We start from the raw sequence: 288,358 nt of genomic DNA, 5'->3' as shown, positions 1-288,358 counted from the left end.
GGAAGATACTTTGTAGAGAGCTTCCCCACCAGATCTAAAGACATGGGAAAGCTAGTAGAGGGAGAGAATTTGGATCCTTCAGGAATTTGGATCCTTGCTAGGATTCAGAAGAGGATGCATTTTTGTTGTTTTTGTTTTACACTAGTTTTATGTTTTTATGTTTGATCCCTGCTTAAGATTTGGAAAAGTTTCTCATAAATATCAGAGAGGAAGACGGAAAGTGAATATGTTGTGCCAGCACCATTTGAGGCATCATAGGCCCACCTAGCGCAAACAATGTTATCTTTCAGTGCTATATTAAGACCTTTCTCTTTTCTTAGGCATTTGGCAGCATATGATGTATATGTCTTATGATTGCTTAAAGGTGTTTTTAGTTTTATGTTGTCTCTCTGTATACTGTCTGTTTGTCTGGTTTTATGTAATTTTTTAAAACTTTGTATCTTTAGTGGCTTCTAATCTTTGTAAACTCCCCAAAGAGCTTTTGCTATGGAGTGGTATAGAATTGTAATAAATCATCATCATAAGTCATATTGAATATTTATACTTAAATGGCTATAGGAAACCAATACTGGTACCTTGAATGTGCTCTCTGTGCTGCATACGTACCTCAGAGTATGCCACTCTACTCATTCCCTGTTCTGAATGAGGTTGCACACCCTCTGAAAGATCACGTTCCTAGTTTGTGGGTATTCTTGGATCCATCTCTGTCACTGGAGGCTCAAGTGGCCATGGCAGCTCAGAGTGCCTTTTACCAGCTTCAGCTTGTTCGCCAGCTACAGCCTCCCCTGGACAGGGATAGCTTGGCCACAGTGGTACATTGGTAACCTCAAGTTTGGATTACTGCAATACACTCTATGTGGGGCTGCCCTTAAAGCTGCTCCAGAAGCTGGAGCTAATACAGAACGCTGCAGCTCGGCTGTTGTCTGGAGCTGCCCCTTTCCAGCATGTAACTCCTTTGCTGAGGGAACTGCACTGGTTGCCTATTTGCTACCGGACCAGGTTTAAGGTTCTTGTACAAAGCCCTAAACAACTTGGGACAAGGATACCTGAGAGAATGCCTTCTTCCCTATCATGCCGATGTAGGGAAAAAACCGCACCAATAAGCTTAGATGCTAAAAAGAGAAATCAACTCTGGTGCTTGATAAACGTATTAAAAACTATTTTATTCTTAAAATCCAAAAATGCTTTGCTCAACGTTTCGGACGTATCGTCCTTCATCAGGAGCTGGAAACAGTTGATGTGCTAGCAGGAGCTACTGTGTCTCACTGGTTTTCTCACCCGCAGATACGTTCAAAACGTTGAGCAGAGCATTTTTGGATTTTAAGAATAAAATAGTTTTTAATACGTTTATCAAGCACCAGAGTTGATTTCTCTTTTTAGCATCTACACTTCTTCCCTATCAACCTGCCCAGTCACTGAGGTCATCTGAAGGCAGGCTCCTGGTGAACAGCCTTCAGCGTGGTAGCCCCCCTCCTATGGAATTCCCTGCCTCTGGAGGTCAGGCAGGCACCAACTTTGTATTCCTTTCGGCACCTCCTGAAAACATTGTTGTTCCAAGAAGTCTTTCTTTCATGACCAGCTACGGTGCACTTTGCATTTTGCTTCTTTTAAAAATGTATTTTAATGTGTTTTTATTCTGTTTTTATTTTATTTTGTCTTGTACACTGCTCCAAAATTTTGAATGGGGAGCAATATATAAATATTGTAAAATAAATAAATTGGTTATAGCATATAAACACTGTCAGGGAGTGGTCCATGCAGAACACACAGCAGAAGCCCATTGAATCCAAACTAGTGCAGATTTTGCAATGCCTCATTAAACAGATACTAATTATGGATACAATCATAATGTTTTTCCTCCTAAACCCTCTCCTCATCTCTCATTCTCTCTTACTGTCAATGATGTTACACTTACTCCAGTCAAGGAAGCTCATAGTCTTGGCTTTATATTTGATTTCTCGCTCTCCTTTATTCCTCATATTGAGGCAGTAGCTAAATCCTGTCATTTTTTCCTGTATAATATTGCCAGGATTCGATCATTTTTGTCTGTCTCTTCTGCCAAGACTCTTGTTCATGCATTGGTTATTTCTCGGTTGGACTACTGCAACCTTCTTCTCACTGGCCTTCCTTCTTCTCACATCAGTCCGTTGGTTTCTGTTCACCACTCTGCTGCTAAGATCATCTTCTTGGCTCGCCGCTCTGACCATGTAACTCCACTTCTGAAATCTCTTCATTGGCTTCCAATTCACTTCAGAATCCAATATAAACTTCTCCTGTTGACCTACAAAGCTTTTCACTGTCTAGCTCCTTCCTATCTCTCCTCTCTCATCTCACACTATTGCCCCACTCGTGCTCTTCGCTCCTGTGATGCCATGTTTCTCGCCTGCCCAAGGGTCTCTACTTCCCTTACTCGGCTTCGTCCATTTTCTTCGGCTGCCCCTTATGCCTGGAACACTCTTCCAGAACATTTGAGAACTACAAGTTCAACCGCAGCTTTTAAAGCTCAGCTAAAAACTTTTCTTTTTCCTAAAGCTTTTAAAACTTGATTTTGTTCTGACTTTATACTGTTAGTTTTACCCTACCCAGTGCCTGTTTACCCTACCCTGTGCCTGTTTGCATTCTCTTCCCCTCCTTATTGTTTCATTATGATTTTATTAGAATGTAAGCCTATGCGGCAGGGTCTTGCTATTTACTGTTCTACTCTGTACAGCACCATGTACATTGATGGTGCTATATAAATAAATAAATAAATAAATAAATAAATAATGCCATCCAGTCGTATTGCTAGTTACCAATGCATAGAACATGCATCTTCACCAGTAAAACTGCTACTTACGGAATGAAGTCATGCACATAAAACATGAATGCATTCTATTGTGGGAACGTCAAGGTGTTTTTTAACCTCATGTATTAAGAATACTAATTTCTGTTTGGATATGAGGTCAGAATTCTCTGCAATTCTTGATCTCATGATTGCTCTTTGCAGCGCACATGCATTTCAAGCTGTTAACCTTTATTATTGACTCTAATTAGAATCAACTTATTTACAATTACTCAAAGGAGCTGCCTGCTTATGGATATAAAAATGACACCATTCTCCATAAACAATCTGAATGAAATCTCAATGACTGTAGAGAAGTGTTTCTAATAGAAACACTAATGTTAGTAATACTTTAAAAAATCATATTCTAAATAGTATTCTGTAGATTTTCTTCCCAGTTTGATTGGGGTATAACCAACAAAGCAAAGGCTGTCCATGAACTTTTCTCATAATTGGTATATTATTCTGGTCCGGAAATCCCCCTGTTCCATTCTAACCATGTTGGATCACAGTCCTCAGCTGCCCTGGGGGTGATTTCAAGATTTTCCCAGAGATAACAGTTTGAGATTCATTGTTACTACTTCCTGGCCATATGACTCATATAGGCATCAAATTCTCCATAGCAGGGGAACTATATTTCATTTCCACCGTAATCTAATTAAACCAGCAAGTGTGTTGACCAATACAAATACTGAATAACATATGGTTATTACTTTAGAATTACATTATGTTGAACTTTTTTGGTTCAACACATCTGTGGGAGTCTCTCTTATCTCACTGTAGTAGAAAGATGTTTATACAGTAGTCATCTTAAATGCATTAAAATCCCCCCTTGCTTTTCAATTTAAAAATAGTTGCCAGTTTGTTACAGTTCCTCTTATACACAGTCCATTATATTCTTGCAGGCTCACTCACTTCAGTGGAAATTTTCTGGAATACTGCAGGCTTCACAGCCTGATCCTGTCCTCTGCTTCAGTTTCTATGTGGTGAATAGCTACGGACACAAGCATTGTAGTACTATTATAGTACTAGTGCAAAGGGATGAAGAAAGAAGACATGCTAAGGTTCTAAAAGCCAGTGTGGTATAGAGGCTAAAGTGTTGGACTGGGATTTAGGAGATCTGGGTTCTAGTCCCCACTTGGCCATGAAGCTCAATGGGTGACTGAGCAGGCCACTAACTCGCAGCCTAACGTAATTTGTATTTGAGGATAAAATGGAGAGGAGTAGGGTCATGTAAGCTGCCTTGGGTTGCAAGAGAAAAGAAGAGAGGATATAAATAATTATATTAATTAATTAATTTTTTTTAAGTGGAAGACTAACAAAACCAAAACAAATAGGAAAACATAGGGGGGATGGGAGGAATAGAGTGGGCCCAAATCTTGTGTAGTGAAAGATGATAAGTATCAACCTACCAAGTACATTAAGCATAAGTATTCGTGTAGGGAATAAAATAGCACTGATAAGTCTTCCATCTGAGGTTGCCTATGGTACACTGCAAGTTCACAGATGGAGAAGTGTATTCACTGATTGCCTTGTTCTGGGTAAAAATATGAATTAGAATTAATTTGGTCCTTGAGACTGTGATTTTCATATATATATATATATATATATATATATATATATATATATATTGATGGGTCTATATTCCAGTTAGATGGATCCTAGAAATAGATACTACATGCTTTGTTGCATAGCAAACGTTTAGTTTTGCAGCTTTAGGAAGTAAAAACAAAACAAAAACATGTCCACTTAATACACCAATGGAAGGATATCCAGCCTGCTACCCTTCCCCCTACCCACCTTGGAACATCTCTTGTCTGGTTAACAGCTTCATGATGACAAGAAGATGAGGAGTTTCAACGCATCTCCATGCTGGGAGAAGTTGCACCTGTTGAGTTTCTGTCTGTCCAGGGCCAGCGCTATCATTAGGCCAACTAGGCAGCTGCCTAGAGTGCAGACCTTAGAGGGACACAGAACTGCCCTTTAAGGGTCACAGTTGTAGCTGTTTTAAGAAAAAACATAATAAAAGGGAAATATAATAGTTCAGAAACTCTTCTTGAACAGCTGAATTGAAGTTGGCAATTTTGGTGTGTGTGTGTGTGTGTGTGTGTGTGTGTGTGTGTGTGTGTGTGTGTGTGCAAATAGCTCGCCTTGCCTAGGGCACAAAGTAGTCTAGCACAGGCCCTGTGTCTGTCCTGTTGTTGTTAATGGCACGAAAACTCTTCTCAAAATAGTTGGTAATCCTACTGAGAGATAGTGGGAGAGAAACCTGTGTTAGCAATTAGAGGGGGAGGAATATACATATTGGTAGGAGCTTAGAGAAGGCAACTTATTAAACACCCCAAATCCCTATTAAAGTACAAGTGTCTGCATGCAGAGCAAATATTCTTTCCAGTTAAAAATAGTTAACAGGCATAGAGTGAGCACATGCAGAGTTACGAGATATGCCCAACTGAGTAGATCAGTTTATATATTTTAATCCTTCTTAGAACAGGTTTATCTTCCAAAAGAGTCACTCATTCCTTCTTCTTTCCCATGATATAGCAACCAGAGAGCCTACAGACCCACTGTGCTTAGAAGGGGGCTCTCATTTTTATTTCTAACATCTTTATTTCTAACAAGTCTTCCAGCCGATTTGGAACATTATTCAAGTATAATTTGTATTTGAACTTTACCATCTTTGATAATGAACACATCTGGGATGAAATTTCAAATCTTAAGAAGCAGGGAAGAGAGCCTTCAAGATTTTTAAGGGTAGAGAAAGGCGTATTTGCTGCCTGTGGCATCTGAGACATCGAAAAAGTCTGTTAATCAATTCAGCCGTCAGAGGGAAGAAATAAGTGACAGCAGGAGTGACCCTGTTAGAGTGTATTGCCAAAAGAGAGGACACCAATGTGTACAAAATTTGCATATGCTAATTTATATGTATACATGACCATTTAGAAATTATAATTTAAATTATATGTCTCACCATAGTGTAAGACTGTGACCAGGTGGCCTGTGTATCTGCTTGTTCAGTCTGCAGTCCAGGTGTTTACTGCTGATGGGCAACTTCATCTCCCTTCATAGGGTTCTTTATCTTTAAACCAGACATGGACTGACAGCACTTAAAATAGAGAATGCTTTCAACCAGAGGACCATTCTCTGACAGCCCAACAAATAAAGCCCTGTCCTCTGAAAAAGATGACACATGACCAGTCTTCCTGGCCTGAACATTATCTGATTCACTCCTGAATTTGGTCTTGTTGGGAGGGAGGACCAGAATGCTTCCAGGGAGAAGTTGCACCCCAAGACAGTCAGAACTGGAGTGGTTATCAGAAATAGGGTGAGGGTATCTCTTCTAGGAATGGGCAAATGAGTAAAGTTTGAGTTCAACAAAGTTCTCCTTTTTGCACCTTGATGCTTGTTTTGCCTCATTCTTGCTCCTGAGCACAAATCTCTCCCCACCCCCCACTTCCATTCCAAGCAGGAGAAATATGCATTTTTGAACAGGAAAAATGTACATTTTCCAAGACCACCCCTAAATGAATATTTTTTTATTTAAAAGTTTGAAGATCGTTCGGAGCCCCGAATGGATCCGTAGGTCCGAAGGTTTTTTAGGCAATGTGAGGGCTCGTTTCATGTTGATGGATGGCTAACTGAACACATTTCCATATTAGGAAGATGCTGAGGGGTGAAGGGGGGAGTTTTGAGGTTGACATCTGTGGCTAACCAATAGCCACAGTCTCCTCCCTGTCCCCCCCTCCAGTCACAGTGCTCAGGGGAAGGGATTGCAAACAATATAACCCATTTTTCCCCACCCTGGGACTCATTCGTTTCCTAGCTCATGGAGCAAGAAAGAGTCCAAATTTCACTACCCATATGCACTATTAATGTTGGCTGAAAGGAAGGATTTAGGGGAAATGGCTCACATTATGAAAATAATGAAAACCATTCCATGTAAATGAGTTGTCCCAGGAAGTGATGATGACTGGCAGGCAGTGTAGATCCATACAGTATCACAAGCCAATATTAGGATATGAAAAAGAATCTTGTGTCAAAGGCTGACTGCAAGTATGAATGCAACTCAGCCAGGCATAAAGTCAAGAGAAGAAGGGGCGGCAAGAGAAAACTTTGCTATTGCTGGTACTAGTATATATCCTGTTTTAAAGACAGGACTCAAGTTTATATGCTTTGAATTTTTTTTAAAAAAAATATGTTTGTTCTTGTCTGACCTCTCATAGGGAGAGCACACACCCCTATTTCACCCCATTAGAGCAAACGGTCAGTGAACAGATCTCTATTTTTGTAAGCCAAAGATGCACAACTGTGCAAAGTAAAGGATAAAAGGTCCTATGCAGTTTCTGGTGGGGGTGGGGATTGAGGGCACTTTTTTAATTCCTAAAAATCAAGGGATGAAGGGATATGCTTTAAACTTGGCCTGACTAAAGCCCTACTTAAGAGCTATCAGGGTGCCAAATTTCATCTCTTTATCTTTAAAAATGACAGAGATGTATGCATTTTTGTTAATTCCCATTGACGCTAATAGAGCGGTTTTCCAAAAACAGAGCGGTTTTCCGCCAGGTAATCCGATGGTGCAAGGAGACAGCCGCCCCAAAAATCAGGGCAAGGAATCGCCTCATTGGAGCATTGCTCCAGATTTCAGGGAGGAGCAGATCCGCTCTGCACACCCCTGCTATACATATATTACTTTCAGTATCAGAAGCAGTATGCCTCTTAATACCAATTGCAAAGGTACTGTTGCACTCATGCCCTACTTGTGGGCTTAGCATAGACATCTGGTTGGTCACTGTGGGAACATTATGCTGGACTTGATAAGTCTTGGTCTAATCTAGTACAGCTTTTCTTATGTTCTTATGAACCTATTTCCACCCCTGTTCCAGGTACTTTGAAACGTTATCGCCAAATTTCATAAGACCCTCTCAGCCTAATTTCCTGTGACCTGCAGAGGCATCTAAGTGCTACTAGTGTCAATAGCAAACCTGGCTACATAGTGATATGACCATGTCTAAAACTTAGGATGAGATCATCATGATAGGGTGACCATATGAGAAGGAGAACAGGGCTCCTGTATCTTTAACAGTTGTATAGAAAAGAGAATTTCAGCAGGTGTCCTTTGTATGCATGCAGCACCTGGTGAATTTCTGCATACCTTGAGAATCCCTAAGTATGCAAAATCCATTAACATATCTGAGGATGTTACTGTTTTACTCAAAAGGTGATAACCATGGGTCCACCAAATTTAGCACTCATTGGGGTAGCAATTAATGAATCGCCAAAGGAGGACAAAAGAAGGTATGAATTTTTATAAAATTTACATGTGCTAATTTCTATGTATAGATGCAAATTTGGAAATGTTTATTATAATTTAAATAGAAATACCATCATGTGGAAAAGTGTAACCAGGGTGACAGTTGTCCTTAGCTCAGTCTGCTCTCCTGGTTGATGGGCAATTTCTCCCTTCATATGGATCTTTATCTTTAAACCCGACTTGGACTGGGCAGCCCTTAAAATAGAGGACTGTCCCCTGTAAAAGAGGACAAATGGCCACCCTGGCACCCATTCAGTCCACTCCTATTGCATATTTACTTAGAAGTATCCCACTGTGCTCATTAGTGTATAAAAGTGCACCATTTAAGAAACGTGAAGGTTCCTATTAATGAGTCCTTCCAGGTGCCCTTCACAATGGGATGCAGTATATATTGAATAATATGATAGTTTCTTCATATTTTAAGGCCATTTAGCTTGAACATAACATAACATAAAAATAGAGTGTGGGTTACTACAGTCTTTGAGTGGAAGGATGTTCCAAATAAAAGAGTCCAAGACAAAAATATCAAGTGTTTATCATTCTGTCACCAGTGACCCAATTGGAGAATCTTGAACAATCAACATAATTAGTGGCATTTCATACGTATTTTATTTCAATTATACTTGCTTTAATCACGCTTATTTTAGAACTGAAAGAATAAGGAAACAATTCTTATCCCTATATAAGTATTATAGCTTGATTTTTGTAGCCATTGGCAAAAACATAATTGAAATCAGTGGGGCGGTGCTGAGGCTTAGTAGAACATAGTTCATGCTGTTATTCTGTATAAATCTGTCTTGAAACAAATTTCCTCTTCTGGCAGTTGAACTGTTTACTCTTCCCTCAGGAGGGAAAATGTCTTTCCTTGGCCTCTAGGTTGGATCTTTGCCAGGCTAATAGATGTGTTTAAATTGTGATAAAAATTCCCTATTTGGAGAATTTTAACTCAGGGAATCATATCCTGAGGGAATTTTGACTGAGAAAATCATATTCTTCTGTATCAAGGTATACAGATCTTCAATATGATTAGCACACTGCGATTTAATCCAAGAGGATGTGGTAATTCAACAACCATTCAGCAGGGAATTGTGTTTGGAGCCAAAATGGAAATAAGTGGGCAATGCCATTTACTTCAAAGCATTAAAAAATGCATGGACTACTCATGGAAAGACTTGGATTGACAGCACTACATACTGAAGTAATTTACCCATAGAACAATAATAATGGAGGCAGCAATATGCCTTCTGCCTTGTTCATCACATGCCTTTCCTTTGATGCAATAAAATCTTAGAGGCTTCGGAGATTAAGGGGAAAAGGAGGGGAAACTCTGATGCAAGAACCAGAAGAGAGAACCTCTAAGGTGTGCTGTGTTCTAATTTATTTATCCCAGCACATTACAACAGAGCCCTGTAAAACAAAGCAATTTCTATGTGCTCTGTTTCAAAGTGATTCCTGGTTTCAGACATTACCATTATCCCAAATACAAGAAAATCTACAATATTATATATCTTCCCCATATACAAATGGGGCATGTACCTTTAGAAAGGAGAACCAACATTCATTTTGGCTCCCTATGGTATAGATGCAAAAGTTTCACCTCATCTGAATGAATTGGATCCAGATCTAGTAGTACATTGATTAGGCCCTTTGAAATCAGTGGTGTCCTGTTGATTTCAGAGGGTCTGCTCTTAAGTATGACTAAATCTGGATCCAACCCAATCTACTCATGTTTAGGGAATCTGTGTTGTTTAAAACAGGAGTGCACAACCCATGGCCAGGGGGTCGCATGTGGTACTCCATGTTTGTCCTGACCCACTGCTCCTGCTGAATTTTGTGCAAATGGTGATTTAGGTAAATAGCTGAGCTGCCATTCTTAGACAAAATGGTGGCAGGCACTGCTTGCCAGGCACCCATGAACATCTGTCAGCTTGCACAATGCACAGAAAAAGGTGGGTGGAGATCTGGCAAGCAGTTCATGAGATGATTTCCAGTGAGTTTTTCCCATCCCTAGTTGTGCACCCCAATTGCTCAGCCACAAAAGGTTGTACAACCTGTTCACTGGAAAGGTAGCCTAACTTGTTTGTTCACCTATCTCTCCAGGCCCCCGTCTTGACAGCGGCGCTTTGGTGCTGCGACACAGCCAGCTCCTGCACTTGTGTTTCTGCCAAGCATCCGCACAGGAAGGAACACAAGTGTGAACTTTCCCAGCGGCGCTGCCAGAGAAAGGAACGAGGGGTAGGAAGGAGGCAGCCAGGAGGATGAAGAGAGGGACACCGGGCACGTGAACCACCTCTCTTCCCTCTGACCTCGATCTGGTTACCTGTTCCTTCCCCCGCTCTTTTAAAAATATTTTTATTATCTGTATCTGCACAGCTCTGCAGATACAGATAATAACAATAAAAAGGGGGGAGAACAGTCCCCGTTCCTCTCCTCCCCCCCATTTTGTTATTTTTAATTTTTGAAGAGACACAGGGCCCTTTCCTCTCCTCCCCCTTTTTTATTATTTTCTATGAGGTACAGGGCTCTCCTGAGCTCCTGAGGTCCGCCTCTTTCCCTGTCCAGCCCATGGCAACCAATCAGGGGGCGCCATGGGCTGTGACAAGCCTCCACTGACAAAGAAGTCAGGGTAAGTGCCTGACTTTTCTTTAGCAGAGTTTCTGGGGTTTGACCCCGGATGGCTTTGCAATGGCAGCTGTATCATGTAGATGACATGCTGCTACTGTGAAGCCACCCCGGGGCAAACCCTTTATGTAGACATGCCCCACGTGGCTCAGATAACAATGGTGGTAAGAAGGGCAAATTGCAGATGCCACTGCCTACTCGCTCATTGGCTCTCTGCCTTTCAAACAAGCAAATGGCAGCAAGGAAGAGGAACAACAAGAAGAGCAATTGCAGCTGTTGACAGAGATCGGGTTCACATGATCATGGAAGGAAAGTAAGCCACCATGGATTGTTTTCCTGCCCCGCATGGGCTGTTCATACCATAATTACCCTCGCCAGGAGCAACTTGTCTGAACCCAGCGAAGATCGGTGGCAGGGGTGGTTTATAAATCACCTTGGACCTTATGTAGATGGTTTGTAAATCACCCTCAGCACTCAACCTTGCCAGGTTCAGACATCATGACAAGCTGTGCCCAGTGAGGGTAATTATGGTAATTTGATGGAGTGTGACCTTGGCTTATTTTCTCTCCCTGATTGTGCGAACCCGCCCAATGATGGTGGGACAGTAGTAGACTCACTGAGGGAGGGGGCCCATTGGGGGTGTTCTACCCAAGGACCCTGGAAAACCTGGAGCTGGCACTGTCCAACAAGCAAGAGGACTGGAGAAAGCATGTTTGCCATCACAATAAAAGCTATCAAACAGCATTCAATGAGTAGCACCTTTTTTCTAATACAGTCAGTTAACCAAATACCCCGGAAGTTGTTTTCAAATAGAGAAACCTTCTGATCTTAAGAAACATTGGTCTAATTCTACACTTATAAATGAGGAGGGAGGTGGTTGAGAGGGATCATGTTTTAAAAATAAACAGGTTTTCCAACTTTTTGTTTTATCGCTTAGAACAAATTAATCGACAATAAAGAGGCAAAATAGTTTGTGGAAGATATTCACAAACATTATTTGCAATTCCAAGTCCTGAATACTAATAGTAATAATAAGGTGAATGGTGATGCGATTCCCAGTATCTGGTTACAAGAACTATATGTGGGTCTGGATAAGGTTATACAGGTTAGCTGAAATTGTGTTTGTAGTGGACAAAAAGCCTTCAGCTACCAAGGGAAAGAGGACAGGGCTAGCCATATTTATAGCGTTCCCCTGCTGCTTGCAGAAGCATACGTTCCAAAGGGAAATGGTCTCCCACCTCTCTAGCTAGAAGGCAAAAAAGTGGTGATGTGTGAGGATAAGGCAGCAAGACAGCCAAAAGATTGGGGACAAAATGCTGCTGGCACAGGGTGTACCTTGCGAAGCACAAAGGTTACTTACACACACGTTGGTTCAATAAAAGTCACAGTTGGGTGATTTATCTGATTCTGCAAAATAGGTGAACTTGCTTGCTTCTTACCAACCATATAAAACACTGAGATTTCTTTTTGTTAGATGTTATATCCATCACAGCATTTGACAACTATTTTATGTGCAGTATTTTTTTTATTTAATATGTAAGATTATATATATGCTTTGCTATTTCATAAGAAACTTAACAGTGCAATCCTATACTTCTGTCTCAGTGTTCAGTCAGGCTTACTGCCAGGTAAGTGTATATAGGATTGCGGCCTGAACACCCTTCAAGATCACATAAATCACTCAGCTGCAAGTTGCAACCATACTGAACTGACATTATGTATAACTAGCCTTTGTGCTTGAATGCTCCATATAAGTGTGGCAGAAACTACTGCTACATTTTGCTTTTCAAGGGCCTTTCGGCTTAACTTTTCACAAATGATTTCCCCCCTCTATCCTTATTTATCTAGCCCTAGAAAAATACCTGCCAACTGACCAAGGATAAATAAAATACCCAGGACTTCAACAATTTTAATAGTTTTAGCTGATAAGTTGCTGTTTCCCCCTTTGAGACTCTTGTTGTGTTAGTGCAGACTTTCCCTCCAGATGTGTTGGACTACAACTTTGATCATCTCCACCCATCATGGCATGCCATGCTGGTTGGGGATGATGGGACTTTGTCTTTTGGAGAGCACCAGGTGTGGAAAGGCTATTTTATTGTTTTATTGTAAATTGATGTTGTTGCTGTGAGCCATGTGGAGAGCTATAATTTAAGATGGAAGGTGGGATACTAAATTTGGGAAATAAATAAAATGGAGGGTAACATTTCATGCATCTGAGGAAGTGAACCCTAATAGAGTAAAACATATGCCACAATAAATCAGTTTATTCGGGGTCCCACTGAGTTTAAAGGAGATTATGAATAACTAAGCATGCATAGGACTTCAGCCTTACGGCACAGTCCTGTGAACATTTACTTTAAGTCCCACTGTGTCCAAGGGGAGTTAGTTCCTCATACAGGTGTCTTCATCCTTTTAAGACCCATAGGCACATTTGGGAATCTGAGATACTATGGTGGGCATCACCACAAATGCCAAAGCGGCAATCCACTGATTAGGCATCTACCTTTATGGATCTTAGAGCATCTTCACACAGGGAAAATCGTGTTTGCTTACCATCGCTTCTCCGCCCATGCATTTGTCCCTCATTACTTCCTCTTTTGAAAGAGGAAGTAAACATCTTGCATGTGGCCCATTCAGTGGGCTGTTTTGATCCCGCTGCTTCTCCTGGACACATCAGGAGATAGGAACAACTTCCATCTTTAAAAATAAGTCAGACTTACTGGGGTGCTTTTGTTGTTGTTGCATGAAGAAGGCTAGAAGGGGTGAGAGGAGTGCGGAAGGCAGACGACATCATGAGAGGGAACCAAGAAGATCCGTGAGTGCCCAGTAACAAGCATGCAATAAAACGCTCATCGGATGGAGCTCTTAGGCTGCGTCCTATTCAGCAAAAACATTTCCTTCATGTCTATTGGACACCACAATGTCTCTATAATAAGGGGTTGTCTAATTCAACTAATTGCTGGCAATGCAATACAGCTACTGCTTCTTTTAAACATATGTTTTGGCAATGTGCAGTAGTTGCTGGGTCTGGTCAGTGCCAGAATGGGAAACTGCCTGCAAACCTCAAGTATTGAATGCCATTATGGGGAAAAAGGTAGGATTTAAATGTAGTAAATAAAAGCATCATGTGTGTGTCTTTCGATTCAAATTGCCTTAACCTTTTTTACAACCTGCGTTTTGCCTTCTTCATCATTTCCCCCAAAATTTATTAACAGCCCAAAACGATGCATTGTACTCAGAAGTCCTCCTTCCCCTAAAGTCAAAATCCTCCTGGGCATACTTACTTGGGAGTAAGCCTCTTTGCATCCTTACTTTTTCACAGGCATTCTTAGGATTGTACTGCAAGTTTAATGTAATTTATTCCATCCCCTTCTCCATGCCCAATATAGGGGCAGGCTCTTCACCTAAAGTAGCCAACAATGCCAACATGGGACTCTGATTTGTAGCCCTAGACTTTGTATTCAGGTATATTTGTTTGTTTGTTGCTTAAGACTAAAAAAAAAAAGGGGGGGGAGATGAGCTTTTAAGAAAGAAACTGCTGACAAACTTATCTTGCATTTTTTTAAAAAAATATGTGTGTTTAGGAATACATATCCACTGTTCATCGCAATATATGCAAGCCTGGAACTAACATTACTGCTGGGTAGGACTGGCATTTGAAAAACTAGAACTGGAAATATTTCATTTTTAATATTCTTTAAGTCAAGGAGAGAAACAATAACATAGTAAAATTCCCGTATTGAGTATCTGCACCCTGGAAAGGAGATTCTAAACCTGAGGGTGGGGGTGGGGGTAGGAGAGGAATGAGTAAGTTTTAGGGAGTTGAATCCCATTGGATGACAGCTGGGGAAATAACATGTATCATCAGTGAATTTCCTTTCTTTCCTGTGTGTAACATTCAAGTACTTTTAGCAGAGGTGGAATCATTGATATGTAGCACTGCCTCTGTTCTAATCCCTGTGTGTTAGTAAAGTTAACTGCTATTCACTCGGTACTGCTGTTTGCACAGCTGGAAATGTCAGATAGCATGAGTTCATCCCTTCTACGCTGAGCTTAAACCTACAGCCCAGCAGTGTCTGTCTTGTTTACACCCTACCACCATGTTGCATTGTTCACATAAGCATGACTTGTTTTAATGATGCCAATGTAACACCACAGGTGCCTAAATGCCAATAAACCTTGAGTCACTGATAAACACAAAAGTCATAATTCAAAACAGATAATGTTAAGCTTTTGAAAAAAGATCTTCACTGCTGTACTCCTGTATGTGATTCATAATGACACATAAAATTTAAACTTGCATATTTCCACATCTGAAAGATTCTGGTTGGTGAAAAGAATGCTTGTATTGACATAATAAGTAGCAACCTGGACTTGAACAAGTTGGTGTTTTTTTAAGCAACAAAAAAGGCGCTATATATATTATAAATATAGCTGAATTGTCAGTTAAAATCATATTCACCATCAACTGTCCTGCTAATGAGTGAAATTCTGGAGATTGGTGTATTGCTGTATTTTAAGACACATCACTGAATATTTGTCATTGCAGTCCTTGCCTTGGGCTGTACAAGAGCCAGTTAGATTAGCAGCCCAATTCAATGAGAAAGTCAAGAAATATGGACGCCAAACTCTCCAATCCCCAGCAGGTTTAGTCAGATTCTAACATCCAATGAAAAGCGCTCAGACAGAAAGATGTTTTCCTTTGTAAAGTGTTCAGCCATCAAGAAAAAGAAGGGGGAAAGAAAAGAAAAGGGGACTCCTTACACTTCTGTCTGGTAAGTGGGGAAAGGACTGAAATGAGCAGAGAAGGGTAGGGAGGGTAAGGGGTGGATCAGAAGGGCAGTGGTGAGCCAGTTGGGTCAGGGAAGCCATCAGGGGCTAAGAGAGCCAGCTGTGAATAACCCTTGTTTAGTGTATTGCCGCCCCCCCCACACACACACCCAAAACAGTTTATCAAATTGGCAAATGTGCCCACACAGACCCCAAAAGGTTCCTAGCCCCAGTTTTTCTGTATTGATTTGTTAGCTGCCGTGATCAAATGGAAAGAAAGGCTGAGGTAAATGAATATTTCTGTATTCAGTAAGTGTCTCTCTCATTCAGCACAGGCTTCTATTAGTGGAAGGGGGAGGGAGGCAATATTAGCCATTCTTGCTTCCCCTGCAGCCCCCACCTCGATCTATTCTGAAGAGTTCCCCAACCCTTTGGAACAGATGGAAGGGTGCTATAGGGCTGAGAGAAAATTAGTGAAAATGGTCTCCCTCCCCATGCTGCTAAGAGAAGCCTCCACTATATCAAAGCCTTCACTCAGTGGACACACGCTGCTGGATACAACCCCACATAAATAAATAAAAAATCCAGTATAATAGTCATAATTGTAAACCATCCAGAGAGCTTCATCTATGGGGCAGTATATAAATGTAAATAATAATAATAATAATAATAATAATAATAATAATAATAATAATAATAATATATGGAGAATGCCAGAGGGTTTTTGTTGTTGTTGTCAAAAAGTTAGGGTGACCGTATGAAAAGGAGGACAGGGCTCCTTTACCTTTAACAGTTGTATAGAAAAAGGAATTTCAGCAGATGTCATTTGTATGCATGCAGCACCTGGTGAAATTCCCTCTTCATCACAACAGTTAAAGCTGCAGGAGTTGTGCCTTCTTTTGTATCTGGCCAAGAGGACAGAGCTCCTGCTGCAGGTTTAACTGATGTGATGAAGAGGGAATTTCACCAGGTGCTGCTTGTGTACAAATGGCACCTGCTGAAATTCCCTTTTCAGCACAACTGTTAAAAGATACAGGAGCCCTATGGTCACCCTACATAAAGTAGCATCTTAAATTGTGATTGGAAGGCAAGAGGAAGCGTGTCACTGCAGATGCTGGAGATCTGGTGCAATAAACTGCTAGGGAGCCACACCCATCACAAGACAGGGCATGCATTCAGTACCAATTCAAGTTTCTGGATAGTTATCTGGGGCAGCCCCACATCGTGTACTTTACAGTAGTCTAGCTTCAAGGCATTTATCTGTGTTGAAACAGTGCCTAACCTCATAATGGTTATTATCTTCACAGGATAATAACCATTATCTCCTTGTGAGGATTTCAAACCCACCCCACCCCCCTGCCCACATTTGAAATACTCACAGTTTAGAACGTGTTTCCAGTTTAATGGTTGTTACAAAATTGAAATACAGTTAGCCTGACCAGTATATATAAAAAATGGTCCTGTTCTCTCCACTTTAGCCATTTTTAACCAGATATAGGAAAAGATTTTACTTCTTATGGGTCACAGAAACGTGCACCCCAAAGACTAGATGGCAGCCCCTTTCCCAGCAATTCTGATTCATTCATGTATCACCGTGTGGAAAAATAATTATGCCTTTTGCATAGTTCTAATAAGTAAAATTCCTTTCTTCTGCACTACAGTATTATAGGCAACTGCACAGGGAGTCTGTCATATGGTTTTTCAGCATGCCTGGAATTAAGTGTAAAGCGTTCACAATCTTTTAATGCTCCATAGTTGTGGAAGAGGCATAAGAAAATGGTCTGTGGGGATCCTATATTCGTATTTGAAGGATTTTTTACTTTCAGGCCTGGTCAGGCTTTATGACTAGTGCATTTCGGAGAATGCAGCGTTCAAGCACAGTGCTTTATAATGATTTCTCCTTATGCTATTTATCTCACTTTTCCAGTTGCAGCGTATTTATCCTCACACAGGCAGGAGCATGACAGGAGAGGAACGAAGACGTCAAAAGAGATTCTGCCAAACTGGGGAATAAGGATTCTCTCTCTTTTTACCCCCCTTGAATGACATTTTTAAGAAAAAGCATAGTAATATTAGCATTCCAATGCAAATTAGGCTGTTCATAGCTCTCAGTGCTAAACTGGATCAGTTTTTCTGTTGCGGAAGAACCACAAGTACAGAAACTTGGGGAAGGGATGGTCGCCACTGTTTTTCTTCTGCAGCATTGATCCTTAAATTTCCATAATCACATTCTTTTAGAATACCAAAAGAATATGTTTGCCAACTTTATTTCCTATTTTAGTCACTGTTTTCATTTCACTGACTTTCGAGCTATCTGTAACACATTATTTTTAGATCTATCATCTCTTCACTGTGATAGAGAGCCAGATTTTCTTATAGCATGCAATGTTTGTTGGCTTTGGGGCATTTGACATGTTATATCTTTAAGGTGTACGTATACTTGAAATCTACATCTCCAGACCACATTAGTTCAACTTACCTCCAGTCTAAGTCAATGAAATGTAAGTCATTGGGACAAATTAGTCATAAGTCGTGACTGACTTGTTCCATTGATTTCAACGGGGCCTAAATTCAACTTGGGCCCTTTCTACACCTAAGGATTATCCCAGGGAAATGGAGGGATCATCCCTGCCTGCCACCGGGATCCCCTGTGTGTCATTCGGATGCAAAGGGATGATCCCGAGACAATCCCGGGGGGAAAAGCAGATGTTTTTTAAATGCTTATAAAAAGGTTTTTTAAATGCTTATAAAAAGGATGATGGATTGGCTTTTCTTCACATCCATGTATACATTTGGCTGAACACATGTTCATCACATATCATGTGAAGCAGCCCTCTGTCACTCCAGTCATGTTCACCTCTGAGTATGTCAGCAAACAGTATTTGGAGAAAAAATGGAAAAGTGAAAATCTGTACACAGCCTATAAATGTGTTCTGGGCTGGCATGGAGGGTAGGCCTATTCAAGGGCCCACACCCCAGCAGGGCCCTTTAACAAGAGCCCCTCACCTGCCTCCCCTTCTGGTCCAGTCAACGGTGGTGAGGAGGAGGAGGAGCAGTCAATGGCACTGCCAATTTCTTCACTGCTTCTCTGCCTGTCAAGTAAGCAAATGGAAGCAATAATGAGAAAGGGGGGGAGCAATAGCGGCTGGTGACGATGGCAGTAAGAAGACTCACTGAGCGACTCACTGGCTGCTGCCCAACGGCCCTCAAAAACCTAGAGCCAGCCCTGATTCCACAGCAGACAGACCTGCAGGTTCCTGTGTCTACCGCAGCAGTTTTGACATCCTGACATTGTGTTGGAGAAAGGAGGGGTTGTGTGGGGAATGCTTGTCTAGACAGGAAAGCTAAGTAGTGATATTGGAAACTATGGCAGGAAAATGTGTGGGGAAGCAGGACTGGTTCAAGTTATTTTATTGCCTGCTCCAAAGAAGCAAATAAGTCCTTCCCTCACCCCAAATCAAAGTGCATACCCTTCCAAGTGCCTCTTCCCCTTCCTAGCAGTAGAAATACAACTAAAAAACTGCTGCCCTTTCATGATCAGCTCTCTAATTGCCAAACTAATCATTACGCTAAGTATGCATAATATAGCTATGTATGATTGTTTCTCCTACTCTTGTGTAAGTGTGTGCAGCCCTGATTTGGATCAGGACCATAGTGCTTTGGGAGGGAATGTTAACCCTCCCCCCCCATACACACACACAACTGAACTATTTCCAAAAATGTAAAACAACAACAACAACAACAACAACTTCTTCATTGACTCCAATGAACTTGATGCAGCTGTCTCATTCCGCCTAGGCCAGCCCTGTGGGAGAAGCAGTGGACAGAGGAATGGAATGGAATCTATCCTTCTGGTGATTGGAAGCCATCTTGTGGTATACATTTCGAAGGATGGTTCCCACATTCCCCAACTTTCCTTTACCAATCTTTTATTTAAATTGCTAGGAAGACCATTTCCTGAAGCTTGATCAACACTATCCTACTTGACTACAATGAAACTTCCTGCCCCTTTCAGAGTAAATTGGACGCTTGTGCTAGAATGATAATTGAAATAATTGCGAGTTTCTGGACTTTAGCTGAAGCTTCAACAACATAATCATATAGTCTCCTTGAAATATATGCTATATTAGTCATAAGTATCTGTCATACTGGAACCGCAAAATAAAAAATCAATTAAATATTAGTTGTTTAAGGAATATATATGAGGGGTTCCTAAAATGGTAAAAGTCCTCTGTTAATCACCCTTGATATTTGCCTCACATTTCTGCATTTTCCCCCTCACTTGGTTTGTTATACTTGCTCCTAGAACTACTATGCTTATTCCTGCATAATTTTAAGTGTATCAGTTCAGATTAGTTTCAGACACAGCATCTTCCCTTGGTGGCTTCTCTGTCTATTATGGCGAGTTTATAAATGTTCACTCCAGGGATACTCTTGACAATGCCAATACATCTTCCCAGATGTAGATTTTGTACACCTTTGATATAAACCTGCTGAGAATCCTAAAAGCTGTGTCTTTTGTCAGAATGTTAACTATGTAACAGTCCTTGCTTTCTCCATAAAAAAAGAAAGATACAATGGGGTTGTTCACAACTTTCTCCCTATGGAAGGTTTTATTCTTTAAATATTCAGAGTTTTTGGCTTCCTAACCTATTCTCCACAGGTGTAGATATTTGCCATTTACTTCAGAATAAGAAGGAAGGACTTTCAACATGCATAGTTGTTCAGGATTAAAATGGATGATTTTAAATAACAATCCTAATATATTATATGGACATATAATATTATTAGGATATATAATATATAATCCTAATATATTATATGGATTTTTTTATTTTCATAGGCAGCTTGAGAGTCAAGTTGGGCTCTTAGAAAAACAGTCTGCTTGACTCCCAAACCCATCTCCCCCCCCCTTTCCCCCACATAAAGCACATAAAGTTCTAGGGATGTTGGAGGAATCTGGTGAGGTGAAGCTCAATGAGCTTCCCTTGATTCGCTCCCCTGTAGTTCAGGCCACGTTCTACTGCGGAGCCTAAGGGCTTCTCATTAAAGCAAAAATCCTGCATCCTTACCAGGCTTTTGTCTTGCAGAATCTTTCCGGTATTATGATGGGCACAATACACACATGCCTTCCCCTTTTCTCCCTCCCACATTTTTGGGCCATTTCCTTTGTGGGGAAGTTCCATATGTTCTATTTATACAGCCAGCAGATGGTGCTACAACATTGCAGCAATATTTCATTATCCTGGAAATACACTAGCTCTTTGATGGCAGTGTATATTTGTTAATGCATTTTCAGCAAGTTAAATCATGGCAGAATAAAACTAAAAACTGGCAGTAGAGGCATTGGAGGATGACGCAGTCCTGAAAAGGGCCCCAAAACTTCAGTGAGTAACTGATCTTGATCACACTATCTTGATCATGGATATTTTTTTTGTATTTTTAAGTTGCGCAAGTTACAGTTGAATTTTACACAAATTACAGCCACCACACAGAAAAAATATGCAAAAGGTTCCCAGGGTTTGAGAAAAAACTAAAGTGCGGCCTACAAATGCAAACCAAGTCAAGCACACCACAGAACTCTGTCAAGAGGAAAGAGATGGATTTCATAATGTAAGACATTCCTACCAAGTTCCTTTGCTGCAGTGGGCATCTTTCTATCTGTCAGGTATAGGCCTTCAACAAGCTTGTTGAAGACAAGTAGATTTATTAGGAATAGTTATAGAAGGTCAATTGTCTTATCTCTGCCAGAAGTTCACACAGGTGTAGCTCTCACTTCCTGACATTGCCTTGCAGCTGGAAAAAGGTTTCCTTGGGAACCTGGTTATGGTGGAAAGGTGGGGGTCACTGTTTGGGAGTGTTACTCAGATTGTAGCATAATTTTAGTGGGTTGTCCAGTCCCACCATGTTGGCACATGGGCATGGCTTACAGGTCAAAGGACCTGTCTTTCAAGTGGCTTTGAATAGGCTTTTAATGCTGGTGCAAAGCTGAAAAAGCTTTGGGAAGGAAAATCCAATATAGGGATGTGACTGGGCCCTAAAAATCATCCATACATCTTCAAACCATACAAGCCCAGTTTCTTAGATTCATATTTGAACTGGGTGGTCTTTTAAGTATTCCACTCATTTTTAGATTATTTTCTGCTGAGGCTTGGTGGTGCCTAATTTCTTCAGAGGCCAGAGGAGAATGTATTTGGGTAAGAGCCAGGCTTTGAGCTAATCAAGGTGTTTTTCATTTCAAGGATCATGAGTTCCTGTTTCAGCTCTTCCAATCATCAGAGATCAGGCATGCAAGATTCTTCAGCACACACCTGTTCCCACCAGTACCAATGGACATATTCCACAAAATGGAGGATGTGCACACCAATAGCTGTTGTTCCCATAGGTGCTGCAAGAATAACTGGAAAGCTACTCTTTACACAGCAGTTCTGGAAAGAATGTGGATGATGATGATGATGATGATGATGATGATGATGATGATGATGATGATGATGATGATGATGATACTGGAAGAACATTATTAAGAGAGTCTAGTGACCTGGTTTTTCACCTCTTAATAGTATTTCTCCTTTTTTACATTGGTTTCTTCCCTGAAATATATTTTATATACATTTTGTTAAATAATAAAATATTTCATAATTATAAACACAACAGAAAAGGTGCCTATCTTTTCTCAGGATAGCTCATATATGTGTGCTGTAGCATCAGAACAGGAGCATAAGAATGAACTGTCCTGATGAGCCCATATTAAAGCCAAAACTAATTAACTAAGAGCAAGCTTCGTCTTCTGGTGCTCGCACTGATATTTCACTTTTCTTCTAATAGGAACAGCCATTTGACACAGCCATGAAACAGAGCTTTACTCTCATTCCCTTCCCCAACAGAAATGGGGATTGGATTTTGCTGGGTCTAAGCAGAACCATTGGCTAAAGACAACTCACTGAGTTTACTTAGTGAACAGTTCTGGTCTTTCCTGAACTGTTTTGCACAAATGCTCTCATAAAAAATTAATAGAATTGATTAGCTACAGTATCTCAAGGCTCAGGTTCACGTTAAGCAGAAGAAATTTATAATATTCTAAAAGTAAAAATCCTGAAATGTCACTTCACCACTCTGAGACCAAATAATCTATTCACTGTGTTAAGTAGATTGTACAGTGAGCAGGATGATAAGCCTACTTCGTTGTTAGCACTGTAATGAAGGTAACAGACCATGACAAGGTTAATCCCTGCCATTAGGCGTTACTTTAACACAACTTGTTGATAGTAATAAAGTCTCTGCACTGTGGTGTATTAAGCCTTTTATAAAATAAATGCTCAACATCCACTGAAATGTTTCTGTTGCTGTTTGGTCTCTTTACAACAGTATGTTTTTTGTGTGCATTTGGATAAATAGAATGCCCAAGAGCCTTCAGGCTCATACAGCCCAATCTTAAATACTGCAGATTAAATTGCAACAGTGATTTTTGCAATTATAGCCATGGACTTACTTCATTCCTGAACAGTATGGTATAGCCAACTAGGGTTGCTTCTACACTAGAGTCCCTTAAGACTGTTGTTGTTCCACAATCAGTTAGAAAGTATAGCTCTATATTATCCAATATTACTAGTCCACATGACCAAGATTCTACAATATTTATTAAATAAGACCTGTATAACAAAGGTTTTTTGCAAGTTTGGTTAGAAGCTTCCTCCTTACCATTTATGTCTCCAATTGTTCCCTGTTCAGTGCAGTAATGGCACAACTGATTCATTGCCTCATAATTGGCTCTTAATTACTCAGCTCTTGTTCTCTGCAGGAGTGGGGGGCTTTATGTATTGGTTTCCTATCATTAATGTTTTCTTGTTTAAACTGTGAAATAGAGATACATTGTCATTTAAAAAGAACAGAAAAACAAGGAAACCAGTTATTAAAGCCCCCTCCCTTGGGAATGGGACAATTAAGGACATTGGGACAATCAAGGGGAAATTCAGAAATGCCATGTTACTGCCTAATCCAACAAGGAGGAAGCTTCTAACTAAAAGTACAGTAGCCTCGAAAATACTTTGCATATCCACACTGTGCAAGCTGATGCTGCAATTTCATCTTAAGTGAGGGGAAAGTGCCACAAAAAATACAGAAAGGCAACACATAAAACACTGAAATGCAAATGGGTTGGCAATGAAGTCTGGATTCTCTGAAAAAAGTGAAAGAATAAAGAATGGCAATTCCAGCATAAAATAACAAGTTTCTCCCTCTCAGCAGTATATCAGCACAGTGGCTGATTTATGTGTGGTTGTAGTCATATAGTGCTCAACACATAATCATAGACCTATGTTTTCAGGTGTATGGCTTTTTTTTTAAAAAAAAAATCTCATTCATGCACATTTATTTTTCCCAGAATTAAAAATACTAATCCTTTTCCTTCCCGCAAGCCTATTTGCAAACCACCATTTCAAAACACTGAGTATAACACTTGTGCATTTAAAGGATTATTATTTCAATTGTGTTTACCATAATTACTTGATGGGAAACAGAACAAAACACACAATTCACATTGTGTGGTATGACAAACTGTGTGTTTTCTATTGGCATATAGGAAACACATCTGTAAAACACATCTGTTTGCAAGATAGAGGCCCAGGGTTTTCTAGCAGCAATTTAACAGGTTGTGAGCTACTCTGATTCATAGTGCTGTAGGAGGAAGGGTTAAAACACATTCTCTGGATATAGTGCTGTATGAATCAGCTTAAATATAGATCTGGTTCTCTTAAACCACTCACCAAATAGTAGAAAGCCTCTGGCTAAAATAGATTTTCTGCTGTTTTACACCTGGAAACTTGAAAGGAGGCCCTAGCCTCAAATTGTTATCTAAGAAATCTAATAGAAAATTGCATAATAGTGTATCTTCCCATCTCAAGATATGGTAAGATATAACAAAACAGAAGAACAAGATACTAAAGCTTATTTGCATAATTCCTTACCATTTTATGCAAGGCACTGTAAACATTTTACATTCAAACTTGTAAGAACAGGTTTGATAGCAAATGCAAGTCATTTTCAGGTGTGCTCAAGGGCAGTTCTCTTCATTTTTTTTAACTTTCCTTTCTTGATTTAGGTTTTGCCATTTCTGCTCAGAAATTGTTATGCAGGACTTCAGGAGCTGTTGAAAATTTCATGACGTTTGTACTTGAAAGGCATCAAAATGTAGCAGCACAGGTTTTCTATCATACCTTGGATTAAAATCCATTAGTGTCATAGTGTACATATAATTCATCTAGAAAAATATTTTGGCATGCCGTATGTTTCATGGTACATTTATATGTGGTAACCTGCAGAACAGTTAATTACTATTTTGTAGCAAAAATGGTGGTGCACCATTCTTTTGAAGAAGAGATTTAGGGTGTGTGAGAAGGCCAGGTTCCCCCCCCCACACACACACACACAAACAACTGGAATTTATCCAGAAGGAATAGACTTGAAAAGCATCATAAAGCAGGAGAATTTATTTAGATGTAAAAAACAGGGGGGAAATATCATTTCCCTTTCTGTTTTTAAATAACACATGTAGCTCTGGGGCCCAGCTTTATCATCATATCTACTTTTTTATTTCTGCTACAAGACTTCATTTGTCTGTACATTTGGAAACAATTAAGTGATTTTGTGTGGTAATATTCCCAGGTTGTCCCCAGTGAAATCTGAAAGTCTTATAGGGCATTTGGGAGAATTGCACTGAATAAAGTTTGAGTCACTAAGAATTTTAAAATATCGTAATGGAAACACACACAGATAGATGATAGATAGATAGATAGATAGATAGATAGATAGATAGATAGATAGATAGATAGAGATACTGTAACTTATTACAGTTGAGGTAAATATATGTTTCTTTCTACTGTATGAAGTTTGGATCCCAATTGCAAACCCAGAATTGTATGAAGGACTAGTTCACATGTTGACACTACATGTGGCCAGCTATTGATTTTTTTTAAGTTCAGGTCATGGACAATACAAATGATTACACTGGAAATTACAATTTTGTATGTTCTGCATGATTTTCCAATGTAATGGTGAAACAGTTTGTCCTTTTACCTCATGAAAAACAATTCAGTTGATCCACTCTTCGGCCGTTGCCAGACCAGGCTATGTCCCGGGCTGATACCCAGGATTGCACCTGTGCGTCCAGATGACGCACAGGGGATGCCGGGCTCAGGCAGGGATCACCCCTCTCTTGCCCCAGAATAATGGGCACCACTTTTGGCCCAATTTTTCCTGTGGTCTCGGGCTGAGACCGCGAGCGTGTAGCCCATTCCACTGCTTTTCCCAGCTACGCGTGATTACTCATGTGTAGCCGGGAGAAGCCATACACGGAGCACATTGGGGCAGGGTGGGGGGAACGGGAAAAACTATTTTTTTAAAAAAATCTACTCACCTAAGCGCACGAACGTTCATGCGCATCGAGTCCCTTTAAAAAAAATTTTTTAATGGCGGACGCAACAGGTCTTTGCTTTAACCAGTCATGCCTGACGAATAGGCTAGAGCGACAGCCTGGGATGGTTGTATCATGGGCTCTCCCCTCCTCTGTCGCGCTTTTAAAGGTAGGTTTAGCAAAGGCCTTCATGTGCACAATACAATCTGTGCTGAAAAGACACCTAACCCAACATGGGCAGTGGCCATAACTGGTTCTATGCAGCTTAGAGCGGCCCATTGTTGGATCACATGTTGAACTTTTTATAATATCAGGATTAAAAGAATTTCCACAAAGTGACTTCAAAAACATATTTGAAGTATTTGTGGTGGGGATAATGTAGTGTATGGAACTGTATGCTACTATCTTTGTTGTATTTTGATGGAGGCAGAGGGATTGTGGGCTGTGATTTCTGGTGATGTAAACTCAGTATGGGCTGTAGCTAGCTTAGACATGGCTCCAAAATTAAGCTATTTTCAGATAGCACATGGAAGGAACAGGACCATCACCACTGCCCCTGTTTATTTTATTTTATTATTTATTTATTTTATTACATTTTTATACTGCCCATTAGTTGAGGCTCTCTGGGCAGTGTTCTAAACTTCTGCATGCTCATGTTCTATATATCTGGATGGAAAGAAGGTAAATTTCCAATCATTTTGAACTTCACCTTCCAGAAGCTGATGCCAGCATGGCCAGTGATCAGGGATACTGGGAGTTGAAGTCCAAAATGTCTGGACATCAACTTTCTGCCCACACCTGCTGTACATAACCTATGCATATCCGAGTTGCAGTGTTCTGATTGTATGAAAAGAATCCATACATTTACAGTTGTACATGTCCTGACTTTCTGTACAGAAGAGCAGGTGGATGTGGAGAGCCAGTGAAGTGTAGTGGCTAGAGTATTGGACTGGAAGTCAGGAGTTCTGGGTTCCAGTCCCCACTTGGCCATGGGAGCTCACTGGGTGATTTTGGGACAGTCACAAGTAGTACTACTGTCACAGTCCCTAAGCCCAACCTACCTCACAGGGTTGTTGTGATAAAATGGAAAGGATGAAGATTATGTATGCCATCTTGGGTTCCTTGGAACAGAAAAGGGCGGGATATTATTATTATTAATAATAATAATAATAATAATAATAATAAGATGATGATGACTGGGAGTGATGACAGGAGGCACAATTCTGACACTCACCCCCCCCTTTCAGACTATATACTGGTTGACTGAGAGGGACTTTAGTTTGTTATGTGGAGTCCTTAGATAACAAAAATCATGGATCCCTCCTAAATGCTATTTCATTTTAAATATTAACTATATTTCAGAAGTTTCAGTGGATGATTTGTGAACTCTCAGACCTGCATCAACAGCAATTTGATTAGGCACGATGTTGAGATAATTGAACAAAATATCCAAGTATTTCTTGTGTTCGTCTAAAAATCCAGCACCTCACAGCATCAAGTCCTGAAGCAGGTTCTAATGAGTTTTTTTGCTAAAATAAACAGATTTTACAGTGTATAGAACTGAAAGCTGAAGTAAGATGTATGTGCAGTCAAAAAGCAGTAGGTTACCCTGAGATTCAGTTATACAAGCTTGCTAGTCTAGAAAAGGGAACTATCTATCATAGTGGAGCCCTGTACAGTCTCCTTTTCAAATGTGAAACATAAATATCTGAGCTTAGAGGGCAAAATAGAGGTGCTGAATTTTCAGAACTTGATGGGGAATATGTTTTAAGTGCTCAGACTCTTACTCAGCAAAGTAAACATCTAACAGATGTAACTCACTCTTTCCAGGTGGTCTAAAGTCTAGCAATTAGCCAAAAAAGCACCCTCTTTTTCCCTTTTAATATAAAGCTGACACTCAGAAACTGCAGAAACTACATACAGATGTGACCTCATGCAAAAGAAAAAGGTGTGTTTGCTCAGATTTAGATAAGAGGCCACCAGTAGAGTTCTGGCTACCTTGGTGCTGTTAGTTTAAAAAACATAGTTGTAGAGCATAGCTAAGTCTGGTCTTATCTTTTACTCTTGTGTAAAAGTCCTAATCCATAGTCTCTCACATGTTTACATAGGAGTTAAAAAAATAAGACTAGCTTCAGTTTCTGTCTACACGGTTAGCATAATATATAGTTTGGCCTTAGATTAGGATGAGAGTGATTGGATCAAAATGAGCTTCATAACTAAATGGGGATTTGACTGGATCTCCATGGTTACAATCCAACACTCTGGCCACTACGCTTCACTGGCATACAAGATGCTGTCATTACCTGAAACTTACTTTGTGTATTTTTGTCTTACAAATCCACAGCTTTATTTTTTTTTTTAGAACATGATCGACATACTTGGTTTTATCAACTGTTGGAATTATTTATTCCCGTCATTCAGTTTTCACAGCATGTTTTGCCTGAGGCATGTTGTGCGGCTGGCCAGTTACCTCACTGACTATATCCTGTCATTATGAGACAAAGATTGATGATTCATGAAGATTGATGATTCATGAGTATATGGAAATATAAAAATTAGAAAAATGTAAAACCTTTCACCCCTTATACTTAACTTCATAATCTTCAGTTAAGACAAATACGTCATTTGTAACTTGTCAGGTGAAAAGCCCCAGTCTGCTAACAAAATGCATTTTTTTCTTTAAAATAAAAAATTCTGTTACTAATTTCAGACAAGGGGCTTGTTCATACATGCAGGGGGGAGAGTGATTAGGGGAACTATGGAGTGGGGAAAGTTCATGAAACCATGACACGCTTGGAAGGTTGATGTGACAGGTTTTTAATCCCATCATTTCAGGAAATTGCAAGTGATCTAGGTGGAGATGAGTTCATTGATCAGCTGGAACATGTTTGATCTAGGAACACAGCTTGGTCAAATTAACCCTGTGAACGTTCTTTGTTGAGACACTAGGAAGAAGGTTGGGTTTAAAGAACACACAAATTATGGAATGGTTCCTCTAGAGAGGCTCACTGTGTGTCATCTTTGTTGACCTTTAGAAGGTTAATTAAAACTCACCTGTTCTGCTAGGCATTTGAGGATATCTGCAGAGATCTGAGTAGTGGTGTGGTTGGTTTTTTAAAAGTATTTTTAGTACCTTCATGGAATTGTTTTTCTTAACAGATTTGCCTCTCTCTTAAAAAAAAAATTATGATGATCTTGAAGAGAAATTCAATCATGAAGCCAGATTTGGTGTTAAAGTATACGTTCCAACTAAAATGTTAGCACTTCTGCCATAATTACCAGCCAAGAAACTACCAAGAAAGAAAGAAAAATCAAAAGTGTGTAATTAATGTTACAATGTTTCATTAACACTCAAATAATATCTCTGCAGGTCATTCAATATACAGGCATATTTTATTAAACTGCACAAAATATTTTTTATATATCTGACCCTCATCTTCCTGCGTGCTTTGAAGATAGAAAGCCAGTGGTATAGCCTATAAGTTTAAAGAAATTTAGAAAGAATTGTGGAGTTAAAAGGTACTTTTGATGTTTGTTCTTTCTCTTCTATCACAAGGGCATTCAACTCAGCAAAGGAAAGTAAGTACGTAGACAACATTAAGGCTGAAGAAATTTCCATGGCAATCATGCTCATTTAACCCTTTCCAATCATTTAACATAAAGGCCTGATACGCAGCTATTTGTTTATTAAGGGCATAAACCCAGAAATATGAATTTCCCATTTCATGGCCGATATATTCATGAGAATTATATCATGCACTGAGAATAGGCCCTTAAGTTGTTAACTAGATGGATGCAGATGTGTGCTTATTCCCTTCCACAGACCTTGTTAGTGTATGTCTCTGATCAAAGTGAAAAGCAATTAGCGCTGCCAAGTCTCCCAAGCTTTTTTGTCCAGTCTTTTCAGAATCCACTTCACTACTCTTAAAGATTCAGGCAATATGTTCGTAAGACTTGTCCATGGAAATACAGGACAGATTGTTCAGGAATTAGTAGATGGGCTCTAATTATCAATGTAACCTTGGATTTCATTTGACCAGGATGTAAACCCAATCCTTCTAAAATTACTCTACAAAAGTAATGTGGGAGACCTTCCTGGAACTTCCTGGAAAAGTTTTGAAAATCAAGTCAGTGATGAAACAGGAAGAAAACACGTCCCTGTAGATAGAGCGTTTTGGATGCAGGAGATCTAGTCTATACACCCCAGGGTGGCTCTGAATCCGTGCTGCAGTGGTTATATGACACAGCTGCCGATTCAGAGCCAGGCAAAGAGCCAAAGAGCCACAGCAGAAAGATCAGGGGCTGACCCTGACTTTTCCTGCCTGAACAAGGTCAGCACGGCTCTTCCACCATCTGTCCTCATTCCAGCACTGCTCCGGGGTGTTCCCAGGCAGAAGGAGGCCTCCCATTGGTCACCAAAAGCTGTTGAAGGGGGAGGTGGTGGGCCCTGTAATCCTAATGGCCACTGGCAAGCCCGCGCTGCTTCCCCCAATGGGGATTATTAGCCGCCTCTCCGCGCCAGCGATACCGCAGGGTTTGGCAGAGGAAGACAGCCCCCTAGAGTAAATGTGTCTATTCCTATCTCAATCAAGAACTGGCTTTTGGTAAAAGTCATTCTCTTTCCCTGACCCAGTTTCTCATCTGTAAATTATGATGATCTGTGTCACAAAATTGTATACTATGGTTATAAAAGAAGTTGTACAGTGAGAGGAAGCAAGGTCTAACAGCAAAATCCTATACATACTTGGGATTCAATTGGATTTACTCTCAGGTAAGTGTGCATAGGACTGCAGCCTAGCAGTGTACTCCTGTTCATATTTACTCAGAAGTAAATCATATCGATGCCAATGCCGTTTGGATCACCCATGAAATGTAAGTGAATGAGCCATGGTTATTCCTCAATAAACCCTTGTATGGAAAAGGCCCAAGTCTACTTAATTTTCTCAGCTCTGAGACTCTGATTTCTATGGTACGTTTTGTGCCTACTGTATTCTGTCTAGGACTTTTAAACAATTTTATGAATGATAACCTCCATAAACAACCACCCAGAATGATCCCTCTGTGTGCATAATTTGTGTGCATGTACTGCTAAAGTTTAGCTTTCCAAATCTCAAGGAAAGACTATACGATCAAACTTTAAAATGGAAATTTCATTTTAAAAAAATTCTCAGGACCAATGGTTCAAGTCTTTGCTAAAATATTTTTTAAAAAAACTCTAACCACCAGATATGACATTTTAACTGCCCCAGTGAGTACAACAGACCTTATTCTGCCATCAGTAATGTAATCACTGAAAAGTTAACATCTGTGGTTTTATAATGATTTGAATTTTAATGAACAAGATGAATTAAATCTTCCAGCTTAGCTGCTTGTTTTTTTGAAACAGATTGTGTTCCTAGAAGATAAGAGTGAGATTGTGCTTGTTCAACAGCTTGGTGATATTTGAAGGGGGAAGGTAAAAGAAAGGTTTTGATGGAATTTAAAACAATTCCACTGCTTAAAAAATAGTAATAATTCCTGATATATATGAGTTGAAAGTTTATTGAGTTTAGTTTTATTTTTGAAATGAAGCTTTAGTATATTTACTGACTGCCAGTGCAGTAGATTAAATGTCTGGCTGAATTCACATGGCCAAAATCAACTCCAGAGAAGCTAAGCATAGGACTAATTATACTCTCAGCCAGCCTTCCCCAACCTGGTGCTCTGCAGGAAATTTTGGACTGCAACTCCCATCGTTCCCAAACAGTGTGGACATCCTCAAAAACTCTGTCTCACAGCAATCTATACACTTATCATCACTTACAGTGCAATCCTATGCATGCTTAGATATATTAAAGTCCTACAACTCCCAGCATTCTCCAGCCAGGATACCTGGCTGGGGAATGCTAGAAGTAGTAGAACTTTTTTCTGTCTAAACATGAGTAGGATTGCATCCTTAGTGATCTAGCAATATATAAAAGCTGAAAATATTTTCTCTGGATGCTATACCTTTAGAGCAGAAAGAAGATCTCCAGATGTTTCAGATTTCCGTTTCCACCATTAACCATACTGGCTTGGGTTTTTTGGAGTTGGGGTCACAAAATCTGTATATCTACCTTCTGCCCTCACCTGCTCTTGGGGATGATGAGCAACCAACTTCCAGGCCCTTGCTACTGTTCCTGATCATTTCACCCTCACTGAAAACCTGGACCAGCCTTTTTGTAGGCTCAGGCTTACAAATGGCAACAGCAAAAGTTAGGAATGGAAGAAAAACAACTTCAGTAGTACAAGGAAGGCTGTAGACCAAAGGTCGGATGCAGAGCCAGGGATTTTCTGAGAGTGGACAGTGAAAAATCACACAGGGGCCTCAGCTAGACCTACAAGTCTAGCGCGACGGAGGGGTGAGGATCTCTCGATATTTGTATCGTGAGATCTCCTCCTCTGTTTACACACAGCGCTTGACAGCCCCAGAAGAACAGGATGTCGTGCCCGCCAATTTGTTTTGTTTTTTTCCCCTTAAAGGAGATGAGCGCATGAGCGCTCATGCGCAAAAGGTGAGGTTTTTTTATTTTTAACCAGTTTTTTCCACTCACCCCACCCCACCCCTGATGGGCACAGAGCTCCTCAGGAGCTCTGCACCCTGTGCGCAGTTCCCAGCTCCTCACAAATAACCGTGAGGAGCCAGGACAAACCGCAACGCACGCCCACATGTTCCGTGGTCTCAGGATCATCCCAAGACCATGGAAAAAGCGGGCTGAAAGGGTAGGGCGATATCCCGGGGAAATGGAGGGATCATCCCTCCCTGCTCCCAGGATCCCTTGTGCATCATGTGGATGCACAGGGATGATCCAGGGGATTGCCCCGGGATATCGCCCTGTCTAGCTATGGCCAGGGACTTTGTGCACATACAAAATTGACAGGTACACTGCCAATTAAGTTTTCACATAACTTACTATGAGCCTCTCTACATGAAGCTTTTATTGTGTGCTCGTGATCCCTCATTCACAGTAGTTTGTGGGTCCTTTACACAACATCAACATCCTCCTGTAAATGCTTTCTATGATCCTTTTAAGTGGAGATGCCAAAGTTTGAACCAGAGACCATCTGTATGCAAAGCATCTGTCCTCTCCCAATGCTGTCAAGGCCATGTTTAGAATGTGCTTGGTAATTATTTGGACCCATTTCCCATCCTGCAGTTTCCACCCACTTGCCTTGATTATCAAGTATTTGAAGAAGACATGTTAGCTCAAATGAGGCCTATGTTGGGTAAGTTATGAACTTGTTTTTATTATGTGAAATTTCCCTTTGAGCTGTGTAGACTGAGGATGGAACTAGGATGGCCATACATGCTACTTTTGAGAGGACAGTACTCCTTTCAGAGGACAGTTCTCTATTTGAAAGCATCCTCTATTTGAAGCACTGTACGGTTCAAGCCCGGTTTAAAGATTAAAAAAAAACCATAAAAAGGGAGCACAGGGACCTTGAATTTGCCCATCAACAGTTACTACCTGGACAGCAGACTAAACTAGACATTATGTTAAATACAGAGTGTGCAACTGATCCTCGTCATTTGTTTTTAACATGTGGGGTCCAATTTGGATTAGGACCACTACATCACCATAAGTCCACCACATCAGTCAATTTCAGTTTTTAAATCTCACTTGAAAATGTTTCTTTTCTCAAAAGCTTTTCAATTGTAGCATGATCATACTAATCTATATTTTAGTTTTAATGCCCCCTACCCCGGTTGGTTTTTCCCCTCCCTCCCCTGTCTGTTACTGTGATTTTAGATTGTAAGCCATATGGCAGATTGGCTTGTTTTGTTTTATTCTGTACAGCACCATGAACATTGATGGCACTTTATAAATAAATATTATTAATAATAATAATTAATTATAAGGGAAGTTTAAACCTTCTCATCCAGCCACTTTCCTCCTAAATCTACCCCTTGCATAGACTAAAAAAGGGGGATATTCACTTGCAATGAGAAGTGGCTGGATGGAAAGGTTTGAACCTCCCCTGCCAGCAGTCCTAGTCTGGATTGGGGCCAATGTGTTTACTTAAAAAAAAAATAGCGAGGCTCAGCTGCATATTTAAGATTATTATTATTATTATTATTTATTGCATTTTTATACCGCCCAACAGCCGAAGCTCCCTGGGCAGTTCACAAAAACTAAAACCATTCAAAGTATAAAACAAAGAGTATAAAAACATGATATAAAATACACATTAAAACTGATTAAAAACATATCATACATGATTAAAACATATTTAAAACATCTTTAAAACATTCTAAAATTTCACTGGATAGGCCTGCCAGAATAGATCAGTCTTTATTGTTTTTTTAAATTAGAAAAGACAGTCAAGTTGACGAGTCTCCTCCAGCAGGCCATTCCACAGTCTGGGAGCAGCAGAAGAGAAGGTCCTCTGGGTAACAGTTGTTAATCTAGTTTGTACTAGCTGAAGTAGATTCTTCCCAGAGGACCTGAATGTGCAGGGCGGATTGTACGGCAGAAGGCGATCCCGCAGGTAACCTGGACCCAAACCATGTAGGGCTTTAAAGGTAATAACCAACACTTTGTACTTCGCCCGGAAATAGCATCTAGCTTAGCCATGAGTTGACACACAGTTCACGTGGTCATCGTCTTCCACCCGGTAGTGAGACACATTGTATTTCAGTTTTAATTATAGTAATTATTTCTCATTTTGTATCTATAAATAAAAATTAGCATGTGTACATTTTATGCACAACTGTGACCTCTTTTCTCCTCTTTTTGGGGTGACGCATTTCCCCCTTTTTGGTGATGCATAAATGGCTGCCCTATATGAAACTGAGGGTTCATCTACACCAAGCAGGATATTCCACTATGGAAGTGGTATGAAAGTGGTATATAAAAGGCAGGAGCTACACTACTGCTTTATAGTGGTACTGAAGTGCACTGACAACTGTTGGGGGCCATGACACATCTACACCAAGCAGGATATAACACTATGAAAGCAGTATGAAAGCAGTATCTGGTATGTGTCAATGGGCCCCAGTGGTTGCCAGTGCACTTCAATACCACTATAAAGCAGTAGTGTAGATCCTGCCTTTTATATACTGCTTTCATACCGCTTTCATAGTGGAATATCCTGCTTCGTGTAGATGAGCCCACTGTTACAGCATATAGATGTTCACCAACAAAGAATTTTCTTCTAATCCTCCTGAGACAAAAAATATACTTGAGAAAACTCAAATTTCTGCCAGCTTTTCTTCCTTACTTTTTGTTTTTGTTAAAGCTTTGATCCTTCTGGCTGCTATCACATGGAATTCATTGGATATATTCTTGTTTGTTTGTTTTCAATATCTTTTGAAGGAATTGGTGCTATGCTGGAGCAACTTGCCAATAACATCGAGCAAGCAAAATAAAAGATAAGAAAGAGATGGTAACGTTGGCAGGTCTATAAGCATGTATTTCAACCAAAATGATCACTTATATTGCAGAAAATAGAAAAGGGTAAGTCTAGAAAATATTTCAAGGATTTCTTGTTGATATATATAATGTACAGATTTGAAGGTGCTGCCCTTCCACTGCTGTTCTCCCTTTTTCACTAAGAGCCTTTCTATACAAGGCTTTTATTATGCACTCATGATTCCTCACACATGGTAATTTGCGGGTTCTCCAGTGCCTCTCCCGTGCTTTGCAACCATTATTGCATTTTTCCCCTAACGAGAAAAGTCTAGTATTTTTTCTGAATTGTGTTATAGAAACTTAGGCTGTAGCTAGACCTAAGTTTTATCCCAGGATTGTCCTGGGGTCAAACCTGTTCATCTAAGTGCAACACGGTGCAGCCAGCGCTCAGGCAGGGATGAACCCGGGATGATCCTGGGATAAACCATAGGTCTAGCTACGGCCCTAGTCTAATTTCACAATTCTGCTATACCACAGTGCCACCTAGAGGTTGTATAATCATAGAATCATAGAATTGTGGAGTTGGAAGGGACCACAAGGATCATTGAGTCCAAACCTCTGCAATGTGCAGGAAAATCAATTAAACCATCTATGAGAGGTGGCTGTCCAGCCCCTTCTTATAAACCTCCAGAGATGGAGAACTATATGATGGAACATATAAAAACACACACACACACACGGCACTGGAAAAAAAATGTGTAAAGGAGCAGATCTTAATCCCACAAAGAATCCAGAAGGAAAAGCTTCAGTAAAGGTGCAGGTTAAAAGCCCTAAGAAGCAAATAAATTCAGAAAAGAAAAAGAACGTGGGGCACCAAGTTGTGGAAGCCTAGTCTACCTTTACTGGCAGCATCTCTGCAGGGTTTCTGACAGCATCTCTGCAGGGTTTCACACACCATCCCTACTTGGAGCCACCAGGATTGAGTTTGAAGATTTTTGCTGGTAAAGCATGTACTCTACCACTGAAATCCAAGTGGTAGAGGCCCAGGGGAGTCCCCCAAGCCCACTCTACAGGTCAAAAGAATATTTTCCCCAGACAGAAAGTTTTTCTAGTCCAACTGGAAGCAGATCTCACGTATTTAACACATGGAAGAGGCCTGGTATTTTAGCTTGACTGATTGTTATGCTAAGTAGTATGCTAAAACCTTGACCTCATCTGCATAAGTATAGCCAGATTCTAAAGAATCCAGTGTATACTAGTAGTACCTTCAGAAACACATACCCATGTTTGCTTCTGCTACAGCCCTTACTCTCTGGCACTGTTCACAAAACATGCTAACCCACACTAAGTGGTTGAGTATGGGATGTTATTGAACCGTGGGTTAGTGTATTGTTCTGAGGACTGAGGACATGAACTGAGGACATGTTTCGCAGGATGACTTGTTAACCATGCATGCAGTGTGGCTTGTTATCCACCATGAACAACCCCAAAATAAACCATGATTCTCAAGGTGGCTTGTTTGAGAAAAGTAAGCCACACTAGATGATTAACAAGCCACCCTGCAGAAAATGTCCTGGGTTCAGGCAACACACTAACGCTATTGGGCGGTATAGAAATGTAATAAATAAATATAAATAAATAAATACACGGTTCAACAACCATCCCCACCCAGGGATATTCAGGAAATATCTGGAAAATATTCAAATATTTATCCTGTAGAATGAGAGTTTTGAGGAGAAATGTTTAGAATTTTAACTCTAGTTAGATGAAATCATTTTCATGCTCCAGTTTCTGGCAGTTTTTCCAATATAAGAGATCTGAGCATGTATAATTATGTCTTCTGCTAAAAATATTTTTCCCCTAAATATCAATCATAGCAAGATTTTTTTAAAATGCCGCCCTTTCTTTCTATTTAATTTTAAGTGTGCATTGCTCCCGCAACACTCTATTATTCCCCAAAACGTGAAAATGCTTTAGGAAAAGTGAAAAACATACTTCTTTAGGTTTGAATATTTTGATTTCCTGTGTAATTCAATTTAGCTGTGAACCGAACCATCTATGGTCAACAGAAAGCAGAACTGGAGTTTGCTGATATTACAGCATGCCAGGAACAGGAGCTGCTATTGCATGTCTGAAGAATTTTATATCCTTCTGATAGTTTGTACAGCATCTGAATCTTATTAAACTCCCTTTGACCAGCCTAGAGCCAAACTTGGCTTATATATGCAGAGAATCTCAGTGTTAATAAAATAGCCTTTAATGAAGCACAGATGAAAATGAAATGATTGCATGAAGTCCTGAATGACATTTTGGCAAGCCATTTATTATCAACATTGATTAGCAAAATAAATAAGATTTGAACTAAGAAATTGCAGTCCACAGTATCGCCATGTTCCAGTCTGAATATTGACTGACTTTCTTGTGCCAGGCTATTCATAACCTAGGCCTCAATATTCAGTCTCCTGTATCATGCCATAACTGTAAGCCAAGAGTAACATCCTGACTCAGTTCTTGATGCAAAACACAGTAGGAGGTCAGTATTAAAGCTGTGTGATGAATTTGGCTTAATGTGTAATGTCACACCAGTAAAAAATTATTATTTGGTGGGGTAATTAAACAGTGAGTGTATCACAAACCAGTCACATGCATCATCTAATTTAAGCTTTGACATTTCAGAGTTGTATCTCCAGTGCAGAACAGAAGGCACTCCTTCTTCATAACAGTTGCACTTCTAACTCAATTATTTCACAAAGCTGCATTTAAGGTGTACACGTGTCTGGTTTCAATAGGATATTGCCAGAACCAATGTAGAATTAAACTTGTTTTTTTTAAACCTTGAAATACAGTCATAGAGTGATTTTAGAGTTAGACATCAATAAAATGTTACCCTTCTTTGAAATATTGAATAATAAATTTTCATAGCCCAGTTCAGTGTTCTGGTGTAATTCACAGAGGGCTGGTTCATACTCTTAACTAGCCATACATCCGGTTAGACTGCTCTAACACACACATAAGGCAACATGTGACATGAAGACTTAAAGAGTAAGGGCAGTTCAATTCATGTGATTATTTTTCCTACTGCCCTCACCTCATAAAAGGGGAGGATGATTGTGCTTAATCAGACCTATGAAGATATGATAACATGTTGGGCCAGATCTACACCTTGAGACAAATCATTACGATCCCATCATGGTAACGCTACAGCTCTCTTGTGTATTTACAGCCCGTAGGACACACAATGACATTTATTATGGTAATTCTTGATAATGCGGAATAAAAAGCAGGAAATAACACTATGGGCTTTGCTAGACCTACCTGTTAATCCGGTAAGGAGTAGGGGCAAGCCCGCGCTGCAGCTAGCACAGGCTATTGCCCCAGTCTACACGTGACACACGACGGGGTAAAGGAAAGCCCCATCATGTCGGCCATTTTTTTTTCAAGTTAAAGGGGCCATGTGTGCAGGAGTGCACCAACGACAAAGATAGGTGTTGTTGTTTTTTAAAAAAGGGTTCCCCGCTCCCCACTGCCCCCGATTCCCCCCGCCATGTCTGATCAACCCCGCCCACCCACCCACAATGTCCGATTTCCGCCCGCCTGCCATGTCCGATCCCCCCCGCCCCCCTGCCCACCCATGTCCAATCCCCCCCATCACCCCTAGGCTGCAATTCCCCCCCCCCCCGATGTCCCCTGGCTCCGCTCTTCCCCCACATCTCTTCCACCTGGTCCGCTCTTCCCCCCCCCCGGCCCCAATATTCCTCCCCCCTTGATTCCCCCCCCCCGGCCCAATGGGCACAGCACTCCTGTGGAGCGCTGTGCCCAGTGCACGGCTTCTCCCGGCTACTTGCAAGTAAGCCGCACAGCCGTGAAAAGCCGCGGAACTGGCTAGACCTTCTGCAGCCCCAGGCTCAGCCTGGGGCTGCAGAAATACCGGGCCACAACTGGTGCCGGTTATCCTGGGCCAAGGGAGGGTTTAGCCCAGCTGATCCCAGGATCCCCTGTGCATCATCTGGACGCACAGGGGTGAGCCCAGGTATCAGCCTGGACTAAACCCTCGTCTAGCATCGGCCTATGAAAGTAGTATATGGAATGTCTAATGTGCCCTAAAAGTTATCAGTGCTCTTCATTACTACCATGAAGCAGTGGTGTAGATCTAGCCCAGGTGTTTGAGGTAGGCAACATGGTGCCCTCCAAATGTTTTGGACTACAACTCCCATAGTCCCTCATCATTGGCCATGCTGTCTGGGCCTTATGGGTCCAGAGGGCACCAGGATGCCTAACCCACCTTATGCTGGAGGACTATTCCTCCTCTATTCAACATTGTTATCTTTTCAGCACCAGGTCAAGACTTTTCTCTTTTCCCAGGCATTTAACAGCATTTAACAACGCTAAGTTTGTTTGTTTTTTAACTGACCCCAGAACTGTTGTGTTTAAATGGATACCATTGTTTTTATACTGTTTATGTTTTTGATGGTTTTAAATTTTGTATACTTTTTAATGTTCACTGTTTTTAACTTTTGTAAACCGCCCAGAGAGCTTTGGCTATGGGGCAGTATATAAATGTAATAAATAAAATAAAATAAAATAAAAACAGAACGAACCAAGAAAGTTTTATTTATGGATCACTACCTGATCCTGTGAATTGGCTTTAGTTCTGTCGTGCAAACCAATCAGCACATTTCAGCAAAGGTGTATTTCATATTACCTATCTCCTAGAAGTGTTCACAACCATACCCATTTCCTTGACAAACTTGGTTAGTCTGCTGGCTATCTACACAGACAGTCCTTCTCCTCCTCCTCTGTTCTCATGGATCCCCATAGCCATGGGTTTAACCCATGGCCATGGGTTATTGCAGACCACTCTAAAACTGATCTGATTCAGTGGCAAATTCAGCGCTAGCACCACTGAAGCTTAACCAGCTCTCAGAAGTGGTGTTCTCAGTGCCCATCCTGTTGAATCCATTGATATAAACTCGGGTTCATGTTCAGGGTCAGAAGGAGTCCAGGCAAAAGTAGCCGTTTAAAGGAACAAAGAATGGTATATGATCACAATCATAGTGGCTGAAACTGTACACGTGAATGCTGTGGTTTGCATCGGGTGGAACTTTGGGTCCCTATTGGACTTTGATGGACAACATGGAGAACAAGGAAGATAAATATCTAATAACTAATCTTTTGAGCCTTGAGTCCAGCAAATCCAGACAGATAACCCAAAGATAGCTAAATCATGGCACAGGTGGCTACCATAAAGCTATATGAGACATTTCTTAGCCAATGAAAACATGACTTGTAAGCATCTATAAACACCTTAACATATGGTTTTTAATTAGAAGAAATGTTTCATTTGCTATGGGAGAGCTGCCATGATTCTACCATAATGGAATTTAGTTAAATTCATAGCTTCCCATCAGTTAGTTCATTGTTTTATGGTACAATTCATTAGCAGTGGGTAGAAGAAGAGCATCATCATCATGGAAGGATTTCAGAGATTTGCAGAACAAATCTGCTCAAGCCTAAATAATAAAATGACCTTTACAAGTGTCACCGGTACATATTTGCCCTTAAATCAGAAAAAAAGCAAGCTCTGACTTTGTCTCTTGCAAAATCACCACTAGCATTGGTTTAAGTCAATACCCTCGGGGGCCAGGATTTGCGGATGCCGCCACAAGCCTGAGTAAGAACAGCAGGTGGTAGAACAGAATGTAGATGAGCCATGCCAGCGACCACCTGGTGGGCTGGACTCAGCTGCCTCACTTGGCAGCAAGATCAAGGATTTCAGAGTGGGAGGAAGACAAGAATCCATCGCAGAGAGAGGAAGGGAAATAAATGTCAGGGCTACGTGTAAAGCAAAGCAAGACAAGGCAGAGTGGCATTTCAGAGAGGAATACACTTTGAATAAAGCTAGGCCCAGTTTATGCTTAATCTACATTTCATTATCCGTTCTTGATCCTCATCACTAAAGGAATGATCTCTGTGAATGTTACATTATTTATTTATTTATTTATTTATTTATTAAATTTATATACCGCCCCATAGCCAAAGCTCTCTGGGCGGTTTACAAAAGTTAAAAACAGTGAACATTAAAAAGTATACAAAATTTAAAACCATCAAAAATATAAAAACAACAGTATAAAACCACAGTATTTATTTAAACAACAGTTCTGGGGTCCATTAAAAACAAACAAACTTAGCATATGTTGTTAAATGCTGTTAAATGCCTGAGAGAAGAGAAAAGTCTTGACCTGGCACTGAAAAGATAACAATGTTGGCGCCAGGCGAGCCTCATCAGGGAGATTATTCCATAATTGGGGGGGCACCAGTAAAAAGGCCCTCTCCCTTGTTGCCATCCTCCGAGCTTCCCTCGAAGTAGACACTCGGAGGAGGACCTTAAATGTTGATCATAGTAGCCAGGTAGGTATTCCGTCAGGTATAACGGTCCCAAGCCATGTAAGGCTTTATAGGTTAAAACCAGCACCTTGAATTGGGCTCGGAAACATATAGGCAGCCAATGCAAGCGGGCCACAATCAGTGTTATATGTTCGAACCTTCTGGTTTCAGTTATCAATCTGACTGCTGCATTTTGCACAAGCTGCAGCTTCTGAACCGGGACATACTATACCGAAGGACACTGAATTGTCATTGAAATGCATTGATTTATTCCGAATGGCCATAGGAAATCATTGGAGGAGTTTAGGGATCATCTACAAATCAAAATACCTAAAGGAGTTAAACATTTAGTTTTCATAGAAAACCACACAGAATCAAAATACAAACTAACAGAGCGGTTTTAGGGAACAACTACTATGACCCCCCAACACTGTGGTTCTAGGGATCATCCCCACATTCAAGAAGAAATCAGAACGCAATAAAAAGAGGGTAATAACAGTTTTATACACTGCTTTATATACACCAGTTATAAAACACCCAAATATGAGAAAGGAATTTTGTCGCAACATGCCAAACATTATTTAAATGTTTATATATGCCCCCCACACTGCCCACAACTTACAACAGGCCGGTTTCAAAATGGCTATAGGAAAACATTGGGCTGTGTGCAGGACACGGAATAATGGGCTCAAGTTAAAGGAAGCCAGATTCCAGCTGGACATCAGGAAAAACTTCCTGACTGTTAGAGCAGTACGACAATGGAATAAGTTACCTAGGGAGGTTGTGGACTCTCCAACACTAGCGGCATTCAAGAGGCAGCTGGACAACCATCTGTCAGAGATGCTTTAGGGTGGATTCCTGCATTGAGCAGGGGGTTGGACTCAATGGCCTTGTAGGCCCCTTCCAACTCTGCTATTCTATGATTCTATGTCAGGCAGCCCCACAAAAAAGAGGGGGAGCCCCCAAAATGTTCAGGGAGGTTGGTAATAAGACTGTAAGTACCATAAGAGGCCCTGTTGGAGGCATGCTCCATTGGAATGATCCCCACATTGCGCATGGCCACATTAGGTTCCTTCAGAATGGCCATAGGAAAGCACTGGGCAGTCAGGCAGCCCCAGAAAAAAAGGGGGAGCCCTAAAATTGTCGTGGAGCTTTGAACTGAGACCCTAAGCATCCTAAGAGTTTTTGCTGGAGGCGTGCTCCCTTGGAATGGTCCCCACATTGCGCATGACTACCTTAGATTCCTTCAGAATGGCCATAGGAAAGCACTGGGCTGTCAGGCAGCCCCCCCCCCAAAAAAAGGGGAAGCCCCAAAATTGTTGTGGAGGTTTGAACTGAGACCCTAAGCATATTAAGAGTTTTTGCTGGAGGCGTGCTCCCTTGGAATGTTCCCCACTTTGCGCATGGTCACATTATGTTCCTTCAGAATGGCCATAGGAAAGCATGGACTGCAATATCTGTTATTTTATTATGATTAATAAGGACTAAGCTTTATTGTGATTAACATGTCCACACATTTTTATCTGCTTAAAGTAATTTACAATTCAGTTCTGAAACTGGGTTCTCATTTAAAGGTCTTTTTTAAAAATATATTTTGGTTTAGTTGTAGTATTTTCAAAAGATGTTGAATTCTGCCATTACTGTTTAAGTAGATGATAACACCTGAACTTTCTAATTATTACAGCCTCAGAACTACATGCCCCCCCACTTTATGAAATCCTGCACAGTATTTTTTTATGAGGACAGCCTTTGAACTTATCTAAAGGAATAGTCAGTAGTAGGGTGACCATATGAAAAGGAGGACAGGGCTCCTGTATCTTTAACAGTTGCATAGAAAAGGAAATTTTAGCAGGTGTCATTTGTATATATGGAGAACCTGGTGAAATTCCCTCTTCATCCCAACAGTTAAAGCTGCAGGAGCCCTGCCCTCTTTTAAATCTGGTCACTCTAGTATAGCTCCTGCAGCTTTAACTGTTGGGATGAAGAGGGAATTTTACCAGGTGCTGCATTCATGCAAATGACACCTGTTGAATTTTTTAGATATACAACTGTTAAAGATACAGGAACTCTGTCCTCCTTTCCATAGGGTCACCCTAGACACTCAGGACTCTGCGAAGGAGATCCAGGAAATAGATTCAGGGCTGCCATGCCCTAGCAGGCTTCCAGAACTGTCACCAGCCAGGTCAATTTATGATGTGCTAATTTTGCTGGGTCACAATTTATACGGGCATCTAGGAGAGTCCTGCTAGATTGGGGCAAAAGCATCCTGCTTCCAGCCAGGGGTTTCTGTGATGCCCACAGGTAGGGCCTGGGAGCACCATCAGGTGAGCATTTTATTGTACGCTCGTTACTGGGCATTCACGGATTTTTGTGGGTCCCTCTCACAACGACATCTGCCTCCTCCTGCACGCCTCCCGCCCCTTCTAGCCTTCTTCGTGCCACCAAAAAACACCCCAGTAAGTCTGACTTATTTTTAAAGATGGAAGTTGCCGCTATCTCCTGCTGTGTGCAGGAGAAGCAGCGGGCTCAAAACAGCCCACAGAATGGGCCATGTGTGTGTTATTTACTCCCTCTTTTGAAAGAGGAAGTAATGAGGGACAAACATGCGTGTGATGACGCTCTAAAACAACAGCTCCCACCTCCAGCAGCTAGTATTCAGAGGTACTTGCTTGTGAACATGGAGGTTCCATTTAGTTCTCATGGCCAAACAATAAGTACCCAGCAACAGTGCTCGCTTGCAAAGATGGTCTCCTCAGGAGAAAGCAAAGTCCTTGATTAAGGCTCTGGCCAGAGAGCTCTGTTAGGGAAAAATCCCCCCAACTAGAAGGAAGGGAACAGGAAACCAGACAAGTCCAAATGCAGTGACTACCTTTTTATTAACTACATGTGTAGGAGGAACCTCACCCTCGACGGATCGAAAGCAAGACTACCCATCATCCACAACCAACATCTTTTATAACATTCCAGGCCCCTCCTGAATGAGCTCATGCTCATCCCTCCTCCCATCCCTTATTGAATGCAGAGTTATACATTTTCCATAAACGAAACTATTGCCAACAGCTAACAACACACAATATTTTGATAACCATGCCTTATTCATGGGTACATACTAAACCGAAGGACACCGAATGGCCATTGAAATGCATTGGTTTATTCCGAATGGCCATAGGAAATCATTGGAGGAGTTTAGGGATCATCTACAAATCAAAATCCCTAAAGGAGTTAAACATTCAGTTTTCATAGAAAACCACACAGAATCAAAATACAAACTAACAGAGCGGTTTTAGGGAACAACTACTATGACCCCCCAACACTGTGGTTCTAGGGATCATCCCCAACTTCAAGAAGAAATCAGAATGCAATAAAAAGAGGGTAATGACAGTTTTATACACTGCTTTATAAGTACCAGTTCTCAAACACCCAAATATGAGAAAGGAATGAGCTTCCTGAGCTTCCTAATTATTACAGCCTCAGAACTACATGCCCCCCCTTTATGAAATCCTGCACAGTATTTTTTTTATGAGGACAGCCTTTGAACTTACCTAAAGGAATAGAATGGAGTGGAGTCAGTAGTAGGGTGACCATATGAAACGGAGGACAGGGCTCCTGTATCTTTAACAGTTGTATTGAAAAGGAAATTTTAGCAGGTGTCATTTGTATATATGGAGAATGTGGTGAAATTTCTTCTTCATCACAACAGTTAAAGCTGCAGGAGCCCTGCCCTCTTTTAAATCCGGTTACTCTAGTATATCTCCTGCAGCTTTAACTGTTGGGATGAAGAGGGAATTTCAGCAGCAACTGAGTCTGGGTGTGGCTCAGCAACCTTTATTAGGAAAAGCCCAGCAGTCAGCATTTGGTAGCTGCTGGAAACAGCCTCTCCCCAACTTTTCCTGGTTTCTTTGCCCATCTTGAACCCAACTTGGACTCCTGCTTGACTCTGCTATTGGATTGTGTATGTATTGGGCTGCCTAACTCTGTTGGACTACTTCTGCTTTGGCTGACTCTATGGCCCTGTTCAGAAGATACCTTAAACCACAGGTTTAAGCACTGTGGTTAAAGCCATGGTTTAACATGTCTTCTGAACAGGGCCATTATCTTGGCTTGCTTGCCTGTGTCTTGACCCTGTGCCTGTTATCTGGATCCCTCCTGCATTTGGCAGAGCTTCTGAAACTTGTCTTCTGGAACATTGGCCTGGGTTATTACTTGTCCCTTCCATCAGCCCTATACCTCAGACTGCTACCAACACAGGACTGCTAAAATCAACTGTTAAAGAGAGAGATACTGCGTGTCTCTGGCCTGGTTCAGACGACACGCTAAACCATGCTGCATTTTGTGGTTAAGCAGCATGGTTTAGCGTGTTGTCTGAACCAGTCCTCTGTGTGTTCTCGCCTCACACACACACAAAATCTGGGCTCCAGCAGGATCAGGAGAAAATTGCAATGCCCCAGGTCCTTCCTGGCTAAAAAGGATTCAGTAGTACCTTTTCCAGAGTGCTTCCTAAAACACTTCCTATCTGCCCCTGCTTATATTAGGGTGTCTGAACCCCCCTTTTTTCAAGCAAAAATGATGCAGTAACCAGCAAACTGTTCTTCTGGTAAACATGGGGTATGTGTGTGTTTATCTTGTGTCACCTTAAAAACAGAGCTGCAGCATAATCCTAAATATGTCTACTCAGAAGTAAGCCCCACTAAGATCAGTAGGATTTACACCTTTCTAGTCTTGAGTCTGTCTGCAAGGCTTTCTAAACAAAGGAAGGTTATTAAAGCACAAAAATATAACTGTCTCACTGCCTCCTAGGGCGTTGGCATGGGTGAGCATTCGGTCTGCAAACTGATTGGTCTGGATTTGTTTCACCTGTGATGTTGAGAAGCCAAAGCATTAGTGTTAGTCACGGGTGCACTTTGGTTTAGCACCTTGCTGTTGGCATTTAAAAATAAAAGTTCAGTGGTAGCAATATTTGGCTTCACACAGGCAGCTTGCCCAGGATTCTGGGCTTCCAATTCTTTGTCTACTCTCTTGTGACTGTAATCTGATATTACTTGCTGGTTTAGAGATAGAACAGTGTTAATGTTTAAACTTAATTCAGGTCTCACGTAAACACTTCCTGCAGTTGGAGGCTCTACTTTTGTAGTCCTTCATTTATCTAAAGGCAGTTGATTAGGAAGCAAGAGCTGGTTAACAAACACAAACTGGTGTGATGGAGCTTTTAGAGCATACACTCATGCACACACCATGTAGGGGAAAGAGGGGAGGGAACCTCAAAAAGCAAGACACCTTTCCCTTTGCTGAAGCCCTTTCCTATAGACTGCAACTAGTGTATGTTGCAGCTCCTGGTCTCAGTGGCCTGGTTCAGACAAAACGCTAAACCATGCTGCTTAACCACAAAATGGTTAATGGAATGCATTAAGGTCAGTGAAGGGGAAGGAAAATGTGTGTGTGTGGCCTGACTAGAAGAGGCAAGACACCCACCAATGGCACTTTGCTCTGGCAAGCAAGAAGCCTAGTGCTTTCAGCAGGAGCCTTTCCTCTGGGAAGAGAGTCTCAGTGACTTCAGCAGCAGTGTTGCATCTTGCCCCGGGGGAGTGTTGTTTTAATTGGATTTTACTGTTTTAAAATTTCATATTGGTTTTAACATGTTAATGTTTTAATTTGTTTTAGGATTGTATATTTATTCTATTTTATATGTATGGTTTTATCTGTACGCCACCCTGAGATCCTTGTGAGGTGGGATGTAAAAGTTTTAATAAATAAATAAATAAAATGCCTCTGGGTAGAAGGGGAGTGTGGACTCTCCCAAACCTGAGAGTACTTATACAGTTCAGAGAAGTGCAGTGCCATGGGTCCTAAGCCCTGGAAAAGATGCTACTTATTATTATTTATATAGCACCATCAATGTACATGGTGCTGATACTTGATATGGGAGAAAGACTGGGCTGCCTTTCAATCCCATCTAACAAAAGGGAATAATAGCTGTAGTTGCCAGAAACCTCCTTTTAACAAAAGATGGCCTTACATGCTAATGGCTGCCTTAAAATACAGGTGCGCAGACTGACCAGGTGTGTCACTAATGATCACTCTGGCTATCCAGCATTCATATTCTGCTCAAATTTTAAATAAAACAACACATTTTTGCCTTTGGGGAATACATTTTAAGAGGTCTGTTAGGGACTGAATTGCTTGGTCCAGCCTTCGCTGATTTTTCTCAGCCCTGTTCCCTGGACTTTCTCCCAAGGGGGGTGGAGACGCCTTGGCTTTTGGGCTGCCTCAAAATGGAGCTGCTACTTCTCACTTGCAAAAGAGCTGCTTTGGAACAAGAGAGCTCCTTAAGCCCTGAAATAAGAGTAGGGTGACCATATGAAAAGGAGGACAGGGCTCCTGTATCTTTAACAGTTGTATCACAAAGGAAATTTTAGCAGGTGTCATTTGTATATATGGAGAACTTGGTGAAATTTCCTCTTCATCACACCAGTTTATTTATTTTTATTACATTTATATACGCTCCCCAGCCAAAGCTCTCTGGGCAGTTTACAACAATTAAAAATAGTAAACATTAAAAGTATACAAAAATTTTAAAAACATAAAAACAGTATCCATTTAAAAACAACAATTCTGGGGTCCATTAAAAACAAACTTAAGGTTGTTAAATGCTGTTAACAGTTAAAGCTGCAGGAGCCCTGTCCTCTTTTAAATCTGGCCAGTCTAGTATAGCTCCTGCAGCTTAAACTGTGGTGATGAAGAGGGAATTTCACCAGGTTCCCCAAATGACACCTGCTGAAATTCCCTTTTCTATGCAACTGTTAAAGATACAGGAGCCCTGTCTTCCTTTTCACCCTAAATAAGAGGCATTTGCCATGAATAAGAAACCCCAGCGCTGAGGAGAGAAAAAGTTCCCTCAGAAGGAACAACTAACAGAGCAGTTTGTAAATAAATCGGAATGCAATTAATAATAGCTGGCTGCAGTCTCACAAACGCTGGGAGCCAGAGGAAGACGAGGTGGACCTGGGTGAGGGTGAAGGTTTAGGGAATATGGCGTTAGGTAAAAAAAGAAAGAAAAAAGTATTTATTAAGAGGCTTGTAGGGTTGATTTGATTTAAATCATGATTTAAATCACAATTTAAGTCACTACTCAGAAAGACTCGAGATGTGACTTCCAGCCCCCAAAGGTCAATCTTCCTCGCTACATTTTACACATCTCAGAGTTACCAAAGAGTCATTCTTGCTGGTATAATCTTAATATTTACAACCAGATGAAGGTTTCAGTTTTAGAATAGTAACTTTTCAGATTAGTTTTAGTTATATCAAAAAAATACTGATTTGGTTATACTATTAGAAATACATCATAGATAATTATGAAATTATTGTGAGGTGAGGTGAACTATCTACAGTTTAATAGGTTAATCATTCATATTTGGACAGTGGTGTACTTTATTGGAAGGAGAGAAATAATCTTACAGAAACCTCTGGAAGAGCATGACATTGTGAATGGATTAATGGAATTCATTTACCAAAAAATTTAAACAGCCTCATGCTACATAGTTAAAAACTAATCCTTATTTCATGATGAATAACCTTTGGGCTATAATGTATTTTAAATAGAAAACTATCTTTAGAAAGATTTTTCCTCAAAAAGCATTTTATCAAAAAAAATCCAATTTAAATTTAAAAAATCCAATTTTTTTGAATTTTTTTTAAAAAATCATTGATTTTTACCCACCCTGTTTGTAGCAGCAACAGTGTTTCTTGAGTTCTTCAGAGTTGCCACCAAGCAATCTTGAAAACCCCAAAGTAAATGTTAGAGTCCCCTCAGCTCTGGAGTTCTTGCTGTCTCCCTCCCACCCCACTCTTCAGTCCTTAATCTCTCTCAGGGACCCCCCCAAACCACCCCCAAAACTTCCATGTCCCCTTTTAAGACAAATCACCCATTCAAAATCAAACACTCCAGAGTAAAGTTTTTTTTAAAAAAAAAAAAACTTTTGGTGGTTTTAATTTTTTTATATCTGTTTTTAATGTTCCTTGTGTTTAACTTTTGTAAGCCGCCCAGAGAGCTTTGGCTATGGGGCGGTATAGAAATGAAATAAAATAATAAAGTTAACAGAAAAGAAGCACAAGTCCTGGGTTCCCTCAGTCTAGAGCCTTCAGCTACAATTCCCCCCCTTCCCAAACACAGAGGTAAAGGGGTTTAAGGATCAGGGGCATTGTTTCAGTAGTAAAAGCACCTAGTTTGTGTGAGAAAATCAGCTTTGGAAGAACCAGTTCCCCACAAATATGCCATTTTGTAGCATTACAGACCACACAAACGCTCAAGTCTGAAAATTTCTACTCAGGAGCAAACGCCTACTCATGAGGAGAAAGAACCAGCCCTTTTAAAGTTTCTTTTCCCCTTCTTTTTTTAATAGCTGCTTTCAGTGCTGCAAAGCATCGAACGGGCGGAGACTGGAGGGGTCTACTCAAGAGAAGGAAGGATCAGCTGTGAATGCTAATGAGCCAGACTCCGTTCAGCTGCAGCAACAGAGCCAGAGCATGAATAATCTCTCCGTCTTCCCCAGGACCTCAGTTAGGAGGAGGGTTTGCGCAGGGGAGAGACTCAAAGGAAGAACCAGCCCTGCCTTCTCAGGAGCAGCACAAAGGCCCAACTGGCCCTGTGGGGCTGACTGGGCACAGGAAACACCCAACCCTGGGCTTCACCTGTGTTTTACCTGCCTTCTCGCTCAGCCTGCCTGCTGACCTGGACTGTTTCAATCTGCAGCTTTGCTAGTAAAGGTTTTCTGTTAGGAACTGTGTGGTGGGCATAGCCGGGCACAGCCGCCACGTTGCCACGAGGGGCACAACCGAGCACAGTCGCCACGAGGGGCACAGCCAAGCACAGTCGCCACGAGGGGGCACAGCCAGGCACAGTCATCAATAGGGGGCATAGCCAGGCACAGCTGCCACATGGGGACATAGCGCCTTCTCGCTTGGCCTGCCTGCTTACCGAGACTGTTTCAACCTGCAGCTGGCCACTAAGGGTTTGCTGTTGGGGACTCCCGCTGCCTCAGCTGTGTTTTACCTGCTAGTAAGAGTGCCTTCTCACTTGGCCTGCCTGCTGACCTGGACTGCTTCAATCTGCAGCTTTGCTGGTAAGGGTTTGCCTCTGGGGACTGTGGGGGGGGGATTGGGCTGGAGCCTCACCTGGAAGAGGCTCATTCAAATACAACAACAACTAGCCTTGCCTTGGGGGCAAGCTGCCACTTGGGGGCAAGCCTCAACACACAGGCGACATTTACGATCATCAGAGGAGGCCCCTGCTTGTCGTTCCAAGATGAACAAACTGTTGTCACAAAGATCCTCGATGGTGGGGCCTTCTCTGTAGCAGCACCCACCCTCTGGAAAACTCTCCCTTGTGCTGTTTGGGAGGTGGAAAATGTAACATCTTTCATACGCCTCCTCAAGACATACCTGTTTTAGACAAGCTTTCCCTGGACTATAACTTACTTTGGTTTTATATAACATTTTTAAATTGTTGTTCTTGATTTTTGTGTATTATGATTTTAATTGTGAGCTGCCCAGAGAACCTTGGCTGTTGGGTAGTTTAAATATATAATAAATGAATAAAATAGGGTTCTGCTCTCTTGGCTAGTCTGCTGTAGTTATGGCCGGGGTGGTCAAAGAGTTACTTGAGCCACTGGCTTTACTCCCCTTCTCCTCCTGGTTGTACTGAACAGAAAATGAGCCAACAAACCCTATTGAAATGCAGCTTCTGTTTAAGGGGCAGAATATTGGATATTGCAATTAGTAAGCTTTAGTTTGTATTAGTCTTAAGTGTTTTATTTGTTCTTGTGTGTAATTGTACGTTTTCACTTCTCTTCTCAGCTTGTCTGTCTGCTTGATCTACTTGCATCAAAGAAAGGTAAGTGCCTGGGATTTCATTTTATAGTGTTTCTTGTGTTTTGCATTGTTGTGGGTTGCATTTTATTTTCTGATGCATTTGGGGTTGGAATTGAGGGTTGCATTTTATTTTCTGATGCATTTGGGGTTGGAATTGTGGGTTGCATTTTATTTTCTGATGCATTTGGGGTTGGAATGGTTATTATTGTGAGAGTTGGGTTGTGTAATTTTTTTAGAGTTTATCGCACAATCCTATGTGTGTTTAATCAGAAGTAAACCCCAATGACCCGGTTCAGGAGGCACCTTAAACTATGGTGGTTCAGCCTTTTTTGTTAACAAAAAAGGCTGAACCACTGTGGTTTAAGGAGCCTTCTGAACAGGGCCAAGGTCTTCAACTGTGAAATGGGAGGGCACCAGGTTGGGGAAGGGTGGTTTAGAGGAAGAATGATTGGTAGTAATACGGTTAAATTTAAACCCCTTACCAAGATTTCTTCCTGGCTTCCTAAATGTGCTTTCACATTTTATATTGCATTTTATTTCATGATATGTTCTGTGGTTTGAATTGTTGTGAATTGCCCAGAGAGCTCAATTGTAAGAGTTGGTTAGTGCCATTTTTAGGATTTATCACACAATCCTACGTGTGTTTAATTAGAAGTAAATCCCAATGAGTTTAACTGCGAAATGGCGGGGCACCAGGGCAAGGGTGGTTTAGAGGAGCAATGGTGTGGTTGGCAGTGATAGGATTAAACACCGCTTAACAAGATTCCTTCCTAGCTTCCTCACTTGTAGACCAGGCCCGCTCCCATCATGTCTGACAAGGTAAGACATTGTGGGTTCTCTTACTTCTTTACTAGGAATTGTTTCATTACGTAGTCATGTTTTATTGGGTTGTGTGGGGTGGCACGGTTTTGGGGATTGCTTCAGGCAGCAAAACACCTTGGGCCAGATCTGGACTTAGAACTGTGTTAGACACAGCCTGCATCCCCTTTATGGAGATGTCTCAGGTTAGCCATGGTGCCCTTCCAAAGCATGGGTGTCCCCTCCTTTATGGAGAACGTTATGGTCTAAATGCTGTAACTTAGCGGACTTCTTTGCCTCCTCTTCACAAGGACCGCTGACTTGGGACTGTGTTACACACAGGCAGCGTTCCCTTCATGGGAATGTCTCAGGTTAGTGAAGATGCCCTAGCAGGCATGGCCAGCTCCTACTTCATGCATTTTGTGGTTTTAATTGTTGTGAATTGCCCAAAGTGCTCCACTCTAAAGAGTTGGTTTGTGCCTTTTTTTAGGGTTTATCACACAATCCCATGTGTGTTTAATTAGAAGTAAATCCCTATGTGTTTAACACGGGAGGGCACCAGGTTCGGGAAGGGTGGTTTAGAGGAACAATGGTTGGCAGTGATAGGGTTAAACACCCCTTACCAAGATTCCTTCCTAGCTTGCTAATTACAATATAAAATGTAAAAGCACATTTTATTTCATAAAGCATTTTGTGGTTTTTGTTATGGATTTTGTGATTTTAACTGTGTATTGCATGTTATTTGATCATGCATTTTGGAGGTTCAATTGTTTGTTGTTTTGATTGTTGTGAATTCCTCAAAGGGCTTCAGTGGCAGTGACAGGGCTGGACACCACTTACCAAGATTGGTTCCTAATTGCAATATAAAATGTAAACTCAAGATTCTTTCCTTGCTTCCTAATTGCAATATAATATGTAAAAGCGCATTTTATTACATGTTTTGTGGTTTTAATTGTTGTGTATTGTTTTTTTATGCATTTTGGTGGTTTAATTGTTGTGTACTGTGTTTGATTTTACTATGCAATTTGAGGGGTTAATTGTTGTGTACTGTGTTTGATTTTACTATGCAATTTGGGGGGCGGTTAATTTGTGTGTGTTGCATTTTATTTTATTTTATTTCATTTCTTAAATTTCTACACTGTCCCATAGCTGGGGCTCTCTGGGTGGTTCACAGGCTCGATTCAATAATAATAATAAAAATAAATTTATTAACTGCCTCTCCCTCTGGATCGAGGCAGGGAACAACATACAACAATACAGATAGTAGTATAATTTTAAACAGTGAGATCAAAATAAAATTAACTGCAAAAAGCTGCAACTGCATTATTATCAGTGATCAGTAAACAAGGTAAATGATAACACCATGGCCCTGACACCAGGATACAATCAGACAGCTGGTGTTAATTGGCTTAATTGCCAGAGGTGTTGATGTATTTTGGCATAATTATGCATGGGATTAATTGTTGTGAATTGCCCAAAGAGCTTGGTTGTAAGAGTTTGTGCCCACAGGTTTTCTGCAAGGTAAGTGTGCATAGGAATGACGCATCTCATCAGGATCATTAACATCAGTTGAAGACTTTGAGGACTTCTGACAAGGTGAGTGCAAGATTTGTACATGTGTGAGAACAGAATTATAAAAACTCAGCTTAGCTTAGTCCTATGTACATCTTTTCTCAGAGACACTGTTAGTTCTGTTGCTTCTTTACTAGTAATTGTTTAAATATCTAGTCATGTTTTATTGGGTTGTGTGGGGTGGCAGTTTTTGGGATTGCTTCAGGCAGCAAAATACCTTGGGCCAGACCTGGACTGGTAGCGTCCCCTTTATGGGGATGTCTCAGGTTAGCAATGGTCACTTGCAAGCATGGCCGGCCCTCCTCCATGGAGAATGTTATGCGCTAAGTGCAGGGACTTAGCAGACTGCTTGCCTCCTCTTCATGGGTTGGCTGACTAAGTGCTGTGTTACACACAGGTAGCATCCCCTTTATGGGGATGTCTCAGGTTAGCAATGGTCGCTTGCAAGCATGGCTGGCCCTCCTCCATGGAGAATGTTATGCGCTAAGTGCAGGGACTTAGCAGTCTGCTTGCCTCCTCTTCATGGGTTGGCTGACTAAGTGCTGTGTTACACACAGGTAGCATCCCCTTTATGGGGATGTTCCAGGTTAGCAATGGTCTTCATGGATTTTGGAGGTTTTAATTGTTGTGTATTGCATTTACTGTACACATTTAACATTAGGCATTAGGCAGATTTAAAATATAATAAATTAATGAGAGAATATTAAATCAAAAGAAATGTTTTTATTATGAATTTTAATTTTTTTTTCTCCTGAGAAATTAATGTAACCATAACCTAATAAAGGCATCTGAAACCTGAGTTGGTATACTTATTTTGTCTGTGTGCATTTATTTTGCTTGTGTATATGTAATAAAAGCATTCTGTTGCAAAAGTGTCATTTTTCTTTTGTTGTCTTAATACTCTAAAAAGTTTATTAAGTTTCTCTGAAAGTGTCATTTCTCATTCTATAATGTATCTTATGTTGAAACGTTTTGCATCCTTCCAAAATTTGTTTATGTGCATTTGGCTATCTGCATTTTATTTTACAAAGTATTTTGTGGTTTTAATTGTTGTGTAGTGCCCAAAGAGATTAGTTGTAAGAGTTGATTTGTGTCATTTTTTTAGGGTTTATCGCAAAGTCCTATTTGTGTTTATTCAGTGATAAATCCCAATGCATTTAACTGTGAAATGCGAGGACTCCAGATTGGTGAAGGTTGGTTTAGAGGTTGAATGGGTGTCAGTGATAGGATTACACACCCCTTACCAGGACTTCTTCCTTGCTTCCTAACTGTGCTTTTACATTTTATATTGCAAAACATTTTGTGGGTTTAATTCTTGTGTATTGCATTTTATTTTGCAATGTATTTTGAGGGTTTTAATTGTTGTGAATTGCCCAAAGAACATAGTTGTAAGAGCTAGATTGTCATTTTTTTTAGGGTTTATTGCAAAGTCAACAGAAGTAAATCGCAATGTGTTTAACTGTGAAATGGCGGGGGGAGGGGGGGACCAGTTTAGGGAAAGGTGAATTAGAGGAAGAACTGTTGGCAGTGATTGGGTTAAATACAATACACTTTACCAAGATTACTTCCTTGTTTCCTAATTGCACGTTTTCATTTCGCGGTTTTAATTGTTGTGTATTGAATTTTATTATTTTATTATAAAACTTAAATATCACCGTAATACAGAAACCTTAAAAGCAAGGAATAAGTAATAAATTGCTATATATATTTAAAAGAAAGAGTCCGACACTATAAATACACACTTAGTCATTAGGCAGGTTTAAAATAAGATAAATTAATGGGAGGATAGGTATCAAATAGAAAGGAAGACTGTTTTTTATTATTATGTACTTTAATTTTTCTCTCCTGAGAAACTATTGAAACCATAACCTAATAAAGGCATCTGAAACCTGTGTTGGTACTTTTATTTTGTTTGTGTGTATGTAATAAAACACCGGCATTCTGTTGCAAAATTGTCTCCTTCTTTTGCTTTCTTAATAGTCTAAAATGTTGAGTATGTTTCTCTGTAAGTGCTATTTCCCATACTGTATTGTACCGTCGTCTTAGGTTTAAACCCTTTTGCATCCTTCCAACAGTTGGCAAATGCTATTTCCCATACTGTATTGTACCGTCGTCCTTAGTTTAAACCTTTTGTGCCCTTCCAACATTTGGCTATCTGCATTTTATTTCAAAATGCATTTTGTGCTTTTAATTGTTGTCAGTAGACCAAAGAGCTTGATTGTAAAGAGTTTGTGCCCACTTTGTGATAAATCCTAACAGTGTTCAGTTCCCAATCAGGCTTTCTGCAGGTTAAGTAGGTAATGGAATGACACATCCCATTACTTCTGTCAAGGTAAGTGTATAATTTGTACATGTGTGAGAGCAGAATTATAAAAAAAATGCAGTCCTATGTATATCTTTTCTCAAAGACATTGTTAGTTCTCTTGCTGCTTTACTGGTAATTGTTTCATGACCTAGTCATGGTTTATTGGGTTGTGTGGGGTGGCACAGTTTTTGGGATTGCTTCAGGCAGCAAAATACCTTGGGCCAGACCTGGATTTAGAACTGTGTTACACACAGCCTGCTTCCCCTACATGGGATATCTCAGGTTAGCAATCCTGACTTGCAAACATGGCTGACCCTCCTCCAGGAAGTTATGGTTGAAGTTCTGAGACATAGAGGCCTAAGAACTTGGTTGTAAGAGTTTGTTTGTGCCAACTTTGTGATAAATTTTAACAGTGTTCAGTTCCCAATCAGGCTTTCTGCAAGGTAATTGCGCATAGGAATGATGCATCCCAACAGTATCATTAGCATCAGTTGAAGACTTTGAGTACCAGGCCCACTCCCATGTCTTCTGACAAGGTAAGTGTATAATGTGGACATGTGTGAGCAGAATCATAAAAACTCAACTTACCAGAGACATTGTTTTGTTGCTTCTTTACTCATAATAGTTATATTGCCTAGTCATGTTTTATTGGGTTGTGCAATTTTTTGTATTGCTTCAGGCAGCAAAATACCTTGGGCCAGACCTGGACTTAGAACTGTGTTACACACAGCCTGCATTCCCTACACGGGGATATCCCAGGTCAGTGAAGGTGCCCTAGAAAGCAGAGCAAGCCCCTCCTTCATGCATTTTGAGGGTTTTAGTTGTGTATTGCGTTTTATTTCATGGCTCACTATGAGGAACACTAAGTGGTATTCTTGGATGAAACTACATGTGAGCACAGTTGTGATCTTGATCACGCTTGATTCCTGTACTGAGGATGTGCTCAGGGACGCCCTATTCCTAAATTCTTAGTGTATGTCCAGGATTCCTATTGGAAATCCCACAAGCCCTTAAAGGACTGGATTTCCTGATAATGCACATCCCTAGCCAAGAAGCGTACATCTAATGAGAGGATGTAGAGCTGGGTCCAGATGTTCAAAAATTCCTGTTTGAAAGAAGGATGGGTCACTCTTGAGTCGACCTGTGCCTTGAGAAAGACAGAGGACCTGCAACCCTGTGGACTCCCTTGGACCTCTCATGCCATCCTTCTGGGAAGGCTGTCTTGAGTTGGGATGTGAAGTCATTATTGTGATGGTCCCGCTCCTGCCAAGAATTTTGAAGGTGTTGGTAGGGGATGGTGGATCTGTCCTATGGCAGTCTTACTACAGAGTGTCTCAGGGCTTTATTTGACCCCCAAGCTTTTCAACAACTACACAAAACCACTGGGAGATGTTTACCAGGGGTGTGGGCTGAGGCATCACGAATGGCACCTAGCTTTGGCTCTCCTTCTCAGCTAACAGAGGTGGGGCAGTTGGAGCCCTGAACCAGTGCATGGGCAGGAGAATGGACTGGATGAGGGCCAATAAACTGAGATTCAATCCAGCCAAGACAGACATACTGTTTGCAGGTGGTTCATCATTCAGGCTTAGTGACATTGACCCTGTTCTGTCGGGGGGTTTCAAACTTCCCAATCGGTGACATCTGTAGTTTGGGGATGGTCATGGATCCATCGTTGGCCGTAGAGGCACAGGCTCCCTCAGTGGCTCAGAGTAGCTTTCCATTAGCTTAAGCCAGGGAGGAGCAGCTCCAGTTGTTTTGGCCTAAAACTCCCATGATCCCCTGCCATTGGCTATGCTGGCTGGAGCTGATGGGGATTGTAGTCCAAAACAACTGAGGCCACCGTTTTTTTTAATTTCCATTTGTATTTTAGTTGTATTTTACTTTATTTTAGTTCATTTTTTTCTTTTTATTTATTGCACCCAATCCCAAAGTTCTTCAAGCATTTAAAATAATAAGAAATTAAAACAGAATAAAACTAGCCAAGATTCAAACAATAGAAATAAATATACTAAACTAAAACCAGCAGGAGAGAAAATCACTAAAATCGCTATGTGTCTAATAATATTTAAAATAACTAAAAAGAAGTAAAAACATCCCTTTAACAGGTGGTGCTCTGAGCCACCAAGGGAGCCTGCGCCTCTGCGGACGATGACGGATCCATCATCGTCCCCAACCTGCAGACCTCACCCTTTAGGAAGTCTGAAACCCCCTTCCAGAACAGGGTGACTATCACTTAACTGGATAGATGAACCACCCACAAACAGTATTTCTGTTTTGTCTCAATTGAATCTCAGTTTATTGGGCCCTCATCCAGCCCACTCCTCTGCCCATGCGCTGGTTCAGAGCTTCAACTGCCTCACCTCTGTTTAGCTGAGAAGGAGAGGTGGAGCTACGTGTCGTTGGTGATGCCTCAGCCTTCACCCCTGGTTAATGTCTCCCAGCGGTTTCATGTAGATGTTGGAAAGAATGGGGGTAAACTACAGCCCTGAGGCACCCTGTAGCAAGACCACCATAGGACAAACCCATTATCCCCTTGCCACCATCTTCTCTAAGGGGCATTCTAGGCAGGAGCGGAACGGTTGCAATATGTGACTTCACATTCTAACCCAGGACAGCCTTCCCAGAAGGATAGCCTAAGAGGTCCAAGGGGAGTCCACAGGGTTGCAGGTCCTTCTCCCAGCAAAGGACACAAGCAGGCCTGCACGTCCCTTACATGGCTCAGGTCGACCTAATCGTTTCATGACCTAGGCATGTTTTATTGGGTTGTGTGGGGTGGCACAGTTTTGGGGATTGCTTCAGGCAGCAAAACACCTTGGGCCAGACCTGGACTTAGAACTGTGTTAGACAAAGCCTGCATCCCCTTTATGGGATGTCTCAGGTTAGCCATGGTGCCCTTCCAAGCAGGGGCGTCCCCTCCTTTATGGAGAACGTTATGGTCTAAATGCTGTAACTTAGCGACCTTCTTTGCCTCCTCTTCATGAGGACCGCTGATTTAGGACTGTGTTACACACAGGCAGCGTTCCCTTCATGGGAATGTCTCAGGTTAGTGAAGATGCCCTAGGAAGCATGGCCAGTTTCTCCTTCATGGAGAATGCTACACTTGAAGTTCAGGGATTTAGCAGTCTGGACTACCTCTTCATGGGGATGGCTGACTTAACTGACAGTCACGTTCACAAACATGTTATTTGGAATTAACAGAACACAGGCTTCTAATATAGAAGGCTGAGTTCAGAATGTATTTAAATAGTTCTCACAGAAAAGAGACATTTGCACTGAGATTGTTTACTTGGTGGTATAAAAAGGCTGCTGTAACTGTTTTCTGGGCATTCCCTCTCCTGTTGGGGTTCAGCCCACCGCTGTGCTAACTCTCTTTTGTTGTGGGAAATAATTCTGTTGCTAGTGTCTCACTGGTCTCTTTGTGTCTTGGAAATCCACAATACCTGGGGGGCCCTCGTCTGGGATTTGACAGCGCTCGTCAGAACCACACCAGCAGAAGCTCTCTGGGGACCGCCATTCCAGCACTCATCCAAGGTAAGAGACCTTTTGAAATCCCTATTGGCTTAGCCTCTTGTTTCAGGTGACACCATGGGTTTGGATCGCACTGGACTCCCAACCCAAGACTTCTGTGAGACCCAGCAAAACAGACTTAGGAAAGTGGGCCTGGTCCATTGGAGGGGCAGATGAGGTTTGACATGGCTGGGCCCAGTGCAAAAGACAGGTCAGTAAAACAAGTGCCTGAGGAAGCAAGTGAGCAGAGCTGCTGCTGACACCTATAGTGTATATGTACAAAAGTTATGGGCCAGGACCTGCAAATTTGAGAACAATTAAAATGTTCAGATTCTGTTTAAGATAGCTAGGAAGAAGTTGAATGATTTTTGGCTTAGTTTGCAAAGAGACAGGTAGAAGAAGAGTTTAAATCTGGCACATAGCAAAAGGTGTTGTGGAGCCTAGAGACAAGAACTGAGAAAGGGGAGGGAGTTTTCTCCTGCCAAAGAAAGAATGAATTTTTAGGCTGTTGTATATTTAAGCTTCCTGCATTATTATTTTTTAATGCATCACTAGTATTGAATTGTAGAAGAGTAAAAATGTCAGACTCTGAAGAGTTAAATTACATTTAGAGTTCAAGCGATTAAGAAAGATTCTCATTTTTAAAAAAGCCCACAAAGCAATAACAATGCAGAATCCATGGTAGATTCGAGGGCAGAGACAATGGATGAGAACATGGTGTGAGCAAAAAGCAAAATCACCCTAGAATATGCCACTATTGTGGTTAAATTGGTCACTAGAAAATGAGTGTCTTAAGCCTGGCCAGCTAATGCAGACACCTCATAAAGCTAGCTGATCTACACTAAAGTGTCAAGATATAAATAAATAAATAATAATAATAAGATTTTCTTACAGCTACACTGTCTGCTAAAAAAATACAACTGTTGTAGGCATGTTTCTTAACTAACTGCCTCACTATCCAGACCAACATGCTTTGGTTTAAGTCCTTCCTCTTTAAGCAGAAAACTATTCTGTAAATAAAGATTTACTCACCACATGAAGCATTTCTTGATGCCCTAAATACATTGTGACCTTGCTGCAAAGCATGGTGTGTGTGTTCTCCTGATTCCTCTTCATGAAATCCAAACTTCCAGCCTGATCACCTGGAGGTCTTGGAATTTGATGAAATCCCTTTTTTGCAATTAAGAAAAGGGAGTATCAAGGATATCAGGGCACACCATGTTTCCAGGGAAGGGCAAGCTCATACCTTCTGTGTGGTCTGAACTATATGCAGTTGATAATGCATAATTACTCTAGTTGCCAATCTTTATGATGTGTGGCCGGCCTCTGGCACTTATGAACAAGAGATTAGTCCTTATGGAACCCTCATGGGTAAACAAGTGACTCTCCCCCTACTAAAATTCAGGCCACCAAACTCCAGCTAACAGATGATCAAGTATTAAGACTATGGCCATGCATTAATGAGGTAGTTTAAGGTTCTTATTCACAGATTAAAGACACCCAGACGAGCCCTGCCACGACCACCGGCCAAAGTCTGCGTCTGCATCAAGGTTCTTCAGTGGACAAGAGTACCCTGGCACCCAAGTGGAAAGGTCCCTACCAGATCTTCCCGGATCCACACATCATGCTGCAAGAGGGCCGTTGACCCAGACTTCGCCAGTCAAGTATAGGCAGCAACCAAGGCAGCGCTCTCAAGGACAACGCAGGCGATTTTTCCCCATAGTGGCCAACAGCAGGTGTTATTATTATTATTATTATTTATTTATGGACTGCTTCTCCCAAGACCCAGCGGATCATGCCCCTCTACAAATATTTAAGGGCCATAATAATGCCCAGCCACTCGCCAGAAACCAAAAACGTTTCATCGTACTGGTAGAGTTGGCAAAAGTCCAGCAAGAGCCAAATGCCAACTGCACGAAGACAGACGTCGCTAGGCAGCCAACGATGACTGAGATGGCCACCCTGTTCCAGTACGGTGGTCTTGTTCTTTTTGAACTATGCTTTATGGGAAATAAAGGAGGGTATAGTACAACTAAGTTTAACTGTAGCAGAAATAGTTAAACTTACCATGGATATGCACTTTAATTGTTTTAAATGTTAGCTGTTTCTATGCTTTTGTTTTTAAAATTTGTATATCAATTTTTAATGTTCAGTCTTTTTAATCTAAACTTTTGAATCTTTGTAAACCACCCAGGTATGGGGCGGTATATAAATGTAAATAATAATAATAATAATAATAATAATAATAATAATAATAATAATAATAATTTTTTAAAAAATGCCAGCCCATCATGCACAAGGCATATCAGTAATTGGAGTGCCTGCCTTTCTTGGGCAAAAGAAGGGTAGAAGGCATACCAGTTTGAACAAAACATCACCAAAGAAAATGAACAAACTTTGGTACAGAGATATATAGACTTTGCAACTGAGAATCTAATGCCTGAATTTGCTTCCCTCCCCCTTTCCCCCCTCCTCCCTCCCCACCCCCCTTCCTTTTGTGTCATATTTTTTAGATTGTAAGCCTGTGGGCAGGGACTGTCTTAAGAAACATTTTTGTAAGCCGCCTTGAGAGCCTTTTTGGCTAAAAAGCAGGATAAAAGTGCTTAAATAAATAAATAAATAAATGATGGAATATAATCCATCCCAGTATGAAACCCCTCTATGCTACCAGTTCAATGGCTCATATCAAAATGCCACATATATTCAATGACAAGAACCCGTAGGAGATTACCCAAACAGCAAAAGTTATTGTGGATTACTTGATTGGCACTAATTAGGGGGAAGTTTTAAGAGGTAAAACACAGCACAAGATTCTGGGCTTCCAGAACTTTGTCTACTCATTTGCTGGTTTAAAGATAAAGCAATGTAAATTTTTAAACTTCATTCAAGTTTCAGGTAGACGCTTCCTAGAGATTGTTAGCAAACACAAAGACCTCTTCATTAGTAGCACTGTTGGTTCTTTCTCCTTTACTGTCGTGTTTCAAAAGCAGTTACACACTGACAGATAATGGTATAATAAGTAAACCCAATGTAGCAAAATGCCGTAAAGATTACAACCAAATAATAGAGAGATCTCCCTCTCCTGTTATATGGTATTCCAGAAGGTGCAGAGCATATTCCTCTACCAGTATGTTTTTCCAAAGGTGAGAAATGGTTAATCTATCCAGTGTTGCATGTCCACAGACTCTTTTGGCTATGCGGACCATGGGCATATAAGATCCTGCCATAGAACTATTGCCTGGTCTCAGTTCATACACCAGTTTAACAGCAGACATTATTTGCAACCATAAGGTCAAAAGGGATGTTAATAATCCTTTGGAAACGGGATACACTAGATCCCATCAATTCATGAGGATCTTGCTTCCAGTAAACCTCTGACACAGCAGAGGCCAATCAAAACTGCCACAATTGATGCCATTTCTGCCCTTTAAGCCAAAACATAAGAGATTTCACAAGTCACACTACAAAACTGCATGACCCTTGATGTCTTACTTGCAGCACAAAGAAGAGTCTGTGCTGTGATTAATACTTCTTGCTGCACATACATAAGCCGGAACTATGGAATAGAAACTGATTAGATAATGTATTTTAGTTAGTTCCCATGGAAAAAAAGACATACACACTGAGGTTGTTTACTCAGCAATACAAAAAGCCTGCCATAGCTATTCGCTGGGCCTCTCCTCTCCTATTGGGGTTCAGCCCACATAGGTGCTCTGTTTTGCTGCAGAAAATAAAGCTGTTGCTAGTGTCTCACTGGTCTCTTTGTCAGTTTCTTGGAAAGCCACAACAATATGTATTATTGTGAAGCTGGTAACAAGTGTGAACTGGAAAGAGGGACACACTAAACCGAAGGACACTGAATGGCTGTTGAAATGCATTGGTTTATTCCGAATGGCCATAGGAAATAATTGGAGGAGTTTAGGGATCATCTACAAATCAAAATACCTAAAGGAGTTAAACATTCAGTTTTCATAGAAAACCACACAGAATCAAAATACAAACTAACAGTCGTTTTAGGGAACAACTACTATGACCCCCCAACACTGTGATTCTAGGAATCATCCCCAAATTCAAGAAGAAATCGGAATGCAATAAAAAGAGGGTAATGACAGTTTTATACACTGCTTTATAAGCACCAGTTATAAAACACCCAAATATGAGAAAGGAATTTTGTCGCAACATGCTAAACATTATTTAAATGTTTATATATGCCCCACCACAGCACCCACAACTTACAACAGGCAGGTTTCAAAATGGTCATAGGAAAACATTGGGCTGTCAGGCAGCCCCAGAAAAAGGGGGAGCCCCAAAATTCCCGTGGAGGTTTGTAATAAGACCCTAAGCATCCTAAGAGTTTTTGCTGGAGGTGTGCTCCATTGGAATGGTCCGCACTATGCTCATGGCTACATTAGGTTCCTTCAGAATGGCCATAGGAAGCACTGGGCTGTGGAACCTAATGTGGCCATGCACAAAGTGGGGAACATCCCGAGCACACCTGGAGCACACCTCCAGCAAAAACTCTTAGGATGCTTAGGGTCTCAGTTCAAACCTCCATGAGAATTTTGGGGCTCCCCCACAGCCCAGTGCTTTCCTATGGCCATTCTAATGTACCCAGGCACAATGTGGGGACAATTCCAATGGAACACGCCTCCAGCAAAAACTCTTAGGGTGCTTAGGGTCTTATTACAAAGCTCCATGAGAATTTTGGGGCTCCCCTTTATTTCTGGGGTTTCCTGACAGCCCAGTGCTTTCCTATGGCCATTCTGAAGGAACCTAAAGTGCCTGTGCGCAATGTGGGGGCCATTCCAATGGAGCATGCCTTCAACAGGGACTCTTATGGTGCTTACAGTCTTATTACCAACCTCCCCGAACATTTTGGGGGCTCCCCTTTTTTGTGGGGCTGCCTGTTTTCCTATAGCCATTTCGAAACCAGCCTGTTGTAAGGTGTGGGCGCTGGGAGTGGGACATATATAAACATTTAAATAATGTTTGGCGTGTTGCAACAAAATTGCTTTCTCATATTTGGGTGTTTTAGAACTGGTGCTTATAAAGCAGTGTATAAAACTGTCATTACCCTCTTTTTGTTGCATTCTGATTTCTCCTTGAAGTTGGGGATGATCCCTAGAACCACAGTGTTGGGGGGGGGTCATAGTAGTTGTTCCCTAAAACCACTGTTAGTTTGTATTTTGATTCTCCTCCGATGATTTCCTATGGCCATTCGGAATGAACCAATGCATTTCAATGGCCATTCGGTGTCCTTCAGTTTAGTATGTCCCTTCTGAACCATCTTCAAAGGCTGCCCCACATAGAGGGCATTGCAGTAATCTAATTTGGAGGTTACCAGAGCATGGATGACTGAAGCTAGGTTATCCCTGTCCAGATTGAGGCATAGCTGGGCCACCAAACGGAGTTGGTAGAAGGCAGTCCTTGCCACCGAGGCCACCTGGGCCTCAAGTGGCAGAGATGGTTCTAGGAGACTGAAGTAGTAGATAAAGTATTAGACTAGACTATCTCCATGATTTAGGTTAGGCTGAGAGATGGTATGATCTTGGGCCAGTCACCATCTCTAACCCTAACGTACTACATAAGACTGTTGTGTGGATAAAATGAGTGGGGAAGTAAGAACATAAGAAAAGCCATGCTGGATCAGACCAAGAGTCCATCTAGTTCAGCATTCTGGTCACACAGTGACATGGGAAGCCAACAAGCAGGACATGGTGTAACAGCACCCTCCCACCCATGTTCATCAGCCACTGGTGTACATAAGCTTAATTCCTCTGATGCTGGAGGTAGCACATAGCCATCAGGACTAGTTGCCACTGATAGCCTTCTCCTCCAGGAATTTATCCAAACCCCTTTTAAAGCCGTCCAAATTGGTGGCTATCACTACACCTTGTGGTAGCAAATTCCATAGTTAAACTTTGCACTGTGTGAAGAAGTACTTCCTTTTATCTGTCCTGAATCTCCCATCAATCAGTTTCATGGGATGACCCCGGGTTCTATTATTATGAGAGGATGAGAAAAATGTCTCCCTATCCACAGTCTTCACACCATCCATAATTGTATGCTACACATAAGCTTCATGGAGCTAGGGTGGAATAACCAAAATCAGCCTGCCCACACTTTAAGATCAGAAAGATATTGCTTCTGTCTGCTCAGAAGCAATCCCCATTGAGTTCAATGAGACACCCAGGTAAGCATATAAGATCGCAGCTTTAACATCAGAATCAAGCTGCACTCCTAGGCACACTTACTTGGGATTAAGGCCTAATCTACACCTACAGCCCTTTCGCAATGGAGGAGGAATAACTGCGAGGTTTCTTGCTTCCACGATGGTTGCTCACAGGGCACACGCGAGGGAAGTTTCCTGCAAGTAAAGGAGAGCCGTTGCGGGAGGACATGTGCCCAGTGATGGCGGTTCCAAATTTGTATCGGAAGAAGTAGGCGGGACTGGACAGATGGGTATGAGGCACCGAATGGTTTTTTTAATACCTCCTCTGAGATGCACACCAGCGCAGACACACAGCAACGCAGGGGGGGATAGGTCCTTTGGCGAAGATGCGCTCCTGCGCATCGATATGTTAGTGTTAAAAAAAATAAACACGGTCAGCACCAAAACCTGCTGATAACCAATAAAAAAATGTGCCAAAAAACGGCAGACATCCACTCCCGCACACCTCCTAAACCAGAAGACATGCCCCTGACAGTGGATTGGCTGTTTGCTGAGCCAAGAGCTTGCGCCGAACAGCAACAGCTTCAGGAAGGGGAACACACCGACCGCGAACTTCGAGATTGTAGCAAAAGAGCCAGAAAAGCCACTACAAACCCAGTCAGCGATATTCCAGGAGAACTGAGTGGTCAACCCGAGATCACTGCAGGAGTAGGTTAACGTCATGTGGCCTGGTGTATATGACTTTAATACAATCCCTGAATAAACAGCTGGTGTAGACACGGCCTAAATCTCATTTAATTAAATGGGGCTTACTTCTGAGAAGACATGCATGGGCTCGTACTGTCAACATTAAGTCAGATACAAGACAGAGGCACATTTAAGAGTTTTTCTACCAGCAGTATAGAAAAACAAGGACATTTCTATATTATAATTCAGTATCACTGCTGCTTGAGAATATTTGTATAACACACTATTGGATATATGCTTTGTTGGGCATGTTTTTTGAAAATGAGCCACACACAACAGTGCCCACAAAGGATTAGGTATTAAAACAAAATAGTACTTTGGCCCAGAATGCCTTAATACCAGTTTACAGATTAGATCGTAATAAAACCAATGAGTAACAATTATATGTTTATTTTTACAACTGCCTATTAAAGTCACATTAATTAACCAAATGATTGTTATTGTGAAAATATACTGTACACCAATACACCACAATGATTCATGGCCAAGATAAGATGCATATTTCAAACCTGAGTAAATAACTGAGACAGAAAACTGGCTCACATCTAAATGTGCATTGTACTTTCACACACACACATTTTCAGGCATAAAGCTTTCATATCATTAAAAAAAAAACTTTTCACCTCCAAATGCTAGTATAAAAGAAATTCAATAGGGTAAAAAGCTATTAAACATCTTCTCAGAACACAGTCTTGCTTGATTCACAATTGCTGGACACCACTGCTTAGATAGAAACTAAATTTTAAAGTGACATTGTGCTTGACTCAGACATTTGGGAATGTTGTACTCTAGCAGTGTCAGAGCAGTGTGATCACTGTCAGTATGTCATATGGATTCTACTTTCATAAATCTATCAACACCATAGGCTTCCAGGGCCGGCTCCACCATTAGGCCAAGTGAAGTAGTCACCTCAGACAGCAGAAGCTTGGAGATGGCATCAAGGTGTTGGAGGAGAGCGTTGTGGGCCACATGGCCTGCCCGGCACCCTCTAAGCTAGGGTGTAGTAGTGTAGTGGAGGACACTGGGCTCATCTACACCAAGCAGGATATTCCAGTATGAAAGCAGTATATAAAAGGCAGGAGCCACACTAGTGCTTTATAGTAGTATTGAACTGCACTGCAGGATCTACACTACTGCTTTATAGTGGTACTGAAGTGCACTGACAACTGTTGGGGCCCATCACCCACCTACACCAAGCAGGATATAACACTATGAAAGCGGTATATGGTATGTGTCAATGGGCCCCAACAGTTGTCAGTGCACTTCAATAACACTCTAAAGCAGTAGTGTGGCATCTGCCTTTTATATACCACTTTCATACTGGAATATCCTGCTTGGTGTAGATGAGCCCACTGTCCTGTCATCACTGTTGAAGAAAAATTCAACGTATATGCAATGGAAAGGGACACTATCATATTCTTCACCTCAGGCAGTAAAATGTCTTGGGCCAGCTCTGTAGGCTGGTAAATGTGGCATTCCCAAATCTTTAATATGTTTCACATGCAACCAAAGCTGAAGTCTTGAAGACTCTTAGTAGGGAGTAAAGTCCAATTGAAGTCAGCAGGGCTTACTTTTGAATCAACATGCTCGGGAATGTGTAGTATGTTTCATATTCCTCCTTTAGGCAAAATTATATACAGTCTATTATAAGAAGTCTGCAGCCCAGTTTCTTGGTCTGTTTGCTTTTGCAATCATCATTTCTGAAGATTTCGGTTTCAACATGTAACTGCACTGTTAATGTTTAGTTTATGCTGCATGAGTTGGGCTGTTGACCATATACGAAGAGTTGAACTTGTGTGGATCTGAGTGTGGCGTTTGTCATAGATTTGAGTGCATCGGGATTTGGAGATAGGGGCAAACCCCACTTCTACATCCTGAGAAATACAGACAAGCAAAACAATGCCTCGGGCTGGGCCAAATTTCCTCATTGAGTATTCAACAGTAATCCACTAAGAATGAGTAGGCATGAATAAAGGCTATTGTTCATGAGGAAGAGCTTCTTCACACATGTGAAATAAATCACGCTCATGATTGGCCACTCACGGAGCCTCGCAAGTTCTTTTGTGAACCTCCTGCACATCTCCCACTCCTTCTCCCTGTTATTCCGCTTAAAAAAACACTCGAATATCCCAAATATTCTGAAATATCTTGGGATTTCCTGGGGGGGATCCACACGTCGCTCTCAGAGCACTTCTATGCGACCCCAGAGAACCCCGAAAACAATAGTCTGACTTCCCTGTAAAAGGAGAGCTTGGCAAAAGAAGGCGGGGTAGAGAGCTTCTTCCGCTCTTGACCCCGCCTTCTTTTGCCAAGCTCTCCTCGCCGGCAGAGAGCTCTCCTCAGCGGCGGCGGCGGCATGGACGGCTCTTCCTCATTTCTTTTACAGGGAAGTCAGACTATCGTTTTCAGGGTGCTCTGGGGTCGCATAGAAGCGCTCTGGGAGCGACGTGCGGATCCCCCCCTACTGTGTGCAGGGGTAGTTGTGCTACAAAACACCCACTAGAGGGTGATGTCCCATTCAATAGTATGAGCACTGAAATGTTCATTTACAGACTATGCAGTTGCCCCTTTCCTTCTGTGTAAATGTAAAAAACACACTGTTAACCCATCTTTACTTAATAATATGGCATACTTCAAGTTGGGGATCTCCCTTAAAAAAAAAAGGCTTTTAACAAGACTTGTGCCAAACATCTCTTAAAAAAATATGGTACTGTAGATTAAAGTGTGTGTGTGTGTGTGTGCATGCACGTAATTGAAAAGGAATGCTTCTTAGCTAAATTACTAAAATGAAGGGGAAAGGCCCCTTGCCAGGTGTAAATATTTATAAAACCTTTGCAAGTGTTCAAAGCTGGAGCCACAACAGTACAATTTTCAGAAGAAAGTACAATAGTTTCCATAATGTGTGCACGTTAGTTCATTGAGATCAGGATGGTAAAGATGAAATCTCATTTTCCCTGATTCTGGAGGTAAGAAAAAGACACATGTTCAAATTTAGCATGCTTTTCCCCCTGATATTTTATAACTGGCGTTTATTCAACAAGTAATGTAAAACATGCACAAACCAAGCTGGGAGCTTGAAATCCAAGACCTATTCAAGAAACGTTTCTCAGTTATCTCAGTGTAAATATAGATCAATTGATAGTCTTTTATCTTCTCCTGTGACTAATGATAAGCCCGATGAGCTAATACAAAGATTTCACACTATAGGCAGGTTGCATTGTTTGTTTTGTAACCCAGAAATATTCCTGCTTATAACCTGAGCACAATCATTCATTTCCACCATATCCAGTGCAGACCAAAAATAGATACTGCAGACAATTTTAGTTTCTTATTTCAATCATTAAAGGTTGTTCCTAATCCATAAGTGTGTTATTTGTTTTATACCATTTATTTATTTATTTATTTATTAAATTTATTTACCGCCCCATAGCCGAAGCTCTCTGGGCAGTTTACAAAAGTTAAAAACAGTGAATATTAAAAAGTATACAAAATTTAAAACCATCAAAAACATAAAAACAACAGTATAAAAACAACAGTATCCATTTAAAACAACAGTTCTGAGGTCCGTTAAAAAACAAACAAACTTAGCGTTGTTAAATGCTGTTAAATGCCTGGGAGAAGAGAAAAGTCTTGACCTGGCGCCGAAAAGATAACAATGTTGGCGCCAGGTGAGCCTCATCGGGGAGATCATTCCATAATTGGGGGGCCACCACTGAAAAGGCCCTGTCCCTTGTTGTACACCCAAGTTTCTGGTGTACATTAAGGCATCAATCCTATGCTCACTTACCTGACATTTCTAAGTAAACCCATATAGGAAGATTGCACTTTATTATTTATTTATTTATTTATTTAGCACCATCAATGTACATGGTGCTGTACATAGTAAAAGAATAAAACAGCAACACCCTGCCAAATAGGCTTAAATTCTAATAATATAATATATTTCCATCTAACAAAGAGAGATATCCTCCAAACCTCCAAATAACTGCCTTAATACTCTTTCTGACTGGCAAGCAAGATAAAAGTATTTTGAATAAAAAAATAAATACATGTGGCTGGTTGAATATTAGCTTTCTGGCTTTGATACTTGAATAGTGTAAGCATAATTTTGGAATTCTAGAAATTATGGTATTTTGAATGTAGATTTGGTTGCAACACTATAAAATATATAAATCCAGGATTTCTAAATATATCAATATTATACTAAAGATAAGAGAGCTAACATTCATTAATTGAGTATGAAAGATGTAGGGTGGGATTCAGAGATACCACCATGAATCTCCCCTCATGGAATGAGGCCCCCTCAGTTCTTCTTCATGGTCTCTGTGCATCACACATATGGGCTCTGCGCCTGCGCAGGGCCAGCTTCGGAAACTTCTCTAGCTGAAAGTCTTTTAGGCGGGAACCCCTCCCCCACCGTCCACTGAGCATGCTCAGGGGTTCCTGCCTAATCCCCTCAGTTCTCTTCAACCGCCTGTAGGGTCAACAGCGTTTGGAGACTTCTTGTGTGTGGTATACTTTACCTCAGCTGAAAATATTCTATTTTCATTCTTGTCTTTTCTCTCCAGTTTTCTAACCTTTTCTATTTAGTTATTAAAAAAAAAAAAAAGGATTCGTTTGTTGTTACTTAGCCTTGTGGCTTATGGCACATCAAGGCCTCTTCAAGAAGTGCCCCGTTTGCAGGCTGAAGATCACGCAAACCGACGGACACTCACTTTGTTTGCTCTGCTTGGGGGAAACACACATTGTGGAATCTTGTGTGTTTGTTTAAGTTCTCGAGGCAAACGAGAAAGAACCGCTCAGACCACCTTCAGGCGATACTCTGGGATAAGGCGTTGGAGGCAGTGGAGAAACCGAGACCATCTCGACGCTCCAAATCTCCTATTGTAATGGAGTCTATGCCCCAACTTCCTCCAGCACGAAGTGAGCCTTACCGGTTCCCCCTCCTCCTCCTCTCAGTCCGCATCCGCAAGGGCGGCAAAAGATTTCTAAGCGAGCGAGAGAGTGTTCTGAGGCACACGACCCTCAGAGGAATAAGAGCAAAACTCAAGAATATAAATGCGAGGAAAAAGTCGTCGATACTGATTCGCCGATACCGAGGAGCCCGGTACCGAACACATCGGTACCGAGGCATGCGGCAGGGCATAGGAGCCCTATGTCGAGCCTTTCACTGCAAAGGTCTCCGCCGCTACCGATAAGCCCGATACCGAGGCTATCGCTTTCGCTACCAATAAGCCAATACCGAGGCTATCGCTTTCCCTACCTATAAGCCTGGTACCTAGGCTATTGCTTCCGAGCCCATATTCGATACCGAGACGGGCGACTCCATCCTCGCCACCGGTACTGAACCCTCTGCAGCAAACAGAGCGTATTGCTGACTCGCCGGCACCGTCTCCATTACGGATCATCACGGTACTGGCTGACGACCCTACCATAAGGGCATCGGTCTCGGAAGGCGAAATTAGAGGTTCGTCCATGGATAATACCTCGGCTGATCGGGGCCCTTTTTCCCCTCGATACCGAGAAGAGCCACAACCCATCGATACCGATGGATGTCGGTACCAATAAATGCCACAGCAACCGTCAGTCAATACCGAAGGTTATCGATACCGACATGCGTTGCCTTATGGTTAAGCCCGGGACCATTCACCGGCTTTAACTCATTCAGGTCGCCAGTATGCCACCCATGGCAAACGACCTATGTCCCCTCCAAGAATGTGGGATTATTATGCTGATTGGCAACCTCCCCGGTATCCTCCGTATTATTACGAGGATTGGAGACACAGAAGGCACCTAGATTACTATTATCAGTACCCACAACCACCCTCCGACGATCTCCCGTCCACCTCTCCCAGAGGATGTCATGGCCATGCCACCGCCGCCTCTACCATCGGTACCGAGGCGCGCTCCGCAACCGACGCAAACCGCAGTACCAACTGCTCGGTACCGTCGCAAACATTGCAGACGTTGCCTACATCAGACATGGGACTGGATGTTCCATCAGAGGAGGATTACCAATTGGACTCCTCACAAGATACATCACCACCAGATGACCTCGTGGTCACTGCAGACGTGGTGTCCCCTTCAGATGACTTAGCAAACTTTACTGATCAGGTACAAAGAATGGCAACGTCCCTAGGGACTCAAATATCCCAACCTATAGAGAAATTTAATGACCCAGTTTACGATGATGTATACTGTGGGTCATCAACCCCAGTGGCTATTCCATATTTGCCTGTGCTGCTGCGCACAACGCAACAATCATGGAAGCTGCCCTCCTCTATGCCACAATGTCGAGGAAGCTAGACAACATATATTTATAAGATGCAGGACTAAATTGTCCCGTTCCTATTTACACACCCAAAACCTAACTCAATAATACTCAAATAATGCACCAGTGGACAAAAAAGGCCGTAGGTTGCACGGCCTGGGGAGAAGAGTATACTCTTCTACAGCTTTATCCTGTGTGCATAATTACCAAGCCACAATGGCAAAACATAAGCTCTTTTTATGGGAGAAGATTACATCTCTCTCCGGATTCTTGCCAGATGACCAAAGGGAACTGGTAGATGTTTTTGTACTGAGGCTATGAGACTTTCTCGACAATAGCTTAATACAGCACGCCACGCTACGGACTGCGCCTCAAAGCCATGGTAGTTTCCATTGCGCTACGAAGGCATGCGTAGCTAAGGTCCGCAGGGCTGTCACAGCAGGCACGCACCCGCATAGAGGACCTGCCGTTCGATGGAAGCCAGATCTAACCACTACTGTTAGAGTCCCCATGGCTGGCCTCCTCGGTAGCAATAATAACTAGCTTCTTCAGTACCGAGCCTGAAACCTCTCGGTACCGAGACTGGTAACAATATAACTAGCATCTTCAATACAGACGCTGGAATTCTTAATGCTGAGACTGGCAATAACATAACTGGCTTTTTTGGTACCAAGGTTGGAACTTTTGGTACTGAGACTGACAATAACATAACTGGCTTCTTCGGTACCAAGACTGGAATTTTTGGTACTGAAAATGACAATAACATAACTGGTTTCTTCGGTACCAAGGCTGGAACCCTTGATACCGAGATTGGCAATAACATTAATAGCTTCTTTGGTACAAACGCTGAGACTCTTGATACCAAGAGGGCATCTTGCATGCAGCTTCAATGTCAGAGGGTGAGATGTAATATCTCCCCCCTCCAAAGCCAATGGACATCAGTCCACCACATCAGGCAGTGTATACCTTGCAGGCTAACCACCAATTGCAAGGTCCCCATTCCAGAGTCTCTACGCTCTGAGTGCTTTGCTTTCAATGGAGAGCATTTTATTACCATGATGTCTGATGTCATCATTTTGGGGGGGGGGCTCCCTTGGAAGAGGAGGGGACACAATGTTAAATGGGCCACGTCTCCTGAGAATACCATACAAGCATGGATACTGGCTTCAGTACCGTGATGGGGATACGTACAACCGAGATCACTGTCATTGCGACCGATACAGAGGACTCAGCTGTTACAGCCACAATGCGTCAGCACAATTACTTAGCTCTTCCCCATTCCACCCCCATTCCATGGGACATCAGGAGATCAACTTGGGGAAGATGAGATAGAGCATAAGAATAGACCTGATTCCCTTCAATCCTTTGAGGACTATCAGTCGGTCTCAACATTGCTTTCTTCTGCATCACCTACACAGGGCAGAACCTCCTTTGGAGGACTTATACCACTTCCCGGTCATTGAGGATGACCAGGCTTGGTATTGAGACACATAACTAGGAAAATAAAGTGCAGGATTTTGTATCTCATGCTGTATGTACTGAGAAGCCAACTCCAGTGTCGATATTTTTCCTCCCAACACTGCTTCTGACAGTTAAAAATTCCTGGAAGGGCCCTTCTTTGATGGCCCTGACATTGGAAAGTGCAGAATCTTTACATAAGGTCCAGTAATGGACATGGGGTTTTTTCTTTATGCACCCATGTTCCAATTCTATATTAGTTCAGTTAGCCCCAAGGGGAGTTTTCAGAACATATTCATCTGCTTTGGGCCCCAGAGTCATACACTATCTAGTTATGATGTCCAGATACAACTTTTCCTCTTGTCAGCAACTTTACATGACCCGTCACTTCACTGTGAGTTGAGAGCGATGGTGCGCGCTCTGGCGCTTCACATGCATACCTATGATTAGCAGGTCTCACTCTGTGAACTAGATTGAGGACCTCCCATCCGATGGTGAAGGATTGTTCAATCTCATTGCTCATCTCGTTTCCTGCATCAGAACCAGCAAATTACAGATGACACACTGTCCTTCTTAATGCTGCTTCTCAGAAGGGAGTAGGTTTTGCCCCATACACGTAAGTATGCATACTTCCATATAGCCATTCAGAACACTCGCCAGAGGTACCTTGGGTTTATCATAGGTACCGATATGTCCCAGTTTGGGTGCGTCTATGGACCTAAGCACAGCCCACCGAATGTTTGCAAAATATATGGCAGTTCATTTGCCTACACAGGGTGAAAGTCTACCTATATTTAGACAACTGGCTTCTAGTGGCATCTTCGGAGAGGATGCTATCGAAGGCAGTGGGAGTAATCCTCAATTTATTGAGCTCTCTGGACCTCATAGTAGAAACCACAATGTTAGACTGTCAATCCTTACCCCCTGATATATGGGACATAATTCTAGCAGCTAAGAAACAAGCGACTAGAAAGTCATATGCTACCAAATGGGAAGCTCACTCCTCCTTTGCACTAAGCAGGAATGAGAAACCCCTTTCAGAGCCTATTTCCACCATCCTCACTTTTCTTTTTCCTTATTAAAAGAGGCCTTAAGTTTCCTCACTTAGAGTTTATCTGGCAGCGATTTCTGCCTCACATTTATGGATTCAGGGCTGTTCGGTCTTCACTCATCCACTGGTTAAGCACTTTATGAAAGGGATGAAAGATACAATTCCACCCCTTCGTTCCTTTGTTCCGCAATGGATCCTTTCCGTGGTGCTCAAAGCACTGTCTGCCAAGCCTTTCGAGCCATTGGCAAAGACAGATTTGCGTTTACCGACTTTAAGGTGGTATTCCTTGTTGCCATAACGTCTGCTAGACGTGCATCAGAGTTAGGGGCACTCCGTATGGACTCACCTTATACGGTTTTTCATGCCGACAAAGTGGTCCTTAGACCAGACCCAGCTTTCTTCCAAAGGTTGTTTCTCCTTTCACCTTGGTCAGGATTTTACTCTGCCAAGCTTTTTCCTTGCGCTGACAACTCTTCTTGAGTCGACACTACATACGCTGGACAGAACAGTGACTCTCCGGAGATCCCTAAGATTTTTTGTTTGTTATGGGTCAAACAAAAGGGACTCCAAGCATCTCCGCAGAGAATATCTGCTTGGGTTTTTTCAGACTATTAAATTAGCCTATGAACTTGCTGGCCCCCCGCTGAAGGGGAAAGTGCTCTCTCACTCCACCAGAGGAGGGGCCACTGCTACAGCTTTTGAAAGAGGTATTGCCATACCGGACCTCTGCAAAGCGGATACCTGGTCGACACCTCTGACTTTTGCCAGTCACTACCGTCTGGACATCAGAGCGCGTAGAGACTGTGCCTTTGGGCGTGCCGTCTTATCGGCAATCTGTTGAATTTTCATCCATCATCTGACACCACCCACCTCCAGGTAGTCAGCTTGTTATTCGCCCATATGTGTGATGCACAGAGACCACGAAGAAGAAAGACAGGTTGCTTACCTGTAACTGTAGTTCTTCGAGTGGTCATCTGTGCAGTCACACAACCCTCCCACCATCCCCACTATGGTGTCATTTTTTGATTACCTGGTGGTTCACCTCAGTGAGACTGTTTAGGCGGTTTCAGGAACTGAGGGGATTAGGCAGGAACCCCTGAGTATGCTCAGTGGACGGTGGGGGAGGGGTTCCCGCCTAAAAGTCTTTCAGCTAGAGAAGTTTCCGAAGCTGGCCCTGCGCAGGCACAGAGCCCATATGTGTGACTGCACAGATGACCACTCGAAGAACTACAGTTACAGGTAAGCAACCTGTCTTTCCCATGCACAGAAGGAAAGAGGAGACTTCTGCCAAGTCCACTTTCCTCCTAGAGTCCCCCCAGCTCAAGAAAGCCGGGGAGATGCACTGGATCAAATGGGAGGCAGCAGTAAGCCTATATACACCAGCTGCTGGGGAACATGGGTGGAACATGTCCTGTTTGCAGGTCCCTGGTCGACAGCTGGTTGGCCACTGTGTGAACAGAGTGCTGGACTAGATGGACCTTTGGTCTGATTCAGCACATCTTCCAAGGGAAAGGTGGAAGCCCTTCTGCAAACAGGAGTGCTTCTATTTGCAGAACGAGACCTTTCAATCCAACCCAACATCTAAACAAACAGCAGATTACAGACTAAGAAGACTTTGGGGGGGGGTCACATTTCTTTACCATGCCTCTCTTCCTGCTTCTCTTCTGCATTTGAAACGAGCTGTAATTATATGAAGAGCAGTGACCATGTGGCTTGTACATTTCAATGGGACAGCATCCTCTAGTGGGCATTTTATAGTGCAATTTCTCCTGCACATGGCAGACAATCCTGACAAACTCGACATATCTCAGAAGAGTCGGGTTTTCTGTGGTTTAATTTATGACGCTAAAACTGGGAAATGGAGCAGGAGACGCGCAGAAGGCTGATGGCGTCATCAAAATGACCGCAAACATCCCTGAGTGGCCAGTCACGAGCATGCTATAAAAGGCTCATTTAAAGATGCTCTAAAATTGTTCTTACACTGTGGCTGTACTGCATCACAGTGCCGGTTGGACACCACATGATTCAGTACTTTCAGTATTTTTAAAAAAACACCTTCCTATACACCTTGGTCAGATGTACACCAAGCAGGATATGATATTTTGAAAACTGTATACGGAGTGTGTCCTGGGCCCCAACAGTTGTCACTACTGTTATAAACTGTTTTAAAGCAGTAGTGTAGATCCTGCCCCTGTCTTTGAGGTCTGTATAAATGCGCAGCCTCATAATCTAAATTGGGACCACCACATGCAGGGAGGGGAGGTATAAGGGGGTTAGTGTTCGGGGAGATTTTTTCATGGGGAGACATTTAAATATGCAACCTCCTGCCCCGTCTGCAGACTGAAGTGGCACAGTCCAGGAACTTTTTACCATATGATCTGCGGCTTGGGCAGAGCAGGTCTAAGCCAGAAAACATCACTGAAGTGACTTGTGTGTGACCCAACAGACTCAAAGCTTCTCTAAATGAGTGATTTATAGCACGCTTGTGGTTGGCCACTCACGGAAATTTGCGGGTTCATTTCACGATGTCATCAGCATCCAGGGCCCTTCTTATGCTATCCCCTGGAAATTGTGAGTTTAAAAAACCCAGAGATAAAGTGGGAATATCTGGGAAGTCGCACCATCTACCAGCATGCAATCTGGTATAATTATGCCACCAGATGGTGCTATCTCAGTAAAGTCAACTGAGTACATAGAGCAGGAAGTATTCAATTTCAAACCACATGGACACCCATGTGATGCCACTGATCACATCCAAGGAAGAAGAAGAAAATGGATGCAGATAGCCATGGTAAGGCAGTGTCATTTAAAAAAAAAACTAGAGATGCCCTCAGCCTCACGTGTTGTAGCTTCCTGCATTTCATCCATCTTTACCTGCCCTGCCTTGGCAATTCAGAGATGGTTCTGCTCATTGTCCTATTATTATTATTATTATTATTATTATTATTTACATTTATATACCACCCCATAGCCGAAGCTCTCTGGGCAGTTTACGACAAATTAAAAGAGTGAACATTAAAAACAAATATATAAAATTTAAAACCTTAAAAAGCATAAAAACAAACAATATCCATTTAAAACAATTATTCTGGGGTCAGTTAAGAAAAAACTCAGCTAGGATGATAGTACTACCAACTTATTCAACCTTCCTACAGCTGCAAGCACGGCCCTTACTGCTCCCTTCTTGTTGTGATAATGGAGTGATCACTATGTTCTATACGGCAGATTATTATTTTTAAAAGAAAAGCAGAACATTAGAAACCCTTCAGATAATTATATCATTGCAGAGGCAGATATATGGCTGGAGTCCTTCTCCATAAGTAGCAGAGGAAAGGAAAGGAACTGACTTTTGGAGGGACGTCAGCTTTCGCCGACGTTTTCTTGGCAGGCCTTATAGCTGGGTGGTTTGCCGTTGCCTTCCCCGGCCATTATTACCTTTCCCCCAGCTAGCTGGGTACTCATTTTACCGACCTCGGGAGGATGGAAGGCTGAGTCGACCAGAGCTGGCTGCCTGAAACCAGCTTCCGCTGGGATAGAACTCAGGCCATGGGGAGAGTTTCAGCTGCAGAAACTGCTGCTTTACCGCTCTGCGCCACACGAGGCTTCAAAAGTAACAGAGGCATAGTGGTTAATCCATTCCTGGAGAGGAACAATTATTTGGCATTTCGTAAAGAATGACTTGAATCATAATTGCCAATTTACACTGGGAAGCTATCCTGAGCAAATATACCATGCCCCTCTACTGGTTTCCACCTTTGGAATTCGAACCATCAATGCCTATTGTTTTGGGGTCACAATAAATTATGGCTTCACAGTAAGAAAACATTTCCTCTTATCTCTTAAAGGCTGCCTGCAGCATGTACCTATCAACTGTTAGCATCACACAGACTGGAAGGTAACCAATAGAATGTGTGAGGAGAGATTAGAATGAATTTTTAACGTATGCTTTGCCTCATAAACTACAGTCTCTGCAGTCACAAGTTGGCTATTTGTTACGTTTCTTTTTCTTTCAAAGGCAGTTTTGTCTTATCTGATGCCGAAACTCTTCCATGCAGCTTTGAACACAGAGGCATGAGAGTGAGGCGGAATCGGTTGGAAATTTGTTCATGTCTACCTCTACGCTTGACATTTCTCCACTGATAAGGTACAGCTAAATATTGACTTTTTGGTTAAGTTCAGATTAGCTGTCTGCTCTATGAGCATTGATCGTAACCCATTATTTTTCCCATTTCGGGCCTCTGAGCTCTTCTGCCAAAAATGAGAGACAAAGGAATGGCAGGAAGAAAATTAACACACAGTAAAGATATCACTTTACTGGGCGAAGCCACAATTACTGTTGACCTTTGATTTTATTTCCTGTCAATCTTGCATTCCAATAAAGTAATTCATATTTGCCTTGGGTTTCCTTTTTCCAAGGAAAACCATTTTTCTTCTATCCACATGACAATGTAGATAGATTCAAAACCTGCCTTGCAGTGTGTGTGTTTTCTGTTAAATGCAAATGTTAAACGTTAGAATAAGCAAGCAGTGTTATTAAAGCGTTGTTTGCTTTGCCGGTCTCCGTGTCAATTTCTAGCTTCAGTCCAGATTTAACCCAGAAAAAATCTTCAATATGTCAAGGGGGGCAGGCAGGGGAAAGAAGCAAGAGAAGAAGGACAAGCTATGTCATTATATCGACTTTCCAAAAGTCTTTGACAACTTCCCAAGAGCCTTTTGAGGAAATTAAACATCTGGAGTTGTGTATATGTGACATCCTCCCTCATATGGACTACAGTAGTTTTCAGTCATACTATGATGGCTAATAAATGGCCATTGGGGTGGTATTAGCATAGCTGTGGCAGGCTCTGCCCTGACCTCCATATGTTCATTGCAACATGGTGGTGAAGTGTCCTCTTTTACAGAGAACAGTCTTCAATTTGAAGGGGTGCCAGAGGACTGTCCTCTATTTTAAAGGTGCCCTCCATTTGAAGAACTGTCCAATTTAAAGATAAAAAAACACCAGAAGGGAGAGACCTGGGCCTTGAAGCTGTCCATCAATAGCATCTACACAGCAGACTAAGCAAGCCATACAGGTCACCCTGATCACAGTCTTCCACACTAAGGTGGAAGGAACTGTGTTTCTATTTTAATTATAATAATCATTTCTACATTTGCGTCTATACATATAAATTAGTACAAAAAAAATGTATGCAAATCGGTACTCACGTTTGTCCCCTTCTTTGGCGATTCATTAATTGCCACCCTAATGAATGCTAAGGAAATCATAATTAACATTCCTTTTAATACCAAACTTGGTGGTCCCATGCCTATCACCTACGGGGTGAAACAGGGACATCCACAAACAAGTTAATGGGTTTTGCATACTCAGAGTTTCCCAAGGTATGCAGAAAATAAATATCCACAGAATGTTGAGTGTATCATCTTGAGGTGTGGGAGTGGGTGGCAGTGGGGAGGGACCATATACACAAGTTTCTGATGTTTATAAAGGCATAAATCCTATGCTCACATACCTGGGAATTACTTCTAAGTAGACACATATAGGAGGATTGCATTTTAAATTTGCACCTAACAAAGAGGCACTTATCCTCCAAATCACCAAATCGCTGCCTTGATCATTTTTCTGACTGCTGGCGATGTACAAGTATTTTAAATAAAGAAATACATCAGAATGGTAGAATACAAGCTTTCTGGCTTTGAAACTCAAACTATTCTAATTATAATAATTATTTCTATATTTGCATCTACACGTATAAATTAGCACAAGCAAAATGTATGTAAATTGGTGACACATTTTTTGCCCTCTTTTTGGGGGTGGGGTGATGCATTTCCTCTCTTTTGGTGATTCATAAGTGGTAGAGTGCCCTCCATATCTACAACCATGTCTACACTCATTCTAATCGATGTGCATAGGCCCAGGGAGGAGACTTCTGCCAGGATCCTGCTCCTCTATGCACATGTTAATTTAGGTCTTCTGTAATGTCTGAAAATGCTCAGCTGCGGAACTTAATCAAAGGCTGTAAAGCAGACTTTTCCTGCAAAAAGGAAGAGTTGAATGAGCAGAATAGTCCCTGCCTCCTGCATCAGGCCATGTAGCACTGTACCTCAGGAATCGTGCAGTTAGGTAATTTTAAAAGCTGGGCATAATGGTCTTATGTGAGGTAGAGTTTTTTTAAAATGGTAATGTGTATTGCTTAACTTACTTCAAAAAGGTGCTAAGCCAGACATGTTATATTCGGGAGCCCTCACAAATGTTAAGGGTGGGGCCCTTAGCATTTGCCCTGAAGTCACCACTAAATTTTGGGCAGAAATTGGTTCCTCCTCTTCTTCTATGCCAAAACTCTTAGAAGAGGAGGAGAATAACAACAACATCTGGAGGCCCCCTTCGAGTGCCACCTCCAAGAGGGTCTTGGAAGGTAACAACAAGGGAGCGGGCCTTCTCAGTGGTGGCCCACTGACTATGGAAAGAGCTCCCCACAGAGGCCTGTCCGGCACCAATATTGTCATCTTTTTGGTACCAGGTTAAGACTGCCCTCTACACGCTGTCATTTGATGGCATATGATGGGACATTTATGCCAGTCATTTAAAAAGCTCTAGTGTTTTATTGAAACTGTTTTAGCTGTCTAAATCATTTTATATTTTGGATATTTAATTTTTTTATCCTGTATTTTATGCTATACTTTATTGTCTTATGAATTGTTGTAAACCACTCAAAGAGCTTTGGCTATTTGGCAGTATAGAAACAACAACAACAACAACGATGATGATGATGAATAAAAAGACACTAGTTTCTCTCAAATCCACACTAATGCCCCTAAATTTGATTGTTTGGTTAAGCTCAGAAGGAGTAGCAATAGGCCAGATGATGGAGTTCTTATTGTGTTTGGTGTTAATATGTACACAAACAGCTAATGAAACATGGGAGAATCAATTCAGCATGTTGGGTATTCTCTCCAGACTGCTTGTTAGATAATAACATAAGTAGATTAAGTGTTATCAGCACCTCCTCTTTTTTCCCTCTATCCTGTAATTAAATAATGTTGAACCTACACTGCAAAATGTGCTTCCTTCCCAATGCAAGGGGGACATTAAGATAGCGTTAAAGTATGCTAACATGCTGGAGATACTTGCTGCAGGGAATTCTCAAGCATGACCTACAATTTAGCTTAATTTTCTACCTTATGGTAATGGGGTTGCAGCCTGGGCTGGGCCTTTGAGCCCCCACCAAATGAATCCTTACCCCCCCCATCCCACCACCATCTTCTATACCTGTGCCCTGCTTCTGTTTAAATCCAGAAGAACAGATTTCCTGAGTTTGATTTGGAGAAAGCTGCCCATGTACCAAAAAAAACCCAAGGAGTGCTCTTCCACAGCAAACCGGTGGCTAAAATGGTGTCTGCCCACACCAAGCCATAATATGTTCCTATTTTGCTCTTAATGTAAATCGGGCTGGCCTTCCCCACCCACCTCTACATCCGATCCTGGAGGGTGGACATTTCCCACTCCGTTTCCTTGCAGGAGGGAATTTTGAGCTCAACGTAGTTCTACAGTTATGTGTGCAAAAGACCGGCCAGAACCTGGCCAAATAGAAAGGACAGCATGCTGTACCCTGAAATGGAGGGAGGAAATTCCACTGTGCTCCATCTGGGATTTAATATGCCACCAGCAAAAGCTCTTTATTGGTAAGGCATTCTGATTTTTGCTGGTACGTTTGGCAACAGCAGTACTCCTCAGCCCAATCTGTGTAATATATTTAATATATCTTTTTTAAAAAATGCTTTTCCTCCTGACATTTGCCTTTAGTCATAGTCTCACTGCATCTAATAAGAAAGACATGCTGGTTTCTTGCATAGTTCACAATCCCACGCATTACCCTTCTTTTCTAAAGTTATAATTAACAAGCTAAAAGTGCTTAGCATTGAGTTGCTACATAAAAGCAATGGTGCTGTCTTTATTCATTAAGTATTAAACTAATAATGTGGTGCTAAATAATCATGTACATTTTTGTTACCTCGTTGGCGATTGCCATTGCAGTACTTTCCCCATCCTTGATCTCTAACTGGATTACTTTACAGTTCTGACACAGATTTTGTTATTTTGGATATACATTCTGGGAAGGGAATCTATTTTAAATGTGCATCCGGACATGCTTCCTCCACTCAGGGAAACTGATCCCTTCATTGGAGAAAGCGTTCATCCAATGATGAAAACACCTTCCTCAGTTCTCACATAACACACTAACCCACATCCAGTGATTGAGTGTGGGTTGTTTGTTGAACCATGGAGTTAGCGTTTTATCTGAACCCAGGACATTGTCCGCAGGGTGGGTTGTTAACCATGCAGTGTGCCTTGCTAACCACCCTGAACAACCCAACACCAAACCATGAGTTCTCAAGATGGCTTGTTCGAAGGGAAGAAAAAGCCATAGTGCATAGTTAACAAGCCACCCTGTTGGAAATGGCTATGTGCTGCCTGCAATATCAGATGCAGTAAGCCTATATACACCAGCTGCTGGGGAACATGGGTGGAACATGTCCTGTTTGCAGGTCCCTGGTCGACAGCTGGTTGGCCACTGTGTGAACAGAGTGCTGGACTAGATGGACCTTTGGTCTGATTCAGCATGGCTCTTCTTACGTTCATAAAACGTTGTGAGTTCAGACAAAACGTTAACCCACGATTCAACGAACAATCCATTCGAACATCAAGTGTGGGTTAGCATGTTATGAGAACCCAGTCAGTATCTACATTATATTGATTTGTGTATGTTTGTACATTTAGGGCACAATCCTTGGCTCTGCAGGGCCATAGGATTTTATAGCTGGTCTCTCTGCCAGAAAGGGAAGTTCAGAGTCTGAAGAGATAGTTCACTATCAGAGTGCTCCCTGTTGCTGCGGTAAACCTCTGCCCTCCACCATCCTCTCACCTGTGCCATCAGTGCTCCAACGGTGATAAATAGGGGGAAAGGGTGCACTGGGGATGGAGGGAAGGAAGTTTTAAATCTGCAGGATGCAAAGCCCCCTTGATGCCCTGTCATCACCTCAATATGGAGAAGAAGCTGTGACAGCCCTAGAGCTGGTGTACTGAAATTGAGTGTGGGGGTGAGGTTCCTTCTCAACTTTCACCCTGGCCAGTGTGAACCCAGAAGGTTTTGGATGTGGCAGGGTCCCCACAAAGGACTCTCCCTACTCAAACTCTGTGGGATTGCTCTGTTAGACTGAAATCCTATATTTACTCCTTAGGAGTAAGCCTAATGTTTAGTAGACATGTAAAGGGCTGCACAGATAAGGAAAACATTTTGAGCCTTTTCATATGAGGCTTTTATTGTGTGCTCATGGTTACTCACTCATAGTAGTTTGCAAATCGTTTACATGACATTGTCATCTTCCAAGGCCTCTCTTCTGCTTTGTAACCATTATTGCAGGGATTTTCCTAACGAGAAAAGTCTGGTATTATTTAGAAATGGTGGAATGAGAGTCTTGTATAATTGTGCAGTTCCGCTATACCACACCATCATCTAGTCGTGTGGTATAGAAAGGAGAGAATGAAAAAAACCAGAAAAAAAGCACGTGCAAAGGAGCCAATCACAAGCCGGATCTACACTACTGCTTTAAAGCACTTTACAACTGTTTTGACAACTGTATATGGAGTGGGTCCTGGGCCCCAACAGTTGTCAAAACTGTTATAACGTGCTTTAAAGCAGTAGTGTAGATTCTGCCTTAAATACTGCAAAGAATCTGGAAGCAGAAACCTCAGTAAAGGTGTGGGACAAAAGCCTCGTGTAGAAAGGTCCTTTTAAAAAATGTAATACATTAATACATTAAAAGAATTAAAATATTTTAAGAACCACATAACTGCTCTCCACTGCAGGTTTTGAGGAAACCAATGTTGCATTTGTGAAAAACATTTAGTGTGTAACTGATGCCTGCCTGGAAAAAATTATTTTCTCATCCAAATTAAATACCAAGGGCAAGCCTGTAAAAGCCCAACATTTTTTATACCACTGGTTTTCCTAGGGTTTTTTTTTTTATTGCTGCTGTGTGTTTTTAGAGCTTTGCCCTTTTAAAATCCTATAATTAGTGTGTTTATAAAACTTAAAACATTATATTTGTATTTGTCACTTTAAGATAATCACTGTCTTCCAATTGTATGGAGTTGCCAAGCTGCAACTAATATAACAGAACATTCCAGTTTATAACAAGCTTTATATCTTAACCAGTAATTCCCTCCCTCCCCCAGCCAATATTTAGAATTTTACAGGAGTGTAACTTAACGTATTTCTTCGATTGTAAGATGCCATCGATTGTAAGACGCACACTAATTTCAGTACCACCAACAGAAAAAAACCCTAAGACACACCCGCGATTCTAAGACGCACCCCATTTTTAGAGATGTTTATATGTGGAAAAAGTGCGTCTTAGAATCGAAGAAATAGGGTAGGTTTAGGGAAATGATCACCTCAGAAAAAAAGGGAGTGGAAAAATGAAATCCAAACTCGCCTTTGACATGAAAAGCATATAAACTATTCAGCTTGAAGGCAATTGATTTTGTTGCTACAAAGCTCATACTTCAAAATTACATTCAGGGTGAAGTCCATGTGGGCCTAATGTCACAAGTGGAGAAAATGAATACTTATTATCCATCTGATCCTAAAAAAAAAAAATCACCTCATGCTTATCCCCAAAACAAAACAAAACCAAAAGTGTAGGTGTAAAAGAAGAAACATTAAATTATACAGAACTGTGCTTTTGCTGCTATAATGGCAATTACACGGCTGATTTATTTGCTGCATTTTGAGCGTCATCAGACGGGGCCCCGGGAGGAACATGTTCCCTTACTGTCACTTTGCCTCCTGCTGCTGTCCCACAGTAGGGATGAACAGCTTCCACTTTCTTCACACGGGGAAGAGAGAGGAAGCAAGCAGTGACCATGTGTCCCATTCAGTGGACCTTTTTATCGCGCTGCTTCTCCTACACACAGGAGGAGATGGTGGGAAGGTTTGTCACAGCCTCAAAAAAGATTGGATTTTCTGGTTCTTTTTTGTGAAGGAAAAACGAGCTGAAGGAGCGGGAGTTGTGTGGGAGGCAGGCAGCATGCGATAAAATGCTCATCTGATGACGCGCATCACAATTACTGATAAATCTGTAGCTCAGTGAGTTCAACATTCTGTGTATTCCATCCTGCTGTGATACCCAGGCTAGTTTGCTGTCTTCTTTATATTTGTAGCTCATCATCTGATGCTGTGCAGGTCCCCTTCAAACTTCTTTTCATTCTCCTCCAGATGAGGAGTCCAAATAAACTATGAGCACCCAAAAACCATAAGTCACAATGAAATATCTGAGCCACAAAATGGCCTGCCAAAACCTTTGTTTGCATGGATCTGGAGATGGAAAGGTGATTGGTATTATTTGATTTCCTTCTTTTCCTGATTTGTGTAATTGTCTGCGGGGTTTTGTTTGTTTTAAAATGCTGTGAAATATGAATTAAAGGCATGATGAAAAAGGAACATGTTTCAAAAGCTGTGTAGCAGTTCTTTTAACGAGTTCCAATGTTGCATGATTCATTAGTTTGACGGCTCATCAGGTGCAGCCATGTATTCTGATTAATTCATCATGATACCCTAGTTATATAAACAGGAAATGGCAATAGATTAGGTCCCCATGGATATCACATAGGGGATTATTTTTAATTCTAGAATTCTTGTGAAACTCAGCTTTCAAAATACTGATAACAGGGTGCACGCTGGGCCATTTTGCTAAGAGCTGTGCATGTATTTCCCAGTCCCCCTCAAACTGCAAGAGATGTAGCAATCAAGACTGCATTATTATCCAAATTGATAGAAGCAATTATTTGCCCTTTTTCAACAATGAACCCAGCCATTTGGGCATGCTACCTATGCTTGAATGGGTGTAGTAAGCGATCAGACAGAGAGTGCATTAATAATCTCTTTTGTTCTGTGATGAACTGAGTTCGTTAGGGTGCATTTGAATGTCCTATCAACCAATCATGCCACAAAAATCACAAGAATCACCATCATCTTTTCACCTTAATCCCTCTCGTGTATCCTGGTATATTATTTACATTAAGTTCAGCACCGTATCACCTGCTATTTGTTACCTTACGTGTCTATCTTTTAGATCTATTATGCATACCTTCTTATATGTCACATGCTGCTACTACCTCACAATTGGATCCTTCAGTTTAATCTCCCTATCTTGTCTCTTAGCTGCTTCTTTATCATTGTGCCACCTTCATGTTACAGATGGATATGACAGGAGGTCAGTAGCAGAAACCAGACTACCTGAATGCCATGCTGAATTTTAAACTGGTGATTTGACTGTGTTCCTATAGAAACGCATTTCAGATTCTGAAGAATATGGAGAGATTTCCATTCGATGAAATCCTAGCAGTATGCCCACTTCCCAGAAAGTTCCTTTTCAGGAATCAAATGCATATTATAAAATAGTTCCATCCTCAGTTCTTTGGTTAAAAAAATTCTTTCAATCTTCTGTGTAGAAGATATACATCTAGAGAATCATATTAATAACAAGAGTCGTCAAGTCTATTGTTTCTAATGCGAGTAATCTGATTTAAATACATATGCTTTCACGTTACATTGTCCCCAGATCATTTGAGTATCTCCACACATTCTGAATATGAGTAGCTCTACTCCTATTTGTATGTCCTTCTATCAGTGGAAATTAGAGGCAGACAACATTAATAGGATTCTCCCATAAGGCGATTAGAACACAGGACCGAGACCCTGAAGAGGGCAGAACAAAATTTTAAACTGTAACTCCTCTTTGAGACCACAATTTTAGTTTTCCTACCATTGGGGGTTGCTATGAATTATTGGCCTGCTTATTAATCAGGCCTGACATCAAAAGTTGGCATGGTTGGGCTCTTGTCAAGGGCCCACACCCAGAAGGGTCCACTGACAAGAGCCCCTTTGGTTTGGTCTTCGTCTTCACCATTGCAACCTGCTTGTTCACCTGCCTCTTCCTCTGGCCCAGATAATGGTGGTGGTGAGAAGGAGGAGGAGCAGATGCCACTGCCTACTTGCTCACTGGCTCTCTGCCTGTCAAGTGGTAGCAATAACGTAAAAGATTATGAGGAGCAAAAAGAGATGGTGGCAATGTCAATGAGAAGGTAGACTCATTGAGGGAGGTGACCCACTGGGGTTGTCTTGCCCAAGGGCCCTTGGAATCTGGAGCTGACACCGCTAGATGTGGCAAACTAGAATCTCGGAGACATGAACTGACCAGTGGTGAGCCAAACACACACTTTCAATTGTTGCTGTTATATATATACTTTACTGCCAGTTCAACCTATTAAGACTTTTTCTACATGAGACTGTTAATGAACTGTTAATCCTCGGTATCATTTTCGGTTTCATCCAGAACTGAGAACTGAGCACTACACAAAGAATGTTTCTTTCTCTGCTTTTCCACTGTATAATCTCTAGGTGGCAGTGTGGTATAGTGGAATAGCACAAATACACAAGTGAAAAAGCGGCTTCTTTCTCTTTCACAATTAAATACATTTCCCCTGCTCTTAAAAAAAGTGCAACAGTGGTCTTTAGACACAAAAGGAAAACTGGAGGGTCATGATGTCATCTAAAGAACCCATAAACAATCGTGAATATGGAACGATGAGCACATAATGAATGCCTTGTGTAGTGTAGTGTAGCTAGTGTGATGTAGCGGCTAGAGTGTTGGGCTGGGAGTTGGGAGATCCAGGTTCTAGTTCCCACTCAGCCATGAAAGCCCACTGGGTGACTTTGGGCCAGTCACAGACTCTCAGCCCAACCTGCCTCATAGGGTTGTTGTTGTGAGGATAAAATGGAGAGGAGGAGGATTATGTACACCGCCTTGGGTGTACATAAGGAGGAAAAAAGTTGGGATATAAATGTTATAATTAATTAACTAATCAGCTCTAAGTCACTGAAGATATGAGAGCATCTTTTGGAGAGAAACTTCAACTAGCCAGTCTGTTTCTTGCACATGAGAGTGGAGGTTGGCCACTCGAGGGAATCAGTACCTGTGGGGATCAGATTGGGAGCGGTAAGGAGTATCTGAGTAGAAGGAAGTGTAGAGAACTCTTGGAGGGGTACAGGTGAGAGCTGATGCATTGAAGGATTGTAGAATGAACGGGGAGTGAAAACTAGGAACATTTCAGAAATGAGGGCAACCTCAGTTGTAGTTTTCAGGTTCTGAAGGGTAATAAATATGACATAAATTCAGTTGTCAAGTGTACATTCTTGGCCCTTTATAGACATTAGTTTGGGTATAATGACCATTCATAAGGGGAAAACAGCAGCCCAGTGGCAAATTCTGCTCCCAATGTTCATTAGAACCTCCGTAAAGAGCTCCCATATGTGTGGAAAGCTCTCACCACATCATCAGAGTTCCCAGCCATGCAGGGAGAGCCCTTTGCATGTGCAGCTGCACATGCGAAAGGTCTCTGCAAATGTTCTAACCATAGAGGCTTCAACAGGGTAACTGGGGTAGCGTGACCATATGAAAAGGAGAGCAGGGCTTCTGTATCTTTAACAGTTGTATTGAAAAGGGTATTTCAGCAGGTGTCATGTGTACACATGCAGCACCTGGTGAGATTCGTTCTTCATCGCAACAATTAAAGCTGCAGGAGCCCTGCCCTCTTTTGTATCTGGTCACTGTAGCATAGCTCCTGTAGCTTTAGCTGTTGAAATTCCCTTTTCTATACAACTGTTATAGATACAGAAGCCCTGACCTTCTTTTCATATGGTCACCTTAATCTGGGGACACCAGTGGTTTTCTGATGTTCTATCCCTTGTGTGCATTTATACTGCGTAGCACACACAATGACATGGCATTTGGAATAATATGGGGGATGGGGAAGTAACGCTGGAAAAGTGGTATATCAAAAATATAATGTGCCCCCACCATTACCAGTACACTTCAATACCAACCAGAAGCACTACATCTAGCCTGCATCTTCTTAAAAAATTGCTAAAGAGAGAGAGAGAATAATAAATTAATTTTAAAAAGACAAGCCAAAATTTGAAATATGAGTCAACCAACATTACGACTGATTATTACATACTGAGTATAATTTTTTAAGGCCAAAACATAACTAAAACAAGAGTGCTTTTTCTTCAGGTGTTGTCAATATTTTCTCCAGATCTTCAAAATGCTAGCAGGGGCTGGTGGTGTAGGGATTTTAGAACATTTATTTGAACCTCATTCTCTGAGACGGTGGAATAACATACTAACCAACCTAATCAGAATTTAATAATTTTATTGGCTTGCAGGCCTTTCCCTCCCTTTTACAGTCCTGGCAGACCGTGACAAAAAGGAAGAATGGCAGCATTTCAAAACACAACACATTTAAAGGCAATGCAGCATGCTAGCTTTTTTTTTAATGACCTATAAATCCCAAAGAAAGCATGAAGTACAGATGCTGTGTGATTTAGTAGTCCTCTCATAGGACCAGGGAGCCAGAAAACTCTGCCTAGGCTCTAATGAAGCCAGAAAGTCTCTGAAAGAAAGCTGCCAAGTTGGGTATTAACCAAGGTAGGTGGCCTGACCTGTAGAAAAGAAAACTATTTTAAACAGAAAGGTATGAAGGAAAAAGAGGACTTCAAGTGTGAAGGGTACTTTTGGTGTGTCTAGGATTTCGCATCTCGTGAATTACTTATTTACGATCCATTTTAGCTCCAGCATTTGTCTAGGCTACAACAAAATGTGCTCCCAAGGTGCTTCAAGAATAATAAACAATTTCAAAATAAAACAGTAAACTAATTTGAAAGGGCTTTAAACAAATTCAGAGTGAGTCAGTTGATTCCAATTCCCAAAGTTTTGAATGAATGGAATGAAAAAGTTTCCAAACTTTTGGAACCAAACAGGAACATAAACAAACTTTTCATCAGAGAGCATTTTACATCTCTGGAGTCACAACTGAAAAAGCCCTGCTTCTGATAGAAACCAATTTAGGGCACAATCCTATGCATGTTTAGACAGAAACACAGTTGGGAAATTCTGGGAGTTGTATGATTTTTTTTTCTTTTCTGTCTAAACATGCATAGCATTGCACCCTTAACAGGGCCAGATTAAGGCCAGCTGATGCCCTAAGCACAGCCCAATAATGGTGCCCCCTTGGCCCTTCCATTATAGGGACCAGAAGAATCACACAGGAGAGAAAGGGGAAACAAGCTGCAACCATGTGACCCATTCAGTGCCCTCTAGTGGGAGTTTCATAGCAAAACGTCTCTGCACGTGGCAGGAAATGGCGACCAATTTCGTTATAACTCAGAAGAGTCGCATTTTGTTTGGACTATTTTACTACAAAAAAAAAATGGCAGAAGGAGCAGGAAACCAACGGGGGCCGCGCAGGAGGTGGACAGCATTGTGAGAGGGACCTGCGAAAATCCATGAGTGCCCAGTAATGAGCATGCTAAAACACTCATCTCATAGCGTTGTGAGAGAGGAAGGGCTCTGCTCATGGAAGATCTCTCTGATTTGGGGCCATTGCCCCTCCCCAGCTCACCCAGTTGCTAATTCTATGTGGCCATGAGAAGGAGGGGGTGGGAAGTCCACTTCCACCAGCGCAGTTGATCCAGCAACAATCTGGATCCAGCCTTTTGTGAAGTGAACTGGTGGTAAGTGGGTGCACTTTTTCAGTGATTTCATTGATGGGATCCAGAGATCAGCATAGCTAGTTCTGCATGTCCAAGAGCACTTTGGATTTATATTTATCAAAGAATAGCACTCTTGGACACTTTCAGACTAAGGGGGCTTTTAAGAACACTTTCTTCAACACAGTTACAAAACTTCAGCTTGTTGAAGAACTGTAACTGTCTTGAATGATTGCAGAGGGGAACAAAATTTAGAAATTATATAATTTTTATAAATGTTTTCCTCATATTGGGAGTGTCTGCTGTTCAAAGAATATTTTAAAAAAATCAATTGGACAGACAGGAGTTATGTTAGGGTGACCATATGAAAAGGAGGACAGGGCTCCTGTATCTTTAACAGTTGTGATAAAGAAGGAATTTCAGCAGGTGTCATTTGTACACATGAAGCAGCTGGTGAAATACTCTCTTGATCACAACAGTTAAAGCTACACTAGCTATACTACAGTGACCAGATACAAAAGTGGGCAGGGCTACTGCAGCTTTAACTGCTGTGACAAAGAGAGAATTTCACCAGGTGCTGCATGCATGCAAATGACACCTGCTGAAATTCCCTTTTCTATGCAGCTGTTAAAGATATAGGAGCCCTGTCCTTCTTTCCATATGGTCACCATACATACTTTGAATTTTCAGTGTCACTGTGTTTCTCTAACACATCACAGTGCACTAAGCATTAGTTGGTGTCCATTTTTAATGGCAGCCACTGAACCCATCAGGAAACAACTTGAGCTGCCTTTACAAATAAGGCTGGTGCACAATCAACTGTAAAGAGACATGAGAACCATCCAGAGAATTTCCCTTTTAGTAAATTCAGTAAAGGCTACAGTAAAGACAAGAATTATTTTGGGTATAGGAAATGGAGCAGACATAACCCATCCCTCATTCTAGTCGGAAGGCTGCAATTTCGTGGTTGTATTCTTTTTCTAACGCCATGCTTTGACTATTAGCAGATTTCTTTCGCAGACTAGATGGAAGTGTATGTGTTTCAAAGAGGCTTCAGGAATGTCACGTGATGCTGTTGTTGTTACGTTTCTTCTGACTTTTAAAACCGTTCCACTTTCTGTTAAAATCGTTTTAAAACTAACAATGTGCCCCAACCTTTCGTTGTATTCAATGCCGTCTTTCAAAGTCATGTCTCGTGACCATGGTCTTTGCTTCCTGATTAGGACAAGTGAGGGCTTTTCTAGGGGAGGGAGAGCTGGCACAACGCGACGAGGGGGAGGGGGAGGGGGAGGGAGGGCGGTGAAAGAGGGGACAGAGGCTTAAGTTTTTTTAAAAAACGCTTATCTTTCGGGGCGCACGTGACCCCTTTAAGACGCTGCAGGGCTTCCCTCGTCCCTACGCGTCGCCCCGCCTCCCTGCCGGCTTATCCCGGCAGGTCTAGCTCAGAGTCACCGGAAGAAGGAGGTTTACTTCAGAGCCGGTATGAGCATAATGAAGAACATTCTAAAGAAGAGTGTGCCGGGGTAAAACGATAGAAGAAAAGGTATTTCGATTGACTGGGCTCAAGTTGCATTTTGTAACGTAGCAAGGGAGGACGCAACAATGCACTTAAACAACGGTGTAATGAATAGTGTAGATCCTGCCCAGGTTACTGGGATTGAGGGGAGGGGGCAGCGTTACATATAGGAATTTAGACCACAGCTAGCTTTAGGATCTCTATAGCCCACAATGTGGTTTCCTGTCATTTCTTCCTTTTGCTCCTCCCCCTCCTTCCTTCCTTCCTTCCCCCTCCCTCTCTGGGGGAGTGTACACCAGCCATTTATTGCAGGATTGTATTGTAGTCATCACTGATGGGTCACATGACGTTCACCTGCTCCCACAGTGAACTTTGCTCCACCTCTCAGGTTTACTGGAATATCCCTGACTGCTTTTGTCGTGTTTTTTCCGGCTCTCTCGCTTTCATTGTGAAGAACGTGCGTTGTGTTCGCTGAGTTCCAGGCTCAGCGAACAGCCAATCAGCTGTGAGGGGCATGTTCAAGGATATCGGCATATTTCACCACTGAGGAGCACATATTCAACAGAGTTCCTAACCCACCCACCCCATGTGTTGCTGTGTATCTGTGCTGGTGCGCATCCCTCAAGAGTATTTTTTTAAAAAAATCCTGTGCCCTGTAACCATCTCCCTAGCTCTGCCTACTTCTACCAATACACATGCAGAACTCCTCTCTTTGCGGGAAAGTTCGTTTGCTTGTGCCTCGTGAGTGCCAATCGCGGAAGTGGGAGAAGTCGCCATCACCCGTCCTGTGTAGCAAAAGGGCTGTAGGTGTACATTAGGCCTCTGTCTGACTTCCATCATTGTGATATAATAGAACACAAAACGGACTAAACAAACTCTTTGAAACTCTATGCTGTACCTGCATTACATATGCAAGAATATTGTGAATAAACTATTTTACCTTTTCTTCACTAAGGAGATTGTGGTCTCCTCTTAGCCTGTGTGCACGTGGGACTGGTAAATGCTCATTCTATTTTTGACCTCTCTCTCGCCTTTCTAACAGGAGGCATCATTACTAAATAATCCCATCATATACCCTGGCTGCATCATGTCAACTAGGCCAGATCTTATGAAAAGCTTTTCTCAAGCAGTAGCACAAAGACCCTTGAAATATGTTCCTGTACCAGCACAAATCGAGGATTTGTTCCATTGCACAAGTACTAGGACACTAGTCCTGGTTTGGCACAGCAGCTGTCATTGGCATTGTCACACCAGCATTCATTACTAGATTATCTGAAAATACAGCTGTGATGTGCTACAATTTCATGTATAGATACTGAACCCCTAAAGGAAAGTACCCAGGGACCTGCCAAGTGCCTGTATAGCTCTGTGATTTTTAATATTGATTTGGAGTGCAGTCATATGCATGCTTACTCAGAAGTAAGTCCCAATGTGGGCAATGGGGCTTACTCCCTAGTAAGCATGTTTTGTAGGGTGATCATATGAAAAGGAAAGCAGGGCTCTTGTATCTTTAACAGTTTAATAGAAATGGGTTTGTTGTTATTCTCTTTGCTAAGACCAATACTATCTGCAAGATCACATGGCTGCCATTTACCAGAACAGGGTAACTCCAACATTCCATCCCTTTTGACTATACAGAAAGAGTTTTTATGAGACTTGCTGTTGGCCATTACAACATTTCTTGAGCCTGTGCTTTCTTTGTGTGATTGGGTTAGATCCAGACTTAGTTGTACTTAAAATAGACCTTAAGTTGTACTTATTTTAAGTACTTATTTTAAGTTGTACTTAAAATAGAACTTAAGCCCCATTGATTTCAATAGGTCTACTCTAAATCAAAATCTGGTTCGAATCCATTATATCTATAGCCAGTTGCAAAATATCAGATTAGAAGGAACACTGTCCTTATCCTTGGTTTCTATGGTGCCATCATTGCCTAGCCCATACCAACACTAGGGTGACCATATGGAAAGGAAGACAGGGCTCCTGTATCTTTAAGAGTTACCTTTGAAAACGGTCCGGAAACTTCAACTGGTGCAAAACAGGGCAGCAAGGTTATTAACAGGGACTGGCCGGCGAGATCACATTACGCCAGTCCTTTTACAACTTCATTGGCTGCCAGTCCAGGTCCGGGCCCAATTCAAAGTGCTGGTATTAACATTTAAAGCCCTAAACGGTTTGGGGCCAGGTTATCTGAAGGAACGCCTCCTCCCATATGTACCTTCCCGGACCTTAAGATCATCTACAGGGGGCCTTCTCCGTGAGCCCCTGCCAAAGGAAGTGAGGCAAGTGGCTACTAGGAGGAGGGCTTTCTCCGCTGTGGAACCCGGTTGTGGAACGAGCTCCCCAGAGAGGTCCGCTTGGCACCTACACTGTACTGCTTTCGTCGCCAGCTGAAGACCTTTTTATTCACTCAGTATTTTAACACTTAATTTTAACTTAAATTTAAATTTTACTGTTTTAACTCTGTATTTTAATCCTATATCAACTTTGCTGTGTGGTTTTATCCTGGTTGCGCTTTTTATACTGTATTTCGTAATTGTGTTTTAAACTGTTGGGTGTTTTACTGTGGTTTTAATTTTTGTGAACCGCCCAGAGAGCTTCGGCTATTGGGCGGTATAAAAATGTAATAAATAAATAAATAAATAAATAAATAAAAGGGAATTTCAGCAGGCGTCATTTGTATGCATGCAGCACCTGGTGAAGTTCCCTCTTCATCACAACACTTAAAGCTGTAGGGGCCCTGCCCTCTTGACCAGATACAAAAGAGGGCAGGGCTCCTTCAGCTTTAACTGTTGTGACAAAGAGGGAACTTCACCAGGTGCTGCATGCATACAAATGACACCTGCTGAAATTCCCTTTTCTGTACAACTGTTCAAGATACAGGAGTCCTGTCCTCCTTTTCATATGGTCACCCTAACATCCACTGAGGGCACCAAAAGCTTTTGGTGCAGTGATAAGGAGCTCCATCACACTTACTTCTTTTTCCTAGTATGCATCCGCAATTTCCACTTCCATTTCATTAGCACGTCAAGTGCCGGTCACTTTCTCGTGTGTGCGTTGTTGTGCTATTTCACCTTGTTAACCTTTTCACCTGCACCGGCTTGCATTTCCTGGTATTGCTGCCCCGCCCCACCCCACCCCACCCCACCCTTCCCTTTCTCCTTCCCCCTCCAGTTCATTGGTTCTTGTGGTTGATGGACATTCTGATGGACATGGGTACCTCCCCACCCCCAGCCCGCTCTGGTTTTGTTTTCTAAAGTTTAGTGATTTAGTGTTTCATCGGCTGGGCACTTTGTACAATAGGCAAAAATAAGAGTGAAGTTGAAATGGGTGGATGATAGAGCAATGAGAGTGGGGTTGCAGCAGCAAAAGTCCATTCAACTGACTCGGCACACTGGAGAAAAACCGCCCCCACCTTCCTCTTTCATCAACAAGACCGCCCTTCAATGTACATGTCCCCAAGAAGGGATGTTCTGCAGCATAGCATGAGGATGGAAATACACAAGGAAAGAAGGGTGGTTTTATCCCACATGGGTAAAAAATACCACACTTTCCCCGCTCTAGAAAAAAAAAAGAAAATGGAGGGGAAGCGGTGAGATGACTGCAGGCAGGGACGACGTAGTGTGACAGTCGCAAGGCAAAATGGTAAACAAGGCAGGACGAAAGCACAATAAAACGCTGGTGTGATGGAGCTCATAGCTACTGAACATTTTAAGTAATAACACCAGCATTAGAAGGTTATTCAAAGTTTTAGGCTTATATGTATCCAAAGTTTCCTTCTGTATTCAGTTTCATCTTAAGCTGTGATCCATTCAAGCTGAACTTTTCATACAGCTGAAAGTAGATTTGATTGGTGTGTGGGTGTGTGTGTGTGTGTGTGTGTGTGTGTGTGTGTGAAAAATATGAGAAGATTAAGGAATGATGCCCTTTCTCAATGTGACATTCTCTAACATTATGCAGTAGTCTGTAGATCCCTCCTCCATTTGTATTGTTCCCTCTTTCTGCGTCTGAAGGGAGCAAAATCTATTATCGGGGAAGAATTTCATTTCATTTTTTTAAATTTCATCTTGCAGTTTCAATATCATGTCCAGGTCAACAAATCCACAGCTGCCTATCGATTTCACTCAGTAACAGGAAGGGAAAGGCCACATTTCAAGGAACTGTTTGCAGATTGGCTTTTTCTTTTTGATAGAGGCTTTCTTGTAGGGAACCCTTGGGGGGGAAAATTAAGCTTGCACAGATTTCCTCTGTGTTCAGCGAAGCAAAATACCAAGTAAATATGTTTACAGCCTGGCACTCCTGGTAATGAGCTTCTGCCTCCATATGTTGGCAGCCATGCAAACAGCCTTCAGGAAGGAAATGCTATTGGGAAGAAGGGGAAATAGTTCAGCATTGGTTCAATAGGGTTTCTCATCTGGTGTATTGACCTTTTCTAGAAATGGAAAGGACATTCTTAGGAGATACGAAGGCCCAGAACACAGGAAATCTGACTGCATTCAGATGCAGTAAACCCTGTTCTCATGTGCACTCCCTCCTTTTCCTCTCATGTACTCAGCTTGATAAATATATCATTTGATCAAACCATAATTTGACATTACATCTGAATAGTATTCTCTGAATCAGGATCCTGTCGCACACAGTCTAAATATACTAGTGAAAATACCCTTTTAAAGTGATGGTCACAGCTCTAAATGGCAGTGAGCTACCACTGAGGGCCAAATTTGTCATGATGGCAATGCATCACTGTGTTTGAATATAAAACTGGATAGAAAGCGGGGCAGAAGTCTAATTTTAACAGAAAAAGGAATGCATAGGTGAGGGACCCTGACCCCTCCATGTCCACAGTTTACCCCTTCTCAGCTTCTCTCCACAAGTACAGTTTGCACAGCAAAGGTTGCTTCCAGTACTAGAACTCAGTGGTAAAAGAGAGTTGGGAAAAGGGTTCTGAACCCCTTACCCATAAGTCACTCTTTTATACATTCCCCAGTCATGCTCCCCTCTTTCTGTACAATTAGGGTAGTTCTATATTTAAATACACAGAACTGCATCCTCACAATTTTGGCCCAAAGTGTCAGCTTTGAAAGTGTTTTGAAATTAATGAATTTCTAAAGTGCACAAAACATACATGTCATGATTGCTGGGGCTACACTGATCTTCTGCATGTCTCAGAAGAAAGTCCGGTAAGTATAAACATTGACTACAAAATCTGACTGCCAGGATTTCTGCTGTCGTTGAGGGCAAGAGGTATTTATTTATTTATGGGCTGTGCTCCGCTTCGCTTTGCTTCATAGAAGGGATAGCGGAGCAGCCTGATTCACTTCCGACAAAGGCGGAGATGAATCAGGTCGGGTGGGGCTGCAGATTGAGGCAAAGTGGTTCGCCTCGATCCGAAGCTCCGGTCGCAGGTAAGTGGGGGGGAGGGGGACTCACCTGGCAGTGGCAGCATAGTCCATGAGGCAACAGTGATGGAGCCAGGTAATGGGGCAGGGGGCAGAGGGGCTTACCTGTGTCCATCGTGTAAGCTTATGCGGCAGGGTCTTGCTATTTTATTGTTTTACTCTGTACAGCACCATGTACATTGATGGTGCTATATAAATAAATAATAATAATAATAATAAGTGGGCTTCAATTGAGGCCCCGGCTTGAAGCCGGAAGAGGCCGCAGCCTTCTCTTCCAGCTTCAAGCCGGGACCTCAATTGAAGCCCACGATGGACCGCAACGGACACAGGTAAGGGGGTGGGGGGAGTTTGGCTTACCTGGCGCTGCCACCATCCATGTGGCGACGGTGACAGATCCAGGTAAGGGGGCAGGGGGGCTTACCTGCCTCCGTCGCAGTCCATCGCAAGCTTCAACTGAGGGCCAGGCCTCAGTTGAAGCCCGTGACAGACGACAGAGCCAGGTCTGTCGGGTGAGGGGAGAGGGGGACTTGTCCATTACGGGCTTCAATTGAGGCTCTGGCTTCAAGCTGGAAGAGGCCAAAGCCTTCTCTTCCGGCTTCAAGCCGGGGCCTCAATTGAAGCCCGCAACAGACCGCGATGGACACAGGTAAGGGGGAGGGGGAGGAGGGGGCAAGGGGGAGGGGGTTATTCAGCCCCCATTTTGCCCCCCCCTTCCCCACTTACCTGCCTCTGCTGTCCACTGCAGAGGCAAGTAAGTGGAGAAGGGGGCAAAATCTCGATCCGCCCCTCTGGATCTCGCTCCACAGAATGGAGCAGGGGACGTGCAGATCGACTCAAAGCGGTTCGGGCCCGATCTGGAAGTTCCGGATCAGGCCACGAGGCGGTTCTGGGGGTCCGTGCACAGCCCTAATTTAGTTATTGCATTTCTATACCGCCCAATAGCCGAAGCTCTCTGGGCGGTTTACAAAAACCTTCTCCTTCAATGATTCTTCCCCTGAGACTTGTCAGACTTAATTCTGAATGCAAGGGCTGACTTCTGGTATATATGAAGATACAATTCATATGAGCATTTCTAATAAGGCCAGTGTCAAAGGTAGATATGGTTGGGAACTTGCCAAGGGTCACATCCAAGCAAGGGCCCATGGACAAGAGCCCCCTGGAGCTCCTCCTCCTCCTCTTCACCATTGCAACCTGTTTGTTGACCTGCCTCTTACTCTGGCACAGACAACAGTGGTGGTGAGAAGAAAGACCAAGGGGCTGTTTTCATGGCACCAAGTTGGTACCGCCTCCCTCAGAAACCTTACATATGTCCACAGTTTTCCTCTCCTGTGATGGCATTGGATAAGGAGGAAGGAGCAGCCATCCAGCTACCAGAGCCGCCACTCCTGCCCTCTTCCTAGTGGAAGGTGACCAATCACCAGTTGCCTTCCACCAGGGAACGTGCCTGAATTGGTCCCAAAGTGATGTCAGACAGCTGTACTGACCTTGCTCCCATTGAAAAAGTCCCCAACTTTTTTCAATATGCAGCTTCATGGGAAAGTTCCACGGTGGCTGCAAAGCTGCGGCTGTGTCGTATAACTGATGCAGTGCAGATTTGCAGCCACCGCAGGGCTTTCCCCACGTATAGGCAGCCCCCAGGAGATAACAAGCAAGCAAGCAAGTGGTAGCGATGATGAGCAAGTGGATGAGGAGCAACAGCAGCTAGTGACAGTGGTGGTAAGAGAGTAGACTCACTGGGACAGCATGAGTCTTTCCCAATGGTCCTACACATTCTTTATCACTGAGCAACCACAGGTTGCAGATAAATTCATCTGTTACTGGGAAAGATTTCTGTTATGCCACTCTGTGGATTTCTTTAAAAGCGGGGAGCGCTCCAGTGATCTCTTGCATTCTACAGAGTTGTTATTCTGACCCTGATTCCTCAGCAGGGTTCATGTGTGGAAATTGAAATGCTGCTGAGGAGGAGGCTGTAGAATGAACATAAAACAATGTGTTTATGCTATAGAAAGGCACTCTTCATTACTTACAAGAGATAAGAACTGATGTTTGTAACCATATAACTTTGGCATCACATACTGACAAGCACATATACACATATAACCTATTCTATTGATAACACAATCCTATGTATCTATTCAGAAGTAAATCCCATTGGGGCTTACTCCCAGGTAAATGTTACAGGATTGTAGCCTGATGTACTCTGCTGCATTGAGAGGCCAACATGTTTATTTCAATATGAAAAATTCTACGTTTTATTAAATACCCTTTTCATTTTAGATGGAAGAAAAGTCATGATATGATGCCACCTTATGGATGAAATGGGAAGAAAAACAAACTGATTTTTCTCTGCACTCTTAACTGGTTTTAAACTTGGAATTTAAAACAGAGGAGTATTTGGAATTTTACAGTTTGTAATTTAAAAGAGAGAGATGTTAACTTGTACACACTAAAATTACCCTAATTGTGGGAATACTGGTGGGGTAATACACATGCGCGCACACACTATAGATCAGAGGTAGGAAACTTTTGGGGGCCATGTGCACATTTGGCAATTTGAGAAACTGTCTTGGACACTGTCCTACAATAGCTGCTATGGAATGTGTGTGGCAAAAGACAAAGTAACTGCTCAAAAGGCTGAGTAGAATGCGGAGGCAGAATCCAAGTCTCAACAGACTAAACAACCCCTTTGAACCCACAGTTTTCAGCATCAACAGAAACCTACTTCATGGAAATCCCAACTTCATGGCTGCCAATAAGGAAATATATTAATTAAAGAAAACATGGAAGGAGTAGAGTACCCAGGTAGGTGCCAAAAAAAGAAGTGTTCAGGGGAGCATTGGAACCAAACACACTACATTGCCTACCCCTGCTATAGACTTCATTATTGCCGGAAAAAGGCCAATTCCTTTACAATTTAATAATGTTGAAATTAAGTTATATAGAAAAATGTATTCTTCATAATGGTAGAAATTGGACCTTTTTCCTGACTATTTCTAAGACTGAATATTCATAACTGGTATAAATTCCAGAGCAATTCAGAGATATTAATGGCTCCACATTTCTAATTAGACAACAGAAAATATCATTTCCCTCTTTTTAGTTCCATCTCAAGAAGCTTCCAAGTATTTGGGGGGTTGGCACACATATTTATTTGATGCATTGCAGGAAGACCTGCAGTAGATTAAGAAAATGTAGGATAAGCTTAGCTTAAATGCCATTTCTCAAGCGCGTAAAGGTGTCTTTACACTAAGTGGCATTTGTGTTTCCTACTTTTTGGCACGATTGTTATGGGCTGCATTACATGTACAGGGAGGGGTGACCACATGGTTTGAATTGAATACTTCCTCTCTGGTTACTTGCATTGAGACAATGCTATCTAGTGGCAGAAGATCCCACTTTTTCCCAGTGGATATTTTCATAATGGAGTTTCTAAAAGATACTGTGGGAGACATCCTGGTCATTCAGTACATCATGTAAATGATCCACAAACTTCCATGAGTGTGTAATAAATTGCTCATGTAAAGTAGCTCTAAAAGTGGATTCTGAAGAAAAGGGATAGTAAGCCATGAGAAGAGAATATCACCAAGCAGAAGATGTTGAATCTAGCAACACAAACTTGTTTCCAAAGAAATAATTTCCATGTGACTTCCTTCTACATATATGTGCATAGGATTGCAGGTTTAAGAATGCAAAAGCTGTGGGTTAGTTCATCCTAGGATGAAATGAAAATACGTTTTATTATTTTTAGATTTAAAAGTCATATTTTAATGGTTCATTTTTTGGCAATGCAAGGTCCATTCTTGTGGACCTATGATCCAGCTCGGAACTACAGTGAGATGCAAAGGCTTACCTTATCTCTATGCTAGGATCATGATCTGTATTGGATTCCTTTCACTTACATTTGCGTAAAGAAAAAAATGCAACTGCTAGCAATGTATTTAAAGTAATGTTCATGAAATAATAAAAAAAACACTTTCCACATTGTAACAAAAACTTTGTGTAAACTTCACTTTTGAAATAAAGTATGACTAAATCTGGAACCAACCCACTGCTTATGGAGAATAATTTATTTTCATCTTTATAGCACTCCGTAACAAAGCCAAGAAATTATATTCACAGAGTTCTTTTCTTAAGGCAAAACTCTCTCTTTATCATATTCCTCATGCTTTGCCATTTATGATTTCTAACTTTCATCATCTTCCTCAAGATCTTCTTTTGAAACTTTCCATGATTTGTTTATATCTGGAATCAACATTCTTGTTAAGATGGGCATATTGTAAAATCTAATAGATTTAGAACAAAATCCTGTGCATGTTTAAACAGAAAAAGTCCTACAACTCCCAGCATGCTGTCTGGATATTTCTGGGAGTTGTAGAACTTCATTTCTGTCTTAACAGGCATAAGAGTGCACCCTTAATAGGCAGAGAGTTGTACAGCTGGAAGTGAGTTGATTAGAGCATGGATTTCAGTGTAAGGATGACAGTATAATATGAGAGACATAATATGAGAATAGTTATGGAAAAGTGCAGGACAACTGATATGACTGGAGAGAAATAAGGTTACATTAATCTACAGGAAATGTAACTAGACCATGGACAAAGCACACAACCGAGCCCAGCACATTGGATCCTACAAAATGGCCTAACCTAATGTTCTCTAGATATTTTGGACCACAGATCCCATAGGTCTCATGTAACATGGCCAATGGTCAGGAAAGATAGAAACTGTAGTCTAAAACATATAGGGAGCCCCAGGTTGGGGAAAGCTGTTTCTGAGATTTACTTGGTGAACAAAAATCTCAGTGTTTTCTTTAGTGAAAGTTATCATGATATGCTGGAAAAGAGCTACTCTATCTCTCACATGAGAGGGGGGGGAGGGTACCAGCAGTTATTACTACTCACTATAACAAATGTCTAAATTTCTATAACAAATGTCGGACTTCCCAGCTGAGGAGCTTCCCTAGATAGAAATACTACATTTATGAAGAGCAATCTGATATATTTGTTTGACAAGCAAAACAAAACCATGAAGAGAATTCCTGTAAGTCCATAGTAAAAGTTGCAGTAACGGGAGCACTGCTGGTGATTCCTCTGGTTTGCTCTAGTAATTTTTATTTTAAACTATGAAACTTTATACTGAATAAGGTAAAACATTATAAGTGCTTTTGCTAAACTAACATAAAATTATACTGCTTTTCCTATACTCATTCTCTCCTACAAAATCATATTTTTAGATTAGCTGAGGAAAACATGGCCATTTGGTTTTCCTGATCTATTGGGAATGGTTTCAATTTTCTGATGTTGTGGTTTAATCCATCAGTATAACACTAAACACATCAAGGCTAGTCATGCATATAAAAGAGTGGAATGTTTATGGGAAATTCAAGATTATGTTCCTGTATTCTCTACATGTAGCTGACTATATCCCTGTGCATTGTGGGCGGGGGTGGTGGTGGAGGGAACTGCTAGTGTTAGGCCTAAGGGAGCTACAAAAATAAATTTTAGAGGGAAGAAGAATAAGATTAGAATAATATTTTTAAATTATATATGATTTTATTGTTCTAGTCATATCTACATTAAATGATAAAAGTGGGGGTTACCTTTATTCCAGGGCTGACATACCAAATTATTCAAAGAAGGTGTATTGTAGACCTGCAATGTTTCTTCATTTACTTTTATGGGTCTGTAGAGTTCTGAAGAAAGAACATGTATTACATTATATACTGCTCTGTTGTTGAGCAATAAGGAAATATTTTTGAAACTAATGGCCATTTCTCATGATATGGCCACCACATGGATAACACTTGAAATGCCGTAATAGTTGAAGTTTTTATTTCCTTCCATTTTACATGATTAATAGCTTGGCAGCTGTGAGTGTTTTATGAACCTAAAGACATATGTTTCTAGATACACCGATGTAGCCTTATAACATTACTAGCAGAGTGTGAGGGATTGTGCATCTTGCTTTGTGACTGCTACTGTTTCCTGAATTTATTTCCAGAAGTGAGCAATTACACTAGATGTGCACATATGTGCCACTAGAAGTGCAGCCTCTCCAGCATTAATGTCACCAACTCCATTTTGCTTTTTCACATTTGAGCCATCACAATCCCTATTCAAGTGTTCAGATGTCTAAGCATGGAGAGGACATGGGGACATGCCTACTAGAGATTGTAACTGTGTATGTTTATAGTTCTTTGTGTGTTTTCCATACCTTAATAGGTCAAGAGCCTTTCATGGGTTTGTCTAGACACTTTGTTTACCCTATGGTGGATGCGCAGGGCTGTTGCGTAGTTTGCAGCCACCAACTCGGACCCACCACAGGCTTTCCCCCTGAAACTACACAGTTAAAAAGTCACTGGCCATGGCTAGATGATGGGGTAGTAAGGCGACGATCCCGCGATTTTTGGATCACGAGATCATCGCCCTGGTCTACACACAGCGCACAGCGCAGCCGCCATTTTGGTATTTTTTTAAAAAGGGAAATGAGCGCAGGAGTGCTCAAACGCCAGGTAAGTTTTCTTTTTTAAAAAATATATCCTCCCACTCGCCCCACCCCACCCCTAACGGGCACATAGCGAGGAGCCGGGACAACCCGCAACACCCACCCACACGTTCCACAGTCTCAGGAACATCCCAAGACTGCAGAAAAAGCAGGATTAAAGGGTAGGGTGAAGTCCTGGACCAAGGGAGGGAATCTTCCCTCCCTGCTCCCAGGATCCCCTGTGCGTCATGTGGACTCACAGGGATGATCCCGGGACGATCCGGGATATAGGCCTGGTCTAGCCATGGCCACTGACTTACCATGACTGTTTCATTTACTCCAGGTTATCCGTGGGCATTCCAAAACAGCTCCAATCCAGAGAGAGAGGGTGTCTGTTGTTAGTATGGAAAAGCACAGGAATGCAGGGCAGGGGGCAGGCTTTTCTAGCCACATAGCCTGCACTCCCTCCTTCCCTGTCTAACTTTATCAGTTTAGCCTTGATGCTGCAGGCTTTTGATCTGACACCCTTCCTAGGTGTTGTATAGACACCCACTGTGACACACCCAAAATGTGCTTTCATGTACATTTCAATAGGAAATAACTGCCTCAAATGAAAAAAAATCCATCCTTGATAAAGCTAAGAATTACCTAGTGTTAAACTAATTGTAGAATTCTACACTTGAGATAAGTTTTACTTTGTACTGCCTTTGCCTCCTATTTGTTAAATATATTGAAATAAACAGATATTAAGGCTCTGCCACTTTTCAAGGTTTATAATTAAACAAACCATTTCCCCGATGGCAGCAGGCACGCAGTGAGCTAACCACTGGCTGAAACACATGTTCTCTCTACTTCCAATCGTACTTCTGTATTCTTGGCCAATTGAATAATGGCCTATCTTTTTCTCTGGTCACCATTTCCAGTTCTTCTGTATGGAACTCAGAGGACATTATTCACAATATGTCTATTCATTTGTGACTTTTTATATAAAGGAAGATCAACAAAGAAGTTTTTATATTCACCCGACCCCACAAATAAAGTCATTACATGTTTTTTAGTTGAAAAGAAGTTATCAGAATGAAAGGATTCAAAGAAAACTGGAATTAGTGGTCACAAAGAAAAGAAACTCTTCTTTTATCTGAAGGGCTGGGAAAGTCAACATGATCACAAAGAAAAGGAAAATGTGATTTCTGATTAAGAGGCATTAAATAGCAACACTTCCTGTGAGCGTACAAAGTAAAATGTATCCTTTGTATATTTCCTTAAATTTAGTCATACATCAGCCACAACAACATGTACAAACGAAAATAAAGAAAATACTACACAATTATTTAGCATCCTAAACTCTAATCAACTTAGAATCACAATCAAACATGGTTAGGGATGTTTAAACCTGTTAAAATCAGGCTTAGTCTAGCAAGAGTTACATTAACTCCCTTTGAAATCAATTGGACTTCAGCTAGCCATGCCTAAATCCCAAACTATTGTTTTCAATGGGACATAGGGTTTTACACACACACACCATTGTCCTGAAATAGCTGCCCCTTGCCCCCACCTGCCAAGTTGGTATTTGCCAAAGGTTTTAAAAGGTGGAAATGCATTCAAGTCTCTCCAGCATCACATCTAATTTGGCCTTTAGTCATAACTAACTTTAGTAGGATTGTATCTCATGAGTTTAGGTATGCCTAACTCTGTATCCTATTAAACTCTCACAAAATTCAACAGATACTTTAACATCAGCATCTCCTATTCCAAAGACTTGTTACGGCTGGACATCAGGAAAAACGTCCTGACTGTTAGAGCAGTATGACAATGGAACCAGTTACCTAGGGAGGTTGTGGGCTCTCCCACACTAGAGGCATTCAAGAGGCAGCTGAACAACCATCTGTCAGGTATGCTTTAAGGTGGATTCCTGCATTGAGCAGGGGGTTGGACACAATGGCCTTATAGGCCCCTTCCAACTCTACTATTCTATGATTCTATGAAAACAAAACTAAAATGAGAGCCCTATAGTCAATTTTTAAAAATATTAAACTAAATAAGGAACATAGCCCTTGTTCCCATGGGAGCCATGCAACACTCCTGTACATACAAGAATCTTCTGGATCATAGCAAATATACTGAGGACTTGGGTCATATCCAACTTCATGCAATTACAATACAGTGTCTTCTAGATGTATGTTCTTTAAGTGTACCTATATTAGCTACTCTACTGGGCTTAGCCAACTAATAAATAGATATTTGGTGGGTTTATACGATAACATGGAATGCTTTCACAGGCCAGAACAGATTAAGTAATAGGATGCTAGGGTGACCATATGAAAAGGAGGACAGGGCTCCTGTATCTTTAACAGTTGTATTGAAAAGGGAATTTCAGCAGGTGTCACTTGTATATATGGAGAACCTGGTGAAATTCCCTCATCATCACAACAGTTAAAGCTGCAGGAGCTATACTAGAGTGACCAGATTTAAAAATGGGCAGGGCACCTGCAGCCTTAACTGGTGTGATGAAGAGGAAATTTCACCAGGTTCCTCATATATACAAATGACACCTGCTGAAATTTCCTTTTCAATACAACTCTTAAACATACAGGAGCCCTGTCCTCCTTTTCATACGGTCACCCTATAGGATGCAGACCAGCTGGAGCATGTTCAGAAGAGGCAATGAGGATGATCAAGGGTCTGGAAACAAAGCCCTATGAGGAGAGAATGAAAGAACTGGGCATGTTTAACCTGGAGAAGAGAAGATTGAGGGGAGACGTGATAGCATTCTTCAAATACCTGAAAGGTTGTCACACAGAAGAGGGCCAGGATCTCTTCTCCATCATCCCAGGGTGCAGGACATACTGAACTCAAGTTACAGGAAGCCAGATTCCATCTAGACATCAAGAAAAACTTCTCGACTGTTAGAGCAGTACGACAATGGTACCGATGACCTAGGGAGGTTGTGGGCTCTCCCACACTAGAGGCCTTCAAAAGGCAGCTGGACAGCCATCTGTCATGGATGCTTTAAGGTGGATTCCTGCATTGAGCAAGGGGTTGGACTCGATGGCCTTATAGGCCCCTTCCAACTCTGCTATGCTATGATTCTAAAAGCCCCATCACATTTAGGTCAAATGTGCGGCTCCCATCACCACTTCTCTGTTGGCGCTCCGACATCACTTCCTGAAAACAGGAAGTAATTAGCCCCATTCAGTCCAGTAAGAGAGAGCAGCAACCGGACTTTCTCGGGGGGGGGGGGGGTTGCAGTGCAAGGAAGGCCAGAAGGGGCTGAAGACGCGAAAGAGAGACAGAGACCGCGTCATGCGAGTAATCCATGAGTGCCCAATAACGAACGTGCAGTAAAACTATTGTCGGATGGAGCTTTCTGTAAACTACCAGACTTTGTGAGTTGCTGAATATTGTTGTTGAAGAACCCTACATATTTATATGGAACCAAAACCCACTGAATGTAATGCTCTCAAGGCAGTGTGGATGGGGCTGCAGCCTAAGAAAGAACCCATGGAGAGTGCACAGCTAAGAAATTGGGAAAGGCCCCCTAATCGCCCCTCAGGGTTGCCACAATATTATATTCAATACTCATATCTAGTGGAAGGTTAAATAAAAATGTGTGTTCATGGGGACAGAGGAATAGAAACAAAAGAAAAAATAATCCTTTGCATTTATTTTCCAAAGCAATATAGCCCTTTCCAGTTGTCTCTAGTGTTATATTCAAAGCATGCATAAAAGAAAATTGCCTGGAAAGATTTCTGTACTGGCAAATAGAACACAAGCTTTAATTTGTAAAAAGAGAGTTAGCCATGAAATGAGCAAAAAAAGGCTTTGAGGATCAACTGAAATGTTTATCTTCCTAAGGGGGGATGTTTAGTTTTGGCACAAAAGCTAATTTGTACACCTCCCAGTATTTTAGTTTCATTTGAATACTAATTTCTTCCTGTTATAGTTTTAATTTCTCTGCCTTGGAGAGCACCTATTTTTGTAAGGTGTGATTAGTTATAAATTATTTTTGAAACATCCATTTCAAAGGGAAGGAAATGCTTTATCTCAGCCTTTAGAATCTTCTTTGAAAGGGGATCTCTAATTCAGGGTCCACCAATTGAGGAGCAATAGACGTCATCAGACGTCGTACTATCTTGGTGGAACACCAGGGCAGAATCTACATTACTTATTTATTTATTAAAACATTTCTTGGCACTTTTCAGGCAGAGGCCCTCATAAGGCGGCTTACAACAATAAAATACATAAAATATTAAAAGCAATAAAAACATGACCATAAAAAAACAACAATTAAAGCAATAAAACCAACAATAAAACTTTATAATGGTTCATAATAGTTTTGCCCAGGAGACATTCCATATACCGTTTTCAAACTGTTTTCAAAGTGTTATATCCTGATTGGTGTAGATCTGACTCAGATATACTGCCACCACAAAATATGATGTCGGAACATCCCAGATACACTGCTGGAATTCAGTGCTGTTCTGCTGGCAGAGATATGTGCTGAAACAGCTGAAAAAAGCAGGGCTGTGGGCAGGACATGGGTGGCAAAGGACAGGAGCACAACTATACAACTTGAATCTACAGCCATGCCTGTTGATAGCATCATGTTCTAATCTGTTTCAAGAAATGTCCCTACCCCATGGAGGGGGCATCTTTTCTCCCCAAGAGTGCCCCTGGGAATGACATTGTATCACAATGTGGTACAATTCCCAAAGGCGTTCTTTCCCAAGAATGCAGCCAAAAAAGCTGCACCACCTCTTGAAGCAGTGGCAAGACTTTTTGTTAAAGAAAGATAACCCTTGGCCGCCATGTGTATTTATTGTAAGATGAAATATTTGACATTTTGAAATTCTAAGTATATTTGTCCCAGTTCATTCAGGACACCTTGAATTCTGCCTAGAATCTAACTGCCCAAAGGTGGGGTTTTTTTTAATACTTGGATGATATGTCCCCTGCAGCCAATCACAGTCAACATCTGAGTTGCTGTGTATGTATTTCACCTGCGTCTTTTAACATGATCAAGTGTTACATGATCTAAACAACCTCAGTCATCTTCAAAACAAATATGCTACTTCTAGTTAAGAGAGCTTTCGAATTCCTGTTCTGAAGGCCAGATATACCCTTAGCACCACTTATCTCTAACCGGGGTTGGTGATAAATGAAATGTCTAACCAGGGCCAGGTCTACACCAGGTAGGATATAACAGTTTGAAAACTGTATATGGTGTGTGTCCTGGGCCCCAACAGTTGTCACTACTGTTATAAACCACTTTAAAGAAGCAGTATAGATCCTGCCCAGGATGGAAAAAGAATTCATAAACAAACGCGGGGAAGGATTTTATGATTTCATTCGTCTCAGGCCAGTTTCTATACAGTTGTCCCCAACCTTTTTTGGGTCAGTGAGCATTTTTGGAACTTTGAGAGTGTTGTGGGCACTCCCACAAAATGGCTGCTCAGGGAGGGCCTGTCCATTTAAAAATGGTTTCCATGGCTAGTTACAAGATAGTCATTTCCCAGAAGGCAAACAGGTGAGGCTCAGGAGGCAAATAGGTGAGGCTCAGAAACAAACAACTTAGCCAAGAAACAGAGTACAAGGCAGATGCAGGTCTGAGCCCCAAATGACATATTTACCCCAATGTTGGGCCCAGAGGTATTACTGGAAATAAAGATGGCAATGGATGCCAGTGCTTTGCTTTGCACTATGCCACCTTCATCGTTAAAATATTTTTAGTTAAAAAGCATAAAAATCAGCAATGGCAGGGAACGTGGTCAGCACCAGTATAGGGGTCCATGAACACAGTAGCGCCCATGGGCACCAGGTTGGAGACACCCCACTTTAGAGTACTTCAAGGGAAGTTAGTGTGTCACTTTACAGCTACCAACAACCATATGGGCTCTGGAAATGCAATTTTTATTGTATCTCCAACCATTTTTAGGGATGGCATTTTGTTTGTTCTTTGCTTTAATGCTACTTGATATTTTTTTAAAAAAATAACTTTTTTTGTTGCTTTAATGCTACTTGAAATAAAAATGATAATCAATTTCCTCTTCAAAGAGTAGCTCAGTTTGCCCTGAAGTGTTCTAGAGTTATAACTCCAGTTGAATACCAGCCAAATGTTAGGAGATGCTGTAATTCACCAAATCTGTGCATTTAAATTATTAATGGGAGACACACGCTGAGAAGGATTTGCAAATAAACCATTGCTCTGGGAATAAAATGAACCCCTCAAGACTATGAAGGAACAAGAGGGTTGAAAAATATACAATATGTCAAACTACCATGAGCAAAGGGAATTGGGGAATTCCGATCAGGTCACTAAGTTCAACTACAAACCATTCTTTGTCTTTCGTTCTGGGTATGATTCCTGGTGAAGTCCATAACTTTTCAACAATAACACCATATTTCAGGAAGTGTTTTTTTTTAAATCTACTTAGTCATTTTTGAGCACTGGTACTGTGTTTAAATGGGAGTGATATTTCAAGGCATGTTATTTATTATCCACTTACAACGTAGCTGCAGTATTCACAGTGCCTCGGACTTGACAAAGCTCCAAGAATGAGGATTTAGAACCACAATATCGACAATCCTATGTTGTTTACTTAGAAATAAGTTTCCCTGTGTTTAATGTGACTTGGAGCTTTTCTACACAAGGCTGTTAATCCACTGTAACTACTTTAATTTTCATCGCAAAATTGAGATCCAAGCCCTACCAGAGAAGTGTTTCCTTTTCCACCACATAACCTCTAGGTGGCACAAAGGTATAACAGAATAGCACAAATGCACAAGAGAAAATTACGCTTTTTTCACAATTAAATGCTGCTTTTATCTTGTTCAAAAAAACCTCGCTAAAAGTGCTGGTCAGGCACAGAAGTGAAACTGGACAGTCACAATGTCATCTAAAGAACCCATAAACAATTCTAAGTTGGGAATAATGAACACACAATAAATGCCTCAAAAACTTTTGCTCCCTAGTAAGTATATTTGGCATTACAGCCTCTCTTCAGGTTAATCCATCACATAATTTTGAGCTACGCCCTCCCTCCAGTTGTGCTTTTGGTTTACTTGCTTGTATGGTCTTAAAGCTGAGTCACACTTTTGGAAGGAGTACAGTGGTAAAGTCCACAAGGAGCTACTCCTGCAGCAGCTGAGGGTTCTTCTTGCTCAATACTCCAACATCTAAAAAAAACTATGTCATAAACTATACTGTGTGCTTTTCTAACAAGCTGAATCAGCTCTCAGTCCTCAGATTAAAGATTTTACTCAAGACAAATTTCCTTCACAGAAGTAATTTCCATATAAGAAATTCCATAATATGGTCAGGATCTTTGATAAAGTGGAATATAGGAGCTTGTAAAGACCTCAGAGCCAGGGAAATAATGAGGCCTCCATTTTTTTCTCTTCTCAGTTATAGTGAACTGTTTCTCAATATTGATGTGGTATCCTATTTGTGTGAGGCCAGAGGCAATTTCTCCTATGACCTCTTCCAAACAGATTGGGCCCATATTATAACAGCAATTGAAATTTATTATCAAGAAAGTCAGTTAAACTGTGCTGAGCAAGAACATTGGCCAAATAACATGATCTAACCCAAAGACCAATGGGATTCTCTATGAAAGCAAATCTTCAAATCAATTTGCAAGATCAGAAACACCACTAAATGAGACAAGTAGGCAATGGTCTCAAAGTACAGTTTAAATCTTCACATTGACTGTGGTGATGGATATACGCAAAACTTCTTCACGGTCAAAGATCATCCAGAATTTGGAAAATGTCATGGACTGTTCAAAAGGCATGCTCTCTGCCTAATCTAGAGCTACCAGATGTGCTTTCAATTCATCAAAACCATGGCAAATTGACACCTTGACCAAAAAAACCCAGATGTGTTGTTAATCACCCAAGACTGGCTTATGTCTTCAATCATCCAGGGTTGATTCCACAGGAACCTTGCATCTCTTGGTAAAGACAGCAACGTGACATTTTTCATAGGTTGAGAGAATAGTTTAGGCTTTGTTTACTTCCCAGTTCCTTTGATCTCCCACCTGATCTTTCACTGAATCCTTAAAATTTCCTTATAAACTGAATCTCCACAAAATTTCTCAACTGACATTTCTTTACATTGTTTTTACCACCATGAAGACCTACAGGTATAAGAAATTTTGTCTGCTCATGTAGCTCCCTCATAAACTACATAGGAAGTGGGAGGGAGCATTCCGTTGTATGGTCCAAATTTAGAAACTATTTAATCTGTTGTAGGTTTATGTTACTTTTCTTAATATTCCTTAAAAGTATAACTTTTAAATCAGTGTCCCAAACATACAAGTATTGTCAAAGGATAAACATTTTGGGGTGCTCACATTGCAAGAAAGATATAGTTTCATGCTATAAATTGTGAATTATGTGACATTGTATTATTGTAGGAGGAGGAGGAGGAGGAGGAGGAGGAGGAGGAGTATCCCGCCTTTTGCCCAGTGCTGGGCCTCAAGGCAGCATTACAAAGTTTAAAACATACATTTGGAAAAAACAAAAAACCATAAATGTTTAAAATACACAACAAAATTATAAGACATTAACATAGATGGAGGGCCAGATTATTCTCCAAAGGCCTGCTGGAACAAAAAAGTTTTAGCCTGCTTCCGAAAGCCCATCAAGGAGGGAGCCAGCCTAGCTTCCCTGGGAAGAGAGTTCCAAATCACTGGAGCAGCCACTGAGAAGACCCTCTCCCATGTTCCCACCAAGCGCACCTGTGAAGATGGTGGGACTGAAAGAAGGGCTTCTCCAGAAGATCTCAAAACACGGGCAGGCTCATAAGGGAGAATACATTCTTTCAAATAACCTGGACCTGAGCCATTGTATGAGGTAATAAAGCAATAACTTTCTTATCCAGGCAATCACTGAATGATGGGGACTAGAAAAGTTTAACAATATGTTTAGAATATATTAAATGATGGTTTCTGAATTATATATAATTTCAAAATGATATTAGCCTTTCCCGTTGTGTATTTTAGTTTGATGTCCATGGACTTTTGCTTGCCCCAAGCCTCAGGGGGCTCATAACTGTTGTAAACCACCCAGAGAGCTTTGGCTGTGGGGCTGTATATAAATGTAATAAATAAATAAATGAATAAGGTACACAACTTGGTAGTGCCCATCATTTCCGGGTTATCTGGCCAAAGCAGTGTGATGATAATATTATTACATTTACAACCCACCCTTTATCCTCTTGCAAGGAACCCATGGTTTATCCTCACAACAATCCTGTAGGGTAGGCTCAAAATCAGTGACGGGCTCTAAGTCACCCAGTGAGCTTCATGGCCAAGTGGGAACTAGAAATTGGATCTCCTAGCAGTCCAACACTCTAATCATAACACCATGCTAGCTCTCAAACTAATAAAGAAGTCTTCTAGGAAATAACTGCAGGAGTTAACAGTATACTGTATAGTTTTCCCTTGTTACTGTTTTATGTGCACATAAGACTCCTGTATTCACTTCAGTGGAGAAATGTGATCAACAGATGCTAATCTTAACACATTTGGATCAGTTCCCTTCACTGAAAGGAATGGGGACCTCAAAGCTTGCAGGAGCTCTTATGTGTGCAGAAAACAACCAATCCTCCAATAAACAAACATGTGGGGAAAACCCTTACACATCATACCCAGAAGGCCAAAATAAAAAATACTGCTCTCTTAGAACTGTAGATGCCTTTCCTGTAATATTTTGAAAAATATCTAATCTAAATAGGCCATATCAATGAAATATTTTGGTTTTCATTATGATTGCTTTGATTTATCTGTTCTATGAGCATTAAACACTACCTGACCTACAGGCACAATCCAGAAAGAAATAATTGCAGAGCAAGACAAAATAGAAAAGTAAAACGTTGAATATTAATGTAATCAGTTGGTTAAGGTTGCAATCCTATGCATGTTTAGACAGAAAAAAGTCCCAGCAAGGCTGGCTGGATTTGTGGGGCTTTTTTTCTGACTAAACATGCATAGGATTGGCCCCTAAAGGTGATTTGAACATAGGATATACTCTGAATTTGAATATTTGTCGATTAGCACTTCAACATGCATCAAACTCTTTATGATTACTTTCTATTTGATTATTAAAATATATTGGTAGTAATAAAGCATTGTAAGTTGTTTTTTCTTTTCTTTATATACAGGGTTCTAGTTCATTGCTAAAATATAAAATTTCAGTAATAAAGCATTTCTAAGATTTTTGTTGGCAACTATTGCATTTTTGGATATGAAACACGATGATGTCTGTCAGCCATTTTGATCTTTCCAGTTTCCTTTCCTGTTCTTCTCAGTCAGAGCTTGTCCAAAGTTCCTGCTTATCAACCCTTAAAGCTAATGATTATTCTACTTTTTCATGTACTGCCAGCTCTAGATATTCATCATTATTAAATTTGTCAGCAGTGAATTCCATGATCGCAAAAGCATAATAGTTAGAGGGCTCTTTATACAGCTGTAGCTATGATAATTCCAGCTTGTGGCAGTTCTCCTTCTGTTTCATGACTCTTCCAAGTGAAACATTTCAAAAAGAAATTAGTTTTAAGAAACACATGGGGCACCCTGACAAAACAAATGTTCTGAGAGAATGAAACCCACAAGCAATTTTATTATTAAAAAAGTACCAAACATAATTTTACCATTCTTTTTGACATTGATGTGCAAACACACACACATCTCAGAACCTTTGTTAGCCTCTTAGCTGTATTTGGTTTTGTCTCCTTCCATCACCTCAGAAACAAGCATGAATAATTAGCATAGTTAAAGAAGTACCATATGCCCAGGATTCCTTCTCCTGGCTCTCAGCTTCATAGCTACAGCTCTTACATTTTTAAATCCACTGAGGCACTAGCAATTGGATAATCCCCTTCTGTGTGTTCCTTCTTGCTGCCAATATCTCTACTCTCCATAGAGCCTTCCCAGTCAATTTCTTTCTGGCAAAATGGAGCTTCACATTTATTGCCTCCGTAACTCTTGCTTAATCACAGGAAGCCTCCCCACTGCCCACCTTATCAAGCATTAATATCTCTTAGTGATACATTTTATTCACTCTCCCATGTTGGCTTCCATAGCAGTTGGTTTATTTAGGAACTGAAGCAGGTGATTGCTATATTGGCTGCTTTCAAAATGTAAGAGTATATCCTAGTATATCAAGAACCAGGGTTGCTTTTGACCCATAGCCTGCCCCATTTAACACTAGGCATCTCCGTTGAACTCTAGTCCCCAATGCAGGATGTGCCACCAGAAGATTCAAATTAACTTCAGACTAGAGAAAGATGGAGCCTTGTGTGGCGCAAAGCGGTAAAGCAGCAGTTTCTGCAGCCAAAACTCTCCCCACGGTCTGAGTTCGATCCCAGCAGAAGCTGGTTTCAGGCAGCCGGCTTGGGTCGACTCAGCCTTCCATCCTCCCGAGGTCGGTAAAATGAGTACCCAGTTAGCTGGGGGAAAGGTAATAATGGCCAGGGAAGGCAACAGCAAACCACCCCGCTATAAGGCCTGCCAAGAAAACGTCAGCGAAAGCTGGCGTCCCTCCAAGAGTCAGTAATGACTCAGCGCTTGCACGAGAGGTTCCTTTCCTTCCCTCCAGAGAAAGATGGGAGGTCTCAAACTGAATCCAGACTAGACCAGTAATGTCAACACTGACTGGCAGCGGCTCTCCAGGGCAGGGAGGATTCTTTCCAAGCCGTATCTGGAGAAGCCAGGGATTGAAGCTGGAAATTTCTGCATGCAAATCAGGTGCTCAACGGCCCCTCTTTCCTGCTTTAATGCTGACTGGTCTGTCTTGGGCTTGTGGTTCCAGTTAGGTGCAATATAGGTGGACATGTTCATCATCTCTGTGCCCAACCTCTAATAGGCGGTTCTTGCAAAAGTGTGCTCCCAAAGAGCCAAATATCCAAGGTGGTAAAACTATGCACACTTACCTTGGGACTAAGTCCTACTAAGAATGCATAGATCGTGCCATAATAAAAGAGAGCTGAGTTCAGATATAACACAAAGCCGCTCTTTATTTAGCTATTGAACCTGAGGCTGCCCCCAAACTGTGGTTTGTTTGTGGCCAGCAAACCAGAATCTGAGACTGCTTTGCAAACCATTGACCTGGTTCGCATGTCACAACAGGTGAGAATATGAGCTAGCACTCTGGCTCCCACTGTGCAGATGGAAAATGAAAGCAGGCGAACAGCTTAAAACCAAGCTCAACCTATGGTGTGGGTTAACCAAGGCAGGTACAAACCATGGTTTTGTGGTATGTCTGAACACAGCCAGCTGATTACCATGGAAAACATTGCAGTCTTAAATATAAGCTATCTTCCAAGTAATTGAATTACACGAGGCTTAAAAAAATAAAACATTGTTGTGAAAAAATGTTAATTTAAAATATATAATTTACAAATATACGTTATTTTACTGTCCCTGCAATTAACACAAGACAAATGAAGTCAACAATGTTTAGGTCACACAGGAATTCAACTTACCTTCTCCTTTGAAGTCCTCTAAATATAGTTCATGGCTTACAAATTAAGTTTAAAACTCACAAGGCAAATTTCTCAAAAGCAGGCAACTTCTCCCCATACCCACCCATGCAGCAAGAAAACAGTGTATTTCTTTTCTGAGGGGGGAAAAGCTTCCACTATGGGAGCCTTTCAGAAGTTTCCAGGAGAGAAGAGTGTTTAAGGTTAGCTCTCTATGGCTTGTCTGATGCTTCTTGTTTCAAACAAAATCATATTCCTTCAAGGACACAATATGATTTTCTAATCATCTACAGGTACATAATTGCTTAGAATGCATTATCAAAGGATTCTTAAAAACAACAATAGATTATTTTTACTACTAAAGGCCAACACATATTATTCCTGTTTTTGCAGCATGGTACACACTTTATACCTTGCAGTAATTAGTAGCAATAAATTCTAACATGAATTATTCCCCAGAGATTTCCATCCTTTCATCTTGTGGAAACTTTATCCACAGGAGGGTTTGCCTTAAGTAGTTGCCAATTAGCTCCCCCCACCTCACCCCACACTTGACAGCTCTTATTCCAACCTATCACCTTGATTTTAAGAGTTCTATTTTGACATTCATATTAACAGTCAAAAATAATAAAGTTCTGGACTCAACTAATAAAAATTCTTAATAGAAATTTTGGAACAGGGGATGGGTTAAATTTAAAGCTATCATTTTTAACAGTTTCTTTAATTATGCTTCTTTATAAATTAGGTCCCTTTTCATGTCTTTATTGACCTGTTATTTTAATTCACTCTAAATAGCAAAAAGGAAATAGCTGCTGTTCTTCTTACCCATGCTTCACTTCCATTCTTGTTCTCTAAAAGAGTTCTTCAAATGGCAATCAAAGAAAAACTCCATACAAAGCAACATTCATTTTAAGTTTTATCTGAGCCAAGGAACACATAGGCAACTTAATACACTGGAATATGTATTCTTCTGGCATTCATCCAAATTCCTTAGAACAACTAAACTTATGTTTGCACCATTGTGAGGAATCGCCTGTACCAGCTTATCTTAATGTGCAAATGCATGACAGTAGAACCCAGGAGTTATGGTTGTAGAGCTCACCAACTTCAGATATAGGGCTAAGCCAAGACAATTTGCTGCCTGAGATGAAGAAAAAAATGATGCTTCCTGCCATTCCAACTACCGAAGCTGATTGGAATGGCAGTTGAATCTTACTTTGACACTGGTGATGGGACACCATCCTCCACTACAACTGAGGGGATCTGGTTTGCTTAGAGGGCACAGGGCAGACTGCATGGGACCTACAGACCTTTCCTCCAATGGGAGGAAATGCCGGGGGACTGCCACCACTGCTCCCTTCACACTACCCAGTTTCTGCTGCCTGAGGTGACTGACTGCCTCACTCTGCCTAACGGTAGGGCTGGCTCTGTTCAGATACAAATGATTTCTATCAGGAAAGGGAACAAAAATGATGAAACTCTGCTTTTCCAGGCCTACAGAGCCTGGCTATTTAAAAAGAACACATAAACTCAGGAAGGGAAGAAAATAGCATGCGTACCAAGCAGCAAAAGGCTTATGGCAGTTTCCCCGGCCTAGTACTTTTGAGATGTTTTAGATAACAATTCCCAGGATTTCTAAGCATTTGCTATGCCAGTTGGACTGATATGAGTTGAAGTCCAAAACATCTGACAGACAACAGGTTGGAAAAGGCTGGCTTATGATGTCACTACCCAGTGGAGGCTGGTGGCTCCAATGTCAGTAGGGTGGTGAATCTGCTCCAGGTTTCAATAAGAACCAATCAGAACTCTAAAAGAGCTATCCATCATGCTTCCACACCTCAGATAGCTCCTTTAGAGTTCTACCTGTTTCTGACTGAAAGCTGGGGCAGATTCACCACCCCACTGACATCAGAGCCACCAGCCTCCACTATCACCACTTACTCCCACAAACCTGATTTCAACAACTTGTAAATTTCTTACCTTGATTTTTTTTTTAAAATAAATGTTTTGAGGAAACTGCTCCTCCCACAATCAGACCAGGAGCCATTGTCAACCAATGGTAACTCCACTCGTCAAAACGGAGCCAGATTCTCTCTGAGTCCAGCATCTGAGTAGTGAAATTATTTGTTAGTGACTGCTAGTGAGTGAGGGGAAGCTACACTCTTACTTAAAATATGGAGCAGGCAGATAGCGTATTTGGTACAATGTGTGTAAGCATCTCCATCCAAAATTCTGAAAGGGACCAAGCCCATCCTATCTCCCCTTCCATTCCACCCCTGCTTTTAAATTAATAATTAGGCTCAATATAGACATGTTCAAAACAACTGCAGAATTAGGGCAGACTGAGTGTGTGTAGACCTGCTTAGTAACTAAGAGGGGAAGCTACTGCAAAAAAAAAAAAACTGCTCGGAGTTTCTAAAGGAAGAGAAGGATATATGCACACTAAATAGTATATATACACACATGCACAATTGGCAGAATGAAATGGCAAAACTTTTCCAGGACTGTACCATTTCAGCAAGCAGTTTCAGATGTTCCATGCTTGAATTCTCTCTCTCACACACACACACACTCACACACTCTCTCACACACACACTCACAGAGAGAGAAAATCATTTCATGTACAAACCCTCATGTGCGGGAGAAGAATGTAGAAATATGCTCTTAGATTTGAAGCACATCCTGCAACCAAAATAATCTGAGAACTCATTCACACCTTTTTTTATTTAGAATAATCATACAGAATTATTCAAAAGGGTACTGTGAGTTTAGTTTATTGATTAAAAGGAGTTTCTTCTCTCTTCCAAGAAGTTTTGTTTTCTCTTTTTTATGTCTTATTTATACATTGTAACTTCTTTATTTTAGCTTCAAATCGTTGTTTACTTAATGCAATTATTCCAATCCCATAGGTTCCAAAATCATAATTTAGTTTTTTCAGCTCATCAATTCTACTACTTATAACATTAATGCTTTTGTCCAGACTTGGAGGGCTTTTCAGTATTTGATGAATGTTAATATTGGACTGTAAAAGGAAATCTATTTTATCATTCACGTTCTGGGGAGAAAGGTACAGAATGCAAAGGTGCTTAAGGACAAATGTATTCACCTCCGTTTCAGTGCAACCATTAGATAACAGTTTCTCTTTCACATTTAAAAGAGATTTTTTCAGGTATTCATTCGAGACATCGAGGATATCACCTCCTTGGCCATGCAAGACTGTCATTAATTCCTCACTGTTCAGATTAAAAGATGACTGTAGAAAATGAACATTAGCTTTCACTTGCTTGCTACTCCGTAAAAGAATGAAGACATTTCTAGAAATTATCTGCTTCACAAAGTCTTCTGGGTTTTTTCCACCAAGAGATAAATGGATCTCATTCAGAAGGCCTATTATTTGTTTATTGAGCTCCATACTGCTAGAAAATACCCTTGGAGCTCTCGTCAGCATCTTGGCGAGATCCTCCGATGTCAGTCCAAGAGAAGAAAACAGTATAATATTTTCCCGCACATTTGCATTATTTCCAGAACGAAAAAAGGATTCTGGGTAGCGTTTTAGAATTTTTATGATTTCCGAGTCGGTCATCAAAATACTCTGCCAAATTTCCCAGCGTTCTTTGAGAGACTGGTATGAGCGAGTGATGGAACGTGGGTAACGCGAGATTATACTGGCAATAGTGTCTTTGTCAGCCCCTTTGGCTTGCAAAAATTGTTCCAGACCTCCTTCATTGGTGATCTGCCTCCTGAGAACACCAGGCTGTCGTTGTCTTACCAGTTTGACATCCACGCCCATAATTCTCAGATTGTTCAATAAAATGTTGTTTTCCTTTTTTGATTCAGCACTGAAGCTAGCTCTATTAAGGCAAAGAAACCTAGGTGATGGTCTTCTGAACAGAATCTCTGTAGACAATTTGATAAGACAGGAGATTTTCATATTGGAAAGTAATTTGTTTTTCACATTCACCAGCTGGCTCACTGCAATGGTAAACAGACACTGTAAATCTGTGGATACAATTGAACTTTCAGTCAGCTCAGGAACATTAAAGTAGGAGACAAGGGAGAGAAAATAATTGTGAAAAATTATTTGTGAACAATTGTATTAATGCTTTCAAACATATTTATTAATGTAAAGGGTGCAAAGAAGGCAATGATTTATTGCGCAGGAACCCAATATAGGCAAAATATTTGGTAAAACAACTTATATGGGATCTTTATAAGATATTGACAGGGCCTCTTCCCTTCCCACACACACCAAGGGCATGTCTACACCAGTGTTTACCTAGGGGATCGTCCCTGTGTGCCCACCAAATGATGCACAGGGGATCTTGGGAGCAGGGAGGGATGGCCCCTCCATTTCCCCAGGATATCTGGGAACACTTTTAGCCCAATTCTTCCTGCAGGCTCGGGATCGGTGTGTGGCCGCCCATCCCGACTTCATCCCGCCTCCTCGTGAGTAAACGCCAGAAGGCGGGCACGGAGATCTTCAGGCACTCCGTGCCCATCGGGGATGGAGTGGGTGGTTGTTGTTTTTTACTTACAGTTCTGTTGGAGCGCAACAGTACTCATCTCTGTTTTAAAAAAATAAATGGCGGGCACAACATCCCTCCTTCCTCCCGGAATATCGTGCACTTGTGTGGACAAAGGGGAGGATCTCGCAAGCAGAATATCATGAGATCCTCCCCACTCCCTCCCTTGGTGTAGACATGCCCCAAGTCTTCTAACCTTCTAGTACTTGAGTGGGAGGGGTGGAACTTTGAAAAATGGTGTGTGTCAGTGGAAAGGCTGCACTGCCAGCTCCATGTTTTAAGCAAGGTGCCCCCAATTTGCCCCTTCCTTCAGTGAGTCTACCGTCTCACCACCATTCTCACCAGCTGCTATTGTTCCTTGTCCCTTTTCCCATCATTGCTACAATTTGCTTGCTTGAGAAGCAGAGAGCCAGTGAGCAATAAGTAGCGGTATCTACTGCTCCTCCTCCTCACCCTCTGTCTTGGCCAGAGCGAGAGACAGGTAAACAAGCAGGCAGACAATAGTAAAGAGGAGGAGGAGCAAGTCCAGGGAGCTTTTGTCACAGTGCCGTTGCTGGGGTGTGGACCCACAACAGGTGCCCAACTATGCCTATCCTTAACACCAGTCCAGCAGACAGCAAAGCAGCTAACGTTTTCTATGGGTTGGATCCAGTAAGGTTACAATTCTATACTCAGTTTGCTGCCAGTAAGCCCCACTGAACCCAATAGGATTTACTTAGAAATGCATAGGACTGTTCTATAATCTAGTTGAAATCAATGGGACAAGTTAGTCATGACTTAAATTCCATTGATTTCAATGGGAACAAAGTACAAATAACAGTGGAACCAAGAGTGCTAGTTGGGGATTTTTTGACAACATCACCCTGCCTCGTTCTCAGAATTTTATGGGGAGTCCAAACTTCATCATCTTCTACTCGTAAGCCTCCCGTTTTTCCCACTACTTCATCCATCTTTTTTTTCTTATTGAAGAAAAACATTAAGAAAAAAAGATGGAATTGATCCACGATGCCTTCTAATTGATAATGCTACGAGCTCTTCTTCTGGAAGTACCACATAAATTACATTTTTCAGTGACACAAAAAGCAAAGGCAGCCATTTTGGCCTGTAAGAAAAATTCAAAAAACCACATTGACATTATTTTGTGACCTTTTGGTTGGTCATAATATAGTTATTACCCTACTGTAGATTTTGGAATTTTTCAATGAGATACTGTTCAATCAATGTAAAACCTGCAGCAGTTCAGGACTTGACCACAAAGAAATGGATTACATTTTACAACCCTGGAACAACACTAGGACTTACTTCTTAGTAGAAATGGTTCAGAAGCCAGGCTGTAAGTATATGTAGAATTACAACATTAGGGGGCATTCATACCAGAAAACAAATGACCGCCCTTGTTTCTACTCCTTCCCAAACATTCTGCTATTGTTCATTGCAGGTGTTCAATTCACACTTGCAAAGAGCAGATTCAGAATTATTTACAAGTAAGCTCTCCAAATTTCAGATCCTTACTCAGTTAAGCACAGGTGGGGAAGGCTTTAGCAAAGCAATCTGTGGCAAACTTTCTTTGTACACAGATAGGTTGGCTGAAAAAGATCCTTAGCAAGGTGCTAGCTAACGTCTTCATATCTAAATTTATGGTGCCTGCTCATGTGTTAAAGGTCAGGTAGGTTTTCAGATGCTGCCTGAGCCTAAGGACTAGGTCTGCTATGCAATAAAGGGCTGCAGGACTGCTGGCAGGAATCCTCAGTACCTATGTATTGCGTCCAGTTCTGGGCATCACACTTTAAGAAGGATGCAGACAAGCTGGAGTGTGTTCAGAGGAGGGCAACAGAGATGATCAGGGGTCTGGAAACAAAGCCCTTTGAAGAGAGACTGAAAGAACTAGGCATGTTTAGCCTGGATAAGAGAAAATTGAGGGGAGACATGATAGTACTCTTCAAATACTTAAACAGTTGTCACACAGAGGAGGCCCAGGATCTCTTCTTGATCCTCCCAGAGCACAGGACACGGAATAATGGGCTCAAGTTACAGGAAGCCAGATTCCGGCTGGACATCAGGAAAAACTTCCTGACTATTAGAGTAGTACAACAATGGAACCAGTTACCTAGGGAGATTGTGGGCTCTCCCGCACTAGAGGCATTCAAGAGGCAGCTGGACAACCATCTGTCAGGTATGCTTTAAGGTGGATTCCTGCATTAAGCAGGGGGTTGGACTCGATGGCCCTATAGGCCCCTTCCAACTCTACTATTCTATTATTCTATGGATCTTCTCTTGAGTAAACACCTTGGGGATGGAATCCAAGGTGTTCGCGTCATTGTTGCTGCTATATTAAGCCTCATAAATATTATATGAAAGAATTACTCAAGTGCAAACTCCTTCATTGGCTGAGGGAAAACTTAAGGTATCTTTTAAGGAAATTAACACTTTAGTTGTGAATTGCTGGTGGGGTATTTTTACAGGACCACTTTATCACATGGAACCTTAATTCCACAAAATTAACTGATAGCAAACAGCACAAAATAAGCTGAACAAGCATTTTGCCATCTTTCTATACAGAGTGGTAGTTGATCTTTGTGAAGCAGAGTTAGCTAACAGAAGCAGAGTACATGAAAGGTGCCTTCTATTCATGCCTTCACTTGTTAAGATTATTCTGTTTTATAGTAATTTATTCTGTTTTATAGTAACGTTAATAATTTTAAGTATTTTTTTTAAAAAAATGACATAACCAGGGTTAAGCACAATGTCCTTAACATGACCAACTGACTATTGAAAGCTGACTGTGTAACATACTGTACATACTTACCAGAAGTTGAAGGAGTTGTTTAAAGCTGTGAGATAGAACCACCTTCCCATGCTTTCACAGACTATTTTGATAGTAGTTTTGTTATCTTTCTTTAGTGCTATTTTTTTGAAAGTTAAAAACAAAAGGAACCTTCAATCACTTTGTGGTTATTTTCTTAGCTATAAATGGAAGTTACCCATCAAAGCAGGTGCTTTATTTATCTTCCTCCCAGTATTTATACCTTTTCCTTATCATTTGGGCTAGATACTGAACATGTAAAAACACCAATGCGCTTTAAATTAACAGCCATTGGGCCTGTTCAGACAACACACTAAACCATGGTTAGGCCGGTAACCCTTTTGCAGCAAGTGGTTAGTGAGCATGCTTAAACCATGGTTATGTAGCCACCATGGTTAAGAATAGTTCACACAACACACTAAGTCATGGGCCAGATCTACACCAAGCAGAATATTGCACTATGAAAGTGGTTTATAAGAGGCAGGAGCCACACTACTGATTTATAGCAGTATTGAAGTGCAATTACAACTGCTGGGGCCCATGACACATACCATATACCGCTTTCGTAGTGTTATATCCTGCTTGGTGTAGATCTGGCCATGGTTCACGCAGCACGCTAAGCCATGCTTAGCTCAAAATGTTTAACCATCATGGTTTAGCATGTTGTCACAACAGGGCTATTGTGTGGGAAAATGCCCATGTTAGTAGTTTTGCAAATCATGTAATACACAGTTGCAATCAGTAGTCATGTCTCATCCTTAACTTCAAAACCTTACAAGGTCTTGTCCCTTCTCCCATATCTCCATTGTTATATCCCAACTCATTCCTGCCTGTTTTCTTGTCCAGCTCCTCCACTCTCAAGTCATCTCAAAGTCTCTTGGTCACTCAAACAACTCTGTCCTTTCTTCATTGCTGACCCTGGTGTATGGGGCTGAGCAGAGATTCAAAGCTAGATCTCCCCCAGCAAGGATCCAACACTCTATGCACACTACACAATCCCTGTGCAGGGGACAGGGGGCAGAGGTGCAGATGAAATCCCTGCTCTGTGTCCCCTGGCATGTGGGCTCCACTGAGTGCAAAAGTCTGATAAGGACTTCTCTACGTGTGTTTGAATGGGCATGCAAGTTAGAAGCCTCAAAAGGTAGTCCCAATCACATGCAATTTTCAAAGTATCCTCAGAAGCCTTTTTAGAACTTTGTGCTAAAAACACAAAGGTATGTAGAAGAGCCCACACACCCAAGGACATTGTTGTTGGGGCTTATATGCACACCTTTGTCCTCTGCACATGTTTAGCTCACCTATGTATGTATGAATTCCTCAACAGAGCTAAGCTAAGGTACAGAAGTACACATCAATCAATATTCTGATACCCTAAAAAACCAAAACCCCACAAACACTTCTTTCACATCTCCCTGACGGACAAAGCTCTATGGTAGAGTGCATTCTTTCTATGGAAAAGGTCCCAGGTTTTATCCAAGTAGGGCAAGGAAAGACCCCTATCTGAAACTCTGAAGAGCTGCTGCTGGCATTGATAGCACTGAGACAAAAAGACAAACGTTTTGAGTTCCTATAAGGCATCTTCCTGTGTTCCTTACCTATTCTCAGTTATTAAAAGTGTAGGTCTGTAACATCTGATCAATTTATTCTTCACCTTACCTACAGCCAGGTCCCATGTGTATTAACTTGAAGTGAACTGCTGCTTTATTCAGGAGAACTGATGCAAAGATGGCCCCTGGGCTTGGGGGCAAAACCAGAAGCAAAACCACCCCCACCTCAGACAAGTAGCTTGTCCTCACTCACTTGCTGCATAGCTATTTGAAAGAAAGGAACTTTTCACATGCAACTTAGAAGTGAATCATACACTGGAAATTAAATAATCTGCATGCCTATTGAACACTTAACTCCATCAAAATCAGTAGGACTTATGTTAGAGAAGTTACATTTGGGATGGGAGTGTTAATTTGAAACATACTGTCATTTCTCTTATCTAACTTTATCCCACCTTCCTTCTCATTGCAATGAATCCAAGGTGGCTTATATGGCCCTCCTCCTCACCATTTTATCTTCACAACAATCCTGTGGGGTAGGTTGGGCTGGCCATCTGAAACAGTTTCCCACCCTAAGATACGTATTTTGCCCCCTCTGTGCCCCTTCCCATCATCATCATCCTACTGCGCCCACTGAATTTACCTCCCAGGAAGAAACTGGGTACAGAATTGTATCACGCTTCTCTTTCAAGGCAAGCGCTGCCGCTGTGTCTTTCTTCTCCTTTCGTTTTGTCTTTCACTTGGCTACCGTGGGCTTCATAACTTAGAATCCTACGGCTAAAAGAGGGTGCAACCTTCGCGTTTTTCTAGCCGAGATGCTTAAAGCACAGAAAGCAGGCATGGTGCGATGGGCAAAACCACTCTGCCTTAGCAACAACGCGGCCCTTAGAAAGCGCTCGGCATCAAGACGACAAGTTCTCTTCCTTATCCAAGGGGTGAAAGGGGAACCAACAAGAGCGCCAAGAAGCTTGGAAACGGGGAAGTACGCGCGATAAAAAGTCGGGTTTTTTCATTTTGGTGCTGCCATCTAGCAGAGAGACCTCGATTTGCATTCATTTGACCGAAAAAGCAAACTACCAGGAGATGGCGGTATTAGATAACACTATTCACACACGCTTTATTGCGGTGTTGTTGTTTTGTATCGCCACAGAAAAGGTATGTAGGCGCGCAATTTGCCATTAGAATCTGTTGAGTGAAGATCAGCTTTCTGAAATATTGCTTTGGGGGCAAAGGAGCTGCTTTTGTGTGTGTGCTTTTAAATTTACTCTGCCTATAGAGCCATGCCTTTGCATTTTACAGGAATGAGAAAATAGGGTGAATGAGTGGGTGGAAAATTACAGGTTACACTTAACCATGGGCTCAACTACACCAAGCAGGATATTGCACTATGAAAGTGGTATATAAAGGGCAGGAGCCACACTGCTGCTTTGTAGCGGTATTGAAATGCGCTGGCAACTGTTGGAGCCCACTGACACATACCATATACCACTTTCAAAGTGCTATATCCTGCTTGGTGTGGCTCCTGCCTTTTATATACCACTTTCATAGTGGAATATCCTGCTTGGTGTAGATGAGCCCTATTTCTATGTCAACCCACTTTGGTTTTTCACAATGTGATCCCTATACATCAGCCTCCCCCAACCTAGTGCCCCCCAAGATGTGTTGGAGTGCAACTTGCATAATTCCAAACCACCATAGCCAATGGCCATGCTTACCTGAGATAAGTTTGCCAGTCACATCAGCTGTGTGTGCGAGTGAGTGAAAGAAGTAATGAATGTATGTTATGTTTGAGAACGTTGGGGAGAGAATGGCTGAGTTCGGACGACGCACTAATCAACTGGGGGGAGGGGGGTTAATAGGAACAGAATGGGGAAAAAACATTGATTAGCGTGTCGTCCGAACTCAGCCAATATGTATGTATGTGTGAGTTGAGTACTTGTGTGCATGTATGGGAGGGGTTTTGCTTTGTCTCCTCCCACTGGTGGAATGCAGCCTCCAGATGGTTAGCCCTCAAGCCTGAAATAAGTCTCTTACCCAACTCTGCTACAGGGTTTTTCTTCTTTAGCCCACCACTTTATCAAGATTTCTGCTTCCAGATTCTTTGTGAGATTGGGTTTGGCTCATTTACACATGTTTTTTTTCTCATGGGTTTTCTTTCTCTGCCTTTGGATGTGTTCCATTACACAACCACAGATTTAGGGGGCAGTCAGGAGGAAACACGTTCCACCAGTAGTTCCTTCCTGCTGGTGGAATGACACATTTGGATATAACTCTTTGTGTGATCAGGTTTTGATAAAGCAGGGTTCCTTGCTGTGTGATGTCTTCTGCTTGCTTTCAAATGAGCGTGAATAGATCTCTGTAGATCTACTCTGTAGATCCCCCTGATCAACACAAGATCAGAGACAATAGGCCAAGAGTTTGGCCCTATCCCTCTTACATGTGTTCTAATCTATACTTTATTCAGGCATAATGTAGGGTGAAATTCCCTCTTCATCACAACAGTTAAAGCTGCAGACCAGATTTAAAAGAGGGCAGGGTACCTGCATCTTTAACTGTTGTGACGAAGAGGAAATTTCACCAGGTTTCCCATATATACAAATAACACCTGCTGAAATTTTATTTTCAATACAACTGTTAAAGATACAGGAGCCCTGTCCTCCTTTTCATATGGTCACCCTACATAATGCCTGAAAATGACAATAGCCTTTATAGGCCTACAAGCCTGATTAGGCCTATAGAGTTGGGAGAGACCTTGGACACCATCTACTTCATCAGTTTGTCTAATGCAGGATTCAACTACAACATCCCTGGCAGATGGCCATCCAGTCTTTGCTTAAATACCTCTACTGAAGGGGAACCCTCTGCATCCTGAGGTATTTTGTTCCCTCTTTCTTCTATGAAATATTGGGCAACGGGGATAAGGTGTTGTAAGCAATGGGTTTGGAAATTGCCATAGGCTTTGGTCTCCCCAGTGCGACATGCAACTGATTTTAAAATGAGAGATTATCACTAATTGTGGGGAGATTCTGCAGATTTTGTATAAGAGGATAGAGGCAAGAGAATGCAGACTTGCTGGCATCACTTAGCCATGTTGCCTCAATTACTGGATTTTAAAATTCATTGAGTCAGCCAGATGAGGGCACTGCTATGTTTGGGAATGTTTCCAAGAGTGGAAACTTGTCCAAAACTTGTCACCAAGTTTAGCTAGAAGAAAGACAGGAGGGCTAAACTAGATCCATCCCCACCCGGATCATACAGAATTCAGTAAGGCTGTAATCCTATACACATTTACCTGAGAATAAGCCCCATTTAACTCAGCAAAGCTGACTTCTGAGAAGACATGAATAGGATTGCAATGTACTGTAAAAGGGTTTTAATTTATGTTGATGTAAGTGGTTTTTAGTGGTGTGCAAGTATTCTGTTTATGTCAAAGATACTTTTCTTGATATGATAATAGGATCTTTAAATGTGTAGAGTAAGCCTGTACACTTCACACACACACACACCCTTTAAAATTATGGAGAATCAACTGAAATAATGCAAAGCATGTTGGAAAACAGAAATCAATATCAACCACAATTGCATCCTATTTCCTCTGTAGACTCCTAATTTTAAACTTTGCTTTTTGGATTTTCTTTCCAACATTATTTTTTTTAACTAATAGCTAAAATCACTGATCCAGAAACTTTGAGAGCGGCAGTTGAGATTTTATCTTCAGGCCAATATGGCTCATGCTGCCTGTCCTCCCTTCCCATCATGTGCATTGTCCCTGAAAAGGAAGATTTTGAACAGACAGGTTGTCCCCTCCCCTAACCATGGCCATTCTTCCACTCAAAGTGCCCTCTTCCCCCACTAGTTGCCTTTCAGTTTAAAAAAGATAGAGAATCAGGAGGAGACTGAGCCTTTCTACATGAGGCATTTATTGTGCACTCGTGATTCCTCACTCATGGTGGTTTACATGATTTAGTTATCCTCCAGGTCCTCTCCTGTTGTTTGCAACCGTTTTAGCTTCCCCCCGCCCAATGAGGAAAGTTTGGTATATCTATGAATGGTGGCATAAAACCCTGATGTATTTGTGCAATTCTGCTATACCACAGCACCACCTAGTGGCTGTGTAATAGAACATATAAAAAGGCAGAGAAAGAAACCCCCTGGGGTTATGGTAAGAGTGGGAATGCCGCTCCTCCCTATGGAGGGAGTTCATTGTCCAGCAGAGAGTCAATGTGAGATGAACAAATGGGTAAGGTTCAAAAAAACGTGTTTATTTGATGGAATTGCTTCAGGCCCATACAAGCAAGGGAGTATGAACCCCATTCTATCATTACAGCAATTATTTTATACACTCTTGTTCTTTTAAGGCCTAATCTTGTTGCCTCACTCTTGTTGCTATTCTTTCAAGGCATGGCGATGTGCCCAGTTTTCTCAGTGAAAAATGATACTTCTAGCTTTTGCTTAGTACTGGAAGATTACGCTCCAACCCCCAACTTTTTGGTGGCTATAGCTCTTCCTTCCTATACACTATGTACTTCTTGTATCTAAAGTTAAAGCAAGAGTTATTTTCCCATCAGTTATAGCTGACTGACATCTATGTAGCTCAAGGACTTAGTACATTTTCCCACAGGGGGGGAAACATATGTAAAGGAGGCAATATTAATACCACAAAGAATCCGGAAGCAGAAGCCTCTGTAAAGTGGTGGGTTAAAAGCCTCATGTAGAAAAGCCCACTCTCCACATGTCTCCTGCATAAGAACTGAGGCAGTAAAGCTGTGGGCTGTGCCAGATCAGACTGCTGCTGGGGATTCACATGCATACTGCTCCTCCATACAAAAGAAATTCCCTCCACACAGAGAAACTATACCTCAGGGAGAACAGTGCTAAGCCTAGCTTTCTCCCTGACTTCTAGGGGCAGAAAGGGAGAAGGAGGCGTAGTTCAGTGGTAGAGCACCTGCTTTGCATGCAGAAGCTCCCAACTTAGATCCCTGGCATCTCCAAGTAGGGCCGGTAAAACCCCTGCCTGGAATGCCGCTGCCAGTCAGTGTTAACAACACTGGGCTAGATGGACCAATAGTCCTAATTCAGTATATGGCAGCTTCCTATGTTCTAAAAGGGCAACTAAAAGCAGGGGAAGGAGAAGCAAATGCACATCTTCCATATCCTGAATGCAGTGCCCAAAACCACATATGTCATCTAGTGCATCCAGTTGTACCACCTGATGGGGTAGTCAGGGTACATGTAGTAAAAGATAGGCCAGTGTTTTAACATTTGAGAGCCATGCACTCTTTGCCGGCATCTTCCACCTGCTCTTCTGTCCTAGACCTTTTCAGCAAATATCAGGATATGGGCATATGTGACATATTTCCACTTGGGATCATGAGTTTATTCATTTGCGCATTTCCATTCTCTAGAACTGTACTGACACCCCCCTCCCCCAAGTTCTCCTGTGTGGATTTGAACCAGTAACTTATTGAGCCTGCACTTTATTTGCAGACTGCCCTGTAGAGTTGCCTTGTTTATGGCTGCTGCCATTTTGTCCTTTTTCCTTTTGGGAGACAAAATGTTTTGCTCATGGAGAGTTTGAGCCAACAATCTCCCAAGTATGGTTTTTTTTTTGCATGCTCTGCAGACTACGCCAGATAAGGACCAGCAGTTGCTGCCTAGTTATCCACATTTCTTCTACGTTGGGGGCGTGAAAATGTGGGTTTGGCCTGTGTGGGTTGGCTCCCTCCCATAGCTGGGGATGATGGGAGTTATAGTCCAACACATCTAGCGGGCATCAGTTTGGGAAGGCTGGTTTAACATGACATGCAAACCAGGTTAATAGTTTGTGAGATTTGACGGTAGTATGACAGAAGCATTGTTACCCTTGTGTTCAGAAACACTAAAAATCCTATCAAACCTATTTATTAGAGATGGTAGTGAGATGAGTGTACACATCACAAGCAACAATATCTTGTCCAGGTCATCTCTAACTCTCTGAAATAACCATATACATTCATTTCCCTGGAGTCACAATACTCTAGTGACCCTGTGACTCTAGTGAAATGAATGATTACATTCTTACAATGGAATGAAGATTTCAGGTACTCAGTTCCAAATTTCACAGACACAGCCTCTTCTGGGCTACAGCGTTTATTTCAGAAAACCTGCAAAATCCTGAAGCCTTTTTAATACTCTGTTGTATGCCATGGCATAACATTTTAAAAAACAAAGACTAAGGCTGCAATCCTATATCCCCTGCAATCCTGTAAGTCCTACTGAAATCAGGGAGACTTACTTATGAGTAGACATGTATAGGCTGGCACTGTAATGGTGCACCCCTTTGTGTGTTTACTTGGAAGTCCCACTGTGTTCAGGATGACATACTTCCAGGTAGGTGTGCACAGGATTAAAGTCTATGGCTACAATGCTATAAACATTTATTTGGTAGTAATTCCCACTAAAATCAAAGGGCCTACTTCTGAGTAAACTTGGATAGACCAGATCAAGATGCATGAAAAAGTAGTTAGAATTAGCACTGCAGCAATATGGTATAAATCTGGACCAGTATTCAGAAAGATCAGTCCTGGGTTGAAAGTTTTCTGACATAAAGGTTTCAAAAAGTTAACTACCTAATTTATTTATTTATTTCATTTTTATACCGCCCAATAGCCAAAGCTATTTGTACTGCCCAATAGCCAGAATTAAATACATAACTATAGTGTACACTTCAGCCATATTTATCACTATATACAATAAATTAGAGAACAAATTAGTTATAGTACAAATTAATGTTCTGTGCTTAATTTGAATAGCAAATGTCAACTAGGTTAGCAAGGTCAGTTAATTAATTATCAACTGCCGCCATTCTTCAATTACCCTCTTTGATATATTACACTTGCAAAATAAATTATTCATCTCACAATCCTTCTCAGTTGTAGAAAGTGTTTTAGCTTGATCTCCTTTGCAGCTAAAGTACGGGTACCAGCTGAACAGCAAACCTACAGCACTCTTGCATGTTTAATTAAAAGATAAGGCATAATAATCAAGTATGTCCAAAAAAAGATATGTAGAGCTTACGATCTGTCAAACCATAAGCTGCACAACTCCAGGATCCAGAATACAAAAAGACTTTTCTTCAGGGGGTAGGTATTATTGCAATATTACAAGAGATCTGTGCTTCATGCTTTATTTATTAGTGATTATCTTGATCTCTTTACAATGGGAGATCAATGTGTTGATATGTTGGTTGCTTAGGAAACGAATGTGTGAGGTGTGTGTATGAACATGAAGGTATTGGTGTGAATAGATTTACATGTGGCTAGGTGTGAGCATATGACTGCAGGTAGCATACTTATTTGTGCGTTTGCATATATTTGCTTTAATTTGCCAATATGTTTCTAATGTAATCTACTTTTCTGATAGATATTGGAGTATCTTGTAAATAAAAGGTACCTGGCAATGATACTAGGTTTGATTTGCAGAGCAATATAACATATTCAATAACAATTAAATAATCATACAAGTGCACAATTTGCTTTGCATAACACCCATATGATCTGCCTAATATAGAGTTAAATTAATTCACCAAAATCAATGCTAGTATTTTAGCTGGACTCACAAAAATAAGAACTTTATGTTCTCCAATAATCTGGATATTGAATTTGAAAACAAGAATACACTGATATAACCAAGTACTACTGATACAACTGAAATCTTAATTATTTTTCCTACTTTGTCCATTTCATACATTGTTTCTTCAAATCACCCTTCTTTCATATTAAAAAAAATCACTTCTGTCTTGTTTCATTAAAATCTGCCTCCGCTCCTAGCCATTAAATTCCATATCCCAACACATAACCAATGTTTTTGTTCAACACAATCACATATTGCAACAGAATCACATATTGTAAATATTATTTTTCCTGGAGCCTAGTAGTCATCAAATGACTGTGTAGAACAAGCCTGGGCAACTAAAGGCTACACTGGAAATTTAGAACCAGCTAAAAGGCCATAGCTAAAGCACCTTACATGATTCACTCAAACATGACTGTGTGGGGCTTGATCTGTGAATGACCAGTTTGTAGACAGCTGTGCCTTGTATAGAGAGGTTTTGATTATAGTTTTGGTTCTTCTAATTTAGCATGTAATGCTGTCTTTGCATTTTCAAAATTATCTGATAGGAACCTGGGGTGGGGGTTAATTATAACTCAGAGTTTCTTTATTTTAACTAAAGTCCAGATGAAAAGCTTATAAAAGTTCTTTAAGGGCTGCATGCAGTCTGCAGGTTCTATGTTGCTGAGTCGACACCTGGTATAGCTTAAGGATGAGACCGTCTGTTTTGCTTAAGCAGAATACCTAAGGTCAGTAGGCCAAACACACACAGTATTTCAGCAGGGACATATGCTTCCTTACCAGTCTCTTTGCCCTATTAACCCCGTTTTGGAGCACAATTCTTCTTCTTCTTCTGGAACAGTGCACATTGTGAGTATTATCTAAAACCATTCCTTGTTGCTCCCATAGCAACAGGGATCTTCTGGTGCAAAGCTGTGCTCAGCTAAATTGTGAGATAAATTTCACGGGGCAGTTCAGTGAACAGGAAAACAACTCATAGAACAAACTGTGGTGAGGACATAAGAATAAACTATTTTTTTTCCAATGGTAATGTCAAATTATACTTTGCTTTAATATATTATTTAACAGCTGGACATTAAGATTACTATCTGCCTTTACGAAAGAAAGATGAAAAATGCCTACTAGCTTTAATGGATATAAGAGTAGACCCTGATCAAACAACGCCTCAGGCGCCGTCACTCCTCAAATGTAGGTGTCTCTTTTGTTTTCACATTGCTTCAAAGATTTGATTCACGGATTTCTTTGCAATATTTTATCCTGTCAGAGTTATTTTAATCCCATTGGGAGATCACAGGCGTAAAGATGCAGATCCTGCTCGATACATTTATTTACAAGATACTCCTATCTTCAGTTCTTGACATTACCACTTAGTTTATTTTGGCTTTGTCCTTATGGAATCAAGTCACAATGTGAACAATGTGTGAAGTAATCATTGTTTTAGGAGGCAAACATTCCAACATAATTCAGTGTTTGTGTGCACACACACCCTTCCCAGATACATTCCACCAAGATGAAAAGCTACATCACATCTAGGAAGAAATGCTGGCTCCCGTAGCTTCTTTGTCGTTGCTCAGTTACTTCCTGTTTGAAAATAGGAAGTAAGCAGGGAGCACGAGGCCCATTCAGTCCAGCAGAAGAGAGCAGCAACCAGGCTTTTTCTGGTTTTTCTTGCAACGCAAGGAAGGCCAGAAGGGGTGAGAGAGGCAGAAGACATCATGTGAGGGACCTCTGAGCAATCCGTGAGTGCCCAGTAATGAGCGTGCAATAAAACATTTGTCAGATTGAGCTCGAAATAGAGAATTTGGATGCCCTGGTGCATCACATTTTGTGATGCACATTTTAATGGAAGAGGCCTTTCATCCACTGGATGAGGCTAAACAAAATGTTTTCCACAAAGGGGAAAAAGTAAAATTAACAGAAATTCTTAGGTCAGAACTGGTGGCCAATGAAATTCAGCATCAGGAGGATTACTAATACTAGGGAAATGTTCTACTCCTTAAAGAATTCTAGCGTTATACGATGTGTTGCTTCAGATTTTCAGATTTTTATTATGCGGTCACAGACCCAATAAAAGCAATACCAACAATCATTAATTTAAAACCATAAAATCACAGTCTTTTGTTCAACAGGCTAAAAGAGTTATTTAAAACATACACATATTTAAAATATATAGGCATAGTTAGTAAAATTGGGAAAGTGGGCCCCATGCTGCAGGTTGGGAATCCGAGGTGGATCCTGCGTCTGGACCAGTTGAAGACCACTAGCATATGAAATATTCTGGCCTCTGAGCACTGAGGGCAGGAACGTCAAATCTTTCACCCTGAGCACGGAGTTACATACATTTTATTATGTGGTCACAGACCCAATAGAAACTATACCAATTATACCAACAATCATTAATTTAAAATCATAAAATCACAGTCATTAGTTCATTATACAAACAGGCTAAAAGAGTTATTTAAAACATACACATATTTAAAATATATAGGCATGGTTAGAACACTATAATTACAATTCATAACTATCATAGCCTTAGATTTTAATGACCTGTGAATATGCATATGGTCTAATTTGCACGATTTATTAACTCCATTCTCACAAAAATTCCGCTAACAGCATTATCCTCAGATGCGTTTCTCAATTCATAGATGTAATTGACTCAGACTTAATTCCCTGGCTATCCTTCTTTGCTCCCTAGAAGGATCACACTTCTTATGTGATATTAGGAGCTAACTATTTTCAAAGGATAATTAAGTAAATAGGCGATGAAACAACCCAATTCTTTAAAAATTCCTTTGTCCTTTATAATCTATGGTAAGAGATTAAGTAAAAAACATTTGGAGGAAAGGTATTTCCCATTTTGTGTTCCTTTGGAAACTCAAACTTATATTGTTAATGATACTGCAATTCCTAAAAGCTAGTGAGAGTACTTTAATTGTGCCAGACAACAATACCTTAATATAATTAGCTATCACATGGTTTAAGAGGACTTGCTTCAGAATTCCACATGAGTCCCGTCATGCATAAATGGAGTCAACTCATTTTGCCAGAAGCACACATACCTAGATCACTCACTGATCACTGGTATGGTCACTATACTGATGGATGCGGTGCACCTGTCTTTTAAGTTTATAAGTCCTTGTCATGTTATTAAGAAGTTATTTCCCCCATCTGCAATATAACAAGTTATATTATTGTATATATTGTATTAACAGTTAATAAACATTAAAAATGACAGGGGTGAGGCACATAACTACGTTTATACATGATGGAGGATGTGTGGAACACTTATACAGTCAAATCATTTATCCATGGCTAGCATAGCATTGTCTATCTTGGGCTATAATTTAATCTTAGGCCTATTCTACATCAAGCAGGATATTGCACTATGAAAGCGGTATATAAAGGCAGGAGCCACACTACTGCTTTATAGTGGTATTGAAGTCCACTGACAATTGTTGGGGCCATTGACACATACCATATACCGCTTTCATACTGTTATATCCTGCTTGGTATAGATGTGTCATGGGCCCCAACAGTTGTCAGTGCACTTCAGCACCACTATAAAGCAGTAATGTAAATCCTGCAGTGCACTTCAATACTGCTATAAAGCAGTAGAGTGGCTCCTGCCTTTTTATATACTGCTTTCATAGTGCAATATCCTGCTTGGTGTAGATTAGGCCTTAGATTCATAATCACTACATTATAGTGGCTGTCAGCCCTATGGTTTCTCTCCCATCTACTTTCCCCATCACCCATATCCAGGAATTATGTGATATTAATGCATAATTTTTCAAAGTCCACTTTTTAATTAATTTCTCTTCTTTGATCCCTCAGAGCTCTGTCTAAAGGTCTTGCTTTTCAACTACATACTGTTCCTTTCCTTCAACCATCATGCTTCTTAGCTTCTGCTCCTTAGCATCTTTGCCTCTCAGAACTTCTTTCCACTCACATTTTCCAGACCCCAGCCTTCCCTTGCCACCCAGCCAAACTGACCTTTCAATTCCCTCACAAGAACCTGCCAGCTACAGTTTTGAATTTCATTTTCTGAGCATGCAGAGTATTCATGAACATTCCAGGACATCAAACCAGTTATATTGTCACTGCCAACAATCTTGTGTTGTAAATGCCAAACTTAATTCTTGGGCTCCCCTCTAAAAACTGGGTAAATGAACTGGGTCACTTTTTGAATCTGAAAATTAGAATTATATCCTTAATATGCATACTACATTAGCTATGTCTGCTAAATAAAGGACACAAAATTGGTATACCTAATTATGAGACAGCACTTCAGCCACATATAACTAACAATACCATCAGGATTCAGCTAAATAAAAACAGGCCAATTGTATGAACCCAGCCAAAGTGTCCTGTAGCTAAGGTAGTAGTTATAGAACAGAGAGGATAGAATACAGGTAAAGCAAGAAGCATCCCTTCAGACACCTGGGCCCCAAGTTATTTAGGGCTTTAGAGGTGAACACCAGCACCTTGAATACAGCCTGGAAACAGCTAGACAACCAATGCAGCTCCTTCAGAACCAGTGTTATATGATCCCTGACAGCTGTCCCTGTCAGCATTTTAGCTGCCACATTTTGTACCATCTGCAACTTTTGGAATGTCTTCAAGGGCAGCCCCACATGAAGTACGTTACAATAATCCAAGCACAAGGTCACTGTGGCATCAGCTAAGGAGGAATGGGGGAGTGCCATTCCAGCTAGGGCAGGCAGTCTACCCAATTTTTGCACCCAAGAGCCACCCACCTGCAGGACCTCTGTCTTCTTAGGTTTCAGCCTAACTTTGTTAGCCCTCATCTATCCCATGAATGCCTCCAACTACTGATCCAGCACCTGCATGGCTTCAGCTGACTCAGACAAGTAACTTGGCAAAGAAACTGAGTACAATATAGAGGTTGGGTCTGAGTCCCAAATGCCAAATCTCAGATTTGCCTGCATAAAGCACAACTATACACCATTCCATAGAACTGGTGATGCTCAAAGAAACACATGCACACAGGAAGCACACACTGGCCCTGTTCAGACAACACGCTAAATCATGATGGTTAAGCATTTTGTGCTAAACGTTATCACTTAGTGTGTCATGTAAACTATTACCAACCATGGTGGCAATATAAGCACAGTTTAAACATGCTCTCAAACCACTTGCTGCAAAAGGGGTAGTGACCTACCCATGGCTTAGCATGTTGTCTGAACAGGCCCCCACACTCAAAAAACTAGGAAGAAAACATATCCAAAAGCAGCCAACACTCTTCCTGTAGTCCCTACCAGTCTCCAGCTTTCTTTTTCCTTTTTTCTGTGCAGTGCATTGCAGCCACCTATCATTTTAATTTTCTAAGTATGCATGTGAGGCTCATGGGGTTTAGAGGCATTCTTGGAAATAAAGATCACACTGTAGTTCAGCACTTGCAGCATAACAAACTTCCAGTTTTTTAAAAAAAAGTTTTCATTTTTTAAAAAAAAAACCTAAACAAACAAAACCAAGAGGGGCAGGGATCCTGGCAGATGGACACACATTAGATACAGATTTCCAGTACCTTTTCACATTTGTGTGGTATGAGGAATTTCAACACATGTATTTTTCTCTCTCTCCTGCAAGGCAAGGTACACCTACCAATTTCCCCTTGTCTACACAAAACTTTAAAAATACAGGAGCGATGTTCTCCTTTGCATCTGATCCACGTGATCCTAATTCTAGCTGACGTGGAACTCACCCCCTTTAGCCAACAAGCCCTGCTCCTTCCCTAGTCCCACCTTTGTGGAGGCGGATGGAGCTAGTGCAGGGGACGGTCCTCTGTACATGCTCAGAGCCGTTTTCAGCCAGTCTCTCCTGACATGGCTGGGCTGAGCTCTGGCTCAGAGGAAACCAAGGCTAACCCTTCACTGCTTGCGAGCGAAGAGACTTGGAGCTTAAACTTGTGCCATGGCAACCGCCTTCCCTCTGGGGGTAACTTCTTTCAGGCGAGACGCGAGCACAGCTCCCTCAAGGTGGCAGCTTAGCAGGGGGGAAAGGAGGCGGAGAAGGAGGCGGCAGCAGCGCGGACGTCACTTTCCCCGGCCGCGTGTTTACGTGGAGTTGAAGATGGCGGCGCCGGTGGGTCCGCCACGGAGCCTTCTCTTCCCATAAGAGGCAGAACGCGTGCGACTGGGAGAGAGGGGGAGCGGGGCTCGCCGGCGTTGCCGTCCATTCTGGCGCCTTGGGGGCAAAGGGCCCCTGCTTTTTAGTCTGGGGCTTGGTAACGACCTGCTCTCTCCGCGCAGGAGCCATGGAGGACGAGGAGAGGCAGAAGAAGCTGGAGGCCGGCAAAGCCAAGGTAAGAACAGACGGAAGGGGCTGCGGAGGGGCGGCTGTTGGGGCAGGCCTTGGCGCTGAGGGTGGAGGGGGGGGGAGGTCGGGTTTAACACCGGGTGAGAGGAGGTAACGCCTGGCGGGCCCGCCCCTCTTCCCGCTGTCACGAGCCGACTGTTAAAAGCTCGGGCGACGACGATGTTAGCGAGGCGTGCCCTGGCATCCTTCCCGTCCTGCGCTTCCTTTGTCTGCTATTCTCGCTTTGTTCATATCTGCTGCACGGTGGTGACAACCGTAAGGTCCTGCTCCTTACAAAAACTGTAGGATCCCCATCAAGGCGCTTCCTTCTGCCTATTTGTATGTGTAGTAATGCGATTGGCTCGTGACAGCTGTTGCTGCTGGACAGAGACAGCAGCAGCACATGCCTTGAAAACGCCACAGGTGCCAACTGGTGTATGTGTGGTGGCGGATCCTCTGATAATGAATCAGTCACTCCAGGAGAGTTAAGAGAAGGCTGGCTTGTATATTGACTAGAACAGAAATTTATATATCTCAGTCTTCAAATACCATAATCAAAAGTACAAGAAAAAGCTGTTTTAAAATGTAAAAAGTCCATAGAAGAAAGTAAGAGAATCTAAAAAGGGTAGTCTCCAGTCATCACACACACACACACACACACACACACACACACTCAATGGGCTGTCAGGAATGCATGCACCAACAACACTGCTTGTACGTGCAATGTAACATGATTCTTGTGATCCTTCAGCTGTAGTAAAGGGATGGAATGTCTGCATGTGTCCTATCTTATGGTACATCTGATGCATTACTGTATGTTTGGGATGCCAGGTAGGCACGTGGGTCTATAAACTCCATGAATGAACATGGCACTTTAAATAATCAAATTTAAACTGTCCCTTTGTTTTCTATGTCTCTAATTTTTAATGGTTATTGCTGAAGAGGCATGTTCCTGTGTGTAAAGTGCTTGTCGGGTTTTTTGAAATAATTTTTACATCACTTTTGACTTGCATTGTGCTTTTTATCATATCTTAATCACCATCAGAGGTGAATGTGATAGTTTGGTTAAATTGTGTTAATAGGCAACTAATCTTCTGCGTTAAATAGAAATGCAAATGGAAATTGCCTCCACAGTGTGCTTATAAATAATATAGGAGAATAGAGCTAGTTTGTCAGGCTGTAAGTCAAACTATCAATTAACCCATGAAAGGGCAATGAGTACTGTATTGCAAATACCAGTATTCAGAGGACAAGGATAATTGTTTTATTCTAGTATGTGTAATAGTTTTGAAGTTAGAGTGTATAATCCAGAGATACATGTGGTACAGTTTGTCTATTAGATAAAATATGCCAAACCACAAACTGCAATACAATTCCAACATTAAAAAAAAAAGTTAATCTAACCAGTCTAAAAGTCTTGGGCGAACAAAAAGATTTTCACTTAGCACTGAAGAGAGAAGGTGGACAGCACTAGTGAATCTTCCAGGTAATTTAGAACCTGAGCTATTGAGCAGGTAATTGCATTTACGCTTCTCTCTCCCTCTCCCTGATTTTTCCCTGTCTTCAACTTTCACATCACATTCCAACACTGTTCTTTAAAGTCAGGTAAGTTTAAATTCAGATTGAAGACTTACAAAGCTCTGTAAAATAAATCTTCAGCATCCTGAATGCTCTGCTTTCCATTTTCTAGGAGAATAGAGCCAAATAAATGAGAATTTTGGGATAGTTCTAGAGCTACTTCACCTGTGGCAGGGAGACTTAAACATCGCTTCTGCTCTGGCTTCCTGTTTGGCCTTCCAGGATTCTCCTTGACTTTGTTTCAGAAATGGTGAAGAATGGGCAGAAATGAAAGGGTGTGTGTGTTAAACAGCACCCATTTTTTCTTCCTGCTGCTCAGCCTTGTCTCCCAGAAATGGAGCAAAAGCCTGAGTTGTCTCTTTCTCAGTCTCCTACTCACTTCTGACATATATAATGCTGTGTAGACAGCACAATCTCAGACTTCCTATAGGTAGGGTTGTATCCCTGCTGCCATGACAATGTGGCTGCAGCTCATCTTCTCACTTACGTGTGGTTCTGAAGGAATACAGGGCTCTTCAAAGGGGTCATGTGTGTATTTCTGCCCATTGATGGTGCTTTGTTTGCTTCTCCATCCAAGATAGGATGGGGAAGCAGTGTCTATCATCCCCACATGGGTGGTAAGGGTGTGACCCATGATATGCATTATACCTATATGTTAGGCTGGATGATACATTGTAATTGATCATTATGCAGAAAAAGGTTACTCCCAGGACTAAGTTCTTACTATATTTAATAGTTTTGCTATGCTTGTTGCATGTTTGAAGGTACACAGAGAACATGAGACATTGCAAGTTCCTTTTCTATTCCAAGTAGATACTTATACACATATATGAAATAATGGCATGTTTTATTTCCAGACTGGCAACTCCAAAGCAGCAACAATAAATACGTATTCAAAAATAGTGTATAATGTCTTCATAAAAATATCTTGGCAACATAGGTTGTGATCAGACATTATCATTATGTAGTGTATAAATAAATTATCTTCAGTGTCTCAGGTAGGTGATTTAAGGACTTTTAGTTGATTTGCATTTACAGTTAGTAAGGCTATGCTTCACTTCTTACATAGGAGTACATTATTTACACCTGTGGAAAATGTTACAGAAGACTTCTAAACCATTGCTATAGAATACAGTATTGTAAAACCAATCCATTAAGATTATTCTGGTCCCTCTCCAAAACATCACATTTCATCTGGGGAGGGATATGGATGCTTGGGTATCTTTCAGTAGAGATTATAGGTGAGCTCCTATCCTGTACGTTACTTTCTTCTTTTCTGGCAAATCCATTGGTAGAAATTTTTGTTGCTGTGTGTGGCAGTATCTGAATCTTGATAGGCATTCTTTACTCTGCTTAATAAGAGTTCTGCATAATTATGAACTTTTGGCCATTTTGCCTTATTCCAAATGACCACCCTCTACAATCTCATGTTTGCAGAACCAAGCAGAATGCAAGAATCACTACTATCTCATGTTTGCATTTTTGTGTATCTGTGAACTTCTATCCTCCTGTGGTTACAGACATGGGGACTGGGATGTTTTACATAGATGAACTTGGTGGCAGAGCCTTGTTTATTTTATTTATTTATTTATTACATTTTTATACCGCCCAATAGTCGAAGCTCTCTGGGCGGTTCACAAAAATTAAAACCATAATAAAACAACCAACAGGTTAAAAACACAAATACAAAATACAGTATAAAAAGCACAACCAGGATAAAACCATGCAGCAAAATTGATGTAAGATTAAAATACAGAGTTAGAACAGTAAAATTTAAATTTAAGTTAAAATTAAGTGTTAAAATACTGAGAGAATAAAAAGGTCTTCAGCTGGCGATGAAAAGAGTACAGTGTAGGCGCCAGACGGACCTTGTGTGTGTCCTGGCTGTATTGCACCATTAAAATAAGTTCCATTATCTCCTAGCATCCATGCACACAGTAGTTTTACTACCCTAGAATTCAGCAATTGCTCATTACAAGCTGATTAAACAATGGATAATTTATTAAATTGTTTTTCTTTTCTCAAATGCAGCGATCATCCTAGTTTGTGTTACTTGTTACACATGTAGCCCAGTCCAAGCTTGCTACTATCAGCTGCCTGCTTCCCTTTGTTCCTGAACTAATCCTCATTCCCAGGCATAGGTGTGTCTCTCTCTTTCCCTGATTGCTCCAACACAACCAGCTGCTGACTGAACAAACCACCAGCAGCAGATATGTCTATTATTCAGCACATGCCAACTTTTCTTTTGAATCAGTGAAATTCTAGGAAACGAATAGGCAATTTTAATTAAGCGTTGGGGTTATTTTGCATGTGCCATGTAGGGCGTATACATCTCCAAACAAAACCCATGGGGGGGGGGTGAATGGTAATCTTGTTTGTAGAACAAAGAAAAGTGCTTGCATGTCTCCGAATGGTATCAGCGAATAATTACAGCCAATAGCTGAGGTCCCAGACGCTGCTCTATTGTTGTAGAACTCTAGTAATAATAATAAAACATTTTCTAGGCTGTAAACTTTGTTTTCAATAAATTCATAAAATGCTTAGAAGGCATATTTCGGACGGGCAATTCTTTTTCCTGCATATCTATTTTCCCTTAATAAACTATGTGTGTTATAAATTTGACTGTCACTGTTGCCAGAGTAACTGACAGCACAATCACATGCAGATTTACTCTGAAGTAGGTTTCACAGTATTCAATAAGGCTTGCTTCTAAGTAAGTTTGTATAGGAATTACATTAATGTTGGGCACTTCCACACACTTTTAGATTTTTTTCTTCTGCCATGGCAATTGTAGTAGCAAAATTTTGTTTTTGGATGATGGATATTGCATCTTACACATATCTCATTAGCAGAGTGAGTGGCAAATGTGCCTGAAGACATATCTTCAGTGGCTTACACAAACCAATGACCTAGAGCTGAAAAGCTCTATATCCTATTTCCAATCACTTAAGCTATCCAGTTCTACAGTAATTTGTTTTTAGCACTCATAGATTGGAGGAGGCTAGTAATCCTGAGTTGGTTTATAAGTCAAACCTACATTTAGACACAGATCTCGTTTGGACGAGGTGATAGCCCACCATGAGTTAATTAACCATTGGGGTGCCAGGGCGTATGCCTCCCACCATTTTGGGAGGGATTGCCATGGCTTATTCTGTTGTCTGAACCCAGACGGCAGGGGTTATTTGAGGGTTAAACAACCTTCGCATAACCCACGGTCTGTTTAACCCTCACATAACCCCCTCTGCCTGGATTCGAATGACAAGTCAACTCACAGCAACCCCTGGCTGGGGCTTGTATATTCATAATGGTGGCTGGCATGCATTGCAGCTCCTTGCAGGTAAATTAACCCACAATGGGCTGTTGTGTCATGCAAACAGCCACCAGTTCTTAAAGAAACCTAGGCACCAGTTCTTAAAGTTGCAAAAAAAATATAATGACCAGCTTGAATGGAAACAGTTAAAAGAAAGGAAGAGCCAAATGGAGTTGGTCTCTCACCAGAGCCATTGGAATGGCCTTGTGGCCCCATTTCTCCTTCTGCTTTAGCCTGATGGAACAGCATGTTACTTGATGGTTCGAGGGAGAAAAATGAAGTATTTCATGACTTGCAACACAATAATAGACAGATATCTTGGAATGGTGATTAATGCAGTTACAAATTCTGTGATGTAGCAATACTTTAGGGTGGGTGTGCGTGCACTAAAAGCATTTGGCATAGATTTGCTTTCGGCCTTGATGTGCTTATGAAGGCATACACTGTTAATCCTATTAAATCTTTCAGCAAGCTTTTGTGATGCTGTTGATCACAATTACAAAACTGTGGACCTGGCAGGTACTTGTAGGATCACACTGAAATCATGGTTCCCATAGATGGTGATGAGCAATTTGTCAGCAACTTTCTTGTTGAAATCCATTTTGTGCCCAGTTAAGACCAACTGAATTATCTGAATTATATTACAGGGATATTTGGAGAGAAGTATTGCAATGATTTCTTCTTTATATTATTTATTTAAAAGAAAAATGGGGTTCTTGGTTTGCATATAACTGTTGAAATGACAAAACTAAATGACCCACTCTTTTTCATACCAAATGTATATACATTAATCAATATTATATATTTTTTTCAATATGTATGCAATCTTTTGGATGGATGGCTGCAATTAAACTAAATGTTATCTTCATATTTCATATTTAATTAATTCCAGTCCTGCAGAAAATTATTTTCCTGCCTCCTGAACTTAATATATACTTGTGATGTTTGTTCATCACTAAAGTATCCACTAATTTTTCTTTAGGAAGTTGCATTTAGGAGGGCAAGATATTATAAAGAGGTAAAAGTCAATTTGCATATTCTAGTAGTGTATCTTTGGAAAGCTTTAGAGTTGATATAAATCTTGCTGACCATAATTTTAAAGGTTTGGGCAATTTTGACATTACTGCCCTCCGTTTTAAAAAGTCAAAACTCCATTTTGGGAGTCTGCAAGGCTTGTTGTCTTAGCTGGATGTGTGGATTTTTCTGTCTATCACCCGGGCAACAAGGCCTGATTCTCCCCTCCTTTATCCTGCTTAGTTAATGATTGCCCAGTCATTCTGAAGTACCTGAAACTATCTAGGGAATATCCTAATTTTTGACCAGATTAGAAAAGTGACCATTTTCTGCACCCATTAGTTTGTTGGAGTTTTAGCATATGCTGTGATATGCTAAATATAAACAGTCCTAAAAAAAAAAAAAAGAGGCACCCCAAATTCCTAGAAAGCTAAAAAGAGAGGCATATTTCCATTGTTGAGAAACAAGAACTATTGATTGACTAAAATAATAGTAACTAAGGAAACATCTGAGAGCATGAGGTCAAGAGGTTGGTTAAAAAACAGCTCTAAGTGTTCCTGCACGTAACATGCGTAGGTGATGTCTTTTCTTTTTTTCATCCAACCCCATTTGTGCTGCTTTTGTCATTATATTGTCTCAGGACTGGATGTGGCTGTGCCATTGAAATAGACTGCAGAGAAGATTTGAGATAATGATGGATGGCAGGTACTGTGACTTAGAGGGAATGGCAACACCTGTTGTTGATGAGGTTTGCCTTCCCTTGATCACTGAGCTTTGTAGCTTCGGAAAACTTCTATTGCGAAGATCATAATTCGTGGTTTTAATCATGGTAAATGCATTTGGACTAAATTTCTCCATTTGGGGTAATTGACTCCTTCATTCGAAGTACACTTACTTGGACTGAAGAACGAAAGCAGTTTTCATAATATGAGGTCACAGGAGAAGGACCAGATAGGTTAAAAAAAACCATGATATTTTACATGCTTATAAAATTTAGATTGATTCTGTATTGCTGTTCTCTGAAGTATAAAGGTGTTCCTGAGGGAGTTGTAAAATAGAATGTAAAAATATTTAATTAGAAATGCAGAAGTCAGCTCAGTTAAATTGGCAATACTTGAATCTTGTGTGTGTCTTGTTAAAATGTCTAGTATTTACTCTTCTGCATGTATCTTCTCTATTCATATTTTGTAGAAGCATGCAGCAGCTACCAGTGCTCCAGCAGGCCCACCACTGACTGCTGCTCTGGTGGCCTGTATTTTGGCCCCCAATACTCCAGGTGCTGTCTGGCTGTGCTTGGGAGCTGCTATCTTCCCTGTGTGACACTATGACCTGGTTTGCATGACACAACAGCCCACTGTGGGTTAATATACTTCTACAGGGCTCATTGTGTCATACCAGGTGCCTGCCAGCACCACTTTTGCATGGTGCCTGCAGGTGCTCGGCTTGCCATGGGTTGTTGTGCCTTGCAAACCCAGGCGACAGGGGTTGTTTGAGGATTTGACAACTTGCAGATAACCCATGTCTTGTTTTAGGGTTATTTGAGGGTTCTCTAACCCTCAAGACAACCCCTACTGCCTTAGTTTGCACAACACTATAAGCCACAGCAAGCCAGACATCTGTGGGCGCCATGTAAAAATGATGCCTGGCATGACTTAACAGCCCCCGCAGGTAAATTAACCAACAGTGGGCTGTCGTGTTGTGTGAACCAATCCTGTGTTGAGGTAGCATTGTGGGGCATTGAAATAAGAGTTCCCAGATGCCTAGCACTGATTGAGGTCCTGCTTCTGCGCCACTATCAGGTCAGTCCATCAGGGTTTGCACACATGACTGAGAGAGCACTTTGTAGAGGCCCCTCAAACCTGGAGTTGCCCCTTCCTCTGCTACCAACAGCTGTAGCATGGGAAATGGGGTGAGAGGGTGGGTGGGTGGATGTAAACTATAAACTTTTAAAACTACTTTTATCTATTCAGTTCACTTTTAATAAACACAAGAAGAGTCATGATGGATTCATCTAGTGCAACATTCTTTTCACACATTGGGCACACAGCTGTCTATGGAAAATCTATAAGTACAACATGAGTGCAATAGCACCCTCTTGCTTGTGGTCCCCAACAACTAATATACAGAAGGATTCTGACCCTAATATTGGAGGTAACATATAGCCAATATGACTAGTAGCCACTGATTGCTTTATCCTCCATGAATTTGTCTAAGCCCCTGTTTAAAGCCATCCAAACTGGTCAGCTTGTGGTAATGAATTCCATAGTTTAACTATGAGCTGTGTATTTCCTTCTTTCTGTCCTGAATCTCCCACCAATCAGCTTCATGCGATGACCCCAAGTCCAGGTATTATGAAAGAGAGAGACTTTTGAGCCAACATATATTCCTTTTAATTTAGTTTATGTTAATTTCTACATGTTGTGTGTGTGTGTGGAAGCATTAGGAACTGCAGTAGGGATTGAAAAACCGGAGAACCACCAATATGCATACAGAGGTGATTGCATGTATTGAAGGAGTACTTGGAACCCTAGCTAGATTACTTTTCCCCTTTGTCTTTAGTAGGGTGACCATATGAAAAGAAGGACAGGGCTCCTGTATCTTTAACAGTTGCATAGAAAAGGGAATTTCAGTAGGTGTCATTTGTATATATGGTGAACCTGGTGAAATTCCCTCTTCATCACAACAGTTAAAGCTGCAGGAGCTATACTTGAGTGACCAGATTTAAAAGAGGGCAGGACACCTGGAGCTTTAACTGTTGTGATGAAGAGGAATTTTCACCAGATTCCCCATATATACAAATGATACCTGCCGAAATTTCCTTTTCTATGCAACTGTTAAAGATACAGGAGCCCTGTTCCCCTTTTCATATAGTCACCCTGTCTTTAGATAAGGGCCTATTTGCACATAATGCAGATCCATAACTCTTGGTTTGAATTTGGCTTATTTAGCAATTGGCTAAAGTTTATTTTAAACCAGGATGACAAGCTGGGGATTGGGGAAAGTGAAGCTGCTTGCTGATTTATTCCTCTTCCCTGCTGCGCAGGATGAGAGAGATTGGGGGAGTGTTAAAACCCGAAGCTTTGCTCAGGTTCACAGAGGCATATAATGTAAAGCATGGTTTAGCGTTACATGTGAACTCTGCCACTGGCTTGCAGATAGAAATAAATGTTTTCCTTTTCCAAACATTTATTTTATTTTTATTTTATTAAAACATTTGTATCCCACCCTATATCACTGGGATCTCATTTTTGATAGATTTGACATATATGTGAGAAATTTGATTCATAGGGATATCTCCTTTATGCATATTAGGATTTGTATTTCCAAAATTGTTAGAGTCAAAATGAGTTGTGCAGATTACAGTCAATTTACTTTCACAGTATTTTGCATTCCTTTTCAGATAATACTTCAACTTACTTTAAAAGATTTTAAATATATCACGGTAATGTTGCCCTTCAATTTTCTTGAATTTTACTCATTTTCCTCCCAAGATATAGCTGGAAGTCCTTAATTAACTGGTCCTGTGAGATAGTTGGTCTGTTTTATTTGTTAATATTTGATCAGGCGTATATTTGATTCTTTTTTTAAAAAAAAATCACTGAATTAAATTACGTTCTTAAATCAAGGATTGACTTTTCCAGACATCTAATATGTATGAGGTGTGCAAGAGATGGCTCTCTGTGGCTTGGTGTTTGATTGACATGCACTGCTTGGAGATAGCTGCAACTGTTGCTCCTCTTGCATGCGTTTGCGTTTTTATAATTGGCTCCTCTGTGGAAAACACAGATGGTGTAGACTGTACTTTAATCAGAAGCATACAGAAAGCCTAACTGTGTTTATCCAGTAATTTAAATTTGATTAGATATCATACTAGAAATATTTCAATAATAGTTGCTCAGATTATTCTTTTGCTTTCATTATTTAACAGTCTTATAACCTGTCTTTCCACCATTTAGGTTTAAAGGTGGCTCACAGACCTGCTTGAATAAAGTTTACAGTCTAAGAAGGGACAGACTTACACACAGGTAGATCTGCCCCCCAAGAATAAAGCAGGTCTCTCTCTTGCACTAGGTCTCATATCTATTTTATTTCCTGACAGGTTTGGCCTGCAAAGAGCAAGCCCAAGGTGAGCAAGCCCGACAAACCTTGGATAGGGCAACAAAACATGGGTTGAATAGACCTTGGGTTAACATTATGTGCAAACTACATTATATCATTTTATATTTAAGACCAGCTTAATTTCAATTGATGCTGAAATATTAAAATCTTATTGAAAGCTCAAATTACAGTCTTCTGCCAAATAAAAATCTGTAAAGAAGAGCTAAAAAGGAGAGTTTCAGGAGAGTTCCACAATAGAGGTGCCACAGCAGAAGAAGTGCTAGTCTGCATCCCTTGCGAAGTCTCAGCTATTAAATTAAGTGGCACATAAAATGAAGTCTCTCTGATACAACTCAACACACTGGTATGGGAGAAGATAATGAGGAATTCTGTCCTAAATAGGACCCGGATTTAGACACTCTCCAGCCCACTGAAAATGTAACACAGAGAGCTAGGGAATAGTGCTGAATGGGGTGAAATAAGGTGCAGAGAGGGAGGGGTATCCCCTAAAATGTGGCAGAGGCACCTCCTGCGAGCAGAGCCTTTCTGTTTATGGAGGGCAGATCCTGGATCTATTCCCCTAATTTGATAATATTTAAAAAACTATGCTAGGCTGACATGCACTGTTATACAAAAATGATTTACCAGCTCTTACTAAAAGGAATGTTGCTAGAAATAAGTGGTTTGACAGAAGAATTTGAAGACTTTCCTTGTTAGATAACTTGTTTCTACCCCTTCCCAGGCAGTTTTAATGCTGTTCTGGCTAGGTTTACCATGCAAAATCTAGTACTTCTATTTTGTGATCTTGTAGTGCTAAGGGGAACCTCTTTACAGCATACTTTGGATGAAGCTTATATGTGTGACACATTCAGGAGAGAGAAATCCATTGAAATTGTTAAAATTATCTTAATTGTGCCTTTCAGCATAAGAATGCACTATGCCATGTGTCCGTGGTATGCATTTTCTGTTGTCTTGTAGAGTAATCCAAATCCTTGAGCATCAGTAAAATATTCATTGGTGCAAATCCTTTTATTTTGAGGATAGAATAGGGTCCTAAGTGACTTAGCATACTTATCTGTCTAACTTATTACGGATTTTAGTTTAACGAGAAATGTGTACCATCTCACCACAGAGTTAGTTGTGAAGAGCATACTACTGACACATTCTGCCTTCTCCAAACGTTCCCACAATTTCTAATTATCTAATTAGTTAGTTAATCTAACTAATTGATTAGATCAATCAGAGACTTTAAAATGGGAATCTTAATCTGGTTTTAACTGAAGCCATCCCATGTTGATGACATTAGTACTTGAACATCTGTGGATTCAGGAAATCTGCATTGAATTGCTCAAATAATTTGTTTTGTGTTATTAATAAAAGCATCTCTGTATAAACTGTCTTTATCATTGTATTGAGATACTAAAATTCCAGTTAATAATTGATTAAAAAGGTAGTTAATAGGCAAACATATTTAATGAGGCTGTCCATACGACAGGAAAGCCCATCATGGGTTATTTAACCGATGGCGAGGCTGTAGTGTGTGTGGGATGCATGTGACCGCCATTTTGAATATGCAACCCTTCCTCATGGGTTGTTGTGTTGTACAAACCCGGCAAGCATGGGTTAAGTGAAAGTTAAACAACTTTGCATAACCCTGGGTCTGTTGTTTAACACTTACATAACCCATGCTCTCCAGGTTCACACGACACAACAACCCCCAAGTGGGGATTGGATATGCAATTTGATGCCCACAGGCACTGCAGGTCATCATGGATTAAATAACCACTGACAAGCAGTGGTGTGTTGTCTGAATTTGGGGACCTGCTGCATTCCCCCTAAACCCCATGGTTTCGCTCCTGCGGGGTGGCACTAGATAATCCCCACACCAGGAGGGAGCGTGGGGTTTCCGATGCTCATCCAGGTACTGGAGCTGCCCCCTGCCTCCCCCTGCCCTTATCCTGGCTTCTGGCAACCAGTAGTCTGTTTGAATATGTTCTAAGGTTGAGTTTAAAAAATAGAACCAACCTTGACTTCATTATAGTATATAAAATAGCCAACATCCTGCATTTTGTAAACTGCCCAGAGAGTTTTGGCTATTGGGCGGTATAAAAATTGCAATAAATAAATAAAATACATGTTATTTTTTTGTTATGCTCTAGCAACATTATGGATAGGATAGAGTTGTGTTGACAAGAACAGCATAGGGAGTGTTTTGGAGGAAAGGTATTGGAATCAGGGAGGAAAGAGACAGGGCAGGGGAAGAGCAAAGGGTGTCATACAAGATACTTGTATTCTGCCTGACATTTCATGGGCAATTACTCAGTGCTTGAATAAAACATTGATTCTTGATTATATGAGCACGGATGCAAAGAATTGATACTATTGTCACTGTCTTAAAGAGATGATACACTGTCATGGTAAAGGAAGATGAATAGTTACTCCTCTGGGCTTGCTTTTGAGAAATGAGTTTGTGTTGCTGTGGAAGAAAATAATCAACCTCATTTCGGTACTGCTTTTGGAAACTGAATGCTGCTCAGGCAGGGGCTCAAAGTGGTTAAATGTCCAGTAGATGAGTAATTGACTAGTCATGCCAACTGGGCTTGCACCTGTTTCTTACAGCAGTCGTGAAGTGAAATAATTGCCCAAGCAGTGCAAGGATTGTCAGTAATTTTTCTCGTGACAAGGGGTTGGCATACTTAGTGACAACTCTGATTAACCTGGTGTGTGCCAAAATTTCCCGCTGTCTTGTAAATTAGTAAATAGACATGTTATATTTACTATAATCACCAAAATGTTCGTTCAAGCACATTGCAGACATCTTTCAAATTTAGTAAAACAACATTTTGACATTGTGGTCAGCATTGGTAGTGTTTAGCCCTTGTTTGTTCTTATGAAGTGTAGTATATTACGTGTATTTGACGCATTTAAACCACAGATTAGTAAAGCTGAATTAAAAGGATTGTTCTGTATAAGATCAAGCGACATCATTCTTTGGAATGCTATTTTACTAATATCACTGAACTTATCAAAATCTTAGTGCTGCAAGATTGAACTAAAACAAAGTCTTGAGAGGTTATCTATTTGCAAAGTATCAATTTATAAATTGTAATACACACATTCAGTCATATGTACTTTTCCTCATGACTAAAGCTCAGCTAGTGGGACATGAGAAAAGGAAATATATTTATACTAAAGAACAGAATGCAATCCAGGTTATAAAAAGGGTTGTAGGAGTTTTGGTAATATTTTTAGTGTCTGAATCATGTTCTTCAATTGAAAACAAACATATAGTATGTTTTGGTTCTGAAATTTCTTTTGTCTTCTATAGTAGAATATATTTCTATTATACATTCTTTCAGATATATTGTTAAAACGTAGTTGCATTTTTATATAGACTAGAATAAAAAATGCTACTTTATTATTATATTATTATTATTTATTATAGTTATACACCGCCCCATAGCTGAAGCTCTCTGAGCGGTTTACAGAAGTTAAAAATAGTGAACATTATATATATATATATATATATATATATATATATATATATATAATTTAAAACCATAAAAAGCATGAAATACAAACAAAAACAGACAGTATCCATTTAAAAACAACTATTCTGCAGTCAGTTAAAAATTCAGCATAGGTATGTCCAGTAGGATTTTTCACTTTTTCTCTTCAAACAGAAGGTCCCTGCGCCATATCACAAACTGGTCTTCAGTGTTCCCTCTGTTTCAGAAATGGTTCGCCATATTGCACGAAGAGAACTGATGTTTGTGAAGCAAACTTGCAGCCCACTTTGTTGCATGGAACTAGTACTATCCTTTGGATCCTAGCTACTGTAGATGTATAAAATGTTAAAGTGTTTTAAAAAACATGATTTGGTTTGTTGACATACACTGAGTATCTCCTCAACAATTTCTGATAGCTAATGATAGTAATCCCCCCCCCCATTTTGCGGCTTTTGACATTAGAATAGCTATCCTGATTCTGTATTGAGTTGGAAATTAACTGGGCTGAGTGTGATGTCTTAAAGGGGGAAAATGTTCTGTATTCAAAATTTCAAAATTTCTGATCAAAACATTGTGCAATCAGTCAGCCAAGTATTTAAGTGGTAAGAAGCTACTATCCCCTGACCCACCTTGAGAATCAAATATAAAGAAGTACATCTGTTCATTGATTGCAGTTCCTAAATGTGTTTCTGGACTAATAAAACAATACACATTGTAATCAGTAGGACCCTTATTCATGTAAATGGACAGATTTGCATCTCTAAGCAACTGTTGGATGTGATACTGGCTGTGTAAAAGGCTAAGAGAATTGAAAGCCATTCTTTCCTCTGCTAAGACGATAAGTCTCTTGTGCTTTCTATTGTTTACCTGAGCTGAGATGGGGATAGCAACAAATTAACTGGAGAGGATATTAGGGAATCTCTAGTCGTGTGTGTAGCGTTGGTTTTTTGTTTTGTTAGAATACTAATGAAATACTTTCCTAAGCTTTCAGTATTTTTTGTTAATTTAAAAGAAGGAAAGGCTATGTTAATTGAGTAAGCTAATTAAGAAAGCAAAGAAGAGCAGGGGGGAAGTAAGTGCTAAATACGTAGGTGAACATTTTTGGCTCAGCAAATCTCAAGGTCCTTCTGTGAGTGGAACAGGAGCCATATGCCAGGTTGTCAGCAGTCTCATCAAGGAGTGGAGACTGATGAATCCAGCTGGGGAAATAAACTGTCTGTACTTGAAGAAGGACAAAAGTTGCAAGTTATGTAGCATGTTGTGGCTGATTTGCAAATACTGTATTCTTTTTGCTGGTGGTATTTACTGCAAGCTTGTGCTTGGCTGATAAATGAAAGAAACAGCTCATTTCCAGCATACAGCAGTTGAGAAGTGAGATTTTTTGGGGGTCAGAAGTTTGAATTCTCTATGCAGTTGAGTGTGACGAAGAGCTTGAATGGAGGCCTGGCTCTCTGGACTGGTGAATATCTTGAACGCTCTATTTATATATTGCATAATCTGCTAATATCGACTCTTGACATCTGTTTTCCAAATGCATGATACTTTGGTATATCTTTATTAATATATATCATGAGTCTTTGCTTCTGTTTGTATTTCTTTTGTCTGTACGGAACAAAGTAACATGCTTTACTAGAAAAAGTGGACTGTGGTGAACTTCTTAAGGAATAAAATCAGATGACAAATAGTTTAAGGGGTTGTAATGTTTAATTCAAGATAACAAATTAGATATTTTCTTCCTGGAACCTATATTTGGTTCTAGCTAAGAAAAATGTATTGTAGTGGTTTAGTTGTGAAAATCCATTTCTATCTCATTAAAAGTGATAAGCTGTGCAAAAGGCATTGACTTACAGTATTTGAATAGCTTAAGTACTAATTGGTTTTCAGCTGTGCTTTGTCTGGCTCACCTGCGACTTTTTGTTCATTGGTATGTTTTGCTACAAGGTAGGGTGTTTGGTAATTTGCTTGCTGCCTTCTGTGACACAATTGTTGGATTTGCATTCAGAGACAGATATCACTACTTGAACATTATGAAATCATTTTAAAAGTTAATGAAATAGTTTCATAGGACGTTATTGTGTTGCTTAATAAGAGCTGTGGAATTGAGGGTAGGGACTGCAAAGCAAGTGAAGATCCAACCATAGTTTTTGAAATAAATATATGCTTTATATGTTAGCGTATTGACTTTTAGTTATTTCTGAGTAGGTAAGTTACTGGCTATTATGAAGTCTGCATGGTCAGAGAAATATATATCTTGCTACATGTTGATGTTCTGATCATATTACATGTTGCAGTTGTGATGTTATTTTCATATTTCATATCCAGGGCTATTTAATATGTAGAGCGCTAACATTTACCATGAGTTTCAGCAGCAATTACTAGGAAGGTTTATGTAGAACATTCTATAAACTCTGATAATTAGTGTCATATGTAATAATGAAGACAACTTTCACCCTAACAGGATTTTCTTTTGTGTTCAGCTTGCACAATTTAGGCAAAGGAAAGCTAACCCTGATGGGCAGCATGCACCCAAGAAGCAGAAAAAAAAGAAAAAGGTATCAAACACCAAAGATGAAGAATTGGTACAAGAAGGTCTGGATATTGACCAATCTCAAAGAAAAGATACATCAACATACAGCTGTCAGAGAGGAGCAGCTGCTACATCTGACTTTGCTATAGTGAGGGCTTTGCACAGTGATGAAATGATCAAGCATGATCAAACATATACCACAGAAGTAAGTTTTTCTGACTTTGGAGAAATATGTTTATTACAATGGGTTTTTATATTAGGACACTACTTCTTCTGTTCTGCAGTAATACTCCCTGGTGAATTTGGATGTGTTTCTATTTATATCAAGGTTTTGGTTTTCCCTTTCAAAATAGTTCGTGAACGCTATGCATATTTTGAAACCCCTGGTCAAAGCAAATTATAATACTTGTATTTTTCAGTAATTCTATCTAAATAATGTAACTAGGAATATATTAAATCTAATTTGAAAAGGAGTGAAACTGTGGCTCATGCAGTGTTGATAAATAGATAATCTGCATTTTATTGGGTGAAAAATAACATTAGTGAGTGAAAGCACTTACTGTCTTAATATTATTCAGTAACTTATACAGAATGGATTGTTCATCATAATCCTGTTCAGAATTTGGTGTTTTGAAAGTAGGGTCTCCCATGTAGCAATTCTATATTAGGATTGGGTGCCACGAGGAGCATGAGCCACATTTGCCTCACCCTAACCCCGCCATTGAATTTTTTTAAAGAAAAAAATGGCACCAAGAGTGCTAGGGAGAACTACAAAGGTCAAATTTAGCTTCTTTGCAAGCTACATTTGACCATTTTGGTCCTGATACATAGTGATGGAAGACTCAAATTTAGCTAGCAAACAAACTTAATTCATCTTCGTGTTTTTCCATAGTGCTATGGAGTGGTTTGCCACCAGATCTTGGCAGAAAGCAGCTGTGGTTTTTGTATATTAAAAAAAATCATGGGAAACTGTGGCTTTCAGGGGTGGGATGTGAAAATAGCATGCCCATTCTATGTTGTTCATTTGAAATGCTGCTCATAAATGGCTGTCCCTCTGTAAATTTTGAGTTTACACATGTCTTCCTGAAATATAAAATAGCTGTCGAAGGCCTCAGTAGATCCTCAAAGTTTTTGAACAAATCTTCCTCATATGTATGTCTCCCTATTTAAGTGGAAAACAGTGACAGCCCTAGGATAAATAGTGCCCTGGGCAATAGTGCCCTGGGCACCTTTGGTGCCCCCCCCCATGTTCAGCTTTGCTAGGCCACCCAGAAGGTTTATGGGGCCTGGGGCCAGTGTGATGTTAGCGGCCCTGTTGCTGCCTGTGCATATGTGTAAAAAGCTTGGGGCCACATGTGAGAATTATTGCATGCGCGGACAACATCTGTGAGTTCTCGTTTGCAGCTCCTCCTTGCCCTAGGATCAAGCAGAATGATAGGTGTGCTTCATTTTTTTTCTTACATGAAGATAAGGGAATAGGGATCTGGTTGTGCTCCTCCTGAGTACCTCCTCCAAATTCCAAACTTCTTCTGACAGAGCTTCTTTCTGCTTCCTGGGCTCAGTCTCACGTTGTGGCGTGCTGCTGGCCTTCTCCACTTCTCACCCATGAAGGATTCCTTTCTTAAGGCCTGGCCTCACACCACTCCTATGCCTTTCCCTGTGATAACTGCCACGGAAAATTACTCTCCAGTGGCATCTTGCCTAGATATCTACTCACTCATTCCTTGAAGTCTTTCCCTAGCAGGCCTCGAGTTCTTTGCGTGACAAAAACAGGCTGTCTGCTTTGTCACAGAATCCCTCCTGAAAGGCTTCCTTGTTCCTTCTCTCCTTACAACCTGCTCTGTAACTGGGGCTACTTGGCCTGGGCCAAATATAAGCCTGCCTGATCAATCTTACCTTTATTGCTGCCAGACATACAGAAAGATTTTACCTAACCGGGATGAGTTCAGACTCCCTTACAGTTGGGCTGCAGGCCTAGCTAATAAGCAGGCCCCTCCCTTGCAGCCTCCCAAAGATACATTTTACAGCCAGTTTCAGTCTCAAAATAACATCTCTTCTGTTCCATACACAATTGTGTAAACTATTTATTTCATTATGGCATGGAAGAAGTTCTATGAAGTCACAATTACATATTGAGATTTAGTGCCATCTCACAGTCTAATATACCATTTTCTCCTTTTATGAAAACTTTAAACAAAATACCAGGAATTCAGGTGAGCAATGTTGTTTTTGTAGTTAGTACCAAAACAACCTGTAGAACCTTGAAGAGAAAAAAGGTTAAGACACTTGCTTTTTGCTACCCTAGCTCAATGCAGAGAGTACATTTTAAAAAACCCACTGCCACTGAGGTCAGCTTGATGCCCCCCTCCAGCTCAGCTTGGTACATGCCCACCCATAAGCCGGCCCTGTGTGGAAATACTCTCATCCATGTAGTCAGCTACTGGGAATATAACTAAATGTAAATAACCTTAGATGCTAAAACTCTATCGTCTTGTTAGTATATTTTTCAGTAGTAGTCCTTAAGGTTACTCCTTAAAATATATGGATTTTAATTAACATAAGTTTAAAGATGAATTGAAATTTCTAACTCTCATGGAACCTAGGCAGCGTGTGAAGACCTGCTGTTCAAGCTGCCAGTCAGTCTTTCTAATTTTCTTTTACCTTTTGCTTATTCTATCTAGGGCAGGATCTACACTACTGCTTTAAAATGATTTATAACAGTAGTGACAACTGTTGGGGCCCAGGACACACTCCATATACAGTTTTGCAACCGTTTTCAAAGTGTCATATCCTTCTTGGTGTAGATCTGGCCTAGGAGTTTATTAGAACAAACTTATTACATGAAAAACTGGTTTTCGAATATGGAGAAATGTATGGAAGGGATCTAAGAAATGTTGGCTGATATTTCATTGACGATGCATGCAGACAAAATATTACTAAATTACTACTTGCTCTGAAAGGCTAAGAATACCTATGCTCATCTTTCGAGAACTGCTGCTATTATATGACCTATAAAATGTAATCTGCACCATTTAATTTTTATTCTGATTCTTACTTCAAGGCTTGTCTCTGCTGCCAAACACTGTAATCATACACTTAACATCCTTTGAGACACTATATATATAGAAAGATAGTACCTCGTCAGGAAAGAGTTTGATAGCAATGTAAGTGTTCTCATCTATCAGTACAAGTTGACCTCAAAGAACTCTTCGGTGAAATCATTTTGAGAATAAGAAAATTCAGGTCTCACATTCTGGGAAAATTTGGAGAAGTGCAGTAGATGTTTTGGCATGAAATTGGGATTTACAGGTGGATGTGGAACTAGAGGTCTTTGAGAAAAGGAATAGTGTAGTTTGAGTACTTTGTGACAGTCTCATCCCAACTAAATAGGCAGACAGTTTTCAGTGGCTGGGATTCTAAGGACTGGCTTTGGTTTATTCATGGATTTGGCATGGTCACTGGAACTTCTATCTATTCTCTGAACAACAAACCCTGTGCCATATCAAAACTTTTAAAAGTAAATTTAGTTTGTGGCTTGGCATGGGGGTCATAGGCATCAAATTGACACTACAGCTAGAGACAAGATAAGCAAAACGAAGAGTTTATTAAAGGATTTATATACACACAAGGGAAATGAGTGTTATTTTTCAAATAATAGGATGGGAATGCTTAAATGTACTCAGATATTCTTGATTACCTTTCTTGATTAGAGTCTTCCCTGCTAATAAGCTGGATAGCTTTCCCCTCAGCTCAAATTCCCTAAAATCCACCCCAGTCAGTTCCTCACAAGTAAGAACAGAGGATGTACAGCAACTTTCCCTGCTTTCAGTTCTTCCTGTTGCCAACACACATGGCTACCCACTGGAAATTAGCATATGGACAGGCTACACTGTTTAATTGGACTTTCAAAAGGCTTTTGACAAAACTCCTCACCAAAGACTCATAAACAGACGTCGTAGTCCTGGGATAGGGGAAGTCCTCTGGATTGGTAAATGGTTAAAGGATAGAAAGCAAAAAGTAGGAATAAATGGTCAGTTCTTGCAATGAGTTTCAATGTAATGAACTGCAAAACGATGCACATTGGGGCAAAAAACCCCAACTTCACGTATACATAGAATACATAATTTTGTTTATTTTGTCCTTTTATCTTTATCATCTTTTAGCTGGAAAGTGAAATTTCCACTACAGCTGATGATTATAGCTCAGAGGTAAGAGCAAAATTGAAATTTTATATGTTACATAAAAAAAATTATCTTGGTTTTTATGCTGCTATTTTTAATATTATTGTGCCCTGTTTTCAGTATTGTTTTCTATTCCATTATTTTATACAAGCCATCTTGTGAGAGCTATACCTAAAAGGCAGCCTAAAATACTAAAATATTTTGGCTGTTGGGTGGTATAGAAATGTGATATATGGGGAAAGTGTGTAGTGGCTTTTAAAACTAACTCACCCAATTTAAAGGTAACAGTCAAGTTTTTAGGAATATTTTAATTTTTAAATTCCATTAATAATATGTTAATATTTGTAGTGTGGCTGTAGCCTTACAGCCTTATTGATTCCAGATTATGAGAGAAAGTAACTCACGTTAAATCTTTCCCAATGAAATGTGTGTTTTTTTGCTTTGTAAGCGCTCTGTGCTGCTCCAAATTAAACTAGTAGTATATGAAATAAGAAATTAGACCTCTTCATTTACACTGATGCTCATAGTTACATCAATATCTCAAAAGGTGTGTGAGATATATAACATGACTGTGTGTTTTAAAATATGCAAATTTATAAATATGTATAGTTAAATGTTAGATTAAAACTCTTCACTTAACCACCATAACTGTTTAGTCAGTTTCCTGTGCATATTAAATGTAATCTGTACAGGTTGTGTATGCCTGCTGCAAGGACCAACAGAGAATAGTCACAGAGGCCTTGTTGTCAAAGAGACTTCACCTGGTTTGCACAGTCACTGCAGCGCACTGTTGCTTATTCAAGCCTTGGCTTGTCGTGTTGTCCAAACCCAAACAGCAAGGGGATTTTGAGGGTTAAACAATTCTCAAATAACCTATGGTCTGTTGTAGGTTTATTTGAGGGTTGTTTAATCCTCAAATAGCCCCTGTCACCTGGGTTCAGATGACACAACAGACCATGGCAACCCCCCACCAGGGGTTGAACATTCAAAATGTCTGACCAACCTCCCCACCCTGCGTCTTAAATAAGCCACAGTGGGCTGTGGTGATTGTGCAAACCGGCCCTTGATCTTGTATCTGTTGTGACAATGATTTAGCTCAGTCTTCCCTGGCCAGGTGACCTCCAGATGTTTGGACTTCCGCTCCCATCAGTCCCGGATAGAATAGCCAAAGGTCAGAAATTCTGGAAATTGTCATCCAAAACATCTGGATAGTACCACATTGGGGAAGGCTGACCTGGCTTCTCTGTCCTCATTCTCTGCTAATGCACCATTGTTTGTAGAAGCCCAAGTAAGCAAGACTCTGGAAGATTGTTCCCATATACTGCTAAATATGATTAGAAAACTCAGAGTAACTTTTAATAATGAAATTCTGATCAAGAATGTGTTCAAATAGGGCTATAGTTTTATACCAGAGGTTTACAGAGGAAAATGTAAAAAAAATGGCTACTGCTCTGCACTTCCTCCCACTCCCAGCACCTACCTCCAATATTATTGTTCTACAAGGAGTACTAGAAGATTACACATTATTGTGGTATTGTTTTCTATTTCCTTATTATTTTATACAAGCCACCTTATATAAATAATAATAAATAGTATTGCTGTGCGTTTTATCTGTCATTTTACAACTCTCCCAAACTATATATTATTGAGAATGGCTGTGATTTAAGAAAAGCCATGCATGCATATGTATCAATAAATTATGTAGACTGAGAAATTACACTGAACTTTCCTTTCTCGATAGAATTGGTTTACAATGCATGCAGTTATAAAGTGGAGGAATAAAACTGCATAATGGTAAAAATATTTTAAAAAATCATTATGTTTCCAGCTGCCAATAGGTTACCTCCAAACCAGTGAACTGTACTAGCAATCAGAGTCCACAAGATTGATTGTGTGAAGGAAGCATCTAGGCCATTCCAAAACTGGCAATGGGGCCTGTTCACATGTAATGGCAGCAAATTGTGGGTTAATTAATTAACCCACAATTTGCTGGATCATGTGCCTGGCTTATACCACTGCCATTTTGAAAATGCTGCCTCTAGGCCAATCAGAGGTTATTTTGTGATGTGTGAACCCAGATACTATGGTTTAATTGTGCATTGAACAACCCACAGTTAATCTAAGAACTAATCATTGGTTAACTATGGGTTGTTTAACCCATAGTGTTCAGGATTGCACGTCATGAAAAAAACATTGATCAGAGGTTATACCAACCTGGCAAATTGTAGGTTAATTAACACATTATTAGTCACCATTATGTGCAAAGTGGGTCAAGGAAAAAATTAGCTGCGTTTCAAGTATTGGCTTGAAAAAATTGATTTAGGGATTTGTATGGCCTGAGGGTTTTTGTTTGTTTGGTTTCATAAACAAAGGAAAAATTCTTAACTTCAGTTAATGAATCAATAGAAATGTATGTTGGGTCTCATAGCAACAGGTGAAATGTATTTTGATTAATTTCTGGTTCTTCTCATCTGAAGGCATCTTGCACATGAGATAATCGGGAAATGCAATAGTGGCTAAACAGTTAGTTAATAGATTCAGTTTAATGAAGAATCAAGTTTAAAGGAAAAGAAGTCTACCACAGCCATTGTTGATTGCGGGATGCCTTTGTGTTGTGATTACAAATGTAAAACAATTTTCAGGTCTCATGCTTATAACCAAATAACCCTAGTATCTGTTGATTTCTGAGATGAAAACATTTGAGGAGTTAGTAAGTTCATTACTGGATTGTCATAATACAAATTGTATTAAGTAAAATTGTAATACTGACCTCTTGTGGTAGTGGGTATCACTCATGTATATACTTCAGAATTGACTTGTTTTATGCCATTATATGTGTAATCCTATGTGTGTTTAGACAGAAAAAGAACCTATAGCTCCCAGCATTCCCTAGCCAGGATGGGTGGCTAGGGAATGCTGGGAGTTGTAGGATTTTTTTTGCATCTGAACATGCAGAGGATTGCACCTTAAATGTCTTGAATATATATCATCTTGTGTACTAGATTTATATTTTTAAAAAGTGTGTTCAAATATGTTTGCTTCGAACTATATGAACTTCTGTTATGCGTCTCTAAAAACATTCAGATGTATGCATAACGTTAGCAATGTGGACCACTGCACACGTAATAGTTAAGTTTTATTTCGGAATTGAGAGAAGGCTGTGGGATCTCAGGCATCCAAATTGAGTTCAGAAACACTCATAACCAAAGTTAGCATAACCGTTGGCTGTCTTTATAGCCTGTCTTTCTGCTATTTTTGGTAGAAAGACGACCTGTAAATCACATGCATAAATAAATAACTGTCAGGCAGATGTAGGGTGAGTTCCAACGTCACTAATAGACAAGCAGAAAGCTTGTTTGGAGGTGCTTGTTTGGAGGACTCTGTCATCTTGGGCAGGGGGATGCTGCTTACAGGGAGAAACTGAAAAGCTCCCTCATGCAAATGCAGCATTCACTCACACTGGTCTGTATCTGAGCTGTCAGATGGAAGTAGGCTGCTGTTGGAGAAGTGAAGAGAGTGGGAACAGGGAACCTGCCATCCTGCAGCCTGAAACATAATCTCTTTAAATATTGTGCCTTGAAAGATTTTTCAGTATTGGCATCTGCAAAAGATTTAATACTCTGCCCTATCCAAACTCTATTTATTTTTAGTAGTACTTGACAATGACTTAATACCTTACTATGCTTTTATTTTGCTTTCTTCTTGGAAATACGAAGTACAAAATAGTTGAATAAGCACAATTATAACTTGGAACGGAATAATTTAGAACAGGGTGCCCTGGACAATAATGAGATGGTTTGGCAGGGTGTATGAGTTTTTTCTGGTTTAAGTGCATATTAAAATTGCTGTATATCTGATATGTAGCATTTTATGAACAGTTAACTTATTCATTATTTCTGGCTTTTTTATTTTATTTCTTTTTTACCAGCATTGTTTAATGCTGGTCTGTGCTGCAAATAGAGAAGTAGGATCTTAGGTATTAGGATAACAAATAGGATTCCCACATTTTAATAACGTTCTATTCCCCAACAGAAAGTCCAGCTTTTTGGAAACCTTAAGTGTGGAGATCTTTTCCTAGTATAAGATAGCACAATCTTTTATGGGCATCTTCAGTGATGATACAATCTTACAATGTGTTTTTAAAATTTAGATATTTGACCTTTTTGTATGTCTTTATTCTGATTATTATGAAAGGTATAATTCTGAGAATCAACTCCCTCAGAAACACCAAAACAAACAAACCAACCATTGGTAACTTGTATTAGATGTCTTATCATCTTTTACTGGCGAAAAGGGAAAAGTATTTCAATGTATAGATATAATGGAAACTTTGCACTATTTTCTGCTAATAAAATATATTTGGAGAATATATATTGATGTCATAAATACACTCTTAAATAAAAGGTCCTGTATAACAAATTGTTCTGTAAACATATATAGTAAACCTGGATTTCAGGTTATTTATCAAAAATCATCTCCCTTACTTCAGGCTTTTGTATGGAGAGGCATGCTATGGAAAATGGCAATCATTTTATTAATTATTATGGCAAATTTTTATACTGCTTTTCATTTTTTTAAAATCCTAAAGCAGTTTACAAAGTAAAAACATAATTAAAATACAATAGAAGCAGCAGTAAAACAATAGAGCAACAATATTTCAAAAATAATAATAACCAAGAGTAGCTGGCAATGCTAGTCTTCAGGAAAATGCCCAGTCAAACAGACTCTGTTTGTGCCTAGTTTGGAAGCTGCAACTAGTGCAGAATGCAGCAGCTAGGATGGTCAGTGGAGAACCTAGACATACTCATATTACACCAGTGTTAAAAGAACTGCACTGGCTGCTAATAAGCTACTGGGCCATGTTCAAAGTTTTGCTGAAAAGCAAAGCCCTAAATGACTCAGGTCCAGGATTCCTAGCTGACCATCTTCCCACCCAGTCAACCCCTGAGATCTTCTGGGAAGCCTTTATTGGACATTCCACAGCCAATGGAATATCATCTGGTAGTGGTACATAAGGGGCTTTCTCATTGGTGGCACTCACCCTTTTGCATTTTCTTTGACATACGATTCAAGAGGCAGAAACAGTGGGAAGCTTTAAATTTCTTGAAAACACAAGGCTTTCCCTGACCAGTGATATTATGTTATCCTGTCTTCATGTTATGATGTAGTATTCTTAAATGTTCTTAACTGTTTTTAATTATCCCATTTACCTTATTTTATATTGTTACGTTGTATTTTAATATAAATTTTAATATATTAAATGGGTATAAGAGTACTGTAATTAATAAATAATAACAGTGAGTGGAAACACTCCACATCCCTCCTGATCTTGATGAGGAGATCATGCCACATGGTGGGTGCCACAGTGGAGAAGGTCCTCTTCTGCACCACAACTAAGTAGACCGTGGTATGGTTAGCAAAGCCACCCTTTCAGAACATAAAGACTAGGGCAGCCTATGTCTTACTACCTAAAAAAACAATTAATTGACAGAATTATCTATCTGCATGAATCAAGAAAATATTCAAATATAATTAAACAACACTAGAAATTGAGCTTGCAGCCCTACACATACCTGAGAGTAAGCCCTATTGAATACAGAGGGACTGCTAAGTAAATATGAATAGGATTGCATATTAAGTTACATTTTATATTATAATGCTTTTATACAGGCAAATGGTTGCAGTTTTTTGACAAGAACAGCTGTACCTGAAGACTTTATTAGGGTACAGTATTTATAATTAAATCATGGCACTCAATACTAAAAAGACTAAATGTTTTGCGGTGGGAAATATATCAGCATTGTTAACAGTAATTCTTTTACTTGCATGGCATAGGCATTTACTAGCTTACACAATATGTACATATATGTGATTGCTTCTTCTATAACATTTCTAAGACAACATTCAGTTTAAAATTGATTTTGGAGTGTTACTGTGTTATTACTGCTTTTATGGAGCAAATTATACTAACAAAGCAGGTTTCCATAGCAATGTACTAAAGTGCTGTCTCATCTGAGGAGAATTGAATGTTTTAAGCATCCTCACCTTGAACAAACATTATACAATGCTGGGCTGTTAAGGAACTTGGATTGGTTTAGGAAGAAGAATTTGGATTTGGAGAGAATTATTCTGAGCATGGGATGCAGCATTCTGTGACACGACTGGAGATGATGGAGAATGAATTGGCTGGAAAACAACAAGAGATCGATGAGCTAAACAGAGAGCTAGAAGAAATGAGGGCAGCGTATGGTACAGAAGGATTGCAACAGGTATAATTACCATATGTTGCTTTCTGCATGCTTTGTGGTCATACACACAATCCTTCAGTGTTGCCTGCCATGATTGAAGACACCGAACGTGTGAAAGGAGGATGTTTGTTTGTGTTGTTTGTTTTCATTGTCACTTTGTTTTGCAAAAGAGCCCCCTGGCCATCTTTTTCAGCTCAGTGTTTATGAGTTTTGCTTTTGGTTCTATGAGTGGTGGCAATAGTAACGTGTATCTTCTTTTGAAGAAACCAGTAGTTTTTTGAGAACGTATCCTATTTTCTGTTTAAACAAGTAGAGAATGACAAAATAACATTCATTCCCTTTACTAATAAAGACAAAGCTTGTAACCTCAATTGGGCTACAAACAGAATGTAATTACTAGCCCACTTCTTAAGCTAAGAGAATGCCATAATTATGTCTACACAATGGTATTGAAGGAAAGTTGTACATGAGATGCACATTACACACGTGTCAGATAGCCATTGTGCATCTGTGCCTTTAGTCCATATTATTTTCTCACCTGTCTCTGCTGACATTACAGATGAAGGTACATTCAGTCCGCTTGGTTGTGCATTCAGCCTGTCAGAAAAGGTACCTGTTTTGCCCCAGTTTTCTCATTTTTAGTTTGAATACAAATGTGCTGAATGAAGATTTCAGAAAGCTGTGGAGAGAATGCGCTTCTAGGGAACTGGCATGTGCAAACAGACCGTGGAAACATGTGCCCTGGATGGAAGTGTCTGTCTGTGTATAGGATCTTCAGCCTAGTGCCTCTGTGAACCAGAAGTGGAAATGTGAGCAGTGCAGTTACAAACCAAATAAAAACAGTGGTGAAAGTGAAGAAGAAAAGGTGCTGAAGAAAAGTATTGTTTGTTTATTTGCCAATCCACTCCCATGTTTTAATTATTATTACTAGTGCTTTTTGAGTATGACAACTCTTTGTCAAAGGCAGTGGTCACTACTTGTGCTTTATAGTCTGTGTACCCTGGAGCATTGTTCTATACTGTGCCACACCATAGCTGACTTGGGGCCTGTTGAGGCCAAAAGGTGGGATATAAATATTTGAATGCATAATAACAAACAGCGACAGTTGTTTATTGCATTTAGTTGAAGCATTTATGCTTTGTATTGTATATTGCTAATTTGGATGGCTAACAGTTTACAAAAATTGATATTTTTTTTGTTTGGTTCTGCTATCTTGTATTTTAGGAAATCTCTGAAAGGATATACAGTAGAGATTTTTTTATTTAAGAATCATTTTAAGGAAGTGGGAAAAAACCATAGGTTTTCCAGATGTGGTGTATCACGGTGTCAATTATTTGAGTCTACAACCTTGTGCCAGTTGTTTTTCTTGAATTTTGGTAATCTTGTTTTAGCTTGTAGCATATTTACTTTTCTATGAGAGACAGTGTATGACTTTAGCTTTATATTTAAACAGAGTCTTGTTTGTCTAGAATTTTAGAAGTGTCCCTTTTATTGTTAAAACTCAAGTTTCAAATCTTTTGGGTTGGTCCAGTAGTTGCAGAAGATTCTAAAAAGCCAATAAATAGTTACTACCGAATGTTCACCTTCTGTTATGTCCAGTCTTTCAGATATTTTGTTGTTGTGTTTGCCCATTTACCATTCTGTGTTTCTTTTTCTTTTTTCTTTTGGAGTAATCAAGAAAAATGTCCTAAACCAAATTGTAGTGTAGTTTGGATAAAGTTACATTTTATACTAGAATATACCTAAGTGCCTGTACGGAGGTCAGGACAATTAATTTATGAGTTACTACAATTTGTAATGTAAGCACAAACTATGGACTTGAAAACATAATCTGCTATAATGCTTAGAAACTCAGAGAATGTTTGGACGTGTGTAGAAGCTTATTGATTTCCAAAGAGTCAGGCAGCAACTATTTTGTAGAAAGTGATCGCTATTAGCTCTCTTACATTCATACAAAATTGTTATGAGGTACAAGAATTGGAAGTTAACAATCCATCAAGTTTGATATGAGGGAAAAGGGTTTGGGATGGAGAGTTCTAGTCCTTTCCCCAACCCCATTTTACTACTATCTTATTTTTCTATCACCACTTCCCACTATCTCCTGCGTCACTGAGGAAGCAGTTGGGGACAGATCTCCTTTTTCAAGCCTGGCCTTGCCCAGTGTTTCCCCAAACTGCATTCAGTTTCCAAACCCCAAAAAGTTCAATTTAAGGATACTTTTTAATTTAAGGCTAATTCCTTTCCTCTGAACTAAAAAAAAAATGCATTTGGGATGGATAGTGTGAGGGAAGGATGCAGTGCTTCATACACTCATAAAATATTTGCTGCATGTTCCAGAAGTCTTGTTGAATTTCATTTGTTCTTTAATATTGTCCCGTCATATTTTTATTTTATATATTTCCAACATAATATTTCAAATGTTCCCTGTGAACTGTGTAGTCTGTTTATCCATAGATTTATTGTAGACCCTAATATTAGTTTCTTTCTAGGGAGTATTTACAATTAAATAGTGCCATATTCTGTTGTATGTAGTCAATACTAGTCTGTTGTTGGGGTAGAAAGAAAGTATGATTCCAATGGCTGTCCAGTGTTTTATTAAACATATATTTTGGTCATAACATCTTCCTCTAGGGGAAAGTGTTAGAAATTAAAAGAAGTTTATAAGATACTAAGAACAGAACTTTTAAAAAGCCATAAAGAATCAAACCATTTTTATATCAGCATTTTTAATGTCTACTTGGATAATAACGTCTTTGTGAAGAAACCAATATTTGTTTACACCTTTGTACTTGACAAGCTTTGTGTGCTGGAAACATCAGGAGCAGAATGTGTCTTCAGTGTTTCATCAGAATAACCACAGCTGATGTACAGCTCTTTTTGAATAATGTTAACATTTTAACTTGATCTCTTTTAGCTACAAGAATTTGAGGCTGCCATCAAAAAAAGAGATGATATTATCACACAGCTTACTGCTAATCTACAGCAAGCAAGGAAAGAAAAAGATGAAACAATGAAAGAATTTTTGGACTTGACAGAACAGAGTCAAAAACTGCAAATTCAGTTTCAACATGTAAGCTATTGGGAACAACTTTTTATTAGCTTTAAAGATAAAGAATCAGTTTAAGTGGTTGAGTTATTTCATAGCAGTGCCAAAATAGATACATGGCACTGCGGAATCTGCTTGATATATTGGCTGTGGTTGTATTCAGATATCATGTTTCCAATCCTTCAGACCATGGTTTTGTCTTAGTGCCACCTTCCCCAACCAGGTGTAGATGTGAAAAAGTTGACTTAGTGAATGGCCCTTCTGTTCCATTCAAACCAGCAAACTGTGGTTTGAGCAAACTTTCCAAACCAGGATTGCAAGCCAGAATTCAATGCTGGTTTGGAAGCCTCATTCAAACCACAGTCTGCTGCTTTGAATGGAAGGGCAAACTGGTTTGCTCAAACTAGGCCATAATTCATTAAGCTGAGTGCATGAGGAGAAGCGGAAAGGGGCGTGAGGAGAAACAGATAGGGCCATTAGGAGAAAAGAACAGGGCTTGTTCCCAATCCTCCAGACCACAGTGTGGAAGACCACAAATGCAATGACTGACCTTTTCTTACAGGGGGTGGATTATATTTGTCCTGGAAATAAATATTTATCATAGTTCTGGCCATGAAAGCTTGAAATTTTTTAGGCCAGACCCTTTCATTCCCGCACTCATAAATCCCAGAAACGGAAACTCACTTCATAGTGCTCAGATACAAGCACTTGATAAGATTGAAGTAGCATGAAAGAAAGTAAAAAATGATTTGAATATTTCATGTGCAATTTGAAGACGAGAAAAGTCAATTTGAAGTCATTTGAAGATGAGAAAATGGAAAAGTTAGACTTGATGAGTAATTTCTTTTCATCTTTCTCCTCCGGAGATCAATCATCCTCACCCACACACATTTTTAAAAGAAAAAAATACTTTTCCTTAAGTTGTTTTCAGGATTGGAATTTGTAACTGTTTAGTTCATTTATTTGGTACTAAGATGAGTCAGCTAAATCTCTGACTATTTTGGAAGCATTCCATCTGATTTCTTTCTTGAAACTGGAAGGGCACATCCCTCCCATTCTAGGAAAATGAGAATGTACTAGGCCTAGTGAAAGAGTATTGTAAATGCTGTTTTTTTATATTAAAAAATTGATTGGATTCTGTAGTTTTCTAGTTATATAGTTCTATGAATCTGAAATGACCTACTGGAATCTTTAGAAGCTTGAGCCCTGTTCAGGCATTTGCCTGAATGTGTGAGGGCTTAAAGTCAATAGAGGCTCAGAGTAGAACATGAGTAGAACTCCCTGTGTGATCGCAGACCCTGACAGTGCGCCCAGAGACGTAGGGGGAGGGGCCAATGTAATAACCCTTTATCCACTTTAAGCCCTCACACATTCAGGCAAACCCTGATTTGGCTCTAGTTTTCTGTGACAAGGACTGTATAAATCAGATAAATAACAGCGAAGAAGTTACTGATAGCTTCAAGAGGAATCATGTATTTTTGGCAGATGGAATTGCATTAATTTAAACAGTCATTACTTATATATGTTAAATACAGTTGTTATATATTAGCAGCCTGCAATTAGGTTTTCCATTGAACATGAGTCTTAGAGGCTTATAATCCAGGATGCAATATAATAGCTTCTAAAGATGTGAACAATACGTTGCTTTCCCATTAACTATCATAACTACTAACTGGTTTGCATGTTACACTGCAATTGTTGTTCTGAATTAAACAGCAATTTCTGTTTAACTCAGAAATTGCTGGGAAGAAGCATGCTGTCTCCCATGTGCTCATCATTTTCATTTTCAATTAACAGCTCAGGGATGTTATCTTCCAGGATTGTTCATAATGTGGGAACCCAGAAACTCTGGTTTGTTTATAGGTTAAACAATCCATTGTTAAACCAACAGCCAAATAAAGTCAATTGTTGGGTTAATTCCATCTTGTTTAACCATAAACAACCCAAAGTTTCTGGGTTTTCACATCATGAAATAGGTGCGTTCCTGGGTTGTTAATTGAAAGCGGAAATGCCAAGTGCATGAGAAGCAGTGTGCTCATCACTTTTCTTGTCCCTGGCAATTCCTGGGTTAAACAACCCAGAATTGGAACATGACATGCAAACCGGGTATATGACTGTAAAGCCATCACCTTTTGTTACTGCAGAAATGTATATCCAAATCAATGCAACCTTTCTCAGCACAAATCATTCTGTTCAATGTTATCTCAGATGGTTTGCTTCAGAGAAACAAGCTAAAAATATTACTGGGGGTAGGGGGTGGGCGTATTTTGCCCCTCACAAGATTGTTGCTCTAAAATGCAAAGTATGTGTTGTCTTCATGGGAGAGAAATTAATACTTTTTCTAGCATGCTTTCCCTCCTTATAATTTGGCATCTGTTATTAAAGCAAGTAACCCCAATATGCTGTTCTGTACATAAGTTGCAGGCAAGTGAAGCTTTACGGAACACTAGTCATAGCAGCACTGCTGCTGACTTACTCCAGGCCAAACAACAGATACTTGCATATCAGCAACAGTTAGAAGAACAAGAGCAGCTGTTGAAAACTTATCAGATGAAAAATGAAGACTTTGAAATGCAAGTTTCCTTTCTGCAGCGGAGAATCACTGAGGTTGAAATGGTATGTTTCTTATTAAGATCATGGCTTTTAGAAGTGTGTGCTTTCCCTATAGTTATTGTTTAAAAGAGGTATGTATAATCTCTTAGCATGGAGTTTGCCTAATTGTTATAGCATGCAATCATTGGGTGTTTTATAACTACAAAGGCATATTCAACCTGAAGGAATAGGAAGAGACACATATTTATAAGCATATATAAGCTAAGAATATGCATTGGATTCGGAAGAATCTTGAACCAAATCATGCTGATTTTAATAAATTTGGGATATCTCCAAAGAAGAGCAAGCTGAATCTGAGCCCTGCCTAAGCTTCATGAGCAATTTGGAGATCCAGAGCCAAAAAGAGAGGCATGTGTCTACAAAAATCGCAACATTTCTCACCAAGTTTTCCATATAAGGAAAAAGCCAGGTGGGGAGAGGGTGGGAAGTTTATGACTAAGATATATAGTTTCTAGTCACAGGAAATTATTTCACCCGGACTCTAATCACAGTGCTTTTGGGGAGGGACATCAACTTGCATTTACTCTGTTTTGTGCTCTTGGCTAATTCTCTCTCTTTTCAGGAGGAATATTTAAAGAGTTGTGGTGGCCTTTAGAAGGGTTTTTATTTTTTGCTTCTTTTTCTCAGTACCTATCTTATTTATTCTTAAACCAGTTTTCTTCCTTATTTCAACCAATCCTTTCCAAATATCATTTTCATTTGAAACCTGGCCTATAAAAAATCCAGTTATTAGTACTTTTAGTTCATTCTTGCTGTTGTTCTAATCTGTCTTGTGTGTTGTTTGTTCATTTGATTGTTAGTAGTTATACATAGGCAGTGTCATTTCCTGTATGCCCTAACCCTCCCATCTACACTCTTCCCCAGTTATATTAAGTTTTGATTTTAAGTTCACTATTCTCTGTTTTGGTCTGTGTGTGTCTCTACTATGTTCTTTGTGGGTTTTTTTTTACTATTTTACACACACACTACACTAGATATAGATAGCGTATAGGGTGCACAAGAACTATTATTAAGTGCATATCAATTGCTTTTTACTATGTTTCATCTATCATAATTACCTAGCCTTCTGAAATTTTAGAGTTTATCTTTAGCATTGTTAACATAAAGCTTAACCATGGTTAAGGCAGGCGGTGGAAATACATGCTCTGAAATGGAGAAAGTGGCAAAGGAGCATTTAATTCTGCAGTTTGCTTAAGCATGTACTCTTTCTGCTTTCTTAAAATAAGAAATCAAATGTAGAGACTCAAGACATCAAAGCAACTTGTTTTTAATTGCAGGAAAAAGTCAAAACCGAAGAAGATTCTGCTAAGAAGAAACTACAAGAAAAAGAAACAGTTATTGAAGAATTGGAAGCTAAAATTCTAGAAGAGGAAGAGAATATATTTATTCTTCAGAAAAAAATATCAGCTGCTGATAAATCACTAGAGGAAGTAAAAGAAGAGCTCTTTCAAAAGAACCAAGAGCTACATAATGTGAGAGTGGACCTAGCCAGTTCTAAACAAAAAGAAAGACAGTGTTCTGATGAAATAAAACAATTAATGGGTACTGTGGAAGAGCTGCAGAAGCGATGTCACAAAGATAGTCAACATGAGACTGACATTGTACAAAGAATGGAACTTGAAGCACAAAGGAGACTTGCAGACCTCAGGGCAGAATTGGAGGAAGTGCATGGGCAACAGATAGTACATATGAAGCAAGAGTTAGTTAGAGAACATACAATAGAGATTGAACGGCTTCTCGCCCAGCAAAAAGAAGATCTGGAGAGAACTTTGAATTTACACTCTGGTAATACTAATGAAGACCAAATACACTTAATGAATATTGCAATTAATGAGTTGAATCTGATGCTGCAGGATGCCAATTGCGAGAGAGAAAAGGTCAGGCAAGATTTGTCCCAACAACTTGACCTGTTATCCTCTGAAAAGTCTTCTTTACAAAATAAAGTTGAGGATCTTTGTCAAGAGCTGAGCTTTTCAAGAGAGCAAATTCAGAGAGCCAAGCAGACTATAAATGAAAAAGAATCCAAGTTACATGAAGTAGACATGTTACAAACTACTGTTGAAGGTCTAAAAGCCGAGCTTGCATCTGCCTCTGAGATCAAGAAAGAATTAGAATTAAAACATGAAGCAGAAGTTACAAATTACAAAATAAAGCTTGAAATGCTAGAAAGAGAAAAGGATGCAGTTTTGGACAGGATGGCTGAATCTCAAGAAGCTGAACTTGAGAGATTGAGGACTCAGCTTTTGTTCAGTCATGAAGAAGAGCTATCAAAACTTAGAGATGATTTACAAAGAGAGCACAGAATAAACATTGAAAATCTTAAAGAGAATATGGGTATGCAATCTAAGCAGCGGTTAGGTGATTTACAAAATGAAATGAGCAAGAAAATAGAAGCTATGCAATTTGAAAATGACAACTTAATATTAAAACAGAACCAGCTCACATTAGAAATATCAAGGCTAAAAGATTTGCATCAGTCCATCGTAAATTCTAAATCCGAAGAAATGATGCTTCAGATCCATGACCTCCAGAAAGAGATAGAAGTTCTTAGACAGGAAGAAAAAGAAAAAGGTACACTTGAACAGGAAGTTCAGGAATTGCAACTTAAAACAGAATTATTAGAAAAGCAAATGAAAGAGAGAGAGGATAGTCTTCAAGAAAAATGTACATTGCTTGAAACACAAAATAATGCTCTTGAAGATGAAAATAATGCTCTGCAAGAGAAGTTAAAGAAATCTGCTGTTAGCAATATCGAAGAAAGCTTTATCTTCACTGATGGAATAAATTCCAAGTCAGAAGAATTTGATTTGCAAGAAAGAATAGAAAATCTGATAGCGGAAAATGAGAAGCTTGTAAAACAAGATATTGCACATAAAGAAGAGATTGAGAGGCTAAAGAATTCCTTTTCACTTACGGAGAGAAACTTTGAACATAATTATCAGGAACTCCAAGAAAAATATGCTGCTCTACTAAAGGTAAAATTGGATCTAGAAGAGAACAGGAACAAGCAAGAGGTTGAATACAAAGCCAACCTCCAGGCTTTGATGGAAGAGATCCAGTATTTACAAAAAGATATGCCAGTTGTATTGAAAACTCAAAGTATGGTCGTTCATGGTAAGAGGGAGAGAATCTTAAGATCAGAAACTTTTGACATTGAGGAGGTTGTTGAAAAAGACACAACAGAACTGATGGAAAAACTTGAGGTCACTCAGCGTGAGAAGCTAGAACTTTCACTGAGACTTACAGATCTTTCTGATCAATTAAAATTGAAGCACAATCAAATCTGCCAATTGAATGAAGAAGTTACATCACTAAAACAAGATAGAGAACACATCTCAGCAAGGTGTAAAGAACTAGAACTCATAGTTAACCATAGACTGGAGGAGAATACGAACTCTTGTGAACATAAGACAAAATACTCCAATGGAGAGTTACGGGAAGGCCATTCCACAGTTTGTGAACCTGGAAACTTTGTTTCTGATTCATACAAAGAATGTGACAGGGCTATAAGAGAAAGAAGAGAAAAACTGATATCAAGTCAAAGTTTGGCTCATCATAGTCCAGTGGAAGAAGCTATTCAACGAAATCTAGATCCAGAACCAGAATCATTGTTGGGTCATTTTCACCAAATGAGTGATGGTTTATCAGGAGATTCTTCAAGTGTGAGCTTTGTGCAAGGTGAAAACAAGCTTCAGAAGCAGTTGGATATGCTGAAAGCTGAACAGGTATTTATGGCAACCACACAATACACTTTTTGCTAAACGTGCATCTCACAGATTGCTAATATGTCTAATAGTGCAATCCTACACATGTTTACTCATAAGTAAATGCCTCTGAGTTATGTGGGACTTACTTCCTGAGTAAGTGTGTTAAAACTGCAACCTAAATTAACTTTTGAGACATTAGCTACAGAATATTGAGGGATTCAACTATGAAATGGTCAGTGTGGGTTTGTTTTGTTAAATGTATGTATGTGCATTAAATGTTGAGAAAAATGTACAAATATGCTTTAAATTACTATGGAAAAATGAAAAATGAGATTAATTAACATATATCTCCCTATCTGAAAGTTAAATGCTTTGTGGCACCTGAGCCGCCTGGAGAGTAAGGCCATTACGGTGAATACAAAACTTGTGCGGTTTGAGAGAGTGAGGGTGCGTGTGTTTTAAAGTTTGCATTAATTTACCTCCTATTCATAAATGAATGGGGAAAATAAAACTGCTCATGTAATTTTTATGGCCAAAATAAATAGCCTTAAAGCAGCCTTCCCCATGATTGCAACTCCCATCTTTTCCAGCCAGCATGGCTAATAGGCATACTGGGAGTTGTAGTCTAAAATATCTGGAGGGCACCAGGTTGAAAAAGACTGCCTTAAAAGTATTTTGTTCTGCCCTATTTTCTTTTAAAATTGATCCATAGTTGAATGCCTTGCAAATTGTATTATTAAGCCCAAGAATAGCTTAAAGAGTCATTTGAACTTGCTCAAAGTGATTTAAATGACATAACAAGTGAAAGAGATTGAAGCGCTGCCTAGAAACCTGTCTCAGCATCTGGCAAAACCTAAATCTTGTATCAGTGTTGAACATGTTGCTTTCTTCCTAATCTTTGCCTTGATTTTATTACATGTCCTTTTAAAAAGAGTGGCTGAGCTTTTAAACTAAGAACATCCTCTTTTAATTCTATCATCTTACTGTAAAGCAGAAGTGGGCAATACACAATCTGTGGGCCTCATGTGGCCACGGCCAGCCCCCCTGCTATCGCACTATTAAATTTCAGCAGCAAACTCCTACGGAAGCCTAGAAATGACAAATTAGCTTTGAAGATGAGCTAAATTTGCCCTTTTTTACCCTCCGCATTCAGACCTCGGGGGTGTGGCAAAAGTATCCTTCAAACTCACTGTAGTTCCCTGTTGCAAACTCTTGGTAGAGAGTTCTGCCCCACAAATTAAGCTATTCACAAGATTTCCTTCCTTTTCAAGTGTCTTTGATAGCTAACAAAATGCCAGAATTTGGGGGGAGGGGGGAATCATAAAACGAACATTACAGTTATGCAGATAAACATGATTTGGATTTTAAAAGCAACAAATTGCTTCTTTAATTTTAATTGGGTTATGTTACATGCTTGGTTTGCAACCTTGTGAGATAAGTTTAAATGTTAATTTGCTGAAGGTTGTAGCCATATTTAAAGCCATTTATTCTCCAAAGGGAGGGGGGAGATTTTGTTATTATTTTTTACAAAAACCTCATATGATGTCCATCTTTACTCAGAGTGACTTAAAGCTGCAAATGGAGGCTCAGCGCATTTGTCTGTCTCTGGTTTACTCTGCTCATGTGGACCAGGTGCGTGAGTGCATGGAAAATGAGAAGGAGAATGCACTTTCTGCTCTTAAAGAAGAGCTCCAGTTCCACCATACACAGGAACTGTATGAGCTTAAGAAAAATCATCTGGAGCTTCAAACCACAGAAAACAAAAAGCCAGGTAAACTGGTAAAACAGTGGAAAATTATCCTTGGAATTTTAAGTTTGGGACAGTATTTTTATATTAGTAGCAAGTTTTGCTAGGGGAGCATAGCATGCTGCTTATGTTTTTATGAGCCTCATGATGTAGACAGTAAATCAGATTTCTGATGTTTATTATTGCATTTTTTAAAATTTGTGTTTTAATATTTGTCCTAGGTTTAAAGTGATTGCTTCTATTGGTATTTTGAGTTTTGTTATGGCCTACAGATAAAATAGACACAAATATCTGTTACCCTGTTTCTCAAAATGATAGAAAACCTACTAAAATAAACAAATTTCAGTGACAGTTTGTCTTCACAGATGAAGAAGGCCTGTCTACGTGGGTGCATCTAGAAAGACTTAGCAAGACCGTAGCTGAGGAATGTTCTAAGCTCACTCAGGTAAGAAGCATGTCCACACAGGACAATTGAAAGTTTTGTATTCTTATTTCTATTCTAATCTTATTGAAGTTTCACCATCATGTGCACTAATATTGATGGGGAACCTGAAAAATGGGTGAAGGTTTTAGGCCTACTGAGTGATGGATCTTGCCTTTGGGTTCATTTTAAGAGAAAGATTGATGATACTATAACAACTTCATTGAAGTTATCCTGTTTTCTTGATATCATCAGTTACAATATGAATATCTTTTTTAAAAAATATTTGTTGTAGTCTCTGTGCAGCATTCTACCTGGAAAATTTCCAGCTGCTGTTGAACCTGTTGCTGACGAGAAAGAATCATCTAATACGGTATTAATGTCAAGAGAAGAAGCTCAAGGTAACTCAAAACACACCTACAACTCCTTACAGTATAGCCCTGTACAAGTCTACTCAAAAGTAGACCCATTCAGTTCAAAGGGGCTTGCTTCCAGGTAAGTGTGTATAGGTTTGCAGCCTGAATCTTATGGTGTTTAAGTTAAATAAGAATGGGCTGCTTTTTTTGCTCTGAAGAGCATTTGGGAATTGGAACCAGCATTTGGTAGTCCTGAAAAAGGCTGGGAATTTGCTGTGCGAAGACCTGAGTGTGGCCAGGCGTGGGGGCAAATGCAAATGTGATCATGTGGCATAATGTCAGCCAACCCAAATAGAAAGCCTTGAAGACCGTAATGTGGAACAAGTGGGGCAGAAAGAAGAAGCTAGAGAAATATGATGGGAAGGCTTCGGAATAATGAGCATTGGGAGACAATTCATTGACAACCCATAGCAAGTAAAGAATTGTGGATGTGCAATGAAAAAGATAAGCAGTTGAGACATGCCAAAATACTTTGGGCAGTAACCAACGGGGCTTAAATCTTAGCCTATTCTCATGCGCCCTGCAGATTCCCTTCCACAAGTAGCACCCACCACATATGCAAAGGAGATTTAGGGCTTCAGGGAGCAACCCGAAATGAGGGGAAGTGCTCATTTCTGGAAGGAGGCAAGTTGGTGGAGCTTGCATAAGGGAGTTTCGCCAACCTGCCTCCTTCCAGGAACAAGTGTTTCTGCTCCCTTGGGCTTCCACTAAGAAGTGCTAAATCACCTTTGCGTATATGGTGGGTACCGTTTGTGCAACAGAATCAGCAGGACCCATTGCTTACCGAGGGGAATTGGGGTGGAAAGGAATCGGTGGGGGCATAGATGTCTCCATGGGGTTCTGCCCTTTGGTTGTAGCATCAGGGCTGCTGGTGTGAATGAAAAAAAGAGATGGGAAACCAGGCCAGTGTGGCTGGGAAAGAGGGGATAATGGGATCGGAGGATAGAAGCCTCATTTCCAAACAGCATGGCCACTGATAAGTAGATCAATGCTTTTTTTTAAATCTCTTAACATCTAGAATGCAGAAATAATAATAAGATAACTTGCACATATAGAGCAAGATTTTGCTAAGTAGACCATGGACTGTCGTGTCATGAGAACTGGTCTAATATCTGTAAAAAGGAAGAAATAGAGAAATCTGTGCACTAAACTAATTCAATAACTGTGAGTCTAATTAAAATGTTGAATTAATTTTCTGCAATGTAGTTTTGCAGGAAGCCCTCCAAAGTCTTCTAAGCAAGATATTGGAAGAGTACCACAGGCTGCTGGAATATCATGCACAGTTTATAAAAGACAGAAAAAAGGTAAGTTTTTTTATTTTTACTTTTATTCTAGACAGAAAAAGCCTCTTTGAACACAGTGATACATATGTTTGAAAAAACATGTAAGATTGAGCCATAAATTTAATTCATTCAGGCCTCTGTTTTGCAGGATTGCAGCCTTTGGGTTGGATCAAGACTTAGTCATACTTGGGTAGACTCACTGAAATCAATGGGAAGTCAGTGGGACTTCATGACATAACTAAGTCTCATTGATTTCAATGGGTCAGCTTCAAGTCTGACTAAATCTGGAGGGTTATTTTACCTATGGTGGGTTAGCATGTTGTCTGTCATGCGCAGTGGGTTACAGAGCCCTGCTTCAGAGTTGCCAAAAATGCTGCTGCCTCTCTGCTCTTGCAAGTGATCTCTATTTCCACTGCAAAGGAAGCTGGCATAGTTGCCCAGCTGGGCAGGAGGACTACTGGAGGAGGAGGAGGAGGAGCATGTATGTAACTAAACTACTCTTTGTAGCTTGTTGGCCTGATTGTCTGAGAGGAGCACATTAGATTGTTTGTATAACCAACTGCCCAATGTAGTTTGCCACCCACCATGAGCTAGCATGATGTGTGAACCCAGCCACTAACTTTAGTATGACCAAAGAGCTGTGCATTGATCATTCCTAGATTTGTATCCATTCAGTATGTTACTAATTAATTTTATGAATATGTAGTTAGAAATAGAAATTTTTCAGAAAAATATAACAGTGGAAAATATTAAAGAGAATATTGTACCCATGAATTTACTCAGTGAATGTAAATACGTTTGGGATTCATATTTACACATACTTCAGCAGAATGGAAGAAAGTAAAACATTACCGACCAGTTTTAGAAAAGTTATAATTTGGGTACTTCATAGAATCATAGAATAGCAGAGTTGGAAGGGGCCTACAAGGCCATCGAGTCCAACCCCCTGCTCAATGCAGGAACTTCCAGACACAGGGTTCTCAGTGCTACCAATCAAAAGGTATTGTGTAGCTATACCATCTTTTCCTCCCTAATTGGGTTTTTTTACCTGATAAGAAGGATCAGTAGAGGAGAAAGACACGAGGGTTACAAACTGAACAGATAGTGTGGACCCCCAGTAACATTCCATGAATGAGAAAGGGTGATTACACAATAAAAGCCTCTTCTGGATGTAGACTGTCTCCCATTTGACACTACTTTATTTCTCCAGGGTGAGGAACAACAGACATCATTTGCAGGCAACGATGAGAAAGAAATTGGCAATCTTCAACAGAATGTAGACTGTTTACCTACTCCATTGCAGGATCTTGTTGGTAAGGTTATGCACATGAGCACTTTCTTCTTTCCTCTAATCCCAATGGATCCTGGTAGTTTTATTGTTAGCTGTTTTTAACTGTTTCAAATTTTTGAATGCTTAATGGTTTTATATTATGCTTTATCGTGTTGTAATCTACCCAGAGAGCTTTGTCTCCGGGGCAGTATAGAAAACTAATGAGTGAATGAACAAAAAAACAAGCGCTGTCCCTACTGATCCATCTTGATTAGGGCTCCATTCACAGTTACCGTTCTGGTACTGGGAACTATGCATGCAGCCCTGAAAGTTGGATGCAGCTCAGAAGCATATATGTATGGTTACGGATTTGGGCTTTGCTGAGAGTTTTCAAACTATAGTTTCAGCATTAGGAAGCCTTTGCTTGCCAGTTAACTGACCACTTTAAACAAAGCATGTATCAGAAATTGTTTTAGACAGATTCAGTTTTGGTTTTTTACTAACAAGGATTAATACAGGGGGGAAAAACTTTTGATCCATTTTTTTATTAGAAATATACTTGTAGCATCACATCAAAATACAATTTGCATAAAACAACATAAAAGCATTGCTTGTTGTTAAATAAAGCTTTGATAAAGATTCTATGACCTTAATAGTTAGAGGAAATAGGATTTCCTAAACATTTTTGTTTTTAGACTTCTAATAGCTTAAAAAGGAGATATCTCATTCAAAGTATCAAATTCTACATTCAATACTGCATAGGCTACTCAGTTGACAGGTACACAGGCCTTGTTCTAAAAGCAATATATATTTATATCCTTTTGTATAGAAATTACCTCAAGCTAATATTATCTACTGTCCCATAAGTTAGGGCTCACAGTCTTAATTATGTTATTGTTACTAAACTTTCCCCAAAAAAATAGAAGATGCAATTAGAATGTACAGTTTTTGAACTTACTCAAAATTTGCCAATTAAACCTAAGTCTATTCTTTTTCCTAGTCATCTGTATATCAAGCTTTTTGATGTGTACGCCTTACAAAATATGTTTTGCTCATTAAATTGATAAGCAAAAACTTTAAGTATACTTTTGACCTCGAATAATACAGTATCACACATATTCATCGCTCAAATAACCCTGTGGTCCAAGTGATAAGGTTTTAACTCAGCATTTTCTATTTGGATACCATCCAGGTCATGTTGGCAACTATTTTTTATGCCAGTTACCCAGAATTTATTGTGAACATGCTTATGTCTTTGTTTATCTTGCCTTTAATACAATTATTACTTTTTCTTATTTACATTTTGAAATCCTTAATTATTTAACATTAACATGTGGCATTTGCATTTCATAATCATCTTATATTGTTATAAGAGAAGTGTTAGCAGTTTTTTAATAGCCTTCCAGTAAAGTGAAATTAGCTATTTCCTAAGCATCCAGGAAAATATGTTCCCACATCTTTTGCTTCGTTGGAGTAATTTGCAATACTACCTTTAATAGCAAGAGAGTTATGATTTGTCAGCTGCATGAAAGGAGAGATAAGTATCCTCAAAAAGAATAAATAAATAATTTCCATTGTTAAAATACCATGTTAATCTGATATCATTGTTCTTTGTTTGTTTTTTACGGTTGAAGTAAACCATGTATTAGCCTGATCGTGTATGATTTATTCATATATAGAACTTAAAATTAAATCACCTTGTTGGGAAGACATGGAAAACTTAAAGTCTCAACTTGAAGAACAACATGCTCAGGAAGTTGAGCACCTTCGATCATATTTTCATCAGCAATTGAAAGAAACTGAGGAACGATATACTGTGGAGATAGTTCACTTACAGAGTAGACTCCAAGATGCCAGTGAGTCTTCTGAACGTTTCAGGTACCTATTACTTTTGCCTTCCCTTTTGTTTCATAACCAAAACTGCAAAAAAACAAGTTCAAGCAATTTTGCTGCCATAGGCAAACATTAATTTCACTCTCCCAATCTTATTATATGCAGCGGAGCGGGGAGATTATGTTTCTTTCCCAAGAATTTTCCCAATAGCAGCCATATTCTATGTAAGTGAAGTAAATTGGGGTGGAAATTGCCCCCACTATTTCACACGTTATTGATGTCTGAATGGTCTGGGGGGCGGGGCGGGTGTCATAGCTTAGTTATAGAGTGAATGCTTTGGATGCAGAAAGTCCCCGGCTTTATTTCCAGCATTTCTAGGTAGAGATCTTGGCCAGATCTACACTACTGCTTTAAAGCGCTTTATAACAGTTTTAAAGCGCTTTAAAGCAGTTAAAGCGCTTTATAACGGTTATAAAGCGCTTTAAAGCAGTAGTGTAGATCCGGCCCTTGTATCTTGTTGCTCTATGCCTATGGAGAGGTGAGGGAGAAGGAGCATGCAAATCCGAGACCTGTTAATGACTTCACCATGTGTAGAGTTTGTAGGGGTTGCTAGTGTCTGAACAGGCTCTTGGTTATTACCATGAGAGAAAATAAGTTTGAAAATTGTCACAATCATGAATAGATTTTACCAGATTCATAATCAGTACTTTATATTCTTTAGCAGGTAGATATGTTTGTTTGACTAGAACAGGATTGTAATAGATCCACTCCCAAGATTTTACCTCTTCAATTAAATACCCTGTTTAGTCTTTTGACCCACAATAAGCAGGAAGCAGGGAATGGATCTAACATAGAGTAAATTCATGCGGTCCAAGAATGCTGGCGCCTAGTTTAGTATAGAGAACCTCACAAACAGCCAAAACCATAATAACTAGATGGATCAGTTTTCAAATATGCAGGGAACCTTGTGATCTTAAAAAAAGGCCTGTTACTTTGGTTTTTCATCATGAATCATGGTTAACTGAGAAAGACTGAATCTAGCAGCTGATGTGTATATTAGTTTACTAGTGAATGCTTAATGAGGATCTGATATCTTTGGTTGTGCTGAATTTTGAGCAAATTAATTTATATCAGCAATTTTAAGTGATCAAGGATAAGAACATAAGAAGAGCTGTGCTGAATCAGATGCAGGGTCCATCTAGTCCAGCACTTTGTTCACACAGAGGCCAACCAGATGTCGACCAGGAACCCACAAACAAGACACGGATGCAACAGCACCCTTCCGCCCATGTTCCCCAGCAGCTGGCATGCATAAGCTTACTGCAAAAACGTTGTTTTTCCATTGGTACATTATACCTCAACGAGAAAACGTGGTATTTAATCTCGGCACTAAATCACGTAATTCCAGCTAAACAGCAATTTTACACTATTTAGCAAGGATATACTTTCTAGTGAGCTACTTGGTTTGCACAACATAACACCCCACTGTGGCTTAATTTAGCCATGGGGGGGTGGAGGCTGTCATGTTGTACTGGGTGCCCATTGGTGTCCTGCTTGCCGTGGGTTTGCCTGTTGCCTGAACCCAGCATCGTGGATTGTTTGAGGGGGTAAACAACCTTCAAATAACCCTAAAACATGTAGTGGGTTATTTGTGGGGTTTCTACCCCATCAAAGAACCCATGACATTGCATTTGCATGTCAGGCAAGCTACAATCATGCCGCCGTCACTACGTGCATGTTCAAAATGGTACCTTTGTAAGAAATCCCGATCCTGTTTCCTGTTCTTGACACTTTTGAGGAACTGGCTGCTGATTATAGTATTAATTCATACCTGGTTGCTCTTCCATGTTTTATCGTTTATGACCCTGGCTTGTTATTCTAGTAACTGTTCAGCTTAACAGAAGCCAAATAATGTTTCATCCTCTGAATTTTCCTTTTTAGTGTTTCTGTGGAATCACAGGTAAATGAAGTTAAGAACGGGAAGTATGCTGAAAATGATCTTCAGCAAACTGCTGAGAAGGCAGTAGAGGTACTGTAAGATAGTTCTAGATTATTACTCCTTTTTAGCATGGTGTTCAATGTTTCAAACACAATATGCATATCTATATGTAAGAGAATGTTTATTGTATCAGATCTTAATCAGCCAAAACATATGACCATATTTTAAGGGGTCTTAATCTATTGTAGTGGATGTATTTTTCATTGATTTTTAATGGATATTTTTATATTTTAATAATTCTATATTTTCTGTATAATATTGTTAGCTTCCTTGAGCGCTATTTCCTAATGGAAAGGCAGAATATAAATGGAATCTGTATATCTATAAAGTTGAACATATGTGTGTGGGTTTGTATGTCCCTAAACGTTTACCCACTTCTAGACAAGCTACAAACTTAAAATTTGGGACCTGATAGGTCTTCCTGTGCAATATATCCAAAAAATCCCCAAACACATTTTTTTTGCAGTTTAACTGTTTTTAGAATTGCTGATGCCTACAACTCTCAGCAACTGTTGAGGAAGCGCTTCTCAGAGGATGGGGCCACCTGCTGACCACCCAAGGCATGCTGAGAGGAATAGGAGTTTCAGAGATCTTGGGGGATTGCATGCAGCCATGTGGGTGATCACTCAAGGAAACAGCTACACATCCCAGCATGCCTTGCCCAGAGCTGCCCACATTCACTGAGAGCTGCTTCCCTTCACTCCTTGGCGATGCTACTCTGCAGTAGAATAGCGAAGAACAGCATCAGTGACGAGCGAAAGGAAGTGGATAACCGTTATTTGGGGACTCGAACAATGCCAGAAATATCTGCTAGTAAATAAATTAAACATTAGAAATGGAACAGATTTCATTTTGCACAAACTAATTCATACTGACTGGGTTCAAATGACACATTAATCCATGTAGGGTTAAATAATCCATGGTGGTTTATTTAATGTGCCATTGGTTATCATGTCGCGGCAGGATTTTTTTAAACCCATGGTTAAAGAAACAATGTTTTTTTAAACAACGATGTGCAGAGTGGGTTATTTAATCCATCATTGGTTATTGTGTTGTGTGGAGGAGCACCATTGTTTATTTTTGTCAGCTAAAGAGTCACTAGGCAAGAGCAGTCAAAGTGGTGGCGGCTGCTCTATTTGAGCTGGCAAAATTTTATTTTTGGCAGCAAGGGATAATGGGATACAAGCAGGAGGACTGAGAGGAGGAGGGAGGGCAGGGGACAAGTTAGTCAACACACCAGGAATTAATAATCTACTCACAGTTGCTTATAACCAAGTCACAGTTGGTTATTTCTGTGATCATGTGGGGAGTATCTGCAAAATAACCAACTGTGAGTTGACTATTAACCCATCATTAACTATCGTGGTGTCCAAACGCAGCCAAAGTGTCATCAGCAAATGTTAGAAAGCACCATTACCTTCACAGAAGTGGAGTGGGATATCTTTTTCTTCCTGTGATAATGAAGTCATTTCATCCTTGGCTATGAGGCTCTCCTCCCTCTAACAACTTCAGTTTCATTTCTGAGAGATACCACTTACTATAAATTTCAAAAGGGTAACTAGCTTTTTTTTCTTTCAGCATAAACAGTCCTGTGGCACTTTAAAAACTAACAATTTGTTGTGGTGTGGGCTTTTGTGAAATCCTTCATTAGATGCACAGTGAACTAGGCTCTTGCCTACAAAAACCTGAAATCCATCAATGTAAGAGCACTGATAATAATTTAAAAAATCAGTGATGTGTTAGTGCAATATTTAATGCAGTTACAACTTCCATAGTTTTTTTCCAGGTTGTGCAGAAAGAGTTTATTCTCAGCCAACTTCTTTCTTCACCCTGAACAGCTTAAAATCTGAACAGTTAAACCTTTTAAAATATTCAGAATTGATATTATTTAAAAAATGAACACATATTTTGCTCATTTTTTTTAACAGATCTCTAATGAAGTTGGTATTACTGAATCCCTGGAAAAACAGTACCAAGAGAAATTGTTACAAGAAATTGCAAAGGTACCATTCTACTAGAGCAATATATTAGGACTCAAGACACCATGCCAAACCATGGTTAAGAAAGGTTAACTTATGGCATGGCATGGCATCTAAATCTAAATCTAAATGGCATGGCATCTAAAAACAAAAGGGTTTAAGGAAACTAATATAAGACAGTATAAAACAATATTCTTAAATACAAATGGAGCTATACATACTGAATGGAATAATATCTCCATAGAAAATATATATTTAATAATTGAATAAATGTATATGCTTTAAAATTACAACATAAAATTACCTCAAATGCTTTTCAACCCACATGGTCTTCATCAGTGGGAAAAGAGTAAACAATTTTTTTTAAAAAAAAGTTATTTTTTAATTTGTTTAATCTTTTCTCTCTGATGAAGACCATGTGGGTCAAACACGTTTGGGATAATTTTATGTTGTAATTTTAAAGCATATGCATTTGTTCAATGATTAAATATATATTTTCTGTGGAGATAAAATTCCATTCAGTATGTATGGCTCCATTTGTATTTAAGAATATTGTTTTATACAGTCTTATATTAGTTTCCTTAAACCCTTTTGTTTTTTGAATTGATTTTGGTTTAAGATAACACTTTTTTACTATATTGGCAATCTAAATCAGCAGGCCATTATTCGGCCTGCCTTTGGAAGGCCACTGCTTCTGGATACAAGAATGTTGAGCAGATAGTAGAGAAAAGTTGGCAAACAACGTAAGCCAGGTTTTCTATGAAAGTCTGTAAGTGAAAACCATAGTTTGGCTTCTAAATTATGGTTAGCGCAAACCTTAGTTTGGTATGATGTCTGAACTAAGCTAAGAATGAATGCTCTCACTGTTACAGTGTTATATAGAGTACTCGGAGTAGTATACCTTGTCTGATAAACAAATGTGCATTGCTCGTTGTACTATTTTAGCATCCCTTTAACTGAGTCCTCTTAATCCATGTATATTTTATTGTATGTATGTATTTATTTTAGAATAATTATGTGCCGCTTCCAATTTTTAAAAATACCAAAATATTTATTGTATTTATGTCTGTGGTGTCCAAGCAGCACATCACAATAGATTAAAAATGTAACTCCTGTATTTTGTTGAATACTTGTTTTGAGATGTATAATTGGAGCATAATTTAAAATTGACATTGATTGAAGGAATGTATCATTCATTGGTTCGTGTGGAAATCTAAGTAGATCGACCTGTTTTTTTTATTAAGGTGGTTGTAACCATGAGTGTAGAGTTTGCACAGAAAAATGAACTAGCAAGAATTGCTAATCTAAAAGAGGAGAAAATGTCCTTGATGATACCAATGGAAATTCAAGAGGAAAATAATTCAAGTAGAAAGGAATGCCTTGAAGAATTAGATAGACATAGAAATGAGAAGCAAGACACAAAATATGAAGAATTAAAATCACTTAGTAGAGAGATCAGTGAAGAGTGCGGTGAAACTTTATCACTTGAAAGACAATTTCAATCAGAAATTAACCCTACTGAGACACTTGGACTATACAACTTTGAATCAGTGGTTCCCACAGTTTCTTCCTCAAATGGTGAAGAGATTATGCAAAAGACATATTTGGTAAGTAAAGTCAAATATTTTCCAAAAATATTATTTTGAAAATTATAATTTTGTGAGATTCTGCTCTAATTTTGTTTGTTCCCAGTGCATAATTAACAAACCACTCATTCTGTTATGCAATACATTATAACTCTTGACCACTGGTGGGAAAAACTTAAAAATTGTGGAGATTGCTAATCAGGTTTGATGGTTTAGTTGCTATAATGTTTAACAGCATAGAAAACAAAAATGTACATTCAGTATGATTTTATTAACATAAATATTCTTACTAGTAAAATACAGTTTTGATCCTTTGAATTTTTTTTATCTGAAGTAACATCTGAAAATATAAGTTAATATTAACGTATATTAAGAGGGCACATGTATACTAAATGTATGTTAATAACAGTACAATTCTATGCATGTTTCTGCAGACATAAGTCAATAAGTTTACCCTTTGTAACTGTCCAGGATTGCAGTCGAATGCAAAATGTGGTGGCCTGCTGTTTGATTAAGATTGGTCACTGGGAGCATATCATTACTAATATTCTAGTAGGTTTTTTAGGTACTGTTTAAAATAATATTTTCATAATTGAGACTGAGCTTTCCCTTATCTCCTGTTGCAAACTCTGTGATTGGCTGCTTTAACCTATTTATAAGTGCTACATGAATAATTGTACTACTAGACTAAAAGTGCTGTTCTCGTAATATTTGCCATATGCCAAGGTAATAGAAAGACTGCATGTAGAGAGGCATACTGCTGAGTGATTTCAATTCTTTTTGGTCATCTCACAATTATGGAATTCCTCACCATACCCTAGATGTAGAAGGACACATTTTATTTGGGCTGAGTTTGGGTAGGTTTTACTAGAAATTAGAATGTCATGAAATAGTCCTTGAGACTGATGCTACCCAGTTTGTGGCAAACAGAGGATGTGCAACCCTGTGTTTGCTGCCAAAAGGCAATGACCATGGCCAAGGGGATTTTTCTCTCTGCAATCCATCTCCCCACCCACCAACCCCTGCATCTCTTTTCACTTCTTTTCTCTTGTCTTGTCCAGCAAACACCTACAAGGAACTTCTGGGTGGTGAAAAATAATTAGGTGGAAGAGTTGAGGGAGATGTTCATTCCCACTGCCTTTCCTCTTCCTACACTGCTCTTTATTTGAGGACTGGGAATCCCAGTCCTCAAATAATTCTCATTTCAAAATTTCTGTACAGTATGAATTACATTTAGTAAGACTGTAGACTGCAGTCCAGAAAACTATGTGATTTAGGACTACTTCAGATCAGTTGAAATTTCCTACGTGTCCTACGCACCATTTTTAACACTTGCCAACAAAAATTACAGGTTTCAAATGAAGTTTCAAACTCCAGCGGAGTAGCTTCAAGCCAGATATCATTGTATGAAGAACGTTTGGAAGATATGCGCCAAGAGCTTGTTCGTCAGTATCAAGAACATCAGCAGGCAACAGAAATATTGAAACAAGGTCACATGCAGCAGATGGAGTGGCAGAAAGAAAATCAAGAGCTTCTACTAGCAGAGCTGGATAGGCTTAAAGTACAATTAGCAGAGGTAATGTGAATTCCTGAGACTTGGAGGAGCAAGTACTGTGGGCTTAGAGACCCTCTCCAATGACTTTCTATAATCCTTACATAATATACAAACAAAATAGATACATTTTGTCCAAATGTTTTTTTTCATGCGTTTAGTCTTGAAACTCTTATTATTATTTGTTGTTTGATATAGATAAATTGAGTAACTGTCTTGTTGCCTTTAATGTAATATGCTGTATGACCAATCTCTATGGCTCAGGGAGTCTCAAGGTTTATTCATAAACCTAACTGGTTCTTGCCTTCATCAGTTAAGTAGTAAGGTAATATTCTCCTTCATCATTTATGGAAAGGTATTAAATGATTTCAATGCAGCCAAAATTTAAGTAGGTAAATAAGGAGGGAAGTCAATCCTGAAGTTTATTCATTTCAATCTTTTGAGAACATTGATAAAGCAGTAGAATTATATTTCATCTGTAGATACATGTTGCTTGTAGTAGTATGTGTATGAATAGCTTTAACTCCGTAATTAAAAGGAACAGAACGTTTTATGGTGAGACTTATAGAAACTACATTTTGTATTGATTCTAATATGTGAGGTGCATTCTTCTTTTTCAGAATGTTACACTGGATAGTGAAAACATAAGCACAGAAAGAGAACAAATGCTTTTAGATGAACTAGAATCATTAAAGAAGCAGTTAATACCTGGAAGAGAGAAGCTACCTTGTGAGCTAAACACCAGTGGTACTCAAACACAGGTAGTATAGACTTTGGCCACCTGTAGAAGCTGTGGAATGTAACTAGAGTTGCTTTGCTATTGTTGATCTTTTCAGCACAGGACATTTTCCTAATGGGTGTCAGATGTACTTAATGAAGGTTGATTAAATAAGAAGGTGGAGCTTAGACAGCCGGCATTATGTTGAAAGCAAACTCTAATTTTAATGTTGCTGTAGTAACCTCCAACAGGAAACCAAGAAGCTATTTACTTAACACAACCTACTTGATTCTTATAGGCTCTCACTTAACCATTTCATTCTACATTATTAGGTGCCTGATAACAAGATAGTTAATTATTATTTAACATTGCAGGAAGCTTCTGAATTATGTTTTTTCATTTTATAATAAGACTGTAAATCAGAACAGCATGCTAATACCAGTATGACAGGATTTTTGTCTCTCTTTTCTTCTCTACCATTACCTAAACTTACCCAGGATGAAAATGTAAGTCAAATTGAATCCAAAGAGCATATATTAGAAGGTGAAGATGGAGGAGGAGGAAAGCATGAAGAAACTTCTTTGGATATCCTTTCAAAAGAAAGGTATGCTATTAAGAAGGCTAAAATGCCATTTATTTAGCCCAATACTTTTACTAATAAGAGGAAGATATGTTTTTAGCTTAGCAAGTTGGATAACCTCAGATCTAATAGGCTATTGTATACGACAGAATTACACTTTGGTAAGAATCAAGCTTAATAACGTGACGGCAGTTCTGAAATCATTTCCACCTCAAAGACCTTGTTTGACTAAAATGGTCTGAATTGGATCCTTGCCACTTTTTCACTTTGAGTAATTCTACATTCACTGGATAATCGGGGATTCCAGGGGGATGACTTTAGAATTTAATTACTGAATTAAATTAATAGCTGCTGTGTACTATATATGGCACTGATTTGTCCATGTGTACAAAATTTCATTCTCTGTTATCATTACACCTTTTTACATACAGTATGGCTTTTCATAACAATATTTTCCCTGGCTGGCTAGTAAGAGATCACATTAAAAATAATTATGTTCTACATTTCGTTGCTATCTTTATAGCAATATCTGTACAGGTATATTATGGTAAAGTCCTCACCATATTCTTTTCCAAGACAAATTGTCACTTTAAAAATGCATTTATCTAAGATAGTGTGTGCTTTCGGATGACATTTTGGTGTGAACTCCACCCCATGGACTGAGTGGTGTGGACTTCTAGCATGTCACTTTAAAGTGTCATGGTAAAGGTTGTCCATGGGTTGGAGTTCACTCGCTGTGTGGGGTAGCCTTCTCTCCCCCCCATACCCTCCCCACCTAATGGTGGCACTGGTTCCTGCTTACTGTATCAGGGTGCCGCTATTCCATGGGGAGGGGTGGGGGAAAGAGCCGAAAGAGGTGCTACGCATGTTGTCCTAGTAACAAGTGGAAGCCCCATGCCTCCCTGGAAAATGGATCCATCTGCCATCGCTGTAGGAAGAAACGCACAGTGGGTGGATCGGTCCTCAGCTGGGGTTTCTGCAGCTTTTGCATGGCAACTCTGTAGACGTGGGGAAAACTCCACGGAGCCTGCCACATGACACATAATGCAATAGTTGTGCAGGAACTTGTGCAGGAGGGCTTTCTCCGCTGTGGCACCCCGGTTGTGGAACGAGCTCCCCAGAGAGGTCCGCCTGGCGCCTACACTGTACTGCTTTCGTCGCCAGCTGAAGACCTTTTTATTCACTCAGTGTTTTAACACTTAATTTTAACTTAAATTTAAATTTTACTGTTTTAGCTCTGTATTTTAATCTTATATCAACTTTGCTGTGTGGTTTTATCCTGGTTGCGCTTTTTATACTGTATTTCGTAATTGTGTTTTTAACCTGTTGGGTGTTTTATTGTGGTTTTAATTTTTGTGAACCGCCCAGAGAGCTTCGGCTATTTGGCGGTATAAAAATGTAATAAATAAATAAATAAATAAACTTCCTCTGCACAGCGTTGATATTCTGTGTGGAGTATTTTCCCAAAAAACTCCACCGTTGCGTGAAGTTTTCTTGCCAGAAGACATGTTTCTCAAGGTGGTGTAAAAACTCTCCCGCGGAATTCTAAAACCACCGTTGACTAGCGTGTCGTCCGAACTGAACCAGTATGTCTCCAGTGTTTGTGATCTCCCATAATCCCTTGCAGTTCTATCTATCCACCCATCTATCTGTCCTTCCTTCTAGGTGGATCACCAAAATCAAGTTCATGCATAAAATAAGAACTGAAGTGTAATACTGTTACGAACTAAAACATTTATTTATTTATTTATTTATTTATTACATTTCTATACCGCCCAATAGCCGAAGCTCTCTGGGCGGTTCACAAAAATTAAAACCATAGTAAGACAACCAACAGGTTAAAAGCACAAATACAAAATACAATATAAAAAGCACAACCAGAATAAAAACCACGCAGCAAAATTGATATAAAATTAAAATACAGAGTTAAAAGAGTAAAATTAAGTGTTAAAAGTGTTGAAGACCTGAGAGAATACAGGTCTTCAACTTGCGACGAAAGGAGTACAGTGTAGGCGCCAGGCGGACCTCTCTGGGAGCTCATTCCACAACCGGGGTGCCACAGCGGAGAAACCCCTCCTCCTAGTAGCCACCTGCCTCACTTCCTTTGGCAGGGGCTCACGAAGAAGGGCCCCTGTAGATGATCTTAAGGTCCTGGCAGGTACATATGGGAGAAGGCATTCCTTCAGATAACCTGGCCCCAAACCGTTTAGGGCTTTAAATGTCAATACCAGCACTTTGAATCGGGCCCGGACCTGGACTGGCAGCCAATGAAGTTGTAAAAGGGGACTTATTTATTTCACAAATAAATTCACTTATTTAAAAAAATAGGACTTATTTATTTCACAAATAAGTAAGCATTAATATATAATTTTTAAAGTATGGTTGCCCTGTTCTTAAAATAGAAAACTGTTACTTAAACTATTTTTGTATCATAACTAAAGGTGACCATTTCAGTTTGTTTTCAGAGTTCTGTAATTATTATGTGGAATTTCCCCCCAAACCTCAATGTAGATCTGTCATTGAGATATCTGAAAAGTAACCATGGCAGCAAACTTAAACACATTTACTAGGGAGTAAGCCACATTGAATACAGTAGGACTTAATTCTGAGTAAACATGCTTAGACTTGTATTGTAAACCTGAAATTCTATGTACGCTCAATTGGGGACAGGTTTCACTTAACTCAGTTGGAATTCCTTCTCAGATATTTAGCATAGGAATGAACAACACATATGGATATTTTTGTTATCCCCTTAAACTTCTTTGTACGTATTCAAAATTTACCTTACAGCATGCCTCTCAACTCCTTTTATCCATTCAAATGTTCCTTCTTATATAATTCATTTTAAATAGAAAGGTCCCACTATAGACTTACTGAAGTTTTCTGGAAAATATTGACCAGGTTCACATGACATGACAGCTCACCATGGTTTAATTTATTCACAGGGGATGTTGCGTTGTGCTGGGGGTCTGCAGGTGCCATTTTTGCATGGCGCCTGTGGGTGCCTGGCTTCCTGTGGGTTGTTGTGTTATGTGTACCCAGTAGCAAGGGTTGTTTGAGTGTTAGACAAAATAAAAACCCCTTGGTAAAGACACCCACGATGTTGTGAAGAACAGGCCTATTACTTAATATGGAGTAAATCATTTAGTAATACAGCAGTCAAAGCACTTTAAAATATATTTAAGGTATCATAGTACATAATTGCTGCACTACATTGGAGATTCTCTTATCTTTGATGATTCCTTAACCATCAGCTGTTTCCATTCAGGACCATGTGCAGTAAGCTTTACCTGTGAGAAAGTAAGTGGTATTGTTGTTTGTGTGAGCTGTCAGAGGACTGGATAACGATATCCTTAATGTGGAGCAGGGCTTATCAGCCTGTTCTAGAACCCAGTTTACCAAATTGGGTATCCTGTTTGCCACTACAGCAAAGATTGTCATGTGTTCATCCTTTTAATGCCTGATTAAACTATTCTATTTCTGAAAGACAATTTTCAATTCTCTATATCAGTGATTCTTATATTGCAAGTCAGAACCTATTGGATTTTTCAAAATGTGTCTTATTCCAATTGAGTTAATTATGCAATCCTTTCTTTAAATGAAGGCCTCATCCCACTTTAATTGAGCTTCCTTTCATTTTCTGTGCCCAGATGTGCCTTGCAGAAAGCCAATAACAGACTGATGAAGATTCTGTTAGAAGTTGTGAAGACTACTGTAGCTGTCGAAGAAACAATTGGTCGTCATGTTGTGGGACTGCTAGATCGGTCGTTAAAATGTCAGTTATCTTTTAAAAGTTCTGCATGGGAGGCAAGGACAGAGGACCCCATAAAACCAAGCATCTGTGTGGGATACGAAGCAGGTACTTGCAATGAGCTTATGTTCTATGTTGCCTTTGTGTGAGAAGTATTTCTAATAATTACCACTAGTAATTCAAAGTAACCAACAGGTGTGTTGAGAGGCGCTCAGATTTGATTCAAAAAATAAATTACGTAACAATAAGCCTAAAACTGAGTTTCGAGTTATAGGTTAAAGCTTAGGGTTAGTCATGCTTAGAGTAGGCCCATTGAAATCATGACTAACTTAAATCCCACAGATTTCAGTGAGCCTACTTAAGTCTGGATCCAAGCCAGTGTTTGTAATTGGACCTTTTTCCTGGTATAGTAAGCTTAGGGTGACCATATGAAAAGGAGGACAGGACTCCTGTATCTTTAGCAGTTGCATAGAAAAGGGGATTTCAGCAGGTGTCTTTTGTATATATGGAGAACCTGGTGAAATTCCCTCTTCATTACCACAGTTAAAGCTGCAGGAGCTACTAGAGTAACCAGATTTAAAAGAGGGCAGGGCACCTGCAGCTTTAACTGTGGTGATGAAGAGGGAATTTCACCAGGTTCCCCATATACACAAATGATATCTGCTGAAATTCCCTTTTCTATGCAACTGTTAAACATACAAGAGCCCTGTCCTCCTTTTCATATGGTCACCCTAGGTAAGCTTATATGATATGTAGATACCTACATAACAGGTTGTGTTCCTCTAGGCATCAGATAAACAGAGAGCTGCGTAAGATAAAGAAATTCCACCCCTAGCCCTTTAGAAAAATCATCCACACCTCTGAGAAGATCAGCATTTAACAGAAACTGCATTTCCCCCCCTCTGGGCGGGAGGAAATCGCGAATAGCCTCTAGCTCTCCAATACTTCTTGATTCTGAAAAAAGAAAATCATCTTGAGTCCACAATTGATGCTGTTTTACCAGTTAAGCTAACAAATTAGACAAGTTTGGACAAGAATTTATTAGCGCTCATCTACCTGTTATTTCCATAACAGGTAGATAATTAACTGGTGTCAGGCAACAACTGCATGTTAGTAGGAACTTGAAGAGAACCAGTGTGGTGTAGTGGTGTGAGTCCAATGGAGGATAATGAGTTACTTCCAGATATGTTTAGCCAACACCCCACCTTCTGCCAACCCAGTGTGGTGTAGTGGCTAAAGTGTTGGACTGGGAGTTGGGAGATCCGCGTTCTAGTCCCCACTTTGCCATCGAAACACACTGGGTGACTTTGGGCCAGTCACAGACTCTCAGCTCAACCTACCTCACAGGGTTGTTGTTGTGAGGATAAAATGGAGAGGAGGAGGATTATGTACGCCGCCTTGGGTTCCTTGGAGGAAAAAAGGTGGGCTATAAATGAAATAGATAAACTTAAATGCTTCTTTACTGCTAACAGCAGCCACCCCAAAGTTGTTATCAAGAGGTCCATTTTGCCTTCTCATTTTCAAGTAGATACGACATTATGTTCAGCCCTTTAAATTATTTTCCATCATACTACAATTCCTTGTCTTGGTTGCCTGTAAATAAGTTGACATTTCTGCAGCAGTAAGTATCCCCTGTGCCTTAATATTGAATTTGCAAAAATAATAATAGGATACTTGTATTAGATGATCGTTTACTCTTGAACTAAATTTTGAAGTGAGTGTTTGATTCCTTACTATAAAGAAATATGCTTGAATTTACGTTAATTAACATTAGACATAAGTTAACCAAAGCATGGAAGGAAGGGAAGAATTTGTACAAAAAAGTGAGGCAGTGTGGCAGCTGTGAAAGCACCCTCCCAATCTCATAAGCATCTATAAAAGAATAAAGTAGTGTAAGGCTTATAAGTCGAGATGCACCAGACCGATTTTCCTCATTTTTGTTTTAAACTGAAGCTTGAGCAGTGTAGATGTGCCAAAAAAAAAATGAAACTTTGGAGAAGTTCAAAGCAATTCATTGCTGCCTGCCAAACAAGCAGGGTAACCCCACCAGCAGCGGGATGACAGACAGCCCTGCTCAGCCAATCAGTGTGGCACAAAAGTCGGCCCCAGGGGCAGCTGTGCAATTAGGGTGACACTGTCAGCAGGGAAGGGGATGGAGGCGGTCAATCGGGGTGTGAAAGGGAGGGGGCGGGGCACACTGCATTCAAATTTCTGAGGGGGGATTCACTATGTATGAGCCACAATTGCATTTTTAATGCTTTTTATGGTTCTAAATTTTGTATATTTGTTTTTAATGTTCATTTTTTTAATCTTTGTAAACCACCCAAAGAGCTTCAGCTATGGGGCGGTATATAAATGTAATAAGTAATAAATAAATAAATAAATAAATAAATAAATAAATAATTCATGAGTCCCTCTGTGGTGAGGGGGCTGAGTGCCAAAAAGTAAAGGAAGGATCAAAACTACTAGCACCCATGGCGAACTGGGCTTTAGGCTAGTAATTAGGAGACTGGGACTACTTCAGCTGTGTTAGTAATGGGGAGTCAAATGATAGCTTAAAAACAGAAAAGACAAGAGACTGAGAGACTTTCCTAGAAGACAGGAACTTCAGTAGAACATTAAAACATTTATCCTAGTCTGTATTCCTTTTCAGGTGATTCAGATTGCGTGGTGAGGAAAAAATGGGGCTGTGTGTGCTGGTTGTGCTCTGCCTATCACATGACCTGCCAGACCCACCATGTTGTCCACACGTTAGGGGCATGCCTGCCAGACATGTGTTGGATCTCGTTGTGAGCTGGAACTCTTAGTGCCCAAGGTTCCAGATCTCGGAGGATACCCTATTTGTATATAATGTGCTTCTCCACTGGCATGCCACCAACACATGGACAAGCATGTGGGTGGGGCAAATAGGGAATGGGGGTAAGACAAGCACATGTAGTCCTGCTTCCCTACACCCCCGACTAAAGCCTTAGTCACCGTAGTTAAAGCCATAGTTTAAGGTGTCTTCTGAACACGGTCCAGCTTTCTGGCTTAACCACTATGGTTAAAGCTGTGGTTTAAGGTGTCTTCTGAACGGGGGCCTATATGATTTTTGTCAGAGGTGTAATAGTGTGATACATAGACCATTGGCGTGACCCAGTTTTGAACATTTTTGCTTTTGCATTCTGAGGCTTTTACTGCACTTTCAGGGAAATGTTCCTACTTATCTTATTACTGAGATAAAGTATGTGAAGTGATTTGAACACCCTAAAAATGCTCTGTAAATACTAAGAGCTATTATCTTATGAACGTTGCTGAAATGGAATTTGTTGGCTTGGCTGCCTAATCTTGTAGCTGCTTCTGAAAGTTTATACTTTACAAGTGAGAGATTTTCTTCTACATGATCTGTGTCTTTGCCTGAAATTCTATAGAGTTCAAACTTCTGGAGTACACTTTCCTGGGAGTAAAACCCAGCAAACTCAGTGGAGCTTACCTCTAAGTAGACATGTATATGATTGCTCTGTTAGTGATTTACAAATTACAATGCTTCCACATTTACATTAAAATAGGACTCATAAAAAAACAAATGTCATTCCAAGGCATTCACAGTGGTTGTACTACATAGTTGTCTTTTTAAAGTCTGTGGGGTTGCTCTGGAGTAAATGGTTTGGGAAATGAAGCCTAAGGCTGAGTTTCTTTCCTGAGGTATATAACACTTCTCCTGAAGTTTAGGTGTTTCTGCATCATTTGGTTGTTATTTTTGTTGCTAATGCTGTATTGCTAGCAAAAATCCAAACCAACCAACCTGTCTCTTTCTCTGCTGTGTTTCCTTCTCTTCTCGGAATGCGCTAGCTTGCACATGGCAGAATGGCACTTGGAAATCTGCATATTGTATCTGGTTTCCTAATGGCAGCCTGACCCACTGCCTATAGCAACATATCCATAAATAACTTGAAAGAGACAGAGAAAGGAGGTGTTAGAGAAAAGAGAGCTACAAAGCCTCTTTTTAAAAACTTCTTAAAAATATAGGGAATGTATTTCAGAGAGGCAGCAAAGGATACAAGAGAAGGAACTTGTTGTTGAGCAGCTTTCTCTAGCCGGTCAGCTGCTGTGTGACAACTGCGACAGAGTAGGGAGGGAATCCTGCTTTCTGTTAATAGAAGTGCTAGTCTCGCCTTCTCTTTTCCTAACCCCAGAGCAGGATGGTTCTGGCCTCAGTGAGCCCAAAGCCCTTTTTAAGTGATCTACATGTGTTTCATCTGTTCCTTTTGTAAGTTTACCAGGTGGGACTCCACAATATAAAATTTAGCAGAACCCTGCCTCTGGGCTGAGCGACAGAGGTATCAGCCAGCACTGTCCTTCCCCTGCTTCTTTGCATTAGTACTGCTCTAAGGAGTAGGCCTTTTCCCCATACAGAGGCATATACGCAGATCACCACTGGAGCGCATGGTAATAACTCATGGACTCGGCCCTGAACCTCAATGCCCAAGTCAAAGCGGTGGCCAGGAGTGCGTTTGCACAGCTGAGGCTAGTGTGTCAACTGTGCCCATTCCTAGACGTGGCTGATCTGGCCACAGTCACACATGCCTTAGTTAAGAACATATAAAGGGCCCTGCCGAATCAGACTAAGGATCCATGTTGTCCAGCACTCTGTTCACACAGTGGCTAACCAGCCGTCGACCAGAAACCCACAAGCAGGTCACTGGTTCAACAGCACCCTTCTGCCCATGCTCCCCAGCAACTGATGTATGTAGGCTTACTGCTTTGGATATTGGAGGTAGCACATAGCCATCAGGACCAGTAGCAATTGATAACCTTCTTCTCCAGGAATTCATCCAACCCCCTTTTAAAGCCATCCAAATTGGTGGCCATCACCACATCTTGTGGTAGTGCATTCTGTAGTCAAACTATGCTCTGTGTAAAGAGGTACTTCTTTTAATCTGTCCTGAATCTCTCACCAATGAGCTTCATGGGATGACCCTCGGTTATAGTATTATGGGAGAGGGAGAAAAATGTCTACCTATCTACCTATCCACATTCTCCACACCATGCATAATTTTGTACACCTCTATCAGGTCTTCCCTTAACTTCTTTTTTTCCAAATTAAACAACCCCAGCTGTTGTTACCTTCCCTCATAGGGTAGATGCACTAGCCTCTTGAATCTTTGATCATTTTAGTTGCCCTTTTCTGCAGATCCCATTTGGACTACTGTAACACACTCTATGTGAGGTTGCCTTCAGAAACTGTTCAGAAACTTCAGCTGATCAGAAACTTCATGCTGCAGCTGACTGGAGCTGGTTACAGGGCGCATGTGACTCCCTTGTTAGAGCCGCTTCACTGGCTACTGGTCTGTTTCCAGGCAAAATTCAAAATGCTGGTTATAACCTATCTAGCCCTATGAGGCTTGTGACCAGGCTACCTGAAAGACTGCCTTCCCCAATATGAGCCTGCCTGTTTCTTAAGATATTCTGGAGAGTCCCTTCTTTCAAGACCATCAGCTTCAGAGGATGTTTGGTGGTCTTTTTGGAGGATGCTCTTAGAGTCCATTTTGGAGGATGCTCTTAGAGTCAAAAAGAGGCCTTTTTGGAGGATGCTCTTAGAGTCGTCCAAAGGAAGACTAGGTTCACTCCCTCTCTGCTGGCCTTCCATTGGCAAACAAAGTCTGCTTTATTCAAGGCTTTTGGCCTGTAGGTGGGTCTGTTGGTTTGGGTGCTGTTTTTATTTTTATTCTTTTATTTCTATTTTTTATTTTGTAATTGTAATGTTTTTATTGTATTTTAGTGTAATGTTTTATTATTTTAATGAATATTTATTGTGCTTGTAAGTCAGCTTGAGTGCCATTTTTTAGTAGAAAGGCATGGGTACAAATCAAATAAATAAATAAATAAATATTGTAAAATTCCATAAGTTTTCATCTCACCGTGTTAGTATCACCTGAGTTAACACTTAGAGGATAGTAAAGTTAATGGTGTCATGGGCATCCAAGTAATGCAGAAAAGAGAAGCTACATGCTGACCGGGCTCAGATAACACACCACAGCTTGTCATGGGTTATTTAACCCATGACAAGCTGTGGTGTATCATCTGAACTCAAGTTATTTAACTCTCAACGAGCAGCAGAATTTGTGGGCGCCAAGTTGTATATCTAATCCCACTCAGGAATTGTCATGTTATGTGAACTCAACAAGTGTAGGTTAAACAACCCTTGCACATAACCCATTCTCGCTGAGTTCTCATAACATGATAGCCCATGAGTGGGAGTTGCATATGGCTTGATGCCATTTCCTTGATCTAAATCACATACATAGACATTCAAAGCTGCTAACAGTGTCCCATCATGGAACTCCCATGTCTTATCTGTTTTGGCCCTCAATTAGTCATTTTTGTAATTCTTCTCTTTGGAGCATAAGGAATGCCAGTAATAAAAGACAAGACTATACTTGCCTTCTCAAACATGTCCTAACATGTCTCAGCATTTAAAAATAAACACTGATGAACCTTGTCATGCTGATTTATATGGTATAGAATTTAATGGCATGAGTTTGTTTGCTAGTGTTGTCGTGATGAAGGTTTGTAATTTGTATTATAATACAAATTATTCATTCTGAGAGCTGAAAGGGTGGGAGTGTATCAAACTAAAATGCAAAGAAATATGGGCCTCCCTTGATCAGATGAGATGCGGGCTGCGAATCAATTACCTTTGGCTCCAAAACGTTGATGCTGATATAACCTTTTAACCAAGCATTAAGGCCAGGAAGGGCTGATAGTGGGGAAATCTGTCATGAAAGGAAGGGCTTGGGAAAGGAAATGTGATCTTGACCCCATAACTATGATTAAGAGAAGGGCACAGAAGGGTGGAGTTATGACTGCATTAGGCCTAACTCATGCTTAGTCATACTATATCGGGATGTCTTTTACTGGAACAGTGAAATTTTTTAAAAAACTCTTGAGTATCATAGGAATACCTTTTGTTTATAAACTTAAATATTTGAAGCTCTAAAAATTTGTTCATTTTATTTGATTTATCTCTTGTTCTTCCACAGGTTCCCAGGCTGTGTTACAAAGAGTTTAATTTATAATAAAATATATTAAAACAATAGCATTAAAACACCATACAATAAAAAAGAAATATGGAAAAGTCACCAGAATTTTTTAAAAAGACACCAAGCACCATAAAAGCAATGTATATTTTACCCTACCCAGTGCCTGTTTGCATTCTCTTCCCCTCATTGTTTTATTATGATTTTATTAGAATGTAAGCCTATGCGGCAGGGTCTTGCTATTTACTGTTTTACTCTGTACAGCACCATGTACATTGATGGTGCTATATAAATAAATAAATAAATAATAATAATAATAATAATAATAATAATAATAATAATAATAATAATATAAAGGATTTAAATGCCTGAGAAAATAATAATAAAAAAGTATTTACTGGATTCCTGGTGAGCCTTCCTGGGGAGTGTTCCACAGTCAAGGTGCCATCACCGAGTAGACCTTTTCCCTTGAAGCCACTCACTGCATCTCAAAAGATTTGCATTACATTATAGTCACTTAGTTTAATATAGGGAATTGATGTATTGATTCTCCCCCCCAAAAAATGGAAATGCAAAATTGGCAATGGCAAAGGAAAATATTTTTCTTGATTCAGATTGGGACTGGTGATTATGAGCAAAGGTGAAGAAAGCTGATATCGTTCCTCACCTTCAAGGGTTCTTCATTGAATTGGAATTGTCATCCCCAGTCAATAAACTAGAGAGCCAGTGTGGTGTAGTGGCTAAGGTGTTGGACTGGGAGTCAGGAGATCCGGGTTCTTGTCCCCACTTGGCCATGGTAGTTCACTGGGTGACTTTGGGCCAGTCACAGACTCTCAGCTCCACCTACCTCACAGGGTTGTTGTGAGGATAAAATGGAGAGGAGGAGGATTTATGTACGCCACCTTGGGTTCCTTGGAAGAAAAAAGTCAGGATATAAATGTAATAAATAAATAAACCCGCCTTCTCCCCCATAACCCACCAACACCCTCACCTGGTGACTGTTGGTGTGGTAGCAGTGGGATCGAGCAGCGGCGCTCCTGTTTTCTTTGCCCTCCTTCTCCATGGCAGTGATGACTTTCTCCCCCTCTTTCTCTCTCCTTCCACTTACACCCAGCTCCTGTAATACTTCTGGAGCCCATTACAGGGGCAAGAGAAGAGTAACCCCCACCTTTCCCTGCTGGGTGGAAGAGTGGAAAATTAAGAGGCTGCAACCGTATCTCTTCATATCCAAGCCAAGGTTTCTATTCCAAGCAAGGAATGAGAACCTTCAGAGAAATCGCTGGTCAGAATTCTCAAAAACGCTGAGCTATAGAGTTGTGCTGATGCTATTCCAGAGATTCAAAGTACAAATTGGGCAAAATTCATTTCTACAAATCGTCGTGCAATAGTATTTTAAAAAATAGAGCTGATATTTCATATTACACTTCTCAATGTATTATTTTCACAAATTAAAATATTGAACTGTATTCTAAAATGAGAAATTTCACAAGGACAATAATTTTAAAATGTGTATTTTAACAATTTTATTTCCAAAATAGAAAACAGAGTTGATGAAAATAGCATGAAATTTTACTTTACTATAAATACACACAGTATATTTTCTAAGAAATGCTTCTGGATATTCATGTTTGAAAGTGAATATACAGTTAAATGGTGTTTTGCTTTTGAAATGGCCAGCTATGTCCACTGAATTTGTATTGTCAAAAGCAATGGTTCCTATCAAAGGACCTCATTTTTTAAAAACCATTCATTTGGCCAAATTATACATTTGGTGAGAAATTGAGAATGCATTGCTGTTTGGAGTTTAGTGAACAGCTCTGCATAGATGGAATACATCTAACTTGTTCAGTCTCTTAGGCTGCAATCCTATGCACACTTTCCTGGAAATAAGCTCCATTGAATTCACTTCAGAGTAGATGTGCATAGTGTAGTCAGCCAAACTAAAAAAAACCAACAACTGTAGATTTGGAGATTTAATGTCAGAGGTTGTTATATCATCAAGGACTTGCTGTGCCTGCAAATAATGATCTACCACTGTGCCTGCACAATGGTACAGAAAACAATGTGGTGTTATACAAGAATGTTCTTTGGTTTGGGACTGAGAGCTGTTTCTGATAAGACAAAAGTTACACAGAAAGCATCTCCATGTAGGCTACATATAAATAGCCGCAAATGATGGTTGTGCAGATGTGTGTATTTTGCAGTGTAGGTGTGACATACATATATTGGACAACTGCGACCTGTTGTTCACGTAGCACAATATGTGTATGAAGCAATTCACACATGGACCGCATAGTATTTCATACAGAGAAGCTCTTCTCTCTGTGCTGGCGCTACTGTGAAACCAACCTGGGGAGCCAGCAAGGTTGTGTGAGCTCAGCATCTATCTTCAAACAGGTCAAAAGGCTATCAAGATCTGGACATGATACCACTGAGAGAGCCAGTGTGGTGTAATGGATAGAGTGTTTTATTGAGAGTCAGGAGATCCAGGTTCTAGTCCCCACTCCGCCATGGGAGCTTACTGGGTGACTTTGGACCAGTCACAGATTCTCAGCCCAAGCTACCTCACATGGTTGTTGTGACAATAAAGTGGAAATGGGGAGGATTATGTACACCGCATTGCATTCCTTGGAGGAAAAAAGTCGGGCTGTAAATGTAATAAAATAAAATAAATAATTGACTCCGCTTCCTCAGGGTAGGGCTCAAATAGGTTCCCGCCTAAGCACAGGAGCTGCCCACATACGAATTGTCACACCAAATCATAGGGCTAGTTGGTTAATAAATGGATAGAGTCAAAATAAGAGTTTAAAGCCATCAATTCAAAATATTCGTAATCCTAACACAGTCCCTTGGCGATTGGAACAAATACAGGACTTTTTACTTCATAATGATACATATAGACACTTGAAGAAATATCAGATATTAAAAAAAAGACTGTCAACACAATATGTGCTAATTTAATATTTGAAAACCTCATAAACATTAAGAAATTGAAGCGTTTCTGTGCATCTATGTAATTTTGTGAAAACAGTATCCTGTATTCTAAAGTAGCTTACTTTAGCACATACATTCAGCCAAATACTCTCTAAAGATCAAGATTATAGAGTGTGGTAAATAAATCTCTACTACATACATTTTCAGTTTTTCATACAAAGATTATTTGAATGTTTTTAGTTGGCAACAAAATGGTTGTTTACTTGAGGGCAGGAAGTTACAGTTATTTAATTGAAGGTTTTGCTTTTTTTAAAAAAAAATAAAACTGTAGTCTGCAATCTAATATACAAGGATACATTTCTATTTCCATGAGAAAGATAATAGCTGAAAGGCAGAAGTTAGACTAATAACAGGGTCAGCTTTGCTGAGCTGCATGGCACTGCTAGACGCTGACCCTTAGAAACCCACAGCTATTCTTCCGGTCCACAGTGAAGTGATGCATCTTTTGAGGGTATTGTTGTGGCTAGAAGGAGTGGTTTCAGACAGAAGCTCCCTATTTCCTGGGACAAAGGGGGGCATTTTGTAGTGCTGCACAGTGCAATGAAGTTGTGGATCAGTCCTTAATACCCATTGGTCTTTGCACATAGTACAGAAAACACAAAGTAACTAATATATCCTTTTATTTGACTGTATCTTTTCTGTAGCTCTGCTTATTGTACTACAGGTTGTTATTTGTCAGAAGCTAAGCAGGGTCTCTCTTACCTGGTCAGTACTTAAGATGGGTGAACTTCAAAGAGCATCAGTTTCGTCAGTAAGTGGTGTTAGTGGCTCAGTAGAGGGGGACTGCGTTCCCTTGACTTAGCCTTAACCAATGTATTGGTATAGCATTGGAAAATGGAATCCTGGATGTGCATCTCAAAGGTCCTTTCTACTCTGAGGATATTAAAGCTCCTGCAATACATTTTGATGCCCAGAGGCCGTTCACCTCCTGGGTACCGAATAATCATTTTTTTTATATTATAAAAAGGACGAGTGCTTATGTTTGTAGCAAGCATTTTTAGAAGGATTTGGAACATTTTTAAACTTCTTTCTCCAAATCCATTCTAAACATTGCACAGTGAGTTGGCTGAAAACAGTTGCCAGCAATCCCTAAAGAAACTGTACTTTAATTACTCTGTGTTCGAATTCTGCAGGGCATGTAAATTGCTTTGAAATCCTGTGCAGGTGAAAGGTGCCGAATAAATGTCAAATAAGTTATTCATTTCATTCATATAAAACTACATTTTTTTATTTCTATTACTTCATGGAGTGTTGCAATTTTATAAAATTTATGTTAACCTTACAAAAGCTAAAAGGAGATATGTAACAGTAATTAACATTAAGGAAAATATTTCAGTGGTATAAAGATAATATTCCAACTTTCAAGTCAAGGCTTTAAAAACACAAGCAAGATGCCTTAAGGGTTCATATTGCAGCTCTGTAGTGACCAGTTCACCCAAGGAGAAACGGTCAAGGTACCATTATTAATTAATCCTGTTCAGGTCCATTGGCACTGGCTATGGAGATATAACTGGCTCAGGCTGATAAATCATGGTCTTAAAGGCCTACACACTCCCTTCTTGACCCTCACTCTACTTGCACAGCTCCCTTGGTGCTGATATTATAGTATGTTTAAATCCCATTTCATCCTAAAGGGGAAGCTGTAGTTTAATCCCTGATTATTAAAGAGGATATGAAAACATGATTTATTGGTCTGAGATGGCTATTTTGCCTGAACTTGTTTGTTTGCTTGTTTGTTCCTTGACAAAACAATTGCTGACTACTTCATTACTGATCAATAGTGAAGATCAGTGAAATTTTGAGTAAAAAGTAATGAGTAAGGACAGTGGTAGGCTGATGGGCTTTTTTCTTTTAAGTTTTTATTTTAACTGACGTATTTCGTTTTTGTTGGTAAATCTAAAGAGACTTCTCAGAATGAGACTTCAAGGGAGACAAAAATTGGCCCCAAACAGCCTAGTCCAGAGCTGGAATTGATACTTTTCAATCTTTATGCCTGTTCATAGACTTGGTTCTGAAATTTGTAGCTTCTGTTTGCTGACCACTGAGTGTACATTACCAAGGCATACAATGGCAGTGCTTAAGAAGTGGCAGAAAGACCGGAGATTTTGCATTATCTCCTGGATTTGGAGAATGTCCGAGCACCCCAACACAAGCATAGTTCCCCACTCCAAAAGTAGCCTTAACCGCTGGTCGGTCAGTAGGCTTTGTATTGTAGTTGCATATTGTACAAAATGCTACTTTTGAATTAAGTGATTCCCATGTCACTAATCTCCATAAACATGCTTTCAAGTATTTCTGCACATACTGACAACTTGTGAACAATTTATATTACTCCATAATACCACTTTTGCAGCTCAGACCTCTGTAAATCCATCTAACTTCAGTGTGCATGGGATTGCAGTCCTGATTCATGTAGCCCTGAATATTAAGATGCATGAGGTTGGATCGACGTTACTCCCACTGGTGGAAGGGTGGCACACGAAGCAGTTTTTAATCCTCTGGATTAGATTTTTGTACGCACAGCCAACTGCAGGGGGGAGGGGAAATGAGCAAAAGGTGCCTGTCCCCCTTCTGCCAGGGGGAACCCTCTGCTGGGTCAAACATCTTCTATGAGTGGAAGTATCCCTTCTGTTCATGGAATGTGAAATTTGGTATATACCTTAAAAAATAAATATATCTTGACTTTAAGAGTCAACTGTTGAAGCAAATATATTTAAAAGTAATTTATTGAAGGCATAATCTAAATGTTCTTGGCTTCAAATTGTACTGACGTGCTGTCAGATTATATTCTGTGTGCTTGCTATGGTCAGCTGCTTATATCAGACAAACACTGGGGCTCCCTAAATAGAAGGCAATGACTATAGCCAATAAGATTCAGTAATGTATCCTGGTACAAGAGAAACAGGCTGTGTCATGCTACAAAAATATTTTTCTTCTGTTAGTATCTCCTTTTCTATTGCTTGTCTTTGCTTGCTTTTTAACTAACGTTCTCTTTACTGTATTTGTGTAAATTTTAGTGCAAAATGTAGCTTTTCTTTGTTGGTGTGGTGTCCTGCTTTTACAGTGTAAGTATGGCCATATAGTAATTTATTTGTTTTTGTACAATTTGGTTTTGTACAATTTATTTGATCATAATCCATTATATGTCAACATCTTTGTGCATAAAAACTATACAAGACACCATTATTTTTATTTTTATGTTTGTTATGCAGAAAAGTCGTCTTCATATCATGACAGCAATCTAGAAGGTGATGACAATAGCATGTGGTCAGAAGTTGCAGGTGAAGGCTTTGAATTCACCCAGTACCTTGGAATGGAAATAGACTCCAAAAATGAAGAGTTAGTTCTAAATATCAGTGCTCGACTTCAGGCAGCAGTTGAAAAACTTCTGGAAACCATCAATGAAACCACCAATCAGGTAGTATTCCTTAATTATATTCTTAGTTGATTATTTAAGAGTAAAGAAAAATCTTACTGGTTATAGAAACCAAGGAATTATTTCATTAATTTCTGCATAGGTTTTGTGGGGAGGGGGGAAATGGTTTATCGGAGATGTTCTGAGAATCCTGATTCTTATTATAACCAAGGCTTAAAGCTGCTTTTCAAATGTGGTTAATGGTAACTAGACTTAACGGCAGTGCACATATAATGGTACGCTATGGTTAACGCAAGGAAAAGGAAGAAAGGGAAATTCATAATGGACAAGGAGTATATGAGCTCATGGCTCATTCCTGACTTTTTAACAATGGCTAAGAGTTTAGCAGAGTTAACTTCTGTATTCTTATGTGTAGACTCTTCATTTCGTTTCTGTCAAATGTTAGTTGGTCTGATGGCTAATTAACATGGTAGAAGTGTATAAAATTATGCATGACCTGGAGAATATGGATAGGGAGACTTTTTTCTCCATTTCTCATAATACTAGAACCTGGGGTCATCCCATGAAGCTGATTGGTGGGAGAGATTCAGGACATATAAAAAGAACTACTTCTTCACACAGTACATAGGTAAACTATGGAATTCACTGCCACAAGATTCGCCACCATTAGTGATGGCCACCAATTTGGAAGACTTTAAAAGGGATTACACAAATTGCTGTGGGAGAGGGTATCAATGGTCCTGGTCCTGATGGCTACACACTAACTCCAGTATATGCTACCTCCAGTATCAAAGGCAACATGCCAATGTACACCAGTTTCTGGGGAACATGGATGGGAGGATTCTGTTGCACTCATGTCCTGTTTGTGGGTTTCCCATGGGCATCTGGTTGGGCATTGGGTGAACAGAATGCTGAACTAGCTGGACCCTTGGTCTGATCCAGCATGGCTCTTCTTAGGTTCTTATGTTGCAAATTATAAAGACTTTTGTTTTATGAAGAACATCTATGTCATAAAAGTCAAAATCAAATAACATTTCAAATTATTCAGTTCTGTTAATAACCATTTCAACCAGCTTTTCTTAAAATGTTAATAAAAATAAATATTATGCATTGGCTTGTCTAAAAAAATAGCTATAGATCTGATGCCTTTTAGCCCATTGATTCTAGTTTATTGCTTTGTCACCTTCATCTCCCCTTATATGACTGCATTACTACATTACTTTTCAGGGATTCAAGCTTTTTTCCCAAGCTTTTTAGATCTTTAGATTTTGTTTGGAAAGGTTCCTTCAGTTAAATGTGTAAATGCATTTAGGATAATGAGATAAATTGTTCCAAGTTTATTTATTTAATTTCTGAATCATCTCTCTGCCTAATAGGCGCTCAAGGGGATATACAAATCAAATTAAACAATAAGAGTCAAACTTTAGTACTATAAAATTAATATAAAAATAGAAAGTGTCATTAAACACCATTAAAAGCCAGATGGAACAAAACCATATGTAATGTTTGTCTAAAACATAGTAAAGATGGCACTAAACTAGCTTCCTGGAGTTTTTAAATTGACATTTGCCTGTTATTTACTTGGTTGTCATAGCTTCTTTCCTGCTTCTTTTGGAGTACCCAAATTCCTTGGTCTGTGGATTTGAACTCTCACCTGCTGTTATGTGTATCAGTTTGTTGAAGGGCCTGGGGGGTTTTTTGAACCAGGAGAAGCTCTTCACACAAACATTGCATATTAGCACAACGAGAGGAAACAAATTTAGATTCCTTCAGCCTTGCACCATGCCATCAAAGTACAGAATGTGGAGTTGTTTTCACATTTCAAGTAGTGTGTATATAAGATTTTCCCTGCTCAATGCTACTGACTGGTGTTTCTTTCCAGCCTGTTTTTATGTCCATGTCACCTGTAAGTCAGTTTCTTTTAAATGCTGTTTTTGCTATGTTGGTTTACTTAGGAAGAAAATCCTCCATTTAATAGTTAATAAACACTGGGTTCAAGAGGTCTTGGATCAGAATATTGTTCCATTGGTTTTATTTCCATCTGTCTGTCCACCGGGGAAATATTTAATCTCTCTATTCCAGTTGTTTTATTTCCATCTGTCTGTCCACTTGGGAAATATTTAATCTCTCCATTCCAGTATTCCCCCCCCCCCAAAGATAACACTTTTTAGTGATCACACAATATGATTACACCTGTTCTCCCTCCTTCTAAAAACCTGAAGTTTAGAATGATGTCATGAATGGTGCATAACAAGTTTTAATCCAATATTTCAGTGTTGGATATTTTTCCTAATCGGTCAAAAGCGATGGGTGAAGGAGGTCAGTTTTCATTTGAAGCACAGAATTATGTTTGGAATGAGCAATAAACCTTAGGATGCATAATTTTAATTTTCAAAGCAGAAATTTAAGTTTTGAAAGCCTTAAAATGGGCTTGTATTTGAACTTGAAATATAGAAATGTCCTGAATCTGTTGAATGCATTTTATTCCAATACTCTCAGTGTTCAAAGGAGAGAGAATTATTTCCTCCCTGTTCCTTAAAAACAACAGGTGAGTAGATGGGACCCACATTAGAAACTGAAATATGTAATTGTGTTCCAAACCTCTCTGCAAAGTTTCATTCTGATAACTTGGTATCTCAAGGGAGGCATTGCATTAGAAGCCAACAAACAGAAGAATGCCAAGCAGGTTTCTTCATTTCTCTTGGGCAGTAAGTGCATTATTTTAAAACTTGTTCTTTCACAAGATGTAATATAAAATGATTTATTCCCCTTTCCTCTGCCCTCTCCTCCCCCACAGACTTCCAAAGGAATGATGTATTTGTTAAGTTGTGGGGATAATGTGTTTGTATTGTGCCAGAAAAATCTAGGAACAATCTGATTTTGGCCTGTCATGTATGTCATTGGCTTTCATATTGTTCCTAATAGAAACACAAACTTTCCTAGGAATGTCAGAAAGCTGTGAACGTTAAAAGACTGGATAGTTACCTTGCTACTTCTGGTGGTTCAAAATGAAACGAGACAATAATTAGAGCAATTAGGTCATTTGCTTTGATGAAGCTGTTTTATAAAAAAAAAATTAAAGTGTGGAAAAAGATCTGGTAGTCTTGAAGCTTTTTAATCCCTTCCAAACACTCAGTTTCTGAGCTCTGACTTGGAATTTGAATCTTGTTGGACAAGGTTTATTGTGGGTGTGTTAATTCAAATTCCATCTGCCTGTGTACCTGCAGTAAAGAAATTAAACCACTCCCACTGTCCTGACCTCTTCCTCAGGAGTGAGAGACAGCCTTTTGCTTTGCACGATGAAGCTTTATCTGACTTCAGAGTAGTCCTTTCTCTGACTTCATGAAAAGAATAAAGGCTGAATAGTGTTGCACTTTAGTGTACTGTTGACTTGACTTCAGTAGAGATTTTCCAATGTTGACAGCTGCTGCAGATTTTTGTTGTGATGGCTTGACTGCTTCCTATAGGGTTATATGGTCAAATAATGAAGATAATATTCCTTTCTTTTGACGAATGCCTGCCTCGTGTTACCATTCATTTTTGTTTGAAGTTCCATTTTGGGTTTGATTCTGCTGCAGGGTGTAGGGGAAACAGTACTTCTATAAAGTCTGCAAATGTTGACACTTTTTTTTTCTGAACTTGATATTTACCTGAGACTTCCCTGTACTTGTGGGTTATTTATCCGAGTGTGAACTGATAGTTCCTGGCTCTCTGCAGCAGTCAGACAATTGGTGAACTACTTTGCCATTTCCTTTAGAATATTTAAATCTATTGTAACCAAGGCAAAGAATCTTACCTGATGAAAGAAAGCAGCAGCACATTATTCTGGAATGGATTCCTACAGTACATATTGGGCTGAAAATATATTTAGTAGCTTAAAGTCAGAAAAAGTCCAAGAAGAAGATACTTATGAAGTTGAATCTCGTGTACCTTTACCATATCCTTTTCCTTTCACTGACCAGTTGGATGAGAATAACTCTGTAGTTGTCAATACTTCAATTTTTCGTGTTAGCCACAAGAAAAATGGACATAGATTAAAAGTTGTTTCAAAAATTTCTTTGCCCTCACCGCCTTATTCAGTAAGTATGAATGAACTTAAATTAATTTTTATTTTGTTATTTATTTATTTTGTCTTACATAGCTGTCATAAATTGTAGTGGGGAAAGTTTTAATTATATACTTGACAGTTTTTTGTATTTAATGCAATTAATTATTTGGTAAAAGAAAATAGGCAAACGTTTCTTTAATTTTTGACAGCAGCTTTATGTTGATTTAACATATTTCAGGTAGCTGACTTACTTTAGTGCTGCTTACCATTTACATGAATACATATGGTTTGATGTACCTGAGTTGTAGTTTTTTTAAACTAATATTTAAAAATCACATTTACTCAAAGGAAATGTTACTATAAGGACCATTTCAATTCTGAACTTATGCTTATGCTTGCCCTTTAAACTGAGAGTAGCATTTACCATTGTTCTACTAGACAATAGAAAACATATGACCAAATGATTGTAAAATACATACTTTGGGCAAGGCATTGCATATGCTGCTTTAATGGTGAATACAAACCGTAGTAATTTAATTTCTAATTTGATTTTAATGTAAAGTAGAATGAAAGAAAGTAATGGTAATTGTACATTACTTTCTGATAAGATAGGTATTTAAGTAAAGTAGTGTATTCTGTAGCATTTTAGATAGGTTAAATTTAGAAAAGTGTCATTTATCAAAAGAAAGGGAAATCTTTAGTATGGTATTATAACTTTTTAAATTGCTCATTTGTGCTGACTTAGGTGACTTGAAACCTTTTAGTTGTGCTACATGAAGTTCTGTTTATATCTTCATATTTGGTGATGGGATACCTGTTTGGTGTTCATTTGCTGACTATGGGTGTTTCTAGATGAGGCTTTTATCATACAGGATACTTGCCTCATTCACAGAATCTTATGGGGGATTCAAATGACAACATCTTCTGCTTGTTTTTTCCACTGCTATTCTCATCTTTTTTTTTTAACAAAAAATCCAGGAAAAGATGGAATAGTTGCACAGTGTCTTCTAATCAGAAGTGCTAGGAACTACCCTAGCACCCCACATCTTCCATATTAAATGGTCACAGAGTTGCTTCATTAATATAAAATGGTGGTTCAAAATAGGGCTTTTCTTGAGGAAAATGTATCATGAGTGACACAGTATTACAAGACACATAATTTGTGAATGTATTACAGACAGTCACCATTAACCATACTTATAAAAATATGGGTGTGGAGTTCTTTTATTTCCTGCAGTTAAACAAATATGTGTTATGTCATTTTGTAATTCGAGTACTATGTGAAATGTCAGCAGCCTTAAACTATCCTTAGCAGCTGGACTTAACTTTTTTCATTGAAAAAAGAAAATTCTAAATAAGTTGATACCATATACTTTAACTTACATTTACTGCACAACTCTAAAAATATTATTTTCCCAAGTCTGTTCTGTGATACTGATCTTATAATTACAACACGTGATTCTTCGTCACAGTTCAGAGACCCATTCAAGCTAGAAAGGCAGGATTTTTGGCATTTGCAGCAATATGCATTATTGGTCTTCTCAATTTTCATTTTAAAACTCTGCCATTTAAGGAGGTAATGCTTCTACAAATTGAACAGTGAATAGAAAATGTATCAGTGTCCAGTGTTACAAACAACCTTTAGATCCTAATAAACTTTGACGATAGCATTGCATCAGCTTCATTGTGATTCTCTGAACTTTGTTATGAGTGAGTTTTGTTTCTGTTATACACATGAACATTATTCTTCAATAGGCATTGCATTATTTGAGAATAGTAGAAAGCATGCATATTTCTCATAAAGTAGAATTATTACTTGGGACATGAAGTTAGTCATCCCATGTTTCTCTTCTTCAGTTCTAATTAAAACCTTTCATGTTAAATTTGCAGTAAAGTATAAGGTATGCAATGTGTGTTAAAGAATAAAGTACTGGAAAGTTTGTATTTTAATACAAAAATGAACCTGTTGCAAGAAGACATAAACTAGGAAGTCTCAAGTTCTGGCACTTGGACACGGATATAGTCATGTGACAGTGTGATTCATTGTACTATAGTATGGAGTTATTTGCTTATCTTGTTAACCACATTATGTGAAGGTAATAAAGTTCTGATCTAGAAGCATATAGAAGTTAATGAGAAGGCTTATTTATGATTCAACAACATAGAAAACTTTAAAAAGTACATTAAAAATAATATTTTTACTTCTAAATTTTTCTTATCCCATAGCTTGAACATGCTAAAGTTACACAGACAGAATTGTTGCAGGAGTCCTTTAAACGAGAACAAGAAGCCACTGAATTACTGAAATGTCAGGAAGAATTGCAAGAGCGATTTGATGAAGAGGTTAAAGCTAGAGAACAGTTGGCATTGGAGCTCAGCAAAGCAGAGAGTGAGTAATGATTGATCTGCTATATAAGGTTTTTAAGCATTACAAATCACATCTTTACATTAAGTCCGTGTTTATGCCAATCTAAAAAACTAATAATCAAAATTATAGAGCAACCAGTTTAGTGACCTCTTGTATCCCTCTCATAATTTCAGTTAGTTATGCATGAATTGTCCTTTTTTTCCAGTGGTAGAGAAAAGGAGGTTGCAAGTAAATACAAAAGAAAATTAATTCAAATTACTTTGAAAGAAAGAAAAGCAGCCATAATGACAGAGAGAGACAGAGAGCAGAAACGAAGACTAAAACACATAACTGACTGTCTTATACCAAAGGTTAGGGAAAAATACTAGCATTGTTAACATTGTTAAGGAGAGCAAAATTTCAGTGGCCTCCTGCAAGGTAACTTCTTTCTCCTTAACCTGCACTTCAAACTAAGCTAAGCAAAAGGTTTTTTTTTCCTTTGAAGATAATCATTATCATCCCTCTGTTCCTGTGATAGTCAGCAACATTTATTTAAGTATTTTTTAATAGAGGAAACAGCCCAGTAAGATTTTTAATGGTTGGTTCTACCCTGATAAATTGTATAGAGAATTCTTTAATCAGCTTCAATATTTTCAATTTGCATGGCGTTATGAGAAATAAGGTTAAAAGGTTAAAGGTTACAATGGTTAAAAGGTTACAAAGCCTTGTGAAGTAGGAGTAGTGTACTCTATACTCACAACATCAGGCTTTGTACATGATTCAAAATCTGAAACCTGTATTGCAGGTTTCTATAGCGACTGAAGACCTACCACCCATTGTATGCGTTCTTCCAATAGACACTGTAGAGACAATATGTTGAGATTATTTTTGAAAAATTCTGTTTCCCCAGCAAGGCGTATAATGAAAACTTCAAGAAGCAGGACCAAAACTTAACATTTTCATAAAACTACTTTTAAAAATGTTTAAAGTCTAAATGCAAGGACAGTCATATTACAGTTTGCATTTTTCCAGTGATATTAGCTTTGTAGCTAACTCCTCCCAGAAAATGCACATGATCCCAGGCTTTTAAATGAGTCAACAGGTGTTTGGGTCAATGCACGATTAGTTTAGAAATCAAAGGACCCATAATTTCACTCCATTAAATGATTCACAACCTTGATCACATAAATCCACGCTTTAAAATGCTATATATTACATTTAGTTGATCATAACCAATCTAAAAATAGATTGTTATTTACATTGTACTAAATGCAAAATAAATTATTTTAATACTTGAGCAATTGTACTTCACTTCTTAAACATTTAAGAGTTATTAAATTGTCCTTAAAAGTGTCCTCTTGTGTTGTGTCGTAGCAATGAGAATTCTTTCATTCATGCATAAAGACTGTGTAATAAGGCAGCAATCTAAATGTATTTACTAGGGAATAAGTTTGACTGACCTCAGTAGGACTTGTTTTGGGGTAAATGTGTAGGATTGTGCTATAAGAAGAGGGGGCATAGCTCAGTGTGATAGAGCACATGCTTTGCATTCATAAAGTCTCAGGTTCGATCCCCCGGTTTCTCCAGGTAGGACAAAGAAAGGAATCCCCCTGAAGCCCTGGAGAGCCGCTGTCAGTCACTGTCAACAGTACTAGGCTAAACAGACCAATGGTCTAACTCAGTATAAGGCAGCTTCCTATGTTTAGACAGAAAAAAGTCTAAGCATTCATAGGATTGGGCCCTAACGGTAATATCCAAACTTAAATAACACCAGCAGAGCTCCTATTATTTGCATTTCGCAAGTGCACATTACCTTTTCCCAACCAGATGGGCAATGGGTTGCACAAGTATAATACAAACTCATAACTTTAGTTGGATTCTCCCTATGTGCATAGTTCAGAACCTAGTTTCCTCTAGTACAACATCATTTGTGCTAGTGGAATGACACTGTTAGATGCTGCCCTAAGTAACTTTACCAGACTTCTTTTGAGTAAGTCTTCTGGAATCCTATTTGCATTTCATCTTACATTCAACAAAAGGTTCTAATGACTGCTAAGTGGTTTACTAATGTGCCGTTGGGAAATTCTTATGAAAGTGAGTGTCATATAAGAGTTTAAAAGCTATTATTAATGACTACCTAGGATAGCATATAAAGTTGCTGTCATTACAGCAGCCAACACTTTATAATGTGGTTTTTATTAAGCTAAACAACATGCCAAGTCACCTTGATTTGCACAAAAGGCAGAATAAAGCCACAATGGCCACACTACTCTTCCAGTACATTCTTACCACAATTTTTTTAATGAAGAAGCCTATTTAATGCAGAACATTTGCTCTAGACCTTTATATATGTGTAAGCCTGTTTCATTAGGCCTGTTCAGACAACACGCTAAGCCATGGTTAGGCCACTGAGCCATGGTTAGGCTGCTAACCCTTTTGTAGCAAATGCTTAGTGAGTGTGTTGTGTAGCCACCATGCTTAGGAACACGCTAAGCCATAATGTTTAGCTCAAAATGCTTAACTGCCATGGCTTAGCATGTCATCTGAACAGGGTCACCATATGCCATAGCTACTGCTTTCCTGGATTGTGACCCTGGCAAAGGGCTCTTTAACCAAGCACGCATGGGTGCATGAACAGCAACAGAAACTCTGTCATCATTCTCCCTGTATGTATGTATGTTAGATGCTCACTCTTGGGAATTAGTTAAACTAAAGCAAACAATAGTGAGTAGTTGCTATACATAAGGGAAGTAGTCTGCAGGGACAACTGTAGTTATCAAAGAGGGAGTTAAAGGAGCCCTTTGCCTCTGTTTTGTTTGTGTGAGGTATGTCTAGATGGAAAGAGAGTTGCTCATCCTTCAGCCTTTGCTCATTTAAAAATTAGGTGTTGACCAAAGGGGCTAGCAATATTTGCTTATAGATATTGTATAACAACAGATTACTGTTGACCCACTGTTGTAAAAAGTCAATATTTTTCTTATTTGGAACAATGGTACAAGTGTTAGTGACTGGTGAGTTTTTACTGGTAAAGCACCTACATGTAAGGAAGGGATCAGGACTCAACCCCCCCCCCCAATTGCATGGTACTTTTACTGGCTTTCAAAAAATAAAACGAACAAACGAAAAGGACTTTTAAAAGCAGGTTTGCAATATGGCAAGGGGATCAACTGTTCAAAAGGGAGGAAATCCACTGGGCTGGCATAGACCCTTGGACATGCCTAAAGTAATTATTTGGATCCCAGTCAAGTACAGGAATTCTAATTTCTCTAATGCTAACAGGAATTCTAAATTAGAACTGTGGGGGAATTCAGTGGTGGTAAAGTGTGGTGGAGACCAAATAACAATACCACAATATTTGGAATGTTTCGCACTTACATTCTTGTGTAAACAGGTGCTGAAGTTCTTTGGCTCTGTGTTCTATTGAAGTATCTAGACTTAACCAATGTGTTTTTAATCCGTATTTGGATTAAAATGGCTTTTGAGCCTCAACTGCATTTTGGTATGGTACAAAGTCTTAATGTCTATAAATCTTTTAAGAAACGTTTTAAGTGACTGCAAGCATTGAAGTGTCATACTTCAATTTTGTTCAGCTATGAAACAATCAACTTAACTTGTGAAGACTTGTTGAAGCATCTTGTACTGATTCCTCTACTCTAATCTGGGAGCTCATAAATCAATAAGTCCTATGCTGGGAAAAATTCAGCAGTTCAAAAAAAGTGTTGACATAATTCACAACAATACATCAGGTGACAAATTACTGGTTAACAATCCATTCAAAATTAATAGATTTAGAATTAACATATTGTTAATTATTGTCCCTTTTGAGAACATTGAATTTATCGTAGCCATATAGTGTTTGAAAAAGACTTTGTAAGGATATTTGAAACACAGCCTATAGTGACATATACAATACATATATATCACTTTTGGCAAAATCTATGGTATTGTTCCGTAAAGAGATTTATTACTTTTCTATTAAACAGCTGGAAAATTAAACTTGTATATAACATTATGAAGTGTAAATGAATTAGTAGAACACCTACTAATTAAGTCTTATATGTTTTTCTCTGTGACCAAGAACTTTTAATAAATTATTTCAAGAAAAAAAATAGTAAAGCAAATAACTCAAGACATTTTTTTTTATAAATAAAGGAACAGTGAATGCATTAATTCTGCTACATTAGTGTATAGTTATGCCCTCTAACATTATAGGGCTCTCATGAATGTATTGAATTTCATATTATTAGGCCCGCACAATATTTGAGATAGCTATTGGGTGATAGAGAAATGTAATAAATAAAGAGTGTGTGTTTTCGTGTGTGCATGTGTTTAGTGATAGATACAGTTAGCAGAAAGTTAAATATTATGATTGCAAACTCAATTCTGCTTGTCATCTGAGATTAAATGCAACACTTTTTCTAGAACACTTATCTCTTTTAGAGTACTCTACAATTTAGGGGTACATCCTGTTTGTTATGAATAAAAACTTTCAATTGAAATGCTTAGATTGTTTTAGTTTAAGTTCAGATGCGGGAATGATCCAGCAATGTACAGTATATGTGTGCGTGCGTGTGCCTGTGCACGTTTATCCCATTTCATGCAAACATGTACAAACACATCCTTCTACCCATCCCCATTAGAATTCTACTTCAGAAATTAAGTCAAGCTGTGTGGTGCATTGAATAGGAATGTAAAACTGAAATTGCAGGCAAAACCATTTCACTTTCTGTTGCTTAGGTCAGTATGAAACTTTTCATCTTAGAATTTCATACTGCTGTTGACATTCTGGTCATATTTGCCAATATATATATATATATATATTTAAAAATCCAAAATCTTCCCAAATTTATCAGCCTTGATTTTAAGCGCTTCTTTTCTTCCTATAGATCTTGTTGATGGCTATGCAGATGAAAGATCACTTCTGGAAAAGCAAATCCAGGAAAAAACAGATGCAATAGATCATCTTGAACAAGAACTACTTTGTACAGGTAACAAATTACAGGAACTAGAAGCTGAGAGACAGCAATTTCAAGAAGAAAAGGAATTACTCTTCAGACAAAAGGATGCTATGAAAGCTGATGCAGGACCAGTAGAACAACGTATGTATTTCCCACAGACTTCTAAAGACATTGTCTGGTTTACCACTAAATATCTAGAAGATTTTACTATTTTTTTAGAACTGTAAGGGGGTGGGCTGGGGGTCAGGTTCATCAGGTCAGCTGTCCTCTGAGACAGTATCTTTCATGCTTTTCAAAACTGATCCATACTATCAAGATTGACTAGCCACACTAAGGTGCCTATGGAGAAGACAATTTCAGATGACTCCTGCTTTCCCGGTGATATAGTCAATATCATGTTGGGGGCGTGAGTAGGAATCTTTACTTAGTCAATATATAGCCATTAATATTTGGTGGAAGCAAGGAATCACTCACTCAACTTTGCTTTCCTTTTCATATCATGCTGTGAATAATGTGAGGAGGGTTAACAATTTACTTACCCAGATAGCTCATGGTAGCACCCCAAATGTCTGGCTAAGCCTTAGTCTGGAATTCTGTTCCTGGAATTTATTAATGGATAGATATATTGGCCTGCCTTCTTTTTTCTTTTTTTTTCTTTTTTTTTTTTTTGAATACCATTCTTAACTGATTAGATGAATAGCTAGTTAACCCAACTTTATAGTGGGCCTGAATCCACCCTAAAACTCACACATGCACACACACATACATACACACACCCAGTAACTAGGTCAATGGATTGTTCTTCCATTGAGAGAACAATCAAAATCTTACTATCAGAAGTGGGTGCTTCAGTTAAGATACCTTACTGGGCGGTTGAGTTAAAACCAGCTTTCCAACTTCTGACCCCAAAGGACCCCTGTATCGTTTGGTCAACAGGACTTTGATAGAGATGAGTTTAGCTGCATGCCCCCAGATCAGAACACACGAGTTTATTTAACCAAGAATTGTATAACAGTATTCATATATAGCCCTGTTTTCAAAATGCAGCCGTACTCAGGAAGCAACATCCATGTGTTAAAAATTATATTGCATTGTGACCACCTTTCTGCTGGATAGTTTGTGGAAAGAAAGCACAAGGGAAACAACATCTATGTGTTAAAAATATATTACATTGTGACCACCTTTCTGCAGGATAGTTGTGGAAAGAAAGCACAAGAAAACAAAACTTAATGTGCTTAAGTGTTTACTCAACCAATATTTGCCTTCATAAAAACAAATCCATGTTTTAATCCTGTTTTCAGTAAGAAGCATCGTTTTTTTAAAAAATGTTTGTTAAAGGAGGTAAAATTATATTCTAAGGCTGCAATCCTATAAACACTTTCCTGTCAGTAATTGATCTCAGCGAGTCTTGCTTCTGAATAGACATAGGATTACACTGTAAAGATGTTGAAGTAAGAACGTGAGCTCAATAACTGTGCTTTATGTAGTACATGAAATGTTAGCTTTAAAAATTTGCCAAAGAAGCAATAAGAATTTTAAAAGGTAGTTGCTAGCAATTAAGTACTTTTGAAAAAGTACAGTATGCAAAAATATTAATATTAGCACCTTTTTCTATTTCTCACTAATCTTGCAATCCGTGCATTTAATAGCAGGTTTATTATTTAGAATTTATAATAGAACATCTGTGATGTGTGTTAGCTGTTCACACGACTTTCTAGAAAAAGAAATGTGTTCCACATTGAAATGATAGGAAAATGCATAACTGTCGTCCTTAACAGATTAATGGCACATTTCATACGTCATCGGGCATTTTCATTGAACACCACATTCTGTCTTCGGTTTCATTTTTCTCTTATAGTATATTACACCTTGAGAAAACTATAGATGGCATGTGAATTACTTTGCTTCTTGTTTTTGTTTTTGTTTTTCTGTTCTCCTAGGCCTAGTAGATGCTGCAGTCGATGCAGCTTCCCAAGCAGGTGTGTTTGTATATTGCATGGCCAATCTTTCATTGGGTGGCAGATTTAACAAATAACTGACACTTGTTAATCATGGTCTCTCTTTGGGCTTTCAGCTTACTGACATTAACTTTTACTGGCCTGCAGCTTTGATACTGTATTCCATGCTCACAACTTTCTTTTTAATAACAATTACTGACAATTTCTGAAGATGATACCATAGTAAAGATCTTTTTGAAGAGCTCATGTAATAACCATCATCTTACTCACATAATGATTTGTCAGTTTAGGTAATAATCTTTTGTTGGTCTTAAAACTGCAAATAGATTTGGTTGATGACACCTTTGCCAAATATGACTTCTGTATTGACATATGATGTTTAAGCAAGCATGATGTAAGATGATGGTATCCAAAGATCTGTATTCTGTAGTGCAAAATACAAAAAAGGCCATTATCTGGTGACTTTTCTTTTTCCGCCCCCTCTTCCATTTATATGACAAACACTCTGATCTCTAAATCCATTACTCTTCATTAACCCTAATTTAAAGTCAACAAGGGATTTGTGATAGCAGCATGTATATCCATTATACTAGTGAAGTTGGTTAGAAATCCCTTATCTTTGTATTCCATCTGGCTATGTATCTAACATTAGATGGGTCCCTTCGGACGTTACATCAATGATGTGACAGTTGCTTTAGCATGTCCCCTCTATTTGCAGCTTTAGTAGCATTGGCAGCCTCAGGTAACATGTGAAGAGACCACAGTGCAGCTCCTTTCCACATCAATGGAGCCCCAGTCCCTAGGAGGAGTGGTACAGACATAGGACGCCATTGAATAGGACCTTAATATCCAATTTTACTGGAGTAACATAAGAAGGAGATCTTCCGTATCGGCTCCTATGCCACTGTGGGACCTAAGTTCTCTAGCATTTTCTCCAAACCATGAAAATATTTTTTTTTAAATGGGGTGGGGAGAGAGGGGGTACAAGTAAGAAATATCCTTGTCTGTTCATATTGTAACTCACCTGGTGAAGGTCTGTGGTATTTTTACATTAAAATGTTGTATGTGCCGTTTCTTGGAAAAATTATGTTGACTCCGATCTGTCCTACCGGATGAGAAGTTAGTTGGGTTTTAATGCCATCATACATTTCCCCCAGTATTAATTAAAATATATGCACTATTTCTGATTATGTTCTATATACATAGCTAATCAATTTAATCGGTGTCTTTGGTAAAGTGAGCTGAGAGTATCTCGGCCTTTCTTCTGGGGTTTTGTATGACTTCTTGTGATATCTTCCTTTTTTCTTTTTATTGAGAGATACCACGTAATTCTGGTAAAACCCAAACCTATTTCCATCCCTTATTATATTGTAGCATGAACTCACAGTCTTGGGAGTGGTTTTGTTCTGGCAGACTAACTTAACTATGCAAATCTAAAAACAATTGATGCCTTTATAAAACAGAGTTGCTGGCAGAGACAGAAAAGCTAATGAAGGAAAAAATAGAAGTGCAGCGGCAAGCTGAAAAAGAATATGACTACCTTCAGAAGCAGGTGAAGGCACTGGAAACTGATATAGAAGAGCAGGTCAACCGGTTTTTGGAACTAGAGCAAGAAAAGAATGCAGAATTAATGGATCTAAGGCAGCAAAACCAAGCTCTGGAGAAACAGCTTGAAAAAACCAAAAAATTTCTAGATGTAAGTAAGAGATGGGTTGTAATCCATCTGGCCATTTACAACAGAATAAAGAGAGAGAAAAGTGTGTAGTTTAGGAAGTTCTCTTCTGTGCTTTTTTAACAGTAGTAAATAAAAAGATCTGAACATTAAAATGAATAAGGAAGAGAGATGAAGGCTACTTTTCATCAGACTAGATAATAGACCAAAAATGTATCTGCCCTTATAAAGCTACTGTAGGAGAGCATGAAATCGTCCTCTCATATCTTATGAAGAGTAATTTGTAATAGTTCAGAGATGCAATTTTTTCTGACATGTTAGTAGAGAGCCATTTATTGTGGTATGCTAAAGTTGGCTGCAACATTTATGTATTTACTGAGGTAGCTAATTTGATTTGATTCCTGAAGAGTAGCCTGAATGGGCTGTTTCAGTAGAACCAGAAATACTGGTCAGCACTCTATCCACGTGTGTAATGTTAAAAGGCCTGAAAAACAGTTGATGACTATGATACTACATCAGATATTTGCAGTATTTATTTTCTGTATTGCCCTTCTACAGTGCATTGGGAGGGGGAAGGTGCTTGTGTATGTGTATGTATATATCTAGATAGATAGATAGATAGATAGATAGATAGATAGATAGATAGATAGATAGGAAGATTGTATCCAACATCAGCTTTGCCACAGATTGACGGACAAGGAAAGGTGTGGCAAATATCCATCAGTTTTCCTTTTCCTAGTGTTTGTCATATTCTAGATAACCACTGATGTTTTGTGAAAGTGCTCTAGGCCACTGGCGGACATGCCAATGATGCTGTGGACAGCTGCTTTTGTAAAATGTAGTGGAAACAATGCAGTATCTAATAGTTAGAGTTAAGATACCACAGTGCTTCCTGCCATCCATTAGTAACAGATATCTAGAATAATAAAACTTAAAGTAAGATATCTTGCATTAATGTTGAAGTTTGTTTGAATATGTCTGTTATAAGAAATGCAATGGTTTACATTTCAGGAACAGGCAATTGATAGAGAGCATGAGAGAGATGTGTTCCAGCAAGAGATACAGAAGCTTGAGCAACAGCTTAAGATTCCCCAAAGATTTCAGCCAATCAATGAACAGCAGAACAGAGAGGTAAGAAAAGGATTTTTGGGTTGTTGTTTTTACCATGAATATATCCATTTAAATTTTGAAAATGCTCCAAAAAGAAAACTTTATTGGTTCATATGTCATGGTAGCAATTCGTGAATTCTTTAACTCAGGAATTGCCAGAGTGCACAAGGCATGCATTAGCCATTTCCAATTTAAATTAACAATCCTTGGTTGTTTTAGGATGTCTGAACCCAGGAACTCTGGGTTCTTTATGGGTTAAACAACCCAGAGTTAACTCAACAATTGTGGTTTGCACACAGCTGGCAGGCTCCAATAGTCCCTGGCAATTCCTGGTTTAAGCAATCCAGAAATCGCAATTTTGATGTGCAAACTGGATCAAGGCTTATGAAACCGTGGATGAGGGCCATGACTGCATGATCCTCCCTCACCCTCACCTCCTTCCATTCTGTGACAGCTTTGGCTTGAAAATTCTGGCTTGTATTAAGCCAGAGTTCCCCATTATTTCTGAATTGGAGAACTCTGGCTTAATGTTGGTTAGCAAACTAGAAAAATAAGCTTTGGATTAAGCTAAAGGCTGCAATCCTTTACATATTTACTTGAAAGTAAGCTGTGATGAATGAAATGGACTTGCTCCCAAATGGATGTGCGTACAATTTGGCTACACAATATTTTAACCAACTGTACCAACATGTACCAACTGTACCAACATGGTTTTTTAATCCACAGAATGCTGCATGGGGCTTTTAATTTATTTATTGTGATGGCAGCCCCTGTGCTATACGTACAGCTATTTTTCAGTATCAGGGTAGTTTCACAGACAGTTTGCAAAGTGGAGTGGAGTAGAGGCAATGAGGAAGTAGTGTTCAAGCAAAACAACAAAAAGCCTACATAACAGAGTGTGCTAGAAGCCCCTCGACATGCCTAAAAAAGCTCTTTAGATTGTGGTAACTGGGGTTCTTCATGTTATTATTGCAAGTTAGATAGCTCCCAGCAAAGCTTGTAGTTAATCTTCAATGTTTCAGTCTCCAGATACTTGCAGAACAACTACTACTTTCAGAAGTAACAGATCATTTGTTTTTAGGTTTGGGGGAAGGAGGGAATAATTTGATACAAGACATATTTCACTACAGATGTGCAAAATGTAGCCCAGAGCCCTGCATAGAGTAATGCTTATACAACTCTATGGGATGCTTTCAGTCTGATGATAGTGTAGGGATGTTTGGTACATAAGAAAATAAAAATCAGAACAAATGACTAAACCTTCCTGTAGAGAAGTAAGCAATTTTCTTGGCTTCTATGGAAAAATGGACTACAATGAGAAAAAATATATGACTACATTTAGTCTGAAAAGTTACATCTGATTACCTAAAATGGTAGGTGTATTCACTGGAGAAATTTGTATATGTGCTTCTTAACACTGGTGTTGTCTTTCTTTCTTTTCCTTGAATCTGGTCAGTATTTTTCTAGTTGATGTGGTTTTCATTTGGGACAAATTTAGAGGGGTGGCTGTGTTAGTCCGTTTAAGATTTTATGGCACCTTAAAGACTTTTATATTTTTATTGAGGCAAAAAAAATTGTGAGCTAGAGCTCACTTCATCAGATGCATGACCTGTTATCCCTAGTTAGCGCCATATATGGATGGAGTGCAAACAGTGGAGCCAAACTGCCATGAAATATAACAGGAACAGTGTATGACATTTCTGTGCAAAGCTCAAAGGTATATAAAATAAGCACAATCATCATCAGCAGGGATTCATGGCTTTCAGAGTCCAGTGTGCTTTCCCCCTGCCCCTTTATACCCTTCTATCTAAAAGTATAAAGGTCAATATGTAAACTGTCAGCAGAGGAGAACACTCTGTGCATCTGAAGTGGGTTCTAATTTGTGAAAAATTATGCCCAAATTAATCAGTTAGAATTCCAGAACTCTCTTTTTTGTTTTTGTTTTAATTTGTGTATGTGAAATAATATCATTTTTAATTTTGTTAGACTTGAGCCTTCAGGTAATATCTGCCTGAACATTCAGTTTGTATTGGTAGCTGTCTATAATTTGTTCTTCAGAGTAGTGTTTTCCTCTCTCAGCTAACTAACTCTAATTCTTGAGGTATTTCTGGTTGCCTTAAAAATTAGTTCTCCATTTTAATATGGTGGCAGCTAATTTCCTCTCTTTCATCTCAATGTGCTGTTTCTGATTCTTCCATTTTACTTTTATTCTCTTGGCTCTTCATTTCTTTCTGAGTAGCTTCTTGTGGTAAAGTACTTCAGACACTGAAGCTTTCTTCTTGTTGCCTCATTCCTCTTTTTCTTCTAAACAATTTAATTTTCCTAACTTTTATAGTAAATTTATGTTTAAATGTATGGCCTATATTAGCGTATACCTTCTAAAGCCTTTATCAAAAAAGGTTTATCATCCCTTGTATCTAAACTTGAAGAGATTTGAAATGCCATTCCTGCCTATTGTCACCAGGTTGAGCAGTTAACAAATCACCTCAAAGAAAAAACAGACAAATGCAGTGAGCTTTTGCTCTCTAAGGAACAACTTCAGAGAGATGTGCAAGAACGGAATGAAGAGATTGAGAAATTAGAGTGCAGAATCAGAGAACTGGAACAAGCTTTAATGATCAGTGCAGACAGTTTACAAAAGGTATTTTAATGTGGACAGTTTTTAATGTCTTGAGTTTTTATTGACACAGCATTGTTTTATTTAATAACTGAAGCATTGTGAATTCAAAGAAGTGTGATAGCTAATATACTTACTTTAAAGGTGGAGGAAAGGAAGCAGTTTGGCTCTGCAGCAGTAAGGGGAGAATTGCCCCTAGAAGCACAGCTACAGGCTGAGCAAGAAGCTGTAGACAGGAAAGAAAAAGAGGTAGAGTATCCCTTTCAGTTCTTCAGATACTTTAATATTTTGTATAAACCTTTTGACTTCAACATAATATGATGCACAGTGCACAAAGATTAGTATATGTCATGTGGCTTTCTGAGGCAAAGCCAGGGCTACTTAGATTTAAGCTAGCCCAGATACTAATTAGCCCACTAGGGAGGACTGCCCTTCGCAGCCCAGGGGGCATACTTTCTCATCCCCTCCCCCATTTCCACAGCCACCTGACTGGTTTAGATACTTTTGGCCCACGAGAATCACAGATTCTCCTTCTTACTTGGCCCTTAGAAAGTCTGTGTCCCTGACTACTTTAAAGCACGATAGGTGCTCCATAGCCTATGGTGTTTCCAGCTTCACCACCAAGCTAGAGGGGTGACCAGTACCTTCCTCAAACCTTCTCTGATATCCTCCAGCCAAGCCCAAAAGGTGGAGGGCACCATCCTAATACACCTTAAGATGCCCACTCAAAATCTCAGGGTTGTATCATTGCCCTCAACTGCAGGCAAACAGCCACACATACATTCCTATATGCCCTTGCTAACTTCTTTGAATAACATATTGGCCTTTAACCAGGCGCCAAGTACCTCTCTAAGCTTTTCAGTGTAATTATATTAGTGTATAATATAGCAGGGGTAGGCAGTGGATTAAATAGAGCCAGATGTTTCGCAGTCAGGTCTCTTAGACAGGAGCAGGCAGATTCCCAACATCTGCAGGGACCAATGGGACCGAGCCAGTGCTGAGAGGTAGCACACCTGATTGTGTGACTCCCTCTCCTCCATCTGGCATTACCTATCCAGGAGTGAGCACCAATTGTATACCTAGCACTACATGTCTTCCTTCAAGGACTGAAGATGAGGGAGTAGAGCAAATCCACACGTCCTTACTTTCTCAGGTTCATTGTAAATTTGAGGGAATTTTTATAATGTTTAAAGCTACACATTAAATACAGAATCTTGTTTCTGAAAATAAATTTGATCCTAAATATGCTGAACTATTGTGCTTGTATAAAAGAAAGTATCCCTTTGCCACTTATTTTGGATGTACAGATCCTAAATCTTGAAGAACAATTAGAGCAGTTCCGTGAGGAGTTAGAAAACAAAAATGAAGAAGTACAACAGTTGCATATGCAATTAGAAATCCAGCGAAAAGAGTCCACTACCCGACAACAAGAACTTCAGCAAGAGAATAAATTCTTCAAGGTAATGATCCAGCAAGGAAATCTGCGTTTTCCTTCCTTCTCTCCTTGAATGAGCATATCCTGATCATCACAAAATTTTAAACTTTTATTACCTAACATCCCTATTTCTTTTTCTTTTTAAAAGTATATTCATATATCTTTGTGTATTCTTCTGGTAAATAGAAAAAAAAATTGAGAATTAAGCACAAGTGACATTCTGTGCCACTGTTTTTTGTCTGTAGGAGGATATGGAAAAACTGGAACTAGCTATCCAGAATCCTGAAGATACTTCTATAAAGGGTCGTCATCCAGTGGCTGGAAAATTTGTACACATCATACAGAAAAAGGAACATGAAATAAACGATCTCCATAAACAAATTTCAAAACTGCAACAGCAACTTGAAATTACAACAGATAACAAAGTACATGGTTTTTGGAGTCTTTTGTGAGATCTTCCCTTTACATTGGTGAACAGTCTAAGATGTTAGAGCAAGAAGTTGAACACAGATCATTGTGTTTAGAAACCATTTCCTAATTTTCCAAATAGAATTCTCATGAATGCTGCTTTCTGTTGAGAGATATTTATCATTGCCTGTAATTTCTGTGTGGAAGTATATAATTTATGCACTTTTAGTCATAATTCCGTTGTAGGGTATCAGATCAATTTGGAATGTAGGTATCTAATTTTTCATTGCAGGATGTTAATTTAAATGTATTGTCTCCAATATTCTTTTTATATGGTGGATTGTATTCCAATGCCATCTGCTGGATAATGTCTAATTCCTAGAGGAGAGGCTTTCTGGCTCATCTATTATTACATTTCTTTCTTATCATGATAGTAGGATGCTGATGGTTTAGGTTGATGATCTATGATTCCTCTATCTTTTTGCTGAGAAAGCAGAAGCGAAGAGCTTTACTGGGTGAGATCAAAGTCCATCCAGATATGGATTTTTAAAGATCAGTCTTTGTCATCTATTTGAAGGCAGTATTTCAGCTATTCTACATTTGTATTTTACAATAATCTTATCTATACCCCCTCTCTCTCCCTGTCTTTCTCTTTCCCTCTCCTTTTACTTTGTAGTATTAAACTCTTTTTGAGGTTACTAAAGCATTTCTTAACTATTTTTTTTATTTGTAGCATTTTTATCCCATCCTTTTATCCAAAAAGACTCCCTAGGAGGATTACATATTTCTTAGAATGGTCCCTGCCCACGGGCTCTAAAAACCCGTCACAAAAAGACGGGTTTGGAAGGGAGGAGCAGGGGAGGGGAAAAGCAAATTTAGGCACTAGATTCTTAGTTGCAAAGTTCAGCAGGTCATGGACAGAATGGATGGGCTGCCTCTTCCTCTCCCTTTAATAGCGTCATGCCGATCCAGGCACGATGGAAAGATGCCTGACTTGCTTCCTCTTTCTCTTTTGGCCTCAGCAGTGACAATTGGTAGTAGGAGGGAGAGTAATATTTTTATTTTCTTCCAAAATGTCTCACGTGATTCATCTGAATCTTCTTAATTTATTTCTATACCTTTTTCCTTTCTCAATATGGATTTCTTTTTGATAAAACTTTGAATCTTTCATTGTATCCTTGGCAGCTTATCTCTTTTTTGCCTTGTATTCAGATGTTTGCATATTATTATTTATTATTTCATAGCATCCTTTATTTCTATAAAATCTCATACACCTATATAGTAGCAATGCATTGCTTTGTGAAGTCCATTTTTGGTGTTTCAACAGTTCTCTAATAGTTATCAGAGTTCCGTATTCTTCTCTTATTGACAATCACATGTATCCCACTAAAAGTAGATATGAGGGTACGTTCCCTTATCTCAACCATATATATACAAAGTTTAGCAACTTCATCACGGTAGGAAGGTATAGGAGTTACATTCTGATCCTGGATATTAAAAAACTAATAAGAATCTTCACTTGCTCAGTTTGTCCTTTCTTAGAACAATTATATATATGGCTGAAACAACCAAAACTCTGAAGACCTCTTTTTGCATTCTACAGCAAATGGTGAATGTCATCCTGGGAGTTCGGTAGCTAGAATGAAACTGAGGAGCTGAGATATAGGAATAGTTTTAATGGAGAAAATACCACAAATTACTCTACTCTGCTTGTATGTGTGGATGCATAGTTGAGCTAAAGCACCGTGGAGTGATTTGGTCCTCTATGTAGTCTGTTTGCATTCTGTACAGTGAATTATATTCTCAGAAATCTGGGCTGTTTCCAGTGGTGGCTTTGTCTTAGCAAAAGACATTTCCGCTCAGGCAGGTTCAAGGTTCTCATTTTTTTTAATTAACAGTGCAGTCCTATGCATGTCTCAGACTCAGACATAAACCTCACTGAGTCCAGTGGGGCTTACTTACAGGAAAGTATATATAGGATTGCCGCCTAAGCCTTTCATAATATAGAATGGGAAATGATGCTGAGGAATACAGTAGGTAAATGGAGGGAGGGTGTTTGGTGAAAATCAGGTGCTCCCACTTGAACAAGTGGAAGTACTTTCCACTAAGGCAAAGCCACAATTAAGGACAACTCTTAAGTATTTAATGTAGAATAATACTGTGACGTTTTACTTTCCGGTTAACAAAACATTTTTTTAGATACCTTTTACAGCGTCCTCATTCATGTGCAGGTAGAATTGATTGGAGCTATGAACTGTGCTATTTTAAGAAATTATATTGGTAATACAAAGAGGAATTGATGTAAAAAAAAAAAGAGTGTTGGCATAAATTCCAGAATTGTCAACCTTTCTGCAATGATTAAATATTTTATTTATTTGATCACATAGGTGGTTGAGGAAAAAAATGAGCACATAACAGAGCTGGAAGCCCGAATAGAATATTTAAAAAGTGATCAAGAACGTGTAAAGCAAAACAGTGAGCAGGAAATAGAGCAGCTGAATGAAGTTATTGAAAAACTGCAGCAAGAATTGGCAAATATTGAGCACAAGATACCTTTGGACTTTTCATTGACTCAAGAGGATGCAGATAACTTAAAACACCAGCTTGATATAGCGTTGGCAGAAAAAGAGGCTTTGGTGAAGCAAGTAGAAGATAATGGTGTCGAGGTAACTCTTGCAAAGAATGAACTGGAGGAAACAAAACTAAAAATATGCAAGTTAGAGGAAGAATTAGATGCACTGAGGGAGGAACATGAAAGAATGGGAGAAAAACATGAAGATGTACAGGTGAAAAGTGATATATCAGAAATAGAAGTAAATGAAAATCCAGAAGCTGCAAATTGGAATAAAGTGGAAATACTAAAAAATGAAATCGTGCTCGGTTCCATGGATGAAAATGCCAAATGTTCTTCTAATAATTCAGACACAAAGTTGCAGCAGCTTCAAAAAGCTCTTAAGGAAAAGGATTCAGAGCTAAACCAATGTTACAACCAGCTCAAGGATTTAAAAGAGCAAGCACACGCTGAATCAGAAATGTTTAAACAGAAAATGATAAATCTCGAAGAAACACTTGCTGCAGCCCTTGTGAGTCAAGCTCAGCTGAACGTGGTTCTGGAGGAAAGTAAGATTCTCCCAGAAATACAGGCAGTTCCAGGAAATGCCAAGGAGGTTATAACAACTGTTTCAATAGGAAAAGAAAATAGCACAGCTGGAGAAGATGCAATATCTAGATTATCAGAGTTACTGGAGAAGCTTTCAGAGATGGAGAGCCAGCTAGCAAGTGCACAGAATAACCTGCAACTGGAAAAAATGAAAGTGGAAACTGCACAGAAAGAAGCAAAAGAAAAGGAAGAGAGACTTGTTGAATTTCAGAAACTCCTGGCGGAAGCAGAAAAAAAGCAGGAGAGGGAGAAAACACAGAGTTCTAAGCAAGGAAAAATGCAAACTCCTCAGGTGTGTGTGACCTGGAAGTTAGCTGTTCATTATTATTATTATTATTATTATTATTATTATTATTATTATTATTATTATTATTTAAATAGGCGTAGGATGTAATGTAATGGGTGAAACTGGGACAAAAGAGGATCTGCAGTAATCCTTCAAAATTGCAAAGCTATGCATATCTAAGCAGAAGTAAGACCCATTGAGTTCAATGAAGCTTACTCCCTGGAAAGTGTGTATACAATTGCAGCCTAAGTCTCCTCAGCAAAGTGGGAAAGATTCTCAGTTGTAAGGAGAAAGTGGTTGCTTAGCTACCAAGAAACACAGTATAGTAATTTCTAACAGATTTTATTAATCTTCTCTTTATATAGGCAAGGCAAAAGCACCCTCCCATCAAGTTGCCTCAGTAAATTCTAAAAAGTTGTTTCAAAACGCCATATATTAGAACTTTTCAGGCCCCCTGGGGATTGTAAGATCTCTATTCATACCATGGCCCCTATGCCCAGATTTCTTCAGCAGTTAAGCTTAATTTCAGGCTGAGGGTTATGGTGGAAATTTTAGAAACTTTTCCCTCTTTGGTCAGTGTATTTATTTAGTGTTACTTGGCTGTTTATATTGTGGTCCCTCTAATGTAGACTTTGGGAAAAGAGTGATCCAGTAGGTAATCTACCACCGTCTTTCAGTAGAAAAAATGCATTAAAATATCAACCCATTACTTTTGGGTAGATGTTGTGTTGTCCATTATTGAGACAGTGGAAGTTGGGCTTTATGGTAGCAGTTGTAAGTAACAAATCTCACCTTTGCTGCTGGATGTCTAGGGTTCAGAATCACAGAATCAATATTGGAGGGATTCTCTTTAAATTGTTGTTTATTCTGTTTGACTTTGAAATGAATGAAGGTCAAAAACCTTCCCTTAATTCTCAAGTTCATAGGCTTTACATGCTTCTTTCAGTGTCTGTTTTTTTCTGCCATTAGTGATCCAGGGTGTTTCAAAAATAATAGCCCTTCCTTCTACAAGTTTTGTGAATGCTTATGTACTAAGCTGCAGAAACCAATTAACTTGAAAATCTCACCATATTAGCTTCATGCTGTTGTCTATTTTCATTGGGCCGTGAACTACTTAAAGCTTTGTGCCACAGCTTTTGTCATTTACAGTACAATCCTATACATGTATACTTCGAAGTAAGCTCCACTGTGGGACTTACCCCCATGTAAAATTGTACAGGATGGCAGCCTTAAAATAGTTTTCATGTGGGGTACCTGGGCCATAATAGCTAGGAAATACAACATAACTAGGTTTATATTCACATAAATTATCTTTTTTTGGGTATTGTTATGCAGGTGGGAACAGAACTGAATGAAAATAAACAAAGAAATGTACTGACTGCTGATCCTGAAATAGAGAGAGTCAGAGCTGAGTCTGCTGCCGCCAAGGAAGAGCTTAATAGTTTCAGAGAAAAGGCAGAAAAATTTAAGGAGCAATTAATGGTAAGAACTAAATACTGCCATATCTATTTTATTTATTTATTTATTAAATTTATATTCCGCCCCATAGCAGAAGCTCTCCGGTTTACAAAAGTTAATTTTGCACTAAAGATTGCTTATAGTGTTTTTTTTATAAATGGCTGGGTGCTATTTGGTTGAAGAGTAGTATATTTATGCATTAAGTCAATACATATATGTTTGATCAGCTTGGTAAGAGTCTTAGTTGATAACCATGGTTTCATAATTTCATCAGTCTAGATCTGATTTTTCAGGTGTCTACTACTCTCCCTTTAAGGCATATTTCATTGCATAGAGCAATCTCATCTCCTGTCAGGAGATGAGATCACTCTGCCACTTGTTGCTACAGCGGCAAAGTGTACTTGTTGCTACAGATAGAGACGAATTGTTAACCCTGTGGGCATAGTGTACACCATGGATGAATATTAGCATGTCGCATTCAACGCGACATGCTAATACTCAACCGTGGAATAGACTATGCCCACAGGGTTGATGCCATCCGAACATGCCAGTTCAGTTTTTTAACTCTCAGAGTGAATACTAACGCAAATGGTTCAATAGGTATTGCTCTCAAGCATTTGTAAGTCTCACTAGCGATATGTTAAGCATGGAGGTCCAAGAAAGAACAAGAGAGAATGAATAAATGTGGGAGAAAATGCATGATACATTTCAAGTAAAAATTAGTGAGTTAACTCAGCCCACTTGTGGCTGAGTTCAGTGGTTTGTGGCAAAGCTAGTTCACCATCTGATTCTACATGATCTAGGTCCACTGTACAATCTACGTTTTAGGCCCCAGGCACTTAGATTGGCTGCTAACATGTTGATTTAGGGGCTACATAACACATAGGGAGTACAGAGACTGGCTTTGTAGGCTATATGTTATTCATATACAGTCAGGCTATTTCAGCCCTTCTCAAACTGTGGGTCCTGATGTGTTCCTGGATGGCTGGGTTAGTTTACACATGGGTGGAATTACTTTATACGCAGGTCCTGAAAGGTTGTTTCACATGTGGGTGCCATTTCAAAATGTTTTGAGAAGCACTAGGCTATTTAATAAGGTCCTAAATACTTAAGATGTTTCCAGCTTTCTGTGAAAAAGGCATTTGAAGCAGCTGCAATTCCAATTCATGCACAGGTAAAAGAAACAAGTCTGTTTCATCTCCAAAAAGAACTACAGCAAACTAAAGATAAGCTAGCTCAAGCAGAAGAGAAAATCGCAGGTTACATGAGAAAGGAAAAAAGCGTTGAAAAGTCTGAGAAAGTACGTCCCAGTGGAACAAATGTGTCATGTCAGACTGAGAAAGCACTGTACATCAATAGCTGCAACCAAACTTCACAGCTTCTTGTCAAAAATGAAGGAATTCAGATTGATTTACAGAATGGGTGTTCTCCGGAGGATGTTGCCGAAATCATAAGAGAATTCAGTGAAAAAATTGACCAAATGCAAGAACTACACGCTGCTGAAATAATGGACATGGAGACACGACATATCTCGGAATCGGAAGCACTGAAAAGAGAACAGTTTATTGCAGTGCAGGAATTAACTGAAGAATGTAGTACTTTGAAATATGTCATAGAAGCCCTGAGAGATAAAGAGGTATGTATAATGTCACAATACTTCATTTTTCACTAAGAGTTTACCTCTGGCCTGTAGGCCAGATCTAGTTGGAGGAGGGTCCCCATATGAGCCACAAGCTTCTTCTGTAGACCTCGCCTCTGTGTAGAAACCCCCGGCTTTTGTCTCTAATCACTGGTTGGAGATAAGAGTGGGATTTCCCAAGGAAGATGGTCTTTTTTTCAACACAGTACAGGAAAACCCTGCTTTTATCCCTGATCAGTGACTGAGATAGCAACAATTTGAAGGCATTTAAACTTTATATACCCTGGGTATTTAAAGTTTAAATATATTAAATATATAAAATTTAAATAGGTTTGTTTGATGCCTACGTTAATATCTTTTTGATGCCAAGCAAAGATCTTTCTTTTCTCCAGTCATTTTAAAGACCTTATTCTAGATTTTTTACGGCTGTTTTATCGATACCTATGCTATTTGTTCTTTTGCATTGCATTGTATTGTATTCTTTTAAATATCTGAATTGTATTTTATACTTTTAACTATTTCTATGACATTTTAGACTTGAAACTGTTCGTAATCTGCCCAGAGAATATTGGTTATTGGGCAGATTAAAACTGTAATAAATAAATAAGTACCATTAAATTGTAGAATTGAGCGGTGGTTTGTATGCTTGGTGAGAAAATATCCAAATTCGTGTTAATTTAATCTGGCCTCATCCACTCTATCCTTTAGCCCTGCCTCTTGCTGGATTGTGGCATCCCAAATGGGAATTTGGCCCCTAGGTTGAAAAAGCTTCCAAACCAGTTCATTAAGGCATTATACCAGTCAGAGTGTGGATTTGCCATCACTATAGGACAAATGCCTAGAGGGTTCTTCAACAGTCCAGGGGAATCTAGTTATCGAGTCTTTTTGCTAAGTGGTACAAGTCCCAAGTGTTCCTGTTTTGTCAGTTGTGGCTATTTACATTGAGCAACTGTGATGCTTCTGAAAACAGCTATCACTATGGCAATAGTATTTTATAGCATTGTATTTTTAACCTTCCAATGTTCCCTCCCTCCCCCCGCCGCCATTTTAGGGGATCCCTGGCGTAGCACAATCCTCTAACGCCAGAGATGGATGCTCCAGTGGTAAGAGAATATTGCCTTTTCCTTTCTAGAAGTACATTGCCAATTAACTTCGTTTTTAGAATGACTTGTTTGTATTGCAAAAGCAGAGTGGGTGGGGATAGCACGTTGCCACGGCCTAATAACACCAACTAGTCCACTCGTAAATCCATTTTCTACATATTCCCATGAAATTTCTAGCCCTAGTTAAAAAAGAAAGTGTATTTTGTCACCTCCGACATAAAGCCTTAAACTCCTCCCCTGCATCCCACCCCCAGCGGTCTCGCCCAGGTTGGATTCCTGCTCCTGGCCATAATTTATGCTTCTTTTAAAATATATTGAAACTATATCTATGAGAACAATTTCCTACTTTTATAAACTTGACTTTTACAGATGTTATCAGGAAAACCAGGATCAACCTCTATACTTCTCTTGCCTTGTGATTTTTGTTTCATAAATGTTTGTAATGGGTTGAATCCAGACTGTTAGTTGCACTTGAAATTGAAATTGGATCTCAGTATAATTTTCACATTTGATTTCTAATTTAGCCTTAATTCAACCCAATGGAATGAGTATCTGATTCCATTCAATCCTTTATATTCAAGCTAGATTTTTTCCTTTAGTTTGGAGTACCTATTAGTACCCGAGAAGAATTTAATTCCTATTCCATGCATACATTTTCTGCAGGTGCAATTTGCATACACAGCTGTAGATGTAAAAGGTCTACCAGTTTTAATACCAGCTTAACTGCACCGTTGTTATAAATTGTATAAATTTATTGTCATTTTTATCATTATAAAACTTCACGATAGCTACTTACCACTTTAGATTCTAGTTCAGACTGGAGCCAAGGAGGATATCTTGTACCAGGCCAGGGATCAGATATTGTATCTGAAGGAATAGAAGATGAAGGTGGAACTTCCACAGATTTTCTTCCGAAGAAAATAAAGGTAAAAGAGCTCTTAGGATGTTTAACTATAAAATAAGATAATCCTGGCCAAGTATCTTTGTGTGTGTGTGTGTGTGTGTGTGTGTGTGTGTGTGTGTGTAGCTTGACCTGCGCAGAACATCTGTACGTTAGTACTTTATTTTGCAGTATCATAAATTCTTTTATACACACAGCGGCGGCGGTGGCGGCGGCTGACCGAAAGTCTATTGGACTCCCCCTTCCCCCCCAGCCGCTCCCCTGTGCTCTGCCTCGTTCACTCCCAGTCGTTGCGCCCCTGCTTGCCTTCCTGGTGCCAACCCATGGGACTTACTTGAGGCGTCTGTGCATGCCTGCAAGCTGCCCAGCCTCCTCTCTGGACTGCTGTAGTTTGACTCCCTTCCCTCCCAGCCACTCCTTCCCATCCGTTCCCCCATGCATCATGCCACACATTTCTTTAGCATTTTTTTTTATATACACACACACACACACACACACACACACACACTCTAGCACTGCTTGAAATGGTACCTCTCCTTTTCGTAATTGGTTTGAGGTCCCTTGATTTGTTTCAGCAACAGGCATTTCCCCCATGGCTCATGTACCTAGTTGGTAACCATGTATTGCTAAATTCTGCCAGGAATCTATGACAGGATGAGTTTTAAATGACAAACAACAAATGGCATGATTTTATAACAGCTTTTTGCATATTTTTTTTGTAGGGACTGCTGAGAGCTATTCATCATGAAGGTGTTCAGGTGCTCTCTCTCTCAGAATGTCCTTACAGTGAAAGTGATGCACTGCCTCTTAAGAAAGGGGCAGAATCTTGGCTGGAAGAACGTAAGGCTTTCCTGAGCATTGTTTCATCTTTGAAGGAATTGATTGCCAAAATGCAGATTCGCAGGGAAACCCAGGTAATTATAATTACAAGCTGCTCAAATTACACAGCCTGTACCAGCAATGGGCACCTTTCTCACATACATTATTTGTGAAGTATTCCAAGTGTACTTTCCACATGCAAGTCAGTTTAAAATCCTTTTGGGATCATATGCAAATGGATTTTAATCTTGGTCACAGTCCCTGAGATAAAATATTGATCTGACAGTTTCCAAATTTATTTATTTATTCAAAACATTTATATCCCGCCCTATATCATTAATATCTCAGGCGGTGTACAGATAAAAGCATATAGTATGAAACAGTAAATATACACAGCTAAAACCAATTAAACCATGAACCAAGTTAAAACAATATGTAATTTAAAAGCAGTAAAACAATTAAAACGGTTAAAACAATGTAATGGGAAACAATACTATTACATCTCTCTCTCTCTCTTTTAACCCAAGGCATGTCTACTGAAAAGTAAGTCTCATTAGTGGGACTTACTTCCAGGTAAGTATGTATTAAACTGCACCCCTAGTCATGCAAGTCATAGTGCTCATCTACACCAAGCAGGATATTCCACTATGAAAGCAGTATGAAAGTGGTATATAAAAGGCAGGAGCCACACTATTGCTCTATAGCAGTATTGAAATGCACTGCAGGATCTACACTACTGCTTTACAGTGGTATTGAAGTGCACTGACAACTGTTGGGGCCCATGACACATCTACACCAAGTAGGATATAACACTATGAAAGTGGTATGAAAGCGGTATGTGGTATGTGTCAATGGGCCCCAACATTTGTCAGTGCACTTCAATACTGCTATAAAGCAGTAGTATGGCTCCTGCCTTTTATATACCGCTTTCATACCACTTTCATGGTGGAATATCCTGCTTGGTGTAGATGAGCCCATAGTGTTTAATTGAGAGATAAATAAGAACTTGTGCCTGCGGAGCAGAATATCTGACTTTTCTGCTTGGAACATGATGAGTCTGCCACATCACAAATAGTTTTTTAAAAGATACTGTAAAAAAAAACCAAGTCAACACTTGCGAGTCATACAAAGGTGACACACTTGTTCTTCAGACTGTAGCCATTCGTTACAATTTTCTTTGGATTAGAAGCTAAGACAGAACTAAGAATTGTGTCATTTTATGTATAATTCAACACAATGATTCTTCCAAAACAAATGGGAAGTGGCAGTACAGCTCATCTGTGTAGCTGACTAGAATTTGAGATGAAGCTAATTCGAACAAAAACGATGTTGGGACATTCATAGATAATAATTGGAGGTGTCAGGCCCCAGACTGAAGTGGAGCTGTCCGTTGTTATCATCTTTCTAGCAGGAAATTTACCACTGAGGGTAGGGATGTCAGTACAAGAAGACTTTCTTGCACCGCCTTTCCCATCATCAATCAATTAATTAATTGCTGGAACTCTCTGGGCAGTTCACAACAATAACAGCATAAAAGGCCTTCTTTTTAGTATTCAGCCACCTCTCTTCCTTTGTGGGGAGCTCCTGGGGAAGTACCACTGAAGCCAATCTTAGGGTCTGGGCAGGTACATATAGGAAGAGATGATCCTTCAGGTAACCTGGACCCAAGCCATTTAGGGCCTTGAATGTTAATACAAGCACTTTGAATTGGGCCCGAAAATGGATTGGCAGCCATTTGGGAATGGAAAAATATTGCAGATGGAAAAATACTGATATACTGTGATCATGTTGCCCAGTTATAACCCCTTGTGACTGCTTCTGAGGGTCAGGAGACTCCGGTCTTTTTAAAAATGGCCAGGATCCTAATTGCTGCACAAAATGTTCTCCTTGTGCTTTTCATCCCCCTTTCCAGGGGCAGTTCCTCATAATCCCTCCCTGAATATTAGGGGCTGTGTGGAGTGGCATCCCATGAGGAAATATCACCCCTTACCCCTGTGCGTGAGCAAATGTGTTTGCACACGGTCTGCAGTGGCGGCAGGGGTTTTATCATACCTAGTACCTTTTAACTGTTTTGGCTTCAATGTTTTAACGTACTAGGGAATCTTTTATATTCCAGATTCCTAAATTCCATCTTAACTTTTTTGGTCTAACTGAAAGCTATTTTTTCTTTTGAAGAAAAAAATGCTCAGAGAGCTTCAGCTATTGTGCAGTATAAATAAATAAATATCTTTCCAAAAGGCACCTGTATTGAGTTTTCAATAATATATAAATATATTTCAATGCTATGCATTTGGGTTTTTAATCAGTTTAAATACCCAAACCTTTTAACATGTTAATACCACTACTTAATTGCTTTCATGCCACTGCAGTTCTATGCAGGATCTGAATCTTCTGATGGGGTCTCAGACTGGCGAACTGAGCTTCTGTATGCTGTTCAGCAAGTCTTCCAGAAAGAAAAGGATGTTCTTTTAGCAGCGTATCAAACCGAATTGGCTGAAGTAGGCATTAGGGATGTAATCGCGCTAATGACTCAGCTGGAAAAGAGGCTTCAAGAACAGGTGCGAGGCACTTATGCATGCCGAAAAGGTTGTTCGCTCTTGGTACATGTTTTAATCATTGAAATGAAGAAGCATAAAGGCTTCTTTTCACATGATAGTGTTAAAACCTAGCCTATTCCTGCCTGTCACCCCGATATCCAAAATTGTACTGGGGAAAGCTTTATATACTAACAATGAACAAGCTGGGCTTTGCACAGGTTGGAATCACTCGAAGTAGTAATGCGTTCAAACCTACGCAGATGTCAGAGTTGGACGCATTGTGCTCACCCTGTCTGATTGAATCCATGCCTGCTGGCACCCCAAGGCATGGCCCCTGCCGTGGTGTACCCTGTAGGCCCTTACAAGAGGAGTCTGTCCATTATCCAGAGGTGGAGCCTGCCCCACAGCAAAGGGAAGAAGGAGCTGTATCACTCTGTCCCTTGGATTGCTCCCCCCAGCTTCAAACTGTATAAACTTAAGTACAAAGCTATGAGCTACTTGGGAAAGTCTGCTCCTAGTGGTTGAAGAAGTTACTGCAGGCTTCAACAATGTGGGCACATTAAAATTAATGAAAATTAATTAATGCATTTTAGAAGCAAAATAAACCTGAAGTAGAGTCCTCTCAGTAAGGCTGCCAAGTTTCAGGGGCCTAGGTTTCATGGTCATGGCACTATGGTGTTGAGAGACAAGCATTCTCTTTCATCTCTCTCTATAAAACACTAAGGCAACACATGGCAATGTGTGGCATAGAAGTTCTGAGCTACGATATGCTGGAGGTTCCAAGCTATGAGAAGAGCTTTGTGTTATTAGGCAACAGGATATATAAACACAGCTGGGAGTGAGGGGGAGCCCAGAGAGGAGGCTGGGAGGCTCGCTGGCATGCTTGGAGGGCTCAGTTAAGTCAGTGAGCAGACGAGCAGGGGAGAGTGGCTGTGGGGGAGCAGCTGGGAAGGTGCTTGGGGGAGCGGCTGGGAGCGGGGAGTCCACTGATCTCCTGCTTGACCTTGCACCTGGCTTCTCCGGGCGCCTGCAGAAAAGCCGGAGAAGTATGATACTGTGTAATAAAGTACTCGCTCACAGATGTTCTACGCGAGTCAAGCCAGTTATTACAGATTACATCTGAAAATGACTTCTGTAATGCCAAGATGTTTGTGGAGCCTCAAAATTACATTAGTCTTTTTCCAAAATAGTAAAGTGTAAAACTCTTTCCATTGTAGTCATGGAATTCATTTATTCATTTAAAATGTAAATTAGGAAGTGGTTCTTGGAACGCATGCTGAAGATGTAGTGCCACATTATTTGAATGACGTTGTTATGCAGTGTTTTATTGAAACACATTTTTAAAGTAGCCGAATGCTTCCCACTGAAGAACACTGCACAAAAAATTATAAAATGATAGGTGTTTGTTATTGATGTATTGATAAAATTTTAAACATTTTACATTATGTGCCTGCATTGGCAAAGGCAATCCTTATAGACAAAACTATAAATTCCCTGAGATGACAAAAACCTGTTGTAATGTATCTCCTTGGTATATACTGAAGGCTTATTCTAGTTAATAATCTGGGTTACTGCTTACTGATTTGATATTCATCTCTCTTTTTTAAATATCTAATCAATAATAATAGGGTACATATCAAAGAACTGCTGTGGACTGTATTCAGAATGCAGATAGAAGAAGTTTGTTGATGGAAATCAATGCATTGCGTGCTCAGCTAAACAGGAAACCTGATCCAAAGAAGGAACTAGAAATTGAGCCAAACTGTCAAGGTAATTTATGTGGCTCTACTTTGCCATATGTGCCTGCATAATTACCAATATGTGAAATATGTTCTTATAGAAATATGTGCCTTCAGGCTGTGACTTCGTTTCGAGGCTCCGACTTACATATAAAAAAGAAGCTACCACAAGCACACTTCTGTAATACTTTAAGCATATACCACAGGGCACCATCTCATCCCCAGTGTTCTTTAATATTTATATGAAGCCATTGGGAGCTGCCATCATGAGTTTTGGGGCAAGGTGTCATCAGTAAGCAGATGACACCCAGCTCTGTGATGTCTGAATCAGGAGAGGTTGTGCATGCTCTGAACAGTTATGGCTTGGATGAGGACCAATAAACTGAAACTAGATCGCAATAAGACAGAGACCCTTTGGGTTGGTGGTTCCAGGTCAGGGAATTGGGCTGTTTACCTCTTCTGGATGGGGTTGCACTCCCTCTGAAGAAGCAGCTTTGTGGTTTGGGACTGCTCCTGGATCCATCTTTGTCACTTGAGGCCTCGGTCACCCAGAGCGCCCATTACCAACTACTCCCATTCCTGGATAGGGATAACCTAGCCATGGTCATCCATGCACTAGGAACCTCACAATTAGACTACTGCAATCCGCTCTATGTGGGGTTACCCATGTTTTGGAACCAGCAGCTAGTGCAGAATGCAACAGCTAGGGTGCTCACTGGAACCCGTGTTAAAAGAACTGCACTGGCTGCCTGTTAGTTACCGAGCCATGTACAAGGTTATGTTATTATCCTATAAAGCCCGAAACAACTTGGGACCAGGATACCTAGCAGATCGCCTTCCCTTATATACACCTAGAGAACATTTAAGATCTTCAGAGGAGGTCTTGCTCATCATTCCAAAACAAACAGAACGTCGCCATGAATCTTCTCTGTAGCAACACCTACCATCTGGAAAACCCTCCCTTGTGCAGGTCGGGAGCTGGAAAATGTAACATCCTTTAAACACCTCCTGAAAACATAACTTTTCACACAGGCTTTTCTTGGGCTACAACTGATGCTGGGTTTGTTTTGGTTTTATGTGTTTTTTTTTAACTTCTGTTCTGTTTTGATCTGTTGTATTTTATGGTTTTAATTATGAACTGCCCAGAGAGCCTCGGCTATTGGGCAATATAAAAATGTAATAAATAAATAACATAACTTTGTACATGGCTCATATTAAGAATACAATAGGATGCCATAGCTCAGGGGAAGAGAACATCATATGCATGTTCATTTTCTGCCTGTATGTTCATTTTCTACAATTTTAGTGAAAGGATCTCTGGTATCTGGGTTGGGAAATACTGAGAATAGACAATACTGAGCTAAACCAGTTGTCCAGTGCAGTGTAAGGTGGCCCTTATACTGTAGTTAGGATCTACCACCTCAAACAGAATGCAGCATTAGTAATGTCAGTGCTATAGATTTGAGCCCTATGATTGAGCATTCTGATCATTTTGGGCTTCCCTTCAAAGGGTATCCCAGTGATGTAAAATTCCAGATCCAACCCTTGACATCTCAGGTTAAAGAAATCTCAGGTAGCAGCGCTAAGAAAGGTATCTGTCTGAGAGCTTGAAGATTGCCGCCAATAACAGTAGACATTACTGGTGTCAAGGATAAAAATCCACTTTGGTTGTAAAACAACTCTGTTTTATTGAGTGTAATACAGCTGTATGGAGAGAGTCCTACAGACAAAGAACTTCTCTACGGGCAGTGTGAAAAGCAGGTACATTTATACACAGTAGCATCTTAACCAATTAGTAGTTGGCAAAATTCTAAAGCAAAACAAAGACAGATCAAAGAAAACTTCATTATACCTTATCAACAGATGGCCCATTACTCTTCTAGCAATGTCAGATTGACCTGGATGGTCAGTCTTCTTTATCAAGCTAGTTTATTTGTCTTCTACTATATCAAAAAGGTCTTGACAGTTAGAAATTCCAATTAAGCGTTTCCTTCCAATTATGCAGTTTTGGCATTACAGCACATTCAGGCACATACATCATTATTATTATTATTATTATTATTTATTTATTTATTTATTTATTTATTTATATAGCACCATCAATGTACATGGTGCTGTACAGAGTAAAACAGTAAATAGCAAGACCCTGCCGCATAGGCTTACATTCTAATAAAATCATAATAAGACAATAAGGAGGGGAAGAGAATGCAAACAGGCACAGGGTAGGGTAAACAGGCACTGGGTAGGGTAAAACTAACAGTGTAAACATTCCAATATCATCATGCAGTCCACTTGCAAGAATGAAACTATATAGAGAGAAGCCTACATAAAGGGCAGATATATCAAGGTTTGCGGCCTTGCTTTCTCACTGGCCTAGATGGCTGAAATTCATCCCAGGCAAGCCAATACTTATTGTTTTCATCAACTTTTATTTATTTTTGTAAGCTGCATTGACTGCCATTTTTCTTGGTAGAAAGGTGTAGGGTACAAATCAAATAAATAAATACTTGTAATGGGATTAATTCACTCTTCTTGAAGGGATACCATCAGTATTGAAGGCTTATTTTGGTATTTTTGTTGAAGTCAAACATGTTCTCTAAATAATACAGTTGGCTTGCTCCATCCCTTTGTTCAGAGTTTTGTTTTCACCACGAAGAATTAGTTTGTGCTGTTACTTATTGTCTGATTATGTACTCTCTAGAATTGTTGGGGTACAACTTGGAGATGCAAATGGAGCTCAGTAGTACAAAGGACAGAGTAGCTGAACTTCAGGAGCAGCTAAATTCTGAGAGGATGGTAATTGTAGAACTGAAGAACGAACTTGGACAAACTAAACTAGAACTGGAAACAACGTTGAAAGCACAACACAAACATTTGAGAGATCTGGAAGCCATCAGGTAAGTTTTTCAGTGGCTGTTTACTACAGACCTATAGTTGGTCCTGCAGTAAATCTGGTGTTAATATCAACTTAAATTGTAGTGATAGAATTGTACTGAGGGTAGTCGTCCATAATACTTATGCAAAACTCCCTTTGACTGCTCTTGTTTTTAAGCAAAGCAAAATAATAATAATAATCCACCACCCTATGTTGTTGAGGATCAAGAGCAGAGAGATCTTATTATAATTAACATAGTGTGGGGTTGATTGTTTTACTCAGATTTGCCTACCTCATTTTGCAGATGTTCAAGAAAGAAACTACTTTGGGAGGAGCGAGATGTTAATTAAAGTCTAGGAGGGAGAATTAGCAAGAGAATTCATGGCCAAGGAAGGTTTCAGTAACATCTCCCATCTTCCAGTTCTTTCGTCTAAATGCCCCTTCCCAATGTTATTGTTAGGAGGCAAACCCAATGTAAAGTGTTATGTAAAGTGCAATTTCATCAGTAAGAACATAAGAAGTACCATGTTGGAACAGACCATCCAGTCCAGTTCTCTGTTCACACAGTGGCTGATCAGCTGTCAACCAGGGACCCACAACGCAGGACACAGCACAACAGCACCCTCCCACCCATGTTCTTCAGCAATTGGTGCATATAGGCTTACTGCCTTCAGTACTGGAGGTATCAGTCTGAAAGCAAATGTAGATGTTTTCTCCTATTCTAGTTATTTTTCGAATGAAGTTTATAAAGAGAATCTTGTCTTTCTTTTTTTTGTCAGAAATGAACTTAAGGGAAAAGCAGCTGAACTAGATATGCTAAAAGACACAATGGCAAGTGAACAGAAGAAATCAAGAGAGTTTCAATGGGCGTTGGAGAAGGCAAAGGCTAAAACAGAACTCAGTGAAGAAAGAGAAAAAGAAGAGCTTGAGGTAGCCAATCTTGATTCTTAAAACACCCTGAGCATGTTGAATGTATTTACATAAATACAAGTTTTATAACTTTACTCTTTCATTCCTACTTAGGTGTAGAGGTTAAAGAGAATGTGGTGCATTGTGGGGATCCTGGATTAAGTCTGCTTTTTTCCATTATGGTTTTAATGTTTACTGTTTCCTCACAAACTTGCCTTATATACATTGTTAAATTAAAACAAAACCCACTGTATAAAGGGTTGTGAATTCCAAATGCCTCAACGACCAAAAACAGCTATGCAGAGTTATCCTTGTCAATGGCTTTCCTGACACCTAATTCATTAAACTACAATAAAAACATAACTATTACAGAATAATATATATTAAAAACACCCAGCAGACCCAGCTCAACTGACTTTTGTTAATTAAATACACAAAAGATCCTTTCCTGATTCATTCCTCATGTGGGCTTAATAAAGCCAAATGTGACCAGCGTTTATTAGACGGGACAAGTTATCTAGCCAGTAGCACAGACAAGTTTTTTTCACCCACTTTAATGAAGAAGTTTGAAATTATTCAAATAATTTACCTGATTAATGCAGTTTTTATTGGATTTAAACTTTAAAAGAATAGTTTTATACATTAAAAAGTAACAGATCAATGCAACATACCTACCTAGTATCACTTTAAGTATTGATCATAATGTATTTGGAAAGATTTTATAACCTTTTCTAGTAAAACCACCTGGCCCTGAAGCCTGATTGGCATGATAAATCAATATAAGGTATACTATTATCCTCAACACACAGCCAGCCCACATTTTTAGCAAGTGTTTCTCTTATGCCTGAACTGGGTGCAGGTTGTCTAACACATAGTAAAGCCATGGTGTGTGAAAGCATAAGCAGTGCACTGTAACATCTGTGGATGGTGGTGGATGCATTGTAATAAATAAAGCCATATCTTTGGGACATAGGAAGCTGCTTTATACCAGGTCAGAGTATTTGTCCATCTAGCCCAGTATGTTCTACTTTGATTGACAGTGGCTCCCAGGCACAAGTCTTGCAACATCAGCTGTTTTATCGAGATGCCAGTGAATGGACCTGTGATCTTCTGCATGCAAAGCAGGAGCACCTAACACTGAGCTGTGGTCACTCCCATTAGTGACTGTATACTGTTAATAAGCATGTGTGTCATGTCTAGCCCTGCTCCCCCTGGGTTGGAAGAAGGTGTTTCAGGTGATCAATCAGAATCAGACTCTGAAGTAAAAGAGTTGGCGCCAGAAACAGGCCAGCCTGTACCAGTAAAGGAGAAAGCTCTCACAGCCTCTTCACCAGCTGGGAGTGAACTCTCTGCAGAGCTTATCTCATCAAGGGCAAATCATATACAGTCAGTGGGAAACCAACATTCTTCCAAAGGAGAGAGCACGAACAGGTTAGCCGATCCTAGACTACGCCGCCAACTAAAACGGGTGGAGTGAAAGGAAGGTGAGAGGAAGTTGGCCCAGCTCGCATCTTGTCAGAAGCTGCCTCAGAACTAGTCTCTCTGAAGTTAAGGCCTCTTGGGAAAAGGCTTTCCATTCTTTTTGAAAGGACAATTGTCTCGCTTAGTTTGCATAGTTTTGCCTAGGGGAATGGTTCCAAGAGATTAGATCCTCTTCAGGTGGGAAGAGATGTTTATTGCTTGAATAAAGCTTTGTGGATTACTAGCAGGCCTTGTTATTGTCTCCCAAGAAGGCAGGAGTTTTGAGAAACACAACAATGTGACCTATTCTTCCTTTTCATTCTTCACCAAGTTTAAATCCACTCATCTATCAAAGGATATCTGATCTTTTCTGCATATGTCAATAGGTGTGACAGTTTGGATCAGTCTCAGTTATCAGAAGTAAATTCACATTTCATAACCAGTGTTGGTAATGTCATCTGTAGATAGAAGAAATAATCTAAAATTATAATTTGCAGTTTTGCTCTCAAAATCTTAAGTACACCCTATATGTACCCTGACCTAAATTTATTATTGAAGACCAGGAAAAAGTCGTTATTGAGGAAATGTCAGTGTTAAGTTAAAACCTGGGTTTGAATCCTGTTAAACTAAGCTTTTCCAAGCTTTTGTTCAAGTATCAGATAATATGTTTATTCAAGATGGTAACTTTAGTTGTATTTTATTATACAAACAAACTTTTGTTTTCTCTTAAGGATTTGAAATATTCTCTTGAAAGTGAAAAGCAGAAAGTTGTAGAATTGAGTAATCTTTTGGAGCTTGAGAGAGAGCTGTCAAATGATTTGCAAAAGAAGGTGGAATCCCAGGAAACTCTGGACGCAGCCCAGTTGTCTCAGGAGCGCAGCTGTAACTCTGAGCTTCGGGTACTCCTTGAATCGGAGAGGTTTAGAGTTCTGGAGGTAAGCAGTGCACTGGAGAGGGAAAAAGAGTTGTGTGCCCAGCTTCAGATGGCTGAACAAAAAAGGCAGGATGGAACTGTTACACCCGCTGAAGAATTGCTACGGGATCTACAAAAACAACTGGATGAAAAGCATGATCGGATAGTTGCATTGGTTAGTGAAATGGAGAGGCATAAACTGGACTCTGTGCAGCTGAAGCAACAGATGGAAAAGGAGAGGCAGATTCAGAGGAAGACGCTGCAGACTGAACAAGATGCTAATATTCTGGCACAGAAAAAAGTGCATGAACTGGAGTCTAAGGTAGAAGATCTTCAGTGGCAGCTTGGAGAAAAGAGGCAGCAGGTTCATCAGCTGCAGTGTGAGGAAAAGAAATTGCAAGAAATGGTCCAGGAGTTACAGCAAAAAGAGCAGAGAAAAGAGGCAGAAGTCAAAGGGGACAAAGCAACCTGTCAGAATCTAAATGAGGTATGGTAGCTCTGAGGCTTATATAACGTGAAATTCAGTGTTGCAGATAACCCTTTTCATACCTAAAATTGTATTTGTTACCTTTCAGAGTTTTCTAAGACTGTCCTCTGGTGCTATTTTTTAGTTAGTGCATATGTCACGACAGTATGAGGAAAATGTCGTATATTAGCACCAGTTTGTGGTTTGTCCTAAAATGATGTAAATGTGATGGTGGTCCTGGTGAAAAGTAAAGTCCCAGTCAGCCTGAGAGCCTTTTTTTACATCATTAATGTAATGTAATGATTAGACTGTTTATTTCCAAGTTGGCCTGCACACATGTTACAGATGTTACTTTGAAATTGTATTTGTTTTATCCCAGTGTTATTTTTTAAGCCTCTTTCTGTTGTAAAGATTGGCTTATGAAACCAAGCATTGCCTACATGCTTGCCTGAAATTAGAATGAGCAGTGATTGGAATTAGGGCCCTGCTTAGCATTGCAATACAACTATCTGCAACAAAATAGCATAAAAACAATTATGTGTTAATTTTCGCCAAACCCCCACCCCAAAGTAGCTCTGTTAGCCTTATGAAAAAAAATCCAAACTCTGTTTATTAGGCCACCTCAAAGGTCACAAAATGGTGTGCAAGTTTTTGAGACCTCCAGGAGCCTTCATCAGGCAAGATGTTACAAAAAGCAAGGTGCCCCCCCCAACCCATTTATTCAAGCCTAATTTCCTTGACTCATAATTTGGGTTACCAGCACTTACTTTCTTCTAGTAGGCTTTACACTCAGCCTTAGGGCCCTGTTGATGGCAAAGGTTGACTTAAGAACTGCCCTGCTGGTTGAGACCAAAGGCCTGTTTAGTCCACCATCCTGTTTCCCAAGGTGGCCAGCCAGAAGCCCCAGTGAAGCCCATAAACAGGACCTGAAGCCAAAGCCCTCTCTTCACATTGTCCCCCAACAACTGCTGTTCAGAGGCAAGCTGCGTCTGATGCTGGAGGAAGTACCTAGACATCATGACTAGAATCATAGAATAGCAGAGTTGGAAGGGGCCTACAAGGCCATCGAGTCCAACCCCCTGCTCAATGCAGGAATTCACCCTAAAGCATCCCTGACAGATGTTTGTCCAGCTGCCTCTTGAAGGCCTCTAGTGTGGGAGAGCCCACAACCTCCCTAGGTAACTGATTCCATTGTCATACTGCTCTAACTGTCAGGAAGTTTTTCCTGATGTCCAGCTGGAATCTGGCTTCCTTTAACTTGAGCCCGTTATTCCGTGTCCTGCACTCTGGGAGGATCGAGAAGAGATCCTGGCCCTCCTCTGTGTGACAACCTTTTAAGTATTTGAAGAGTGCTATCATGTCTCCCCTCAATCTTCTCTTCTCCTGGCTAAACATGCCCAGTTCTTTCAGTCTCTCTTCATAGGGCTTTGTTTCCAGACCCCTGATCATCCTGGTTGCCCTCCTCTGAACACGTAGCCACTGATCGCCTTATCCTCCGTTAAATTGTCAATCCCCTTTTAAAACCATTTGAATTGCTGGCCATCACCACATCTTGAGGACGTGAATGCCGTAGTTTAACAATGCACTGTCTAAAGATGTACTCCTTTTGATCTGAGTCTTCTGTCATTCAGCTTTGTTGAATATCCCTGGGTTCTAGTATGAATATCCCTGGGTTCTAGTCCACTTTTTCCACTCCCTGCATAATTTTATACACCTCTATCATGTTCTGCCCTACCTGCCTTTTTTTGTAAATTAAATATACCTGAACATTGTAATCATAGGGAACTTGCTCCAGCTCCTTGACCATTCTGGTAATAATAATAATAATAATAATAATAATAATAATAATAATAATAATAATATATTTATTTGTTACCCGCCTCTCCCTCTGGACCTTTTCCAGCTCCGTTTACGGTGGGGAAACCAGAATTGTACACAGTTTTCCAAGCGCAGTCACACCATACAATTTGTATAGAGGCATTATGATATTGCCAGTTTTCTTTTCAATCCTTTTCCTAATTATTTTTACATGGAATTGCTTTTTGGAGGGTTTTTTTGCAGCCAGGTTGACATTTTTATTGAGCTTTCCACCATGACCCCAAGCTTCCTTTCCTGATCATTTACCACCAGCTCAAGCCCCATCCATGTATATGTGAAATTTGGATTCCTCCCCCCGCCTCCTCACCGATGTGCATATTAAATCACATTTGCCATTTTGTTGCCCATTCAGCCATTTTGCAGAGATCCTTCTGGAGCCTTTCACAATTGCTTTTTGTTTTTACCACTTTGAATAATTCGGTGGAGTCTGCAAACATGGTCACGATCCTGCTCACTCCTAACTTCAGATCATTAATGAAGAAGTTAAAAAGCACTTGTCCAATACAAATTCTCATGAGGCCGGGCCTACTTCTTACATTGTGAGAACTGTCTATCTATTTCTGCTCTCTGCCTCCTGTTCCTTAACTCATTACCAATCCATAAGAGAAACTCTCCCTGCTTCATTTACTCTGGAGGCTTTGGTGAGGGACTTCGTCAAAAGCTTTTTGAATGGCAGAGTACACCCTGTCTACCGGATCATCTATATCCACATGCTCACAGCTATAAAACTTGACTGAGACAAGACTTTACTTTGCAGAAGATACGTTGATTCTTCAGGAAGACCTGTTTTATATGCTTGATTATTTTACTTTTAATCATGCTTTCCTATAACTTACCCAGGACAAACATTAATAGTGCACTATTAACACACCCATCTGCCAGTCTATAGTGCTCCCTGCCTGTATCTGAGAAAGCTGTCATAAGGCACCAGTGGGGCGCCATCGTTTTCTCTTCCTGACTGGTGTGCAGCAGAACTGCATCCTAAGGAAGGTTGAGCAAGAACACAGGGAGGAGCAGCGACAGGCCCAGCTGGGCTCTCCCCATGAAGAGAGGAGCCAGGAAGAGGCCCAAGCTGCACATTGCTCAGTTTTCCTTGCTCGCTCTCCATTATTGCCCCAAAGGAGCTCTCAAAGAAACAACTTTAATCATTCAAAATACACAATGCAACAACACAGTTTAAAAGGCAGCCGACTGAGGAATCTCTCCGGTTTGGGTCTCTGATGGGCTTATTGTTTGTCTCTTTATGTCTGTGTGCTCCCTCCTGCTCTTCAAATAATGGTACTCTTCCTTTGCAGCAAAGCAGATAAAAACAAAAACAAGTATCTTTGCTGTTTGCTTTTTTCCGGGCGTCTGTTTGCAATTCTCAGTATGCCATTTACTTCCTCTTCCGCCCTCATTTCTAATTATCAGCTTTCGAATTGTTTAGGCTTCTATGTAATATGGCATTTAGAGAAATTTGGGGAGTATGAGTTCTTTTTCAGTCAGTGCTTTTCCAAAAATGCCTGCAGTCCATCACCCTCTTCCTCAGTTCAAGTTGTAGGTATCTTCCCTCCCTGCCTGTCCTCTTCAAAAAGCTGCTCTGGAGCTTTCTGCTGCAGTGGGAGGAGTGGGTGGAAATCCAAGCAAGAATTCAAAACCCCACCCCACCCCACCCCTTGAGGTCATCGCTCATTTTATGGCCACCGTGGGGAATCTGGCATATCCTATGGCCCCTGCAATGCAGCCTCAGGAAGCACAGGATTGCTCCCTAAGGGCACTTCTTCTGCCATTGGGTAGCACATAACAAATTAAAAACTATTACAAAAGTAAAATGAAAAAATTCTGGGACCAATAAAAGTGAGAGACAATTATAGTAATATAAACAGCTTCAAAAGAATTAATATATTTTCTATATATTTTTTTTAAAAAAACCCACAGTTTTAGTATCTAAAAGTTTACAAAGTGCTTAGCTTATTCTAAAACAGTGATCAAGGATATTTTAAATATTGTTACGTAGCTAGTGTACTTGTACATCTTATATATACATATGCAAAAATAGTTTGTGAAATGATCTTGTGTCACAACGTGTGCAATGTATTCATAAATCAATGTATTTATTCTTTAAAATGCAGCCTTACAATTCAGTGAAATCACTCCTTAATTGTGCTTGTGTAGATTGGAGTATTTAATGTGTAGAATAGTCAGTCCTCACATTTAGTTTAATTCAGAATTGAATTTCTGTATTTAGTACCAGACAAACTTTTTTCCCCGTCCCATATTTCTATGTACAGACTGCTTGGGATACATCTAAGGAGCGAACAAGAAAGTGGGTTTTCCAGCAGAAAATGGAAGGAACTGAAACAAAAGAATTATCTTATTCTGCCCTAATTGGCATGGGAGGAGGAGGAGGAGGAGGAGATGCTACCAAGGAATGTCAAGATCTTCAGATGGTTAGACAGAAGCTGAGAAGTGTGACTTCCAAGTTAAAACAGCTGGCTAAAAAAGCAGCCTGCAGGTTAGATTAATTTTGTACTACTAGCAAAGTATTCTATCTTGGCTCCTTTTCCCCCCAGAATTTTTGGAAACGAATGGTCTGGTTTACACTTATTTTTTAAAGTGGTTCTGCTCAGTTATGTCAGCATCATATCAAACTGCATGTTGACTGTGGAATTGTATCAATTATGTCCACTTTAGGACAAATGTCCTTTTCTCTCAGTCTCTTCAGCAGGAAATTCCTGCCTTTCTGATTGACAGAAGGCCTTGGCCTTCTGGGGCTGAGATCACAAGGAGCCCAAATTTTGACTAGCTTTTATTTATTTGTTTATTTAGCACCATCAGTGTACATGGTAAAACAATAAAATAGCAAAACCCTGCCGCATAGGCTTACATTCTAACAAGGCGAGCCAAAATGTATGGGCCTCCTGCTGATATATGAAGAGGTGAACGTTCTGGAGTAGAAGGGATTGCCCTCTCTTTAAACCTAACTGGGGGAAAAATCCTGAAGGAGCTGTGTTTATATAGCACCTTCTATGTACATGATGTTTTACAAAGAACTGGTATAACAGGTGTAACTCCAAGGGGTTTACAATCTAAATCAGACGTAGGGAAACAACAGAGGAAGAGGAAGGAATGGGAAGAATTCCTCTTTGCCCAGGCATATGGCGGCACATCTTAATCACCCACATGTTTAGTTTTTTTAACGGTTTTTAATGCTTTATGTGTGTATGTTCTGTGTTTTAGAATTTTAAATTTTGTATACTCGTTTTAATCTTAATTTTAGAATTTCTGTAAACCGCCCAGAGAGCCCTGTCGTGGTATATAAGTGAAATAAATAAATAAATAAATAAAATAAAGAATATATGATAATTTCAATTACAGGTATTTTATACATGTACACAAAAAAACAGATGTTTTGATTAATTCCAGACTGCCATTTGAAAAAACAGATGATGAAGATTTTATTGGGATACAAAATAACATTGAAGATGTTCTCTTGCAGTTACAAGTGCTAACTGGTTTGCCCAATCTGGAAGCAGAGGTAAGGGATGTAGTACCATTTAATTGAGACATTTTTGATGCAGGAAACCATATATGCTTACTAAATTAGCTTGTGCGTATTTCAAACCTGTATTTTTGCATGCAATTTAGAATTGTGAATTCTCTAAGCTTACACATAGTTCTCCACATATAAACTCCCAATTTGCTCAGAGGGACTTCGCACAGATAGCTAAGTACAGGACTGTGTCCTATTGATATATATGGACTGCGTCCTATTGATATATATATATATATATATATATATATATATATATATATATATATCAAAGTCTATCCTGCATTTCTGCCTTAATATGAGACTTTCAGGGTGGCTCACAAGAAATAAAAAATAATGAAGTAAAATAAATGAATTAATCTGTATAAAGTTATTAAGCTATTGTCTTATTACCTGAAAGGACTTGCCAAAGATGCATCAAGAAAAATTGTGATTAACCTTTCCTATTGTACTTTTAATTTCCTGGAAGCATGTGTTCAGACTGTATAAAGAATCTATTATAAACAAAGCACAATGGTTTGTGATAAAACATTTCTGAAAAACAAGAAATAGGTATTCTCCACAATGAAAATGTGCATTATATTTGTTTGTATATTTCTTGTCCATTTTTTTAGAGTATAACATGCTATTACAATTCTCTAAAAGGTGTGATGTTCAGTAGGATAGCAGCTAAGCTGGAACTATACTGAGATATTCTTTCTGTTCTGCAACCTAGATGAATGCAGAGTTGCCATCCACTGCTTCATTGACTGAACGATTGCTGAAACAGAATGCCGAATTGACTGGGTTTGTCAGTAGACTGAGTGAGGAAAAGAATAATTTGAGGAATGCAGTCATGAAGCTGGAGGAGGAACTTAGAAGATACCAACAGAGAGGACCCTGTGGGGACTCAGTATGTTTCTTTTTAATTTGAATAGAAATAGCCTTCCAATCCTTACTAGGTTCTCATTTGTCTGGACAGACTGAATCATATATCTCTTAAGCTCAGTGCATTGGACATCTTGTAGCTTAGGCCCAAGCTGCGCATGAGGTTAAATGCTTCTTTACATTTAATGTATAAGTGTTTAAAAATACAAATAACATGAGAATTATTGGAATCCCATCAAACATAGAGGATGGATCTAGTTCTTTCCTATCCTGCTACAAGTCCTGAGAAATACTCCTTTTCTGGAGGTGGTTATTTGCATTGGGAGGAACGCCCCCCTCCATTGGCACCAGTGGGGGATTGCGCCCACCTTGCATCCCCATATAAGAAGAATCTAGGTTCAGTTTCCATAGAGTCCAGTATACATAGGTCTGATTGCATGATGTTTATTCCCTAGGAGTTGGGAATAAGGGTCATGTAAACCTTAAACCATAGAACCAATTTATATGCTATGACTAACATAGGACAGGCCCATAATCCCACTCCCATTGCCCTTATAGATGCAACAAAATTTAAATTAGGTGTGTGAATAAGGGCATGGGGTTTACCCATGTACCCCTTCATTGACCTAAATAGTATTCCCCTTTGTTCATAGAATCTTTGATAGCTCAACCAAGCAATATGGGATAGTTGTCACTGAGCTAACTTGGACTTCTTTTTGTATTCTTTCTTAAATTGCATAAGACTTTCAGATTGTCAATGCATGATGGAGGAAATGTTGATGCACTCATTGCTTCCGAAAGAGAGATCTGGAACAAAGAGAAATTGACTCTACAGCAGTCCCTGAAACAGGCTGAGGCAGAGCTAGCCAAACTGAAAGCAGAATTAAGGAATGAAGCTTTTCTGAGGGAACTTGGATCAGATTCAGAAAATGCTGCTTTAAAGGTGGGAGGCCTTTCAAGGACTACTTATGGGACATTGTGTTCTGTCATTAAGAATTGGACTTCTTTTATATTTTGCATTAATCCAAGGTGAAATGGTCTTAGCGTGACATGAGGCACTCTTGTTGCTTCTGCTCAGTTTAGCCCCAAACATCCATCTTCCTTTTCTTCATTTTGTCTTGCCTTTTGAATAAACTGAAGGAAAAGGTCAACATTTTCCATCTAATTAAAGTTCCAAGAAAGAGGGACCTGCAGCTAGCAAAGCCTTTTTCCTTTGTTACCTTAATGTTTGAAATTGCACCTGCCCAAACTATGTGGCTAACGACAGGAGTTGCAGATTAGAAGAGTCTAGGATAACTGGAAAGAATGAACTATATATGAATGCCAGACTTAGAAGGGTCTTGTTTCTTGCTGCCTTATTTGTTTATTTATTTATTTCATATTCTAGAGAATTTATGGCAGATATTTGAGAGCAGAGAGCTTTCGGAAAGCTCTCATATATCAGAAGAAATACTTGCTACTCTTATTGGGTGGATTTCAGGAGTGTGAAGAAGCCACCTTATGTCTCATTGCAAGAATGGGTGGGCAGCCGTCCTACACAGACCTAGAAGTTATTACACGCCGTTCAAAAGGATTTACACGGTTCCGCTCAGCAGTGAGAGTGTTAATCGCAATTTCAAGGTATGGTGCAAGGCGTTTGTTTGTATAAACGGTACTGAGTTCAATATCCACATAAAGAAGTAAAATGATAAAAATAAGGCATTTGTTCCATTTAAATCTAACCATTTGGGCAGCAAAACCAAACTGTATAGTTACATAAGGCTCAGGGAGCAAATAGAGTATGGTATGTTTCAATATTGGCAAAAAACTGTCTGTGTTCTTTAGGTCAACTATATGGACTTGCATATCAATATACAAGTAATCTTGATTGATTCACCTCCTCTGAATAAGGCATTGGTGGGCCCCAGGGAGACGCTCTCAGCCCATGGGTTGCCCATATGTGCTTTGTATTGACAAAGCCAAGCCATCATATGAAAATGATATTAATATCGGCATTGAATCAAGTTGCATTTGCTTATTTAGGTAGCAGCTGTGTACTGTTTCATGTATCTGGAAGCATTCTAAATATGTTTGAAGTGTATAGCCAATTTCCTTTCCTTTGTTTTAATATGTAGAATGAAGTTCCTAGTTCGTCGCTGGCACCGAGTTACTGGTTATGGTTTAACAGGAATCAACAGAGATGGTTTTAGTCAGAACACAGGTAAATAAATATTGATAGACAGAATTTTGAGGTCAGGCATTTTAGTGTAAAGGTCAGTGCCTCTTCATTTTCAGTTGAATAACTAAATAAATTTGCTCCTGTGATTTGGCAGTCCTTTCTCTAAACATTAGTTCCCCTCTTTTTCTGGGCATTGTATCATGCAAAGAAGAATACGTATGATGTATAGTAGCTGAAACCTTTGGTCCTCAACTGGTGAGTCTTGGCCTATGACTGGGTTGTGATCTTATAGGAGAGGAGAGAAATAAAGAGACAAATACAGTGAAAGTAAAAATAATACATACAATATCAACATTTTAAAATTATGTGCGGTAGATTATATTGTAAAGTGGATCCTTGTCTCTCTCTGCTTAGAAGGACCCATGATAAAGCCAAATATTTGGATAATCTGATTCTCCAGGAGTTGTGTTTTATATGATGCCTTCAGCTGGGGTGGAAGGACAGTAGGTTCCCTGGGAATGGTGGGTATGTCCAAAATGCCCACATCAGATTGAGCATTTGGCGCATTTGCAAATTGAAATGAAATGAAATTGTTCAATGGCATTAGTGTTAATTTTATAGCTGTTATCCTAAGACTTTGACTTTGCTTCAGATATAGAAACAGTTTCAGACCTGAATTCAACAAATACCTATAGAGTATCGATGTTTGCATTATCAGCCAAGAAAATCTGAGCAAACTTTGTTGGTGTGTTGGAGGGACCTGGGGCCACACTGTACTATATAGATGTTTCTCTTTTTTGGTAATTTTTGATGTGATAATCCTTTTGTCATGGCCTTTAGCTTCTACAATTAACTGTGAAATGTCAGTGGGTCTTGAAAGGTTGACGGTCATCACTCTAAAACAAAGCCCTGAGGCTCATGAAGTAACTTCTACTTAGAATATCAACTTTGGTCAATTCATTAATTGCATGGTGGAAAAAAACTAAAAATAGAAAGATGAAGCTATTAATCAGGAACCTCAACAACTTGAATGTCGTCACCACGCATTATTATTATTAATTTATATACCACTCAGAGCCAAAGCTCTCTGGGCAGTTTACAACAATTCATAAAAATACAACTGCATTACAAAAAGCAACATAATAAAAACAGTCTAAACAAACAACACAGAAAAATTAAAACAATGCAAACAGTTGAAAGCAATTTAACTAAAGAATTTATTCCTGAGTAGACCTGTTCAGAAACAGCAGATATAGATGCCTCATCATATATATACCATGAAATGCATACCTGGTGCAAAAAGATGCCAGTGTTGACGCCAGGCAAGCCTCAGTGGGGAGCTCACTCCATAGTCGGGGGACCACCAGTGCGATGGCCCTCTCCCTCATTGCAAACTTCTGAGCCTACCCTGGAGGTTGCACTTGGAGGGAGGCCCCAGATGTTGATCATAGTGGCCAGGTACATTCATGTCAGGAGAGGCGTTCTGTCAGGTATTGTGGTCCCAAGTCATGTAAGGCTTTATAGGCTAAAACCAGCCCCCTGAATCAAGCTTGGAAACCTACAGGCAGCCAGTGCAAGCGGGTTTTATATGTTCAGACATTCTGGTCAAAGTTATTAATTGAAGCATACTTAAAGCCCATTGTTTAGTGGTCAACAAATGTAGATATGTTTTACTTTCTTTGAGTTGTGCCTATAGCATTTTCCCCATTTTTTTATTCCATGATTACCAGGGAAGAACTGCCATCTAATATTGCTAGATATGTAATTGGCCTACACTTCTGTTCTCCCAAGGGGCTAAAAACAATAGTTCAGAAACAGATAATGTGAATTTAGATAGACAATGGAACCCTGTAGCATAACACTAATAATCGTTGGAGATGTTGACACTGTCATGTTTTCTCAGATCAATGCTAGAAACTCTTTGAAATGTTTTTGAAGGCAAGGACTGGCTTCAGACAATCACAACAAGGGGAAAAGCCATGGTGGCTGCTTCCCCTGCTCCTACAAGTGCTGCACGCACGACCGACCGCCATTTGCATTATTTCCCACTTGGTTTTTTAAAGGGGTATAATTCCAGCCCTCAGCTGTGGCATAAGCTTGAAAACATGTAACAGTGAGCTTTGTAAACCAGGTTGTCAAGTGTTAATGATTTCAGTCTATAAAGTAGAATAGATGTGTATCATTAAACGCTGTTAGAATGCTGAACTGAGCTTTATTTTGCTTATCTTTACCAAATCTTGGTTTTGTTTTTCTTTACTTAGGGAATGAGCTACGGCCTGATTCAGTCTCTGGCAGTCTGGAACTTTATGGAGAACACAGACATTCTTCTTATAGATCCAGATCAGAGCTGGAGTCTCTCAGATCTCCTTTTGGTTATCCACATAGGTAAATTTCAATTTGTGTTCTTTATCTGCCTGACAAAGACCTGGGCTGCTAAAGAAAATTAGTATGTAACTTCTTTTTTTTTACCTCAGCTCATATTTTCTGAGGAGGTGTAGTTCTGAGCACCAAGTGCTGGAGATAAAATTAATTGGGATAAGTCGTCTTTATGCCATACTTTGAGAGCTTTCCAGAGGCTGTTGCTAGAAACCGACAGCTGGACACTGGCAGGATCGAGCAACGCCCTTCTTAGGCATCTTCGAACTCACACACTTGAGTCTTTGCAGCTCCACTACCGTTCTACATTTGTTTTCTGAGAAGGTTTGCAAAGTGGCAGGGGTCCCTTTTTTATTTCGGTTACACTTCTGTAGGATGCCATTCCCCACCCCCACCCCATTTATTTATTTGAGATTATTAAGCCTTTGTGTTCCTTTTTTTCTTCTTCCAAACACCTGAAAAACCTTTAGTGTTCTATACACATCCCCAAGAATCGTACAAACCCTGCAGGATCCAGCCAGATCTCCTCCTGACCCAGGGTTCTAGCTTGGAGCCAAAAGGCTGCATACAGAGCCCAGACTTTTCAAGGCTCATCTCCCAGCACCATTCCCTTGTGGTCTACTCAAAGTCTCTTCTGAAGATTAGGGAACTTTCCAGAGCGTCATTTGTTATACAGCTCAAGGAGGTGCAGCCAGAAAGGAGCATCAGCAGAGCCCTGTGGAAGCACTTCCATCAGGAAACGAAGGCCTCCTGGAATACTGGCCTCTGTTTTTAACTGCAGAGTTTTTAACTCTGGGAAACTTAGAAGCAGAGCGTAAAGGCAACAGCCTTCTTCTGTTTGTCCCCAGCACCTAGTTTTCAGAGGTATATTGCCCAGCAAATGGGTTAATTATGAATTCTTCTTTCGTCTTCAGGGGATAATCTCAATAACTGACAATGTACAATGGGAATCTGATAGACTTTATTCCTTGCGTTTATCCCTGGAAAATGTCGATGCCAGTTTGGCAACAGTTGACCCAATTAGCTTCTCCACAAATTGATTCCCTTGTTTGAGAAGCTTTAACTTGTTCTACCTATTTGGAAACCCTTTATACTTTAATTTTGCTGCAGAGGCATGAACAAATATCTCATTAGACAGAAAGATGTATACCAGCTAGCCAAGGATGCAGTGAGAGAACTGCTGAACGTACATTAGAAATAGTATGAAAAGAGTGAACTTTTCCCACCTTTTTTCCATTGCACTAGAATACAGGTCACCCAATTGGAAGTATAATCAGGACAAAGTGTTTAATGTTTAATTGATTTAGAGAATTTAGTACCACAACCTGTGTTATAAGCAAATACCTTAGGTGACTTTTAAAGGGGATTAGAAGCATTATTGGAGGATCAATGCATCAACAGCACCCAACTATAGTTCTTAAATGTCCCATATTCAGAGGTTGTGTACACTTTGAATAGAATCTGGGGACAGGCAAGTTTTGTGCCATTTATTGCGTGCCCAGTGGCATGGCATTGGCCACTTTTGGAAACAGGATACCAGAATAGTTGGACCTTTGGCCTGATCCCCCTAGTTCCCATGTCATACTGTAAACAAAGCTAAGCATGTGCAATTGAAGCAACCTGTTTACCTGCCTCCCCCTCCCATCGTGCCCCATATTGTATTTTAGATTCTGAGCTTCCTTGGGAGAAGGACCTGTCCTCTTATACTCTATAAAAGGCCATGCACACGGGATAGCAGGGCAACTCTCTTGCTTTTACAGCAGCTAAGGAATAAATAGCTGAGAATTTTAAATGGACAGACCTGCTGTTCTTATTCAGGGTAGCTGCTATACGTTTATATCCATGTGTTTGCTACATTCTGAAAGCATTTTAGAACAACTCCCTTTCACCAATAATTTTCACTGCTTCTCTCTCAACCCCAAGGTACCAAAGTAGCCATGCTGATTTAAGCCCAGTTTCCCTCGCATGTTCTCAGCTGCAGAATTACGATCCTGACAGAGCTTTAACAGATTATATTAAACGTCTGGAAGCTCTACAGAGGCGACTCGGCAGTGTACAGTCAGGTAAATATTTTAACGATTGTCCTCTGGTTTGTTTCCATATGACTCCTGCATTACGTTACCTTGAAGTGCTGCTTGCGTTGGCCGTTAAGTTCATTGTAGGTTCCTGATCGTTGAAGCTATTTCCCCCACCCCACCCTTATTGATAATTTGTGTATATTTCTGCTCCGCAGCATCTTCTTCACATACTCAACTGCATTCTGGTATCAGAAGATAATCTTTGCAACATTTCACCACTGGTAGTGACATCGAATGAAATGCCTTTTGCAAATCTGTGCTGCTGCTGCTGTTGCTGTGCTTTTGTATAATGTGTATATTGTGGGACCAACATGAACACAGCTCAACGATTGTATGCAGTTCACCTTGCTGGCACCTCTACAAAGACTGGAACTGATGTATATAGGCACTTTTTGTGATCATTCAAAACTGATCATTAAATTTCATGTATATTTGTGGAATTCTAATTTAAACAATTAAATTATTAAAGTGTGTATTTATCACATGGGTGCGAGGATGAAACCTTTTATGTATTGAGATTGCAGAATGCGTATTTCCAAGTGCACAACATTTTCTGAGAGATAAGTGAATGACTTTTCATGATTTTATTCTATTTGCTACTGGCACTGCAGAGAGAAATATCACTTGTAGAGACCTATTTTTGTAAAGGTAGAAGTTTTGAATTTTATGGGTATTTTGTCAAAAGTACTGAAATAAAGATGCTTTCATCCTTTTAAAAACTAGAGTATGAAAATATTTTAAAATAGCATCCTTATATTCTGACTTACAATGTCCAAAAATCATTTTAAAACCTTGAATGCATTTGCCTGTGGTAGTTATTTGTCACAGTAAAAAGTAGTCTTTTTAAAGGCTTAATTTTTAACATAAAGTTTTGTGGATTAGAAGTAGAATAGCATCCTCGAGAGTTTATGCTACAATATATGTTAATCTTGAAGGTGCCACAAGACTTTTTGTTGTCTTTTCATGTCAAGAATTGGGGGTGGTAGATCATACTCTTTCTTAATTTCTACCTGGTTAAGTCGAGATGCCAAAATCACACTACATGTGCTACATGCATGTAATATTCAGCAGACAATTCACAGGTAGGCAGATAGGACGTCCTAATGATTCAGATCTTCATAAAATGCTACTAACAACATTTTTATTCATATAGTGTGTTACCTATAAAACGTTGAGTTTTATTATGTTCTCAGGAGAAAGCAGAAGGGTTAGATGAGATGGTAGTATCATACTCAAATGTGAGTTAGGACCAATACCACAGACAGAGGAGAATGGAAGAACAAATGTTGCTTACTACTACTGAGAATTAGGATCAAACTACACATTACATTAAAGGTGTAGCATGCAGCAGTTTTAATTTTACTCCAATGTAAGGGTGGGGAGAATCCAGCTCCTTCCCTCTCCTGCTGCAATCCTGGGGGTGGGGGGGAACCAATTCTTATGCAGAAATAATGAAGTCCTAATAGGCACCAAGGGGGCTCTTTTACTAATGCTGCTGTGCTGGGAGTGTGGAGATGGTCCTGTATGCTGTAGCCTTAATCTAGGCCACCTGCATTTACTTTGGAAAACACAACAGTCATACACTATATGTACCTTAACCTTTTTAATATATTTGTTTTTACTAAAATGAGGACACTTTCCTCACAACAATTCTGAGACCATTTTTGTAGAGACACTTCAAACATTGTGCTCAGGCTGGAAACTATATTGTCTTTCCTATAGCATGTTGAACAACCCTTAGCTAAAATATACTACCTTATAAGCAAAGACTTGAGGGCCCTTTTAAAAGTTTGATATGAACTAATGTGACTGAAATGCAGCCTTTGGAGCCTGGTATGAAAGAGACATTTTCTAAGTATATAATACTTCACGATGGGAATTGCATTTGTATACAGCCTCACATGGGAACTTCTATGGCTTATTAAACCCACTTGTACTATCCAAATGTAGTTAGGCACCCATGATACACAGGAATGCTATCCAAACCTTGAATTGTAGGAGAGCATGCTGTCAATGCATTGCATCCAGATAATGGGTCGGGTCCAGATTTATGCTGGATCAATTGTTAATGGAAATGGACTTCCACACCCCTCCTTCCCATGGCAGTCCGATCCAGCCCCCTGAAAATGCTGTGGGGTGAGCTGTGGCATGGAAGGGGGTCCTAAAAAAATCAGCCAGCGAGCCCTTCCCCTTACAGAATACAGATCTTGGATCCAGCACAATGTTTGTGTATTCTGCGTGAGATATACTAATTGAGCAAGGTGGTATGGATTACACAGGAACATCTTAAACTTAGCCTTCTTGAAGTCAAGCCCAAATACTGTCTTCAGTTTCTCACCCCTCTGCCGATCTCGCCTACCCAAATTATCTAACATAAACAGCTCCACATGAAAAAAGCTACATCATATTTAAAGATTTTACTGAAGTTCCACAACTTTTTAACAAATACAAGTAACTTTCTATATAGCTGTAATTACTAATAACCACACAAATTTGGGTAAACATACTAAAATTTTAAAGAGAAGCTATACTAGCTTGTTAGTTCCTTTTGCAGATGGCAAGAGGATTTAAAAAAAAAAGTCTTGCATGTTTCATTGTGATGTCCTTTATTCCTCCTGGCTTAGAGCTGACATGTGCTGTAGAAAATATTCTATGTAGAACTTCAAAATGCCTCTGTATCGTAGGAGCTAAACACATTATCTCAAATTCCATTAGAGAATGTGAGGTTAACTAAAGATTTGGTTTCATCAGTGATTCCAAACATAGGCACTTTAAAATGTCCCATTTTAAGAAGCAGCACATACTCATTAATCTTTTTCTTAATCATTGTGCCAGTTTTTACAAGATTAGACTAAGCTGAAGCTAGCACTGCATTAAATAAGCGGTGATACTGGGCTTTTCTTTTCAGCCTAATATTTTCAAGGAAACTAGGAGATCATGAAACTACTTGTACCAAAATTGCAGTAGGTTATACCTCTGAACCGGATCAAGATTAGTTTTGTAAATGTTTGGACTTTAAAAAAGGCACAAATAATTAGAGTGCATATTGAAGTTACACAATTAAAGGTCTGGGTAAGAAAGGCTATAAAAGCAAAGAACAACCCTCTTAAGTATTTTAAGGAATGGCACAGCATTTCCACATTTCTTTGTAATACTACAGATAGTGAATAGCCTCTTCTTTTTTTTTTTAATAATTTTTTTATTGACTTTTTACCTACAACAATACAATTAACAAAAAAAGAACATAATACATAAACACAAAATAGCATTTATATCATATATTCACGCTTAATCTATCAGAATAATCATACTCAACATAAAAGTGCACCCCCACCTCGGGATCTCATTCCTGTTTCCAAAAACTCATAGTTTCTTCTGCTGGTGGTTTCCCGCTTCCCTTAGAAAACACAAATACTAGGAACTTTTTCCAGATTCCCTCAAAATCATTCATTTTTACTATACCTCTTTTCACTTTAATATTACATGTCAATTTATCATTAATAGCAATATCCCACACTTCTTTATACCATTCTTCAATACAATAATCACCTTGAGTCTTCCAGTTCCTAGCTACGATTAACTTTGCAGCTGTCAGCAAATTCGTTATCATTTCCTTAATTTCTTTACTACATTTAAGATCTTCTTGCAGTGAGAGTAATGCAACTCTTGGTGTATCTTCTATTTTCATTCCAACAATCTCCTCAATCTCTAAGAACACCATCTTCCACAGCTTTTGCACATATTTACAATCCCACCACATATGTAAATACGTTCCTTTTTCACCACAGCCCCTCCAACAATCTGCTTAATGCTGATTATTGATCTTGTTTAATCTAACCGGAGTTAGGTACCACCTCCATAAAATTTTATAATAATTCTCCTTTATTCTTACTGACATATTTCTCAACACTCTCTGTTGTTCCCAACTCTGCTCTCCTATCTGTATCTTCAAATCTGTCTCCCAAACCGATTTTCCTACACTATCCAACAAACCTTTCTCAATTAATATATTGTATAATTGACTCATTAAACCTTTTATCACTGTATTTTGTTCCTTATTGATTTCTTTTTTATCAATTAATTTCTCAAACTTCGTCATCTCTCTACACTCTCCATTTTCTCTTACCCAATTTTTAGTCCATTGTTCCAATTGCCAATAATTTAGCCAAGTTAATTTTCTATCTTTTAAAACCTCTTCCATCTTCTCTCTTGTATTCATCCCTCTTAACCATTCTCTTAATTTCATTTTATTTTTCTCTATTAGAACTTTACTTAGTCTATTCTTTAAATCTTCAGGAAAATTCTTTAACAGTATCACCGGTGTTAAAGGGGAGCTGCTTGGCAGCAACTCCTTTTTATATTTGTTCCAAAGTTCCCAATGGAACTTCAAAAGCTGAGTACCTAAATCATCAACCCATTTTTCCCCCTTTCCTTAAAAAATACATTATGCAAATTTAATTCTATATTACTTGTACTTTTATCCTCCATCCAGTCTAAATCACCTACCCCTAAAATTGCTTCAACAATATGTCTTAACCGATTTGCTACATAATAAGAACTAATGTTTTGGAGTCCCAATCCTCCCTTTCTTTGGCTTAAATACCATTTGCTTTTATTAATCCTAGATTTCTTCTCTGCATTACAATAATTATTTATAATATTCTGCCAACTTTTTAACTCTGTATCTGAAAATCTTATTGGTAGCATCCTAAAAACAAAATTAATCTTAGGTAAAATCTTCATCTTTATTAATGCTATTCTTCCAAACCATGAAAGGTTCAGTCTTTTATATTTTTTCAATTTTTCTAATATCTCTTTTTTCAAACCATTTAAATTCTCATTTTCTAAATCTTCCAGATTTTTAGTAATCCTAATTCCCAAATATCTAATTTTTTCTTTAATTCTCAATTCTGTAACTTTCCCTTCCCACTCCTTTTCCTCCTTTTTAGTATAATTAAATAACATCAGTTCTGATTTTGCCCAATTTATTCTTAACCCAGTAACTTCTTCAAATTCTTTCAACTGCTGTTTAATGCTTTCCATCTTCCCTACAGGATCTTTAATGGTTACCAAGGTATCATCTGCAAACATATTCAATTTTATTTTATTACTACTACCTATCCCTTCTATCTCCCCATCATCTCTTATTACATTTGCCAATAATTCCATAACCAATACAAACAGGACAAATAGCATCTTCTTTGACAATCTTTTCATACACAAATGTTGCTCTTCAGTATAGTTGGAAGACATTACGTCTCACTTTATTATCTCCTTTTGTATCGAATGACTGGGTTATTAGGGGTGTGGACCATCGTTGTATAATTTATGGTAGGAAAATATCCATTCACCAAATCAAATTCATACAAACGCAGAAGAGTTGACCAAATTGCCTTAATTTGAACATAAGCAAAGTTTTCTCCAATGCAACGATGACGACCTAGAAGAAAATTAAAATAGCACCCTCAGTTTACATTTTTAAACATTCTTAGGGAGCAGCCCTTTTGCTGGTATGGGAGTGCATCATTTATTTTACAAATGATAGACATTTTGGCAAACAAACAAACAAAAGCCTTTCTCCCCACCTGCCCACTCTCCAGCCACCCACTGTGTCTGTCTCCCTTTCTCCCGCATTATTGTTGCCACCGCAGCCAAGTCAGCTGGAAAAGCAGCCTCTACAGCTCTTCTAAGAGATGGTCTCACCCAAATGCCTGGCTCTGGGCCAGGCCTTGTGGGAGGAGGGGGGTGTACCACCTGTACTGTAGGTGATTCCCAGGGACACCCTCCCACAAAGGGAAGGAGCATGGTGGCAGCGAGGCCTCCCAGTGGGGGACGGGCGAGCACACAATTCACTGTTCGTCTCGCTCCACTGCCTGAGCTTTTGCAAGCCACCAGTAGTCTATGGCCTTTGCAGTGAAGACCACGGCCACAGACAACTGTGAAGTTTTATCCTTTATTTAAGGTGCATTTACTGTAACTTACCAGCACCAAATGGCACATATGCAAACTTCTTTCCAGCTGCAAAGTTATTTTGGAGGTAACGGTCTGGTTTGAAGCTTAGGTTCTCTATCCAACAATCCTTAAGTCTATGATTGACAGTAGGAGATACACACACTTGATGGCCAGGTGGAATTGTATAGCCAGCAACAGTCTAAAAGCAATGAGAGACTTTTATAGAGGTAGCATATATTCTGTTCTGTTTCTAATTAGCAGCCCTCCAAAATGTGCTTCAAATTCAGTTTCATAAAGATTTTGGAGAGTTGATCTGCTAAGATAAAATATTTAACTCTGGTGCTACATCAGGATTGCTAGTCTATAAACCAGATATGTTGGACTTCAACTCTAATTAAACCTGACCAGCAAGGCCAGTGGTCAGAAATGGGGGAGCCGTAGCCCAAAACATCTGGAAGGCCCCAGGTTAGGAAAGGCTGCTATACACACTTAATTGTGAGTAAGCCCCATAGAATTCAAGATTGCACTGTCAATATCTTAAGGTTCAGTGTGCCACACATATAATTGCCTCTGCCCAATGGGATTAACTAATTGCTTACAAGATGAAAAATCAAGGAATACTCCACTTCTCACGCCCCATTTGTGACTAAGTTATGACTGAGAAACTGAATGTAAAACATGCTTCTCTCCTGGTATTGCCTCATGTGTTAATCCAGTTACAATAATGGTTTCTTACTTGGGGAGTTTTAGCCATCCTTATCATAGCCATTACAGGAGGTCTAAGTCTTAATGTCTCTTTCAAGCAATTGTCCAGCAAAGTCATATCTTTGAGCTATAAATAAGTAAAAGAGATCTTGTTAAAGTTATAGAAATAGAAAGAAAAAGAAAGAAAGAAAACTAACAACATTTGTGAAGTATGGTGACAAATGCTTGCTGCAAATTCCTGTAATGAGCCAGCCATAATTTCTGATACAAGCATTAAGCAAACATATACCCAAGGGCCATTTAAAACATATTTTATCTACAAGAGTGTAGAGGGAAAACATGTATACCCTTATACCCTGAAATCATCCATGTTTCTATTTTACTGCATGTGCTCGCATTGTAGAGTGGGAGGTTGCTAACACAGTTGTGAACAAAACGGATGGCTATGATCATCCACGCTTGCATACCTGTTTTTCCCCTCAGCTATTTACAACACTTGAATGCACAATGCCTGGGAGTTACATCATTTAACTCAGAAGAATACTTGGAAGATATGAGCAAGAAATGATTGAAGCCCAATTTTCATATATTTTTGCTGAGAGAAGTAGCTGGACAAGCATTTGGAATAGGTGCAAGCGGAACATATTTTGTAGTTTCTCCGAGTACCCAAAAACTAGGAAGAAGGACATTCTACAAGCAGAGCTCTTCTTCCTCTTGCAGAAGGCAGGTCCTGGATCTAACCCCGTAAAATACATTTCTAAAGCTTGCAACATTTCATAATGTCTATTTGATCCAAACAACCTCTCATTCCAGCGAGATCCTTTGGTTGATTAGGTTCAGAAATAACTTCAGTAGGAAAACTCAACCAATTCTCCCTAGACATTTAAAGTTTTACAATGCATTAGCGTTACAGACAAGTTTAAAAGAAAATACAAAATCTACAAACCTGGTCATAGTTTACTGGAGGCAAATCTTCTCCACGCACTGCTTTTTGTTCCGCATAACACCGTTCCTGAAGTGATTTGTCTCTAGCTAAGAAGAAGCCAAGCCAAGTGCTAGTAGTTGAAGATGTATGGTGACCTGCAAACATCAGCCCTATAAGCATCGCCGTAATTTCATCATCAGTAAGTTGACGGCCATCTCTACAAAATAAAATCTATACTTTGGTATATTTAAACAATCTAGAATGCCAAAACATGAAAGCCAGGCTACAGATTTCCTGAGCACTAGTTTCCCGTTTGAATGCAACAAATCCAAATTAATGGGAAACGAGTAAAATCCAGAAAACAATTTCAGGACTGATAAATTTTATATTTCTATACATATTTATATCCCACTTTTCCATCACATTTGCATAATGAGGGCTGGGGAGAGTTTACAACAGTTTCAAAAAAGTAATGAAATAAAACAAACAGTAAAAAAGACAGGTTTAGCAGATTAAGGTAATTTAAAAAAACACACAAGGGGATTAGCCACAGAAGAATCCTCCATCCAGCAGGTCAAATACCTGCTGCAATAGAAAAGTGTTGGCCAAGTGGTGAAAAGCAAAGGTAAGTTGTAGTAGATACATTGATTCTTAATGAGAAAAGCTCCAGATTTCTTATTAGATGGAACCTCAGGCAATTCAAATTGAAAGCCACATGACAACCACACGACCTCTTAAGACCTTCATGTGAAAAGCAGGAAATTGCTTCCGTTTTACAAAATCTAGAGCAAATTTTAATGCTTACCCATGCCTTTTCTGATATTTTTCAAGTTTACATATCACAAAAGTTAGTCTGTGCATTAAAGCAACCTTCCCCAAGCTGGCGCCCCCTGGAACTCCCGTAATTCCCAACCAGCATGGCCATTGGCTGGGAATTATGAGCCTTGCAGGCCAAGCACATCTGGAGGGGAGCAGCTTGGGCAAGGCTGCATTAAAGGTTTTAGGACATCTTTTCATTATATAAAGTAGTAACCTAAGAAGTTTGTTCTTTCTAGTCCCTCTCAGCAGATTTTTCAGACATGGACAGACCTTTTAGGACCTTCAAGCATTCAGTGTTCTATATGCAGACAAACAGCTCTGCAAAAAATTCTAGCCCGGAGCAGCCTTGGAAGTTTGGAGGATCAGGACCAAACATCATACACAGCCTCCCCTAGTCAGGGGGCACCCGATGCACCATCAAAACCCTGCGTGATTACACACAAAGGAGCAAAAAACCTGGGTGCACCAAAAAGGGAGTGGTGCAAATAAACCCTCGGAAGTTTGCAGGATTGGGACCAAACTTCATACACAGCCTCCCCTAGCAGGGATGCACTCGAGGTCCACAGAAAACCCTGCACACTGATAAGGCCAGGTCAATGAAAGGACCTTTTTGCCAAAAAGGTGGGGGTGACAATAATTCCACGGAAATTTGCAGAAGCAAGACAAAACTTCATACACAGCATCTCCTGGCAAGGATGCATACAAGGCCAAATGACAACTCTGAGCAGGTGCTGCCTCCCAGCCAAGATGGTGTTTGACACTTGGGGAGGTTACAGAATGCACCACCAGGGGAAGGGTTAGGCTTGGTTGGGCTGCGAGAGCAATCAGTTGCTAGGCAGATCACGGAAACAGAGAGCGGTCAGCTGGAGGAGAGCGGTGGTAGAGGTTCTGACTGCTCTTGCCAAGTGGGTCCGTAGGCAACCAAAATAGCCCATGATACGATAACCCATGATGCTTTAAGTAAGCCGAACCCAATCATTGTTTTACCGCCACCATCCCGGCTCTATTCCACTTGCATTGCACTTGAAAACCTTATCTTGCTCTTGTACCAATGCGGCATTCAAGTTTTGAATCCTCTCCCAATTTCTCCGATCCTAACAGATCAGATCATCGTTTCTGTATAGCCCTGTTTTTAGCCCTGTTTCCCAGGGTTTGGCCTGTAGCCTACCAAGGACATCTTAACTACTTCACATACTTGTAGGTAACATCCAGTAGCGTTTGAAGCATGTCATCCTCTTTCTCCAAAGACTGTCGGCGTTTCTGAATTACTTCATAGAAAATAGCCTTCACTTTATTGCGGGCTCTATCTCTGCGCCTAAAATTAAAAGCATCTATGTAACGAACAACATGGGCGAAGAGTAAATATTTATCAAAACCTGAAGGATTCACAGTGCTAGTTATAGGTTGTATCAATTTACAACAAGTTAAAAGAGAGCCACTGCAGTGCAGCAGTAGCGTAAGAAGACGGCCCAGAGAGCTTCGGCCATGGGGCAGTATACAAGTGTAAATAATAATAACAACAATAATAACAACAACTGCTTTTTTATTTAAAAGCAGTCCATAATCCAATCTGTAATTCACATTCTGGTACTAATTATTAATATATCGAAAGTTTCTTTGTTTTAAGAGAGATTATCCCATTCCACTTTACATATGCAAATGCAATTTATTTTCAGCTAATATACACAGTCTGAGGCTACATAGATATACAAAATTGGACTAGTAAAGGATGACTTCCATATTCTTTTTGGATGTATCTAAGGCTGCAAGTTCAGAATTGTTCACTTAGGGATTATCCCATTACCTTTGCAACACCCGAGCCACTGCAGATAATAGCTCCTTCTTGAGTGGTAGTGACAGAAGCCTTGGGTCCCATGGATGAGTGCAGCAATGTTCCTTCCCATGCTAGAGTTACTACTTCTAAAACCCAAGGCAATACTGGCATAGTAAGCAACAGAGGACTAAGGACTTCTGATACTGCCTGTGTCACAGGGCAGACAGTTGCCCTGCAGCAGCTCCTAAACCATTTCGATATCAGAAAAGGCCTTAGGTAGGACTGAGCCATATAAAAAATGCTGCTGTGTTTGGTAAAGTGGAATTAAATCAATGCTAGGAAACCAAATTCATAATTATTTAAGCTAAATATCAAGTATTTTATAACACTCAGGCCATGGCTAGACAAGGGGGTTGGAGGGCGACGATCTCGCGATTTTATGATCACGAGATCGTTACCCTTGTCTAACATGTGGCGCCCCAGGGAGAAGAGGACATCGTGCCCGCCGGTTTTTTTGTTTTTTTTTAAAGGAAGCGTGCACGAGCACTTGAGCGCAAAATGGAAGTGTTGTTGTTGTTTTTTAAAAAAATACCTGCTCCCCCCACCCCACTCTGAATGGGCACAGAGCTCCTCAGGAGCTCTGTGCCCCGTGCCAGACTCCAGGCTTCTCGCGGTTACTTGTGAGGAGCCAGGAAAAACCACAATGCCTACCCACACGCAATCTAGGGATCATCCCGAGACCATGGAAAAAGAGGGAGAAAGGCTTTGCCAATATCCCAGGGAAATGGAGGGATCTTCCCTCCCTGCTCCCAGAATCCCGTGTGTCATGTGAACGCATAGGGATGATCCTGGGGCGATCCCCAGGATATTGCCTGGTCTAGCCATGGCCTAAGTCTACCTACTACCTATTTCATATTGGTATGGAAATAAAACATCAAGAAGTACAGTAATACAAAATGGAATTGAGTTGAATACTAGTAAACATCTGAGATGCTGACACAGAAGAATACTGTACCAATTTATTCGGAAGAACAATTACATGATCTGCAACATCCCCGGGGGGGCGGAGCTTGGCAGCCATGAAGTCGGTGAGGTTTTTCTAATTCTTTAACCGGCCTTGCCGGGAAAATCAATTATCTCTTTTTTAAAGGGCATAAATCTCTAAGCAACATGATGGAAAAGGACTATGAGTGCTAAGTGTTTAAGTTGCTGATGTCGGGGAAAGCTGAAAACAGACAAGGTGAGATTTTTGGAACGTTTTGTGTGCGTCTGTGAAAACGAAACTGACTGCAGCATCCGGCCGTCGCCGGCGATAGTTACAGCAGTTAAGGGTTTGTTTTTGTTAGAGACGCGGACTTGATTTATAGTGAATCTCACCTTCTATTGCAAAGCGGAGAAGAGTTTATAACTGGCTCCATAAAGAGGAAAGCAACTTAGGCGCAGTTTGTTGCAGTTTATCTTTGGCTGGTGTGCGAAGGGGGGAGGCGATTGGTAGTGGAGTGATAGCAGCGTTCAGTGAGGAGACGAAGTGTTTACGGGACTTGTGGACTGTGTTTATGGATTGGTTCGGTCTCCTCTAGTGAATGCTGTTTTGATATATGATGTAATTTCCCCCCCCCCCGAGAAGAAAGAGTGATTAACACACAGAAGATAAACAAATAAATAAACTGCCAAGAAAGGGAGCCGGAGTTAAAGATTTATGCCCTATGTCGAACATCAAAAGGAGGATTAAAAAAGAATTTCAAAAGTTAAGTGTTCAGAAAAAATGACCAAGTAATCATAACCTCTCCCATCTGGAAGAATCAGTTTTAGAAGGAGAACAGGAAGACACAGACCCAGCTCTTTTAGACACAGACCCAGTTAGAGAAGAAAATATGGCTGAAGGGGGAAAAGCAACTGGCAGTCAGCCAGCTTCCATAGCTGAAATCCAAGCTGTTATTGCAGGAAATAACGCAATCATTTTTTAAAAAATGGATCAGCAAACGGAGAGTCTTAAACAACAGATGTGTGTGCTGGCTGATAAGATTTCGCAGAATACTAAGGCCATTAAGGATTTGGAGGCAAGAGCAGACCTGACCCAGAAGAAGCAAGAGGCTTTTGAAAAATCAACAAATGTGCAGTTCAAAGACCACGAATTAAGGCTGATAGCTTTAGAGGATCAATCTCGCCGTTCATCGATTCGAATAAAACATTTAGAGCAAACACAAGGAGAGGATTTGAGAGAAATAATCCTGAATTGGTTCAAAGAGTTGATGCCTGATTTGCAAATAGATGGATCTGAAATTGACAGAGTTCACAGAGTGGGGGGGCAAAATTACAAAGGGGCTATTAGAGACATTTTGGTGAAATTTGGTAATTATTATAAAAAAGAGCAAGTCATGAAGAAACTGAGGTCTATGGCCCAGCTACAGTATAAAGGCAAATCAGTGCAAATTTACAATGATCTTTCTCAGCATACATTGAATTGGAGGCGCAGCATCAAGCCAATAACTGAAATATTAGTGAAGAAAAAAATCACATATTGGTGGGGTTATCCTGTTTTTCTAAGATTCACATATGGAGGGGGGGAGCACAAAGTAACCTCTCTGGATCAGGGTAAAGAGTTGTTGAAGAGCTTGGGTCTGTTTGGGGAAGCAAGTGTGATTGGAACAGGTGGGGGGGATGAGGCTGGGGCATCTGGGATGTAACAGAATTGTTAATTGTATTATGAGATAATTGTAGTCAGAAATGTTAAGCATAGAAACCTTGCCGGCCAGGCGCAGCACTGCCTCCCCCCCTCCCCCTAAAGTAGATGGCTGGAGTATTAGACTCACGGGGATATGGGGGGGGAAGAGTTGGGGGGAGGGGAGGGGGGAAGGGAGGATGGTAGGGGGTAGAGTAAGGGGACTGGGGGTAATATTATGGTGTTTGTGTTTTTTGTTTGTATGTAAAGTTGAGTTTCAGAGCACAAGGGATCGAAAGAGACTCCAAAAGGGTGAATATGGATAAAAAGATAAAAGTATCAACACTCAATGTTAAAGGTTTGGGGGCAGTCGTGAAAAGGAGGAGAATAGAACAAATGTTTAATAAAGAAGGATCTGATATCATAATGATGCAAGAAACACATCAAGGCTTTGATAATGTGAATATGATAAAATTAAAGTGGCTAGTTTATTATGAAAAGTCATTGGGGACTTCAAAAAAAAATGGAGTGGCCACTTTGATTTCAAAAAAGAGTGGATTCATATTAGAAGACATAAAAAAGGACGATAGTGGTAGATATCTTATGATAAAAGGTAAAATTGAAGGAAAGATATATACATTAATTAATGTTTATGCCCCAAATGAGAGACATAGAGAGTTTTTTATAAAATAATTTAAAGAAATAGAAGAATTTAAGGAGGGGTATGTTATTTTAGCTGGGGATTTTAATATGGTTATGGATAACAGATGGGACAGGTCGAACCCCACTAATGTTGAAAAGAGGAATAATATAACTATATTGAATAAATTAGTAAAAGAAAATGATTATCTGGATTCTTGGCGTTTACTCAACGGGGTTAAGCCTGGGTTTTCATATTTTTCCCCAGTTCATCATACATACTCCAGGATAGATCATATCTTTGTCTCAAAAGATTTGGCAACAAAGATTTGTAAAATGGAAATGGGGATAATAAAGGTAACTGATCACGCTTTGTTAAGTTTAGAATTTGCAGTCAAGAAGAATTACAAAGAGGCGTACAGATGGAAATTGAACACAAAAATATTGAAATATAATAAAGTGGTAGAAAAAATTCAGAAGGAATTGTCAGAGTCATGGGAAATTAATGAAAAGGGAGGAACAGCTGGGTCAGTCGTTTGGGACACCATGAAGGCTGTAGTAAGAGGAATTTGTATTAGAGAAATGTGCAGTTTAAAAAGACAACAACATGCAGAGCAGTTGAAGCTAGAGACAGAAATTAGAAGTTTGGAGGAAGAATATTGGCAAGGTAAAAATAAATATAAATTAGTAGAAATACAAGCTAAGAAGAAGCAATTAGAACATTTAAATTTAGAGGAGGTTCAAAAAAATTTAATATATATGAAAAGGGAATATTTTGAAAATAGCAATAGGAATTCTAGATTGCTTGCCAGGCTCACACAAAAAGAAAAAGGGAGAAATGGGATAGAAGCATTGAAGGATAATAGAGGGAATTATTGTTATACAATGAAAGATAAAATAAAAAATTTTCAGAAATTTTATCAGGAATTATATAAGGGTAAAGAAATTCAACAAGAGAAGGTGGAGGAATATATTGGAAGGTATATAAAGAAGGGAATAAAAACAGTAAAGAGCAAATGGAGAAGGTAATAACTCAAAGAGAAGTTGAAGATGTAATTGATAATTTGAAAGTGGGTAAATCACCGGGAGCAGATGGTTTAGGATCAGAATATTATAAAGTTTTTAAAGAGTTTTTAGTTCTGAAATTAGTGAAACTTTATAATGCTATATTATTAGGAGAGAAGATACCAGAAATGGGAACATTCATTGATAATATTAATTCCAAAACCAGATAAAGATTTGACTATCCCTGATTCATATAGACCGATCTCATTAATAAATCAGGATGCCAAAAAATTTTCATCTATTATGGCTAAACGGTTAAATAAATTTATATCAGAATATATAGGAGAGGATCAATGTGGATTTGTGGCAGGAAGGCAGATGCATAGTTTAGTGGGAAGAGTTTTAAATGCAATAAATGCAATAAAAAAGTCAAATACCAAGGCAGGAATTTTGGCATTGGATATTTTTAAGGCTTTTGATTGTGTGAGCTGGCAGGCAATAAAGATTATTGTAGATAAAATGGGATTTGGAAATAAATTTAAAAATATAATAGAACAGTTATATTCCCAAAATACAGCTGTAGTGGTGGTAAACGATGGACTCACTGAAAAGATACGACTAGCCAGAGGTACAAGACAAGGATGTCCGCTCTCGCCGGTCCTGTTTGTAATGGTTATGGAAGTATTGGCGAATGCATTAAGGGATGATGGAGAGATAGAAGGAATTGGAGAGGTAAGGGAAATAAAGTTGAATATGTTTGCGGATGATACCTTATTGACTATTAAGAACCCAATAAGAAAAATAGATAGAATCAAATCTCAATTGAGAGAATTTGAAGAAGCTACAGGGTTAAGAATAAATTGGTCTAAATTAGAGATGATGTTGTTTAATTATACTAAGAAGGAAGAAAAGGAATGGGAACATAAGGGAATAGAAATGAGAGTTAAGGAGGAGATTAAATATTTGGGAATTAAACTTACAAAAAACCTAGAGAATTTAGAAAAGGAGAATTTAACGAGGTTAAAGAAAGAGGTATTAGAAAAATTGGAAAAATATAAAAGATTAAATTTATCTTGGTTTGGAAGAATAGCACTACTAAAAATGAAGATTTTAGCTAAAATTAATTTTGTGTTTAGGATGTTACCAATAAAAATCTCAGAAATTGAGATAAAAAGTTGGCAAAATATTATTAATAAATATTGTAACGGAGAAAAGAAAGCGAGGGTAAACAAGAATAATTGGTATTTAAGCCAAAAAAAGGGTGGGTTGGGTCTCCCAAATATAAAATTATACTATGTAGCAAATAGATTAAGACATATTGTAGAAGCAATTATAGGAGTAGGAGATTTACATTGGATGGAGGATAAAATTACAAGTAATGAAGAGATGAATTTGGAAAATGTCTTTTTTAAGGAAGGTGGGAGAAAGTGGGTTGGAAGTATAGATAATCCACTCCTGAGGACTCAATGGGAAATTTGGAGTAAATTTAAAGGGAAGCTGCTTTCGAGCAACTCTCCCTTATCACCGGTAATAATGTTAAAGAATTTCCCAGAGGATCTGAGGGGTAGATTATGTAAATTATTAATAGAGAAAAATAAAATGAAATTAAAGGATTGGTTAAGAGATATCAAAACAAGAGAAGATATGGAAAAATTGTTAAAGGAAAAAAAATTATCTTGGTTGGAGTATGGGCAATTAGAACAATGGAATAAAAAGTGGATTAAAGACAATAGAGTTTGTAGAGAGATGACGAAGTTTGAAGAGTTAATAGTAAATAAGGAAAAAGATAAAGGAGGAAGTATAGTTTTAAAAGGGTTAATGAGTGAAATATATAAAATATTGTTAGAAAAGGAGCTAAGGGATAGCTCAGGGAAAATGGTATGGGAGACAGATTTGAAGGTACAAATAGGGCGACAGAGCTGGGAGGGACTGTGGAAACAAAGAGTGTTGAGAAGTATGTCAGTGAGAATAAAGGAGAATTATTTTAAAATTTTGTGGAGGTGGTACCTAACCCCGATTAGATTGAATAAGATAAATGAGCAATATTCAGCAAATTGTTGGAGAGGTTGTGGGGAAATAGGAACGTATTTACATATATGGTGGGAATGCAAATATGTACAAAGATTATGGAAGATGGTGTTTTTAGAAATTGAAGAAATCGTGGGAATGAAAATAGATCAAACACCAAAGATTGCATTACTATCACTATTTGAAGATTTAAAATGTGGAAAAGAAATTAAAGAGCTGATATCGAGTTTGCTGACTGCAGCACGATTGATGGTAGCTAGGAACTGGAAGATTCAAGGGGAATATTTTATTGAAGAATGGTATAAAGAAGTATGGGATATAGCTATTAATGATAAACTGACTTGTAATATTAAGTGGAGAAAAGGCATAACTAAAATAAATGAGTTTGAAGGAATCTGGAAACAGTTCCTAATATTTGTGTTTACTAAGGGAAGTGGGAAACCGCCAGCAGAAGAAACAATAAGATTTTGGAATCAGGAATAGATCCCGAGGTGGGGGGTGCACTTTTATGTTAAGAATGATTATGTTGTGGTATGATAGTTTAGTTAATATCTATTCAACATATATGTATTCAACATCTATTTAGTATGTATGTAGTAGTTGTTTGTTGTTGTTGTTTTATTATTGTAATGTTGTATGTATAATTAATGTAGAAAAATAAAAAATATTAAAAAATAAAAAAAGATCTGCAACATCCCCAATCTCTTACGAACGATTAGGAGATTGTGGGAACAGGTTGCAGAATCACAAACTCTCTTCTGCCTTAGTCTTCTCCTCATCTGTATTCTATCAACTGCCATTCACCATGACAACATTTAAGGGATATAAGAAGCACTAATATTAACCATAGTTAACGCTAACCAGGTTGCCTGGGAAGCATGGAATCCACTAAAGTTACCCTATGGCAAATTCTCACCCACTTATTCCTGAAAAGGGTTCCTATATTTTCTTGGGCAGCTCCCTCCACTGCTCTCCTGCATCTAGTTCAGCGTGATGTAACCATATTCCTATTGTTGTGCCTCTCAGTTGCTCATGCTTTCAATGGGAGGAGAAATGAGCAACAAACGTCTCTTTAACCTGTATAGAGGCCACCGCTGTGAAACAACCCCCTAGTCAAAACTATGCAACTAAGCAAGACAACTGTCTGTTCAAAAAGAAAAGAAATAGCGTCTCAATTGTCTATAACTTCAAAGCGGCTGGAGTGGTGGTAGTTTCTGGCATAATCTCAACGAATTTCTCACAGCCTCTGTCCGCACTGTGCGTTTCAGCTTCCGGCGGATCCTAGCATCAGTTAGCGCGTCAGAATGCTCGCCCCCAGAAGCTCCCTCCCTTTCCACTGAGCTTGTAGGATTTGGCCTTGAAGAAATAAGCTCTGGAGGGGGGGGCAACTGCCAGCTGAGGCCTCTCCCATGAGAGCTTCCTCCCCCACTGGCACTGGCTGGCTGGTGTCTGACATGGCATCTTCCAGTTCTGAATCTGACTGATTACCTGAAACACCTTCTGCCAACACAGGGGCATTAGGGTTAGACATGACACCTATCCAGTTTCAAGCCTTAGTTAAAAAGTGACCGTAATTAGTGTTAGCCACAATTAAAACTGATGAGGCGAGTTCATGCACAAGAGCCAACTCATAACCCTGTGGCCCACTCTCAACAGTGATTAAGTATTGGGACTTCTTGTAGACTTCTTTATGTTTGTGCTTAGTTATTATTATTATATTTATTATTATATTTATTTATATCCCGCTTTTCCCCCAATACTGGACCTTAGCTGAGGGACAGGTTTCTAAGAACCAGTACGGTGCAGCTGTTTGTGTCCCAGACTGTGATCGAATCCCTACTCTGCCATACAGACCGTATTCTTCCTTATGAGCCTGCCCGTGCTTTGAGATCTTCTGGGGAAGACCTTCTTTCAGTCCCATCATCTTCACAGGCACTCCTGGTGGGAACATGGGAGAGGGCCTTCTCGGTGGCTGCTCCAGTGCTCTGGAACTCTCTTCTTAAGGAAGCTAGACTGGCTCTCTCCTTGATGTGCTTTCGGAAGCAGGCAAAAACTTCCTTGTTCTGGCAGGCCTTTGGCAAATAATCTGGGCCTCTGTCTATGTTAAGGACTTGTAAAATTGCCGTGTTTTTTTAAATGTTTAATGTTTTCATATTGTAATATATTTAATATATTTTAAACTTTTGTATATTTCTTTTCATAGGTTTCAAAATGTATATGTTTTAAATTTTGCAAGGCCGCCTTGAGGCCAAGTATTGGGCAAAAGGTAGGATACAAATTAATAATAATAATAATAATAATAATAATAATAATAATAATAATAATAATGCAACTCACTGGATGACCTGGGACCAGGCACAATCTCTCAACCTAACTTAACTCATAGGGTTATTGTGAGGATAAAATAGAGAACCATGCATATAGCCCTGAAATCATCTTTGGAGGAAAGGATGTGTTTCATTAACAATATTCTCTGCTGATTAAGTTGTTTAGTACCTGAAGCTGGGCAAAGGCAGCCAACCTGGCAAAAGCCAGGCAGCGTGACTAAATCCCCCATCCAGATCAGCATAGAGTTGTGCTACCTTCTCATTGAGAATGCTTCTTATCTCCTTCCCATGTAAACAGTGACTTGCTGTCAAAATGATTAGTTCTGAAAATGCTTCAAACAAGTCTGTGGAAGGGAAGAGTTTACAAAAAACCAAAAAGGGAAGAATAAACATTTTACAGTCTTACTTTATGAATTACAAAATTGGATGAATACGCAAAGATAGATCTAGGATGTTCTGACTGCTAGTGCACTACTTTTAGGGCAGAAGGGAGGCAAATTTCCTGGGTGGGGGGGCAGCTTGCCGTCTTCTCCCCACTCGCACCCCAATTCCAAAGAGAAGAACAGACACAAAAAGGTATGTTACCGTTGAATGTTATACTCCAATTTTGTTAAGACTAGTGAACTGACAGCCTAAAAGCCAGAAATCTAAAATCCACGTGTCCTGAAATGTAAAACCCATTCCTGAACACAGGCCCACTTTGTGGACGTGACATCAGAAGTGGAAACACTCACCAAATGTTGAGTGGATCATGTTGCATGGGCATTTTCAGTTGCAATGCAACCTTAAACAGTGAGCACAGCACAGCAACCTCTTTAGGGCAAATAAACATACCAGTTGCTACACCTCTGCAGGAAAAATCGTAAAGGCACTCAATTGGAGAAAAGCACTGTATCAGGCATGGGCTGTCCAACCCTATAATAGTTTCTGAAAGTACTCCCCTCACATGAAAGATGATCTGAGGCCATGACACAAGAAAGGAGAATACAACGTTAGGGTAGGCTTTCTAAGTGACGAATCCTGTAAGCTTGCCTGCACAGCTCTTATTAACCTTATCATAACAGAATTAGACTAAAGGAAGGGAAATACCTCAGCATCAAGGAGGCCACTAGAACCAAGTAGTACCCCATGACAAATTCTTATCCAGCTACTACTTTTAAGTTCTTCCCCAAAGGAATTTCCCACATTGTACTTGGGCAGCTTGATCCACTGTCTAACTGCATCTAACGAATGGTACGTAACTTTGGCTGCATTACATCCTTAGTCACAAGTTTTACTTTCACAGAAAGGGGATGTAGCAATAGCTGAACCTTGGTCTGATTATTGCATCATCTTATGCAATAATCATACCCAGTTACCTCTCCTCTGCCCCAACATGTACAAAAGAGTATTTTCTCTATTCACAGATTCTCTCCCTTACCTCAACAGGGCTCTTTTGTCAGCTGTTTTTTTTTTAAGTTTTTGCCACTGTTGGCAAGAGGATGGCAGGGGGTAAATATTGTATGTGGCTTGCAGAACACATGTCGCCTACTTCTGGTCTAGAGTTTGGTGCATGCACTGTGGTTTTTATTGTCACTGTTATTTTATTTTTTTGCCCTTAAGCTAGCAACTGAGACATTTATTTACCCTAAAGAAGTTGGTGTGGTGTTTTCTGATTGCATTGACTGGTTCAGAATGCTCGAGTTCAGATGTAAGGATATCATTTGAAAAGCTATGCTTACTTCTTTCTCCACTGGCTCCCCAAGTTTTAAAGTATTCCATAGTTTCTTTTTCAATTATTGGTACATGGTTTTTTAACTGGCTGATATTCAGCCCAGATTTTACCATCTTCTTCTGCTCCAAAAATACCTTCAAACACAAACAAAGTAGAAATTACAAGGCAAAGAATTCGGCTTTTAGGCAGGGCCAAACCAAAGTTAAACAGTTATGCCCCACTGATTTTAGAAGAACTTTATTCCCACACTGGAATCAAACTAGTCACAAGGACACGGAATAACGGGCTCAAGTTAAAGGAAGCCAGATTCCAGCTGGACATCAGGAAAAACTTCCTGACTGTTAGAGCAGTGCGACAATGGAATCAGTTACCTAGGGAGGTTGTGGGCTCTCCCACACTAGAGGCCTCCAAGAGGCAGCTGGACAAGCATCTGTCGGGGATGCTTTAGGGAGGATTCCTGCATTGAGCAGGGGGTTGGACTTGATGGCCTTATAGGCCCCTTCCAACTCTGCTATTCTATGATTCTAAGGCAGCTTTTAGATTATCAGATAAAAACAGAAAATAAATACATAAATAAATATAATAAACCCTGAGTGAGAGTATCAGCAATTCTGGAGTGAGCATTCAACATAGGGTTACATTGTCAGCAACTCTGGCATTGAGAATTAGATTGGCTAATTCGCTAAGCTTTTACAGTGATAATCAGAATGCACTTGTGTAAGAGCAGTTGTTGACATGGCAAGATTGTTTTAGATGTTTTAGATAAGCAATTAATGAACACATTCACATGACACATACTGGGTTGGGTATATCGTAAGCTACTCCTTTGCCTAAGAGAGGTGTGGTTAGCCGTGAATACACATCTTCTGCATTCAGATCTTCATTTTTACTATTGAACAGAAGAGCAGCAGCATCACTACCCAGGAGATACGTAAATGTCTTCCCCACCATAGTAAAGCTAAATACAGGTCCATACTGTAGAGACAAATCATGTGGTTAGGGAATGAAGGAAAGAGGTAAAAACAAAAACAGCAATTCAGTATCTGATAGCAAAAATTACCATGAAAACCTCCACTAACACCCATATAGTTTCATTGTTTAAAAATATACATATCATGGCTATACAACAACAACAGCAAAAACAACAAAATCATGCAAAAAATAACGAGACTTAATTAACCACCACCTGATTGATCTACGATGTTTAGAGAGCAATCCTACCTGTGGCAGGAGGTGGGGGACTTGGAGGGGCAAAAATATTGAAACCCTGGCAGACTCATGTACCCCCCTCCCCACCGCCTTTCCTCTATATTTTTAATGGGAGAGAATTAATCTATGCCAGCTCCAGGGCTGGCATAGATCTGAAGCTGGTTTGAGGACAACGTCTGTGGACTGGGATCCAGAGCTGCCCTCTGGCAAATCTCCAGCATGCCTCCCACACCCCACTTTTCTGAAGTCAGAGTTCCAATAGAGGGCAGCCAGCCACAGATGTTTCTGCAACAGCTGGAAGGGGGATTCCAAGGTTGGATATCCCTTTCTAAGGATGGAACTCTCTCTCCATCCTCCGAGGGAGAGCTCTAACATATCCTACGGCCTCTGAGATGCCCTCCCAGGGATCACAGGGCTGCAGCTTCAAGGGTCCAATCCTTTGCACATTTGTCAGGGAGTACGTTTTACTCATCTCACAAGATTTCTGTAAGAATAAAATGGGGAGGAACACTATATATGCTGCCTTGAGCTCCTTAGAAGGCAGACTATGAATTTAATAAATAAATTGTTCCAAGTAAACATGCACAGGATTGAGCAGTGCATCATATTAACATTTAAGTGCTGGTATTAACATTTAAAGCCCTAAACGGCTTGGGGCAAGGCTATCTGAAGGAACCCCTCCTCCCATATGTACCTGCCCGAACCCGAAGGTCATCCTCTGGGGTCCTTCTCCGTGAGCCCCTGCCAAAGGAAGTGAGGCAGGTGGCTACCAGGAGGAGGGCCTTCTCTGCTGTGGCACCCCGGCTGTGGAATGAGCTCCCTAAGGAGGTTCGCCTGGCACCTACACTATATTCTTTTAGACGCCAGGTGAAGACCTTTTTATTCTCCCAGTATTTTATCAGTCTATAAATTAATTTTAACTTTGCTGTTTGAATTTTTTTTTTAAAAAAAATGTATTTCTGCACTGCCCAAAGAGCTTCAGCTATTGGGTGGTATAGAAATGCAATAAATAAATAAATAATCATATTAACACTCCAGGGATGGCTTATTCAAGTAGCTGAAGGGAGCTTGTGAAGAATAAGGGAGGACTGGCTGTACGTGTTGGGCCCTGAAGCTGTGTTTGCTTCTGTCACTGCCAACCAGGTACTTAAAGTTGGGCTGCCCGAGGCTGCTGATGGGGAAAGACGACTTATGCCAAGACAGCTGTAATGTTTGGGGATCGCCCTTATAAGCGGAAGGATTTGGTTCACTGAAAGGGGTAATTGGTCCCATCATATGATGGCCTCCGCTTTGAAGGTGTCAAAATTTATTTATTTATTAAATAAATCAGTAAGATCCTCCCAAGCAGTTTTGTCCTTCATTAGAACTAAAAGTGGTAATATGATTAGAGATGTAAAGGCCCGAAAAAAATCAGGGGCAAGGGGACAGTTTTTTTCCCAAGGACTGTTTTTGTTTATTTCTGAAAAAATGAAGAGCTTTGGATTATGAAATATTTTCTTTTAGAATGTAAGACAGAGTAAGCCTATGCGGCAGGGTCTTGCTATTTATTGTTTTACTCTGTACAGCACCATGTACATTAATGGTGCTATATAAATAAATAATAATAATAATAATTGTTACCCAGCCTTTACTCCACCAAAATGATTGTAATAGTAACACTTTTATAGAAAGACTAGAAATGTACAATGTCTGGACATAATGAAGCCATGAGGAATTTTTTTTTAAATCCTCTCTGAAAGACTCACCTTTTCGTAGGCATTTTCCAAAAATTCGACAGGATTTTTCCAAAATGTAATTGCATGCCCTACAAAGGGGATATTCGATGAAATATATGGTGGATACTTCTATAGAAAAAAGGAAGCAAAGCCAATTGACAACAGTTTCGTAGAGATGTAAAAATCATGGCTGAAGATGTTCAAAATGATCTGTGCATCAGATCGAGAGATATTTAGGGTGGATACTTTTGAAATGAAAGCCCTGTACGATAAACTGTAAAATCATACAATCCTGAGAACGTGGACGTATAATGAGATATCACTCATCATTCCGTAAGTGTTGGAGTAAACCCCATGTTATTATACATTTTATTAATCCCCATTAAAAAAAGCAACTTTTTTGTTATTGAGTATTCTTTCAAAAGTCATATAGTTTTTGAGTAAATCATGGTTAAACGTCACACATAACCAATGTGAACACTGATTTTATACATTCAAATGAAATTATCTCCAAAACTAATGGAGTTAACAAAAATGTGTAATTTCAAAAAGTATTTGTCATTAAATTTGAAGCATTTCAGAAAAAAATCATCTCTGTAACATAAACGGGTGAGAAGTTATGCATATTTAAATGTGGCAACTACATAATAGTGTGGTAGCCATGTTGATGATGTCATCATGCAGCCCCCCACCACTGGAATTTTGTAAGACTCACTTTTCTGAGACACTTATGTCATATATAAACAAAAAATATTCACTAAGCTTTTGCACTCTTCGGGTAAATAAATCCTGCTCTGGCTCTTGGACTATTACACTAAGAATCTACCTTCCTGGGTCTACCTAGAAATATACTTTGCCCCTGCTGTGCCCCCTCTGAATTTTTTTTTCTAGTGCTGCCACTGCACAGTGTATTTCTGTCACCCCACACACTTGCCTTCCTAGGGGAATACTGAACAGCAGCTGCCTTTGAATCCCCACTAATTCGCTTCTAAAATAAAAGATGCTGAGGCTCAAAACTTCCTGGAACTCTGGAAAACTGCTTTGGGAACAGAAAAGGGCGCAGCGCGGGCGGGGCGCATGTGGCTTTCTGTACATGCTCAGAAGATCTCTCATTCTTCCTTGGGGAATACTGAGGAGCTCCCTTTGAGTCCGCACTCATAGACGTCTAAAATTAACCGTGTTACTCCTTTCCCCTCTTAACCCGAACGACCCCTGACCCTTGGGGACACCTCCCCGAGAAGAAGGCGGCGGCAGCAACGCCGATGCTGCGGCTGCCAGTCCAATCCCCGCACCTACCTGGCCGGTGCTGGAGGGCTGCCCGTGGCGGGAGCCGAGCTGCAGGAAGTAACCCAGCCCCAGGGCCAAGGCCGAGGCGGCCAGCAGCAAGGACAACGGGCCGCCGGTGGCGACCTTCAGTAGAGAGTCGCCCACCTCCCACAAGCCCAGCAACGCCATCGCCTCAGGATGCTCAGCCCAAACTGCCGGCGCTCCGATATCCCTGCACCACCACCTCCTCGTCCTCGTCCTCGTCCTCGTCCTCGTCCTCCTGCTGCTGCTCCTCCTCCTCCTCCGTCCCTCCTTTGTGGGCGCTGGGCTGATATCTGCTCATCTGACGAACGCGGCGCGGCAGCCAATGAGGGACGCGCCAGAACGAAAGACCAACCCAGAAGTCCTCGATTGGAGGAGAAGGAACCGGAGCGGCGCTGACGTAGTTGCGGTAAGCACCTACACCTATGGGATTGGAGCTGGATTTGGTCGTATTGCGGGTAGACCCATTGAAATCAATGGTACGTAAATTAGGCATGGCCAAGTTACGTCCTGTTGATTTCATTGGGTCTACGATTTAATATGACTACATTTAGATCTCACCTAAAGATGCTTGTTTTAAAATATATTTATACATGCATTTCCAGGGCAGCTAACAAAGTAAAAATGAAACTATAAACAAAGCAAAAAATGCACTCAGAAGTAAGACCCAATGAGTTCAACGGTACTTATTTCCAAGATTGGCCCGAGCCCCATTATATTAAAAAACCATACCAAAAACAGTGGCATGTGTTAGCAACACTTGAGAACAATATTTTAGGACTAA

General features: G+C 39.8%; 3 protein-coding genes across 14 annotated transcripts; 1 reads left to right on the top strand and 2 right to left on the bottom strand.

Annotated features, from left to right (window-relative positions):
* Positions 1–120,618: 120,618 nt before the first annotated feature.
* MTERF1 (mitochondrial transcription termination factor 1) lies at positions 120,619–125,542 on the bottom strand. Its single transcript, XM_063120347.1, has 3 exons — positions 125,474–125,542; positions 123,347–123,406; positions 120,619–121,951 (listed from the first exon to the last, which is right to left on the bottom strand). Exons 1-3 carry the CDS (start codon positions 125,540–125,542, stop codon positions 120,752–120,754), a joined length of 1,329 nt encoding a protein of 442 aa, XP_062976417.1. The 3' UTR covers positions 120,619–120,751.
* A 15,031-nt stretch (positions 125,543–140,573) lies between these two features.
* AKAP9 (A-kinase anchoring protein 9) lies at positions 140,574–263,516 on the top strand. 11 transcript variants are annotated; one of them, XM_063126884.1, is made up of 51 exons: positions 140,574–140,736; positions 156,716–156,970; positions 160,929–160,973; positions 166,617–166,670; positions 167,045–167,215; positions 170,109–170,264; positions 172,659–172,856; positions 174,131–176,578; positions 178,121–178,331; positions 178,673–178,752; positions 179,024–179,129; positions 180,351–180,448; positions 181,638–181,740; positions 183,377–183,575; positions 185,472–185,490; positions 187,458–187,532; positions 188,753–189,115; positions 190,446–190,670; positions 191,267–191,407; positions 191,862–191,968; positions 195,595–195,803; positions 208,921–209,126; positions 215,359–215,521; positions 220,366–220,578; positions 222,378–222,416; positions 223,859–224,091; positions 225,079–225,198; positions 227,642–227,818; positions 227,939–228,043; positions 229,102–229,254; positions 229,475–229,654; positions 232,025–233,089; positions 234,419–234,565; positions 235,716–236,177; positions 237,232–237,283; positions 238,088–238,209; positions 238,907–239,098; positions 241,373–241,561; positions 243,169–243,310; positions 245,981–246,176; positions 246,934–247,087; positions 249,256–249,924; positions 254,052–254,275; positions 255,187–255,298; positions 256,029–256,205; positions 256,923–257,123; positions 257,568–257,800; positions 258,295–258,380; positions 260,600–260,723; positions 262,638–262,777; positions 262,948–263,516. In XM_063126884.1, exons 1-51 carry the CDS (start codon positions 140,689–140,691, stop codon positions 262,989–262,991), a joined length of 11,631 nt encoding a protein of 3,876 aa, XP_062982954.1. In that variant the 5' UTR covers positions 140,574–140,688; the 3' UTR covers positions 262,992–263,516. The 11 variants fall into 11 exon arrangements, with proteins under 11 accessions (XP_062982954.1, XP_062982901.1, XP_062982944.1 ...); XM_063126831.1 differs by having other exon boundaries at positions 185,472–185,559; XM_063126841.1 differs by having other exon boundaries at positions 140,575–140,736; positions 185,472–185,559; positions 246,934–247,084.
* Positions 263,517–267,966: 4,450 nt separating this feature from the next.
* Positions 267,967–287,770, bottom strand: LOC134399171 (lanosterol 14-alpha demethylase-like). 2 transcript variants are annotated; one of them, XM_063127056.1, is made up of 10 exons: positions 287,563–287,770; positions 286,297–286,395; positions 284,141–284,317; positions 283,350–283,476; positions 281,798–281,972; positions 272,389–272,508; positions 270,396–270,591; positions 269,481–269,576; positions 268,775–268,943; positions 267,967–268,232 (listed from the first exon to the last, which is right to left on the bottom strand). In XM_063127056.1, the coding sequence occupies exons 1-10, from the start codon at positions 287,719–287,721 to the stop codon at positions 268,060–268,062; spliced, it is 1,491 nt and encodes a 496-aa protein (XP_062983126.1). In that variant the 5' UTR covers positions 287,722–287,770; the 3' UTR covers positions 267,967–268,059. The 2 variants fall into 2 exon arrangements, with proteins under 2 accessions (XP_062983126.1, XP_062983136.1); XM_063127066.1 differs by lacking the exon at positions 284,141–284,317 and having other exon boundaries at positions 287,563–287,766.
* Between the last annotated feature and the right edge of the window lie 588 nt (positions 287,771–288,358).

This window comes from Elgaria multicarinata, chromosome 1, assembly GCF_023053635.1.
Source record: "Elgaria multicarinata webbii isolate HBS135686 ecotype San Diego chromosome 1, rElgMul1.1.pri, whole genome shotgun sequence".
In the NCBI taxonomy this organism is placed as follows: Eukaryota; Metazoa; Chordata; class Lepidosauria; order Squamata; family Anguidae; genus Elgaria; species Elgaria multicarinata.
The sequence above is the reverse complement of the archived record's forward strand: the minus strand, read 5'-3'. Positions and strand labels throughout refer to the sequence as shown.

What these genes read in the sequence shown, in the direction of transcription:
- MTERF1 (XM_063120347.1), bottom strand. Translation starts at nt 125,542, where the DNA reads ATGGCTGTTAATTTAAAGCGCATTGGTGTTTTTACATGTTCAGTATCT. An exon ending in GCCCAAATGATAAGGAAAAG is followed by an intron (nt 123,407 to 125,473) that starts GTATAAATACTG and finishes TTCTTCAATAAG; the next exon opens with AAAAAAAAGATGGATGAAGT. An exon ending in TACGAGTAGAAGATGATGAA is followed by an intron (nt 121,952 to 123,346) that starts GTTTGGACTCCC and finishes AATGTTCCTGAG; the next exon opens with CTGACTGAAAGTTCAATTGT.
- AKAP9 (XM_063126831.1), top strand. Translation starts at nt 140,689, where the DNA reads ATGGAGGACGAGGAGAGGCAGAAGAAGCTGGAGGCCGGCAAAGCCAAG. An exon ending in AATGTTCTAAGCTCACTCAG is followed by an intron (nt 178,753 to 179,023) that starts GTAAGAAGCATG and finishes TATTTGTTGTAG; the next exon opens with TCTCTGTGCAGCATTCTACC. An exon ending in TGTTACAAGAAATTGCAAAG is followed by an intron (nt 187,533 to 188,752) that starts GTACCATTCTAC and finishes TTTTTTATTAAG; the next exon opens with GTGGTTGTAACCATGAGTGT.
- LOC134399171 (XM_063127056.1), bottom strand. Translation starts at nt 287,721, where the DNA reads ATGGCGTTGCTGGGCTTGTGGGAGGTGGGCGACTCTCTACTGAAGGTC. An exon ending in TGGAAAATGCCTACGAAAAG is followed by an intron (nt 284,318 to 286,296) that starts GTGAGTCTTTCA and finishes TTGTCTCTACAG; the next exon opens with TATGGACCTGTATTTAGCTT. An exon ending in CTTACGATATACCCAACCCA is followed by an intron (nt 283,477 to 284,140) that starts GTATGTGTCATG and finishes TTGTGTTTGAAG; the next exon opens with GTATTTTTGGAGCAGAAGAA.